Source organism: Heptranchias perlo, chromosome 14, assembly GCF_035084215.1.
Source record: "Heptranchias perlo isolate sHepPer1 chromosome 14, sHepPer1.hap1, whole genome shotgun sequence".
NCBI classification, from domain to species: Eukaryota; Metazoa; Chordata; class Chondrichthyes; order Hexanchiformes; family Hexanchidae; genus Heptranchias; species Heptranchias perlo.
This window is the reverse complement of record NC_090338.1, coordinates 72,194,169-72,482,526: the sequence shown is the minus strand read 5'-3', so window position 1 is coordinate 72,482,526 and position 288,358 is coordinate 72,194,169. Positions and strand designations below refer to the sequence as shown.

Genomic DNA, 288,358 nt, shown 5'->3' with positions numbered 1-288,358 from the left:
GTGCCATTTTTTGCCTTTTTGTATGCCCTTTCCTTATGGCTTATATTGTCCCTACCTCTTTAGTTGTCCATGGCTGTTTTTTTTTGGCAAGTAGAGTTCTTGCCCCTCAGGGGTATAAACTGATTCTGTATCACGTTAAATGATTCTTTAAACATTTCGCACTGATCATCAGTTATTTCACCCATTAACAGGTTTGCCCAGTTTACCGTGGACAGTCTCTGTCTCATCCCATTGAAGTTGGCCTTACCCAAGTCTAGAATCTTAGCAGCTGATTCACTTTTTTCCCTTTCAAACACTACCTTGAACTCGATCATGTTATGATCGCTATTGGATAGATGTTTGCGCACAGTTAAGCTGTTAATTAAATCTGGTTCATTACTCATTACTAAATCTAGTATGGCTTGCCCCCTTGTTGCCTCTAGGACATACTACTGTAGAAAACTATCCCAGACACACTCAAGAAATTCACTACCTTTCTGACAGTTGCTAGTCTGCTTTCCCAGTCGATGTGAAGGTTAAAGTTCCCCATTATGCCTTTGTTAAATGCTTGTCTAATCTCTGCATTTATACAATCTAGCACTTCAGAGCTACTGCCAGGGGTCCTACACACAATTCCCACTATAGTCTTAGATCCTTTCCTATTTCTCAATTCAACCCTCAAGGTCTCTGTTGGCTGCTTACCTCTCGTTATATCCTCTTTTATCATTGAAGTGATTTCATCTCTAATCACTAAAGCCACTCCTCCCCCTCTTCCATTTTCCCTATTTGGAATGAACAAAAGGTGTTTTCGTTTGCCGTTGTCATTGCTGTTGGCACTGACCTTCTCCGTCACCTCTGTCTAGACCTGCTTGGCAGTGGCCTTGAGGATGATCCTGTTGGGGAAGAGTACCTCCCACCTGCCCCTCACTTTCTCCATTAGAACTTCTAGGAAAGCATCAGAGAAGCCAGGATCAGCCCTGTGACTCATCCCTGCAGCCAACAAGGCTTCCACAGTTGTTCAGTGAAAGATGCAGGTCAGTGATGCAACCTCGCTTTAGGAAGTGCATCCCTGCTTTAAGTACAGCCAGGAAATGCAACGGAAATTGTGCAGGTCATGTCAGCAGGCTGCTCGATTATGCAGACGATCAGGAAGGCGGCCCGTCCTTCAAATGTTAAAGAGCCTTTTATTCTTTGGCAGAAAACTCTGTAGCTGATTTCTATACTGTTTTTCTCTTCCTACCTTCCATAGTTCCAGTGTTTAAAAAAGAATATACTACAGTATGTTTCTGGCACTAACTCTGCACTTACCATATAAAACATAGATGTGTTTACTTCATTGACAGTACACTTCACTGCTTGATATGCTAACAATCACTCCATTTGATGCAGTACCTATTTTAATGGAAATATTTCCCCCAATTTGCCTATAATTTTTAAACATGAAATACCTGGCAAAAAGTTAAACTGCAACACAAACTACCAAAATAAGTAACCTTAGTACCTGATACAGAAAGCACTTACATGTATCTACCACATTTTTAAATAGAATAGCAACAGTACTTTGTGTTGGTGATCTTCCAACTTCATAGCAAGTCAATCCAACTTTCATAACTGCATTAAAAATGAAAAAATACATTTAATTTTACTTTAACAATAACAATACTGCAATTGATTATTTTTGTGATCCAATGTACTTGCATGCATAGGAGTCTAAAGTTCAATTTTTTAAAGGAGTTTAAGTGCCTTTACCAGAGATTTTAACAAAGATCTTACATGGGCTCCCCTGATGCCTTAACTGGCTAGGGCAATAAGTAACTGAGCCATTCAGACAAGGAAACCTCTGCGCCATTCAGACAAGGAAAGTCCTAGGTCTCTTGATTCTTGGTTTGCACCAAATTAGCTGGTCTTAGCCAAGGTGGGAGTATGGCCCTAAAATTACCCTCAGTGTCCTGGGCCACAGAGGGGAAAACTGAAAAGGGATTCTGCTCTTTACTGCTACCCAGTGATCCTTGCGGGAAGTGCAGATGAGTGGATGTCAGATGGGGGCAGGCTCAACTTGATTCTGATGTCCCTGAAAGCTGAATAACCTATTGTACAGGGCCACATATCAAGAATAACCAGTTAGATAAGGGACCAGAGTGTCCAGCACCTGTGGAATCATAACCTGGCAGAAGTCAACACCTTTAGGGGATGAAGAGGAGGAGAGGAGGAGGAGGGAGCTAGTGGAAAAAGCAAAAACACTAAAAAATCTTACTAAAACAATATCTTCCTCAGTAATAAATTAATATACAGGTTATGGGGGAGTAAATTTACAAAGTCCAAATAAATGTGTTACCATTAATGGGTTCTTCCAGTTTAAAGAGCCAAAAATCATTCGGGTTAGTTAGACTGAATGTCCATGACACATGAAACTTTTGATGATATTACTCTCAATATTTTCCACCTTTGTTTGGGTGCTAGTTATGTAATTCTGTATGATGTCCCTTGTATGGGACAATAGTACAAAATCTGTAACATAATGGCTATACAGCACAAGTAATAAAATTGGAAATTAAAACAAAAAAGCTTGCTTTAAGCTTCCAGTGAAAGTAAAACGTAAAAATAAGTTCAATGGTATACCAATGCAGCAAAGCACCACCTGTCATCAGTAGCAATATTCAAATACAGCGGATTTCATCAATTTGCATTCAGATAATCATATTTTAGGAGATTTGATATGAACTTTAAAGGTACAGGAAAATCTGGGGAAGCACTTTTTGCGCTCCCCAATTTTCCAGAAGTATTAGCCTCCGGAGAATTTTATGACCTGCCTGAAGAGCTCTGAGCCCTATCTTATTCACTGACGTCACTAATGGGGAGTCTTCCCATGCGTCCCAGAATGGCTCCATTGGAAACACGGGTTACAACCAGCTTAACAGTCACCTGTAAATGGGGGACTCCAGGAAATTACACTATTGACCAGGACTGAGGGCAGCGAATATTTCAGCCCTTTCCAAAGGAAACTGTATTAAATGTAATAACTAATTTTGACTTGCTGTTTTGAACTACGCTGCGTACTATCAGAAAAAAACCAAGGCTATTAAAGAATAAGAACTTGGTGTTAAAAACAAACTCAGCACAAAGTAATGACATTTGTAACGTACCTATTTGAAACAAATATACATTTAGTAACTGAAAGAATAGTACCTATAAAGTATACATGCTGATTCTGACAAAAAAAACTTACTTGAAATGTAAATATGCAAATGAACTTGCTATATTTCCAGCACCTTTTGCTATGATTTCAGATTTACAGCCTTTGCAATTGTTCTCTCTTATGCTTTCTGATTGCATTTAGTTTTCGTGACTTCAAATTTTGAAGTTTAAAATTAAACTAGTCGCGATGCCAGACAGCAATGTGGGTCCCACAGTAACATTTATTTTTTTCAGTTGCAATTTTGTTGTAATACTTGAGGAACTTTTGTAATATCCGGGGAAATCTGGGGATCGTTTTCTAAGTATCCGCTGGGAGCAGGGAACTGAGCCCACTGCCAGCACGTATCAGAGACTCACAAATGCGCGGCCGTGGTTTTCCATTCATTGAATTCAGTGATAACATCAGGAAGCCTGCAGTGCAAATGTGTAACATCTAAGTGATAAATGCTATGTTTGAAAGGGGCAAAATCTTCATCACTTTCCAACTGGAAACAAGGCTTCAGGTGGGCAGCTCGCAGAGATTTTATTAGGTGGCAGAGTTGCCTCGAGTGTGCGCACGGCATCGCAGATCACACCCATATGGGCATCGGGGCTCTTCATGTCAACCACATGAACAGCAAGGGTTTGCACTCAATTAATGTTCAGGTAGTATCTGACCATGCAGACATCACTGTGCATGCCAAATGCCATCACCCAAGAAGCAGCCTTCATTATGCAACAGTCGAAGATGCCCATATTTTTTGAAGAAGAAGCAGTGAAGGAATGGCTCTTCAGGGAACAGAGCCAATCTGTGCATCCATGGTTGTTCACCCCACTGAAAGCAGCCCTCTAACGGCAGAGGTAGCACCTCAAGCTGGAAGCCACAGCATCGGCTTGCTGTTGCACTCCGTGTTCCCAACCTGCATGTAAAGGGGTGCCATCTAGCTTTGCACAATGAAAGAGTGCATGCAAAAGGACAATGGTTGTATACAGTGGTTGAAACAATACCTCCCAAAGTGGTCCAGAGTTCCCAACTTAGACTTGTGTTATGGTTGATGGGCCCCACAAGAAATGTGTGCAACAGTGAGGTGCACAGTTACATTTGTCCTCCTCCTGGTACCAACAAATAACTCCCCATTTGCAAACAGGTACAAGGGATCTAGGTGCCTATACTAACAACTCTTTCCATGCACCTGTGCTTTTACTGGAGGGTTGCCTTCAGCCATAAATAGGAACAGCCTCCTTTGATGCAACTCCTGTTCATGTCAACCACATGTCCTACATGAACAGCAAGGGTTTGCACTCAATTAATGTTCAGGTAGTATCTGACCTCCAACACTTCAGTATCAAAAGTAGCAGTGCTGCCCGCGTGTCTCTGCTGCATCATTGTGAACAATGATCACACTTTTCTGCCATCACTACAATTTTTCCTTTAATGATGAGCTGTTGTCCTTCAGCTGCTGCCTTGCCAGATTTTACGTTCTCCAATCAAATGTGCTATGGCCAAGCTTTCTGGTCAGGCTTTTTATGTGCCAGTATCCTACTTAAATTAGGGGAAGGACCTTTGTCAGAAATTTCAGTGTGGTCGGTCCCCTGAGCAGCCAATATCGATGAGGTTGGGCCAGTTGAAGTCTATTTTTGGTATATTCAGAAAAATTTGAGCTTTTGTGCACTGTCAGTGTATTTGCTGACTTACAGGGCTAGATATTATTCTGTGGATTATTTACCCACAGAAGCATACCTCTGTCCTCCAAGGTGATCCCACTCGAACCCTGCACATTTTACAGGGTCTGCTTAATTTTAATATTGAGCATAAGTGTCCAGCTTATTGTGTGCCCTCTATTTGGACCTCACCTGTGGAGTGAGTGAGTGAAGGAAATCCAGTGCTGCTGCAACATTTAAGTAACTGCAGCAGTTTAAAAGAACAGGCCAGCCTTTATCTAGGTGCAAGAAATTGGTCTAATGTGAGCAAAAGAAGCACATCTGAAGCTACTCCATTAGGGAACAGAACACCCAAATTTTCACACTCCTTTGTTGCTGTCCAAAATAAAATTTGGTTGTCCTCATACAAGAAACACAAAAGTTAGCATGCAGGTACAACAAGCAATTAGGAAGGCAAATGGCATGTTGGCCTTTATTGCAAGGGGATTGGAGTACAAGAGTAAGGAAGTGTTACTACAACTGTACATGACTTTGGTGAGATCTCACCTGGAGTACTGTGTACAGTTTTGGTCTCACTATCTAAGGAAGGATTTACTTGCCTTAAAGGCAGTGCAATGTAGGTTCACTAGATTGATTCCTGGGATAAGAAGGTTGTCCTATGAGGAGAGATTGAGTAGAATGGGCCTATACTCTCTGCAGTTTAGAAGAATGAGAGGTGATCTCATACAAGATTCTGAGGGGGCTTGACAGGGTAGATGCTGAGAGGTTGTTTCTTCTGGCTAGAGAGTCAGTGTAGAAAACACTGGTGGGAGATGTCTATAGGCCTCCAAACAGTAGTGGTAATACAGGGGATGGCATCAAACAGGAAATTAGAGATGCATGTAACAAGGGTATTACAGTAATCATGGGTGACTTTAATCTACATATAGACTGACCAAACCAAATTATCAATAATACTGTGGAGGATGAATTCCTGGAGTGTGTACGAGGTGGTTTTTTAGACCAGTACGTTGAGGAGCCAACTAGGGAACAGGCTATCCTAGATTGGGTACTGTGCAATGAGAAGGGGTTAATTAATAATCTTGTTGTGCGGGATCCTTTAGGGAAGAGTGACCATAACATGATAGAATTTCTCATTAAGATAGAAAGTGCTCCAATCCAAAATTAGGGTCCTAAATCTAAACAAAGGTAACTACGAAGGTATGAGGAGTGAGTTGGCTAAGATAGATTGGGTGTTTCATTAAAAGGCATGACGGTGGATAGGCAATGGCTAACATTTAAGGAACGAATGCATGAATTGCAACAGTTATACATTCCTTTCTGGCGCAAAAACACAAGAGGAAAAGCGGCCCAACCATGGCTAACAAAAGAAATTAAGGATAGTATTGGATCCAAAGAGGAATCATATAAAGTTGCCAGAAAAAGTAGCAAGCCTGAGGATTGGGAGCAGTTTAGAATTCAGCAAAAAAGGACCAAGAGATTGATTAAGAGGGGAAAAATAGAGTATGAGAGTAAACTTGCAAGAAACATAAAAGTGGACTGTAAAAGCTTCTACAAGTATGTAAAAAGAAAAAGATTAGTGAAGACAAATATAGGTCCCTTACTTTCAGAAACGGGAGAATTTATAATGGGGCAGAGCAATTAAACAAATACTTTGGTTCTGTCTTCACGGAAGAGGACACAAATAACTTCCCAGAAATGCTAGGGAACCAAGGGTCCAGTGAGAAAGAGGAATTAAAGGACATTAGAATTAGTTTTAAAAAAGTGCTGGGAAAATGAATGGGCTGAAAGCCAATAAATCCCCAGGGCCCGATAATCTGCATCATCCCAGAGTATTAAAAGAGGTAGCCATGGAGATAGCGGATACATTGGTTGTCATCGTCCAAAATTCCTGCATTTGGAGGGTGGCAAATGTAACCCCACTATTTAAAAAAGGAGGGAGAGAGAAAACAGGGAACTACAGATCGGTTAGCCTAACATCAGTAGTAGGGAAAATTGCTAGAGTCTATCATAAAGAATGTGATAACAGGACATTTAGAAAATATCAACAGGATTAGACAAAGTCAACATGAATTTATGAAAGGGAAATCGTGTTTGACAAACCTACTGGAGTTTTTTGAGGATGTAACTAGTAGAATAGATAAGAGAGAACCAGTGGATTTGGTGTATTTGGATTTTCAGAAGGCCTTTGATAAAGTCCCACATAAGAGGTTAGTGTGCAAAATTAAAGCACATGGGATTGGGGGTAATATACTGACATGGATTGAAGAATGGTTAACAGACAGGAAACAGAGAGTATGAATAAATGGGTCTTTTTCGGGGTGGCAGACGGTGTCTGGTGGGGTACCGCAGGGATCAGTGCTTGGGCCCCAGCTATTCACAATATAAATCAATGATTTGGACGAGGGAACCTAATGTAATATTTCCAAGTTTACTGACGACACAAAACTAGGCGGGATCGTGAGTTGTGAGGAGGATGCAAAGAGGCTTCAAGGCAATTTAGACAAGTTGAGTGAGTGAGCAATTACATGGCAGATGCAGTATAATGTGGATAAATGTGAAGTTATCCACTTCGGAAGGAAAAACAGAAAGGCAGAGTATTATTTAAATGGTGATAGTTTGGGAAATGTTGATGTACAAAGGGACCTGGGTGACCTTGTACACCAGTCACTGAAAGCAAACATGCAGGTGCTGCAAGCAGTTAGGAAGGCAAATGGTATGTTGGCCTTCATTGCAAGAGGATTTGAGGATGTCTTATTGCATTTATAAAGGGCCTTGGTGAGACCACACCTGGAGTATTGTGTGCAGTTTTGGTTTCCTTATCTAAGAAAGGATATATTTGCCATAGAGGGAGTGCAGCGAAGGTTCACCAGACTGATTCCTGGGATGGCAGGACTGTCGTATGAGGAGAGATTGGATCGACTAGGCCTGTATTCACTACAGTTTTGAAGAATGAGAGGGGATCTCATTGAAACGTACAAAATTCTGACAGGGCCAGACAGACTTAATGCAGGGAGGATGTTTCCCCTGGCTGGGAAGTTTAGAACGAGGGGTCACAGTCTCAGGATACAGGGTAAGAACATAAGAACATAAGAAATTGGAGCAGGAGTAGGCCAATCGGCCCCTCGAGCCTGCTCCGCCATTCAATAAGATCATGGCTGATCTGATCCCAACCACAAATCTAAAGAACACAAGAAGTCGGAGCAGGACCCGGCCACATAGCCCCTGGGCCCTCTCCGCCACCCACAGGGCATTGACCGATCCGAACTCAGCTTCATGTTCAATTTCCTGCCCGCTCCCCATAACCCCTAATTCCCTTTACTTCTAGGAAACTGTCTATTTCTGTTTTAAATTTATCTAATGATGTAGCTTCCACAGCTTCCTGGGGCAGCAAATTCCACAGACCTACCACCCTCTGAGTGAAGAAGTTTCTCCTCATCTCAGTTTTGAAAGAGCAGCCCCTTATTCTAAGATTATGCCCCCTAGTTCTAGTTTCACCCATCTTTGGGAACATCCTTACTGCATCCACCCAATCAAGACCCTTCACAATCTTACATGTTTCAATAAGATCGCCTCTCATTCTTCTGAACTCCAATGAGTAGAGTCCCAATCTACTCAACCTCTCCTCATATGTCCGCCCCCTCATCCCCGGGATTAACCGAGTGAACCTTCTTTGTACTGCCTCGAGAGCAAGTATGTCTTTTCTTAAGTATGGAGACCAAAACTGTATGCAGTATTCCAGGTGCGGTCTCACCAATACCTTATATAACTGCAGCAATACCTCCTTGTTTTTATATTCTATCCCCCTAGCAATAAAAGCCAACATTCCGTTGGCTTTCTTGATCACCTGCTGCACCTGCATACCAACTTTTTGATTTTCTTGCACTAGGACCCCCAGATCCCTTTGTACTGCAGTACTTTCCAGTCTCTCGCCATTAAGAAAATAACTTGCTCTCTGATTTTTCCTGCCAAAGTGCATAACCTCACATTTTCCAATATTATATTGCATCTGCCAAATCTCCGCCCACTCACCCAGCCTGTCTATATCCCCTTGCAGGTTTTTTATGTCCTCCTCACTCTCTACTTTCCCTCCCATCTTTGTATCATCTGCAAATTTTGATATGTTGCACTCGGTCCCCTCCTCCAAATCGTTAATATAGATTGTAAAGAGTTGGGGACCCAGCACCGACCCCTGTGGAACACCACTGGTTACTGGTTGCCAGTCCGAAAATGAACCATTTATCCCAACTCTCTGCTTCCTGTTTGATAACCAATCCTCCACCCATGCCAGAATATTACCCCCAATCCCGTGATTTTTTATCTTAAGTAATAATCTTTTATGTGGCACCTTGTTGAATGCCTTCTGGAAGTCTAAATACACTACGTCCACTGGTTCCCCTTTATCCACCCTATACGTTATATCCTCGAAGAACTCAAGCAAATTTGTCAGACATGACTTCCCCTTCATAAAGCCATGCTGACTTTGTCCTATTAAATTATGCTTATCTAAATGTTCCGTTACTGTCTCCTTAATAATAGACTCCAAAATTTTACCCACCACAGATGTTAAGCTAACTGGCCTATAATTTCCAGCCTTCTGCCTACTACCCTTTTTAAATAACGGTGTTACATTAGCAGTTTTCCAATCTGCCGGGACCTCTCCTGAGTCCAGGGAATTTTGGAAAACTATCACCAAAGCATCCACAATCCCTACTGCCACTTCCCTCAAGACCCTAGGATGGAAGCCATCAGGTCCAGGGGATTTATCCGCCTTGAGTCCCATTATTTTACTGAGTACCTTCTCTTGAGTGATTTTAAACGTATTTAGCTCCTCCCCCCCGAGAGTCCCCTGTTTGTCCAGTGTTGGGATATTCTTAGTGTCCTCTACTGTAAAGACTGAAACAAAATATTTGTTCAGCATTTTTGCCATCTCCATGTTTCCCACCATTAATTTCCCGGTCTCATCCTCTAAGGGACCTATGTTTGCCTTAGCCACCCTTTTTCTTTTTATATAACTATAGAAACTCTTGCTATCTGTTTTTATATTTTTTGCTAATTTCTTTTCATAATCTAACTTCCCTTTCTTAATCAATCCTTTAGTTACTTTTTGCTGTCTTTTGAAGAATTCCCAATCTTCTATCCTCCCACTAGGACATTTAGGACTGAGATGAGGAGAAATTTCTTCACTCAGAGGGTGGTGAACCTGTGGAATTCTCTACCATAGAATGCTGTGGAGGTCATGTCACTGAATATATTTAAGAAGGAAATAGATAAATTTCTAGCCATAAAACGCATCAAGGGGTATTGGCAGAGAGCAGTAATATGGTATTGAGATAGAGGATCAGCCATGATCATACTGAATGGTGGAGCAGGCTCAAAGGGCCAAATGGCCTTCTCCTGCTCCTATTTTCTCTGTTTCTAGAACTAGGGGGCATAGTCTCAAGATAAGAGGTTGGCCATTTAAGACTGAGATGAGGAGGAATTTCTTCACTCAGAGGGTTGTGAATCTTTGGAATTCTCTACTCCAGAGGGCTGTGGAGGCTGAGTCATTGAATATGTTTAAAGCTGAGATAGATAAATTTTTGGACTCTAGGGGAATCAACGGATATGGGGATCGAATGGGAAAGTGGAGTTGAGGTTGAAGATCAGCCATGATCTTATTGAATGCCAGAGTAGGCTCGAGAAGCCGTATGGCCTACTCCTGCTCCTATTTCTTAAATTCTTATTTTCAAAGGAGGCAGGCAATCTTTGGCACGGAGGGAAGGGGGCTAACCAAAGGGATGTTGGAAGAAGGTGGCCTTGACGGAGTGCAACCTCTTGCAACTTCTTCATTGCTATTAAGTTCAATGTCGTCACCAGGTTAGCTAAGAGGAGGCAGACACACCTTGTGTCAATGTTTCACATCTCCACTCACCTGGCCCTCCCTGTGGTGATTACCATCTACTACTTACCTGAAATATCTTCTTGAGGTAACACAATACCCTTCCCACCTCTTCGCGTCCTCAACAAGCATTCCTTCATTCACAACCTAAAATGAAGGCAAGAAGTGGAAGCCCCAAATGATCTGTATTTGCTCGTTTCATCCCCATTAAGGAATGCTTACTCACACCCGTGTTGCATTCCAGAAGATTGCAAGTAGAGAGCCTTCGTATTCTGTAGTTTCTTCTTAAAAGAGAGAATGGCACACAATCAAAGACAGAAAACTGCTATGGGTGGTGGAACCTTTGACCCCGTCACCCCTTTAAGAGAAGGAAGCCTTGGAACTGTTGGGCAGGCATGGGAGGCAAGGAAGGGAGATAAATCTCCAATACAAAGGTCACTGAGGTTTTAAATACCAGTGATCATAATGTGATCACATTGGACATTATAAGGATTGGAGAAGTTATAAAAACCCCAAATTGCAAATTTGAGGAGGACCAACTTTGTGGATTTGAGAAGTCTTGTCGAAGTGAGCCTGGTAAATTTCAATACAGCTAGAGGAGTGGAGCAACTATGGAGCTCCTTCAAGGAGGTGATTCTGAATACAATGGACCAATGTGTACCCATGCAAAGCAAAAGTATCCCGGTTAAAGGCACTCCTGCCTCGTTGAACGCGACTGCCAAGCAACTCATCAAGAAGAAAAAAAGGCATTTAAGACCTTGAAGAAAAATGTCACAGAATTACGATGTCTTCAATACCAATAGGCATGCCACAAGTGTAAAAAAGGCATCAGAATGGCAAAAAAAATTGAATGTGGTGTGAGCAGTAAAGGATAATTTTTTTAAAATTTTAGTTGTATTAAGAGAAAAATAAAAACAAGGGATGGATTGGGGCCACTGAAAGTGGGATTGAGTGAGGGTATGACAACTGATGCTATACAGGCTGTGATAGTCTTTAATAAGTTTTTACCCAGGAGGAGATAGGCAACTTATTTGATCTGGAAAGTGAACTAGAGGGTATTGCACAGGTATTGCACTCAAGAAGCTCGACACCATCCAGGACAAAGCAGCCCACTTAATTGGCACCCCATCCACCACCCTAAACATTCACTCCCTTCACCACCAGCGCACCGTGGCTGCAGTGTGTACCATCCACAAGATGCACTGCAGCAACTCACCAAGGCTTCTTCGACAGCACCTCCCAAACCCAAGACCTCTACCACCTAGAAAGTCAAGGGCAGCAGGCACATGGGAACAACACCACCTGCACATTCCCCTCCAAGTCACACACCATCCCAACTTGGAAATATATTGCCGTTCCTTCATCGTCGCTGGGTCAAAAACCTGGAACTCCCTACCTAACAACACTGTGGGAGAACCTTCACCACACGGACTGCAGCGGTTCAAGAAGGCGGCTCAAGAAGGCGGCTCACTACCATCTTCTCAAGGGCAATTAGGGATGGGCAATTAATGCTGGCCTTGCCACCGACGCCCACAAACCATGAACGAATAAAAAAAAATTGGTTAACCAATGGGCGATGGGATTGCGGTGCGTGATTAACCCTCAGCCGGCCGTTGAGATGCAGGTACCAGGTAACATTCGTGCTGACTGGTGATTGCAGTGATTGCTGCATGCAACCAGTCCAACCTGCGCTGTTGATTGGCTCCACGCACCAGCAGGGGGTTCCGATATCGGGAGTGGCTAGCACTACTTAAAGGTAGCCTGCAGGGAGACCTGGAATTGGTGTGGCAACTAACTCTGTTCTGGAATACACTGTAGAATGGCTGGGCTTGCAAGACAGCGTCCACCAAGGTTCTCAGACGACGCACTAGAAGCCTTGGTGCAAGAGGTGGATGCACGGAGGGGCATCCTTTATCCGCAGGGGGACAGGAGGCCCTCCAGAGGCATGCAGAGAAGGCAGTGGGAGGAAGTGGCGCACGAGGTGACTGCCAGGAGCATCACACAATGCACATGGATGCAGTGCAGGAAGAAGTTCAATGATTTGACATGAGTGACTTCAACTGTCATGTGGCGTATCCTACCAACTGCACCACTAGCCTCATCCACTGCTCCATGGACTACACCCCCCGACACCCGCATACCAACAAACTCTTTCCATCAGTACACAACTCTTCAGATCAGATGCTGCATCTCACTCTCACACAGTACCATTCTTGCAAGCCGCACACCCACAACTCACAGGCCACACACACTGGCATCTATTCAACCATGACAGCCACATCACCCAAACATCTTGCAGGACATTCACTGACACCCTCTTTCTTGCAGGAGAAGGTGACGCATAACACTAGGCAGCAGGAAAGACCTATGGGAGGACAGGCACGCCTACACGTCCTCACCCCCAAGGAGGAGACAGTGCTGCCGATCATTGGGTGGGCCGTCGCTGTGGCCATGGCCACTGGCGGTGCTGGAGGTATCGATGATGAGGGTCTCTGCATACCTAATCCTCCTTCTCGCTTCCCACTTCTCCCTCAACCCACAATCTTTTCAGACTCGCGTGCTGCAGATGGTGTGAGCAGGCATGTCTTACTTTCTCCTCTCCCCTCACCACAACTCAACCCGTGTCCCTTTGTCATTGCAGATACTCGAGCACTGGAACCGGCACCGTCAGAGGGGGCAGAGGAAGATGACACTGATGATGCAGACACGCCGTCACTCGATCTTACATTCGTGGTCACCAGCTCAGAGACTGACAATGCACTTACTTTAGAGGCTGGGTTAGAGAAGCGATCTGCACGTGGTGAGACATCGGGCTTAAGTGCGCAGGAGCTGCGGCGGGGGGAAACGGATACTAGTTCTGCTGCAGAGGAGTCAGATGATGACTTTGATGGGCCAGGCTACAAAAGAAGGCTGATGGGCGTACACAACCAAATGCCTGCTGCACTGGAAAGCCTTCCAGAAAGGCTGTGTGCAATGTCAAGGGGCATGGAAGATTCCAGATCCAACTTGGCACGGGGCTTTGCGCAGAGCTTGGAGCCCATCCATTCCCACATGGAACAGGTGGTCACCTGTGAAATCAACCATGATACCGCGACCGATAACCGATGTCACAGCTTCCACTGCAGCACAAACATCTGCCATCTAAGGTCTAACTGCTGCTTTTAAAGCTCAGACTGCTGCTCTCATGGCTCTGGGTTCCACTATAGAATGGGGCTTCCAGGGCATCACAGCAGTCCAGTAATCTGTTCACCAGCAAATCATCAGGATTGCTGAGGCGCCGCCCCGGCAGAATGGCAGAGGCGCCATGGAAGAAGAACCTGTTGTCCTCTCTCAGGACAACAACATACCTGCTTTCATCCCTGCCACTCTGCCAGTGCCCTTGCCGTTGCCTGTCAGCCAGCCCAAGCCAGACTGCTGCAGCCCAGGCCAAGATGGTGGAGTCTGCAGCCGGGCCTGCCCGGCCCAGAGCTGTTCAAGGTCGTCCTGCAAGTCCATCTGCAGTCTCCTCCATTGAAGGTCAGCAGCCTTCTGTAGCACCAGCATTCTGGCCATTTTTATGAATCATATTTTAAATCCAATACCCCCAAGAAAGGACTGTACTGTTCGGCAAGCTTGTGGGAGTGGCTTAGGGAATAGGATTGACTGGCAGGAGTTTCGAGCCAGGCTAACCTGACTAAGGTACATTCATATGCAAACGGACATTTCACACTGACAGGCTGGGTGGAAGGGAACCCAGGCCAATTGATGTCATCACCATTTAACATGATTACTGGGAACAATACCCCGAGAGGTAACTCAGAGACACTCAGTCCCAACCGAAACTGGTGGAAGGCAGGAGATGGCCGGGCCATTTTCTTCCAGGAGGGAAGCCAGTTAAGCAAGATCGGTTTGAGATCGAAACCCCATTACCTGCTAATGGGGGCCATCAACTCAGGAAACGACAGACACCCAGTGATCAGAACCCATTGTCTCTCCAGGTGCAAGGCCTGGGAGCAGGAAAACGAAATAGCATTTTTCACAAAGATTTCAAAGATTATGAGTCACTCCAGGCCGGGGGGCGGGGGGTGGGGGCGTCCAGACAGATAGACAGATCACCTGAGTCAACGCATCGATCAGTATTGGCGGGAGAAAAGGTGATGGGTTTTGGGAATATAAGGAGCCGTTTGGCAATGGTTCCTAGCTCGGCTCTGCTCTCTGCTCTCTGCTCTGCTCTTTTCTCTCTTCTCCTCGGCATCAATCTACAGCAAGTCTCCCAAGTGGGGCTCGGCTCGATTCAACGGAACACCGCCAGAAGCTGAGCGCTGCTCTTCATCCCTCATCAACGGATCTCGACTCAAACTGGAACTTGGATACTGCGTCGGCGGTATGGAACCAGGAGCAAGACATGCAGGAAGAAACTGCATGCAACAACGAGCAATTGGGGTGAGCGTATTGCCTGCGTCTACACATCCACAAGACCACTTAGTTGTGTGAGGGGGTGATTGTAAGTCCCAACCAAACCTTAGAGGGTTTTAGTGCTGGGGCGGGGTCCTGTGTTAGTTTATTTCACCGGAGGGTTCTCTTATTAGGCCGTGGTAATTTAGCACGGTCGGGCTTATTGGACAAGCCAGGGTTGTACTGTTTACTAGTGTTATTGTTAATCTTATTAAATACAATTTGGTTGAGCCCGAAAACGTGTATCCAAGACTGATCTGTCCTTATAATCCCTATCGTTCCAGAACTTATAGTAAGAGGTGTGTTTTCGGTTTGCCCAAGAAAACCACTTACAGATATTGGCGAGCCAGGTAGGAGGATAGGTTTTGTGTCAGATCATGGGCAGTTTTAAGGGCAAGGGACCCGGAATGGAGAATAGGATTTCCTCCTATGTGTTCAATAAGATTAACATGTCTCAGCCATGGGTGCTGGAGATGCTGCGCTCTGAAAGTCCCCAGGATAGGGCTGCAGAGTGGACAGGTAGCAGGGATCACAGGAAGTCAAAGGAGAAAGCGATTTGGCTCCTGTGTCTGCAGAAGCAAGTTCAACTGCTCAAGGAGCAGGTTGAAAAGCGAGGGAACGAGCTTAAAGAGTCTGAGGATAGGTCAGGCGCGAGGGAGATAGTCTGGAGTAGACTATTAGAGGAACTACATGAGGAAAGGCAGAAAAGACGTGCACAAGAAGAGTCCTCCCGTAACATGGTTGAATACCTACAGTGTCAGGTTACAGAAGCCAAGGTAAACAAGCAGGCCCTACGGGAAGAAAATGCGAGGCTAATAGCGAGAGCTGACAGCTTGGAGGGTCAGCTAAGGGATATAAAGATAGCTTATAAAGTAGCCAGGAGCAGAGGCTTGTAAGATTCTCAAAATTCACAGATCCCCCAAAACTCAGAGAAAAACCCTAAAGAAAAGGACTTTGGACTCTTTTCTAACTATTTCAGGGTGATGAAATGTATCGGGCGTAACAGAGGGTGATTCAAAAACCAAGATTTGGTTTTTTTTTGAAAAGGCATGTTTGGGATTGTAAAGGAAAAGGCTGCAACAGGAGTTGGGATCAACCTCTGTAATAGACAGTTTGAGTATTGGAGTTAATCAAACTGTCTGGGGAACTGTGTGACTTCACTCAGCCCCTATCGGACATTTACATTCAGACAATAGACCCACAGAAGAGCAGTCCCCACCCAAATTACAGGACCCATCCAAAACATGCATAAAACAAATCCAATCAGCTCACTCCATAGAAATCTCAGGCCCAGTCAGGAAACTCGAAACCTGAGCACAACGACTACAATCAAGCAAGAGCTCAACAACTCATGAAACCACTTCACATTCGCAAACATGTTACTTTTAACGAGCCCACCAAAATCTTACAATAAACCGGATCAGATTTGGCACGCAGATACGGAGGCTTCAATTAGTATAATTGAAGGCCCGTTTTCTCAAGAAGGCAGTTCAGCCAGGAGTTCGACAGCTCAGAAAATGACAGTTCAACAAGGCGAGGGGGCAACAGAAAGAAGTTCAACAGAGAAGGTCAGCAGCTCTAGAAGCAGGCCGACACACAAGAAGAAACCAGAGCAACAGCCCCAGTGACCATCAGACACCTCGCGGCAACAAGGGCCTTACGAAACAACCAACCGAATATTACCACCAACCAACCGGGTAATATTGGGCCACCGCAACCAAAGAAAACCAACTCGGGAGAAAACCGAAGATCCGCAAAGTTTCCACTCTACAATCTATTCCTGACTTACCCCTGGGTAAGTTTTCTACTCAAAAGACTCTAAATCCTATCCCTTTACGAAGAAAAGTGGGTACTCACCCGATAGATCCAATACGCACCCTACCGCATCAGCGGACTCGCGAAGACTGACCAGCTACGCAATTGAAGTCCTCTACCGCATCCAGGGTAGGGCAGACACCAACCAACACATACAGCGAACCCCAAAATCGCGAACCAGCTCAACTGTCAAAGATTCGTTTGGTGAGCATTATCCCTGGTCCTTTAGAGCCCAACCTAGCTAGTAAAGTGGGATTGGGAGGGGTGGGGTATCTTTCTACTGTAATTTCCCTTGTGTGTATCGAAAAGGCTGCAACAGGAGTTGGGATCAACCTCTGTAATAGACAGTTTGAGTATTGGAGTTAATCAAACTGTCTGGGGAACTGTGTGACTTCACTCAGCCCCTATCGGACATTTACATTCAGACAATAGACCCACGGAAGAGCAGTCCCCACCCAAATTACAGGACCCATCCAAAACATGCATAAAACAAATCCAATCAGCCCACTCCATAGAAATCTCAGGCCCAGTCAGGAAACTCGAAACCTGAGCACAACGACTACAATCAAGCAAGAGCTCAACAACTCATGAAACCACTTCACATTTGCAAACAAGTTACTTTTAACGAGCCCACCAAAATCTTACAATAAACCGGATCAGATTTGGCACGCAGATAAGGAGGCTTCAATTAGTATAATTGAAGGCCCGTTTTCTCAAGAAGGCAGTTCAGCCAGGAGTTCGACAGCTCAGAAAATGACAGTTCAACAAGGCGAGGGGGCAACAGAAAGAAGTTCAACAGAGAAGGTCAGCAGCTCTAGAAGCAGGCCGACACACAAGAAGAAACCAGAGCAACAGCCCCAGTGACCATCAAACACCTCGCGGCAACAAGGGCCTTACGAAACAACCAACCGAATATTACCACCAACCAACCGGGTAATATTGGGCCACCGCAACCAAAGAAAACCAACTCGGGAGAAAACCGAAGATCCGCAAAGTTTCCACTCTACAATCTATTCCTGACTTACCCCTGGGTAAGTTTTCTACTCAAAAGACTCTAAATCCTATCCCTTTACGAAGAAAAGTGGGTACTCACCCGATAGATCCAATACGCACCCTACCGCATCAGCGGACTCGCGAAGACTGACCAGCTACGCAATTGAAGTCCTCTACCGCATCCAGGGTAGGGCAGACACCAACCAACACATACAGCGAACCCCAAAATCGCGAACCAGCTCAACTGTCAAAGATTCGTTTGGTGAGCATTATCCCTGGTCCTTTAGAGCCCAACCTAGCTAGTAAAGTGGGATTGGGAGGGGTGGGGTATCTTTCTACTGTAATTTCCCTTGTGTGTATCGAAGTGTTCCCCATTTTACTAGAGTGTTCAGATTGTTGTGTTGTATTTTCTCTCTTGAATAACGATCAAAGTTTATTGCACCAAAACCAGTTGTCTGCTGCACGTTTGTCACAACCCCCAAATAAGTCCAAGGTCGAGAACCAAGGGAGTGGGAGCGATTCGAACCTCAACCGCTCAGAAGTCAGAGGTGAAGCTGACACACACCACCGCCCCCTACAGGATATGAGGAAGCAGATCACGGTCCCTGTAAGGAAAGGATCCAAAAATTGACCCAAGCCACGTCCAGAGCCAGAGGTATGGCCTGCTTAATGGCCGGGGTAGACTGGGACAAGGAGGAACAGGAGCCTGATGATAGGGCTCAGGACAGGGAAGTCCAACCAGTGCCGGAAGCGCCACCGAGGCCAATGTGTCCTCTGCGGCAGCAGAAATTCAGTCCACCCACACCAAACGGTGACCAGGGCCCGCTTCAGAGCGATTACGTGGTCCTGTACACAACCCCTCAGTTGCAAGCTATGCTAGCAGGGACGCCCAAGCTCAAACAGGATGGGGACCCCTCAGTTCACTTTATGAAAGTAGAACAGATGGGGGGGGTCAACGGATGTAGTGAAGGCAAGATCAACAGATGATGCTGTTCTCCCTTGACAGGAGATTGTATCAGAGCTTATCCGCAGCCACAAAGCTAGGAAGAGGCACCACAGAGGTGTTGAAAGACAAGATCCTGAGGGTCATGTGGCATACCCGTTCTTACAAGTAGAATGGACTAGGCAGCTGGCTGGCGAGGCGCCAGATGCATTAGCAGACAGGCTATGGCCTGTGTACGTAAAGGCAACTGGGGGGACGCTCGACTGCACGCAGTTGATAGGGGCCCCCAGGAATCACTGGCTCAGGGTCCTTGTGGCAAACAGCTTGCCAAGAATCAGTGTCAGGGCAGAAGCGTGGTTTGACCCCGAGGACCCCGCAAATACACAGGCAGGCGTGATCAGAAAGCTGAGTCTAGCCTTTAAAGCCGGTTCCGGGGAGGAGGTCAAACCACAGGGAAGGGTCCATGAAATGAAAGCCAGTGAGGGAAGTAGGAAGGAATGGCGACAGGAAGGGGTTAGTATCGACAAGTCCAGGACTTGTTTCAGGTGTGGGAAGACGGGACACTGGAGGCGGGACTGCCCGTTCCCAAAAAGGGGGGAGGCCACAAGGGGGTCCTTCAGTACAAAAGCCCGTGTTACAGAGTCAGAGGGGACGACCGACGAGTCATTCGAGCTTCTGGTGGCCGCCCTTTGGAAGGCTATGGGGAAGGACAAAGGCAAGTTAGATGCTGCCGTGAGCAGTGAAGCGTCCACTGCACCGTACGCCCCCCACCCTGACTAGAACACGCCGAGCCTGAGTATCTGTGTTCGCTCACGTACGGTGAGTGGGGCAGGCCCTGTGTAAGGATTGGGGTGGAGACGGTGCAGGGGAAATATTTGGTGGACACCGGGGTTTCCACAATGGTGGTCCATTCAAAAAACCTGACCAATTCACCTTGGTCTAGCAGGGTCCCATTCAGTCTCGGGAGATTCACAGGGAATGAGCAGGCTGGGGCAATCTCAAAACCCCTAGCCATAGAACTAGGATCCCTCCATACCACATGGGAGTGCGTCCTGGTGCAATGGGAACAGCCAGGATCAGGAGTCCTCGGGGCTGACTTTATGTTAGCCAACCGAGTGATTGTGGATTTAAGGAATCGCTGCCTATGGGGGGCAGTGGATTCAGATAAAGCCAAGGAGGTGCTAGTGATCCCAGGAGATAGGGAAGGACGGGGTAATGTGTGTACTATGAAGCCCAAGGGGAATTACGACTTAGAGCAGTTGGTCTGCAATACCCCAGCCAAATATCAGGCAAACGTGCGGGACAACCTGGCCGCATTCGCCACTCACAAGCACGACTGTGGCAGGGTGACAGGGGTAGAAGTCAGGGTGCAAGGGGACCCCATGTCACGGCCACAGAAACAGTAGTTTCCCCAGAGAGGCGGAAGCCGACTTAGAGACGGCACTGGGATCCCTCGTAGAACAGGAGGTGTCGAGGCTAATAGCCACCCACGTAAACTCACCACTTTGGCCGGTTACGAAGCCCGACCAGTTGTGGAGAGCCACCGTAGACTATCGTGTGCTCAATAAAAATACTGTCCTTATAATCCCTATCATTCCAGAACTTATAGTAAGAGGTGTGTTTTCAGTATGCCCGAGAAAACCACTTACACTTACACCACCCATGCTCCAGCCACTGGGAATGCACCTCATAGGAGCACTAGGATAGGTAAAGGCACACGAACAATAGGCACTAAGGGAATGCACAAGGGTGAATAGTGTCATTTTGTTTGAATTTTTACGTGTTCATTTATAAATTTGGATTTGAATTTGCATTTCGTGTTGGTTTTCATTTCTGCGATGAGCTGAGGGAGGAAGCAATATATAATCATAAGGAGGACAATTTGATTGTCATGTGGGAAGGAAAGGAGCGTGGGAATGTTGGTGAATGAGGAGGTATCATTAAGTTTACTGGTATCACTCATTAATCAGTTGATCACACAGAGCCCTCCTCCGTCTCTTCCTCCTCCTCCGCCTCTTCCTCTGGCGCAGGGTCTTGCCAGATAGGTGGTGGCAAGGGCTGGTCCCTCATAATGGTGAGGTTGTGCAGCATTCAGCATACAACACCAAATCATGATACTCCTGAGTACTACAGGGCTCCTCCAGAGCGGTCAAGGCAGCGGAAGAGTTGCTTGAGGACACCTGTGGTGCGCTCGATGATGTTCCATGTAGCAGCATGGCTCTCATTGTACGTTTGCTGTGCACGTGTGCGTGCATTCTGGACCAGTCATGAGCCACTTTATGAGGGGATAACCCTTGTTGCCCAGTAGCAAGCCTTTGACCTGCCTTGCTAGTTGAAATATAGGTGGCATGTTGGACTGCCACAGAATGATGGCGTTGTGACTGCTGCCAGGATAGCGGGCATTGACCTGCATGATGCGCTGCGTGTGGTTGCACACCAGCTGCACATTGAGGGAGTGGAATCTCTTTCTGTTCATAAATATGGCCTTGTTCAGATGTGGAGCACGCATGGCAATATGCGTACAGTCAATGGCACCCTGCACCATGGGGAAGCCTGCAATGCCACCAAACCCTCGATCTCGCTCCTGCTGCTTGTCTCTGTCAAGAGGGAATGTGATGAATCTGTTTCTGAGTGCGTACAGAGCCTCAGGGACCTCCCTTATACAGCAGTGCACTGCAAATTGTGAGATGTTGCCCATATCTCCAGCAACAGCCCTAAAAGGAGCCAGACCCATAAAAATGAAGTGCCACGGTTACCTTGACACCCACAGGCAATGCTGTCCTCTCCCTGCTCGGAGGCTGCAGTTGTGACTGCAGCAGTTGACAAATCTCAGTCAGGACCTCTTTCGTGTACTGCAGCCGTAGGATGCACCGGTCATCGCTAAGGTTGAGGTAAGAGAATTGGTCCCTGAAGGCCCTTGTTGGATCTGGCCTCCTGTTGACTGCCCTGCGCCTCCTCCTCCTCCTCCCTCTTCTAGCCACTTGTCCTGCTCTGCCTGGCTTCTCTGCATGCTCCCAGTCATATCCAATTCCCAGAGGAAGCCCTAGCGGGCCACCTATCTCTGGCAGCAACTTTGTTCAGCGCACTATTTTAAATGCCACTCAGTACTGCACGACCAACCACACCACACTCTATATAATATTGCAACTTTCTCCACGTAAAGGAAACTTCCACAAACACCCACAATTGTACCAGCTGCCAAAATAACTAATCCAGCAACTAACCTGTAACTCCTGTATGCTCCCTTTAAATAGCATTGGTTGGGGGGGGGGGTGGGTCCTTCATGCCCTTTAACTCCTGTTTAGCTGTGAGATTAGGACAGTATGTTGGCTTGAGCGGGGAGTTCGAAAATGCCGCCGGCTGCTTCAAATCAGCATTGCACACTGATTAACGTCAAAATCTCCCTACTTTACATGCTGTCGGTGTTCGTTAGATGCGCGCACGTCCTGCGCATGTCATGCCGGAAGTGTGCGCGCGCCTCTCGGATGCCATTTTTGGGACTTAGGAGTCTACGAAGCACCTACACAATGGGCACTACCCAGCCCAATTTAGCCCCCTATGTTTCCACTTGCGGGGGAGACCAGAAAAAGGGGCCATAAATAATAAATCCAATAGGGAATTCAGGGAAAACTTCTTTACCCAAAGAATGGTTAGAATGTGGAACTCGCTACCACAGGGGGTAGTTGAGGCGACTAGCATAGGTGCATTTGAGGGGAAGCTAGATAAACACATAAGGGAGAAAGGACTAGAAGGATATGTTAATGGGGTTAGATGAAGAGGTGTGGGAGGAGGCTCGTGCAGAGCATAAACACCGGCATGGACCTGTTGGGCCAAAAGACCTGTTTCTGTGCTGTACGTTCTATGTAATTCTACATAAATTTCTGAAAGTATGGCTGTTTGCGGACAAAGGGTACCTCCTTCAAACCTGGCTGATGACACCTCTGACGAACCCCACCAATCAACACCAGGAGAGGTACAACTCGAGCCGTATGACAACCAGATGTGTCATCAAGCAAGCCATCAGCATGCTGAAGTTTTGCGCTTCAGGTGCCTGGACGGTCTGGGGGCTTCCTTCAGTATTCACCAGTGAGGGTCTGCTGTGTGCTGCACAACATAGCGCAGCAACGAGGACTAGAGGTCTAGGAGGAACAAGCCACTCACGACTCCTCATCTTATGGCGATTCCAATGGTGAGGAGGAAGATGGGGCGCCCAATACAAGGCGAGCCGATCGCATTGCTGCTCGAGAGGCCAGGTATGCCCTAATAGCTCGAAGGTTCAGTTAGTCACTCACACTGGACCAATGTCACAGTACTAACCCCCCTTGCACAAGGTATCCTTTAACCATCCATCCACTGGTTCCACATCCACCAATTGGTGTCAGTCATTACATTTCTCCATCTTCAACACCAAATAAATGTAAAGCAGAATGGGCACTCACCATTCAATAATGGGGAACACGGTAATGTGTTGAGAATTTAAATATTTCATGTGCTCCAATAAATTAATATATCATAACAAATATAAAAAAAACCTATGCACTTACCCTTGGTGAACGACATTGCTTTTCTTTGCTGATCTCTGGCACTTCTAAGTGATGCAATCCCTAATACTTTAGCAGATATAATGGCAGGCTGCTCTGTTCCTTGCTCTGTCTTTTGAGGTGCCGACAACCCCTGGGTGTTGGAGCCCGTGAGGGCCCTGCCAGTGACTGCTCCACCTGCACTTGTGCAGGGGCAGACTGGCCAGCGGGAGAGGGGGCAGCATGTCGGGTACTGGTTGGGGTGGGTGCAATGGGTGTGATATACATATGCTCTGAGAAGTGTGCACACTTCCCTCTCCTTTATCACCATTCTCCCTCCCCTGGGCCAGCGGCACATCACTCCTACCTCTCTGCGGGAGAGCAGCTTGGAGGAGATTAGTGACATCTTGTTAGCCCGCGTCTAATTCATCTGCCAGCTTGTTGAAGCCGGTAGAAATATTGGCAGCCATAGTTTACAAGGCCCCCACCTGGGTCTGCAGGGACTCATTTGTGAGCCCTGATAGAACTTCCATAAAGGTCAGACTCTTATTGGAAGATTGGATGATCGAAAAGCCTTGCGACATCACTCCACAAATGGTTGAGCTAGACTCCACCATCCTCTGTGCCAGAGGAGAGTGAGCCTGGCAGGATTGCCAGTACCTCACTCAGTTGTTCATGAGCCTCTAGCATTCTCCTTTTAATTGATGGCCCCCCGGGTTCAGCATCTCTGTCCAGCTGAGCAGAGCTTGGAGAGGACACGCCCTCCGACACAGACTCTCCACCACTCCCTGCCATCTCTCTCTGCTCGTGCTCACTTGTGTCATGCGAATCACCAAGTGACATCCTATCTAACTGTCTTACAGGCCCTACCGATGTGCTCCTATCTGCGCTGGTGCCTACAACACATGTGTCCTGTGACGGTGCGCCCTCAGCATGAGTGAGCTCCTTTGAGGAGCCCTCGTCATCTCTAGGTAGGGGTTCCTTTTCTTCGTGAGATGGAAGAGAGAAGACAAGTATAAGATTTAGACATGGAACTTTACAAATGTTGAAATTCACATGTTTAAAGTGTTTATATTTGATAAAAGTGCCGAATTCAACTCAAGATGACTTTGTCCTGTAGGAGATGTGGGTCTGAGAGATTAATGCTGTCACCCTGCTGCAACACACAATCAATTTGCCGACGCTGGGGGAGGCAGAGATACTGCTTATTTCAAAAGCCTCCTCCTCCGCCGGGTAAAGTTCCACGATTTGGCCTCTCCCTGACATTCTGCGCTCTCTGCTCCTTCAAGAGTGGCATGATAAACCTTTGAGTGGCTCTGAGGCATATGTGCATCCGATGGATGCAGTGCATGTAGTGAGGGTGACAATCAGGCTGATGCATCGCAAGTGGGACTGGCATGCATTTGAGAAACGTTTTGATGGTGCCATTTCAGGACGTGTGCTGAATGAGGTGATATCAGATTGTATGAGGATTGGGGTGACTGGCAGTGGTGGCCGGAGGAAGTGAGAGGTGACGATGTGAGGGGAGTGAGAGTTAGAGGATGTGCGTGTAAACTGAATGATAGATGCCAATGAAAGTGAAGTGGGTGTGAGGAGGACTGTCAATGGAGTAAGCTTGACAAGACAGTGAGAGGGGGTCCACTACAGGATGTAGGTGCATCTTTACATTTGCTGACATTTCCTGACCTGGTCAGGCCATTGAAGCGTTTGCGGCACTGTATCCACGACCTCACAGTGATGCTCCTGCTACTGACCTCCTGAGTCACCTCCAGCCACGCCTTCTTTGTGGCGGCAGCAGGTTTTGTCTTTCCGCTGCTGCTGAAGAGGACCTCCCTCCTAGCCTTTACTGCAACCAGTAGGATGTCTAAGGAAGCGTCTGTGAACCTCGGGGCAGCCTTCGCTTTCCTTGCAGCCATCTCTATCTTCTCTTTGTATTGCAGAATCTTCTCACCTCCAAACGTCCTCCTGCGTTTCATCTCTGAACTGGGCCTTTAAGTAGTCGACGGGAAATTGCGCCATGCGGATCTGCGTCACGCCCGCTCACTTGCATTGGAGTCGCAAAACTTGGAAGTAAAATGATAATCAGGCATCCCTGTTAAAATTGGCACGGTCGACCCGTTTCGCAATGTTGCCCGTTCGTCACCCACTTTCACCCCCTCCCCACTCCGTTTGCACCTCCGGGTTAATATCAGGGCCATTATGTAAGTGAGTGAGTGGTGAATCTATTGAACTGACTCGCTAGGGAGACGGTGAAAGCAGATAGGAAGCAAATTAGGTAGATTTCAGAAAATAATATTTTGGGATACAGTATATAAGTAATTTGAGACACAACAGATGGTAAGTGTAACATGCTTGGGAGAAACAAGTGACTTTGGACCTATGGTTCCAAAGCTCTCCACCACTGGAGTTTTCTCGCCTCATGTCTGAGTCTGTTGTAGACTAATTGATAGAGATTGATTGCCGCGATTAGTCACAACCCCATCATTATTATATCTTGCCTAAGAAAGGATATACTTGCCATAGAGCGAGTGCAATGAAGCTTCACCAGACTGATTCCTGGGATGGTGGGATTGTCGTATGAGGAGAGATTGAGTAGACTAGGCCTGTATTCTCTAGAGTTTAGAAGAATGAGAGGTGATCTCATTGAAACATACAAAATTCTTACAGGACTCGACAGGGTAGAAGCAGGGAGGATGTTTCCCCTGGCTGGGGAATCTAGAACCAGGGGTCACAGTCTCAGAATAAGGGGTAGGCCATTTAGGACTGAGATGAGGAGAAATTTCTTCACTCGGAGGGTGGTGAATCTTTGGAATTCTCTACCCCAGAGGGCTGTGGAGGCTCAGTCATTGAGTACATTCAAAACAGAGATCGACAGATTTCTAGATATTAAAGACATCAAGGGATATGGGGATCATACAGGAAAATGGCGCTGAGGTAGAAGATCAGCATGATCTTGTTGAATGGTGGAGCAGGCTCGAGGAGCCAGATGGCCTACTCCTGCTCCTATTTCTTATGTTTTTATGCAACTACCGGGATGGTAGAAGACGAACTAGATGGAACCTGGTCTTTCTTCGACCAGCAATTCCTATATTCCTCAGTAGAAGGGGAGGTGCCAGCAGCAGGTTAGTCACAAAATTTATCTTCTATCTCTACAGCTCCTATTGCATACATACAGCTTGTTAGCACAATACACTGTGAAGGTTTCAGCTCATACATGTTCTGAAACTGCTTTAGGCATTATACAGCTCATCTAACCAAGCAGTAAAAATAATAAATTTTTGGAGCAGGACCGCATCCCGGTGCCAACGTGCCTACTTCCGGTTTTGACCTAGGCGTTAGGATGCACGTGCGCAACAGACATCCGGAATATTTAAAGGGCCAATTTAGGCACTTAAGGGGATTAAATTTTTGTAGATTCTGCAAGAGAATCCAATTTAACTTATACTGAACATGTCTTCCGTGGCTTCTGAAACATGCCACAGAAACGGAGGCGAATTGCAGCCGAACCTAATTTGGACCTTTACACCAGTGATTGACACATCTGAATAAAAGGTGAGGTTTTGCAGCAGGGCAATCAGTTCTCTCAGACAAACCTTTGGCTGGGAGTTCTTCGTGTTTAGCCTGAGATTTCTTTGTTGAGACTGAGAATTCTTGTGTTCAGGGAAATTTACCGACATTTTGGACCCCCTCAAACTAACATCATCAGGATGGGGGGGGCGGGCGCAATGGATTTAATTTACAGTATATTTGAGGTGCAGGCACATCATCCGCGGCAGGCACGGCATGCAGTTCTGGGTCCTTTGGGTGCACAAGACAGAGGTACGCAACAAGGACCTGCATATCAGCAGAGAGGGGACCAACAGAGGGGCCAAGGTCACAGGAGGCACTGCCCACGTGAGAGGGTCTACAGGCAGAGGCTCAGCTTCCTAGACTTCTCTGAAGAGCAATGCCTATGCTGGCTGAGATTGAGTCGGCAGGTGGTCGCAAACATCTACACGCTCCTTTTTCTGCTCCCGGCTGGGCCTTGTGGCCACACATTGCCCGTCGCAGTTAAAGTCACCACTGCCCTAAATTTCATCGCCTCCAGATCCTTTCTGGCGCCACCAATGACATCTCCAGGGTTTCTCAGTCGTCTGCACATAAGTCTATATGGCAGGTGACGGATGGCTTGTTTGCCAGGGCATCCGACTACGTCAGCTTCCCCCGCGACAACATCAGCCAGACTGAGAGGGCAGCGGGTTTCAACTCTCTGGCTGGCTTCCCATGGTTGCAGGGTGCAATTGATTGCACACACGTAGTAATCCGAGGACCACCACATGAGCCAGGATTGTTCATCAACCGAAAGGGATATCGCTTCATCAATGCACAGCTGGTTTGCGAACACCGGAGGAGGTTTCTGCAGGTGTGTGCCAGGTTCCCTGGCAGCTGCCATGATTCATTCATTTTGTGCCAGTCCAACATCCCAGACCTCTCCCACGCGGAAGACAGACTTAAGGGCTGGTTCCTTGGAGCTCCTAGACGTGGCTCATGACACCTGTGAGAAACCCCACCAACAAGGCACAGCAACGGTACAACCAGAGCCACATCTCCACCAGGTCTGTCACTGAACAAGCCATAGGAATGCTGAAGATGTGTTTCAGGTGCCTGGATAGATCTGGGGGAACCCTTCAGTACTCGCCAGCGAGGGTGTGCAGAATAATAGTTGTGTGTTGCGTCCTGTACTACTTGGTTCAGCAGAGAGGGTTACAGGCGGAGAAGCTCGAATGCTCTCATGAAGCATCCTCGTCTGCCAGCAGCAATGAAGAAGAGGATGAGGATGACGATGATGAGGAGGACGAGGATAAGGAGGAAGATGAAGATGGGGAACTCATCACCAGAGCAGCAGCGCACAAGGCTGCCCGTGATTCACTCATATCTAACAGGTTCTCATAATGAGATCTGCAAATTGAACAATGTGAACTACTCAAGCTGCCTTCAACAATAACAATCACCAACACCAGCCCTCCCCCACCACCCACCCCCCCCCCCAACCGCCGGCTCCATTTGCACAAAACAGTCCTTCAACCACGCATACACCCATTGCACACGCGCCCAATGGGTGGCATCATGTATTGGCCATCTTCAACGGCAAGGCATGCAACCATGCGACTTATGTCCATCGCCTCCTCCTCCGCCTCTGTCAAGGGTACTATTTGTGGTGGGCCCCCTCCAGTCCTACTCCTCTTTCTTGCATTTTGAGTTCTCTTCTCCTACAAGGGGAGAAAGAACAGACATGTGAGTGACTGAAGGCAATGTGTTAACCCAATGGACGCATTGTTTTGGGTGAGGCTGACAATGAAACAAATGCATCAGAGGGTGAATATCAGACAAATTCATCACATTGCATCAGGATTGGGGTGAGTGGGAGTGGTGGGTTCACAAATGGGGAGGTGAGGAAGTGCATAGAAAGTTGATGATGAAACTTAAGTGGGTGTGAGAAGTGACGTGATGGAGTAGGCTTGCCTACACAGAATGAGGGGGGGGTGGGTTCTTTTCACAGGATGTGGGTGAATCAACAAAAGTAGGTCATTCACTCGCTTCCTGCATTGCACCCATGACCTGGGCACCGTGCTCCTGCTGCTGATCTCCTCTGCCACCTATAGCCATGCCTTCTTTGTGGCAGAAGGGGGGCACTCACTCCTATCAGCAGGGTAGAGGACTTCCCTCCTGCTTCTGACACCAGCCAGTAGCAACTCAGGGGAGGAGTCACTGAGACGGGGTGCTGCCTTGGCCCTATGATGCTGCATTCTGGATACTCCTCCTTTCTCCTTCAAAATCCATTTTTGCAATGGCCCTTTAAATATTCCAGTTCACAGCACGTCATTCGGGTGCGCAGTATGCCGCCGCGCAGCTTGGAGTTGTGAAGTAAAATTAAGGGCCTTCAATTCAGTCATGATCGCTCAAACCGACGTGCTAAGAATTTTCCGGGTTTCCCATGCGAGTACTCACCCACCCGCTGACTTCCCGCCGCCATCTTAAAATTATTCCCATTCTTCTTTGCACAATTTTTTGTTGTTTTGTTTCTACTATCTTCAAAAGATTGTGCCTGAACCTCAGATTTAAGTTCACTGAGTATCCAAGTACATGATCCGCACTTTTCAGTTTCTTGCAGCTGGTAAATAAGAATCATAGAATCATAGAAGTTTACAACATGGAAACAGGCCCTTCGGCCCAACATGTCCATGTCGCCCAGTTGATACCACTAAGCTAGTCCCAATTGCCTGCACTTGGCCCATATCCCTCTATACCCATCTTACCCATGTAACTGTCCAAATGCTTTTTAAAAGATAAAATTATACCCGCCTCTACTACTTCCTCTGGCAGCTCATTCCAGACACTCACCACCCTTTGAGTGAAAAAATTGCCCCTCTGGACCCTTTTGTATCTCTCCCCTCTCACCTTAAATCTATGCCCCCTCGTTATAGACTCCCCTACCTTTGGGAAAAGATTTTGACTATCTACCTTATCTATGCCCCTCATTATTTTATAGACTTCTATAAGATCACCCCTCAACCTCCTACTCTCCAGGGAAAAAAGTCTCAGTCTATCCAACCTCTCCCTATAAGTCAAACCATCAAGTCCCGGTAGCATTCTAGTAAATCTTTTCTGCACTCTTTCTAGTTTAATAATATCCTTTCTATAATAGGGTGACCAGAACTGTACACAGTATTCCAAGTGTGGCCTTACTAATGTCTTGTATAACTTCAACAAGACATCCCAACTCCTGTATTCAATGTTCTGACCAATGAAACCAAGCATGCCGAATGCTTTCTTCACCACCCTATCCACCTGTGACTCCACTTTCAAGGAACTATGAACCTGTACTCCTAGAGAGGAACATTTTGGGGATTTGTTTACTTTTTTCTACTTTAGATATTTGTGGTTAATAGTATATATGTAGGTCGCAGTTGCTGACCTAAACTATAGCATAAGTTTTCCATTTTCTCACCATCCACAGAAGTTACTTGATCTGACCGTCTTTCTTTCAAAGGCTAAACTCAGTGAGATTTTTTAAAAGTCTTGTAAATACTTACAAAAAACTGACTGGGACCAAGTGACTTTAAATAACTGGCTGCTGATTTTTTCTTTAAACTGCCAATCAAACACATATTTGAAATCCAAAAAGACGTTTGTACTTGATCTGAACAGCTTGCCCTCTCCTTGGACACATGTCTGAGACAAACTGACTAATTGTTACAACAATTGAATTTAATTAAGCTGGGACATGGGATAGTTACTTGGAGCCGGGAAGGGTTTCCGCAGGTCCTACCGAATTTAATGGCAGGACGTCTTTTAAGTTTTTTCAACAGGTTTCCTACCCAACAGCCAGCCAGATTGAAAGGCTGGCTGTCAGTCGCACTGGAAAGCAGTCGGGGAGCGGATGCCAGGTAAGTCTGACAGCGTGAGGTTGGGGTGGGGGGGGGATCGGACATTGCAGAGCACCGGACTTCATGGGGTGGGGTGAATTGGACATCGTGGGGGGAGGGAATCGGATATCGTGGGGGAGGGAATAGGATATCACTCGGGGTGGGGTAAACGGACATCGTGGGAGGGGTGTTGGGGCGAATTGGACTTCATGGGGGGAATCGGACGCTGTGGGGGTGAATCGGACATTGTGGGGGGAATCGGACATCGTGGGAAGTGAATCGGATATTGCGCGGGGGGGAGGGGGAAATTGGATATCGTGGGGGGTGAATCAGACATCGTTGGGAGGTGAATCGGACATCGTTCGGGGTGAATCGGACATCGTTCGGGGTGAATCAGACATCGCGAGGGGTGAATCGGACAACGTGGGGGGGTGAATCAGACATCGCGAGGGGTGAATCAGACATCGCGAGGGGTGAATCAGACATCGCGAGGGGTGAATCAGACATCGTTGGGGGGGTGAATCAGACATCGTTCGGGGTGAATCGGACATAGTTCGGGGTGAATCGGACATCGTTCGGGGTGAATCAGACATCGCGAGGGGTGAATCAGACATCGTTGGGAGGTTGAATCGGACAATGTTGGGGGGTGAATCAGACATCGCGAGGGGTGAATCAGACATCGCGAGGGGTGAATCAGACATCGTTGGGGGGTGAATCGGACAACGTGGGGGGGTGAATCAGACATCGTGAGGGGTGAATCGGACATTGTGGGGAGAATCAGATATCGTGGGGCATGAGGGAATACGGACATCGTGGGGAGGGTTGGGACGCATCGGATATCGTGGGGGGTGAATCAGACATGAGTGGGGGGGGGATCAGCAGATAGCAGGAGTCCGATCACATGGAGGTAAGCTTGGTGGGTCAGGGGGAAATACACCTGCTCTTCCTGGCTCACAAGCAGCGCGATAAAGACACTAACCTCACGAATCCAGCCCTTCTTACCTCCTTTTACCCGCCGTATTCCCGTGGCCCGGGAATCTCAGCTCCATGCGTTAAAAATAAAAACTGAGTTAAAATCGAGGCACGCAGCCTCCTTAAAAGATTTTAATGACTGACCCGCCTCCTGAGAGCGGTTTGCTTGCCCAACCCACCCCCTCGACCCGCCTCTGTTAAAAAGCAGGCACGTTGGTGGCGGATTGGGGTTGGGTTTAAAAATTTTTACCTTCCCACCCACCCCCAGCCTACCCATCCTTGGGGGTTAAAATTCCTCCCATAGTTTCCGAAAGGGAAACTGACTTTTTAAACCCTTTTTGTACTATGACAGAATTAAATAAGCCATATTAAAACTTAGATAATGCTATTGTTACCCAATTTATTTGTAGCATTATTATAATTTACTAACTTAATACATACTAGATGCAGATAAAAACTGTAAACAATCAAACTAGTTTGTGTGGCTATTCCTCAGTTTACCAATTTTGGTGCACAGAAGTCATGGTCAATATTGATATATTAAACTGTGTGATAAAATATAACTAAAGACATCTCTGTAATTTTACTATAAAATGTAATATCTAATAATAATATAAAGAAAAATGCAATTAAAAGGCTTCTAGTAAGAGTGTAAGTTTGCAAAATGGGTACATGCAATGCTTGACAAACCTCATAGGTAACAAACATGCTAAATGCAGTGCATGTACTGTACATGGACTTTAAGAAAGCCTTTAGCAAGTTATCACGTCGGAGATTACTAGAGAATATCAAAGGGTATGGAATTAGGGGGAGGATAGCAAACTGGATTAAAAATTAGTTGGAATGTTGAAAACAGAGAGTGGAGGCCTGATTATAAACGCCCGCCCCTGACGAAATCGGGGCATTCGGGGGATAAAACAGAGGCAGCAACTTTCCCACTTCACTCACACTCGGCACCATTTTTACAGGCACATTTGAAATGGTGTGTGAGGCCCTCGTTGCAGGCAAGCGAAGGCTTCATAAATATTCAAAAGTTGGGTTCGATGATATCATTCGGACCCCGATACGAATTTAACCATTAGTCGCGCGTTTTGCGCCAATTGCGGGCCTCACCAAGGAAACCTAGCGCCAAGAAGGTGCAGGCCCGGAAGAGAGCTGAGAAGATAAGTTTAATTTTTTTTTAAAGGTTTCCTTGCGGGAGGGCCAGGAGTGCTCCTCTGGGTCCTAAAAGGAAATCTAAGGCCTCCCCTGCCCCGGCTTCACCCCCTCTCCGACACACTTACCTCACAGCCAGGGCCCCTTCCCATGGGTCCCTGGCGGCGGCCTCCTGCCACCCGAAATCCTGCTCCTGTCCGCCTGGCAGGTACCGATTCCTGCCAAAGTCGGGCAGGAGACTCACCTTGCAGATGGAAATAAGGCTCAGCAATTAAAATAGCCCAGGCCTCACTCCAGCGTGGCCAGGCGAGTTTGACTCTTGTCCTGCAGCCCCCAATCCGATCTTACACCCCGAGTTAAAATTGGGGCTTAAGTGTTAAGAATAGTTTTTCAGAATGGTTGAAAGTGGGTAGTGATATCCTACAAGTTTAGTTAAGGGGCCACTTCTGTTCAATAATTTGGATATGGGAGTAGATGGAATGGTGTCAAAATTTGCAAATGATACCAAAATAGGAGGCATTGTTAATTTGTTAGAAGACCAAAGAAAGCTGCAAAGGGATATTGATAAGATGGCAGAATGGGGTAAAAAGTGCCAGATGGAATTCAACATCAGTAAGTGTGAGGTGATGCATTTTGGTAAAAAAAGTAACAGCAATAAATATACTTTGAATAGCAGTTCTGTAGAAGAGCAGAGGGATTTAGGGGTATAGGTTCAAAGGACGTTGAAGGCAGCAACTCAGATTGATAAGGCCACAGAAAAAAAAGATTATGGAATTCTAGGCTTTATTTCAAGAGGTATAGAATATAAAAGCCAAGAGGTAATGATGAGCTTAAATAAAACCTTAGTAAGATCACAGTTTGGATACTGTGTGCAGTATTGGGCTCCACAGATTAAGAAGAATTTTGAGGCTTTAGAGAGGGTACAACACAGGTTCAGTAGGATGCTGCCTGGTATGAGGAAATACAAATTTAAAGAAAGACTTGAAAAATTGGAGCTTTATTCGTTAAAACAATGCAAATTACAGTGTGATATGATAGAAGTGTTTAAAATTACAAAAAGTTAAGACAGGGTGGATAGAAGCAGACTGTTTCCGGTAGTTGAGGGGTCAAGAATGAGAGCACCATAGATACAAGATTAAATTTAAGAGATTTAGAACAGTGGGCAGGAGAAACTTCTTTACAGAGTTGTGAGGCTGTGGAATTCACTTCCAGGATTAGTGGTTGAGGCAGAAACTATGTCAACATTCGAGATTAGATTGGATAGATGGATGGAGGAAAAAGGGTTGAAGAGATATGGGAACAAGGTGGGTAAATGTGATTAGAACTACACTCCAACAGGCTGTCTCAAGATGCTCTCTGACATTTGATATTATAAGAAAATGCCCATCTAATGACATGCTTGACGCAGAAATGTTGGCGAGTGTGGCAAAAGTTGAAGAAGTAATCGCTTGTGATTCAATTTTGAAGATAAAATAGTCTGAAATAACTGATTGTTTAAAAAAATATATAACCGTGAGTTTTAAGTTAAATACTGGATTTTTAAAACATTTTCTCTTATCCTTGAACTTGTGAACACCTTCAAAACATAGTATAATTGATGGGATACAGCACAGGAGGCGGCCAGTCAGCCTATCATGCCTGTGCTCTTTGGTAGAACTATCCAATTAGTCCCGACTTCCCTACTCTTTCCCCATGGCCCTGTATTTTTTTCCCTTCAAGTACTTATCCAATTACCTTTTTGAAAGTTACTATTGAATCTGCTTCCAACGCCCTTTCCAGATCATAACAACTCGCAGCGTTAAAAAATGCTTCCTCATGTCGTCTCTGGTTCGTTGCCAATCACCTTAAATCTGTGTCCTCTGGTTATTGACCCTTCTGCCACTGGAAACAGTTTCTCCTTATTTACTCTATCAAAACCGTTGATGATTTTGAACACCTCTATCAAATCTCCTCTCAAACTTCTCTGCTCTAAGGAGAACAACCCCAGCTTCTCCAATCTCTCCACATAACTGAAGTTCCTCATCCCTGATACCATTCTAGTAAATCTCTTCTCCACCCTCTCTAAGGCCTTCCTTCATAATGGTTTATAAAGGTTTAGCATAACTTCCTTGCCTTTGTACTCTATACCTCTATTAATAAAGTCCAGCATCCCATATGCCTTTTTAACAGCCTTCTCAACTTGTCCTGCCATCTTCAAGGATTTGTGTACATACACCCCCAGGTCTCTCTGTTCTTGCATCCCCTTTAAATTGTACAATTTAGTTTATACTGCCTCTCCTCATTCTTCCGACCAAAATGTATCACTTCACACATCTCTGCGTTAAATTTCATCTGTCATGGTCTGCCCATTTCACCAGTCTGTCCAAGTCCTCCTGAAGTCTGTTACTATCCTCTACATTGTCTACCACATTTCCGAGTTTCGTGTCGTCTGTAAAATTTGAAATTATACCCTGTACCCAAATCCAGGTCATTAATATATATCAAAAAGAGCAGTGGTCTTAATACCGACCCCTGGGGAACACCACTGTATACTTCCCTCCAGTCTGAAAAACAACCGTTCACCACTACTCTCTGCTTTCTATCCCTTAGCCAATTTTGTATCCACGCTGCCACTGTCCCTTTAACCGCATGGACTTTAATTTTGTTTACAAGTATATTATGTGGTACTTTATCAAATGCCTTTTGAAAGTCCATATACACAACATCACCCACACTCCCCTCATCAATCCGTTAACAAATCTATACTGACTTTCATTTATTAGCCCATGCTTTTCCAAGTGCCATTTAATTGTGTCCAGGATTATTTTCTCTAAAAGATTCCCCACCACCAATGGGCCTGTAATTGATGGGATTATCCCTCTCCCCTTTTTTGAAGAGAGGTCTAACATTTGCAATCCTCCAGTCCTCTGGCACTGCTCCAATATTAAGGCGGATTGGAAGATTGTGGCCAGAGCCTCCGCAATTTCTATCCTTACTCCCTCAGTAACCCAGGATGCATCCCATCTGGACTGGACGACTTTTCTACTTTGAGTACTGACAATCTTTTAAAAACCTCCTCTTTATCTATTTTTATCCTATCTAATATCACTACTACTTCCTCCTTTACTGCTACATTGGCAGCATCCTCTTCTCTAGTGACGACCGATGCAAAGTATTCATTTCGTACCTTCTGCCTCCACAAGAGGATCTCCTTTTTTGTCCCTAATCATTCCCACCCTTGCTTTCACTCCCCTTTTGCTATTTATGTGTTTATAAAAGACTTCTGGGTTCTCTTTTATTTTAGCTGGTAATCTATTCTCATGCTCTCTCTTTGCCCCTCTTATTCCCTTTCTTAAATCTCCTCTGTACTTTCTATATTCAGCTTGGTTCTCTATTGTATTATGAACGTAACATTTGTCATAAGCATCCTTTTTCTACTTCATTTTAATCTCTATATCTTTCGGTATCCAGGGAGCTCTAGCTTTGGATGCCCTTCCTTTCCCCCTTATGGGAATGTGTCCACTCTGTATCCGAACCAACTCCTCCTTGAAGGCCTCCCATTGTTCAATTACTGATTTGCCTAACAATTTTTGATTCCAATCCACCTGGGCAAGATCCCTTTTTAACTCACTGGGGGAAAAATTGGTTAAGGGTCCGTTCTGGGCAATGTTAGCACGATGCTCTAACACCCCGCGCCCGGCGGACCCTGGGCAGGCAAGACGCAAGTTTGGTCCCAAGGGAGCACTTACCTGCAATAGGCATTCCATTCCGGGCCAGGCACATGGAATTAATGCAATTCGCACTTTCCACCACCAGAGGGGGCCCTTAAAGGGAGGATGTTTCTTAGAAATCTCTTAAAGGTAGCTTGTACCTGTTACTTGCTGAAAATAACAGTCTACTGTCTGCATGGAGTCTTAACAGAGATCAGACATCGCACATGTAAAACAAAGATGCAGACCCCATCCCTATGTTTACACACTGATGAGTTACGTTAAAACACTGAATAAAGATTGTGCATTACTAAATCCCACATCCTCCAATTGGCACACCAGACCTCACCAATCTGCTGATCTGAGTTGGTACCAGGCCTGCGAGAGTGCATGCACCAAGGTTCTCTGCTGATGCACTAGAGACCTTGGGTGCAAGAGGTTGACAGAAGGAGGGACATCCTATATCTGCAGTGGTGGAGGTGGCGCGGGGGGGTGGGGTGGCAACAGGCCATCCAGACAGTGGGAGGCAGCGGGTGACGAAGTCAATGCCAGGCACACAGCATCACGAACATGGATGCAGTGCAGGAAGAAGTTCAATGCTTTGACATAAGTGGGCAAGGTGAGTGAGGTCAACTGTCAAGTGTCGTCTCCTACCAACTGCACCACGCACTACAGCCCCCATCACCCACATACCAATAAACTCTTTCCATCAGTAGTCAACTCTTCCAATCAGATGCTTCCTCTCACCCTTACACCTTACCATTGTTTTAAGCCGCCCACCCACAACTCACAGGCCACACACAATGGCATCTATTCAAACATGACAGGCACATCACCCAGACACACGTCCCGCTTTCTTGCAGAAGGTGGTGCATATCAAGAGGCAGCAAGTGGCAGTGGCATTTAGCCCCTCGAGCCTGTTCCACCATTCAGTGAGATCATGGTGGACCTGTGACCTAACTCCATGTACCCGCCTTAGCCCCACATCCCTTAATACCCTTGGTTCACAGAAATCTATCAATCTCAGATTTAACATTCACAAGTGAGTTAGCATCAACTGCCTTCTGCAGAAGAGTGTTCCAAACGTCTCCCACCCTTTGCGTGTAGAAGCATTTCCTAACTTCACTCCTGCACGTCCTGGCTCTAAATGTTAGGCTATGTCCCCGCGTCCTAGTATTGAAGTCTAGGAGACCTCCAAAAACAGTTACAAATGTCTCGGCAGCCAGAGGCAATAATCCAGCCACTAACCTGTAAATCCTGCATGGTCCCTTTAAATAGCGCTGGTGGGGGTCATCCAGGCACTCTAAGACATGTTCAGATGGTCGGGGTTTAGACTGTGTGTTGAGTTGAGCGTTAATTCCCAAAATGGTGTCAATCAGTTTAAATCAGTGTTGCACACTGATTGAAGCCATTTTCTCCCTACTTTGCATGATTCTAGCATTTCTTATCAACGCCTGCGCAAACTCCTATATCAAGATGGCGTCTGGTGCACATCATGCAGGAAACGTGCGTGCGCATCCAAGACGCCATCTTGGATGTCGGAGACGCCGTGTAACACCGAAACAACGGGCGCTACACAGCCCAATTTAGCTTATACTGAAATTAGCCCTCCTCTAGTTAAGTTTTTTTTATTCGTTCATGGGATGTGGGCGTCGCTGGCGAGGCCGGCATTTATTGCCCATCCCTAATTGCCCTTGAGAAGGTGGTGGTGAGCCGCCTTCTTGAACCGCTGCAGTCCATGTGGTGAAGGTTCTCCCACAGTGCTGTTAGGAACGGTGTTCCAGGATTTTGACCCAGCGACGATGAAGGAACGCCAATATATTTCCAAGTCGGGATGATGTGTGACTTGGAGGGGAACGTGCAGGTGGTATTGTTCCCATGCGCCTGCTGCTCTTGTCCTTCTAGGTGGTAGAGTCGTGGGTTTGAGAGGTGCTGTCGAAGAAGCCTTGGCGAGTTGCTGCAGTGCATCCAGTGGATGGTACACACTGCAGCCACGGTGCGCCGGTGGTGAAGGGAGTGAATGTTTAGGATGGTGGATGGGGTGCCAATCAAGCAGGCAGCTTTGTCCTGGATGGTGTCGAGCTTCTTGAGTGTTGTTGGAGCTGCACTCATCCAGGCAAGTGGAGAGTATTCCATCACACTCCTGACTTGTGCCTTGTAGATGGAGGAAAGGCTTTGGGGAGTCAGGAGGTGAGTCACTCGCCGCAGAATACCCAGCCTCTGACCTGCTCTTGTAGCCACAGTATTTATATGGCTGGTCCAGTTAAGTTTCTGGTCAATGGTGACCCCCAGGATGTTGATGGTGGGGGATTCGGTGATGGTAATGCCGTTGAATGTCAAGGGGAGGTGATTAGACTCTCTCTTGTTAGAGATGGTCATTGCCTGGCACTTGTCTTGCGCAAATGTTACTTGCCACTTATCAGCCTAAGCCTGCATGTTGTCCAGGTCTTGCTGCATGCGGGTTCGGACTGCTTCATTATCTGAGGGGTTGCGAATGGAACTGAACACTGTGCAATCATCCCCATTTCTGACCTTATGATGGAGGGAAGGTCATTGATGAAGCAGCTGAAGATGGTTGGGCCTGGGACACTGCCTTGAGGAACTCCTGCAGCAATGTCCTGGGGTTGAGATGATTGGCCTCCAACAACCACTACCATTTTTTATGCTTGATTGTTCCTTGTCCTTTTCCATAACTATTCTAAACCTAATGATATTATGATCACTGTTCCCCAAATACTGAAACATGCTCCACTTGCCCCACTTCATTCCCCAGAACTAAATCCAGCACTGCTTCCTTCCTCATTGGGCTGGAAACACAATGATCAAGAATGTTCTCTTGTATAACATTTCAGGAATTCCTCCCCCTCTTTGCCCTTTACACTGTTACTATCCCAGTCTATATTGAGATAACTGAAGTCCCCCATTAGCACTACTCTATAGTTCTTGCATCTTTCTGTAATTAGCCTCCTTCCCACTATTTGGTGGCCTATAGTATGCATCCAGCAGCTTAATAGCTCCTCTATTTTTCCTTAATTCTTACCAAATAGATTCTTTGACCCCTCAACTACATCATCCCTTTCCAGTGCTATAATAGTTTATTTCATCAATATTGCCACCCCCCTCCTTTCTTTCCTTTCCTATCTTTCCTGAATACCTTGTAGCCCGGAATATTAAGTATCCAATCCTCCCCTTCTTTGAGCCAGGTCTCTTTTTTGCCACTAAATCATAGTCCTATTTCTGAACTATTCTTTACTCTAGTGCTATTTGTGTCTCCCAGCTCTCTGTGTGCACCTTGTTTCTCCTCTCTAATGTTTCATCTTGGTGCCCACCCCCTGCTACCAAATTAGTTTAAACCCTCCCCCAGAGCACAAGTTAACTTCCCCGTGAGGACATTGGTCCCAGCTCTATTGAGGTGCAACCCGTCCATCTTCAACAAATCCCTACTGCCTCAGAACTGGTCCCAAAGACCAAGGAATCTGAAGCCCTCCCTCCTGCAACATTCGCCAGCCAAGCAATAACCTGCCTTATTCTATTATTCCTATACTCACTAGCGCGTGGCACTGGGAGCAATCCAGAGATTACTGCTTTTTAACTTCCTCCCTAGCTCCTGAAACTCTGACTGCAAGATCTCAACCCTTTTCCTTCATATGTTCATATGAAGTGTTTGCAAATGTTTATAAAGGGGGAAAAAAATTGCAGGGCTTCAGGGAAAGAGCAGGGGCTCGATGGGCCGAATGTCCTCCTTCTGTGCTGTTACCATTCTATGATTCGAAGTTCCTTTAATGTCATAGTAAGTATAATGTTATAATTTTGCCCAGTCCGACAGAGTATAACAATGAGCGGACTCGACTGTATTACGTATTTTTCTTTTTCTGATCTGGGAGGACTGGAGTTCCAGCTTTTTTGACATTACTGTTTCCTGGGGGCCCTTTCCACTGTGAATTATTCTCCTTTCAGTTTGGATTTAAAGAAAACTTTCCTGCTTTTTGAATGTTGTCAAAGTGATGCATATAGATAACTTAAAAAAAACTTTCTATTTTTGCCAATTGATATAATTCTGTTTTTTCCCTAACACACCAAAAGTAATTGAAAGTGGCAGCTGCTCAAGTTCTCCATATGTAAATCCAGCACGATGTATGTCAAGTGTCTCCGTTTCACGTTCACGTCCACTTTGTGGCCGAAAATCAATCCCATGCCGGCTATGCCCCCCTTAATGCTCCTACATGTTGCTGCTGCTCCAGAGACAGCACTCTGCTGTGTGTGGAAAGTCTACCACCATCTGCCCTCTGAAGTAGCCCAGCCAGCTACTCAGTTACATCATTACCCTCTCAGAGCAATTAGGGATAAGAAATAAATGCTGGCCTGAGCAGTCACACCCACATCCCAAGACTGAATATAAGTGTGACCAAAATATAAAAAATCTTAAAATAATTTAACAATCAAATTTAGTAAGACTACCGATACACATCCACAATTGTAAGGAGGGAAAAGCCCACTCATTTTTGCCACAATCTTCTTCTACACAAATGTTGGGTATATTTGCTGCTTAAATTATGACAAGCCATTTCGCAGTGCACTTTCAGTATAGCTACATCACAGGCCACCTGTATGGACAATCTGCCTGTAGTGAACGTCATGTTACTCACAAACATAAATTAATCATATCGGAACTTTTCTTAAATGATTTGTTTGCAAGCTGAAGGCAATGTTTTCTCTTCATTCTCGCCCACAACACAAATTTCCAACCTATGGCAGGCTGTCAGTGGGAGGTAAAGATTCAAGCAAAAGTGCTTTCCCCACAGAGATTGCGTTAAAAAATTGTCATGCGAGTCATTGCCAGCTGCTCTCCTGCACTTACTAACAGCCATTTACAGATTGGTCTTGCAGGGCTGCCATCTTTTGCCCAAATAAATAAAACAGATGGGTCTGTTCAATCGTGCAGAACAGGAGGTCTGTTCATGCAGACATATTGAGGGATCTACTTGCAAGCGTGAGCTTACCCACGCACAGAATTTTTTAAAATACAACAATCAAAGACAAGAATTTTACTTGTCCTCACCTTCCACCCCACCAGCCTCCACATTGAACGTATCATCCTCCGCCATTTCCGCCATCTCCAGCGCGATCCCACCACCAAACACATCTTCCCCTCCCCTCCCCTTTCAGCATTCCGAAGGGACCGCTCCCTCCGCGACACCCTAGTTCACTCTTCCATCACTCTCAACACCCGCTCCCTTCCCCTTGGCACCTACCTGTGCGAGCGCAGGAGATGCAACACCTGACCTTTCAACTCCTCCCTTCCCACCGTCCAGGGCCCCAAACACTCCTTCCAGGTGAAACAGCGATTTACTTGTACTTCTTTCAATTTAGTAAACTGTATTCGCTGCTCACAATGCGGTCTCCTCTACAATGGGGAGACAAACGCAGACTGGGTGATCACTTTGCTGAACACCTCCACTCTGTCCGCAAGCATGACCCTGATCTGCCGGTCGCTTGCCATTTTAATTCCCCTTCCCACTCCTACTCTGACATCTCTGTCCTTGGCTCTTACACTATTCCAGTGAAACTTAACGGAAGCTCGAGGAACAGCACCTCATCTTTTGTTTAGGCACTTTACAACCTTCCAGACTCAGCACTGATTTCAATAACTTCAGATCATAACCACTGCTCCCATTTTTTCGGTCAGCTAGCGCTGGTAATAGTTCTGCTGCTGCCATTTACAGCTACTCCTGATCAATCTTTTGTTCTTAACCTGTCCCATTACTACCCTCCTTGCCTTGCACCATCAACCCTTTTCTCATTTAATTACCCCTGTCCTCTACCCTATCAGAGATCTTCCTTTTTGTTCTTTACTCCACTCCCCCCCCCCTTCCCTGGCTCTGTATTTGCTCAAAAACTTTTAACTCATTTAACATCTTCCAGTTCTGACGAAAGGTCTTTCTCCACAGATGCTACCTGACTTGCTGAGCTTCTCCAGCATTTTCTGTTTTTATAACAAGAATTTTACTGACTGGCTTTCCTCTCCAGGTAGTCACCCCCAAAATCAGATAGGCAGTCTCGGTGGATCGTCTCTCTCTTCTGAGGAATGGTAGCATTGGATAAATAAGAAATAATTTGGGGAAAAAAGAGCAGAAAAAAGTTATTTTAGGGGTGGCAGACAGGAGGGTACAGGCTTTGGGCTGTGGAGAGGATACATCTGATGCCTCAGTTGTTTAAGTGTGAGCTGGAAAGCCTTATGGACAAGGAAATTTCCAGTTTTAATTTGAGCTTGTGCTCAGTTTACTGATCTCAGCAGGGGCGTGTGTAGGAACACATCAACACCAGCTTAGAAAGGGAAAAAGTCACACAAGGTTCCCACTACATTACCCGATGATCGCTCCTGGAAAGTACATGTTGGGTAAGGACTGAATGGGATTCTGCAAAGATGCACTGCCCCTAAAATGTACCTTAGCTGTGGTGCCCTTCCGCCCAAATGGGGCTTGGCTGTGGTGCCCCTCCCCCAGAATAGCCCTTGGTTCTGGTACCCTTGCCTCTTTTGGGGATCAGCTGTAGTGCACCCCTCCTCCATAAAGGTGGCTCACCTGTGGTGCCCTTCTGCCTGAATGGGAATTAGCTGTAGTGCTCCTCCCTTGGTTGCGGTGCCCCTCATTCAAATGGGGCTTGGCCGTGGTGCCACTCCTCTCTCAACGGGGTTCAGCTGCGTTACCCATCCCCCTTGAATAGGACGCAGCTGTGGTGCCCCCTCCCACTCCCCTTGAGATTGTGGTGCCCCTTCCGCCATGGGACAGAGGTGCCCCTCCCACTCCCACATGGGACTGTGATGCCCCCCCCACATGGGACTGTGATGCCCTCCCACATGGGACAGTGGTGCCCCCCTCATGGGACAGTGGTGCCCCCCCCACATGGGACTGTGATGCCCCTCCCCACATGGGACAGTGGTGCCCCCCCCACATGGGACTGTGATGCACCCCCACATGGGACAGTGGTGCCCCCCTACATGGGTCTGTGATGCCCCCCCCCACATGGGACTGTGATGCCCCAACCACATGGGACTGTGATGCCCTCCCACATGGGACAGTGGTGCCCCCCCATGGGACAGTGGTGCCCCCCCCACATGGGACTGTGATGCCCCTCCCCACATGGGACAGTGGTGCCCCCCCACATGGGACTGTGATGCACCCCCACATGGGACAGTGGTGCCCCCCCACATGGGACTGTGATGCACCCCCACATGGGACAGTGGTGCCCCCCCCACATGGGACTGTGATAACCCCCCCCAACATGGGACTGTGATAACCCCCCCCCTCAACATGGGACTGTGATGCACCCCCCCACATGGGACTGTGATGCCCCCCACATGAGACTGTGATGCCCTCCCACATGGGACTGTGATAACCCCCCCCCCCCAACATGGGACTGTGATGCCCTCCCCACATGGGACTGTGATGCCCCCCCCCCACATGGGACTGTGATGCCCCAACCACATGGGACTGTGATGCCCTCCCACATGGGACAGTGGTGCCCCCCCATGGGACAGTGGTGCCCCCCCCCCACATGGGACTGTGATGCCCCTCCCCACATGGGACAGTGGTGCCCCCCCACATGGGACTGTGATGCACCCCCACATGGGACAGTGGTGCCCCCCCCTACATGGGACTGTGATGCCCCCCCCCAACATGGGACTGTGATGCCCCCCACATGGGACTGTGATGCCCCCCACATGGGACTGTGATAACCCCCCCCTCAACATGGGACTGTGATGCACCCCCCCACATGGGACTGTGATGCCCCCCTACATGGGACTGTGATGCCCCCCCACATGGGACTGTGATGCCCCCCCCACATTGGACTGTGATGCCCCTCCACATTGCACTGTGATGCCCCCCCCAACATGAGACTGTGATGCCCCCCCACAATGGACTGTGATGCCCCCCCTCCACATGAGACTGTGATGCCCCCCCACATTGCACTGTGATGCCCCCCCCCACATGAGACTGTGATGCCCCCCCACATTGCATTGTGATGCCCCTCCACATTGCACTGAGATGCCCCCCCCAACATGAGACTGTGATGCCCCCCCACAATGGACTGTGATGCCCCCCCTCCACATGAGACTGTGATGCCCCCCCACATTGCACTGTGATGCCCCCCCCCCACATGAGACTGTGATGCCCCCCCACATTGGACTGTGATGCCCCTCCACATTGCACTGAGATGCCCCCCCACATTGGACTGTGATGCCCCTCCACATTGCACTGTGATGCCCCCCCTCCACATGAGACTGTGATGCCCCTCCACATTGCACTGTGATGCCCCCCCCATGAGACTGTGATGCCCCTCCACATTGCACTGTGATGCCCCCCCGACATGAGACTGTGATGCCCCCCCACATTGGACTGTGATGCCTCCCCACATTGCACTGTGATGCCCCCCCCCACATGAGATTGTGATGCCCCTCCACATTGGACTGTGATGCCCCCCCACATTGCACTGTGATGCCCCCCCCAACATGAGACTGTGATGCCCCCCCACATTGGACTGTGATGCCCCTCCACATTGCACTGTGATGCCCCCCCCCAACACGAGACTGTGATGCCCCCCCACATTGGACTGTGATGCCCCTCCACATTGCACTGTGATGCCCCCCCTCCACATGAGACTGTGATGCCCCTCCACATTGCACTGTGATGCCCCCCCCCACATGAGACTGTGATGCCCCCCCACATGGGACTGTGATGCCCCCCCGCATGGGACTGTGATGCCCCTCCACATTGCACTGTGATGCCCCCACATGAGACTGTGATGCCCCTCCACATTGCACTGTGATGCCCCCCCTCCACATGAGACTGTGATGCCCCTCCACATTGCACTGTGATGCCCCTCCACATTGCACTGTGATGCCCCCCCCACATGAGACTGTGATGCCCCCCCCACATGAGACTGTGATGCCCCCCCACATTGGACTGTGATGCCCCCCCACATTGCACTGTGATGCCCCCCCCTACATGAGACTGATGCCCCTCCACATTGCACTGATGCCCCTCCACATTGCACTGTGATGCCCCCCCACATGAGAATGTGATGCCCCCCCACATGAGACTGTGATGCCTCCCCACATGAGACTGTGATGCCCCCCCCACATGAGACTGTGATGCCCCCCCACATGAGACTGTGATGCCCCCCCCACATGAGACTGTGATGCCCCCCCCACATGAGACTGTGATGCCCCTCCACATTGCACTGTGATGCCCCCCCCCACATGAGACTGTGATGCCCCCCCCACATGAGACTGTGATGCCCCTCCACATTGCACTGTGATGCCCCCCCATATGAGACTGTGACGCCCCTCCACATTGCACTGTGATGCCCCCCCCATATGAGACTGTGATGCCCCCCACATTGGACTGATGCCCCTCCACATTACACTGTGATGCCCCCCCACATTGGACTGTGATGCCCCCCCCCCCCCACGAGACTGTGACGCCCCTCCACATTGGACTGTGATGCCTCCCCACATTGCACTGTGATGCCCCCCCCCACATGAGATTGTGATGCCCCCCCACATGAGACTGTGATGCCCCCCCCACATGAGACTGTGATGCCCCCCACATTGGACTGTGATGCCCCTCCACATTGCACTGTGATGCCCCCCCCACATGAGACTGTGATGCCCCCCCCACATGAGACTGTGATGCCCCTCCACATTGCACTGTGATGCCCCCCCCCATATGAGACTGTGATGCCCCTCCACATTGCACTGTGATGCCCCCCCCATATGAGACTGTGATGCCCCCCACATTGGACTGATGCCCCCCACATTGGACTGTGATGCCCCCCCACATTGGACTGTGATGCCCCCCCCCCCAACATGAGACTGTGACGCCCCTCCACATTGCACTGTGATGCCCCTCCCCCCCTCAGGAGAAGATCGACACTAAACGGACCAACAGATGGCGGCCAACAGTTGAATTCTAATTTGTTATTTATATATAACGGGCGGACACCACCGCGCTGACTCACACATCACCCATATGCCGCACATGGTGACGAAGCCATCGTTGAGCGACTCCTTATCGATGGTAATATTCATGGCGCCTCCTTCTCCCGTGCGGCCGCACCACGTGACCTCCCAACGGCCGGGAGCCGGCGCCACGTGACCGCCCAACGGCCGGGAGCCGGCGCCACGTGACCGTCCAATCACCGGGAGCCGGCGCCACGTGACCGTCCAATCGCCAGGAGCCGGCACCACGTAATCGGCCAGCCCCAATCCACGGCATCGGTGGGATACAACTGTAGCCGCTTTACACTTTGAAGTCAATTTATATTTTTCCATACGCTTGTTAGTGGCAATAAATAATCCCAACAGCGAACGCCATCTCAAGATGGTGGAACCTACGGTTTATTATTTCACTCCGTAAGCCGGCTGCACGTCTCCCCTCCCGTCCCCCCCCCCCTACTCATCGTAATGGAGCGGTCCAAGCCTCGTGGCGCGGGAGCGTTGGGCGCGTGGCGGAGGCGGGAGTTGAGGTGAGCCGATGGGCGCGTCCTCCAGAGCATGGCAGCGCCTGAGGTCCAGGTAAAGAACCGTGCCCGTGGTGTGCAGCTTGGGGCCTCAGTGTTATTCCTCATTAAACAGCCCCGTGGAATGTTCCAGCACAGAAATGGGCCCATCCTGAGCAACTTAACCTAATCCCAGTCAGTGGGTGCCCATCCCCCCAGGACTTCAAAGAGTTCTTCCCCCCCCCACCCACCCACCCACCCACCCTCACAACTTGCTCTTTGCTAATTTTGCCCACCTGTCTATAGAACTAACTTAGGAATTGTTAGAGGAAACAAGACCACGGTCCATCCAATTCGCCTTCTACCATCCTGGTAGCCCCATGATACAACGATAATGGAGTTGTTGACTGATCATAGCAACCAATCTCTGCCAATTGCAACAGACCCAGACATGAGGTGAGGAAACCCCCAGTGGTGGAGAGCTTTGGGAGCCATGGGTCCAAAGTCACCTGTTCCTCCCGAGCACGTTGCACTTACCCCATGTCATGTCTCAAATTACATAGCATTTACAGCACAGAAACAGGCCTGTCCCAGTGTGTATGGTCCACATGAGCCTCCTCCCACCTTCATCTCTCCCTATCAGCATAGTGCTCTAATCCTGTCTCTCTCCTGTACTTAACTAGCTTCCCATTAAATGCATCCGTTATTCACCTCGACCGCTCTATGTGTCATAGAGTCATAGAGTTATACAGCACGGATAGAGGCCCTTCGGCCCATCGTGTCCGCGCCGGCCATCAAGCCCTGTCTACTCTAATCCCATATTCCAGCATTTGGTCCGTAGCCTTGTATGCTATGGCATTTCAAGTGCTCATCCAAATGCTTCTTGAATGTTGTGAGGGTTCCTGCCTCCACAACCCTTTCAGGCAGTGAGTTCCAGACTCCAACCACCCTCTGGGTGAAAAAGTTCTTTCTCAAATCCCCTCTAAACCTCCCGCCTTTTACCTTGAATCTATGTCCCCTTGTTATAGAACCCTCAACGAAGGGAAAAAGCTCCTTAGTATCCATCCTATCTGTGCCCCTCATAATTTTGTACACCTCAATCATGTCCCCCCTCAGCCTCCTCTGCTCCAAGGAAAACAAACCCAATCTTCCCAGTCTCTCTTCATAGCTGAAGCGCTCCAGCCCTGGTAACATCCTGGTGAATCTCCTCTGCACCCTCTCCAAAGCGATCACATCCTTCCTGTAGTGTGGCGACCAGAACTGCACACAGTACTCCAGCTGTGGCCTAACCAGTGTTTTATACAGCTCCATCATAACCTCCGTGCTCTTATATTCTATGCCTCGGCTAATAAAGGCAAGTATCCCATATGCCTTCTTTACCACCTTATCTACCTGTTCCGCCGCCTTCAGGGATCTGTGAACTTGCACACCAAGATCCCTCTTGGTGTGGTAGCAAGTTCCACGTTCTCGCCACTCTCTGCATAAAGAAGTTCCTCCTGAATTTCTTATTGGATTTATTAGTGACTATCTTATATTTATGGCCTCTGGTTTTGGACTCCCTGAAAGTGAAAACATCTTTATGTCTACCTTATTAAACCCCTTCATAATTTTAAAGACCTCTATCAGGCCGCCCCTCAGCCTTCTCTTTTCAAGAGAAAAGAGCCCCAGCCTGTTCAGTGTTTCCTGATAATTATAACATCTTAATTCTGGTATCATCCTTGTAAATCTTTTTTGCACCTTCTCCAGTGCCTCTATATCCTTTTTATAATATGACTTGTAATTTACCAGGGAAACTGATCCTAAAAATTAGTACACCCTACCTTGGATACAGTCAAAGCGCAACGTCGTAAGAGGCATAAAGGTGCAACAGGAAAACAATCAATGATCAGAGCCCGAGGGATAAATGAGCTTACACTACTTGCAAGGGGGTAAATTGTTTCATTATTAAGCTTAGCCAAAGCTGTAAATGAACTCAATTTAATTAAATTAAAGCACTGCTTTCTGATGTACTCTCCACAGTGCTGTATTGCAGGTCATCCATTACTTGACAACACATCTCTTATCTCTCCCACCTGAATCTGGTCCCACCAAGGTCCATTATACCACCGAGCGTAGCTGCGGTAACCCTTGCCAAAATTCCTAAAGTGGCCCTGATTATGGGATATTTACTATAGCACTTAAAGCTGATGGGTGCTATGTGCTTGCCACCAATAGGGGGAGCCTAGGATCCTGGGCACTGAGGACTGATGAATGTGCTCCATAATGCCTTCCACGCTATCTTCTTCACATGCGCTGAAACATTGTGAATGTGCAGAAGAGATAATGTGTAATGTATTATGGGGCATTTTAGAATGATGAAGAATCAATGGGTGTTTGAGTAAGGGTATCAGCAGTGTGAACAGAGGCCACAAATGCATACCATCCACACAAAATACAAATGGTTGGCAGCCCCTCCTCCCAATAACAAATATAATTAAAATATGTCACATCCCCTAGCTAGCTGTCTTAAATAACACTTTCTTTTGGTCAGCACAGTCACTGAATCAGACTAAGGCATGCTCTGGGATTGGTCAGCCCTCTTAAGGAAGACTGACCTAGAGCCTAACTGCCTCTCTCAGGAGACCTGATCCAGACATGTGGGTCTTTGTGGCTCTGCTCAATAGGATGTTCAGCAGTTTGACCCCTGCTCTTTCCCTGTCTAGGAGTTGGCCAGTAGAGCTTCCAATTAAACCAGTTACTGTCCATGCCTGGTTCTGGGCTTCTTGAACCTAAGTCCTGAAGAGTTCAAAAGGGTAAGCCATTTCAGTGCTTAATGAGTCAATGTTTACTGGAAGTACTTGAGTGTATTAACTTATCCATTTGACTTGATCTGATAAAGATAATAGTTTCAATGGTTGGCTAACTAACTCTTGGGTGAGCCATTAGCATACCAATCCCCTCTTTGTTTTGTGGTGCAGTCTGTCTCATCCCACCCAGAAAGATTGTTGGATCCTTGAGAATTAACTTCAAAAAACCCTGAAATCAGGTCATAGCTGAAATATATTGTAGCTTAAACTAATATTCCGTTCTGTTTTTTTATTTCAAAATATACTTTATTTCATAGAATTTAAAGATACACAGAGTTCAATGTAAACATCACAGTTCCAAACCAGTACAATTCAAACCAATACATTACAGATTGTACACAAAGCGATATTATTACAATTCAAACATAGTATTTCTGACTCATTTTGTACAATACAAGGTGTGGTGGCCTTTCCCCATAGGGCCTTTGCGTAGGTCGCATCTCGCTTCAGTGCATCCCGCAGCACGTACTCCTTGACCTTGGAGTGTGCCAGTTGGCAACACTCGGTCATGGACACCTCCTTCAGCTGTAAGACCAGGTTTCGAGCGGACCAAAAGGCCTTCTTCACCAAGTTGATGGTCTTCCAGCCGCACGTGATATCTGTGTCGGTGTGCCGGGGAACAGCCCTGTGGGATGAACCGGGACAGACACCAAAGCATCTCTCTCCACACCCTCTGCATGAAGGGGCAGCCCATCAGGAGGTGGTCGACAGCCTCCTCTCCGCCATCACCTTGAGGGTAGCGTGTTGGAAGGACCGCACTGGGAGGGCCTTTTACACCACCATCCAGGCTACATCCTGTTTGTCAGTTCTGGGGATGAAACGATTTCCTTTCTGGTTCCAATAGCTAATAATCCCTAATCATGGCAGTCACCCTCCAATGACCTGAATGGAGGTAGCTTTAAGTCAGAATGCTGTCTCACTTGTACATTGAACCTGGGAGCAGATGTGGCAGAAATGTGCTTGTCTTAGGAAGATTGTCAAGGTAGCTTTTGCTCACATATAGTTTAATTTTATAATGACGCTCTACAAGGCAGCTTGACAGTACTTCAATTTAAGTTCTGGGCAACATCATAACGGGAGAACACTATGCTTACTTTCCAAATGTGTAGGCATTCCCAGATTGTATCAGGGTACTGTGTATTGCTGCCATGGCAATGAGCCTGCCCTGTGGCCCATTACACATATCAAGCAGCTAACACTAAGCACGCTGTGCAGACAAAGCACTTGCATCTGATAGAATCACAAAACGTGTCTGCTAGTTTGGGCACTTGGGGGGCACATATCTTTTGTCAGATCCCTCTTTCCAATATATGTCTGTATTCTATTTGCAGGAAAAGGCTGCACATAACAGGTGGTATTGCATGCACAGAGGGCATCACCTAACATACAACCCGCAACCCCTTACCAAGAGAGGGCTCTGGAGATACAGGACATGGAAACAACCGGGTGAGTGGGGCTGGTGACGCCAGAAGCTCATGTCTAGTATCATGCTTTGTTTTGATTCTATATCCTTAATCACATATTCAATCTCTCACACAAGCATACACTGCAAAATAACACCCTGGAATGCCTTGCCAAGTAGGGCTCTTTTTCAAGGAGTATCTTACTGTCAGGATTGCAAAATATGTTGTTCTGCTCCAATAGGTTTCCAAAGAGGAGCAGGTGGCAGGGCCCACTCTGTACCGTCAATCCAGTACCCTGCATCTTATGGTAAGTACAATCGCAGGGACATCTATTCTGGGAGGATCAGTTAGAGGTGCAGGAGGCACAAGTGAGGAGGAGCAAATGCAGGTGGAATTTGAGAGCCAGCTTGTGTTGGACTTCACAGGGCTTGCCTACAAACACAGTCTGATAGCTTGACACTTGTTTGAGAGTGCCAAGCAGCCTGTACATTTGGGGGTATCAACAGGCAGTGCACAGACCATATCTGTGCAGCACTGACTGAGCTTCTTCCCTAGTTACCCTGAGAAGGTGGTGGTGGGCCTTCATGAGTGATTGTTTTTACAACTGAGTGACTTGCTAGGCCACGTTGGAAGACATTAAGAGTCAACTGCATAGTGTGCGACTGAAGTCATATGTAGGGGTAGCAGGCTCCCTTCCCCCAAGGGCATTAATAAACCAGTTGGGGTTTTATGACAGTCCTGAAACTATCATGGTCACTTTTCAGGTTTATTCAGTTTCACAACTTGCTGTGGTGGGATTTGAGCTCACGAACTCTGGGTTGCTGGACTGGTTCCATAACCATGACATTACTGTAACCCAATGTGTTACACAACATGCAGGCCCAGGCGGGACCAACTGCTGACCCAGCACAAAGAGGTAGCGACCACTTGCATACTTAACTGCAGGCAGTGACACCCACCAGCCATCCATCTGACTTCCCACTCCCACTATAGAAACACTTAGAAGGAGCACGTGGTTAGGAAATGGAAAACACACATTTACTAAGGGGAAGCATGGGGATGAAACAGGCTGCACCATCCACTGTAAAAGTTAATAAGAGTTGGAATGACTGATAATGTCTTGTGTCCTGTTGCTTCTTTTAGAATGAGTGGCGAAAAAATGCTGTTCTATTCATGGAAGTGCTAATTTATGTTATTGGGCACATGAGCAAATGACTGCTGTGCCTTGGGTGCTTGGAAGAAAGACGCTTAAAAGAAAGAAAGAGTCATTTTTATAGCGCCTTTCACAGCCTCAAGACGAACCAAAACGCTTTATAGCCAATGAAGTACTTTTGAAGCATGGTCACTTTTGTAATGTAGGAAATGCAGCAGCCAATTTGCACACAGCAAGGTCCCACAAACAGCAATGAGCTAATGACCAGATCATTTGTTTTAGTGATGTTGGTTGAGGGATAAATATTGGCCAGGACACCGGGGAGAACGCCCCTGCTGTTCTTTGAAATAGTATCATGGGATCACTAACATCTCCCTGAGAGGGCAGATGGGGCCTCGGTTTAACATCTCATCTGAAAGACAGCACCTCCACCAGTGCAGCATTCCCTCAGTACTGCACTGGAGTGTCAGCCTGGATTATATGTTCAAGTCACCTGAGTGGGACTTGAACCCGCGACCTCCTGACTCAGAGGTGAGAGTGATACCACTGAGCCATGGCTGACATTAGCAAAAAAAAGGTCAGCTTTTTCCAAATAAAAGAGAGAAAATCGAACAGTTATAACAAAGACACTGAGCCACTCGCCCTTCATCTTGCATGCCCAGCCGTATCCAAGGTGAACATTGCTACAACGAAGCTCAGTAGCACCATCGAGTCTATTTTGCAGCTGCGAACCACAGACAGCTCTATGTGGTGTACAAAAATGTCGTTATGCTCAAATAGGATCCACCTGAGAAACCACAGATTCATTTTCTGTTTTAACTCAATGCAGGCTTCAGTACATTCGGCCACATGTTTTATTTCAGTAATTTCAGTCTAGCGAAGCCTCAGATCCCTAAATTTCAGCAGATATCTTTGTCGTGGTTGCCAGGAAAACCCATTTTAGCGAGCGGAATTTTTGCATCGGAGGCCAGGCTGGCCATAGCTGGAGAGAGCCTGTACTACCCTATGCTCAGGGGGGCCTGAAACTTCAGGGGCATGGTTACAACTACAGTTATGTACTGTTATTGATACTCGTGGGCAGAATAAGCAAGCGCTGTATGACTGATACCAGATACTGATTTCATTCAGAGGAAATATCAGCTCAGTCAGGTACAGCTGTGATATCACCAAAACTGAAACGTGATGCGTAAAGGAAAACAAAGCATACGGAGGCGATCTATGAGTATGTACCTTAAACAATACTTTGCCTTAAATTTACTTCCTGCTTTATAGAAACAGTGGTAATTTTTTTGTTAGTTCACATAGTTTTTAGTTAATGAACTCTCTATTCTGATCATTTAGTGGTGATTAAACTAACTTGCCATCAGAGGCATCCATGCTATAGTGCAACTTTGTACTTATCCCTCTCTTGCCTAATTTTTCCTCCCCCCTCAGCACCATTTTTCACCATCACTCGATTTCTCAAAGCCCCGCACAATGTGCACAGTATTTCCACTGTCTCCCTCTCAAAGCTCTGCACAATGTGCACAGGATTTCCACTAACTGTCTCCCCCTCAAAGCCCCGCACAATGTGCACAGGATTTCCACTAACTGTCTCCCCCTCAAAGCCCTGCACAATGTGCACAGTATTTCCACTAACTGTCTCCCCCTCAAAGCCCGTCTTCAGCAAAACACAATTTCTCAAATTCTTAACAGTGGGTGTGGTTTTTCACAAATTATTCATTGGCTCCCCTGATGTATACCACTCAACCAACCCATTTTACCCAAGTACTGAAACTCCTCCCAATACAGTCTTTTTCACTGAATCTCTTAAATGTTCAATTTCTGAGTCCCACCAAGCACCTTGAGTGGAGTGGTAGGAGGATTGGTAACCAGGGAACACTGGTTATAGATAATTGGCAAAAGAACCAGAGTGGAAATGAGGAGAATTTTTTTTTGTGCATTGAGTTGTTATGATCTGGAATGCACTGCCTGAAAGGGTGGCAGAAGCAGATTCAATAATAACTTTCAAAATGGATTTGGAAATATACTTGAAAAGAAAAAGATTGCAGGGCTATGGGGAAAGAGCAGGGAGTGGGACTAATTGAATAGCTCTTTCAAAGAGCCAGCACAGGCACACTGGGCCGAATGGCCTCCTTCTGTGCTGTAAGATTCTGATTGGAAGTGGAATCATGCCGAAATAATGGAATGGTGCAGTAAAGTTGCCTTGATGATTGTGCTCATTATGAGAATGCTGTAGATGCACTTTCAGAATACAAAGCTGAGTGGGTCCAAAGGAACAGGAATGGGTCATTCAGCCCATCTAGCCAGCTCTGCCATTTTATTATACTTGACAGCTTTTTATCTTTACAATTCCAGTTCCCTGCCCTTTCTCTATAGTCCTTAATAACCCTACTTCCCAGTAAGTAGTTATCTCCCCATTAAACGTCTAAATTGATTCTGCACCTTTGGTCTTCTGGGACACTAGTCCACATTTTCACAGCCCTTTGTATGAAAAGTCTTTTCCAGCTTCACTTCTAATTGGTTTAGTTCTATTTTTAAGACTGTAGTATCATCTTGTTCTGGATTCCCAAATCAGAGGGAAAAGCCAGTCCCAATCTACTCTCCCTTCAAACTTAGTGTGTGGAAATCCTTGTCCTCCTGGTGCCTTTCAGTAATATGTCTGAAACAATCAGCTGTTGCACGCAAGTGTTAGTCTCAATTTAATACCCAGATATCGAGTTCTCATTTCACCCTGCTGTGCACCAATCTATCTGTATAGTTAAAAGTCTTACATTTGGCACATCACACATTAAATTTGTAAGATGGCATTATAAAGCCGTCCGTAGCAAGGAAAATGAATCAAACGCCGTGTCTTTCTAAAGCAAAATGCTGCGGATGCTGGAGATCTGAAATAAAAACAGAAAATGCTGGGGAAGCTCGGCAAGTCAGGCAGCGTCTGTAGAGAAAGAAACAGAATTAACGTTTCAGGTCGAAGACCTTTCATCAGATGTTTCAGTTCTATGCCATGTCGTTCTAAATGGCTCAAATAAGCAACATAACCATATTGATTCAGGAAAATATAGATCAGTAAAAGGACCTTCAGAAGGCCAGTGAAAAGCTACTGAAGGGCTGCAATCTCACATCGCTGGGGGAGAAATTCCACTTGCCCCCAAATGACTGACTGAGGCCCTGAGCCAAACTCAGCTTCAGGCCTCATTTAAACACCGCCAGCGAGTGGGTGGCAAACGGGTGCCCCTTTGCAGCTCGCTGTTGAGAGGGCAGGAACCCGGACGGCTCCATGAGAGGAGCCGACCAGTAGGTCAGGTCTGGGAGGGTGGGGGGGGAGGGGAGCGATCCCGGTGGGGGCCTCGAACGCAGCAGGACGGAATTTTTTTGGTGGGCCCAGGAGCAGCATTCCTGTTTCTCCTCGGCCCACAAAAATATAACCTGAAAATTTTCATGAGCAATGCCATGGGAGTTTGGCTAATTTAAAAAAATGTTGGATTAGTGCGTCAACAGGACATTTATCTGCCAGTGCAGCACTTGTATACATGCATTGACATAAGAAAGGAGGACATTCAAGGGTTTCCTAAATTTTGTAAATTTGCCTCACATTCTACAAGTAACCATTCTCCTCCCCCTTCCTCCCTGATATGTGGCAACATTTTCCTGTGCATACTTCCATTTAAAAATAATCTTCCGCCACTACACTTCCATAATGTTACTACAAGTATTTTTAATTGGCACCAATCAATTAAGACACAATCAACGTGCCCAATTGCTTCAGGAACCCGAGGCCTGATTAATGAACAAGCTCCTGCCACCACAAATCTGTAAATGTCTCCCTGATTGCAAAAGATCATACCTCCTGCAATGACTGGAAAATTCTTTGCCCTGACCTACATTTTAAAAAAAAAGCAATTTTGCAAAGCCCTATCTAACATGACGTACTGGCTGTAGACCTACTGCAGAAAACCATGCACCAATAAGGCTCAAAAAGCCCAAAGGACACCCCAACTTGTCATTACAAAATAACAGGCAAAATATATCCTAACAACAGAGCTATGGTAGTGTAGTAGTTATGTTACTGGACTAGTAATCTAGAGGCCTGGATTAATAATCTGGAGAACGTGAGTTGAAATCCCACTATGGCAGTTTGAGAATTTGAATTCAGTTTAAAAAATCTGGAAATAAAAAGCTGGTACAGGTAATAGTGACCATGAAGCTGTCGGATTGTCGTAAAAATACAGCTGGTTCACCAAATTCCTATAAGAAAGGAAACCTGCCGTCCCTGACCAGTCCGGCTTATATGTCACTCCAGTTCCACACCAATGTGGTTGACCCTTAACTGCCCTCTGAAGTGGCCGAGCAAGCAACGAAGGATCAGCAATAAATGCCAGCCTTGTCAGTGATGCCATCTCCCAAGAATGAATAATACAAAATGTACCTTTATATTTTTGATCCCTGAGCACCACACCCCGGATACGGTTGAGCACCACACCCCGGACACGGTTGAGCACCACACCCCGGATACGGTTGAGCACCACACCCCGGACACGGTTGAGCACCACACCCCGGACACGGTTGAGCACCACACCCCGGACACGGTTGAGCACCACACCCCGGACACGGTTGAGCACCACACCCCGGATACGGTTGAGCACCACACACCGGACACGGTTGAGCACCACACACCGGACACGGTTGAGCACCACACCCCGGACACGGTTGAGCACCACACCCCGGACACGGTTGAGCACCACACCCCGGACACGGTTGAGCACCACACCCCGGACACGGTTGAGCACCATACCTTGATACGATTGAGCACCAAACCCTGGATACGATTAAGCACCATACCCTGGATACGATTAAACACCACACCCTGGACACGATTAAGCACCACACCCTGGACACGATTAAGCACCACACCCTGGATACGATTAAGCACCACACCCTTGATACGATTAAGCACCATACCCTGGATACGATTAAACACCACACCCTGGATACGATTAAGCACCATACCCTGGATGTGATTAAGCACCACACCCTGGATATGATTAAGCACCACACCCCGGACACGGTTGAGCACCATACCTTGATACGATTGAGCACCAAACCCTGGATACGATTAAGCACCATACCCTGGATACGATTAAACACCACACCCTGGACACGATTAAGCACCACACCCTGGATACGATTAAGCACCACACCCTGGATACGATTAAGCACCACACCCTGGATACGATTAAGCACCATACCCTGGATACGATTAAACACCACACCCTGGATACGATTAAGCACCATACCCTGGATGTGATTAAGCACCACACCCTGGATATGATTAAGCACCACACCCCGGATACGATTAAGCACCATACCCTGGATATGATTAAGCACCATACCCTGGATACGATTAAGCACCATACCCTGGATGTGATTAAGCACCATACCCTGGATATGATTAAGCACCACACCCTGGATACGATTAAGCACCACACCCCGGATACGATTAAGCACCACACCCTGGATACGATTAAGCACCACACCCTGGATGTGATTAAGCACCACACCCTGGATACGATTAAGCACCACACCCTGGATACGATTAAGCACCACACCCTGGATACGATTAAGCACCACACCCTGGATACGATTAAGCACCACACCCGGGATACGATTAAGCACCACACCCTGGATACGATTAAGCACCACACCCTGGATATGATGAAGCACCACACCCTGGATACGATTAAGCACCACACCCTGGATACGATTAAGCACCACACCCTGGATACAATTAAGCACCACACCCCGGATACGATTAAGCACCATACCCTGGATACGATTAAGCACCACACCCTGGATACGATTAAGCACCATACCCTGGATACGATTAAGCACCACACCCTGGATACGATTAAGCACCACACCCTGGATACGATTAAGCACCACACCCTGGATACGATTAAGCACCACACCCTGGATACGATTAAGCACCACACCCTGGATATGATTAAGCACCATACCCTGGATACAATTAAGCACCACACCCTGGATATGATTAAACACCATACGTTGATACGATTAAGCACCACACCCTGGATATGATTAAGCACCATACGTTGATACGATTAAGCACCACACCCTGGATATGATTAAGCACCATACCTTGATACGATTAAGCACCACACCCTGGATATGATTAAGCACCATACCTTGATACGATTAAGCACCACACCCTGGATATGATTAAGCACCATACGTTGATACGATTAAGCACCACACCCTGGATACGATTAAGCACCACACCCTGGATAAGATTAAGCACCATACCCTGGATACGATTAAGCACCATACCCTGGATACGATTAAGCACCACACCCTGGATACGATTAAGCACCATACCCTGGATACGATTAAGCACCACACCCTGGATACGATTAAGCACCACACCCTGGATATGATTAAGCACCATACCCTGGATACGATTAAGCACCACACCCTGGATACGATTAAGCACCATACCCTGGATACGATTCAACACCATACCCTGGATACGATTAAGCACCATACCCTGGATACGATTAAGCACCACACCCTGGATATGATTAAGCACCATACCCTGGATACGATTAAACACCATACCCTGGATACGATTAAGCACCACACCCTGGATATGATTAAGCACCACACCCTGGATACGATTAACCACCATACCCTGGATATGATTAAGCACCACACCCTGGATACGATTAAGCACCACACCCTGGATACGATTAAGCACCATACCCTGGATACGATGAAGCACCATACCCTGGATACGATTAAGCACCACACCCTGGATACGATTAAGCACCACACCCTGGATACGATTAAGCACCACACCCTGGATACGATTAAGCACCACACCCTGGATATGATTAAGCACCACACCCTGGATACGATTAAGCACCATACCCTGGATACGATTAAGCACCACACCCTGGATATGATTAAGCACCATACCTTGATACGATTATGCACCACACCCTGGATATGATTAAGCACCATACCCCGGATACGATTATGCACCACACCCCGGATATGATTAAGCACCATACCCTGGATACGATTAAGCACCACACCCTGGATATGATTAAGCACCATACCTTGATACGATTATGCACCACACCCCGGATATGATTAAGCACCATACCCCGGATACGATTAAGCACCACACCCTGGATATGATTAAGCACCACACCCTGGATACGATTCAGCACCATACCCTGGATATGATTAAGCACCATACCCTGGATATGATTAAGCACCACACCCTGGATACGATTAAGCACCACACCCTGGATACGATTAAGCACCACACCCTGGATATGATTAAGCACCACACCCTGGATATGATTAAGCACCACACCCTGGATACGATTAAGCACCATACCCTGGATACGATTAAGCACCACACCCTGGATACGATTAAGCACCACACCCTGGATACGATTAAGCACCACACCTTGATACGATTAAGCACCATACCTTGATACGATTATGCACCACACCCCGGATATGATTAAGCACCATACCCCGGATATGATTAAGCACCATACCCTGGACACGATTAAGCACCATACCCTGGATACGATTAAGCACCACACCCTGGATACGATTAAGCACCATACCTTGATACGATTATGCACCACACCCCGGATATGATTAAGCACCACACCCTGGATATGATTAAGCACCACACCCCGGATATGATTAAGCACCACACCCTGGATATGATTAAGCACCATACCCTGGATACGATTAAGCACCACACCCTGGATACGATTAAGCGCCATACCTTGATACGATTATGCACCACACCCCGGATACGATTAAGCACCACACCCTGGATACGATTGAGCACCACACCCTGGATATGATTAAGCACCATACCTTGATACGATTATGCACCACACCACGGATATGATTAAGCACCATACCCTGGATATGATGAAGCACCATACCCTGGATACGATTAAGCACCATACCCTGGATACGATTAAGCACCACACCCCGGATATGATTAAGCACCATACCTTGATACGATTATGCACCACACCCCGGATATGATTATGCACCATACCCTGGATATGATTAAGCACCATACCCTGGATACGATTAAGCACCATACCCTGGATACGATTAAGCACCACACCCTGGATACGATTAAGCACCACGCCCCGGATACGATTAAGCACCACACCCCGGATATGAATAAGCACCATACCTTGATATGATTAAGCACCACACCTTGATATGATTAAGCACCATACCCTGGATATGATTAAGCACCACACCCTGGATATGATTAAGCACCACACCCTGGATACGATTAAGCACCACACCCCGGATACGATTAAGCACCACACCCTGGATACGATTAAGCACCATACCCTGGATATGATTAAGCACCATACCCTGGATACGATTAAGCACCACACCCTGGATATGATTAAGCACCACACCCTGGATACGATTAAGCACCACACCCTGGATATGATTAAACACCACACCCTGGATACGATTAAGCACCACACCCTGGATATGATTAAGCACCACACCCTGGATACGATTAAGCACCACACCCTGGATATGATTAAACACCACACCCTGGATACGATTAAGCACCACACCCTGGATATAATTAAACACCACACCCTGGATATGATTAAGCACCACACCCTGGATACGATTAAGCACCACACCCTGGATATGATTAAACACCACACCCTGGATACGATTAAGCACCACACCCTGGATACGATTAAGCACCACACCCTGGATATGATTAAACACCACACCCTGGATATGATTAAACACCACACCCTGGATACGATTAAGCACCACACCCTGGATATGATTAAACACCACACCCTGGATACGATTAAGCACCACACCCTGGATATGATTAAACACCATACCCTGGATATGATTAAACACCACACCCTGGATACGATTAAGCACCACACCCTGGATATGATTAAACACCACACCCTGGATATGATTAAGCACCACACCCTGGATATGATTAAGCACCACACCCTTGATATGATTAAGCACCACACCCCGGATACGATTAAGCACCACACCCTGGATATGATTAAACACCACACCCTGGATATGATTAAGCACCACACCCTGGATACGATTAAGCACCACATCCTGGATACGATTAAGCACCACACCCTGGATATGATTAAGCACCACACCCCGGATACGATTAAGCACCACACCCTGGATACGATGAAGCACCATACCCCGGATACGATTAAGCACCACACCCTGGATATGATTAAGCACCACACCCTGGATATGATTAAGCACCACACCCTGGATACGATTAAGCACCACACCCTGGATATGATTAAGCACCACACCCTGGATATGATTAAGCACCACACCCTGGATATGATTAAGCACCACACCCTGGATATGATTAAGCACCACACCCCGGATATGATTAAGCACCATACCCCGGATACGATTAAGCACCACACCCTGGATATGATTAAGCACCACACCCTGGATAGGATTAAGCACCACACCCTGGATACGATTAAGCACCACACCCTTGATATGATTAAGCACCACACCCCGGATACGATTAAGCACCACACCCTTGATATGATTAAGCACCACACCCCGGATACGATTAAGCACCACACCCTTGATATGATTAAGCACCACACCCCGGATACGATTAAGCACCACACCCTTGATATGATTAAGCACCACACCCCGGATATGATTAAGCACCACACCCTGGATACGATTAAGCACCACACCCTGGATATGATTAAGCACCACACCCCGGATACGATTAAGCACCACACCCTGGATATGATTAAGCACCATACCCCGGATACGATTAAGCACCACACCCTGGATATGATTAAGCACCACACCCCGGATATGATTAAGCACCATACCCTGGATATGATTAAGCACCATACCCTGGATATGATGAAGCACCACACCCTGGATACGATTAAGCACCACACCCCGGATACGATTAAGCACCACACCCTGGATATGATTAAGCACCATACCCCGGATACGATTAAGCACCACACCCTGGATATGATTAAGCACCATACCTTGATATGATTAAACACCATACCCTGGATATGATAAAGCACCATACCCTGGATATGATTAAGCACCACACCCCGGATACGATTAAGCACCATACCCTGGATATGATTAAGCACCACACCCCGGATATGATTAAGCACCACACCCCGGATACGATTAAGCACCATACCCTTGATATGATTCAGCACCACACCCCGGATATGATTAAGCACCACACCCCGGATACGATTAAGCACCACACCCTGGATATGATTAAGCACCATACCCCGGATACGATTAAGCACCATACCCTGGATATGATTAAGCACCACACCCCGGATACGATTAAGCACCATACCCTGGATATGATTAAGCACCACACCCCGGATACGATTAAGCACTACACCCTGGATATGATTAAGCACCACACCCTGGATATGATGAAGCACCACACCCCGGATACGATTAAGCACCACACCCCGGATACGATTAAGCACCACACCCTGGATATGATTAAGCACCACACCCTGGATATGATTAAGCACCATACCCTGGATATGATTAAGCACCACACCCTGGATATGATTAAGCACCATACCCTGGATATGATTAAGCACCACACCCTGGATATGATTAAGCACCATACCCTGGATATGATTAAGCACCATACCCTGGATACGATGAAGCACCACACCCTGGATACGATTAAGCACCATACCCTGGATATGAATAAGCACCATACCCTGGATATGATTAAGCACCACACCCCGGATACGATTAAGCACCACACCCTGGATATGATTAAACACCACACCCTGGATATGATTAAGCACCACACCCTGGATACGATTAAGCACCACATCCTGGATACGATTAAGCACCACACCCTGGATATGATTAAGCACCACACCCCGGATACGATTAAGCACCACACCCTGGATACGATTAAGCACCATACCCTGGATACGATTAAGCACCACACCCTGGATATGATTAAGCACCACACCCTGGATATGATTAAGCACCACACCCCGGATACGATTAAGCACCACACCCTTGATATGATTAAGCACCACACCCTGGATACGATTAAGCACCACACCCTTGATATGATTAAGCACCATACCCTGGATATGATTAAGCACCATACCCTGGATATGATTAAGCACCATACCCTGGATATGATTAAGCACCATACCCTGGATATGATTAAGCACCATACCCTGGATATGATTAAGCACCACACCCCGGATACGATTAAGCACCACACCCTGGATATGATTAAGCACCACACCCTGGATATGATTAAGCACCACACCCCGGATACGATTAAGCACCACACCCCGGATACGATTAAGCACCATACCCTGGATACGATTAAGCACCATACCCTGGATATGATTAAGCACCACACCCTGGATATGATTAAGCACCACACCCCGGATACGATTAAGCACCATACCCTGGATATGATTAAGCACCACACCCTGGATATGATTAAGCACCACACCCTGGATACGATTAAGCACCACACCCTGGATATGATTAAGCACCACACCCTGGATATGATTAAGCACCACACCCTGGATATGATTAAGCACCACACCCTGGATACGATTAAGCACCACACCCTGGATATGATTAAGCACCACACCCCGGATACGATTAAGCACCACACCCTGGATATGATTAAGCACCACACCCTGGACACGATTAAGCACCACACCCTGGACACGATTAAGCACCACACCCTGGATACGATTAAGCACCATACCCCGGATATGATTAAGCACCACACCGTGGACACGATTAAGCACCATACCCTGGATACGATTAAGCACCACACCCTGGATACGATTAAGCACCATACCCTGGATACGATTAAGCACCATACCTTGATATGATTAAGCACCACACCTTGATATGATTAAGCACCACACCCCGGATATGATTAAGCACCACACCCTGGATATGATTAAGCACCATACCCCGGATATGATTAAGCACCACATCCTGGATACGATTAAGCACCACACCCTGGATACGATTAAGCACCACACCCTGGATATGATTAAGCACCACACCCTGGATATGATTAAGCACCACACCCTGGATATGATTAAGCACCATACCCTGGATAGGATTAAGCACCATACCCTGGATACGATTAAGCACCATACCCTGGATACGATTAAGCACCATACCCTGGATACGATTAAGCACCATACCCTGGATACGATTAAGCACCATACTCTGGATACGATTAAGCACCATACCCTGGATACGATTAAGCACCATACCCTGGATATGATTAAGCACCATACCCTGGATATGATTAAGCACCATACCCTGGATATGATTAAGCACCATACCCTGGATATGATTAAGCACCATACCCTGGATATGATTAAGCACCATACCCTGGATACGATTAAGCACCATACCCTGGATACGATTAAGCACCATACCCTGGATATGATTCAGCACCATACCCTGGATATGATTAAACACCACACCCTGGATATGATTGAGCACCATACCCTGGATATGATTAAGCACCACACCCTGGATAGGATTAAGCACCACACCCTGGATACGATTAAGCACCACACCCTGGATACGATTAAGCACCACACCCTGGATACGATTAAGCACCATACCCTGGATACGATTAAGCACCACACCCTGGATATGATTAAGCACCATACCCTGGATATGATTAAGCACCATACCCTGGATACGATTAAGCACCATACCCTGGATACGATTAAGCACCATACCCTGGATATGATTAAGCACCATACCCTGGATATGATTAAGCACCACACCCTGGATACGATTAAGCACCATACCCTGGATACGATTAAGCACCATACCCTGGATACGATTAAGCACCACACCCTGGATACGATTAAGCACCATACCCTGGATATGATTAAGCACCATACCCTGGATATGATTAAGCACCACACCCTGGATACGATTAAGCACCATACCCTGGATATGATTAAGCACCATACCCTGGATATGATTAAGCACCATACCCTGGATATGATTAAGCACCACACCCTGGATATGATTAAGCACCACACCCTGGATATGATTAAGCACCATACCCTGAATATGATTAAGCACCATACCCTGGATATGATTAAGCACCACACCCTGGATATGATTAAGCACCATACCCTGGATATGATTAAGCACCATACCCTGGATATGATTAAGCACCATACCCTGGATATGATTAAGCACCATACCCTGGATATGATTAAGCACCACACCCTGGATATGATTAAGCACCATACCCTGGATATGATTAAGCACCACACCCTGGATACGATTAAGCACCACACCCTGGACACAGTTAAGCACCATACCCTGGATACGATTAAGCACGATACCCTGGATATGATTAAGCACCACACCCTAGATATGATTAAGCACCACACCCTGGACACAGTTAAGCACCATACACTAGATGTGATTAAGCACGATACCCTGGATATGATTAAGCACCATACCACAGATGCGATTAAGCACCATAAACCCAACCTGCTTCCAACTGTTAGACTGGATTTTGCACAATGCACATGCTCTGTTAAGAGTCAGAGTACTGCACCGGTAGCTGCACATTTGATTTTAATTGACAGATTAGCCATGAGATTTCAGTGATATGGCACTAAATTTCAAGTGAACAAGGGGATTCCAAGTTTTTGACCATTGAGTTGGGAAAAAAGGCAAATTAAATTAAATTCATTTACATTAGAAAAAAGATCAAGGAGGGTGGTGTAGAATTCAAGAAAATAAGTAATTAACACTGAGCTATGCATTGCAAGAGCAGGATAAAAGATTGTGCAGGAAACACTGAGGCTGCTGAGGCATTTGAATTGGAATTGGATTAACCCCTGATTCAGCAAAGAGGAGAGGGACCAAATCCATAAATCAGTCAAATCAGCATTTAAAACAGAACCTGGATGACAAGCCACTGGTTTTGGGCTGAATAAGTATTTTTTTTATTCCTGCATTCTTCACATCAGAAACATGGAAAAACAAAAGGCTACTGGCCCACTAAATTGTGGACGGAATTTTTCAGATCCCGTGCCACTGACAGGGCCTTGCGCATGGTGGGCAACTTATTTTTTTTTTAATTCGTTCATGGGATGTGGGCGTCGCTGGCGAGGCCGGCATTTATTGCCCATCCCTAATTGCCCTAGAGAAGGTGGTGGTGAGCCGCCTTCTTGAACCGCTGCAGTCCTTGTGGTGAAGGTTCTCCCACAGTGCTGTTAGGAAGGGAGTTCCAGGATTTTGACCCAGCGACGATGAAGGAACGGCGATTTATTTCTAAGTCGGGATGGTGTGTGACTTGGAGGGGAACGTGCAGGTGGTGTTGTTCCCATGTGCCTGCTGCTCTTGTCCTTCAGATGGTAGAGGTCGCGGGTTTGGGAGATGTTGTCGAAAAAGCCTTGGCGAGTTGCTGCAGTGCATCCTGTGGATGGTACACACTGCAGCCACGGTGCGCCGGTGGTGAAGGGAGTGAATGTTTAGGGTGGTGGATGGGGTGCCAATCAAGCGAGCTGCTTTGTCCTGGATGGTGTCGAGCTTCTTGAGTGCTTTTGGAGCTGCACTCATCCAGGCAAGTGGAGAGTATTCCATCACACTCCTGACTTGTGCACTTGTGCCTTGTAGATGGTGGAAAGGCTTTGGGGGAGTCAGGAGGTGAGTCACTCATCACAGAATACCCAGCCTCTGACCTGCTCTTGTAGCCACAATCTTTATATGGCTGGTCCAGTTAAGTTTCTGGTCAATGGTGACCCCCAGGATGTTGATGGTGGGGGATTCGGTGATGGTAATGCCATTGAATGTCAAGGGGAGGTGGTTAGACTCTCTCTTGTTGGAGTTAGTCATTGCCTGGCACTTGTCTGGCGCGAATGTTACTTGCCACTTATAAGCCCAAGCCTGGATGTTGTCCAGGTCTTGCTGCAAGAATTCTTCCTATTTGGAAATCGCGAGTGCACCGCCACAATATCGCTATAAGCCACCTGCTGCAGGCAAGGTCCTGCCAGTAACACAGGAGCTCTGAACATTTCTCCCTAAGTCCTTCATAAACTTGGTTAATTTCCTCAGCAAAAGTTCTGGAACATTTCCGCCTGCTCCATCAAACCACAAGAATGTCAAAGCTTACAACTTTGTCATCCCGGACTTGTTATGATCCATGTCATAACACTTCCTTGGTCACAATAGCTCAAGGGGCCATTGTGTTCTGCAAAGTATCCTGCTGGTAATCAGCTAATATCCAGCTATTTCAAAGGAATTAATGAACGCATCACTAACTGGTTATGTTTTTGTCGGCTCTAAATGCTCCTTATGTAGTAAAACAATTTCTTCTCATCTCACGGCGTGAGATCAGCGATAGCACTCTCGCCTCTGAGTCAGAAGGCTGTGGATTCAAGTCTCACTCCAGGGACTTGAGCACACAATCCAGGCTGACACTCAAGTACAGTCCTAAGGGAATGCTGCACTGTCGGAAGTGCCGTCTTTTGGATGAGACGTTAAACCAAGGCCTTCAAAAGTACTTCATTGGCTGTGAAGCGCTTTGGGATGTCCTGTAAGAATACCGAGGTCAGTATCATGACAAATATATGCCAAGGAACCTGACAAATCCTTAATCCACTCCACCTTAACTCCTCACCAAGGAATCGATTGTGGTTTACTACCCAGTTTAAGGCAAGGAGTGAGTGAATTAACCCTTTCTTGCAAAATCACCAAAGAAGCCAGACAGCAAGTGATGCACTAACAATTGTTTATTGGCTTCACAATTATCACTATTTAAACATTGAGTATACAAATAATTAATGGGTAGAAATAGCTGCAGACAGCCATCTAGTAATTCGAATCAGAGAGATTGAAGAGGCAGCTGAGTGTATTACCATAATTTAGCATTAATGAATCATTAATCACCAAACTATAGACGAGATCAGTGTCTGAGATTGATATCAATTGGTGAGATTAATTTGGGAATAGACTCCTTAGATAGTTGATGTTAACAGCATTAGATCATCAATCTATTGAATTGGAATCTATGAACTAGTGGTTAGCAATGTTCCATAACTTATACAACCTAATCCTTAGAGTCAAGTTGTTGACTAACCTTTCCTTGGACCACAATGTCGGCTGCCAGGATGTTGAGTGATGCAGCTCTCTCGGTAGAGGCGTTCTTGTTTATCTGCTCTTCCCTGCCGCAGCTGGATCCACTTTACGGACTGCATCTGGCCGAGCGAGCTTAAGTCTCACCTTCCCAGATCTCAGCAAGTTTATACATTTAAGTGACACACTTATCTCTACTTGTAACTGGCTGATATAGTCATGCAATCTGACTTCTGTAACTTCTTCCCCTCTGTGAAGGATATACTTTGGCCCTTGTAAAGGCACCTTTCCACAAATACTGGGTGAAGACTACTACAGAAGAAGAATAAAGAGGACAAAGAGAACCTAAAAGAATCTGCAGTGAGGTGTGACAAACATCCTCTTATATGCCTTAATTTCAAAGAAAAGCCCCTTTGCATTCAATTGACCAATCTGAATGACATGTCCTTCAGAGGGGGTCTTTATGGTGTAATTCAGGTCAAGCAGTCACATAAGTGCCCGTGTGAACCTACAAGTTAATGAGGCATGGATACCTAGGCATGCCAAATCACACTTTTATTCCCTAGGTCCTCAATCTTTTCTCCAACAAAGCGCCCTACACAGGACCAGATAAGGCATGACATATTTATATTCCGCTAGCGAGCTGTTCCTGAGCAAACAGTGGCCTTCTTATCACTGGTAAGGAATACCCTGTTTACATAACTGTTCTTTGTTTTAATTAGTTTCGATTTCCCAGCATTCAGTTTAACTTCTGACTCCATTTTGGACACCTTTAAGTTGAAATTCCATTTTGAGAATAATTTTCCATTCAGGCAAATTACAGTGTCTTTTCCCAACAGTCCTGAGGATATGAAAGGCGCTATATAAAATGGAAGTTCTTTCTTTCTTTGAAGGACCTTGCGCATCCTCGATTTTCATCGCCCCACAATTGGCGGCCATACCTTCAGCTGCCTAGGCCCTAAGCTCTTGAATTCCCTCACTAAACCTCTCTGCCTCTCTCTCCTTCTTTAAGACGCTCCTCAAATCCTACCTCTTTGACCAAGCATTTGGTCACCTGTTCTAATATCTGCTTTTGTGGCTCAATGTCAATTTTTGTCTAATAAAGCTCCTGTGAAGCTGCTTAGGATCTTTGGCTATGTTAAAGCCACTATATAAATGCAAGTTGTTATTGTTAATTTACTTTGTAATGAATATGCAATAGAAATCTAGAGGTACTGTTACGGATGCCAGAGAGGGACAGTTTAATTCATATAGTTGAAGAGAAGCAGATGGAAGCATAAGGTTTTTATATGATTTCACAACTTTCTAAACTGATATTATCAATTGGTTTAAGAAAGACATTCTGAACAGTCTTTCACGCAATGTATCACAAATGATCTTGTAAGCTACCTCTGTGCCATGACCAAACCAGAATTATTCTCAAAGACAATGTGCTCTTCACTGAAACAAGATGACCGTTATCATTATGATTAATATTTTACAGTACTTCTATTGTTTAAAAAAGTGACCTATACAGTATAGATGAAAGCAGGCTGTTTAACTTAAGACTGTGAGTGCATAACTAAAGGACATGAGAACAAAACTAATAAGCCTAAAGAAAGAACTTGCATTTATACAGCACCTTTCACAACTTCAGGACGCCCCAAAGTGCTTTACAGCCAATCATAGAATCATAGAATGGTTGCAGCGCAGAAGGAGACCATTCAGCCCATTGAACCCATGCCAGCTCTTTGTAAGAGGGGCCCAGTTAGTCCCATTCCCCGCTCTTTCCCCATAGCTTTGCAGATTTTTTCCCTTCAAGTATTTATCCAATTCCTTTTTGAAAGCCACGATTGAATCTGCTTCCACTGCCCTTTCAGGCAGCACATTCCAGATCATAACTACTCACTGCGTAAAAAAGTTTTTCCTCATGTCACCTTTGGTTCTTTTGCCAATCTGTCCTCTGGTTATCGACCATTCTGCCAATAGGAACAGTTTCTCTTTATTCACTTTATCTAAATCCTTCATGATTTTGAACGCTTCTATCAAGTCTCTTCTTAACTTTCTCTGCTCTAAGGAGAACAACCCCAGCTTCTCCAATCTATCCACATAATCCCTCATCCCTGGAACATCCAAGAAAGAACTTTTTGAAGTGTAGTCATTGTTGCAATGTAGGGAAATGCGTGGCAGCCAATTTGCGTAGAGCAAGATCCCACTAACAGCAATGAGATAATGATCAGATCAACTGTTTTAGTGATGTTGGTTGAGGGATAAATATGGGCCACGACACTCCTGCTCTTCGAAATAGTGCTATGGGATCTTTTACATCCACCTGAGAGTGCAGACCTTGGTTTAATGTCTCATCCAAAAGACAACATCTCCAACAGTGCAGTGCTCCATCAGTACTGCATTGAAGTATCAGTCTGGATTTTATGCTCAAGTCTCTGGAATGGGACTTGAACCCACCACCTTCTGACTCAGGGTACTACACAGTGAACCTAAAGCTAACACGTTTATAGGGTTTACTTAGCTGTGCTACAGTGTTGATTAATATCCTTTAGTTGTTTCATCCATGCAGTGTGTCATGACACACGTGATTCATGCTGGTTTCTGTGGGCACAGTTTTCCTGTTGCGATTCTGTGATGTCAGAAGATGCCAATAACACATTTTGTTTCAAGTTCTGCAGTTTATTCTGTTATTGTTCATTCTCCCTGATATTGTAGCAGCAGCTTCTCTTGTCCATTAATTTAGAGTGTATTGCCATCGCATTTCTTTTGTTTGGAACACTGAGACAAAACGTCTTCAAATTATATAAATCTTGATTGGTTGTGACTTTTATCTTAAGGGGACTTGAGGGAGGACGGCCCAATCGATTTTGGTAATCGGACCTTATTTAAATAAAAGTTTTGAAATCGCCAGTGCTAAAGGGGGAGGGTGGTGGAATCCGGTGGCATCTTTGAGGAGCCAATCAGCAGGGAGACCTTAAGGGAGGTGGTGGGGCAGAGGATAGTGGTGGAGGGGTAGGCGATAGCATTGGGGAGGCAGGCGATAGCGGTGGTGGGGGTGCGGGTGATAGCGGTGTGGGGGAGGGGCAGGCGATAGTGTGTTGAGGAGGGCAGGAAATAGCGTGTTGAAGGGGCAGGCGATGGCGGGGTGGGGGGGGCGCAGAGGATAGTGTGTTGAGGGGGTCAGGCAATAGTGTGTTGAGGGGGGGCATGCGATAGTGCATTGACGGGGCAGAGGATTGTGTGTTGGGGGGGCAGAGGATAGTGTGTTGGGGGGGCAGTGGATAGTGTGTTGTGGGAGGGGCAGTTGCTAGTGTGTTGAGGGGGGTCGGGATAGTCCGTTGTGGGGACAGAGGATAGTGTGTCGGGGAGGAAGGGCAAAGAATACTGTTTTGGGGGAGGGTCTGGCAATAGTGTGTTGGGGGGGCAGAGGATCGTGTGTTGGGGGGGCAGAGGATCGTGTGTTGGAGGGGCAGAGGATCGTGTGTTGGGGGGGGCAGAGGATCGTGTGTTGGGGGGGCAGAGGATCGTGTGTTGGAGGGGCAGAGGATAGTGTGTTGGGGGGGCAGAGGATCGTGTGTTGGGGGGGGCAGAGGATAGAGTGTTGGAGGGGCAGAGGATCGTGTGTTGGGGGGCCAGAGGATCGTGTGTTGGGGGGGGCAGAGGATCGTGTGTTGGGGGGGCAGAGGATCGTGTGTTGGGGGGCCAGAGGATCGTGTGTTGGGGGGGCAGAGGATCGTGTGTTGGGGGGGCAGAGGATCGTGTGTTGGAGGGGCAGAGGATCGTGTGTTGGAGGGGCAGAGGATCGTGTGTTGGAGGGGCAGAGGATCGTGTGTTGGGGGGGCAGAGGATCGTGTGTTGGAGGGGCAGAGGATAGTGTGTTGGGGGGGCAGAGGATCATGTGTTGGAGGGGCAGAGGATCGTGTGTTGGAGGGGCAGAGGATCGTGTGTTGGAGGGGCAGAGGATAGTGTGTTGGAGGGGCAGAGGATCGTGTGTTGGAGGGGCAGAGGATAGTGTGTTGGGGGGCCAGAGGATCGTGTGTTGGGAGTCAGAGGATCGTGTGTTGGAGGGGCAGAGGATCGTGTGTTGGGGGGCCTGAGGATCGTGTGTTGGGGGGCCAGAGGATCGTGTGTTGGGGGGCCAGAGGATCGTGTGTTGGGGGGGGCAGAGGATCGTGTGTTGGGGGGGCAGAGGATCGTGTGTTGGGGGGGCAGAGGATCGTGTGTTGGGGGGGCAGAGGATCGTGTGTTGGGGGGCCAGAGGATAGTGTGTTGGGGGGGCAGAGGATCGTGTGTTGGGGGGGCAGAGGATCGTGTGTTGGGGGGGCAGAGGATCGTGTGTTGGGGGGCCAGAGGATCGTGTGTTGGGGGGGCAGAGGATCGTGTGTTGGGGGGGCAGAGGATCGTGTGTTGGGGGGGCAGTGGATAGTGTGTTGTGGGAGGGGCAGTTGCTAGTGTGTTGAGGGGGGTCGGGATAGTCCGTTGCGGGGACAGAGGATAGTGTGTCGGGGAGGAAGGGCAAAGAATACTGTTTTGGGGGAGGATCGTGTGTTGGGGGTCAGAGGATCGTGTGTTGGGGGTCAGAGGATCGTGTGTTGGGGGTCAGAGGATCGTGTGTTGGGGGTCAGAGGATCGTGTGTTGGGGGTCAGAGGATCATGTGTTGGAGGGGCAGAGGATCGTGTGTTGGGGGTCAGAGGATCGTGTGTTGGGGGTCAGAGGATCGTGTGTTGGGGGGGCAGAGGATCGTGTGTTGGGGGTCAGAGGATCGTGTGTTGGAGGGGCAGAGGATCGTGTGTTGGGGGTCAGAGGATCGTGTGTTGGGGGTCAGAGGATCATGTGTTGGGGGTCAGAGGATCGTGTGTTGGGGGTCAGAGGATCGTGTGTTGGGGGTCAGAGGATCGTGTGTTGGGGGTCAGAGGATCATGTGTTGGAGGGGCAGAGGATCGTGTGTTGGGGGTCAAAGGATCGTGTGTTGGGAGTCAGAGGATCGTGTGTTGGGGGTCAGAGGATCGTGTGTTGGAGGGGCAGAGGATAGCATGCTGGGGGAGGGGCAGGCGATAGTATGTTGAGGGGGGGCAGATGATAGTATGTTGAGGGGGGATGTGTTGGGGATGGGCAGACGATTGTGGGTGGGGGAGGCAGAGGATACAGTGTTGGGGGGGAAAGAGGATAGTTTGTTGGGGGGAGGTGGTAATAGCGACCGGGGGGCAGGCGATAGCGTGGTGGGAGGGCAAACAATAGCGGTGGGGTGTGCAGGCGATAGCGGTGGTGCAGGGGCAGGCGATAGCGGTGGGGGGAAGGTTGGCTTTAGCGGTGGGGGGTGCAGGCGATAGCGGTGGTGTGAGAGTAGCGAAGACGATGGGGGAGTGGCAGGCGATAGCGATGGGGGTGGGGCAGGCGAAAACAACGCAGGAGGGGACGGCGATAGCAGTGGGGGGACAGAGGGTACTGCAGCAGACATGACATTTTTTTGCTCCACAAATGGGTAAAAAAATCTTTCTGTCATGTTTTCTGAGTGGCTTCCATCAGTCCCTTTAGGGATAGCAGATTTGACCGCTCTACGTTCAGTTCTACTGTGCAGAACTTCGCAATGGAAGACCAAAGTTGCACTGAGGTCCTAAGTGCATCATAGCACCCTGATTTCAATGTATGCACGAGGCTCCCGCCTGACCACCAAAATCAGGTCATGCTCGAAATTCGCTTCAGGCTGAAACTCAGTACCAACTTCCTCTTTACCCCAATTTGCATTTGCATCACGCTGAAAAATGGACGGGTTTGAGACGGAAATCCCCCCACCCCAGTGTTCAACATCAAAGGAAATAAACTGGTATATATTAAACAATCAGGGATGGAAATTAATCTTGTGCGGTAGTGCAAATCAGGCGGTATTGAATCAGACACCTGTTATACTCCCCATCTGATATTCAATTCCTTCCACTACAATGGAACGGAATATCTGGCGGGCCGTACAACAAGTGGCCGATGCCAGACCGACTGTTCTGAACCACTGCCCAGCACGATTTTCTATCCCTTAGAGTCGGCTTAGTTGATGGAACAGATTATGTCTCAAGTCGAACGACTGTGCAGTAAGCACCCTGGGAGGCTGCCATTTTGAGCTCCCTCAAGTCCAACGAACGTCTTCCTATCTTTGCCAAATTTTCCATACGTTCTTCCCTCTGCTGTAACCATTTACATCTCCTCTGGACCCATCTTTTGCTTCTTTACTTGTCCCATTACTACCCCCTTTTGCCTTGCACCATCATCCCTTTTGTCATTTAATCACTCGTGTTCTCCACCCTATCAACGACCGTCCCTTTTGTTCTTTCCCTGCCCTCTTTTCCCCTGGCTCTGTACTTGCTTTAAACACCTTCCGGTTCTGACGCAAGGCCATCGACCTGAAATGTCAACTGTATCTTTCTCCACAGATGCTGCCTGATCTGCTGACTGTTTCCAGCATTTTCTGTTTTCATTTCAGATTTCCAGCATCTACAGTATTTTGCTTATGTTTTAATTACCCTTTTACTGTTAGATATATTGTTCCAGTACTAAACTGAACTAATGTGGTACCACAGTGCAGAGAAAAACTAATTTTTCTAATAATTTCCTCTTCATTTACAAATAATACCTAAGCTTGCAGTAAAGATAACTCATACTGATATGTGTATTTGCTTTATAGGGATGTCACCAGATTGGACATAGTGTTCTCTCCCCCCTCGCCCCCATTTCTAAAGGTCAGCTAATTCCAACTTTGGAGATTTTTTAGTCACAGTTGTAGTTTTCGGACTTGGTCTATTTTGACATAAATCTGCTTTAGCGATGCCTTTTCAAATCAAGTGTTTTTTTCTGAGTAATGTTGGGATAGAACTTCCTGGCCTCTGATGAAGTAAAGTTGCAGTTACCTGGGCAGGCGGAGGAGGAATTTGGAGCAGGATCCAGCCTATGCTTCTTGTGTCCTCCTCCCCCTGCTCCCCATATTCATGTCAGAAGAGGAGGTGGGAGTCCTTTTTTCATACTTGTGGAAGCTGCGTTTGATGTCACTCAGTGGAAATCCCGCCAGTTTTGTAACTTGCCCGGTTCTCCCTCCCCTATGGAGTGGCAAGGTGCTGCTCTGAAATTCCTCCCCTCTCCCCAACCCCCCCCCCTCCTTGCAGGGCGGACACGTTGGTAGTGACGCAGGCCCAAGGATTCAGTTCAGGGTCAGCACAAGGGCAGATGGGCGAGTGAAAGTCCTGCCCCGCCAGGCTTCTGGCAGTGCAGCAGCCGTCAGGACTATCGAGGCTGTTGTCTGTAGCACCTGCTGAACCATAATGACTTACCTGGAGGCATCCATTTTGTCTCAGATTCCATATTGAAATAATATACTTGTTTCTTATACTTATTTGCCTGCATAACAATAGTCAGTGCGTTTCAAAGCAATTCATTGTATGTGAGGCCTTTCTGAGAGATCTGATAAGACGGTATATCAATGCGAGTTTTTTTTCTCCAGGAAGAGTTTGCAGAGAAAGCTAAAAATTGATAAAAATGGAGAAAATAGAATATGAAAGTAAACTAGCAAGAAATACAAAAACAGATTGTAAGAGCTTTTCCAAGTATGTAAAAAGGAAGAGAGTAGCAAAAGTAAACCCTTAGAGGCTGAAACAGGAGAAATTATAATGGGGAACCAGGAAATGGCAGATGCATTAAACAAATATTTTGTATCTGTCTTCACAGTAGAAGACACAAAAAGCATACCAAAAATAGTGGGGAACCAAGGGGTAAATGAGATTGAGGAACTTAAAACAATATCACCAGAGAAAAAGAACCAGACAAACTAATGGGATTAAAAGCCGACAAATCCGCTGGACCGGATGGCCTACATCCTAGGGTCCTAAAAGAGGTGGCTGCAGAGATAGCGGATGCATTGGTTATGATCTTCCAAAATTCTCTAGATTCTGGAACGGTCCCAGTGGACTGGAAGGTAGAAAATGTTACCCTGCTATTCAAGAAGGGAGGGAGAGAGAAAACAGGGAACTAAAGGCTAGTTACTCTGACATCAGTCGTTGGGAAAATGCTGGTATCCATTATTAAGGAAGTGGTAACAGGACACTTAGAAAATCATAATGTGATTAGTCAGAGTCAACTTGGTTTTATGAAAAGGAATTCGTGTTTGACAAATTTGAGGCTGTAACTAGCAGGGTAGATAAAGAAGAACCAGTGGATGTAGTATATTTGGATTTTCAAAAGGCATTCAATAAGGTGCCACATAAAAGGTTGTTAAATAAGGTAAAAGCTCATGAAATTGGGTGTAATATATTAGCATGGATAGAGGATTGGTTAAAGGACAGAAAAGAGAGAGTAGGTATAAACGGGTCATTCATATCTAGGCAGGCTGTAACTAGTGGGGTGCCACAAGGATCGGTGCTTGGACCTCAGCTATTTACAATCTATATTAAAGACTTAGATGAAGGGACCAAGTGTAATGTATCCAAGTTTGCTGATGATACAAAGCTAGGTGGGAAAGTAAGCTGTGAGAAGGACACAAAGGGAGAAAATTTGGATAAGGGCCGTTTTTGGGCGCGAGTAATGTGATGCGCTGTTACCCCGCACCCAATGACCCCTGCACAGGCAGGACTCGAGTTTCGGCTGGCCCGAGGACTCACCTGCAATCAGCGTTCCATTCCGGACCTTGCACGTGGAATCAATGCAATTCGCACTTTCCACCAGCAGGGGATGCCCAATCTCTTAAAGGGAGGACGTTTCTTAGAAATTTCTTAAAGGTAGCTGGTACCTGTTACTTGCTGAAAATAACAGTCTACTGTCTGCAAGGAGTCTAAACAGAGATCAGACATCGCACACATAAAACACAGATGCAGACCCCATCCCTATGTTTACACGCTGATGAGTTATGTTAAAACATTGAATAAAGATTGCACATTACTAAATCCCACACCCTCCAATCTGCATGCCAGACCTCACCAATCTGCCGATCTGAGTTGGTACCAGGCCTGTGAGAGTGCATGCACCAAGGTTCTCTGCTGACGCACTAGAGACATTGGTGCAAGAGGTGAACAGAAGGAGGGACATCCTATATCCGCAGGGGTGGTGGGGGGGGGGGATCAAGAGGACCTCCAGACATATATCCAAAAGGCAGTGGGAGGCAGCGGGGAACAAAGTCAATGCCAGGCGCACAGCATCATGAACATGGATACAGTGCAGGAAGAAGTTCAATGTGAGTAGTCAAAGTGAGTGAGGTCAACTGTCAAGTGTCGTCTCCTACCAACTGCACCACGCACTACAACCCCCATCACCAACATACCAACAAACTCTTTCCATCAGTACTCAACTCTTCCAACCAGATGCTTCCTCTCACCCTTACACATTACCATTGTTTTAAGCCGCCCACCCACAACTCACAGGCCACACACAGTGGCATCTATTCAACCATGACAGGCACATCACCCAGACACACGTCCCGCTTTCTTGCAGGCGAAGGTGGCGCATATCAGGAGGCAGCTAGTGGCAGTGGCATTTAGTCCCTCGAGCCTGTTCCACCATTCAGTGAGATCATAGCGGACCTGTGACCTAACTCCATATACCTACCTTAGTATCCCTTAATACCCTTGGTTCACAGAAATCTATCAATCTCAGATTTAACATTCACAAGTGAACTAGCATCAACAGCCGTCTGCAGAAGAGCGTTCCAAACGTCTCCCACCCTTTGCGTGTAGAAGCATTTCCTAACTTCACTCCTGCACATCCTGGCTCTAAATGTTAGACTATGTCCCCGCGTCCTAGTATTGAAGTCGAGGAGAGCTCCAAAAACAGTCACAAATGTCTCGGCAGCCAGAAGCAATAATCCAGCCACTAACTTGTAAATCCTACATGATCCCTTTAAATAGCACTGGTGGGGGTCCTCCAGGCACTCTAAGACACGTTCAGATGGTCAGGGTTAAGACTCTGCATTGAGTTGAGCGTTAAGTCCTAAAATGGTGTCTATCACTTTAAATCAGCGTCGCTCGCTGATTGTATCAATTTTCTCCCTACTTTACATGATTCCAGCATCCGTCACCTGTGCCTGCGCTAACTTCTATACCAAGATGGCGTCTGGTGCATGTCAAGCTGGAAACATGTGTATGCACCCAAGACGTATCTTGGATGTCAGAGAGACCGTGTAGCGCCGAAACAACATAGTGCCCAAAGAGTCTGCAAAAGGATATAGACAGGTTAAATGAGTGGGCAAGAAGGTGGCAGATGGAGTATAATGTGGGGAAATGTGAGGTTATTCACTTTGATAGGAAGAATAGAAAAACAGAATATTTTTTAAATGGTGAGAAACAATTAAATGTTGGTATTCAGAGAGACTTGGGTGTCCTCGTACAAGAAACACAAAAAGCTAGTATGCAGGTACAGCAGGCAATTAGGAAAGCAAATGGCATGTTGGCCTTAATTGCAAGGGGGTTGGAGTACAAGAGTAAAGAAGTCTTACTACAGTTGTATAGGGCTTTAGTGAGACCTCACCTGGAGTACTGCATACAGTTTTGTACTCCTTATCTAAGGAAGGATATAATTGCCTTGGAGGCAGTGCAACGAAGGTTCACTAGATTAATTCCTGGCATGAGAGGGTTGTCCTACGAAGAGAGGTTGAGTAGAATGGGGCTATCCTCGCTGGAGTTTAGAAGAATGAGAGGTGATCTCATTTAAACATATAAGATTATGAAGGGGCTTGACAGGGTAGATGCTGAGAGATTGTTTCCCCTGGCTAGAGAGTTTAGAACTAAGGGGCATAGTCTCAGGATATGGGGTCGGCCATTCAGAACTGAGATGAGGAGGAATTTCTTCACACAGAGGGTTGTGAATCTTTGGAATTCTCTATCCCAGAGAGCTGTGGATGCTGAGTCATTGAATATATTCAAGGCTGAGATAGATAGATTTTTGGACTCTAGGGGAATCAAGGGATATGGGGATCAGGCAAGAAAGTGGAGTCGAGATCGAAGATCAGCCATGATCTTATTGAATGGCGGAGCAGGCTCGAGGGGCCAAATGGCCTACTCCTGCTCCTATTTCTTATGTCCTTATGTTCCTGCAATGATGGTTTTATCTTGACAAATCAGTTGATATCACCAGTCTAGGCCCCATGTGCTGTGTAACTGTCCATGTAAAGATCTCATCCAGTCAGGCTATTGGGATACATGTGATGAAGGAAATGTTCAAGGGCATTGCAGAGTTCAGTGGAATACTCACTCTTTCACAATGCCTCCCTGTACTAACACCAAAATATCATCTCAGGGTTATATATGGGATCAGCTCCCGCCTATTCGTACAGATTATTTGGTCTCCATGCCCTTTCATTTTGGTGCAACATTTGATGACTACTGAAGCTCCTTGGACCGTCTTTGTTGAATCAATGCTTTTAGCTTTTAAAAGACTTGTGTGATTTTCTTTGTATTATTATTATTTGCTCGGCATGACACGGGCAAGCCCTCAATTATTGCCTACCCCTAGTTGCCCTGACAACTGAGTGGGTTGCTAGGCCACTTCAGAGAACATTAATGGCCAACCACATAGTGTGGTCTAAAAATAATGTGTAGGGCAGGCCGGGTAAAGGTAACAGGTTCCTTTCCATGAAGGAGGCTGGTGAACCAGTTAGGTTTTATGACAAACCAGCAGCTTTCATGGTCATTTTTTCTGGTGCCAGCTCAAAGATGACCAGATTTATTGAATTCAGTTCTTGCCATGGTGGGATATGAATTCATGATTCCGGTACCATGACCACTACACTACCGTAGCCAAGGGTATGCTTCATGGGTGTCAGCTATATCCAGTTAACTCTTATGGATGCCTAAATTTGCGCAAGGGTGTTGTTGAGCCACTCACATTGCTATTCCCAATGTGCTGCTATGGTAGTTCGATATGGCCAGCACAACTCTATTACTGGAGCAGACTTGAAGACAATCCTACTTGTCAGTGACGGCCAAGCACGCTCAGGGAATAGGTTAGAGGAAATCCCATAATAGATTCCTCTGCAACAACCCAAATCTAACACTTTAATGCTTGAAATGTGTCCATCGAAAGAGGTAGTGAAATAGCGAGTGGTCCACAGAAGTGTGCCATACCCTTACACATTCCCATCAGCACTCAGTGGGCTGGCAGGAATGCCAATACAGCGTTCAAACATGGTGATGGTGCACTCCCTTACTGTGCGTCTGCTGTATGTTCACCACTATATGTTTACGGACGCTCACAATCCTACCAGGTTATGGCCAACTACATCATTCGGAGTAGAGGGATGGATCTTGACCAAATACGTTATAGCATTCAGCGCCCTAGTCTTCTAAAGGCTGCGCTTCTCACAATTGCAGCCTCAGAATGACTTTGGATAACCTGAAGAGACGAATTACCTGTGCATTAAGCTCCAGACCTAATCAAGGCCAAAATGGACTACCTTGGTGTAGAGCTGCACAAAGGCTTTGTGCCTCTTTCGACTAGAAGGGCTTGTTGGTAAATCGGGCCAACTTCCAGTATGATCTGTATAACCTGATAGAACAGCATGATAGAGTAGTGGGGTTGCCAATCCTTCGGGGTTGTCCAGGAGTCTCCTAGAATTGAGGATCTATTTCCTGGGCACTGCTGCGTACGACCCGGGAGAAAACAGTCGAGTTGATGGGCATTGCCAATGCACCAATGAGAGGAGGCAGAGCTTTGACGGGCAGGCATGGAGGTCGATATAGGCACAGGGCGGGGGTGAGTTTCTGTGAGCAGGTTAGGCTGTGCTGGAGCCTGTGAGCACCATAGGCAGTAAGGATTAGATTGTAGCTCTACATTTAAAGCATCTGAACTCATTGACATCTGTGACTAAAGATCACGTGTCCAAAAACATCTGAACCCCTCAATTCTATTCTAGTCTGTAACTCTGTTGGGTGTCTGTTATTCTATATATAATTAGATTTCAGCCTTACTCCCAGGCATCCGTTACTCTGTATATGAACCATCTGAGCCCCTTAAGTAGATTATTACCTGTACGTTATATAAATCACCTCAACACCTAGGTTAGATTCTAGTCTGTAGCACACTCCTGGGTATCTAATCTATAACATATTAAAAATCTTACATCTGCATGCTCTTCCTCATTTTTTTCCATTATAAATTCCTGTGTCCACATTTACAATGGGAGCCACATATGTAAACTTGCCACGCTGTAATTACACTGTTCTGTCATCGGAGGTGCTGAAGTGCCACCATTGATGGGAGAGTGTAATTACAGCATCACAAATTTGCACTTTACATTATAAGTGTGGACTTAGGAATTTATTACGGGGAAAAGTTGACAGGAAGTGCTTGTAGACACACGTTTATAAAAATATTATAAGGACAAAATGTATGACATTTAAAAAGGGTACTGAATTATGTTTGCATGCCCATGTTAAATTATCCTGTGCCCTCTAACCCTGCTTCATCTGAAAGATTCTTGACTTCCCATGTCCAAAGCTGAGAAAAAATGACTGGTATATTCTATATGTAAATCAACAGAATCCCTCCATTAGAATCCAATCTGTAACTGTTATAAATCGACTGAGCCCCTTGATTTTTACAAAATTCTTTCCCAGGATGTGGGCATCACTGGCAAGACTAGGATATGATCTTTCGGGGTTCTGCGCTACTGGGCAGAATATACACCTACCACATTTAGTTTAGCTAAGTTTGTTGGGCTCAGAGCTTTAAATAATTAATTATTCAACTTATTTAAGCGAGGGCTTTGCTTGGAAGGACAGCTTCTGCTAAACTTCCTCATGATTTCTATAGAATAAGGAGAGGAAGTAGCAAAGGAAATTAGTAGAGTCCATTTCTGTGCAGAATTCCTCAAAATAACATTTAGAAGGAAGTTAGGGTATAGTTTCACTGCAAGAATTGCAGTTAGCATTTACTTTTCAGCCTACATTTTATTATTCTAAAGAGCAAACCATACATTTACCGTATAAAGTACCTTAGTTGTTTTATTCATCGTTCAGCACCCTACGCACTTCCTTTCTAGGTACTGTGGAGGTTGTGGTGTGCGACAGGAAGAGAAAAGACCAGTTATTCTTTTCAGCTGCAAGTTACAATATGAAATCAAGTGAAAAATAAACGGAGACTTGGCAACGAAAAGATGGCTTTCAGAAACCTTCCAAATCGCAACGATGTGATTCAGTGGTCCCCCAATCATTTGGCTGACTATTTCAGAATGGTAGGTAGAACCAAACAAGACTGTTCCTTCTCGTTCTCTCTTGCTCCATCTATCTCCATGTAACAATGTGTATTCAATTATACAGGCTGATTAGCTGGCTGACAAGTAAAGTAAAAATAACAAGCTGGCAAAGATCGTTTCAATGTTTGGTTTTAAAATGTTGTGCAGTTTTTATAATGTGAGAACATGAACTTTGCCTTTGTCCATGCCTTTGTTAACTCTAGACTCGACTATTCCAATGCTCTCCTGGCCGGCCTCCCATCTTCCGCCTTCAATAAACTTGAACTAATCCAAAAGTTTGCTGCCCAAATCCTAACTTGCACCAAGTCCCATTCACTCATCACCCCTGTGCTCACTGACCTACATTGGCTCCCGGTCTGGCAATGCCTCACTTTTAAAAATCTCATCCTTGTTTTGAAATCCCTCCATGGCCTCGCCCCTCCCTATCCCTGTACCCTCCTCCAGCCCTACAACCTTCCGAGATCTCTGCCCTCTTCCAATCCCCGATTTTCTTCCCTCCACCATTGACGGCAATGTCTTCAGCTGCCTAGGCCCTAAGCTCTGGAATTCCCTCCCTAAACCCCTCACCCTCACTACCTCTCTCTCCTCCTTTAAGACACTCCTTAAAACCTACCTCTTTGACCAAGAATTTGGTCACCTGTCCTAATATTTCATGTGGCTTGGTGTCAAATTTTGTTTGATAACGTTCCTGTGAAGCTTCTTGGGACATTTTACTACGTTAAAGGCGCTATATAAATGCTAGTTGTTGTTACAGTTGAGACTACCCTGATGATTAAAAAGATAAAATATCAGTTTTACTAAAGACGGTCTCTCTTATATATTATTTTTTTGTTTTCCAAGATTTTAACTGTAATGAAAACGTAGAAACATTACATTTTACATCCTGTGTCAAACCATTGTGTCAGCTAAAAGGTTTTGCAATAAAAATGCTTAAAACGGCAACCAGTTCACCAATAACCAGACAGAGTAGCACATTGTGAAATTTTTATATTGTTTTTATAACTATTGCAAAAGGAAAACCGTTACATGAAAAAAGCCTTTTAAGTTGCCTTAAGCTAATGATACTTGACCTACTACCACCGAGAGATAAGTATTACAACCTGGAGTTGTGGTATTTCTTTTGTTTAAATATGAAAAATTTGGCTTTACTGTTAAGTGCTGCATTTTGTTTGTAAATATAAAAAGATCTCATGCCCGGTTCGGATTTTGTGAGTGAGATACTCCTGCTAATTGTAGGTGAATATTCCAAGTGAATAGTTATCATTTTTATACCAGCAGCACAGAAATAATATTTGGTGAATTAAACAGAAATTACAAAACGGAAACAGGCTGCGCGGCACAACCAGCCCGTGTTGGTGTTTATCCTCCATGTGAGCAGTATCCTAATCCCATTTGCCCACCCTGTTCCCATATCCCTTCATTCCCCTTTCCTTCAACCACCCATAAAAACCTATTCTTAAATGATGACGTGGGAGCAGATTTTAACTATTGGTCAGTTGACCAGCGGAGTGTATCATCAGGGTCTGATAGTGTGGACAGTGGGCCCAGTCCATTATGAGTGTCTGGTCTGATAGTGTGGACAGTGGGTCCACTCCATTTTGAGGGCCGGGTCTGATAGTGTTGACAGTGGGCCCGGTCCATTTTGAGGCCTGTCTGATAGTGTTGACAATGGGCCTGGTCCATTTTGAGGGTCTGGACTGATAGTGTGGACAGTGGACCCGGTCCATTTTGAGAGTCTGGTCTGATAGTGTGGACAGTGGACCCGGTCCATTTTGAAGACAGGGTCTTGTAGGATCTTAATGCTCCTAGATCTGTGACTCGACCCGATCATAGAATCATAGAATGATACAGCACAGAAGGAGGCCATTCAGACCATCGTGACTGTGCCGGCTCTCTGAAAGAGCTATTCAATTAATCCCACTCCCCCGCTCTTTCCCCATAGCCCTGCAAATTTTTCCCCTTCAAGTATTTATCCAATTGCCTTTTGAAAGTTATTATTGAATCTGCTTCCACCGCCCTTTCAGTCAATGCATTCCAGATCATCACAACTCGCTGCATAAAAAATGTTTCCCCATGTCGCCTCTGGTTATTTTACCAATTACCGTAAATCTGTGTCCTCTGGTCACCGACCCTTCTGCCACCAGAAACAGTTGCTCCTTAATTATCTATCAAAACCCTTCATGATTTTGAATACCTCTATCTAATCTCCCCTTAACCTTCTCTGCTCCAAGGAGAACAAACCCAGCTTCTCCAATCTCTCCACATAACTGAAGTCCTTCATCCCTGGTACCATTCTAATAAATCTCTTCTGCACCCTCTCTAAGGTGTTGACATCATTCCTAAAGTGTGGTGCCCAGAATTGGCCACAGTACTCCATCTGGGGCCTAACCAGTGTTTTATAACAGTTTAGCATAACTTCCTTGTTTTTGTACTCTGTGCCTCTATTTATAAAGCCAAAGAATCTGTATGCCTTTTTAACAGCCTTCTCAATTTGTCCTGCCACCTTCAAAGACTTGTGTATGTGCATCCCCAGGTCTTTCTGTTCCTTCACCCCCTTAAAAATTGTACCATTTAGTTTATATTGCCTCTCCTCATTCTTCCTACCAAAATGAATCACTTCACACTTCTCTGCGTTAAATTTCATCTGCCACGTGTCTGCCCATTTCACCAATCTGTCTATGTCCTCCTGAAGTCTGTTACTGTCCTCCTCACTGTTTACTACATTTCCGAGTTTCGTGTCATCTGCAAACTTTGAAATTATTCCCTGTATACCCAAATCCAGGTCATTAATATATATCAAAAAGAGCAGCAGTCCTAACACCGACCCCTGGGGAACAGCACTGCATACTTCCTTCCAGTCTGAAAAGCAACTGTTCACCGCTACTCTCTGCTTTCTGTCCCTGAGCCAATTTCGTATCAACGCAGCGACGTCCCTTTAATCCCATGGGCTTCAATTTTGCTAACAAGTCTATTATTTGGTACTTTATCAAATGCCTTTTGAAAGTCCATATACACAACATCAACTGCACTACCCTCATCAACATCTCTGTTACTTCATCAAAGAGCTCAATTAAGTTAGTTAAACACGATTTGCCTTTAACAAATCTGTGCTGGTTTTTATTTATGAACCCATATTTTTCCAATTTTGTCCTGGATTATTGTCTCTAAAAGTTTCCCCACCCCTGACGTTAGGCTGACTGGCCTGCAGTTGCTGGGTTTATCCCTGTCTCCTTTTTTGAACAGCGGTGTAACCTGTGCAATCCTCCAGTCTTCTGGCACCACTTTCATATCTAATGAGGCTTGGAAGATTGTGGTCAAAGCCAATCTATCCTGGATTCTACCTGGTGGACTATTAGTGAACGTCAATGACAGTTTACCAGAAAAGCATTTATACGATGTTTGTCTGGGGAGTGGAGCTCAAAACTTCGGGGTGATCAGGTCCCTTAGTCTTGGCAGATACTCGATGCATCACTTGTCCTTCTTCACCAGTGTCTCCTTCTTCTCTGGCTATCCTGGATTCTACCCGATCCTTACCCTCTTCTCCCTTTCAAATGTATACCATGCATCTTAGTCAGAAAGGGATAGGCCAGAAGTCTTTTCATGTGTACAGCATAACCCCTAGATCAAAGGGAATAGGCCGATACTTTCTAGACAATTTTCCCGTCCAATCTGCCCAAGTTGAGCTTGATGTTTGTTCCACCACAGCCATTAATCTGTTTACTCAGTTCATTCTTCTGTACACAGCTATTGTCTGGTAACCTCCTTACTGATTAAATCAGTCCCAGGTTGCTTCAATGATTAAATCAGACACAGGTTCCTGCAGTCCCTCCTCAGTGAATGTAGATGAAGTCCAATATCCACGTTCATATCGTTAAGTCTGAGCAAACTCCCCATACAAGTAATCAAAGCAATTAATGCCCAAAATCGTGTAACAGTTTTTTGCAACGCAAAGCATGCAAGTCCTTAATATATTGTCTAAGAGTTTGTCTCACAACACCAATTAAAATGATCAAGATAAGAATCATAATAAATTGGATCACCACAAACAACATAGACATAATCTTAATCCACGGATGTTGCCCGACATTGTGTGCAGTTTAAAAATTAAAATGTAATTAGAATGTATATTTACAGACAGTTTCTCACGTTTTCCATCATATCGCCACCCCCCCACCCTTACCAAACGTTAGACTCAGTTAACACTTAGCAGATTGTTCCTTCGTCAAAGGACCGGGGGGACAGGACAGGTGATGATAGCGGGACTCCTCTGGGTGTGAGCACGCTGGGCAAGGCAGCTGATGGCTCACTCAGCGGGACCGTCGCTTTGGGGATGGTGGTGTTGGACGATCGTCATTGCTCTCGCAGCTCAACATCGGTGCAGGTGGAAATCGGTGGAGAAGGTACAGTTGATCCTGTGTTGGAGGGATACGCTTTCAGCTGGTTAACATGAAACCACTTGTCCACCCTTGGCTTGATAGAGACCTTATACACAGAAGGGCTTGCCTTGTCAATGATGGAATACGGTCCTCTAAAGTTTGACGCAAAAGGACCAGTAGCATCATACACTTTAACCATAACTTGTTGGCCAACATCCCATTCCATGGGCCGAACTTTGGAGTCAAGATACATTTTATTGGCTTAGAGGTGGCAATGTTGGTCACGGTGAACAGATGTATCTGAGACAACTGGTCAACCAACTGTTATACATATGCCTCCTGAGTCAAAGCTTGAAATTGTGGTTCAGACATATCCATGTAAATGAGATGTTCTGGAGTTCACATGAGGTGGCCAGTCATAATCTCACGAGGGGAAAGTCTGGTAGAGTGTGAAGGGGCTGATCTGATAGCCATAAGGACTAGGGGTAATAGTTGATCCCAGGTCCTATAGTCCTGGGTGATCAGTTTCTTTAACACATTCTTATGGGTTCGATTCATACGCTCGGCTATGCCAGATGAGGTAGGGTGATGGGTATTATGAAAATGGTTCTGAATTCCGAGAAGGTGCATCGCATGCTGCATTACCTTCCTGGTAAAATGGGAACCTTGATCAGAATAAACAGACCGAGGGAGGCCCCACCTTGTGAACACATGCTGAATCAAAAGTTTGGCCGTAGCTTGGGCAACAGTGTTCTGAATTGGTAAGGTCTCTACCCATTTGGTAAAAGTATTCACAACTACCAGTACATACTTGTTACTCTTGTGGAGGGTGGAAAAGGTCCTATGTAATCTGCAAATTCATCCATGGCCCTGGAGACAGATGGATATAGCGAAGGAAAGCTTTCTCGGTATTTGGGTCTGGGTTATGTCGGGCGCAAATAAGACAGTTCTGGCAGTAACAGTTCACATCAGTTTTACACCCGGGCAACCAGGCCAGTCTTGTAGTTGATTTAAAGTAGCAGCCTGTCTCGGATAACCAGTGCCTCATGCGATTGATACAAAACTTGGCCCCAAAGTGAAAAGGGGACAACCCATTTGCCTTCATTGAATAACAAACCATTCCTTATATTCATGGCTCCGGCATCCTTCTCGTACGCCTTAGGGAGTGCCTGTGTGGCTTCTAGGGCCTGAATAGTCTGTCAAATCACCGTGTCATCTGACTGAAATTGATTAAGATCTAATAGGGCAGGTGTAGGTGCATTATTGATCACGCATTCAGGAGAGACACAGGCATGAGGGTCCCAATACTGACCATTCTCAGCCCCATTTTGGCAAGTTCATCAGCCCGAGAGTTGCCCCCCCCCTGTGGTTTCATTTTCGTATTCGCCTTAACCTTGTGAACTGCTACAGTTCGTGGACGGCAAGATGCAATGTCGAAAATATATTTTAACATAGGAGCTGAAGGTTGGGGCTTTCCATCAGCTGAGATAAACCTCTCAGGTTTTTCACAGATCTGCAGGTACTACGTTAAAGGCTTACAACTGTACATGGAATCAGAGTGTACAGTGAGAGACATGAGGTATGCCACAGCGCCTAGTTCAGCAACCTGTGCTGACAACAACAAAGGGCATTTTAAAGAAATCTCCCTCTGGGATTCTGGTGCATAGATGTAACACGCTGACCCTCCACGACTTGGCTGGAACCATCAACAAAGATGGGGGTGGAGTTTGGAATCTCCCCCACCTTAATGGGTCCCAATGTCCCAGCTGAGTTATTTATCTGGCAACAATGAGCATCGCCCTGATACAAGAGGCTATTGGCGAGGAAAGGGGGTGATTGAGTATGTTTGACAGTGATATCCCTGCCCCTGTAAAAGGAGTGTCCACTGTGCCAAGTGGATGTTAGAGACAGACCCATCCTTCTGTCGCCCATCCAACAAGAGCTCGGTTGGGGTACGTGAGTTGAGAAGGCAGAGTGGATCCAGCACAACTACGTATGAGAAATGTTGTACTGCCCAAAATGTGGCCAATAAATGTTTCTTGCAGGTGGAATAGTTCACTTCAACTAGGGTCAGCACCCGAGACCCATGCGCTATCGGACAGAGCTTCTGTTGAGTGTGCTAGAACAGTACAGCTGAGAACGCGAAATCAGTAGCAGCTACTTCTAGATAAAAGGGTTTCTCAGGATCAGCCTCCTGAAGGGGAAACTGAAAGCAATGCCGTTTTGAGTTTCTCCCCGCTTCGGTACAGACAGGAGTGCAGTCCCAAGGGGCATCCTTCTTGAGCAGCGCATAAAAAGGGGCACTTAAAGTTGCAAATCCTCTATAAAACCCCACAAAACAAGGGCAGTAGCTGAGACTGGCATTGGAAGGCTCTGTATAGTCTGAACTTTGTGCTGATCTGGATATCGTCCATCCTTCCCCCATTGTAATACCCTAGAAGGTTACCATAGTTAAGGCTAATTGAGCCTTCTTTAGGTTGACCTTAAACCCTTAGTCTTTTAACAGTTTCAAAAGTTCATCTAGTGGGTATCGGTGTCTGGCGTATGGAGGAGTAGGTCATCCACATAATGGATCAGGGCTCGAGGCTAAATCCCGACAGGGCTTTTGCCATTCTTTGGTGGAATATTGGTGGGGAATTGTGGAACCCCTGGGGTAGGAAAGTCCAAGTATACTGTTGTTTCTTGAAGGCCGAGTCTGATAGTGTCAACAGTGGGCCCGGTCCATTTTGAGGGCCAGGTCTGATGTTGTCGACAGTGGGCCCGGTCCATTTTGAGGACCAGGTCTGATAGTGTCGACAGTGGGCCCGGTCCATTTTGAGGGCCAGGTCTGATAGTGTCGACAGTGGGCCTGGTCCATTTTGAGGGCCAGGTCTGATGTTGTCGACAGTGGGCCCGGTCCATTTTGAGGGCCAGGTCTGATAGTGTCGACAGTGGGCCTGGTCCATTTTGAGGGCCAGGTCTGATAGTGTCGACAGTGGGCCTGGTCCATTTTGAGGGCCAGGTCTGATAGTGTCGACAGTGGGCCTGGTCCATTTTGAGGACCAGGTCTGATAGTGTCGACAGTGGGCCCGGTCCATTTTGAGGGCCAGGTCTGATAGTGTCGACAGTGGGCCTGGTCCATTTTGAGGGCCAGGTCTGATAGTGTCGACAGTGGGCCTGGTCCATTTTGAGGACCAGGTCTGATGTTGTCGACAGTGGGCCCGGTCCATTTTGAGGGCCAGGTCTGATAGTGTCGACAGTGGGCCCGGTCCATTTTGAGGGCCAGGTCTGATAGTGTCGACAGTGGGCCCGGTCCATTTTGAGGGCCAGGTCTGATAGTGTCGACAGTGGGCCCGGTCCATTTTGAGGGCCAGGTCTGATAGTGTCGACAGTGGGCCTGGTCCATTTTGAGGGCCAGGTCTGATAGTGTCGACAGTGGGCCTGGTCCATTTTGAGGACCAGGTCTGATAGTGTCGACAGTGGGCCTGGTCCATTTTGAGGACCAGGTCTGATAGCGTCGACAGTGGGCCTGGTCCATTTTGAGGACCAGGTCTGATGTTGTCGACAGTGGGCCCGGTCCATTTTGAGGACCAGGTCTGATGTTGTCGACAGTGGGCCCGGTCCATTTTGAGGGCCAGGTCTGATGTTGTCGACAGTGGGCCCGGTCCATTTTGAGGGCCAGGTCTGATAGTGTCGACAGTGGGCCTGGTCCATTTTGAGGGCCAGGTCTGATAGTGTCGACAGTGGGCCTGGTCCATTTTGAGGGCCAGGTCTGATAGTGTCGACAGTGGGCCCGGTCCATTTTGAGGGCCAGGTCTGATGTTGTCGACAGTGGGCCTGGTCCATTTTGAGGGCCAGGTCTGATGTTGTCGACAGTGGGCCTGGTCCATTTTGAGGGCCAGGTCTGATGTTGTCGACAGTGGGCCTGGTCCATTTTGAGGGCCAGGTCTGATAGTGTCGACAGTGGGCCTGGTCCATTTTGAGGGCCAGGTCTGATGTTGTCGACAGTGGGCCCGGTCCATTTTGAGGGCCAGGTCTGATGTTGTCGACAGTGGGCCTGGTCCATTTTGAGGGCCAGGTCTGATAGTGTCGACAGTGGGCCCGGTCCATTTTGAGGGCCAGGTCTGATGTTGTCGACAGTGGGCCTGGTCCATTTTGAGGGCCAGGTCTGATAGTGTCGACAGTGGGCCCAGTCCATTTTGAGGGCCAGGTCTGATAGTGTCGACAGTGGGCCCAGTCCATTTTGAGGGCCAGGTCTGATAGTGTCGACAGTGGGCCTGGTCCATTTTGAGGGCCAGGTCTGATGTTGTCGACAGTGGGCCTGGTCCATTTTGAGGGCCAGGTCTGATGTTGTCGACAGTGGGCCCAGTCCATTTTGAGGGCCAGGTCTGATGTTGTCGACAGTGGGCCCAGTCCATTTTGAGGGTCTGGTCTCATTAGCGTTAGGCCGGCAGGCTTTGGGCAGTAATCGAGCTCCCCAGGAGTACCCCACCGCCTTCAGGCCGCTCCAGTATCGGGGGTCCAGCTGGTGTCTGGATCGCTCCAGTATCGGGGGATCTGGCTGGTCTCTGGATCACTCCAGTATCGGGGGTGGGGGGTTACAGCAGGTCTCTGGATCGCTCCAGTATTGGGGGGATGGGGGGGGGTGGTTCTGGCAGGTCTCTGAATCGCTCCAGTATCGGGGGATCTGGCTCGTTTCTGGATCGCTCCAGTGTCGGGGGATCTGGCTGGTGTCTGAATTGCTCCAGTATCGGGATATCTGGCTCGTTTCTGGATCGCTCCAGTATCGGGGTGGGAGGGGCGTCCGGCAGGTCTCTGGATCGCTCCAGTGTCGGCGGGTCCGGCTGGTCTCTGGGCTCCAGTATTGGGGGGTCCGGCTCATCTCCGGGCCGGAAGAAGGGAGGTCAGTCGGGTGGGTGGGGGTTGGGGGGGTGGTTCCATCTTGACGACGGGGGGGAAACCTGAAGCAGCAGTTGCCCAGGCTGGTTTTATGTAGTCCAGAGGACACTTCGGGTCCTCCCGGCCCTGCAATAATAAGCGCAGACTTACCTGTGGGATCCTTTTCAGCTGGACCTCTAGCTGTACTGAACAGTCCGTGCAAGATGCACGCTCGTCCTGCTCCTCTCCTAAAGTGGCAGACGGGGTCTCGTGTACATCATAGAGCCCCAATTAGCATTGTAAATGGGCCCACGGCCTGACTCGGGGAGGGGGGGTGGGGAATCTCTCTGCCTGCCCAGCAGTAGGCCCAGGGGCGGATTGCTGTGGCCACAGCGCTGGCGGGGACAGGGCAGTAAGTCACTCCCCGACATTTCCGGGGCACTATCGCTCTGTTTCCACTAGGCGAGAGGCCTCAGAATCTGTGCCATGGTCTCTGCTCCAATCACTAACTCTGGCAGTGCATTCCACAGCTTCACAAACAAATGTTTCTTTTGCTCTCTGTCCATTTCATCTTCTATCTGTATCCCCTTGTTCTAGACCACTTAACTGGTGGAAACAGTCTGTTTCTGTCCACTCTGTCCCATCCTTCATCATTTTAATCTCTTCTATCAAATAACCCCGTAATCTCCTTTGTTCTAACAAAAGTAGCCTCAATTTCTCAAGTCATTTGCTAAATTAAAAAGCCTTTGATTTTCTGTCAGGTCTTGAAAGTACGTGAGCTTCCTTGTTTGACATTTTTTGTAATTTTTATGAAAGTCTTTAAAGTAATTTTATTGGCTAGTTTTGAAGTGCTGTTGATCAGATGTTGCTGAGCTAACTTCTGAGTCAACACTTGCTTTAAACCACAATTGTTGAATGAGGAATAAAGTCCTCGCTGTAAACTAAAATAAAACGATTGACATGACGCAATACCATTGCTGCAAAAATTAATTGTTGCCGTTTTCACAATGTTAAGTAAAATAAGGTCTTGATAGTCGGCCATAATGGACATCAATCCAACTTTCTTTGGTGCAGACTTGCGCCTATCCATTGTTTTTGCAAACTTAAAATAATTAAGCGCAGGAATAAAATGGTAATTTACGGTACAGCGTAGAAGTGTTCCATCTGCCACGGTATACGTAGGATGCGTGTTCCCCCCTTCCCCAACCCACCACACTCACAGACACAGCCTGTGTGTGTGTGGTTTCCCATATGGTGAACATCTGATCTCAGTTATGCTGTTAGAACATAACGGCTTATTTGATAGAGGTGTCAGTGCAACATTTCCCAGTTGCACATGAGGGACAAGACTGACCAAAAAGAAACTACAGTTAGGCAGTCTGGGTCATTCCCATGCGTCTACTAACTGCCAACTGAAATGTGAAATTTCAGCAAATCACTGCAAATTCCAAGACTCAGGTGGCATGCCTGATATTTTACAGGACCACATGATAATTACAGTTGATGAAGGCCATTCGGCCCATCTTAGTGCACCCATCCAGAGAGACCCCACACTCCTCCCACTGCAGCCTCGAATTGTTTCTGAAATGATTCCAGGGTTTTCACCTCCACTACTCTCTCCGGGAATCCATTCCGTGCATTGATCACTCTTTGAGTGAAGGACTTTCTGATATAAGTCTTACATTTACCTTTTTCTAGTTTGCGTCCCTTTATCTACCTGAATTTGAAATCGAGGTGTCAGCTGTGGCTCAGTGGTCGCACTCTCACCTCTGAGTCAGAAGGTTGTGGCTTCATAGTTCCACTCCAGAGACTTGATCACATACTCCAGCCTGACACTTCAGTGCAGTACTGAGGGAGTGCTGCACTGTCGGAGATGCCGTCTTTCAGATGAGACCTTAAACCGAGGCCCCGTCTGCCCTCTCAGATGGATGTAAAAGATCCCACAGCACTATTCAAAGAGCAGGAGGGTACTCCCCGATGTCCTGGCCAATATTTATCCCTCAACCAACACCTAAAACAGATTATCTGGTCATTATCACATTGTTGTTTGTGGAACCTTGCTGTGCACAAATTGGCTGCGGCGTTTTCTACATTACAATATTGACTACAAAAGTATATCATTGGCTGTAAAGCGTTTTGGGACATCCTGAGGTACTGATAGGCGCTATATAAATATAAGTTCTTTCTTTCTTACGTCTTTGAACCTCCAGGTCTCTCTATTACACACCCTTCAGCGTTTCTCCTTAGTTTTCCTCCCATGCATATTAGTTAGTTGGAACATGCATATTAGTTTCTCTGAGGATATCTACGGAAATGAAAATGGGAAGAGATGTAAAGCGGGCTGTCAATGCGCTTTACACTTTACCCGTTTTACACTATCGCACAAAGTCAAAATGACCCCTTTGTGTCCTACCACATTGTACTACAGTGGGTTGGAGTTCCACTGCTTTGCCCACTCCTGTTGTAGTTGCATTTCCTGCTTTCAGTGAAGATGGAGAGAAATATACTTTCTGGAAGTGGCTCTTCATTGTCTTGAGCCTATGAATTGATGTTGGTGATATTATTATAGAGTCATAGAGTTATACAGCACGGATAGAGGCCCTTCGGCCCATCGTGTCCGCGCCGGCCATCAGCCCTGTCTACTCTAATCCCATATTCCAGCATTTGGTCCGTAGCCTTGTATGCTATGGCATTTCAAGTGCTCATCCAAATGCTTCTTGAATGTTGTGAGGGTTCCTGCCTCCACAACCCTTTCAGGCAGTGAGTTCCAGACTCCAACCACCCTCTGGGTGAAAAAGTTCTTTCTCAAATCCCCTCTAAACCTCCCGCCTTTTACCTTGAATCTATGTCCCCTTGTTATAGTACCCTCAACGAAGGGAAAAAGCTCCTTAGTATCCATCCTATCTGTGCCCCTCATAATTTTGTACACCTCAATCATGTCCCCCCTCAGCCTCCTCTGCTCCAAGGAAAACAAACCCAATCTTCCCAGTCTCTCTTCATAGCTGAAGCGCTCCAGCCCTGGTAACATCCTGGTGAATCTCCTCTGCACCCTCTCCAAAGCGATCACATCCTTCCTGTAGTGTGGCGACCAGAACTGCACACAGTACTCCAGCTGTGGCCTAACCAGTGTTTTATACAGCTCCATCATAACCTCCTTGCTCTTATATTCTATGCCTCGGCTAATAAAGGCAAGTATCCCATATGCCTTCTTTACCACCTTATCTACCTGTTCCGCTGCCTTCAGGGATCTGTGAACTTGCACACCAAGATCCCTCTGACCCTCTGTCTTGCCTAGGGTCCTCCCATTCATTGTGTATTCCCTTGCCTTGTTAGTCCCTCCAAAGTGCATCACCTCGCACTTTTCCGGGTTAAATTCCATTTGCCACTGTTCCGCCCATCTGACCAACCCATCTATATCGTCCTGCAGACTGAGGCTATCCTCCTCGCTATTTACCACCCTACCAATTTTTGTATCATCAGCGAACTTACTGATCATACCTTTTACATTCATATCCAAGTCATTAATGTCGACCACAAACAGCAAGGGACCCAGCACCGATCCCTGTGGTACCCCACTGGCCACAGGCTTCCAGTCACAAAAACAACCTTCGCCATCACCCTCTGCCTTCTGCCACTAAGCCAGTTTTGTATCCAAAGTGCCAAGGCACCCTGGATTCCATGGGCTCGTACCTTCTTGACCAGTCTCCTGTGCGGGACTTTATCGAAGGCCTTACTGAAATCCATGTATACCACATCCACTGCGTTACCCTCATCCACACGCCTAGTCACCCCCTCAAAAAATTCAATCAAATTAGTCAGACATGATCTTCCCTTGACAAAGCCATGTTGACTATCCCTGATTAATCCTTGCTTCTCCAAGTGGAGACTAATTTTGTCCTTCAGAATTTTTTCCAATAATTTTCCTACCACTGATGTTAGGCTCACTGGCCTGTAGTTCCCCGGTTTTTCCCTACTCCCCTTCTTGAATAATGGTATTACATTAGCGGTTCTCCAGTCCTCTGGCACATCCCCTGTGGCCAGAGAGGTTCTGAATATATGTGTCAGAGCCCCCGCAATCTCCTCCTTTGCCTCACACAGTAGCCTGGGATACATTTCATCCGGGCCTGGGGATTTATCCATTTTTAGGCCTGCTAAAACCGCCAATACCTCCTCCCGCTCGATGTTAATATGTTCGAGTATATCACAGTCCCCCTGCCGTATTTCTATGTCTACATCGTCCTTCTCCATAGTGAAAACAGATGCAAAAAATTCATTTAGAACCCCTCCTACATCTGCCGGCTCCACACACAGATTGCCATTTTTGTCCCTAATGGGCCCTATTTTTTCCCTAGTCATCCTCTTACCCTTAATATACTTATAAAACATGTTAGGATTTTCCTTTATTTTGCTCGCCAGTGTTATTTCATGGCCCCTCCTTGATCTCCTAATTTCTTTTTTAAGTATCCCCCTGCACTTTTTGTACTCCTCTAGGGCTTCCTCCGTCTTTAGCCTTTTGTATCTGCCAAAAGCTTAATGCAATCCCGTCATTATTTTAACAACAGGGTGGCCTGTTTATTTTAATGGGCTAATGCCTCAGTTAAATTTCTACCGTGACTACCTGGAGTACGCTTCATGCACTGACAGCTTCCCTGCTTCACTCTGCTGCTGTGTTGGGTCCTTGGTGGAAATCCTGGGCCAAAGTCCATTTCTCCATTGGCTTCTGGGCTTTACTGTGACCTCCACCCTCTGAGACTGCTTTCTCTGCCTTTATTCCACCACCTGGTCTGCTCGTCCGCTGGGAATTATTGACTCTACACTGAGGTGGCTTTGAAATTTTCTTGCTGGTTCCCACCCTGCTCTGGTTTCTGCTCCCTTGCAGCTGAACAATCTCCTGCTTTGCTGCTTTCCGCTTGCGTCCTGTGATCACTGACTTCACTCTTCCTTCAGAACGTTTTTGTATCCCTGCGATGGACTGAGTTGGGCCGGCCCCTGCAATTCCTACAATGCTCCCGATCTTATGCGCTCCTCACCTCCCTGCAAACGTTCCTCGGAGCGACTCCCTCATCCGCACTGATCCTGCAGAGTTACCTTTCACCTCCCCTGCCTCCCTGGACCTCACTGCTCCTGGTCCTTGGGTTTTACTCCCCCTTGGTCTTTGCTTCTCTGCTGGTTTACTCGCTTGGTTGTGCTCTTACCTATCCAATCGTAGCCAGAGCATCTCCAGAAATGTCTTCTCTTCCCGCTCTCCGCACCGTTACCTGGGGAGAAGGGAGATGGGTGTACAAGAGGCTGAAGTCAGTGAAATGGAGAGTTTGGGGAAGGGTTGTAGGGCTGGAGGAGGTTATGGAGATAGGGATGGAGAAGGCCATGAAGGGTCTTAAACACAAGGATGAGAATTTTAAATTGTTAGGGCACCGGAGCCAAGGAGGGTGGGTAGGGCTTGGTGTGGGATAGCATACGGGTAGCAGAATTTTGGATGAGCTGAAGTTGATGGAAGGTGGAAGATGGGAGGCCGGGCAGGAGAGCTTTGGAATGGTGAAGTCTGGAGATTACAAAGACATGGATGAGAGTTTCAGTGGCATATGGATCTATCCTGGATTCCCTTCTCTTCCTCATCTACTACCCCTTGACGACATCATCCAAAGACACGGTGTTAGTTCCACATGAACACAACACCCAGCTCTGCCTCTCCACCATCACTCTCAACCCATTCACTACCTCTTTGTTGTCAGGCTGCTTGGATGAGCCACAATTTCCTCCGGTTAAACATTGAGATGACCGAAGCCATCGTCTTCGATTTCCGCCACAAATTCCGTTCCCTAGCCACCGATTCCACCCCCTTCCCCGGCCATTGTTTCAGTTTGGACCGGACTGTTCGTAACCTCGGTGTCTTATTTCAACCTGAGCTGAGCTTCCGACCTCATCTACTTTCCAGCATGAAGATCGCCTACTTTCACCTCATTAACATTGTCCACTCCACCCCTGCCACCGCCCATATGCCACTGAAACTCTCATCCATGTCTTTGTAATCTCCAGACTTCACCATTCCAAAGCTCTCCTGCCCGGCCTCCCATCTTCCACCTTCCATCAACTTCAGCTCATCCAAAATTCTGCTACCCGTATGCTATCCCACACCAAGCCCTACTCACCCTCCTTGGCTCCCGGTGCCCTAACAATTTAAAATTCTCATCCTTGTGTTTAAGACCCTTCATGGCCTTCTCTATCCCTATCTCCATAACCTCCTCCAGCCCTACAACCCTTCCCCAAACTCTCCATTTCACTGACTTCAGCCTCTTGTACACCCATCTCCCTTCTCCCCACAAATGGTGGCCATGCCTTCAGCTTCCTGGGCCCCATGCTCTGGAATTCCTTCCCTAAACCCTCCTGTCTCTCCACCCCTCTCCCTCCTTTAAGATCTTCCTTAAAACCTACCTCTTTGACCAATCTTTTAGTCACCCCCGTCCTGGCTTGGTGTCCATTTTTGTCTGAGTACACCTCTGTGAAGCATCTTGGGATGGTATTTCTATATTAAAAGCATTATATAAATGCAAATTGTTGTTTTTCTTAAATTAGCTGACAGAAGAATGCTATAGGAATACAGGAACATAGTAACAGAGGATCTTAGGAACATAGTAACATAGAAACATAGTAACATTGGATCTTAGAAACATAGCAACAAAGCAACATAATAACGAGGAGCTCAAGGACTTCTTTGTTACTAAGATTGAAACCATCTGTTCAGCTGGCTCTGCTTCTTCCCTCCCTTCCCTGAGCCCACCAAGCCAAACTTCCCCTTCGGTTCCCCCCTGCCCTAGCCCTGAACTCGCATTTTTTTCTAGTTTCTCCCCTATCTCCCCTCATGCCCTCTCCGAGCCCATCTAGACCATGAAACCCACTTCCTTCTCCCTCGACCCTATTCCCACGACACTGCTGACCTTCCAACTTCCCTTCCTGCCCCCCATGTTAGCTGATATTGTTAACTGTTCCCCCTCTCTTTCAAATCTGCCATCATCACCACCCTCCTCAAAAAAACCCACCCTTAACCCCTCTGCCCTTGTAAACTACCGCCCCATCTCTAATCTCCCTTTCCTCTCTAAAGTCCTTGAACATGTTGTCGCCTCTCAAATCCGTGCCCATCTTTCCCGCAGCTCCATGTTTGAACCCCTCCAATCAGGTTTCTGTGCCTGCCACAGCACTGAAAAAGCCCATATAAAAGTCATAAATGACATCCTATGTGACAGTGACCGTGGTAAACTCTCCCTTCTCATCCTTCTCGACCTGTCTGCAGCCTTTGACGTGGTTGACCACACCATCCTCCTCCAATGCCTCTCCTCCATCGTCCAGCTGGGTGGGACTGCGCTCACCCGGTTCTGTTCTTATCTATCCAGTCGTAGCCAGAGAATCTTCTGCAATGGCTTCTCTTCCTGCTCCCGCACTGTAACCTCTGGAGTCCCGCAAGGACATATCCTTGGCTCCCTCCTATTTCTCATCTGCATGCTGCCCCTTGGCGACGTCATCCGAAAGCACAACGTAAGGTTCCACATGTACGCTGATGGCACTCAGCTTTACCTCACCACCACCTCCCTCGACCACTCCACTGTCTCTGATTTGTCGCACTGCTTGTCTGACATCCAGTACTGGATGAGCAAAAATTTCTTCCAAAGAAATATTGGGAAGATCGAAGCCGTTGTCTTCAGTCCCCACCACAAACTCTGTTCCCTAGCCACTGACTCCATCCCTCTCCCTGGCCACTGTCTGAGGCTGAACCAGACCGTTCACAACCTTGACTTCCTATCTGACCTTGAGATGAGCTTTTGACCTCATACCTGCTCCATCACCAAGACCGCCTACTTCCACCTCCAGAACGTTGGCCATCTCCGCTTCTGCCTCAGATCACCTGCTGCTGAAACCTTCATCCGTGCCTTTGTTACCTCTAGACTGGACTATTCCAATGCTCTCCTGGCCGACCTCCCATCTTCCACCCTCCATAAACTTGAGCTCATCCAAAACTCTGTTGCCCGTATCCTAACTCACACCAAGTCCTGTTCACCCATCACTCCTGTGCTCACATTTGCTCCTGGTTCGGGAACGCCTCGATTTTAAAATTCTCATCCTTGTTTTCAAATCCCTTCATGATCTTGCCCCTCCCAATCTCTGTAACCTCCTCCAGCCCTACAACCCGCAGAGATCTCTGTGCGCCTCGAATTCTTGCCTCTTGTGCATCCCCAATTTTAATCATTCCATTGGCAGCCATGCCTTCAACTGCCTAGGCCCTAAGCTCTGGAATTCCCCCCCAAATCTCTCCGCCTCTCTAATTCTCTCCCCTCCTTTAAGACGGCCCTCAAAACCTACCTCTTTGACCAAGCCTGCATAATATCTCCTTATGTGGCTCAGTGTCAAATTTTGTTTGATAATCGCTCCTGTGAATCGCCTTGGAACGTTTTACTACATTAAAGGCATTATATAAATGCACGTTGTTGTTGTTGTTGTTGTTGTTGTGACATGGGAATATTGTAACATTAGGAACAGAAGGAGGCCATTCAGCCCCTCGAGCCTGCTCTGCCATTCAATTATATCATGGCTGAACTGTACCTCAACTCTATTTACCTGCCTTTGCTCCATATCCCTTGATACCCTTACCTAACAAAAATCTAGCGATCTCAGTCTTAAAAGCTCCAATTGAGCCCCCAGCATCCACAGCCTTTTAGAGGAAAGAGTTCCAGATTTCTACCAGGATTTTTGTGTGGAAAAAGTGCTTCCTGGTTTCCCCTCCTAATTGGTATGGCTCTAATTTTAAGATTACGCCCCTTGTTCTGGATTGCCCCACCAAAGGGAATTAGTTTCTCCGTGTCTACCCTATCGAATCCCTTTATCATTTTAAACACCTTGATCAGATCATCCCTTAATCTTCTAAACTCAAGGGAATAAAAGCCAAGTTTATGCAACTTGTCGTCACAATTGAACCCTCCAAGGCCCGTGATCATCCTGATGAATCTGCGCTGCACCCCGTGTACCAACACATCAAGCAGTTACAATATTATTACAACTAAAGGGCTCCTTATGCTGATAAACATGCACAATATAATAATTTAATTTTCAGAGCAGTGATAGTCTGTGCGTTACAAATCTGTCCATGTATCTCAAATCACCATTGCATTGTCTATGCACCACATCATCATGACACAACTCTACTACTCTCTGGGGGTACTCTTCTCCGTATTCCTGCCCAATTCCGGCTAGGATCATGGTGGAGGATGACGGGAGGTTCAGGTGATAAGGCCTATTGCTGCATCACTGGGATTTCCCTCCGCTCACCCTCGTCTGGATCCCCACTTTGCTGCTTCTTGTGCACCCGCTGCATGCAAATCAGGGGGGAGGGCGGGTTCTGGGTTCCCAGCAGGTTTCCCTCCCTTCCGCCCCACTCGCAGCCACTTCCCAGGAGCCATGTGGGAGGTAGGCCGGAGTTCCCCCAATGGGGGGACAGGGCGGTGTAGCAGCCTCCTCTTCCTCCAGCCGGCCCCAAGCACTTACCTGCTGAAGGCTTTGATCTCCGCCTAGCCCTTCAGTGAGACCCTTCGTTCTTATCACCGGGGCTCTTCTGTCCCTTTAAGGTTCCTCGCTGCCGACAGCACAGCTGGAGTTTCCTGGATTGCATTGGCGGGCTCCCTTTTAACAGTGGAAATTTGTGCATAGGGAAAGGGCTTCGACCCTGGAAACTGGTTCGGGGTGGGGGGGCCAGGCAGAACTCCGCCTCCAAAGAGTAAAAGGCCCTCCCCCCTTTTTCTTTTGCCAGCAATTTACAGTCCCTCTCAAAGGCAGCCCACTCCTTAAAGGTGAAAGTATCATGACTTAGTCTAAAGAAAGAAAAACTTACATTTATATAGCGCCTTTCATGACCTCAGGATGCTCAAAAGCATTTTACAGCCAATTAAGTACTTTTTAAGTGTAGTGACTGTTGTAATGTACAATTTGCCAATATGCACACAGCAAGATCCCACAAATAACAACGTGATAATGACAAGATAATCTGTTTTAGTGATGTTGGTTGAGAGATAAATATTGGTCAGGATACCGGGGAGAACTCCCCTGCTCTTCTTCGATTGGTGTGATCCTTATTATCCACCTGAGAGGGCAGATGGGGCCCTCTCATCGGAAAGACGGCACCTCTGACAATGCAGCACTTCCTCAGTACTGCACTGGAGTGTCAGCCTGGATTATGTGCTCAAGTCTCTGGAGTGGGACTATGAACCCACAACTTTCTGACTCAAACGCGAGAGTGGTACCACTGAGCCACGGTTGACACTAGTCCAACGAATTGCTCGAGCCTCACATTATTTTAAAATGCATGAAAGCTAATCTTATCATTATGTTTGTGTTCAACAGCTGGAGTGGAAAGACTGTGAAAAAGTTGTAAGAAAAAATAGTATTAGTGGCCAGAGATTTCTGGTAAGTACTTGGTTCATTTTTAAAATTCTTCTGATGTATGAAAATACTATATGTATTCCATCCGCTGTTAAATCTCTTCTCTTGAACCGTCCCAAAGACTAAGAGGGTGAAGGCGTTATTGAGTGTAGTACAGAGCCACGCAGAGAGGAAGGCTCCGGCTTCCATCCCTGGTCTATGCTGAGTTGTGTTAGATTATCTCAACACCCCTTAGCCGGGGAAGGGAAAAGAAGTGAACTAGAAATTAGGCCAGAACCCGGATATGTTGGGTATCCATAAGGGGTGAGGCTTCCATTTACCCCTTACAAGGTCAATGACATAGGACAGGTTGGAGCCAGGAGCTTGTCCGTGGTCTCACAGGGACCCGGTGTTTCATTGGTGGGACTAGATGGACGGGGCTATGTGGGGGGCAGGGTTGTAGTCAGAAGCCCTGAAGAAAACATGGATTATTAAAATGACAGAAGGGGCTGTTGTCTTTCTGGGGAGGTGGCTTGCTCTGCTATCCCCTTCCCTGGCCAGCCACTCTTCCTCTGCAGTTTGCAGCCTCTGGGTTGCCCTGGATGTGTTCCTAGTTGCATGGGCATTAGTCATAGGGAGCTCCCCTTGATCCTGGCAGCGGGGGTCCTGGGTCACCTATCCCTGCACTTGTGCGGACTTTCAGCCCACTTTTCTCTAACTTACCCCAATGTGATTGGTGGCAATGGGCAGCGTGGATTTTAAATTTTATGGTAATCTACACGAGCCACTCTACAAAGACCCCAGGGATGGGCATCATCAGTTTACTGCTGGTATTTATACTCGAAGAAACACAAATATTACAATCGCATTGTGCTTGAGCCGATTGAACATTTCTCAACGTGCACAAAGGTGCAGGTTAGGCTTGAAGAGAGTTTTAGCACGAAATTCAATTCAAAATATGTCTGAAGTGCAGACTTCCCGTCAGATTTCCTGACATTTAACTGCAAAATTTTTATTGGAAAACCAATAGTCCTGAAGGGAAAACGGAGAAGTCTGACTTGGGTTGGATGCTGACCCTTCACCCTTGCACTTGATTTTCTCAAATATTACATTCAAAACACAGCACTAATTCACAACACAACAATTTCAGGAAAAAGTATATGAAAAAATGAAAGCTAGTCTTTCCCTTCTCTACCTTCTATATCACTGGCCAAAAAAAAAAAAATACCTTGGTAAAATGCTCAGACAGGAAAATAATGCAGTCTGAAATGCATTATAACAGTAAAAGCTGATTCCTCATACCAAATCTTGCAGATAACATGTACTTCCTGTTTACAAACATTATTTCCTGTATCACGATTTTGTGTCACAATTTTTAATGTCAACATTTAACATTGAAAATCCACATGTAAACATTTATAATGGTAATTAAAACTCATTGAACCTCTGAAGACTGAGAGCGATAGGTTTTTGTTAGGTAAGGGTATCAAGGGATATGGAGCAAAGACGGGAAAATGGAGTTGAGGTACAGATCAGCCATGTTCTAATTGAATGGTGGAACAGGCTCGAGGGCTGAATGGCCTTCTCCTGTTCCTATATTCTTGTGTTTGCTTGATAACCTTTGGGAATCAAGGAGTATATGTGTAGTACTTTCTTAGAGGCATCAGCCTTGGCTCATTGTTAGCACTCTCACCTCTGTGTCAGGAGGTTGTGGGTTCTAAGCCCCACTCCAGGGACTTGAGCACATAATGTGACAATTCAGTGCCATACAGAGGGAGTCCTGCACTGTCAGAGGTGCCATTTTTTGGATGAGACATTAAACCGAGGTCCCATATGCCCTCTCAGGTGGACGTAAATGATTCCATGGTGCTATTCGAAGAAGAGCAGGGACCTCTCCTGGTGTCCTGGCCAATAATTATCATTCTATGACCGTCACTAAAACAGTTAAATTATCATTTATCTCATAACTGTTTGCAGGACCTTGCTTTGCATAAATTGGAGCATAGGAGCAGGAATAGATCTTTCATGCATGTTTCACCATTCAATAAGAACATAGCTGATCTGTACCTCAACTTCATTTACCCGCTTTCAATCCATATCCCTTGTTACCTTTACCCAAGAAAAATCAGCAGGAACATAGTCATCTTTCCCTACATTATTACAGTTCAAAAGTAATTAATTGGCTGTGAAGCTTTGGGATGTCCTTATGTCATGAAAGGTGCTGTATAAATGCAAATTCATTCTTTCAGGAATTAATTAGAGTGCTTGATTGGGTAGATTATACGTGATCTGTTTGACGGACCACCTTTTCACATTCCTCTGTTTTTAAACCTGTTCTTTGTGCTAAGAAGGAGGTGAGAATATGGGAAGTATTATTTGACTTGCATATCATGTTTGTTCTAAATATGTAATTCATTAAAAGACACTTGTACTTCATTCACACTCTCCACTCTTCAAGCCTGACCTTTTGCCTTTGGCACAGAATAAGGCAGCAACTGCAGAAGCACAGACACCGTTGTGTTCCACGGAATAGTTAATCGTTTCAGTTCATATTCATACCCATTCCCAAGCAGTAATTTATCCTGCTGCTTTTTGAAGGAATTAATACTCATCTTGCCTCAGGTTGTTTGGGTTTGTTATGCATTCAGTTCTGTTCACTGAGGCCTGAGGGAAACAGTCAAGCCCAAAAACGTAGCAGAGAAGGACAGCGAGGCTCACTCTATGATCACTTATGAGGAAAGGCTAGGTCCAATTGGACTTTGAGAGGAGGTGAATGAGAAAGGACTTCTGGAGGTGCATCAGATACTCAGTGGAATAGAAAAGGTTAATTCTGCACACTATTTCAAAATAGTCCAAGACAAGGGGACATAGATACAAATCCGAAAAGGCAGAGCTGATTTTAACTCACTACCCGATATAAACTGGGGGATAGCGGCCCGAAAATGGAGTCAGGTCACTTACATAGAATTACATAGAATGTACAGCACAGAAGCAGGCCATTCAGTCCAACAAGTCTGTGCTGGTGTTTATGCTCCACACAAACTTCCTCCCACCCTCCAACCAACCCCATCAACATGACCTTCTATTCCTTTCTCCCTCATGTGTTTATCTGGCTTCCCTTTAAATGCCCTATTTATGGTGGCGCCTTGGCCGCTGCCATCTTGGATGTGGTCCTGAGATGGGTGACAGGAGCACAGGCCTATTTCAGTCGGGAGGTCACTTGCAATTATGCAAATCGAGGGCCTAGGGCATGTGTAGGACCCCTGATTGCAATTTTGAGGTACAGACAGGTGGAGAGTGTGTCACTCATCCACTTATACCAGTCGTCAAGCAGCCTAACCATTGATCAGCAAGGGGGCCGCTGGGGAGCCGTTCAGAAGATGGCCCAGGAAACATTTAATTTTTATTTGGTGGGGCGAGGGGTAGCAGGAGTAGCTCCTCCTGGGCCCACAAAATAACTCGAGCCCGCTGCCGGCCTGTCTGAGGACCTTCCCCGCCCAAGATTGCTTCCAACCCACATCCCTATCACCAATGCTCCGGCAGTGGAGTTAGTTTGGGTTTGATACAGGGCTATGGGGAGAGAGTGGGGCAATGGGATTAGTTTAGGATTGATACAGGGATATGGGGAGAGAGTGGGACAGTGGGATTAGTTTGGGATTGATACAGGGCTACGGGGAGAGAGTGGGGCAATGGGATTAGTTTGGGATTGATACAGGGATATGGGGAGAGAGTGGGACAGTGGGATTAGTTTGGGATTGATACAGGGCTACGGGGAGAGAGTGGGGCAATGGGATTAGTTTAGGATTGATACAGGGATATGGGGAGAGAGTGGGACAGTGGGATTAGTTTGGGATTGATACATGGGGAGAGCACAGGCATGATGGGCCGAATGGCCTCCTCCTGTTCTAGAAGCCTCTACGGTGTAGGCAACAACTCTGAAATCATTCAAGAGACAATTAGGGATATATTATCCAACCGTGTGCTATTCCCGTATGAATGTTTAACGTGCTTGAACTAAATTCCTCTGTGCTTTTTAAATGCAGGCATTAAACCACTTATATTAAACAAGAGACAAAAGGACAAGATTGTCATGTACAAGGACAAATCAGATTTGATCAGAAATAACTTTTATAGATTAAAAGAAAACCCAGGTCTTGAGAATAAGGATAGGCATGGAGAACTGCGGTGTCAATAGTAAAATCTTTGTTAGTCACGTTAGGGGTCAGAGGGCGATAAAGGGCAGCACAGGGCCACGAAAGGTTCACTCAGGTCGCATTCAGATTGGGTGTCTCCCAGGTCCTGCTGGAGATATTCGACGGTGACTTGGCTTCAGTCTTTAGTCCTGTGGACTTTGTGACCGGTGGGTGGAGAGTATTGGGGGGTTGTGGATTTTATGGTCGGTGGGTGAGGAGTATTAAGAGGTCATGGACATTGTGAACGGTGTGTGGGGATTATTGGGGGTCATGGATTTTGTGGTCAGTGGGTGGGGGGCGTATTGAGGGTCGTGGATTTTGTGGTCAGTAGGCGGGGGTATTGGGGGTCATGGACTTTGTTGTCAGTGGGCGGGGGGATTGGGGGTCATGGACTTTGTGGTCAGTGGGTGGGGAGTATTGGGGGGTCGTGGATTTTGTGGTCAGTGGGTGAGGGATATTGGGGGTTCGTGGATTTTGTGGTCAGTGGGTAGGGAGTATTGGGGATCATGGACTTTGTGGTCAGTGGGTGGGGAGCATTGGAGGTTCGTGGATTTTGTGGTCAGTGAGTGGGGAGTATTAGGGGGTCGTGGACTTTGTGACCAGTGAGTGGGGGCTATTGGGGGTCGTGGATTTTGTGGTCAGTGGGTGGGGGGTATTGGGGGGTCGTGGATTTTGTGGTCAGTGGGTGGGGGGTATTGGGGGTTCATGGATTTTGTGGTCAGTGGGTGGGGGGTATTGGGGTCGTGGATTTTGTGGTCGGTGGGTGCAAAGCATTGGTGGGCCGTGGATTTTGTGACCGTTGGGTGGGGAGTATTGGGGGGTCGTGGATTTTACGGTCAGTGTGTGGGGCGTACTGGGGGGTCGTGGATTTTGCGGCTGGTAGCTGGGAGTATTGGGGGGTCATGGATTTTACAGTCAGTGTGTGGGGAGTATTGGGGGATCGTGGATTTTGTGACCATTGGGTGGGGGCATTGGGGGTTGTGGATTTTACGATCAGTGTGTGGGGAGTATTGGGAGGTTGTGGTCTTTGTGGTCGGTGGGTCGGGAGTATTGGGAGGTTGTGGTCTTTGTGGTCGGTGGGTCTGGAGTATTGGGGGGTCGTGGACTTTGTGGTCGGTGGATGGGGAGTATTGGGGGGTAGTGGATTTTACGGTTGATGGGTGGGGAGTATTGGGGGGGGTCCTGGATTTTACAGTTAGTGGGTGGGGAGTATTGGGGGGTCGTGGATTTTACGGTCAGTTACAACATGACTGAATGAGACAGACTCGATAGACTGGCCGATGTTTACCATTCCATCTTTTCCTAGGTTGTTTAAAAAATCCGCAGTTTACTTTTAAGTACGTATTTAATGTGTCAGATGTGAAAGTACAAAATGGCTCTTAGCTTCAATTGATAATTGTCATTTCTTTATATCTGTGCACTATCTTGATTCATGCCTACCTATATTCTAGTTAAAAACTTATACTTCTAAACTAAGTTAGTCTTATTTTTTTGTTTTACAGAACATGTCAGAAAATGACATTCAAAGGTTCCCCACACTACGGGTGCCGTAAGTAGTTCCAGAGATGATTTGTGAATTCTGATACAGTGTAGGAGCTGCACTGATTCATGCAGACCTACCACATTAAGCTGGAGTGTGGCTCTGGGCTGTAGTACATTGCATTGAAACCTGTGTGTTATCGCGTGTGTAACACGCTCCAGTCTGCGCGTGACAATTGAAAAGACTCGTCTTTGATCGCTCTGTACATGCTCAGACATGTTTCACGTTTGATTCATGAGCAGCCCAGTTTAGTGCTTACATTGTGCGATTGAACCAAATTCATCCATCTGCGAGTGGACTCACGGGGGTAGATCGTGACTTTGCGCGAGAGTGTAAAACGGGTGATAGCGAATCGGTGGCCCGCTTCATATCTCTTCCCGTTTTTATTTCCGTTGACTTCAATGGAAATGAAAATGGGGTGATGTAATTCGGGCTGCCAATTCACTATCACCCATTTTGCACTCTCGCACAAAGTCACAATCTACTCCATTAGTGCAAATACACACAATTTTTAAATTCCTCACTCCCTGCTCCTGTCTGGATCTGGACTGGATAAAGTGACAGTCCCAACCTGAAAAATATTTGTTTCACCCATTATATGCTAATTGTTGTATATTTTTTTCATCATGGAATCACTGAATTTCTCACACTTTTTGACCTTCCTAAATTATAGCATAATATTGTACACTCAAACCCAACAACAGTGCTTTATTTACATCCTTACATATTGTACATATTTTCTATAAAATTATCTGTTTAGTCTCAGGTTAGCAAAACCTGGCAGATCTGCAGCTTAAACTCCCATTATTATATGTTATATGTCTGGGATATTTCAATAGCTGCCTTGTTCCAGGGGCCTTTGATATACCAGAGTTCAGTGATGTTTAATTGACTGAGCATAAAGGAACAGCTTTACAAGAGGTTGTCAGGTTTGCCGAGTTCACCACTGTGGTCTTTGTGAGAGATCGGATAGAGTTCACAGGGCAGCCCCTGAGGTCCGATCCCATCAGACTCCAGGAGCGGTCGATGATCGAGGGAAAATATTTGTGCCGAACTCGGCAGTTGCACATTGTTAGAATATTTCATGAGAAATAGTTTGTGATAATAAAGGGGCGTTGCCAATGTGTTCAGGGAGCATTTCAGCGCACTTAGATCTTGGGACGTCTGGGAACAGACTGCGCTGGAAACCCAGAACCAGAGCTGCCACACTGGCCTCCACGAAAGCCACAGGATCTTGGGGTGATATCCCTCTGCAACATTGGTCATGTAGGCAGTTGTGGATGCATTTCCTTAGTCCATTACATGCCAAAATGTTTATTTTACCATTGTGAATAATACCATTTGATTTCAACCAATTTTACTTACTGTAGTGCAATTTTATTTTATTGCTGATTTTCATATTTTGTTTTATTTTAAACTAAAACAATAGATTTGAAGTAAATGATGTTGTTGGGTCAGTCAGTCAGTCGGACACATGGTCGAGGTAATGGGGCCGATTTCCCTGTGATTCGCCCCTGAGCATTCTTACTCCCAGGTACAGAGCACAGGCAAAAGGGACAGAATCCCATGACGATCGGGTTTTTCCCCAAGGGAGGAGGGTGGAGGCGGTTTGTTGATATGTAAATGAGGTGAGTGGTGATGTGCCTTGTTTCTCCCATCTCATTTATCAATACAACACCAAGCATTAGGCTCTATGTGCAGACCTTGGTCCACGCTCTGCACGTTTTTCGACCGTTAATTGGACTACCCAGGCCCCAATATGGTGGGGAGGAAATGCGCTGCCTGCCACTTTGGGTAAGGACAAACAAGAGGCATCCTTTAACCACGTTAGAAACTAGCTTCACCCCGGGAAACCAGCCCTAGGGACCGCCTGCAACAAAGAAGATAAGTAACTTAGAGTCAGGAGGACTCAGGCCCCGTCCCTCGACCCACGCTCCCATCCTGACCCTCAACCCATGCCCCCATCCTGACCCCCGACCCATCCTAACCTGTGACACTTTTTATTTATCTTCAAATATTAATTCTTGGGAACTCATTTGTAATTTATCAATAGGCTGTTAGTCCCTATCAGAAACAGAAGATTTTCCCTTTAACTAATTAATTCTACTTAGAAAAAGCCCAATGTGCCTGATAAATCAGTGATTGACATAACTGATTTTAGAATAAAAAAACACTTATAATCTTTTTGCATTATCGTTTAACATTTGCAATGAAACTTGAGCCCTAACCTGCCCGGCAAGAACGAGAAAGGTTTGGGTTGGAGGCAGGGTTTACATCCCACTTGATTTTACTTTTAGTTGCACACTAGGCATCACAGAGTGTAAAATGGGGCGAGTTCAGATGGGACGCCTGATTTACACCCCGCCCCATTGTACTGTCTGTGATGCTGGGCAGGGTAGATTAAAATCGGGGCTAAAATTTCATATTAGGACAAATGCTGTGAGTCGACAAAAAAGAAAAGAAAGAAAGCACTTGCATTTATATCGCGCCTTTCACAACCTCAGGACATCCCAAAGCGCTTTACAGCCAATGAGGTACTTTTTGAAGTGTAGTCACTGTTGAAATTTGGGAAACGCAGCAGCCAATTTGCGCACAGCAAGGTCCCACAATCAGCAATGTGATAAATGACCAGATCATCTGTTTCAGGTGTTGGTTGAGGCAGAAATATTGGCCAGGACATCGGGGAGAACTCTCCCGCTCTTCTTCAAAATAGAGCCATGGGATTTTTTGCATCCATCTGAGAGGGCAGACAGGGCCTCAGTTTAACCGCTCATCTGAAAGACAGCACCTATGAAAGTGCAACACTCCCTCAGTACTACACTGGAGTGTCAGCCTTGATTATGTGCTTAAATCTTTGGAGTGGGATTTGAACCCACAACCATCTGATTCAGAGGTAAGAGTGTTACCACTGAGCCAAGACTGACAAAGGATCAAGCATGTTATCATGGTAGATACTGATCCCCATTTATATTACAAAGGAAGGGCATACACACTGCTAGGCTGTAAGGGCCATTTGATAGTTCAGCCCACCATGGTTAGACACAATTGGCAGACCCAATGAAAGTGCTGGTGCCAGTGTCAGTGTCAGTGCCAGTGCCAGCAGCTGCTTGTCTTAGCAGTGGTGCTGGATTTTTCACTTTATATTGTTGTATCCGATGTGACTGTCGGAGAGGGTTTCTATCAGTGCTCCGTGATGCCTAGCGGGCAGAAAAATGTTGAATAAAAGCACTCACACTCCAACATTTCAGGATTTACATAAGACCATAAGTCAGAGGTGAGAAAAGGCCAGTCGGCCCATTAAAATTCGTCCTTCTGATTCCCTAACTCTCTCACCATAATATTCAGTCTCGCTTTCAATGTTGTTGCCTCTATTACCCCATCTGGCAGCTTGTTCCAAACATTTGTCACTCTGAGTAATGAAAATCTGCCTAATATCAGCTTTAAAACTATTTCTCACTAATTTAAATTTCTGTTCCCTACTTTGCTGGCTTAATTTAAAGTAACATTCTGAGTTTGCCCTATCCCTGTCGTTTAATCTTTTATCTATCATATTGGGATTCTCCCCTTTTAACGGCCTTCATTCCAAAGGCAGAGATTAAACTCTTTGCTCAGAACTCAACCTCTTCATACTTGAGGTCAGACTTGTTGCTGCTGCCTGCACCCTCTGCTGTATTTGGATTGGATGGTGTAGGGCCGACTCTACCAATGAGCTCCTCTTTTGGGAGCTCGCCCTCCCCCTTCCCCAGGAACGTGTATCGGGAATGCTTCCCACGACTTTCAGTCCATTCATTTAAAATTAATACTTCTGGCAGGCAAGGTCTCCCTCCTGAAACCCAAACTCGTAAAGCCAGCCCATATACCTTTGTTGTGGAATGGTGACCTCCTCCGGCCCTACAACCAAGATCTCTGCGCTCCTCCAATTCTGACCTCTTGCGCATCCCCGATTTCCTTCACCCCACCATTGGCAGCCATGCCTACAGCTGCCTGGGCCCTAAGCTCTGGAATTCCCTCCCTAACCCTCTCCGCCTCTTCTCCTCTCTCTCCTCCTTTAAGACGCTGCTTAAAACCTAACTCTTTGACCAAGCGTTTGGTCACCTGTCCTAATGTCTCCTTTGGCTCTGTGTCAATTTTTGTCCAATTTATGCTCCTTTGAAGCGCCTTGGGACATTGTACTATGTTAAAAGCACTATATAAATGCAAGTTGTTGTTGCTGTTGTTAAAGGAGCACAGTACTCCAGGTGTGGCCTGATCAGTGAGTTGGAGCAAACCTGAACATCTCCTCACTCGCCTTCCACGTGAACAGTCTTCAGATGTTCGAGGCTGACTGATGATTCATAGGGTGATTTCTGCGGTGATCTTGTTAGATTTTAAACTTCAAAAAAAAAATTCATAGATGATTCAGAAGATAGATGGGCAAAGTTCACATAGAAATGATTAATGCACTCCATGAGCTTGCAGAGGGAAGAAAGGGGAGAAACTGCAGAGATGAGGATTAAGGTCTAAAGTGAGTGAGGGACTGGAGGGAACTGGAATCAAGAAGAAGGGAAGGATGCAGCAGAGGCAGCTCCATGAATGGTCTCCATCTGGTGATGAAGAGCTCCTCACACTTGATATATGAGGTGAGGGTGGAGGAGCGGGGGATGGAGGGTTTAGGGGAATGGGGTTTAACGTAGATGGTTGGTTTTAAAAAGAAGCCTGGGATTAGCCTTATCCTCCAGGATGATCTTAGAATAGTGGATGGTTTTGACATAAAGAGATATTAGAACAAGTGACCAAAAGCTTGGTTAAAGAGGTAGGTCTTAAAGGAGGAGCGAGAGAGGTGGAGAGGTTTAGGGTGCGAATTCCAGAACTTAGGACCTAGGCAGCTCTAGGCATGGCCGCCAATGGTGGGGCGATGGAAATCGGGGATGTGCAAGAATTGGAGGAGAGCAGAGATTTCGGAGGGTTGTAGGGCTGGGGGAGGTTAGAGATAGGGAGGGGTGAGGCCAAGGAGGGATTTGAACACAAGGATGAGAATTTTAGATTTGAGACGTTGCCGGACCAGGAGCCAATGTAGAGCAGCGAGCACAGGGGTGACGGGTGAATGGGATTTGGTGTGAGTTAGGGCACGGGCAGCAGAGTTTTGGAGGAGCTGAAGTTTATGGAAGGTGGAAGGACAACATTGAGACTGATAAAAACACCAAGACTGACCACGAGACTGACCAAACAACACCGAAACTGACCACAAGACTGACCAAACAACACTGAGATTGACCACGCGACTGAGTAGAAAGCATGAGGCAGACTAAACTGTACTGAAAGAAACCAATTAGCAGAATTCAGACCGAAACTCAGTAGGCAGCAGTGAGACCTCACTGAACAACAGTGAGACGTTAAAAAGCAGTGAAACCAGGTAACAGCAAGATTGAGTTTTAAAAAAAGCTCACTGAACAGTGAGGCTGTCAAAACATGAAATTGTAGTGCTTGCAATAAAAGCTGGTAAAGTGAGTTGAATGAGTCTGAACTGGCAGTTGACAGAAAACGTCTATATAACCAGTGGTAAAGTTTAATTTCCAAAAGAAAAGGGTTGAACAATCATCATGCATGAAGGTTATTTTAGGTAACTGAGAGAGATAACTATCTCAAACAGCATCTCTGCAACAGAGACTGAAAAACACAGCATGCTATTGCCCAAGTGGAAAGTGTTGCTACGGGGCACTTCCTGATTAGGGTATGGCTATGATTTGTATATCATATGAATGTTGTAGAGATCCATGTAATACTGCCCCATTAGGAGTTGCCATTTTTATCCATTTATCATAGACGTAACAGAGGAACTCTTGCAGGGAAATATCAATGAAAAGCTCTGGGTTAGAGGTTCCTCTGCCTGTTGTATCATTAGGAGCTGTTAGTTGAGCAGATGCTTTGTTTCCAGAGGTCAGAATTGTTTAGTAGCAATTTTACTGGACTTTTACTATGCTAAATATTAGTGTAATATATGTAGTGGCAGCTGTCCATACAATCCATTCCAAAGTATGGATTTTCACTTGGTGTCAACTTTCACTTGTTCTAGTCACCCGTTGCTTTCCTTTTAATAGGGCTTCATGATGACTTTCTCACTGCCAGGCCATCAAAGAAGAAATAGTAAAGGGACGAATTTAAACCCTGCCTTCCCGCCCCACCCCCCACCCCCACCATTCCCGCGCCAGTCAAGGATGGGGCGTGAGGCAGGTTAAAAGGAAAAGAAAGAAGAACTAACTTGCATTTACATAGCGCCTTTCACGACCTCAGGACGTCCTAAAGCGTTTCACAACAAATGAAGTCCTTTTGAAGTGAAGTGTGGTTGAAGGATAAATGTCGGCCAGGACAGCGGGGAGAACTCCCCTGCTCTTCTTCAAAATAGTGCCATGTGATCTTTTACGTCCACCTGAGAGGGCAGACGTGGCCAGACGGCACCTCTTACAGTGCAGCACTCCCTCAGTATTGCACTGGAGTGTCAGCCTGGATTATGTGCTCAAGTCTCAGGAGTGGGGCTTGAATTCACAAAATAGATGTTGACCCAGTGACGATGAAGGAACGGTGATAAATGTCCAAGTTTGGATGGTGTATGACTTGGAAGGGAACTTGGAGGTGATGGCGTTCCCATGCACCTGCTGCCCTTGTCCTCTTGGTGGTGCAGGTTCCAGGTTTGGGAGGTGCTTCTGAAGGAGATTAAGTAAGTTGAGTAAAGACCTTGATGAATTGAATGGTCTGTGCGACAAACGTGCTCAATGGACTTCTGAATGGCCCTTTCTTGTTCCGAGCATCTTTACCTTCTTACAAAAATCCATCGAAAAGGGAGATTGTGCAATACACCACTGACTTCCTTGTATTACTGAGAGCAGTTGTCAGTGAATTTATTTATATACATTTGTAGAAACTTGAATTATGAGCTACAGGCAATGTGGAAACCACAGTGCAGCAGCTCTGACTTCCGTTACAGCTCAAGACCTTCCTGGCAGCCACCATGCTGGGCATGTCAGGGTTCACATCAAGCCCTTAGTGGCTGCGGCAGCAACTTAGTCTGCCTGAAAAGAGGCAGCTCCTGACAACTTGTCAATCAGGCCCAACACGGCTGACAACTCCCATGGTGGGGCCCGATATGCATGGCAACTCTCCAATCAGGCCAACAGTAGGAGCAAAGACTATCGTAAGGACAGTATCTTAGACCTTCCCAGTGAGACAGGCAATGGGTGAAAGCTCCCCAGTGAGACAGGCAATGGGTGAAAGCTCCCTAGTGAGACAAGCAATGGGGTGAAAGCTCCCCGGTGAGACAGGCAATGGTTGAAAGCTCCCTAGTGAGACAAGCAATGGGGTGAAAGCTCCCCGGTGAGACAGGCAATGGGTGAAAGCTCCCTAGTGAGACAAGCAATGGGGTGAAAGCTCCCCGGTGAGACAGGCAATGGGTGAAAGCTCCCCGGTGAGACAGGCAATGGGTGAATGCTCCCCAGTGAGACAGGCAATGGGTGAAAGCTCCCTAGTGAGACAAGCAATGGGGTGAAAGCTCCCCGGTGAGACAGGCAATGGGTGAAAGCTCCCCAGTGTGTCAGGCAATGGGTGAAAGCTCCCCGGTGAGACAGGCAATGGGTGAAAGCTCCCCAGTGAGACAGGCAATGGGTGAAAGCTCCCCAGTGTGTCAGGCAATGGGTGAAAGCTCTCCATTGAGACAGACAATGGGTGATAGCGCCCAAGTGAGACAGGCAATGAGTGAAAGCTTCCCCAGTGAGTCAGGCAATGGATGAATACTCCCCAGTGAGACAGGCAATGGGTGAAAGCTCCCTAGTGTGTCAAGCAATGGGTGAAAGCTCCCCAGTGAGACAGGCAATGGGTGAAAGCTCCCTAGTGTGTCAAGCAATGGGTGAAAGCTCTCCAGTGAGACAGGCAATGGGTGAAAGCTCCCCAGTGTGTCAGGCAATGGGTGAAAGCTCCCCAGTGAGACAGGCAATGGGTGAAAGCTCCCCAGTGAGACAGGCAATGGGTGAAAGCTCCCCAGTGAGACAGGCAATGGGTGGTTAGCAATAAGACATATTCACACTACAGCCTATTAATGGAGGATCATTGTTACCAAACGGAGTAGGGATGTGTATTTCTGTTACAGTGCATGGTGCCTACCTGCAATACCACTTGTTCAGCAGCTTAGATCATTATCTGGACATCAGATTAACATAGGCCGTTCTCACCACTGGAGACAGGAAGGATCACGTCACTGTACAATAACTTGTTGAAAAGTCAAGAATAGTCAAACATTTTCTCAAACTCATATAAGTAGACGTTCTGGTTTTCCATATTTATTTATTTTGCCAATTTTTGGTGTTTATTGCTGCCAATTTTGGTGTTTATTGTTGCTGATTTTGGTGTTTAATGTTGCCGATTTTGGTGTTTGTTGCTGATTTTGGTGTTTATTGCTGCCAATTTTTGGTGTTTATTGCTGCTGATTTTGGTGTTTATTGTTGCCAATTTTGGTGGGTTTTTTTGGCAATTTTGGAGTTTATTGTTGCTGATTTTGGTGTTTATTTTTGCCAATTTTGGTGTTTATTTTTGGCGATTTTGGTGTTTATTGTTGCTGATTTTGGTGTTTATTGTTGCCGATTTTGGTGTTTGTTGCTGATTTTGGTGTTTATTGCTGCCAATTTTTGGTGTTTATTGCTGCTGATTTTGGTGTTTATTGTTGCCAATTTTGGTGGGTTTTTTTGGCAATTTTGGAGTTTATTGTTGCTGATTTTGGTGTTTATTGCTGCCAATTTTTGGTGTTTATTGCTGCTGATTTTGGTGTTTAATGTTGCCAATTTTGTGTTTATTTTTGGCGATTTTGGAGTTTATTGTTGCTGATTTTGGTGTTTATTTTTGCCAATTTTGGTGTTTATTTTTGCCAATTTTGGTGTTTATTTTTGGCGATTTTGGTGTTTATTGTTGCTGATTTTGGTGTTTATTTTTGCCAATTTTGGTGTTTATTTTTGGCGATTTTGGTGTTTATTGTTGCTGATTTTGGTGTTTATTGCTGCTGTTTTTAGCTGTGCTGCTTTTGTTTTTTTGTGCTTTCTGTTTTTTTTTGCTATGAAAGCTAATAATCAGAGCAAATATTTTAACTTTACTCATCTTACTAGCCCGGCTGTGTTCAGTGTTTATCACTGGCAATTCCCAACTTCAGCATGAAAAGCAAATAATGGTCCCGTGTAGTAGATTTCTCTTTCCAACACTTTGGAGGAGCTCAGAAACAGAACTGAACATTATTCAAATCATGAAAAGTAAAGTGCACTCTCCAATTTAAAAAATAGCATTTAAGGTGTTCTTTTTTGGTGCTAACAAATAAATCCGAATATGAACATTTTTTAGTGGGTGTGTTTCATCAGTATAGATCAGTTTAAACCAACAGTTGGAGAGGTTAGGTAAAGATACTGCAGATTTAAAATTCACATATAGACCTGTGCCGACTTGCTTGTTCCAGGTATTTGTGTCTTTCTCTCCCTCCTTCCTCTCCCTCTCGCTCTCTGTTTCTCTTTCGCTCTCTCTCTCTCTCTCTCTTACTCTCCATATACTAGTCGAGCTCCCATGGCATTGTTTCACCATGGAAATTTCTCCCAAGGCAATGCACACAGACAGTAAAGAACAGGTGAACTGGGATTAGAGGCCAAGGAATAATTTGAAGTAGTTTAGTCCCCTTCTTAAACTCATACATTCAGTCCTTATTTTTATATATTTCCATTATAAATGCTCATAATCCACATTTCGAATGGAATCTGCCGATGTAAACATGTCACATTGTAATTACACCCTCCCGCCAGTGAATCATAGAATTATAGAATGATACAGCACAGAAGGAAGCCTTTCAGCCCATCGTCCCTGTGCCCGTTCTTTGAAAGATCCATCTGATCAGTCCCACACTCCTGCTCTTTCCCCACTGATGCTGCTGCAGTGCCTTCACTGGCAGGATAATGTAAGCACAGCATGACAACCTCCTGCTGATTACCACCTACCGCCCTCCCTCAGCTGATGAATCAGTCCTCCTCCATGTTGAACACCACTTGGAGGAAGCACTGAGGGTAGCAAGGGCACAGAATGTACTCTGGGTGGGGGACTTCAACGTCCATCACCAAGACTGGCTCGGTAGCATCACTACTGACCGAGCTGGCCGAGTCCTGAAGGACATAGCTGCTAGACTGGGCCTGCGGCAGGTGGTGAGCGAACCAACACGAGGGAAAAACTTGCTTGACCTTGTCCTCACCAATCTACCTGTCGCAGATGCATCTGTCCATGACAGTATTGGTAGGAGTGACCACCACACAGTCCTCGTGGAGATGAAGTCCCGTCTTCGCACTGAGGACACCATCCAACGTGTTGTGTGGCACTACCAACCTGCTAAATGGGATAGATTCAGAACAGATCTAGCAGCTCAAAACTGGGCATCCATGAGGCGCTGTGGGCCATCAGCAGCAGCAGAATTGTATTCAGCACAATCTGTAACCTCATGGCCCGGCATATTCCTCACTCTACCATTACCAATAAGCCAGGGGATCAACCCTGGTTCAATGAGGAGTGCAGAAGAGCATGCCAGGAGCAGCACCAGGCGTACCTAAAAATGAGATGCCAACCTGGTGAAGCTACAACTCAGGACTACATGCGTGCTAAACAGCGGAAGCAACATGCTATAGACAGAGCTAAGCGATTCCACAACCAACGGATCAGATCAAAGCTCTGCAGTCCTGCCACATCCAGTCGTGAATGGTGGTGGACAATTAAACAACTAATGGGAGGAGGAGGCTCTGTAAACATCCCCATCTTCAACGATGGCAGAGTCCAGCACGTGAGTGCAAAAGACAAGGCTGAAGCATTTGCAACCATCTGCAACCAGAAGTGCCGAGTGGATGATCCATCTCAGCCACCTCCCGATATCCCCATCAGCCAATTCGATTCACTCCATGTGATATCAAGAAACGGCTGAGTACACTGGATACAGCAAAGGCTATGGGCCCTGACAATATCCCGGCTGTAGCGCTGAAGACTTGTGCTCCAGAACTAGCTGCGCCTCAAGCCAAGCTGTTCCAGTTCAGCTACAACACTGGCATCTACCCGACAATGTGGAAAATTGCCCAGGTATGTCCTGTCCACAAAAAGCAGGACAAATCCAATCCGGCCAATTACCACCCCATCAGTCTACTCTCGATCATCAGCAAAGTGATGGAAGGTGTTGTCGATAGTGCAATCAAGCAGCACTTACTCACCAATAACCTGCTCACCGATGCTCAGTTTGGGTTCTGCTAGGACCACTCGGCTCCAGACCTCATTACAGCCTTGTTCCAAACATGGACAAAAGAGCTGAATTCCAGAGGTGAGGTGAGAGTGACTGCCCTTGACATCAAGGCAGCATTTGACCGAGTGTGGCACCAAGGAGCCCTAGTAAAATTGAAGTCAATGGGAATCAGGGGGAAAACTCTCCAGTGGCTGGAGTCATACCTAGCACAAAGGAAGATGGTAGTGGTTGTTGGTGGCCAATCGTCTCAGCCCCAGGACATTGCTGCAGGAGTTCCTCAGGGCAGTGTCCCAGGCCCAACCATCTTCAGCTGCTTCATCAATGACCTTCCCTCCATCATAAGGTCAGAAATGGGGATGTTCGCTGATGATTGCACAGTGTTCAGTTCCATTCGCAACCCTCAGATAATGAAGCAGTCCGAGCCCGCATGCAGCAAGACCTGGACAACATCCAGGCTTGGGCTCATAAGTGGCAAGTAACATTCGCGCCAGAAAAGTGCCAGGCAATGACCATCTCCAACAAGAGAGAGTCTAACCACATCCCCTTCACATTCAACGGCATTACCATTGCCGAATCCCCCACCATCAACATCCTGGGGGTCACCATTGACCAGAAACTTAACTGGACCAGCCATATAAATATTGTGGCCACAAAAGCAAGTCAGAGGCTGGGTATTCTGTGGCGAGTGACTCACCTCCTGACTCCACCATCTACAAGGCACAAGTCAGGAGTGTGATGGAATACTCTCCACTTGCCTGGATGAGTGCAGCTCCAACAACACTCAAGAAGCTCGACACAATCCAGGACAAAGCAGCCTGCTTGATTGGCACCCCATCCACCACCCTAAACATTCACTCCCTTCAACACTGGCGCACAGTGGCTGCAGTGTGTACCATCCACAGGATGCACTGCAGCAACTCGCCAAGGCTTCTTTGACAGCACCGCCCAAACCCGTGACCTCTGCCACCTAGAAGGACAAGAGCAGCAGACGCATGGGAACAACACCACCTGCACGTTCCCCTCCAAGTCACACACCATTCCGACTTGGAAATATATCGCCGTCCCATAATCGTCGCTGGGTCAAAATCCTGGAACTCCCTAACAGCACTGTGGGAGAACCTTCACCACACGGACTGCAGCGGTTCAAGAAGGCGGCTCACCACCACCTTCTCAAGGGCAATTAGAGATGGGCAATAAATGCCGGCCTCGCCAGCGACGCCCACATCCCATGAACGAATAAAAAAAATGTAGAATTTATAACGTAAAAGTTGACAGGAAGTGCACAAAGACGTCAGATTTTGAATATACATCTTTTTGTTCTCCAACAAAGGGTGAATTGTAAGCAGTAAGGAGAAATAAAGTGTTTATGATTCATTAGGTGATATTTACACAACAAAGTGTGTCAACTGCCTATTACCATATTTCCCATTGGTGACCCCATAAGGTGTGCTTTGCCTATTGTGTAACCTATTGCATCCAAGTGTTCCCTTTGGAATATAGGAACAGTATTAAGCCATTCAGCCCCTTCAGTGTGATGGCTGAGTGCTGCTGTTCTTTTCAGTCTCAGGGTATGAAGGTGATTTTGGACCTCTGGACACAGGGTCAGGAGAAAGCCCCGACACAGCCAGAGCTGTGTCTCAGAAGGCAGTGGCTGCCATTAGTCCCACTCTCCTGCACTTTCCCAGTAGAACTGCAAATTTTTCCTTTTCAAGTATATATCCAATTCCCTTTTGAAAGTTACTACTGAATCTGCTTCCACCACCGTTTCAGGAAGTGCATTCCAGATCATAACAAATCGCTGCATAAAAATATTTCTCCTCATCTCCCCTCTGGTTCTTTTGCTAATTACCTTAAGTCTGTGTCCTCTAGCTACCGACCTTCTTTCCAGTGGAAACATTTTCTCCCTATGTACCATATCAAAACCCTTCATAATTTTGAGCACCTCTATTAAATCTCCCCTTAACATTCTCTGCTCCAAGAAGAACAATTCCAACTTCTCCAGTCTCTCCCCGCAACTGAAGTTCCTCATCCCTAGTACCATTCTAGTAAATCCCCTCTGCACCCTCTCCAAGGCATTGACATCATTCCTAAAGTGTGATGCCCTGAATCGGACACAATACTCCAGCTGAGACCTAACAGTGATTTATAAAGGTTTAGCATAACTTCCTTGCTTTTGTACTCTATGCCTTTGTTTATAAAGCCCAGGATCCCATAAGCTTTTTTAACAGCCTTCTCAACTTGTCCTGCCACCTTCAAAGATTTGTGTATGTGCAGCCCCAGGTCTCTCTATTCCTGCACTCCCTTTAAAATTGTACCATTTAGTGTTTATATTGCCTCTCCTCATTCTTCCTACCAAAATGTATCACTTTACACTTCTCTGCATTAAATTTCATCTGCCATATGTCTGCCCATTTCACCAGTCTGTCTATGTCCTCCTGAAGTCTGTTACTATCCTTCACATTATTTACTACATTCCCGAGTTTCGTGTCATCTGCAAACTTTGAAATTATGCCCTCTATACCCAAGTCCAGGTCATTAAAATATATCAAAAAATGGATTTTTAAAAATGAAATCAATTACATAAAAATGACATAATGTAGGTCTGAGTCACTTGTTGGCCAGATTGGATCGGGGTGGGAGGCTCACCTTCCCTGAAGCACTTTAGTGAACAAGCTGGGTTTTTACTTCATCCTGGAAACTTTCAAGTTTATTTTTCTGTTGCCAGCCCACAATTTATTGAATCCAGTTTCAAAACTAGTCATGACCTCTGTGTTGCTAGCCCTGTACCATAGCCAGTAGGCCACCATACTCATAATGAGATCAGGTCAATCCGTCTTCACTCAGCAAGAGATGTGACAGATGACACATCTAGTTAAGTGCCTGAAACATCCAAGGAAACAGCAATCATCTACATTTGTGTCCAGTACCCTTGCTAAATGTTAGCTTAGTGTAAACCGTGGCTCAGTAGTAGCACTCTCACTTCTGAGTCAGTAGGTTGCATTTTCATAGAATCATAGAAAATAGGAGCAAGAGTAGGCCATTCGGCACTTCGGGCCTGCTTCATTATTCAAAATGATCATGGCTGATCGTCTAACTCAGTAACCTGTTCCCGCTTTTTCCCCGTATCCCTTGATCCTTTTAGCATTAAGAAATATATCTATCTCCTTCTTGAATACATCTAATGACTTGGCCTCCACTGCCTTCTGTGGTAGAGAATTCCACAGGTTCACCACCCTCTGAGTGAAGAAATTTCTCCTCATCTCAGTTCTAAATGGCATACCCCGTATCCTGAGACTGTGATCCCTGGTTATGGATTCCCCAGCCATCGGGAACATCCTCCCTGCATCTAGCCTGTCTAGTCCTGTTAGAATTTTATATGTTTCGATGAGATCACCTCTATTTCTTCTAAATTCTGGTGAATATAGGCCTAGTCGACCCAATCTCTCCTCATACATCAGTCCTGCCATCCCAGGAATCAGTCTGGTAAACCTTCGTTGCACTCCCTCCATGGCAAGGACATCCTTCCTCAGATAAGGAGACCAAAACTGCACACAATACTCCAGATGTGGTCTCACCAAGGCCCTGTACAACTGCAGTAAGACATCCCTGTTCATGTACTCAAATCCTCTTGCAATGAAGGCCAACATACCATTCGCCTTCCTAACTGCTTGCTGCACCTGAATGCTCGCTTTCAGCCATTGGTGTACAAGGACACCCAGGTCTCGTTGCACCTCCCCTTTTCCCAATCTATCACCATTCAGATAATAATCTGTCTTTTTGTTTTTACAACCAAAGTGGATAACCTCACATTTATCCACGTTATAATGCATCTGCCATGTTCTTGCCCACTCACCCAACTTGTCTAAATCACATTGGAGCCTCTTTGCATCCTCCTCACAGCTCACATTCCACCCCAGCTTTGTGTCGTCTGCAAACTTGGAAATGTTACATTTGGTTCCCTCATCCAAATCATTGATATATATTGTGAATAGCTGGGGCCCAAGCACTGATCCCTGCTGTACCCCACTAGTCACTGCCTGCCACCCGGAAAAAGACCCGTTTATTCCTACTCTCTGTTTCCTGTCTGTCAACCAATTCTCAATCCATGCCATTATATTTCCCCCAATCCCATGTGCTTTAATTTTGCACACTAACCTCTTGTGTGGGACCTTATCAAAAGCCTTCTGAAAATCCAAGTACACCACAACCACTAGTTCTCCCCTATCTATTCTATTAGTTACATCCTCAAAAAACTCCAGTAGATTTGTTAAGCATGATTTCCCTTTCATAAACCCATGCTGACTTTGTCCAACCCTGTAAATGCCTTCCAAGTGTTCTGTGATCACATCCTTTATAATAGACTCTAGGATTTTCCCCACTACTGAAGTTAGGCTAACTGGTCTGTAATTCCCTGATTTTTCTCTCCCTCCTTTTTTAAATAGTGGGGTTACATTTGCCACCCTCCAATCTGTAGGAACTGTTCCAGAGTCTATAAAATTTTGGAAGATGATCACCAATGCATCCACTATTTCCAGGGCCACTTCCTTAAGTGCTCTGGGATGTAGATTATCAGGCCCTGGGGATTTGTCAGCCTTTAGCCCCATTAATTTCCCTAGCACTATTTTTTTTACTAATACTGATTTCCTTCAGTTCCTCCCTCTCACTAGACCCTTGGTTCCCTAACATTTCCGGGAGGTTATTTGTGTCCTCCTTTGTGAAGACAGAACCAAGTATGTGTTTAATTGTTCTGCCATTTCTTTGTTCCGCATTATAATTTCCCCCATTTCTGACTGTAATGGTCCTACATTTGTCTTCACTAATCTTTTTCTCTTGACATATTTATAGAAGCTTTTACAGTCAGTTTTTATGCTCCCTGCTAGTTTACTCTCATACTCTATTTTTCTTCTCTTAATCAATCTCTTTGTTCTCCTTTGCTGAATTCTGAACTGCTTGCCACTTTTTCTGACAATTTTATATGTCTCCTCTTTCCCTAATACTATCCCTAATTTCTTTTGTAAGCTATGGTTGAGCCACCTTTCCTGTTTTACTTTTGCGCCAGACAGGAGTGAATAATTGTTGTAATTCCTGAACACGTTCTTTAAATATTAGCCATTGCCTATCTACCGTCATCCCTTTTAGTAAAGTTCCCCAATCTATCCTAGCCAACTCATACCTCATACTTTCGTAATTTCCTTTATTTAGATTCAGGACCCGAGTTTTGGATTCAACTACTTCACTCTCCATCTTAATGAGGAATTCTATCATATTATGATTGCTCTTCCCTAAGGGACCCCGCACAACAAGATTGTTAATTAATCCTTTCTCATTGCACAATACCCAGTCTCGGATCGCCTGTTCCCTAGTTGGTTCCTCAACATATTGGTCTAGAAATCCATCACGTACACACTCCAAGAATTCCTCCCCCACAGTATTATTGCTAATTTGGGTTGACCAATCTGTATGTAAATTAAAGTCACCCATGATTATAGTTGTACCCTGCTTGCATGCATCTCTAATTTCCTGTTTAATGCCCTCCCCTACATCTCCACTCCTGTTTGGGGGCCTATTGACAATTTCAAATCCAACTCCAGAGACTTGAGCACAAAATCTCGGCTGACACTCCAGTGCAGCATTGAGGGAATGCTGCACTGTCAGAGGCGTCGTCGTTCAGATGAGATGTTAAACCAAAGCCCCATCTGCCCTTTCAGGTGGATGTAAAAGATCCCACGGCACTATTCAAAAAAGAGCAGGGGAGTTCTCCCTGGCGTCCTGGCGCTTTGGGATGTCCTGAAGTTGTGATAGGCGCTGTATAAATGCAAGTCTTTCTGTTTTTTATTTGTGGATTAATGTATTCATGAGTGAGGACTCATTTACTTTCCCTGGAGTAATTTAGAGTTCCCCTTGTGATTCGTAATCTTGCGTAGTGTATTGTGGTATGATTTGCTTTATTATGAATGCAGTGTGTAAAACTTCGATGTGCCTATATATGCATGCATTTAATGGATCAGGGGCAGGTTATAAGGATGGTGTGGAGGGCTCCCGAATGTTCTTGGTGCTCGGGACCTCATGAATTCATGATGTGGTGGGGAGGGGATCAAGGGAGCAGGAAGTGGGTCTCATGGAGGATGTGAGTTCGGTGAAGGCAGCAGGGGAGATGGGCAGAAGCAGCAAAGTGATCAGAAGTGGAATGGCTGGGAGACTGAGAGAAGGTCAGGGACAGAGTGGGAGAGGAAGGGAAGGAAGCAGCAGAGGCAGCTGCAGAGATGGGTTCAAGCTTAGAAACAATGAAATTCAGGAGCTCCTTGAATTTGGTAGGGGAGATACCCAAAAGCCTAATCCAAAACAAGGTGGCATAATCTTAAGATTTGATCTAGTTCATTCAGGGGTGATGTCAGGAAGCACTTTTTCACACAAAGGGTAGTGGAAATCTGGAACTCTCTCCCCCTATAGACTGTGGATGCTGGGAGTCAACTGAAATTTTGAAGACTAAAATAGATAGAATTTTGTTCGGTAAGACACATCCCTACTAGGGGGAAAGGAAGGACAGCCAAAGCTAGAGCTCCCTGAATGACTAAAGATATAGAGATGAAAATGAAACAGAAAAAGGAAGTTTATGAATAAAGTTCATAATACTGTAGAGAACCAGGCTGAATACAGAAAGCATCAAGGAGATCTAAAAAAAGGGAATAAGAGGGACAAAGACAGAGTAGGGGAATAGATTAGAGGCTAACATCAAAGGGAACGCATAAGTCTTTTATAAACATATAAATAGTAAAAGTGTAGTCAAAGGAAGGGTGGGGCCGATTAGGGACAAAAAAGGAGATCTTCTTGTGGAGGCCGAGGGCATGGCTTTGCAGCGGTCTTCACTCGAGAAGGGGCTGCTGCCAATGTAGCAGTAAAGGAGGAGGTTGTAACACTATTGGATAGGCTAAAAATAGATAAAGAGAAAATAGTTAAAAGATTGGCAAATTGTCCAGATGAGATGCAGCCTAGGTTACTGAGGGAAGTAAGGGTGGAAATTGCAGAGACTTCTGCCACAATCTTTCAATCCTCCTTAGATATGGGGACGGTGCTGGGGGACTGGGAGGATTGCGAACGTTACACCCCTCTTCAAAAAAGGAGAGAGGGATTAATCCGGCAATTATAGGCCAGTCAGCCTAACGTCGGTGGTGGGGGGGAAGCTTTTAGAGACAATAATCTGGGACAAAATTAATTGGCACTTGGAAAAGTATGGGCTAATAAATGAAAGTCAGTATAGATTTGTTAAATGAAAATTGCGTTTGACTAACTTGATTGAGTTCTTTGATGAAGTAATGGAGAGGGTTGATGAGGGTAGTGCGATTGATGCTGTGTATGTGGACTTTCAAAAGGCATTTGGTGAAGTACCACATAATAGACTTATTAACAAAATTAAAGGATTAAAGGGACCGTGGCAACGTGGACACAAAATTGGCAAGGGGACAGAAAGCAGAGAGTAGTGGTGAATGGCTGTTTTTCAGACTGGAGAGAAGTATACAGTGATGTTCCCAGGGGTCAGTATTAGGACCGCTGCTCTTTTTGATATACATTAATGACCTGGAGTTCGATATAGAGGGTATTATTTCAAAGCTTGCAGATGTCACAGAACTCAGAAATGTAGTAAACAATGTGGAGGATAGCAACAGACTTTAGGAGGACATAAACAAACTGCTGAAATGGGTAGACACATGGCAAATGAAATTTAACGCTGAGAAGTGTGAAGTGATGCATTTTGGTAGGAAGAATGAGGAGAGACAATATAAACTAAATGGTACAATTTTAAAGGGGGTGCAGGAACAGAGAGACCTGGGGGTGCACATACACAAATCTTTGAAGGTGGCTCCTCAAGTTGAGAAGGCTGTTAAAAAATCAGATGGCATCCTGGGCTTCATAAATAGAGGCATAGAGTACAAAAGCAAGGAAGTTATGCAATAGAAGTTTATAAAATACTGTTTAGGCCTCAGCTGGAGGTTTCTGTTCAACTCTGGGCACCACACCTAGGAAGGATTTCAAGGCCTTGGAGATGGTGCAGAGGGGATTTACTAGAATGGTACCAGGGATGAGGGACTTCAGTTGTGTGGAGACACTGGAGAAGCTGGGGTTGTTCTCCTTAGAGTAGAGAAAGTTAAGGAGAGATTTGATAGAGGTGTTCAAAATCATGAACAGTTTTGAGAGGGTAAATAAGGAGAAACTGTTTCCAGTGGCAGAGAAGTTGGCAACCAGAGGACACAGATTTAAGGTGATTGGCAAAAGAGCCAGTTGTGACATGAGGAAACATTTTTTTACGTAGCAAGTTGTTATGATCTGGAATGCACTGCTGAAAGGGCGGTGGAAGCAGATTCAATAGTAACTTTCAAAAGGGAATTGGATAAATACGTGAAGGGAAAAAATTTACAGGGCTATGGGGAAAGAGCAGGGGAGTGGGACTAACTGGATAGCTCTTTCAAAGAGCCGGCACAGGCACAATGGGCCGAATGGCCTCCTCCTCTGCTGTATCTACGATGATACTATGCTACTATGTAAGGGTATCAACGAATATGGAGCAGAGGTGGGTAAATGGAATTGAGGTACGGATCAGCCATGATCTGATTGAATGGCGGAACAAGTCCGTGGGGGTGATTGGCCTAGTCGTGTTCCTATGTTCCTATGATTTGCTACTTACTATCCAAGGTGGTGTGTGTCTCTTTAAAATGCTGAGGAATCAACCGCAGTGCAGTAAACCAGCACGTCGAGCTAACATGAGCCCTGTCAGCACATGACCTGCGATCAATGTTAAAGGAGGAAATATATGTGCAGGCCACAACGACATCACTTCCTGCTCTTTTAAATTAAGTTAGCAAGCCAGCACTTGTCTGACACAGTGTTTGTGCCCATGACTGAACCGCTACCTGAAGTGCAAACAGAGCAGAGACCTCACCCCTTTCTCTTCTGCATTACGCCCCGGAAATAAGACCACACAGGGTGCAATGCAGAGGAAAATCAGCCCTCGCTCTCAAAAGTGTAGAGAGCACTTTGAAATAATTGTATTATTGAATTAGCACAAATTTATAAACTACAGTAACGCTTGTAGTTATATTTTATTGCAGAATATCTTATCTGGGGGACTGAATTAAGACATAAGCAGCCCAGGTGTAATCCAAAGGCATCCCAGTGAAGGGAGGTCACCAAACTCATGAATTTGCGATGTTTGAAAATCTCCCGAGATTTTGTTTCTTTTGATTTGAGAAGGTAAGAATTTCCTGAACCAGAAAGAGCCACTGAGGCCCATCTGACCCCCTTCCAAAGTTCCAGAACACCCTACTGTGCTCCACAACCAAATTTCTTTACCATGTAAAGCCTACAAATATGGACGGTCATGTTATAATGGGAGTCCGATAATGGGAATACACCGTAGCATTTCCTGTCATTTGCACCTTAACAACACTTTGCATTCCCTACATCCAACACCACTAAAAGCTTCATGGAGGAACAGGTTTAAAGTCTAAATGGCCAGTTTTCAGAATGCAATTAATTGCATTAGGGAAACCAGCATGTTTCAAATCAGGCCACTTTTGCTCCAGGGTAAACATTCCTGGCTTCCTTAGTCTCTCCTCAAACTCAAGGGCCTCAGCCCCAGTATTTGTTTAACTGCCCTCCTCCAGATCCTCTTCAAACCCATTATAGAATGCATGGTTACCACCTCTTCCATGGTCCCAAGACAGGACAGAGGGTGGGGTGTGGAGCAGAGGCGTGGTTTAGAGGAAATTACGGTGTAGATTTTCCAGGGTGTAAGAGCTTAGACCTAAAGTCCTTATCACAATAATAGGCAGAGGTTGCTCACGATTTTTCATCTATTAAAATGAATAGATGCAAAATCATAAGCAGCTCATGCATGATTTTGCAATAAGGCCTTCCTCTCAGCCAAACTACTATGGGTAGTGTAGTGGTTGTGTTACTGGTACTAATATCGGGGACAGGGACTCGATAAAATTAACATAAGTAAAGCAACAGTAATGAAGAAAATAATAACACTAAAGAGTGACAAATCCCCAGGACCAGATGGTTTCCATCCCAGGGTTTTAAAGGAAGTAGGTGAGCACATTGCAGATGCCCTAAGTATAATCTTTCAAAGTTCTCTAGATTCAGGAACTGTCCCTCTAGATTGAAAAATTGCACATGTCACTCCGCTTTTTAAGAAAGGAGAGAGAGAGAAACCGGGGAATTATAGACCAGTTAGCCTGACATCTGTTGTGGGGAAAATGCTGGAGTCTATAATTAAGGATAGGGTGACTGAACACCTCAAGAATTTTCAGTTAATCAGGGAGAGCCAGCATGGATTTGTGAAAGGTAGGTCGTGCCCGACAAACCTGATTGAATTTTTTGAAGAGGTGACTAAAGTAGTGGACAGGGGAATGTCGATGGATGTTATTTATATGGACTTCCAGAAGGCATTTGATAAGGTCCCACATAAGAGACTGTTAGCCAAGTTAGAAGCCCATGGAATCAAGGGAAAAGTATGGACTTGGTTAGGAAATTGGCTGAGCGAAAGGCGACAGAGAGTAGGGATAATGGGTAAGTATTCACATTGGCAGGATGTGACTAGTGGAGTCCCACAGGGATCTGTCTTCGGGCCTCAATTATTCACAATATTTATTAACGACTTAGATGAAGGCATAGTAAGTCTCATATCTAAGTTTGCCGATGACACAAAGATTGGTGGCATTGTAAGCAGTGGAGATGAAAACATAAAATTACAAAGGGATATTGATAGATTAGGTGAATGGGCAAAATTGTGGCAAATGGAATTCAATGTAGACAAATGTGAGGTCATCCACTTTGGATCAAAAAAGGATAGAACAGGGTACTTTCTAAATGGTAAAAAGTTAAAAACTGTGGATGTCCAAAAGGACTTAGGGGTTCAGGTACATCGATCATTGAAGTGTCATGAACAGGTGCAGAAAATAATCAAGAAGGCGAATGGAATGCTGGCCTTTATATCTAGAGGACTAGAGTACAAGGGGGCAGAAGTTATGCTGCAGCTATACAGAACCCTGGTTAGACTGCACCTGGAGTACTGTGAGCAGTTCTGGTAACCGCACCTTCGGAAGGACATATTGGCCTTGGAGGGAGTGCAGCGTAGGTTTACTAGAATGATACCCGGACTTCAAGGGTTAAGTTACGAGGAGAGATTACACAAATTGGGGTTGTATTCTCTAGAATTTAGAAGGTTAAGGGGTGATCTGATCGAAGTTTATAAGATATTAAGGGGAACGGATAGGGTGGATAGAGAGAAACTATTTCCGCTGGTTGGGGATTCTAGGAGTAGGGGCACAGTCTAGAAATTAGAGCCAGACCTTTCAAGAGCGAGATTAGAAAACATTTCTACACACAAAGGGTTGTAGAAGTTTGGAACTCTCTTCCGCAAATGGCAATTGATACTAGCTCAATTGCTAAATTTAAATGTGAGATAGATAGCTTTTTGGCAACCAAAGATATTAAGGGATATGGGCCAAAGGCAGGTAAATGGAGCTAGTTCACAGATCAGCCATGTTCTTATCAAATGGCGGAGCAGGCACAAGGGGCTGAATGGCCTACTCCTGTTCCTATATTCCTATGTTCCTATAGTCCAGAGGCCTGGACTAATAATCCAGAGAACATGAGTTCAAATCCCACCATGGAAGTTCGAGAATTTGAATTCAGTCTTAATAATCTGGAAATAAAAAGTTGGTATCAGTAAAAGTGACCATGAAGCTGTTGGATTGTCGTAAAAACTCCACTGGTTCACAAATGAATTTAAGAAAGGAAACCAGCTGGTCTGGCCTATGTGTGACTTCAGTCCCACACCAACATGGTTGACTCTTAACTGCCCTCTGAAGTGGCCTAGCAAGCAAGGCAGTTGTATAAGGGCAACTAAGAAAGGGCAATAACGCCAACATCCCAAAAATTAATTTTTAAAAACTCTTACACCCTGGTTCTGAAGAGGAAAATCTATGCCGCCTCCACCCCCATACGTATTAAAGCAGATTATTTAAACTGTTCTGTGATCGCAACATTCACCTGGTATAGGGGATACCTTTATTTCACTGCCCTCTCCCTTTTTCTCTGTCTTTCTTTCTACCAAGATTACAATACATGGCACCAGCCTGTCTCGATAGCTCTTTGTTTAAATGTTGTAGGTGCAGTGACATTGGCTGCTGCTCTCCTTACTGATGGTGCTAATTTTTATTTTGAGGACGTATTTTCGGAGCCATAGTATTCTGTACTAAGCTCCTGAGTTTGAGGAGAGACTGAGGATGGTGGGAATGTTTATAGGGGGTGGGGGGAGGGGAGCATGGAAGGTTCAGAGACCTTTGCACAGTTGTTAAGATTCTAAGGTTGTGTGTGGATGTCACTTCTGAGTACTGGTTTTGTCAGTGCATCCTTGGAGCCCATCGAGTTTTCAAGGCTAGATTAATAATCAAAACATGAGTTTGTTTTATTCATTCTTGGGACGTGGGCACCACTGGCAAAGCTGACATTGCCCATCCCTAGTTGCCCTAAGAAGGTGGTGGATCTTCTTCTTGAACCATTGGTAGCCGTTTGTTACAACTGAGTGGCTTGCTAGGCCACTTCAGAGGGCAGTTAAGGGTCACCCACGTTGGTGTGGGCCTGGAGACACACATATAGGCCAGACCGGGAAAAGGCAGCAGGTTCCCTTCTCTAAAGGACATTATGACAATGGTCACTTTTGCCAGGATTTTATTTCCAGATTTTGTTAAACTGAATTCCAAATCTCAAACTGCTGTGGTGGGATTTGAACTCACGTTCACTGGATCATTAGTCTAGGCCTCTGGATCATTAATGCAGTAACATAACCACTACAATACCATACCCTTGTACCGTACGTGCGTCGGAATGTATGGTGTCAATGTCATTCATGCCGTGCTTAGGATCAATGAAATCCTTAATCAGGGAATAATTTTCCTGATCACGTCTGTATTATTAACCAGTAGCAGTACAGCTCAATACAGCTGACAAGAGTCCCAAATACACTGTCACCTTTGACCCAAGGTTCTTGTATTTTTGAAATCTTTAGATGCTGCAAATTAGTTAGTAACTGGCACAGAATGGTTTACATTGCGTAAGTGTACTGAGAAAAAAAACATTTATTTTCAGATGGTAAAACTCATTTAAAAAAAGTTTTAAAAATTCTAACCCAAAGGATGACTGTAATCCTCAGTGTATGCTTTTTGTGCAGAGGGTGGTTTTGAGCTAATTTTGTGGTTTTACTTCTCATTGCCACGAAATGAAGCTTTTTGCTTTGGTGTTGAGAATTGTGACGTAATTTCTGCGGCACACTGATTGGTCGGTCTGTGTGACAGCGAGGAGGTTGCAAATTTCAACAAAAGTTGCAAAATATGCAGCTCTTACACAAACCCTCCCTCCCGTCTCTTGAAAGGGACCGTGTGCCATGTAATTTCCTCTACCCGTCAGGGTTGGGAGTGTTTCATGTGAATAATATTGAATAGAAGCTACTTTCATTTCTGGGACCACTTAGTCCTTAAATCCTGAATGTTTTGAGAGTAACTGATGCTATAAAGGCTATTTAACCTGTTTACTTACACCAAGTTCCAGAAAGTACCACTTTATATTTTTTTCTGGTGCAGCATTGCAGATCATAGAATCACAGAATCTTACAGCACGGAAGGAGGTCATTCGACCGTCGTGAAAGAGCTATCCAATTAGTCCCACTCCCACCTGCTCTTTCCCCATAGTCTTGCAAATTTCACCTTTTCAAGTATTTATCCAATTCCCTTTTGAAAGCAACTATAAAATCTGCTTCCACCACCCTTTCAAGCAGTGCATTCCAGATCATAACAACTTGCTGCATAAAAAAATTTCGACTCATCTCCCATCTTGTTCGTTTGCCAATTACCTTAAATCTGCGTCCTCTGGCTACTGACCTTCCTGCCGATGGGAACAGTTTCCACTTGGAAATTGTGCCCTGTACATCCAAGTCCAAGTCATTAATATACATCAAGAAAAACAGTGGTCCAAGTACTGACCCCTGGGGAACACCACTGCCCACTCTCTGCAGCATTTGAAAGGCTAGCTGGGATGCATCCTAGGTTGTTGAGGGAAGTAAGGGGGGAAATTGTGGAGGTACTGCTACAATCTTCCAAACATCCATAGATACGGGGGCGGTGCCAGAGGACTGGAGAATTGCAATTGTTTCACCCTTGTTCAAAAAAGGGTGTAAGGATAAACCCAGCAACTACAGGCCAGTCAGTTTAACCTCAGTGGCGGGGAAACTTTTAGAAACGATAATCCGGGACAGAATTAGCAATCACTTGGACAAGTGTAGATTGCTTAGGGAAAGCCAGCACGGATTTGTTGAAGGCAAATCGTATTTAACTACTTGATAGAGTTTGATGCGGTAACAGAGAGGGTAGATGAGGGCAATGCAGTTGATGTGGTGTATATGGACTTTCAAAAGGCGTTTGATAAGTGCCACATAATAGGCTTATCATCAAGATTGAAGCCCATGGAATAAAAGGGGCAGTAGCAGCATGGATACAGAATTGGCTAACTAACAGGAAACAGAGAGTAGTGATGTATAGTTGTTTTTCGGACTGTAGGGAGGTGTACAGTGGTGTTCCCCAGGGGTCAGTACTGGGACCACTGCTTTTCTTGATATTAATGACTTGGACTTGGGTGTGCAGGGAACAATTTCCAAATCTGCAGATGATACAAAACTTGGAAGTGTAGTGAACAGTGAGGAGGATAGTGATAGACTTCAAGAGGATATAGGCAGGCTAGTGGCATGGGTGGACATGTGGCAGGTGAAATTTAACACAGAAAAATGTGAGGTGATACATTCCACTTGGAAGAATGAGGAGAGGCAATATAAACTAAAGGGCACAATTCTAAAAGGGTTACAGGAACAGAGAGATCTGGGGATATGTGTACACAAATCGTCAAAGGTGGCAAGGCAGGTTGAGAAAGCGGTTAAAAAAGCATACGGGATCCTGGGCTTTATAAATAGAGGCACAGAGTACAAAAGCAAGGAAATCATGATGAATCTTTATAAACCCTGGATCTGCCACAACTGAAGGATTGTGTCCAGTTCTGGGCACTGCACTTTAGGAAAGATGTGAAGGCCTTAGAGAGGGTGCAGAAGAGATTTACTAGAATGATTCCAGGGATGAGGGACTTTAGTTATGTGAATAGACTGGAAAAGCTGGGGTTGTTCTCCTTGGAACAGAGACAAGTGCGAGGAGATTTGATAGAAGTATTCAAAATCATGAAGGGTCTAGACAGAGTAGATAGAGAGAAACTGTTCCCATTGGCGGAAGGGTCAAGAACCAGAGGACATAGATTTAAGGTGACTGGCAAAAGAACGAAAAGCGACATGGGGATAAACTTTTTTACACAACGAGTGGTTAGGATCTGGAATGCACTGCCTGAGGGGGTGGTGGAGGCAGATTTAATTATGGCCTTCAAAAGGGAATTGGATAAGTGCCTGAATGGAAAAAATTTGCAGGGCTATGGGGATAGGGCGGGGAGTGGGACTGGCTAGATTGCTCTTGCAGAGAGCTGGCACGGACTCGATGGGCCGAATGGCCTCCTTCCGAGCTGTAACCTTTCTATGATTCTATGATTATTTACTCTATCAAAATCCTTCATAATTATGAACACCTCTATTAAGCCTCCGTTCTCCCTTCTCTGCTCTAAGGAGAACAACCCCAGACATGTGTAGTGATTACTGTTGATGTGTTAACTTTAAGTAAACAAGGATGCGGCCCTAGTTAAAGATCTCACTGCCCCGAAAAGATCATAACATTTGAAACATCACCATTTGCAAATGGAAAGTGAACGCAGGCTGTGGGCACGTTAATTCGTGGAATTATTAATATAGGAAATCAAATCTGCTCTTCTGATTTGTGAATTTGAGATGAAGCCACAGTGTAGGAAATATGGTAGCAAAATACTGCAGTAACCTTTAGATATTCAAATCACGATCAGCAAATGTAACTTACGAGCACTGAGCTCCGTTGGAGATCTTATCATTCCTCTGACTGTAAGGTCACAGACATCGATACAGTTGTATTCTGGGGAATTTCCCCAGGTCATACAAAAACATTTTTCAGTATTCCAATACCAGTACAAACTCTTTGGTCCAGATCACTGGTTCAGTAACAGAATACTCACCTATGAGTCAGAAAGTTGTGGATTCAAGTCCCACTCCTGGGAATTGCGCACAAAATCTAGGCTGACACTCCCAGTGCAGTATTGAAGGAATGCTGCAGTGTCGGAGGTGCCATCTTTCGGATGAGACTTTAAACCGAGGCCCCATCTACCCACTCAGGTGGATGTAGAAGATTCCATGGCATATCACTATTCAAAGAACAGGGCAGTTCTCACTGGTGTCCTGGGCAACATTTATTCCTCAACCAACACCAATAAAACAGATTACCTCATCATTTATCTCATTCCTGTTTGTGGGACCTTGCTGTGTGCAAATTGGTTACCATGGAGGAAAAAATTGGATAGCGCCTATTATTGGGTGGGGTTAGCAAGATCCGCTATTACCCCGTGCCCAATGGCCCATGCGCAGGCCGAACGAGACTTTCGTGAGGCAGAGTTCCGAATCACGTTGACATGAGAATACAATGCAATTCTCACTTTCCAGCAGCAGGAGGAGCTCCAATCTCTTAAAGGGGGGATGTCTCTTAAAGGGAGCTGGTACCTGTTATTTGCTGTCTGCTGTCTGCACGGAGTCTGAACGGAGATCAGACCTTGCACATGCAAAACACAGATGCAGGTCCCATCCCTATGTTAACTAACTTATGAGTTATGTTAAAACCAATGCCCTCGCAGGGGTGTTTGCTAATGCTGTTGGAGAAGGTTTAAACTAGAGTGGCAGGGGGATGGGAACCTGAGCGGGGAGTCAGAAGGGAATAAAATTGAGAGCAGCAAGAGAGGGGAAGACCCAGGGGAAATTTACAATACAAATAGTCCAAACAGTTGTTCAAGAACAAGTGAGAGGGAAAAGCGTAGAGCAGCGGAAAGAAAGTGTACTTTAGGCACGACAGATAAAATAAAAACTAGAAGGCGTAAGGCGATTAACCCAGCATCAAAGCTGTGGCAGGGGGTTGGGAACCTGAGCAGGGAGACAGAGGAAAGCATGTCAGGAAGGGACAGAAGGTATGGAGTAAAAGGTAAAGTGTTAAAAAAGGAAAAAGCAGGAACTAAATGTCACAAAGCATATTTGAAAGTTCTTTATCTGAATGCACGTAGCATTCGTAACAAAATGGATGAGTTAATGGCACAAATAACGACGTATGGGTATGATCTTGTGGCCATTACAGAAACATGGCTGCAGGGTGACAACGACTGGGAATTAAATATGCCAGGGTATTTAACAATCAGGAAGGACAGGCAGGAAGGAAGGGGAGGTGGGGTGGATATGTTAACAAAGGAAGGAATCACTGTAATACAGAGAAATGATATTGGGACAAAGGATCAGGATAATGAAACAGTTTGGGTAGAGATAAGGAATAATAAGGGGAAAAAAACACTAGTGGGCGTAGTATATAGGCCTCCTAATAGTTGCAACTCTGCTGGAAGAAGTATTAATCAGGAAATAGTCGGGGCCAGCTATAATTATGGGGGATTTTAACTATCATATCAACTGGACAAATCAAATTGGGCAGGGCAGCCTTGAGGAAGAGTTTATTGAGTGTATTAGGGATGGATTTCTTGAGCAGTATGTAACTGAACCTACAAGGGGGCAAGCAACCTTGGACCTGGTCCTGTGTAATGAGCCAGGATTAATTAATAATGTCCTAGTTAAGGATCCCCTTGGAATGAGTGACCATAACATGGTTACATTCCATATCCAATTAGAGGGTGAGAAGGTTGGTTCTCAAACAAGCGTACTGAGCTTGAATAAAGGAGACTATGATGGTATGAGAGCGGAATTGATTAAAGTGGACTGGGAAAATAGATTAAAGGGTAAGACGGTGCATGAGCAGTGGTGTTCATTCAAGGAGTTATTTTACAACTTTCAAAAAATATATATTCCACTGAGGAAAAAAGGGTGTAAAAGAAATGACAGCCATCCGTAGGCTAAGTAAAGAAATTAAGGATAGTATCCGACTAAAAACAAGGACATGTAAGGTAGCCAAACTTAGTGGGAGGATAGAAGATTGGGAAGTCTTCAAAAGACAGCAAAAAGTAACTAAAGGATTGATTAAGAAAGGGAAGATAGATTATGAAAATAAATTAGCAAAAAATATAAAAACAGATAGCAAGAGTTTCTATAGTTATATAAAAAGAAAAAGGGTGGCTAAGGCAAACGTAGGTCCCTTAGAGGATGAGACCGGGAAATTAATGGTGGGTAACATGGAGATGGCAAAAATGCTGAACAAATATTTTGTTTCAGTCTTTTTGGTAGAGGTCACTAAGCATATCCCAGCACTGGACAAACAGGGGGCTCTAGCGGGGGAGGAGCTAAATACGATTAAAATCACTAAGGAATTGGTACTCAGTAAATTAATGGGACTCAAGGCGGATAAATCCCCTGGACCTGATGGCTTACATCCTGGGGTCTTGAGGGAAGTGGCAGTAGGGATTGTGGATGCTTTGGTAATAATTTTCCAAAATTCTCTGGACTCGGCAAAGGTCCCGGCAGATTGGAAAACTGCTAATGTAACACCCTTATTTAAAAAGGGTAGTAGGCAGAAGGCTGGAAATTATAGGCCAGTTAGCCTAACATCTGTGGTGGGTAAAATTTTGGAGTCTATTATTAAGGAGACAGTAGCGGAACATTTGGATAAACATAATTTAATAGGACAAAGTCAGCATGGCTTTACGAAGGGGAAGTCATGTCTGACAAATTTGCTTGAGTTCTTTGAGGACATAACGTACAGGGTGGATAAAGGGGAACCAGTGGACGTAGTGTATTTGGACTTCCAGAAGGCATTCGACAAGGTGCCACATAAAAGATTATTGCTCAAGATAAATAATCACTGGATTGGGGGAATTATTCTGGCATGGGTGGAGGATTGGTTATCGAACAGGAAGCAGAGAGTTGGGATAAATGGTTCATTCTCGGACTGGCAACCAGTAGCCAGTGGTGTTCCGCAGGGGTCAGTGCTGGGTCCCCAACTCTTTACAATCTATATTAACGATTTGGAGGAGGGGGCCGAGTGTAACATATCAAAGTTTGCAGATGATACAAAGATAGGAGGGAAAGTGGAGAGTGAGGAGGACATAAAAAACCTACAAGGGAATATAGACAGGCTGGGTGAGTGGGCGGAGATTTGGCAGATGCAATACAATATTGGAAAATGTGCGGTTATGCACTTTGGCAGGAAAAATCAGAGAGCAAGTTGTTATCTTAATGGCGTGAAACTGGAAAGTACTGCAGTTCAAAGGGATCTGGGGGTCCTAGTGCAAGAAAATCAAAAAGTTGGTATGCAGGTGCAGCAGGTGATCAAGAAGGCCAACAGAATGTTGGCTTTTATTGCAAGGGGATAGAATATAAAAACAGGGAGGTATTGCTGCAGTTATATAATTGTAAACAATTTTACAACACCAAGTTATAGTCCAGCAATTTTATTTTAAATATAAGGTATTGGTGAGACCGCACCTGGAATACTGCATACAGTTTTGGTGTCCATACTTAAGAAAAGACATACTTGCTCTCGAGGCAGTACAAAGAAGGTTCACTCGGTTAATCCCGGGGATGAGGGGGCGGACGTATGAGGAGAGGTTGAGTAGATTGGGACTCTACTCATTGGAGTTCAGAAGAATGAGAGGCGATCTTATTGAAACATATAAGATTGTGAAGGGGCTTGATCGGGTGGATGCGGTAAGGATGTTCCCAAGGATGGGTGAAACTGGAACTAGGGGGCATAATCTTAGAATAAGGAGCTGCTCTTTCAAAACTGAGATGAGGAGAAACTTCTTCACACAGAGGGTAGTAGGTCTGTGAAATTTGCTGCCCCAGGAAGCTGTGGAAGCTACATCATTAAATAAATTTAAAACAGAAATAGACAGTTTCCTAGAAGTAAAGGGAATTAGGGGTTACAGGGAGCGGGCAGGAAATTGGACATGAATTTAGATTTGAGGTTAGGATCAGATCAGCCATGATCTTATTGAATGGCGGAGCAGGCTCGAGGGGCCGATTGGCCTACTCCTGCTCCTATTTCTTATGTTCTTATTAAGTAAAGGTTGCGCACTACTAAATCCCACATCCTCCAATCTGCATGCCAGACCTTACCAATCTGCCGATCTGAATTTTTACCAGGCCTGAGAGAGTGCATGCACCAAGGTTCTCTGCTGATGCACTAGAGGGCTTGGTGCAAGTGGTAGACAGAAGGAGGGACATCCTATATATCTGCTGGCGGGCGGGGTGGGGGGAGTGCAATAGGCCCTCCAGACATATACCCAAAAGGCAGCGGAGTACGAAGTCAGTGCCAGGTGCACATGAACATGGATGCAGTGCAGGAAGAAATTCAATTCTTTGACATGAGTGGTCAAGGTGAGAGAGGTCAACTGTCAAGTGGTACCTCCTACCAACTACACCACGCACTACACCCCCCATCACCCACATACCAACAAACTCTTTCCATCAGTACTCAACTCTTCCAATCAGATGATTCCTCTCATCCTCATATCTTACCACTGTTGCAAGCCACCCACCCACAACTCACAGGCCACATACACTGGCAGCTATTCAACCATGACAGGCACATCACCCAGACACACATCCTGCTTTCTTGCAGGAGAAGGTGGCGCATATCAGGAGGTAGCAAGTGGCAGTGGCATTTAGCCCCTCGAGCCTGTTCCACCATTCAATGAGATCATGGTGGACCTGTGGCCTAACTCCATATGCCCACCTTAGCCCCATATCCCTTAATACCCTTGGTTCACAGAAATCTATCAATCTCAGATTTAGAATTCACAATTCAGCTAGCATCATCTGCCTTCTGCAGAAGAACGTTCCAAACGTCTCCCACCCTTTGCGTGTAGAAGCATTTCCTAACTTCACTCCTGCACGTCCTGGCTCTAAATGTTAGGCTATGTCCCCTAGTCCTAGTATTCAAGTATAGGAGACCTCCAAAAACAGTTACAAATGTCTCGGTAGCCGGAAGCAATAATCAAGCCACTAACCTGTAAATCCTGCATAGTCCCATTAAATAGCGCCGGTGGGGGGTCCTCCCGACACTCTAAGACATGTTCAGGTGGTTGGGGTTGAGACTGTGCGTTGAGTTGAGCATTAATCCCCAAAATGGTGTCTATCACTTTAAATCAGCGTTGCACATTGATTGTATCCATTTTCTCCTTACTTTACATGCTTCCGGCATTCGGTATTTGCGTATGCGCTAACTCCTATATCAAGATGGCATCTGGCGCACATCACGCTGGAAACGTGCTTGCGCAGCCAAGACACCATCTTGGATGTTGGCGAGGCCATGTAGCGACGAAACAACGGGCACTACATGGCCCAATTTAGCGCCCCATGTTTCTTACATTACAACAGTGACTATACTTCAAAAGTACTAAATTGGATGTGAAGCTCTTTGGGACGTCCTGAGGTTGTGAAAGGTGCTATATAAATGCAAATCTTTCTTTTTCCTTTATGTATGTCATAGGACCCCAATTTGCAATAATGTATGAGGCTCTTGCCTGATTCAGGCCACCCGAAGAAACAGCAGCTTTGAAATTACCACAGGGCTGGAATGGAGTAGGAAATTGACCAAAATACTGCAGATGCTGGAAATGCTAAACCTTTATAAACCACTGGATAGGCCTCGGCTGTCCATTTCTGGGCACCACACTTTAGGAAGCATGTCAAGGCCTTGGAGAGGGTGAAGAGGAAATTTACTAGAATGGTTACATCGAGTTACATCCAAACTACTGCACAGAAACAGGCCATTCGGCCCAATTGGTCTATGCCGGCGTTTATGCTCCAAATGTGCCTCCTCCCTCCCTGCTTCATCTTACCCTATCAGGATACTCTTTTATTCCTCTCACCCTCATCTGTTTATCTAGCTTCCCCTTAAATGCATCTCTGCTATTTGCCTCAACTACTCCTAATAACGCGTTCCACATTCCAACCACTCTCTGGGTAAAGAAGTTTCTCCTGAATTCCCTATTGGATTTGTTAGCAACTATTTTATATTTATGACCTCTAGTTTTGGACTCCCCCAGTGGAAACATTTTCTGTACGTCTACTCTATCAAACCCTTTCATTATCTTGAAGACCTCTATCAGGTCACCCCTCGTCCCCTCTTATCTAGAGAAAAGAGCTCTAGCCTGTTCAGCCTTTCCTGAAAAGGATATCCTCTCAGTTCTGGTATAATCCTTGTGAATCTTTTTTGCACCCTCTCCAATGCCTCTATATCCTTTCTGTAATATGGGGAGTAGAACTGTGCACAATACTCCAAGTGTTGTCTAATCAAGGTTCTGTGCAGGTTCAACATAACTTCTTTGCTTTTCAATCCTATCCCCCTAGAAATGAACCCTAGTTCTTGATTTGCATTTTTTATGGCCTTATTAACTTGCATCGCTACTTTTACTGATTTGTGTATCGGTACCCCATGATCCATTTGCTGCTCTATTCCATTTAGACTCTTATTATCCTCCTTATTCTTCCTACCAAAATGCACTACCTCACGCTTATTTATATTGAAATTCATTTCCCAATTATTCACGCATTCTGCAAGTTTATTACTGTCCTCTTGCATTTTGACGCATTCTTCCTTTGAATTAGCGAAACCTCCCAATTTGGTGTCGTTCGCAAATTTTGAAATTATACTTCTGATTCCCGAATCCAAATCGTTAATGTAAATTGTGAACAACAGTGGTCCCAGCACCGATCCCTGTGGAACACCACTTCCCACCTTTTGCCATTCTGAGTAGCTACCCTTAACCACTACTCTCTGTTTTCTGTTTTGTAGCCAACTTGCTATTCATTCTGCTATGGGTCCCCTGACTCCACATGCTCCGACCTTAGCTTTAAGTCTACAATGTGGTACCATATTGAAGGCCTTTTGAAAATCCAAATATATTACATCTACTGCATTACCCATGTCTATTCTTTCTGTTACTTCTTCAAAGAATTCAATGAGGCTGGTGAAACATGACTTTCCCTTTTGATATCTGTGCTGACTATTCTTTATTATATTTTTGATCTCGAGATGTCTTTCTATTACATCTTTAAGTAAAGATTCTATTATCTTTCCTACCACTAACATTAAGCTGACTAGTCTATAGTTCCCCGGACTTGTTCTATCTCTCTTTTTAAATATATGAATAACATTAGCTGTCCGCCAGCCCTCTGGCATTATTCCCTTTATGTTATGATTGCTATTGCCTAGATGTTCCCCTATGCTTACTTCTCTTATCTGTTCTGGTTCATTTCCCATTACTAGATCCAGCATTCAGGTTTGTTTTGTAATTGAAGTTTTTAGGATTGTGATAAAATTCCAGGTAGAATAATGGAGGCAAAAAGTCAAATCATTCAAGAGGCAGTTAAGATGCTTGGGTCAGGGGTTTGTAAGTTTCTGTGGAAGGACGAACTAGATGGGGCAAATAGCATCCCTTATCTATATGTTTCTTTGTGAACAGATTCAGGCAAAGTCTTCAGTGTGGTGAAGGATTCAATTATCAAGGGGTGTTGAATAAAAGGGAAGTTGGATAGAACTTTGTCACTCAAAGGGTAATGGAGTTGGAGAATATGTTGCCAAGAAAGGAACTGAACAGATCACTGGAATGCTCACCAGCAGCATTATTTATGGTAGGACTTTAGAATTCCCAATATTTTAAAATAAATAAAATCACAATTACTGCTAGATGATAGAAGAGCTTAGCTTCTGGGAGCCCTCATCCCAAATTATGATCCTAGTGATATTGGGTGTGATCAGACCTAAAAACATTCTTTGTTAAAGGAAAATCGTATTTGACTAACTTGATTGAGTTCTTTGATGAAGTAACGGAGAGAGTTGATGAGGGTAGTAGTGCAGTTGATGTTGTGTATGTGAATTTTCAAAAGGCATTTGATCAAGTACCACATAATAGACTTGTTAAGCAAAATTAAAGCCCATGGGAATAAAGGGACAGTGACAGCGTGGATACAAAATTGGCTAGGAGACAGAAAGCAGAGAGAAGTGGTGATCGGTTGTTTTTCAGACTGGAGAGAAGTACACAGTGGTGTTCCCCAGGGGTCAGTATTAGCACCATTGCTCTTTTTGATATATATTAATGACCTGGGCTTGGGTATCCAGGGAAGCATTTCAAAGTTTGCAGATGACACGAAATTCAGAAATGTAGTAAACAAAGAGGAGGATAGTAATAGACTTCAGGAGGACACAGACAGACAGGTCAAATGGGCAGACACATGGCAGATTAAATTTAACGCAGAGAAGTGTGAAGTGATACATTTTGGTAGAAAGAATGATGAGAGGCAATATAAACTAAACGGTACAATTTTAAAGGGGTATAGGTACAGAGAGACCTGGGGGGGTGGAAATGCACAAATCTTTGAAGGTGGCAGGACAAGTTGAGAAGGCTGTTAAAAAAGCTAATGGATTTATTAATCAAGGCATAGAGTACAAAAGCAAGGAAGTTATGCTGAACCTTTATAAAACACTAGTTAAGCCTCAGTTGGAGTATTGTGTTCAATTCTGGGCACCGCATTTTAGGAAGGCTGTCAAGGCCTTAGAGAGGGTGCGGAAGAGATTCACCAGAATGATACCAGGGATGAGGGACTTCAGTTATGTGGAAAAACTGGGATTGCTCTCCTTAGAGCAGAGAGGTTAAGAAGAGATTTGATGGAGGTGTTTAAAATCATGAATGGTTTTGATAGAGTAAATAAGCAGAAACTTTTCCAGTAGCAGAAGGGTCGGTAACCAGAGGACACAGATTTAAGGTGATTGGCAAAAGAACCAGATGCGACATGAGGAAACGTTTTCACACAGAGAATTTTTATGATCTGGAATGCACTGCTGAGAGGGCGATGGAAGCAGATTCAAGAATAATTTTCAAAAGGGAACTGGATAAATACTTGAAGGGAGAAAAATTACAGGACTATGGGGAAAGAGCAGGGGAGTGGGACTAATTGGATAGCTCTTTCAAAGAGCCGGCACAGGCATGATGGGCCAAGTGGCCTCCTTCTGTGCCTTAACATATTATGTTACTATGAGGATGTGAAAAATATTATTGTGTTTTGAGTAGCTAAACATCGCTTCAGTGCTTTTGAGTGTTGCTGTCTAATAGCAACAATACAAGTTTATTTACATCAGTTTTCTCCAATCCTTTCCTGAAGGTGCTGACTCTTGCTTTGCTTGGATTCTGAGAATACCTGCCCTCTGTTAACATCATCCAAACTTGGCCTAGATAGGAAGTGTTGGTAGGCCAGTCCACTGAGGACATATTACAGTTGTGACCAACCTTGTCCTTACCCAGTCTTTGCACTTTCCAGTAGGGTTTCACTGGATATCAATCTGGAGCAGGTTCACTGCTGGGATTTCTTCCTCTTCCTAGCCCAGAACACTGCTACCGATTGTAATGCTTCAACTACTTCAGTGACTAAGAGCATTTAAATCACAAGATAGAAGACCCTTCAGCCAATCTGACCTCATCCTTCCAGAATAGCAGTCCATTGCTGCATCTAGTTGGTCCTTAAATGATCCCAGTGTCCTGGACTCTACTTCCCCTGGCAGTTCATTCCAGCTGTCGATTCCGCTCTGTGTAAAGAAATACTTCCTAACATCTACCCTAAATCTGCCCTTCACAACCCTAAATCTGTGCCCATTTGTCCTGCTGCTCTAATGTATCTGAAAGTATTACTTTGCATTTCTTTCTTTATCCTTTTAAGTGTTATGAAGCTGTACTAGGCTTCTTCTCAGATATTTCTTTTAAATTTGAAGATCCCTAGTTTATCAAGTCGTTGCTCATCACTCTTCCCTATAATCAAAAACCAGTTGCCTGTGTTCCACCTCTAAGGCTCCTTGTTGTGAGGACTAGAAATGTATGTAGACCTCTAGGTCTGGCCTGACCACGGGACTGTACAGCTCCAGTGTGACTTCTGGGGGTATGACGGATTCAAATGATTTGGCAATATAACTCAACACCATTTAACCACGGTAACCAATACAACAATTAACGTCTCTAGGTTTGTATTAGTTTCTCGCCTGGCAAGCTTTATCCCAGCCACGGAATACAGTTACAAGCCAGGAATCGAACCTTGGAACTTCTTGATTGTTACATCTTGGTCACTTCGTGAAGCAAGCAATATACCTTTCACACGACATGTCATCACAAGACACAGGAAAGTTTCCCCACATTTGAAGTTCATGAGAATAGGGGAATCCCGTCCAGCAGGGTCTGGTAACATTAGGAACTCTTTGGTGACAGTTCTAATATCCTGTGGCTCTGTAGATATCACTTAATTCAGCACAAGCCACTCTGCAATCATCCATGTTCAAACTACAACATCATTTTGCTTTTTGGATTTTTGCAGAAACAGGTTGCTTGTTGTAGGTTTAGTATTTGTCATGTGGTACTTTGTAAGTGGAAGAGCAGATTTATCTCAACATTTCCGCTCAATGACTCTCTTTACACGAAGTTGATTGACATCGCTCTTTTTTTGTCCATTAGATCTGAATCCAGCTGATAAAATCAGTTGAACCGGTATTTCAGTCCATGTACACAGATTTGCGCCGGGAATTTCCTTGGGGCCTCACCCGCTGCACCGGTGAAACTTCAGTGCATAATGGGGATGCTGTGAGGAAATTCCCGGCGCTGATGTTTTGTCAACTTTGGTTGGTGCCAAGGATGCTTTGGTCGATCTTTGCAAAACGTGGACTCGCTCCCATCAGCACATGAAGCTAGAAACCTTACAACTAAGGCGTAGAGGAAAATAGGGATCTTGGAGTGCATGAGCACAGAATGTAGCAGGAAAGGTAGTTAAAGTGGTTAAGAAGGCATACGGGATACTTTCCTTTATTAGCCGAGGCATAGAATATAACAGTAGGGAGGTTATGCTAGAACTGTATAAAACACTAGTGAGGCCACAGCTAGAGTACTGTGTACAGTTCTGGTCACCACATTATAGGAAAGATGTGATTGCACTAGAGAGGGTACAGAGGAGATTTACGAGGATGTTGCCAGGACTGGAGAATTTTAGCGATGAGGAAAGATTGGATAGGCTGGGGTTGTTGTCTTTGCAACAGAGGAGGTTGAGGGGAGATATAATTGAGGTGTATAAAATTATGAGGGGCCTAGATAGAGGGGATAGGATGGACCTACTTCCCTTAGCAGAGAGGTCAAAAACCAAGGGGCATAGATTTAAAGTAATTGGTAAGAGGATTAGAGAGGAGCTGAGGAGAAATGTTTTCACCCAGATGGTGGTGGGGTCTGGAACTCACTGCCTGAAAGGGTGGTAAAGGCAGAAACCCTCAGCTCATTTAAAAAGTACTTGGATATGCACTTGAAGTACAGTAACCTACGGGGCTACAGACCAAGAGCTGAAAAGTGGGATTAGGCTGGATAGCTTTTTTTCAGTTGGCACAGACACGATGGGCCGAATGGCCTCCTTCTGTGCCGTAACTTTCTCTAATTCTATAACTAACGTCTATGACAGAAGCTAGTCAATGCTTCATTGCAGCAAACCTCACCAACTTCCCTCCCACATCACACAATCTGAGTAACTAAATAGGAGATATTTTATTGTCCACCTATTGCAGTGCATCACTAATTTTAATTGCTCCACCGTTGGCGGCCATGCCTTCAGCTGTCTTTACCTTAAGTTCTGGAATTCCCTCCCTAAACCTCTCCACCTCTCTACCTCTCTCTCCTTCTTTTAGACACTCCTTGAAACCTACCTCTTTGACCAAGTCCTTCTATCTCCTTATGTGGTTCGGTGTCAAATTTTGTCTGATATCTTGGGACATTTTACTATGTTAAAGGTACTGTATAAATGCAAGTTGTTGTTGTTGAAAAAAGGTCTCCTTCTGCTGGGCTTCTAGTGGGATCAGTAACAATCAGAGGCACATTGCGAAGGAAATAGACCGATATTCATAGGCCATGGATCTTCACTCCTCCTATGCAAAGGAAATATAGAAATGGCATGGCTTCCTGCAGTTACTGGTGATGGAAACACTAGCAGTGGTTTCTGATTTTGATTAATTGTGTGAGACTGTAAGGGTGTGTTTGAATTTTTTTTTGCTGATACTTTTACCACCTGCTTTATGCCAGGGACTTTGCTCCGTCATTTCCTTTCCTATTGTATGATCTCAGAGAATAGATCGAGTGGATGTCCTTCCTTTTTTTCTGCAGCTGTTACAATGTTAATATGTCACACAAAAATAAAGAATCCAAAGAAAACAAAGTTTCCCCCTTTTACTAAATTCTATATTTTTACACCTGTAAATCCATTGGTTCTTCATGTAAACTTCCTAATTTGAAAAGGGAAGTGTCATAATACATTCACACTTTAAGTTTAGTGCAAAGCCATTTGGGTTTACAATGGCACTAAACTTATGTAAATCGGGTTTCAAGACCCAAACTGAAGTTTCATGCTGCATTCAGAATGATACCGGGGCTAAAAGGGTTAAATTATGAGGACAGGTTGCATAGACTAGGCTGTATTCCTTTGAATATAGAAGATTAAGAAGTGATCTAATTGAGGTGTTTAAGACGATTAAAGGAGTTGATAGGGTAGATAGAGAGACACTATTTTCTCTGGGGGAGTCCAGAATAAGGGGGCGTAATCTTAAAATGAGAGCTCGGCCGTTCAGGGATGGTGTCAGGAAACACTTCTTCATACAAAGAGTAGTGGAAATCTGGAACTCTGTCCCCCAAAAAGCTATTGAGGCTGGGGGTCAATTGAAAATTTCAAAACTGAGATTGATAGACCTTTGTTAGACAAGGGTATCAAGGGATATGGAACCAAGGCAGGTAGATGGAGTTAAGATACAGATCAGCCATGATCTAATTGAATGGCAGAACAGGCTCAAGGGGCTGAATGGTCTACTCCTGTTCCTGTGTTCCTATAACTGGCCTATAAATTCTGCAATAAATAGAGCCTGTATGAGTGATGAGTGTCAGAGTCGTGTGCACAACAAACTCGATCTCAAATGTAATTGCCAAATTGAAAATATTTTGCATGTAATCATTGAATGACTATTTTGAACCACTTACCTGCCTCTTAGCTGAGCAAGGGAGAGCTCCCAGTTGAAGGGTGCTCACTTAGGTGAGGTACTAGAGAGCAACTGGTGCCTGTGGAACTACACCCCCAGCAAGTAATCAGTGCTTTCAGGAGAGAAGAGGAGGAATTGGTACAAAAGTTTCATCCTATATTCAGTTTGTCGACAATTATTGATGTATTCAGAATAAACTGAAATGCTATGAACTGTCTTGTCACCTCTGCTCTTTCTGGTGTTGCATTCCTTTCATAGAGAACTTGATGACCTCCCAATCTACAGCACTTTTGGTAACTAGCCTCCCACTTCCATTACACATGTAAAATTCAAATTCACCTTCCAAATAAAATAATATTTGAAACAAATGCGTGAACAGGTTGCCTCAGAGTTGCATGTTTTACAGAGATGTATTAAAAACCTCACGATGCATCTCAAGTGTTGGTTAGACTTTTTAAACAATGTTTTCAACCACTCCAGTAAGGGGCAGTGGGCACTAAGCACACTGTTCTTTCATCTTTAGAATCCAGCCCAACTATCAGGATATAAATCTCTTCTGTTTGCTAAGTGTAAGGGAAATGGGTTCATGCAGTTTCAATCCAATGTGTGTGGGCCATCAACACAAAAGTGGACAGAATTGGGCAATAAATAGGCAGTGTCACAGAGAGGCCTCAAGATGACCAATGTGAGGAAAGGAAATGTCACAATGGTACAGTTGGGGGCACTCTTGTAAGTGCTGGAGATAAGGCACATTGTATGGGCCTGAGTAGATCCTACAGCCAACCTAAGCTACATTTCATCTGAGAGGACTTGATTGGTTACGTTGAAAGAGCTTTACACTGCATCCCATTGGGCTATGACTGACCTGAGAGTGTTTGATGGAGCAATACATAGGCAACATCCAAACTATGCAAAACCTGACCAGGGAGTCCTTGTTGGGGCAGAGTAGATGAAGGTCTATTTCGCAACTAACTGATCCTATATCTAATCTGGGAGTGCTTCATGGTGATACTGGGTGCCAAAAGTAGGAAAATCTTTACCACAACAACATACTTACAAAACTGCTCTAATATGAATGCAACAATTTCTGTTATCAATTATGGAGAATCTATGTTCTTTATATGAATCGTACCAATAATACTTGTGATCCATTTCACTTATTCTCTATTTAAGATGTTTTATTTTCTGGTTTACAGACAGATTTATCAGCTATGTCAGGAGATCAACAAAAGGGAGGAAAAAAGGAGCTTCTTCCAAAAGAGGTAAAATAATTTTTTTTTATTCATTCATGGGATGTGGGTGTTGCTGTCCAGCATTTATTGCCCATTCCTAATTGCCCTTGAGAAAGTGGTGATGAGCCGCCTTCTTGAACCACTGCAGTCCATGTGGTGAAGGTTCTCCCACAGTGCTGTAAGATAGGGAGTTCCAGGATTTTGACCCAGCCACGATGAAGGAACAGCGATATATTTCCAAGTCGGGATGGTGTGTGACTTGGAGGGGAACATGCAGGTGTGTTGTTCCCATGTGCCTGCTGCTCTTATCCTTTTAAGTGGTAGAGGTCACTGGTTTGGGAGGTGCTGTCGAAGAAGCCTTGGTGAGTTGCTGCAGTGCATCCTGTAGATAGTACACACTGCAGCCACTGTGTGCCAGTGGTGAAGGGAGTGAATGTTTAAGGTGGTGGATGTGGTGCCAATCAAGCAGGCTGCTTTGTCCTGGATGGTGTCGAGCTTCTTGAGTGTTGTTGGAGCTGCACTCATCTAGGCAAGTGGAGAGTATTCCATCACACTCCTGACTTGTGCCTTGTAGATGGTGGAAAGGCTTTGGGGATACAGGAGGTGAGTCACTCGCTGCAGAATACCCAGCCTCTGACCTGCCCTTGTAGCCACAGTATTTATGTGGCTGGTCCAGTTAAGTTTCTGGTCAATGGTGACCCCCAGAATGTTGATGGTGGGGGATTCGGCGATGGTAATGCCGTTGAATGTGAAGGGGATGTGGTTAGACTCTCTCTTGTTGGAGATGGTCATTGTCTGGCACTTGTCTGGTGCGAATGTTACTTACCACTTACCAGCCCAGGCCTGGATGTTGTCCAGGTCTTGCTGCATGCCGGCACGGACTGCTTCATTATCTGAGGGGTTGCGAATGGAACTGAACACTGTGCAATCATCAGCGAACATCCCCATTTCTGATGGAGGGAAGGTCATTGATGAAGCAGCTGAAGATGGTTCGGCCTAGGACACTGCCCTGAGGAACTCCTGCAGCAATGTCCTAGGGCTGAGATGATTGGCCTCCAACAACCAATACCATCTTCCTTTGTGCTAGGTATGACTCCAGCCACTGGAGAGTTTTCCCCCTGATTCCCATTGACTTCAATTTTACGAGGGCTCCTTGGTGCCACACTCGGTCAAATGCTGCCTTGATGTTAAGGGCAGTCACTCTCACCTCACCTCTGGAATTCAGCTCTTCTGTCCATGTTTGGACCAAGGCTGTAATGAGGTCAGGAGCCGAGTGGTCCTGGCGGAACCCAAACTGAGCATCGGTGAGCAGGTTATTGGTGAGTAAATGCCGCTTGATAGCACTGTGGACGATACCTTCTATCACTTCGCTGATGATTGTGAGTACATAAGAACATAAGAACATAAGAACATAAGAAATTGGAGCAGGAGTAGGCCAATCGGCCCCTCGAGCCTGCTCCGCCATTCAATAAGATCATGGCTGATCTGATCCCAACCACAAATCTAAAGAACACAAGAAGTCGGAGCAGGACCCGGCCACATAGCCCCTGGGCCCTCTCCGCCACCCACAGGGCATTGACCGATCCGAACTCAGCTTCATGTCCAATTTCCTGCCCGCTCCCCATAACCCCTAATTCCCTTTACTTCTAGGAAACTGTCTATTTCTGTTTTAAATTTATCTAATGATGTAGCTTCCACAGCTTCCTGGGGCAGCAAATTCCACAGACCTACCACCCTCTGAGTGAAGAAGTTTCTCCTCATCTCAGTTTTGAAAGAGCAGCCCCTTATTCTAAGATTATGCCCCCTAGTTCTAGTTTCACCCATCTTTGGGAACATCCTTACCGCATCCACCCGATCAAGACCCTTCACAATCTTATATGTTTCAATAAGATCGCCTCTCATTCTTCTGAACTCCAATGAGTAGAGTCCCAATCTACTCAACCTCTCCTCATATGTCCGCCCCCTCATCCCCGGGATTAACCGAGTGAACCTTCTTTGTACTGCCTCGAGAGCAAGTATGTCTTTTCTTAAGTATGGAGACCAAAACTGTATGCAGTATTCCAGGTGCGGTCTCACCAATACCTTATATAACTGCAGCAATACCTCCTTGTTTTTATATTCTATCCCCCTTGCAATAAAAGCCAACATTCCGTTGGCTTTCTTGATCACCTGCTGCACCTGCATACCAACTTTTTGATTTTCTTGCACTAGGACCCCCAGATCCCTTTGTACTGCAGTACTTTCCAGTCTCTCGCCATTAAGAAAATAACTTGCTCTCTGATTTTTCCTGCCAAAGTGCATAACCTCACATTTTCCAATATTATATTGCATCTGCCAAATCTCCGCCCACTCACCCAGCCTGTCTATATCCCCTTGCAGGTTTTTTATGTCCTCCTCACTCTCTACTTTCCCTCCCATCTTTGTATCATCTGCAAATTTTGATATGTTGCACTCGGTCCCCTCCTCCAAATCGTTAATATAGATTGTAAAGAGTTGGGGACCCAGCACCGACCCCTGTGGAACACCACTGGTTACTGGTTGCCAGTCCGAAAATGAACCATTTATCCCAACTCTCTGCTTCCTGTTCGATAACCAATCCTCCACCCATGCCAGAATATTACCCCCAATCCCGTGATTTTTTATCTTAAGTAATAATCTTTTATGTGGCACCTTGTCGAATGCCTTCTGGAAGTCTAAATACACTATGTCCACTGGTTCCCCTTTATCCACCCTATACGTTATATCCTCGAAGAACTCAAGCAAATTTGTCAGACATGACTTCCCCTTCGTAAAGCCATGCTGACTTTGTCCTATTAAATTATGCTTATCTAAATGTTCCGTTACTGTCTCCTTAATAATAGACTCCAAAATTTTACCCACCACAGATGTTAAGCTAACTGGCCTATAATTTCCAGCCTTCTGCCTACTACCCTTTTTAAATAACAGTGTTACATTAGCAGTTTTCCAATCTGCCGGGACCTCTCCTGAGTCCAGGGAATTTTGGAAAACTATCACCAAAGCATCCACAATCCCTACTGCCACTTCCCTCAAGACCCTAGGATGGAAGCCATCAGGTCCAGGGGATTTATCCGCCTTGAGTCCCATTATTTTACTGAGTACCATCTCTTGAGTGATTTTAATCGTATTTAGCTCCTCCCCCCCGAGAGTCCCCTGTTTGTCCAGTGTTGGGATATTCTTAGTGTCCTCTACTGTAAAGACTGAAACAAAATATTTGTTCAGCATTTTTGCCATCTCCATGTTTCCCACCATTAATTTCCCGGTCTCATCCTCTAAGGGACCTATGTTTGCCTTAGCCACCCTTTTTCTTTTTATATAACTATAGAAACTCTTGCTATCTGTTTTTATATTTTTTGCTAATTTCTTTTCATAATCTAACTTCCCTTTCTTAATCAATCCTTTAGTTACTTTTTGCTGTCTTTTGAAGAATTCCCAATCTTCTATCCTCCCACTAAGTTTGGCTACCTTATATGTCCTTGTTTTTAGTCGGATACTATCCTTGATTTCTTTACTTAGCCACGGGTGGCTGTCATTCCTTTTACACCCTTTTTTCCTCAGTGGAATATATTTATTTTGAAAGTTGTAAAATAACTCCCTAAATGAACACCACTGCTCATGTACCGTCTTACCCTTTAATCTATTTTCCCAGTCCACTTTAATCAATTCCGCTCTCATACCATCATAGTCTCCTTTATTCAAGCTCAGTACGCTTGTTTGAGAATCAACCTTCTCACCCTCTAATTGGATATGGAATTCAACCATGTTGTGGTCGCTCGTTCCAAGGGGATCCTTAACTAGGACATTATTAATTAATCCTGACTCATTACACAGGACCAGGTCCAAGGTTGCCTGCCCCCTTGTAGGATCAGTTACATACTGCTCAAGAAATCCATCCCTGATGCACTCAATGAACTCGTCCTCAAGGCTGCTCTGCCCAATTTGATTTGTCCAGTTAATATGATAATTAAAATCCCCCATAATTATGGCTGTTCCCTTATTACATGCCCCGACTGGGAATTGGCCGAATTGGATTTGTCCTGCTTTTGTGGACAGGACATACCTGGGCAATTTTCTACATTGTCAGGTAGATGCCAGTGTTGTAGCTGTACTGGAACAGCTTGTGTGGCGATGAAAGAAAATCCTCAAAAAATGCAGGAAATATGGAATTGACGAAAGCTGGAAACAACACAATAGATCAATCAGCATATGAAAGGGGACGATAGGCTCACGTTTCACGTGTAATCCCCAAAATGAGGGGCTGATGATGAAAAGTCCCACTTGAAACGTTAACCCCTCTGCTTCCGATATTGACTTATAATCTGTACTTCTATCCATTCCTGTCCATCTACCTTTGAACCTGTCACACTGCAGATGTCAAGAGTGTAAAGAGAAGGGAAAGTGAGCTATTGGCTGATTTTACCACTCCCTACCCCCTGGGCACTTGGGCCAATTTCAATTATCCAATCCGAGATCAGCTATCTGAGCACAGTGGGATCTTTTAGGTCTGACGGGTCATTTCCATTTATCAGGGTGGAGTGGGGCTATTTTAACCTGCTGTTACAGTGCAGTCTCCATTACCTGCACTCCCATTGTCCACCTTCGATGATCAGGGAGAACCTTTATGGAGGAAAGCCGTGAATATTACAGGGCTGAGTGCGGTCCCTGTATTCGGGTGAGGACAGAGAGGGAGCCAGATGATAATCGCAGCACAGCACTTACTGCCCCTTGCTACCGAGGCCCAGCCTCCCCCCAATTTGGAGAGGGCTGGCTAATAGGTGAACAGCTATCCTATCTCAAGACAGGCATGAACCTACGAAAACATGCAAATCGGAGTCCTAAGCTGTCTGTAGGACCCTTCTTCTGTTCCTACTGGCTCGAGCACACAATTGGCCCAGCGGAACTGTGTGGTGCTTAAAGGGAGTGTCGCCAGAAAACTCAAGAAAAACTGCTGTGGAACTGATATTTGTGGGGCCACGAGGAGGAGCCAGTCTCTCTGTGCTCCCCCCTCCCCCAGGATTATTCCTGGTCCGACTTCAGCACCTCCCCCAATCGGCGAGCTGTCCCTTGTCAGCACAGTATTTGCCAAACTATTCAAAAGAGCCCGGCCATCCCTTCTTGGTTTCACTAGATTCAGTTGTTCTCTTAGGCAGTCTGAGCATTTACTTTTCTGGGAGTTGACTCATACTGTCCTGTATCTAATTGTACAATAGCATAACCCAGCGGTGGAACAATATCACTCCCTTCTGATCTAGAATCATAGAATCCTCCAGCACAGGAAGGTGGGCACCAGGATGAAATATTAGACAGGAGAAAGAAGGTGCACAGTGGACTGGGAAAGACAAATAACACCAGGGTAAAGAATATTTCAGAAATAGGAGGGATCAGACAGGGGTGCAAATTCGAGGCAGTCTAAGATGATTTTGGAGTGCAAGTACATAAATGTATGTAGCGTGGTAGATAAAGTTGGTGAACTACAGGCACAAGTCACCACATGGGACCATGATATAATGGCAATAAAAGAGACCTGGCTCAAAGAAGGGGAAGATTGGGAACTTAGTATTCCTGACTATTCAGGAAATATAGGAAAGTAAAGAAAGGAGGGGCGTGGCAGTATTGATCAAAGAAACTATTATGGCACTGAAAAGGAATTATGTAGTTGAGGGGGACAAAGACAGAATCTATTTGGTTAGAATTAAGGAACAATAGAGGAGCTATTACGTTACTGGGTGTGTACAATAGGCCACCAAATAGTTGGAAGGAGATAAGAGAGGCAAATTTGCAGGCAAATTACAGAAAGATGCAAGAACTATAGAGTAGTGATAATGGGGGACTTCAATTACCCAATATAAACTGGGACTGTAACAGTGTAAAGGGCAAAGAGGAATTCTTGAAATGTGTTCAAGAGAACTTCCTTCAGCAGTGTATTGCCAGCCCAACGAGGAAGGAAGCAGTGCTGGATCTAATTCTGGGGAATTAAACGGGGCAAGTGGAGCATGTTTCAGTGGGGGAGCATTTGGGGAACAATGATCATAATATAATCAGGTTTAGAATAGTTATGGAAGAAGACAAGGAACAATCAAGCATAAAAATACTACACTGGAGGAGGGCTAATTTCAGTGAATTAAAAAGGTGGATTAGAATCAGAAATTATTAGGCAAATCAGTAATTGAACAATGAGAGGCCTTCAAGAAGCAAATAGTTCAGGTACAGTGTAGACACAGTCCCACAAGGGGGAAGGAAGGGCATCCAAAGCTAGAGCTCCCTGGACGACTAAAGATACAGAGATTAAAATGAAACAGAAAAAGGAGGTTTATGACAAATGTAAGGTTCATAATATGGTAGAGAACAAAGCTGAATACAGAAAGTACAGAGGAGATCCAAAAAAGGAAATAAGAGGGTAAAGAGAGAGTATGAGAATAGATTAGTAGCGAACATAAAAGAGAACCCAAAAGTCTTTTATAAACATATAAATAGTAAAAGGGTAGTCAAAGAGAAGGGTGGGGCTGATTAGGGACGAAAAAGGAGATCTTCTTGTGGAGGCAGAGGTTATGACTGAGGTACTAAATGAATACTTTGCATCGGTCTTCACTAGAGAAGAGGATGCTGCCAATGTAGCAGTAAAGGAGGATGTAATAGTGATATTGGATAGAATAAAAATAGATAAAGAGGAGGTACTTAAAAGATTGGCAGTACTCAAAGTCGAAAGGTCACCTGGTCCAGATGGGATGCATCCTAGGTTACTGAGGGAAGTAAGGGTAGAAATTGCGGAGGCTCTGGCCACAATCTTCCAATCCTCCTTAGATAAGGGGATGGTGCCAGAGTACTGGAGGATTGCAAATATTATATCCCTGTTCAAAAAAGGGGAGAGGGATAAACCCAGCAATTATAGGCCAGTCAGCCTAATGTCGGTGCTGGGGAAACTTTTTAGAGACAATAATCTGGGACAAAATTGATTGGCATTTGGAAAAGTATGGGCTAATAAATGAAAGTCAGCACGGATTTATTAATGGAAAATCGTGTTTGACTAACTTGATTGAGTTCTTTGATGAAGTACCGGAGAGGGTTGATGAGGGTGGTGTAGTTGATGTTGTGCACATGGACTTTCAAAAGGCATTTGATAAAGTACCACATAATAGACTTGTTAGCAAAATTAAAGCCCATGGGATTAAAGGGACAATGGCAGCATGTCATTGAATACATTCAAGGCTGAGTTAGACAAATTTTTGATCAGCAACGGACTCAAAGGATATGGGGAAAGGGCGGGAAAGTGGAGTTGAGGTAAAAATCAGATCAGCCATGATCTCATTAAATGGCAGAGCAGGCTCGAGGGGCCGAATGGCCTATGCCTGCTCCTATCTCTTATGGTCTTATGGCCTTATGGTACAAAATTGGGACAGAAAGCAGAGAGGAGTGGTGAACGGTTGTTTTTCAGACTGGAGGGAAGTATACAGTGGTGTTCCCCAGGGGTCGGTATTAGGACCACTGCTCTTTTTGATATATATTAATGGACTTGGGCATACACGGTACAATTTCAAAGTTTGCAGATGACGCAAAACTCAGAAATGTAGTAAACAATGTGGAGGATTGTAACAGACTTCAGGAGGACATCGACAGATTGGTGAGATTGGTAGACACATGGCAGATGAAATTTAACATAGAGAAGTGTGAAGTGATACATTTTGATAGAAAGAATGAAGAGAGCCAATATAAACTAAACATAAAGAAGTTATATTAAACTTGTATAGAACTTTAGGTCGAGCATACTTGGAGGATTATGCAAAGTTCTGGTCTCCATATTATAGAACGGACCTTAAGGCATTGGCGAGGGTGCAAAAAAGATTCACAAGGATGATAGCAGAACTGAGAGAATATCCTTATCCTTATCAGGAAAGGCTGAACAGGCTTGAGCTCTTTTCTCTAGAAAAGAGAAGGCTGAGAGGTGACCTGATTGAAGTCTTTAAGATAATGATAGGGTTTGACAGGGTAGATGTGAAGAAAATGTTTCCATTTGTGGAACTAGAGGTCTTAAATATAAAATAGTCGCTAATAAATCCAATAGGGAATTCAGGAAAATCTTCTTTACCTGAAGAGTGGTAAGAATGTGGAACTTGCTACCACAAGGAGTAGTTGAGGCAAATAGCATAGATCCATTTAAGGGGAAGCTGGATAAGCACATGAGAGAGAAAGGCATAGAAGGGTATCCTGATAGGGGTAGATGAAGTAGGGAGGGAGGAGACTTCTGTGTTGTAGTTTCAATGTAACTCGATGTAACTCAATGTACAATTTTAAAGGGAGTGCAGGAACAGAGAAACCTGGGGGTGTATGTACACAAATCTTTGAAGGTGGCAGGACAAGTTGAGATCCTTGGCTTTATTAATAGAGGCATAGAGTACAAAAGCAAGGAAGTTATGCTAAACCTTTATTAAACATTGGTTAGGCCTCAGCTGCTGTATTGTGTTCAATTCTGGGCACCACACTTTAGGAAGCATGTCAAGGCCTTAGAGAGGGTGCAGACGAAATTTACTAGAATGGTACCAGGGATGAGGGACTTCAGTTATGTGGAGAGACTGGAGAAGCTGGGGTTGTTCTCCTTGGAGCAGGGACAGTTAAGAGGAAATTTGATGGAGTTGTTCAAAATCATGAATGGTTTTGATAGAGTAAATAAGGAGAAACTGTTTCCAGTGGCAGAAGGGTCGGTAACCAGAGGACACAGATTTAAGGTGATTGGCAAAAAAACCAGAGGAAACATTTTTTCATGCAGCAAGATCTGGAATACACTGCCTGAAAGTGCAGTGGAGGAAGCAGATTCAGTAGTCACTTTCAAAAGGGAATTGGACAAATAATTGAAGGGAACAAATTTGCAGGGCTATGGGGAAAGAGCAGGGGAGTGGGACTAATTTGATAGCTCTTTCAAAGAGCAGGCACAGGCACGATGGGCCGAATGGCCTCCTTCTGTGCTGTACCTCACTATGGTACTATGATTCTATGAAGCAGAAGGAGGCTATTCGGCCCACAGCCCTGCAAATGTTTCCTTTTCAAGTATACATCCAATTCCCTTTTGAAAGTTACTATTGAATCTGCCTCCAACACCCTCTCAGGTGGTGAATTCCAGACCTTAACAACTTGCTGCATAGAAAAAAAATTCTCCCAATCCCCTGCCTGTATTTTTTGTCAGTTATCTTCAAAATCAGATACTCATGTCTTTTGCACGTGTATTTCTTCAACCTCGCTGAAAGCGGTGTGAGTGGACACTTGGTGAGATCAGACTTGACATGAGTCATTAAGCTGCTTTATTTCTCATCGGGTGAACATACAGAGCAACAGTTACATCAGGATTTACTCATTTCCATCAATACAACCTGTCTTCACATAATAATATAAAAATAATGAACACACAATGAACAAACTTCATTGGGGCCTCTTGCTTGATTTGATGCTCATTTCCTCTCTCTCTCTGCTTTATTCCATCCTTCTTGAAGTCCTGTGGTGTCTGACTGCTCCTGGCTTTTGCAGCTCTCTCTGTTTCAAAAGCCTGACAGACCGCCTGTTCCCTACCCAAGAGCGGAACTCACCAGACTAACTTGGCAGTGACCCCTGATAAGTTCAAATGAGTAAAGTTGCCACGGCAACAATGAGTGCGAACCATTACTGGATCTTTTATTGTCTGCAGCACCTTGGTTCACACACCCTGTCTGAAATTTAATCTACATCTACTCTCCCTGCTGTCCAGTGAATTTAATCCCTTGAGAGTTAAGTTGAGCTCAGTAGTAGTGTTTTTTTTAACATATATTGCACCCTGTGGCGACATGGTCTGAAATCCTGAAACAGAATTGACAATTTCCATTATCCGCCAGGTGCCTCCGTGCCATTATTGTAGATAGAGTTCCCACATGTGTTGACTGCATCAGTCTGGCAATCATTCTCATTTCTGAAACTAGCTAATATCATCCGGGGCTCAATTTAGAATTAACAAATCTTACAATAAAGGGCCAGTATTCAAAGCTAAAGAAAGTCCTTGCATTTTTATATTTCATAACCTCAGGACGTCTCAAAGTGCTTTACAGCCAATGAAGTACTTTTTAAAGTGCAGTCACTGTTGTAATGTAGGAAACGCAGCAGCCAATTTGCACACAACAAGATCCCACCAACAGCAATGTGATAATGACCAGATAATCTGTTTTAGCGATGTTGGTTGTGGATAAATATTGGCCAGGACACCAGGGAGAACTCCCCTGCTCTTCTTCGAATAGTGCCATGGGATCATTTACGTCCACCTGAGAGGGCAGACAGGGCCTCGGTTTAATGTCGCACCTGAAAAACGGCACCTCTGACAGTGCAGCACTCCTTCAGTACTGTACTGAAGTGTCAGCCTAAATTATGTGCTCAAGTCTCTGGAGTGGGACTTGAAGCCACAACCTTCTGACTCAGAGGTGAGAGTACTACCACTGAGCCACAACTGACATCTTTAACGAGTTGTTGGCTTTTTATGTTGTCAGTGTTTTGTGGTGGAACAGAAAATTAAAATGTTTATGCATTTTTTTACATTTTTTTCTCAAAATAATGGTTTGCCTCATTTTTGAGTAGCACAAAGGCCCTAAGGGAAGGAGACATTCAGCACAAATATACTTTGGTCTGGGGGCAAAGGGATATTTTGTGCTGGTTTTACATAAAATAAACTTTTCCCTTCTTTCCTGTATTTTAGCAGTTCTCTTATTTTCTGCCATGCTTACGGATAGCTCCCCTATTTCCCTGGAGTTTCCTTCCCCCCGCCCACCTCCTCTGAAAGCACTGACCACTCTTGGGCAACACAGCTGCTGAGCAGCCTCTGATACCTTGCTAACATGTGACCGTATCGTAACTCGCACCAAGTCCCATTCACCCATCACCCCTGTGCTCACTGACCTATATTGACTCCCGGTCCACCAACGCCTCGATTTTAAAATTCTCATCCTTGTTTTCAAATCCCTCCATGGCCTCACCCCTCCCTATCTCTGTACCTCTCCAGCCCCACAACCCTCCGAGATCTCTGTGCTCCTCCAATTCTGGTGTCTTATTCATCCCCGATTTCCTTGGTCCCACCATTAGCGGCCGAGCCTTCAGCTGCCTAGACCCTAAGCTCTGGAATTCCCTCCCTAAACCTCTCTGCCTCTCTACCTCTCTCTCTTCCATTAAGACGCTCCTTAAAACCTACCTTTTTGACCAAGCTTTTGGCCACCTGTCCTAATATCTCCTTACGTGGCTTGGAGTCAAATTTTGTTTGATAATGTTCCTGTGAAGCACCTAGGGACATTTTATTAAGTTAAAGGCGCTATACAAATGCAAGTTGTTGTTATTGTAATGTGGCCATTCTTCATGTGTGAGCCTCGAAAGTGAGTGTCAGAAGGTTATTTGGCCATGAAGGGCACATGAAGAAGCCTCATATGAGCACATGTTCACACGTCCCAGCCAGGGTCTTTGGATAGCGATCAGTGATTCCCCCCCCCCTCTGCCGCCTGATTTTCTGCTGACTAGCCCAGAAACAGAGGAGGAGGAGGCGGACCAAGGGGGTCAAAGAACTTCTAAGCTCGAAGCCACTCGTTACTGTGGAACGGTTCAAGTTTAACCAGAGGAGGCGAAGGGACAGTGAAAATGTTTATCAGTTTACGGCAGAACTGAGGAATCCGCCCGAACCTTGTGACTTTGGTAGGTTTCTCGACGATGCAGCGGTCTACGGTTTGAAGAAATCATCGATACAGAGGAAACCGTGGGGTGGGGACAGACTCACGTCTGCTGGAGCTCTCGAAGTAGCACTTGGGGTGGAGCCTGATATGGGGCGTGTTCGCAAGTTAAAAGCCGCAGGGTCCAACAGCTCGAATGTGAACAGAGTTACCCAACCAAGTTGGAGGTTTGGTAAAGGTAATCATCATCTAGATGGATGTTTTCATAAGGAGGCTAAATGCAATATTTGCATAGACTTGGGCTATATAGCCCAGTGTTGTCGGACCTTAATTTGCTGCTGATTTTTATCCATTGATGAGCCTCTAATGGGTGTAGGCACTGTGATTTCTCACTGTAACCCTGAGGGCTCTGAACAATCAATAACATTTGCCTCCTGTACCCTTACTTCCACCGAGACCAATTATTCACAGATCAAAGGTGAAGCCCTTGCAATCATATTTTAATTTTGGTGGATAGTTTGCTGTGGAAGTGTCACAAGGATCAATTACAGAAACTGTATCGACCAACTGCCTTTGATTCACCAAATGATAATGTTGAGTGTAATCTGCCACCAATGCCCATTCCACCTCAGGAAACAGCTGTAACAGCTCCTCACAAAAATCTACTGGGGTGTATAATGGATGCCATATATAATGAGTGGGGTGTATAATTTTTAAAAAATTCATTCATGGGATGTGAGCATTGCTGGCAAGGCCAGAATTTATTGCACATCCCTAATTGCCCTTGAGCAGCTGGTGGTGAGCCGTCTTCTTGAACCGCTGCAGTCCGTGTGGTGAAGGTTCTCCCACAGTGCTGTTAGGAAGGGAGTTCCAGGATTTTGGCCCAGCAACAATGAAGGAACGGCGCTTTATTTCCAAGTTGGGATGGTGTGTGACTTGGAGGGGAACGTGCAGGTGGTGGTGTTCCCGTGCGCCTGGTGTCGAGCTTCTTGAGTGTTGTTGGAGCTGCACTCATCTAGGCAAGTGGAGAGTATTCCATCACACTCCTGACTTGTGGAAAGGCTTTAGGGAGTCAGGAGGTGAGTCACTCGCCACAGAATACCCAGCTTCTGACCTGCCCTTGTAGCCACAGTATTTATGTGGCTTGTCCAGTTAGATTTCTGGTCAATGGTGACCCCCAGGATGTTGATGGTGGGAGATTCGGCGATGGTAATGCCGTTGAATGTCAAGGGGAGGTGGTTAGACTCTCTCTTGTTGGAGATGGTCATTGCCTGGCACTTATCTGATGCAAAATGTTACTTACCACTCATCAGCCCAAGCCTGGATGTTGTCCAGATCTTGCTGCACGCGGGCACGGACTGCTTCGTTGCCTGAGGGGTTGCAAATGGAACTGTACACTCTGCAATCATCAGTGAACATCCCCATTTCTGACCTTATGATGGAGGGGAGGACATTGATGAAGCAGCTAAAGATGGTTGGGCCTAGGACACTGCCCTGAGGAACTCCTGCAGCAATGAATTGGGGTTGAGATTATTGGCCTCCAACAACCACTACCATCTTTCTTTGTGCTAGGTATGACTCCAGCCACTGGAGAGTTTTCACCCTGATTCCCATTGACTTCAATTTTACTAGGGCTCCTTAATGCCACACTCAGTCAAATGCTGCCTTGATATCAAGGGCAGTCGCTCTCATCTCACCTCTGGAATTCAGCTCTTTTGTCCATGTTTGGATCAAGGCTGTAATGAGATCTGGAGCCAAGTGGTCCTGGCGGAACCCAAATTGAGCATCGCTTAGCAGGTTATTGGTGAGTAAGTGCCACTTGATAGCACTGTCGACGACAACTTCCATCACTTTGATGATGATTGAGAGTCGATGGGGCGGTAATTGGCCGGATTGGATTAGTCCTGCTTTTTGTGGACAGGACATACCTGGGCAATTTTCCACTTTGTCAGGTAGATGCCAATGTTGCAGCTGTACTAGAACAGCTTGGTTAGAGGCACAGCTAGTTCTGAAGCAGAAGTCTTCAGCACTACATCACCTGGGTGGGATGCATAACGGGTGGGGCATATAACAGGCTGAGTGTATAACGAGCGGTGTGTATAACATGCAAGGTGTATAATGGGTGGGGTGTATAACGGGTGGGGTGTATAATGGGCAGGGCATATAACAGGCGGAATATATAACGGGCAGTGTGTATAACATGCAAGGTGCATAATGAGTGGGGTGTATAATGAGTGGGGTGTATAATGGATGGGGCATATAAGGGGCAGAGTGTATAACATGCAAGGTATATAATGGGCGGGTGTATAACGGGCGGGCGTGTAATGGGGGGGCATGTAACGTATGGGGCATATAGCGGGCAGGACGTATAGCGGACAGGATATATAACGGGTGGGGCATATACAGGGCGCGACGTATAGCGGACAGGACGTATAACAGGCAGGGTGTATAACGAGCAGCCGATTCTTTACCTTCTGTTTTGTGCCGCCATCAAATTTAATTTCACCCACTGGGTACCTAATCTCATTTTCCTTTTCAACAGGTGAAGATGCTCCAGTTGATCATTTTAATTTAAATCATTATTTTTTGTGTTTAGGCATCAGAATCAAATAATCCAGGAATCTACAGGTAAGGCACCATGAAGTGGAGGAGGTCGATCTCTAGTGACATCCGATTACCTTTACTGAATTTACTATGCAATAATAAATTAGAAAATGCTAGTCAGGTTGATTCTGATCTGGCTTCCTGCTTTGACTAGCTAGAAAGAACTCGCCTTTTGCGTTCTTAGCATGTCCCGAATCGCTCTATAGGCAATGAAGTATAGTCAATATTGCAATGTAGGAAATGCAGCCGCCAATTTGCACACAGCAAGGCCCCACAACAGCAATGTGATTATGGTTTAATGATGTTGATTAGGGGATAAATGTTGGCCAAATGTTGAGAACTCCACTGCTCTTCTTTAAAATAATGCCATAGGATCTTTTACATCCACCCGGGAGGGCAGATGGGGCTTCGGTTTAACTTCACATCCAAAAGACAGCATCTCTGACAGCACACTGGGAGCGTTAGCCTAGATTTTGCACTCGCATCTCTGGAGTAGGATTTGAACGCATAACCTTCTAACTCAGAGGAGAGATTGCTGCCACTGAGCCACAACTGACACCTAGGTACAATTCCTGAGCTAAAAACATAATGAGGAAACTTGCTCCCAGTACTCTGACAGTTCTGCTCTTGGCCTGACCACTAGGAGATATGACCAGTAGATGTGACCAGTACTTCTGATTTTTCCTGCTGTCTTCCCATGTCAGAAGGAAGCCAGCCTCCACTCGTGTACAACTGGCAGGAGTCCTGAGGTCAGTGCTGAAATGGGGAACTCATTGAACTGGTAAATTTGGCCATTAGCCTTTGCCATATCACTTCCTGTCACAATATGTTGAAGATCTCATATCTCTTGCTGTTGCATCATGCCATGATTTTTTGTTTATTGAAACCTTGCTACCACTTCCCTTTCAAATGAGTAAAACATGACTTTTTAATTGCATCGCATGCTCAGGCGCAGCCACCTTTTAAAATAAAAGCTGAAAGCCAGACTAAACGGGAGTAAAATTGGACTGTGGCAATAGCATGAAATGAGTGTTAGCAAATCGGCAGACTGATTTACACCCCGCCCATTGACTTCAACCAAAAAGGACATCAGACACGGTGTAAAACGGGCTGCCGATTCACTGTCACTCGTTTCATGCTGTCGACAAACACTAATTCTCAGGATGTAGGCGTCGCTAGCAAGGCCGGCATTTGTAGCCCATCCCTATTTGTCTTTGAGAAGGTGTTGATGGGCCTTCTTCTTGAACCACTGCAGTCCATGTAGCGAAGCTAATCCCACAATACTGTTAGCTCAGGAGTTCCATGATTTTGACCCAGTGACGATGAAGGAACATATGAACATAGGAACAGGAGTAGGCCATTCAGCCCCTCGAGCCTGTTCTGCCATTCAATGATTTCACGGCTGATCTGTATTCTAACTCCATCCACCTGCCTTTACAAAAAGTAAGGTCCCTTGCTTTTTGTGGTACATATTAATGATTTGGACTTGAATGTGGGGGGCTTGATCAAGGAGTTTGCAGATGATACAAAAATTGGCCGTGTGGTTGATAGTGAGGAGGAAAGCTGTAGACTGCAGGAACATATCAATGGACTGGTCAGGTGGGCAGAAAAGTGGCAAATGGAATTCAATCCAGAGAAGTGTGAGGTAATGCATTTGGGGAGAGCAAACAAGGCAAGGGAGTACACAATAAATGGGAGGATACTGAGAGGTGTAGAGGAAGTGAGGGACCTTGGAGTGCATGTCCACCGATCCCTGAAGGTAGCAGGACAGGTAGATTAAGTGGCTAAAAAGGCATACCGGATACTTTCCTTTATTAGCCGAGGCATAGAATATAAGAGCAGGGAGGTTATGCTGGAACTGTATAAAACATTGGTTCGGCTACAGCTTGAGTACTGCATACAGTTCTGGTCACGGGAAAGATGTGATTGCACTAGAGAGAGTACAGAGGAGATTTACGAAGATGATGCCAGGTCTGGAGAATTTTAGCTATGAGAAAAGATTGGACAGGCTGGGGTTGTTTCCTTTGGAACAAAGGAGGCTGAGGGGAGATTTAATTGAGGTATATAAAATTATGATGGGACTAGATAGAGTGGATAGGGAGGACCTATTTCTCTTAGCAGAGGGGTCAGTAACCAGGGTGCATAGATTTAAAGTAATTGGTAGAAGGATTAGAGGGGAGCTGAGGAGAAATTTTTTCACCCAGAGGGTGGTGTGGATCTGGAACTCACTGCCTGAAAGGGTGGTAGAGGCAGAAACCCTCAACTCATTTAAAAAGCACTTGGATGTGCACTTGAAGTGCCGGAACCTGGAGGGCTACGGACCAAGTGCTGGAAAGTGGGATTAAGCTGGATAGCTCTGTTTCGTCCAGCACGGAAACGGTGAGCCAAATGGCCTCCTTCTGTGCCGTAACTTTCTATGATTCTATACTCCATATCCCTTAATATCCTTGGCTAGCAAAAATCTATCGATCTCAGATTTAAAATTATTAATTGAGCTAGCATCTATTGTTATGGGGGAGAGAGTTCCACACTTCTACCACTATTTGCATGTAGAAGTGTTGCGTAACTTCTCTCCTGAATGGCCTGGTTCTGATTTTAAGGTTATGTCCCCTTGACCTAGATTTACCAGTGGAAAAAGTTTCTCTCTATCTACCCTATCAATTCCTTTCAAAATTCTAAAAACCTCAATCAAATCACCCTTTAACCTTCTATATTCCAGGGAATAAAAGCCTAGTTTATGTAATCACTCCTCATAATTTAACCTTTGGAGCCCTGGTGATATTCTGGTGAATCTGCGCTGCACTCCTTCCAAGGCCAGTATATCCTTTCTAAGGTGCGGTGCCCGAGACTGTACACAGTACTCCAGATGTGATCTAACCAGGGCTTTGTATAGCTGTAGCAAAACTTTCTCCCCTTTATATTCTAGTCCTTTAGATATAAAGGCTAACATTCCATACGGAACCAAGGTGGGTGGATGGAGTTAAGATACAGATCAGCCATGATCTAATTGAATGGCGAAACAGACCCAAGGGGCTGAATGGCCTCCTCCTGTCCCTATGTTCCCTTGTGATTCTCATACCTCTTGATGTCGAGTGCCAGTGGTACTTGCAAATGATAGGATTGGGGAAGAGACTATGAGAGTTTCAAAGAATGTCAGCCTTTACCAGCAGTCTGAATGCGGTGGTGTGAAGGGAATACAAGCCTAGTTTATATAATCTCTCCTCATAATTTAACCCTTGGAGCCCTGTAACATTCTGGTGAATCTGCGATGCACTCCTTCCAAGGCCAATATATCCTTTCTAAGGTGCGGTGCACAGAGCTGTACACAGTACTCCAGATGTGGTCTAACCAGGGCTTTGTATATCTGTAGCAAATCTTCTTCCCCTTTATATTCTCGTCCTCCAGTTATAAAGACTAACATTCCAGTAGCCTTTTTGATTATTTTTTGTACCTGACTACTATATTTTAGTGATCTGTGTACATGGACCCCTAAATTTCTTTGGACCTCCACTGTTCCTAGCTTTTCACCATTTAAAAAATACTCGGATCTATCCTTTTTAGGTCCAAAATGGATGACCTCACACTTAACTTTGTTGAAATCCATCTGCCGCATTTTTGCCCACTCACTTAATCTATCAATGTTGCTTCGTAATTTTATGCTCCTGTCTACACTATTTACTATGCCACCAATCTTTGAGTCATTGACAAACTTGGATATATAGCTCTCTATTATGTTATCTAAGTCATTAAAAAATATATTGAATAGTTGAGGCCCCAGCACAGATCCCTGTAGGACACCACTAGTCACTTCCTTCCAATTTGAGTACATACCCATTATCCCTACTCTCTGTCTTCTACAGAAGGCACAGCCGCTAATGGTGGGGCAACAGTCTGAGGGCACATGTTTTGAAACCCCAACTGACTTTGTTGCATGAACATCCCCTTTGGGTAGGAAAACATTACAGTCTTGAAGTATCAGTGTTGTTAATGTAGTGACCCTTGGCTTGATAAGGTCAGCTGTAAAATGTGTAGGAACATTTAATAATAGTCTTATTGACATGAAGATCTTCAGTGAAAGGTCATCTGATGGCCCAGTGTGTAAACACAACACCCAGTGCACTGGTGAGCCATAAAGACCAAGAGGTTAATCTTAATGGCCTGGCTAACATTCATCCCTCAGCCAACACCTAAAACAGATAATCTGGACACATATCTCATTGCTGTTTGTGGGATCTGTGCAAATTAGTTACATTACATCAGTGACTACACTTCAAAAGTACTTCATTGGCTGTAAAGTGCTTTGGAACATCCTGAGATAGTGAAAGGCATTAAATAAACACAACTTCTTTCTTTCTTCTTTCTTAATCTTTGGCCTTTCCTGTGCTGCATGGCTCAGTGTCATACCACACATCTTGCTGAATCTGGTCAAGTATTATACTGGTGATCATCGTGGGGAATTTCTGCAAACTTGTGAGGTGCAACAGGACTGGTACATAACACAGTATGCCCGTATTTAAAGAGGGATGAAATCTGGCCCCGGCAATTAAAGACTCGTTAGCCCAAAGTCAGTAAGAGGTAAAATAGTGGAATCAATTCTACGGCTAGGAGAGCACTAACTGGGTGAGAAAGGAAAGGTCCAGTCTGATAAACCTCTGACTTCGAGGATGTAACAAATAAAGTACTCCCCGTGATATAGCTTGTTTAAATACAAAGTTCCACATGAAAGACTTCTAATTAAACTAAAAGTCACAGAAAATCAGGGGGACACAAAAGACGGATAAGAACCTGGTTCAGAAAATAATAAGAAAATGTGATTGTGAAACCTGTAATGTTAAAGCAGGGGGGATGTGGCATTCCACAGGGAATCAGTGCTTGGATCACTATTGGCTGAAATCCTCATAAATGATATGGACACTGTAACTAACTGTAAACTTGGCAAATTTGTTGACTACACTAAATTGGGAGAGCAGAGGATGCAGCTAACAATTTGCAAACGATTTAGATTAGCTATACACAGGTAGATGAGTGATCTGCGATTCTTTGGCTGCAGAACTCACTATGGAATGTAACACCTGCCTTGCTATCACTTCCCCAACCATTTGTCTCGTTGGTCTCTTTCCCTGAGCAGTTTTCCCCATTAGAAGCATACTGCAACTGATGGACCAATACCAACACCTGGTGTTTTGGGTCTGATTAGTGTCGTTCCTCTCATCTTCGCATGCAATTTGAAAGGTTTTGGTAGAGTAGACAGGGAGAAACTGTTTCCACTGGCAGGAAGATCGGTAACCAGAGGACATAGATTTAACAACAAGGACATAGCCTTACACTTTCAGAAGTTTCTGGAGTGGGACTCAAACCCACAACCTTCTGACTCAGCGGCGAGAGTGCTACCATTGGGCCATGGCTGACACCTTAAATGCATTAAAATGCATTTCTCCTTTAAGCAGTGTAGTAGCACAGCAGGTTTGGGGCACTAGTAATGTGACCCAGAAACCTCTCCCAACAATGTGTGCAGCCATGAGGTACATTTGCGATGGGGTTGTCTCCTGCCCTGCCATGGTTCAAGCACTTGAAGGATGGCCAAGTTCCCAACCTCAGGCACATTCCTACTGGGGAAGGTCTGGATATCGGCCATTAGGGGTTGGACAACACTGGCCTTGAAATGTTTCCGCCTTCAATTGTTTCACTGCCTTTGCTTAGCATTTTCAAGCTTTAGGTCGCCTGTCCTAATGACTCCTTATTTGGCTCGGTGTCTGATTACTGCTCCCATGAAGTGCCTTGGGATCTTTTATGACATTAAAGGCGCTGTATAAATGCAAGTTGTTGTTGTAGGAGGAGCAGTTGGATGGAGTGCCATCGCAGGGCAGCAGTTGCAATGGTGGAAACTTTAGAGCAGGCACTTTAGCAACTCTCTTGCACACAATTGTTGCATGGGCCAGAGAAAGTAGGGCAGAAAATGGGATTTAAGAATCCACGTTTGTTCACTGCTACTCTGTTATTACAGATCACAGACAAGAAGAGGACATAGGATGGGATTCAGATGAATTTGTAAGTAATCTATTTGCCCTTTCACAATGACACACCCCTGAAAACAGCAAATGAAATATTTTCACTGACACTTCCTGTAGATACTTGGTATTAAAAGTAAATGGCATCTTGTTCAGACAGAGGATGACGATGACTATGAGGACCCAGACCAAGAGCAGGGATCTGAGGAGGATGATGGAGATTATGAATCCCCAAATGAAGATGGTGAGGGACGCAACAGTGACAACGACTATGAACCACCTCCTTCAAATGATGAAGAAGCCCATCAAAGCAAGATATGTGCGGCAAAACCAATCTCCAATGACTCGGACTATGCAGGTACTTTCCCGAAATCAGCACACAGATCGGTGGTTAGTAGAAGCTGCCTGTCAAAAATAGCAGAGAACTCAGGCCTGTGCAAGTTCACGGAAACAGATGACTTGAATTTATTACGACACTAGGATGCATAGCCAGAACAGTGGAGTACAACTTTATGTGGGGGTGTGTGTGTGTGTGTGTGTGTGTATGTATGTGTGTATGTGTGTGTAATGTGTGTGTGTGGTGTGTGTGTGCATGTGTGTGTGGTGTGTTGTTTGTGTGTGTGGTGCATGTGTGTGCATGGTGTGTGTGGGTGCGATGTCTGGGTGTGTGGTGCATGTGTGTGTGTAATGTGTGTGTGTGGTGCGTGTGTGTGTGTGTGGTGTGTTGTTTGTGTGTGTGGTGCATGTGTGTGCGTGGTGTGTGTGGGTGCGATGTCTGGGTGTGTGGTGCATGTGTGTGTGTAATGTGTGTGTGTGGTGCGTGTGTGTGTGTGTGGTGTGTTGTTTGTGTGTGTGGTGCATGTGTGTGCGTGGTGTGTGTGGGTGCGATGTCTGGGTGTGTGGTGCATGTGTGTGCATTGCGTGGGTGTGTGGTGCGTGTGTGTGTGGTGTGTTGTTTGTGCTTGTGTGTGTGGTGCATGTGTGTGCGTGGTGTGTGTGGGTGCGATGTCTGGGTGTGTGGTGCATGTGTGTGCATTGTGTGTGTGTGCGTGTGTGTGTGTGTGTGTGTGTGTAATGTGTGTGTGGTGTGTGTGTGCATGTGTGTTTGGTGTGTTTGTGTTTGTGTGTGTGGTGCATGTGTGTGCGTGGTGTGTGTGGGTGCGATGTCTGGGTGTGTGGTGCATGTGTGTGCATTGTGTGGGTGTGTGTGCATTGTGTGGGTGTGTGGTGTGTGTGTGTGTGTGTGTGTGGTGTGTGTGGGTGCGATGTCTGGGTGTGTGATGGGTGTGTGGTGCGTGTGTGTGTGTGTGTGTGTGTGCGCGCGCGTGCGCGTGGGGGCACCCTGAGAATTTCTGCAGATAAATTTCTGAGGCGGAGATCACCTCATACAAAAGATAGCTACTGTATAACATTAATCAGAGCCAGAATTACGCTAAGGCTTTTCAAAGCACAGATGAGGCCACATCAAAAGTATTAGTGGGTAGATGAGGATAACTAACCTGAGCAGATCCTTAGGGTCCCAAGTAACTGTTGGATGAATTAAGACAAGGCTTCAATTTTCGATCAAAGAAACAAGGCGGAGAGCAGCCCCACTGTGGAATTGCTTACTTATGCAACAAATTTTATAAGTTTAATTCTGATCTCCAAAATGTTTTAATATTAATATTATATCAGCTTCTATTATTCACCTTTAGAGATAAAATAATTTAACTCCTGATTTTAGGTTACTTAAAGAGGGTGCTAAAGGAAAACTTACCCAGTATGAGTGCGTAAACTATGTATGTGCTGTGGTTTGTGCGTGTGTTTGTGATGTGTGCGTGTGATGTTTGTGGTGTGTGTGTGTTGTATGTGTGGTGAGTTTGTGGTATGTGTTTGTGATGTGAGTGGTGTGTTTTTTTATTCGTTCATGGGATGTGGGCATCGCTGGCAAGGCCAGCATTTATTGCCCATCCCTAATTACCCTTGAGAAGGTGGTGGTGAGCCGCCTTCTTGAACCTCTGATGTCGGTATGGTGAAGGTTCTTCCACAGTGCTGTTAGGTAGGGAGATCTAGAATTTTGAACCAGCGACGATGAAGGAACGGCGATATATTTCCAAGTCGGGATGGTGTGTAACTTGTAGGGGAACGTGCAGGTGCTGTTGTTCCCATGTGCCTGCTGCCCTTGTCCTTCTAGGTGGTAGAGGTTGCGGATTTGGGAGGTGCTGTTAAAGAAGCCTTGGCGAGTTGCTGCAGTGCATCCTGTAGATGGCACACACTGCAGCCACAGTGCGCCGGTGGTGAAGGGAGTGAATGTTTAAGGTGGTGGATGGGGTGCCAATGAAGCGGGCTGCTTTGTCCTGGATGGTGTCGAGCTTCTTGAGTGTTGTTGGAGCTGCACTCATCCAGGCAAGTGGAGAGTATTCCATCACACTGCTGACTTGTGCCTTGTAGATGGTGGAAAGGCTTTGGGGAGTCAGGAGGTGAGTCACTCGCCGCAGAACACCCAGCCTTTGACCTGCTGTTGTAGCCACAGTATTTATGTGGCTGGTCCAGTTAAGTTTCTGGTCAATGGTGGTCCCCAGGATGTTGATGGTGGGGGATTCGGCGATGGTAATGCCGTTGAATGTCAAGGGGAGGTGGTTAGACTCTCTCTTGTTGGAGATGGTCATTGCCTGGCACTTGCCTGGCGCGAATGTTACTTGCCACTTATCAGCCCAAGCCTGGATGTTGTCCAGGTCTTGCTGCATGCGGGCACGGACAGCTTCATTATTTGAGGGGTTGCAAATGGAACTGAACGTTGTGCAATCATCAGCGAACATCCCCATTTCTGCCCTTCACCAACGGCGCACCGTGGCTGCAGTGTGTACCATCTACATGAAGCACTGCAGCAACTCGCCAAGGCTTCTAACGGGAGGGGGCCGAGATGGATCATCCACTCGGTACTTCTGGCTGAGGATGGTTGCAAACGCTTCAGCTTTGTCTTTTTCACTCACATGCTAGAGTCTGCCATTATTGAAGATGGGGATGTTCACGGAGCCTCCTCCTCCCGTTAGTTGTTTAATTGTCCACCACCATTCACGATTGGATGTGGCAGGACTGCAGAGCTTTGATCTGATCTGTTGGTTGTGGAATCGCTTAGCTCTGTCTGTAGTATGTTGCTTCCGCAGTTTAGCATGCATGTAGTCCTGTGTTGTAGCTTCACCAGGTTGGCACCTCATATTTAGGTATGCCTGGTGCTGCACCTGGCATGCTCTTCTACATTCCTCATTGAACCAGGGTTGATCCCCTGGCTTGTTGGTAATGGTAGAGTGAGGAATATGCCAGGCCATGAGGTTATAGCTTGTGCTGGAATACAATTCTGCTGCTGCTGATGGCCCACAGCGCCTCATGGATGCCTAGTTTTGAGCTGCTAGATCTGTTCTGAATCTATCCCATTTAGCACGCTGATTGTGCCACACAACACGTTGGATGGTGTCCTCAGTGTGAAGACGGGACTTCATCTCCACGAGGACTGTGTGGTGGTCACTCCTACCAATACTGTCATGGACAGATTCATCTGCGACAGGTAGATTGGTGAGGACGAGGTCAAGTAGGTTTGACCCTCGTGTTGGTTCGCTCACCACCTGTTGCAGGCCCAGTCTGGCAGCTATGTCCTTCAGGACTTGGCCAGCTCAATCATTTGGTGATGGACATTGAAGTCCCCCACCCAGAGTACATTCTGTGCCCTTGCTACCCTCAGTGCTTCCTCCAAGTGGTGCTCAACATGGAGGAGGACTGATTCATCAGCTGAGGGAGGGCGGTAGGTGGTAATCAGCAAGAGGTTTCCTTGCCCGTGTTTGACCTGATGCCATGAGATTTCATAGGGTCCGGAGTCAATGTTGAGGACTCCAGGGCCACTCCCTCCTGATTGTATACCATTGTACCGCCACCTCTGGTGGGTCTGTCCTGCCGTTGGGACAGGACATACCCAGGGATGATGATGGAGGAGTCTGGGGCTTTGGCTGAAAGGTATGATTCTGTGAGTATGGTTATGTCAGGCTGTTGCTTGACTGGTCTGTGGGACAGCTCTCCAATTTTGGCACAAGTCCCCAGATGTTAGTGAGGAGGACTTTGCAGGGTCAATTGGGTTTGGTTTGTGGTGCTTGTGTGTGAGGAGTGTGTGTAGTGTGTGTTTGTGACGTGTGGTGTGTGTGATGTGTGTGCGGTGTATGTGTGGAGTGTTTGTGTGTGTGTGGAGTGTTTGTGTGTGTGGTGTCTGTGGGGTGTGTGTGATATGTGTGTGGTGTGGGTGTGTGATGAGTGTGGTGTGTGCATGTGTGATGTGTTTGTGGTGTGTATAGTGTTTGTGTATGTGCGCTGTATGTGTGTGTGATGGGTGGAATATGTATGTGTGGTGTGTGTATGGTGCATGTGTGTGGTGTGTGTATGTGTGGTGTGTGGTGCACATGTGTGTGGTGTTTGTGTGTGTGTGCATGTGTGTGTGGTGCGTGTTTGTGTGTGTGATGTGTCTGTGCGTGTGTGTGGTACTTGTGTGTGTGGTGTGTATGGTGTCTGTGGGTGTGGTCTGCGTGTGCGTGGCGTGTGGGTTTGTGTTGTATGCGTGTGATGTTTGTGTTTGTGTGTGGGGGCACCCTGAGAATTTCTGCAGGTAAATTTCTAGGGCGGACATCACCTCGTACAAAAGGTAACTACTGTATAACATTAATCAGGGCCAGAGTTCTCTCCTGGACTAGCTTCGATTGCCTAGAGGAGTCGGAGAGGAATTTCCCAGATTTTTTCCTCCCTAATTTGCCTGGGTTTTTATTTCATTTTCTCGCCTCTCCCAGGAGATCACATAGTTTCGGGTGGGATGGGAAGTGTATATATTGTGACGCACAAGGCATCTCAGTTGTGTGGGACAGGCTGGATGGACCAGAGGGTCTTTTCCAGTCCGTCATTGTCCATATGCTCGTAAATGCACCTCTGGGACCATACAGACAGGAAATTACTCCTTGTATGTGTCCCAAGTAGGGTGTAGTTGAAAAAATAAGTTGCAGTCAGACCCCAATTGTGCAGAGATAACAGCCATTGGTCTGTTGGAGCAGTGCGCTGAATTTTATTTTTGCATGGCACAAAAGCCATGTTCTTCTGAAAGCAAGAAGGAACTTTTATTTGCAGGGTTCCAGTAAATTCTACCGTGTAATGTTGAAAATGCCAGCCCATTGACGTCAGCCATGACTCAGTGATAGCACTCTCGCTTCTGAGTCAGTAGGTTGTAGGTTCACAGGCCCACTCCAGAGACTTGAGCACAGAAATCCAGGCTGACACTCCCAGTGCCAGTACTGAGGGAGTGCCGCACTGTAGGAGGTGCTGTATTTCAGATGAGATGTTAGACTGAGGCCCCGTCTGCCCTCTCAGGTGGATGTAAAAGATCCCATGGCACTATTTGGAAGAAGAGCAGGGGAGTTCTCCTGATGTCCTGGTTAATATTTAATCCTCAAGCAATACCTAAAAACAAATTATCTGGTCATTATCTCTGCTGTTTGTGGGACTTTGCTGAGCACAAATTGGCTGTCAGTTTCCTACATTACAACAGTGACTACACTACAAAATAACTTAATTGACTATAAAGTACTTTGGGATGTCCTGAGGTCATGAAAGGCACTATTCAAATAGGAATTATTTCTTTTTCATTGTCTTAGCAGCAAAAAAAAATAGCTTGTGGGGCATAGAACTAATGTAATCAGAATAAAAGGCAAAGGAAGAAGATGTGAAATGTTAAATGGAAATGTTGAAGCAGTTATGGGTTTTCAGTGAGAAGATGCCGGATCCCAGAGGGTTAAGGAGCTTGGTGCCGAGTTCTAGAATAGGACCTGCTGAACAAATTGCTTTAACCTCATTAAAAGGCAGGCGTGTACCCAAATAAAGCGACCTGGGACTAAAGGAGAAGAATGTTACTGAGTTCAAGGGATATTTTTCAGGGCCGCTCACTGCTGGCTGGGCCTCAGATGCAGCCAGCTCTTATGCGGCCAGTTTAAATCCAGCAAGGCTGAGCTGTTGGCTTGCAGTCTCACTAGGTGTGAGTATTGATGGGAGCTCGGGCTGTGACACCGTAGCTGCAGTTGTCTAACCTACACCCGCCTCTCGCAAGGCTGTGTGCTGGGAGTGTTTATCCCATTATACTTACTTATAACATGAAATATTTCAAATTCTCATCTTCGTATTCAAATCTCTGTAACCTCCTCCAGCCCTACAACCCTCTGAGATCTCTGCGCTCCTCCAATTCTGGCCTCTTGCCCATCCCCGATTTTCATCGCTCCACCATTGGCGGCCGTGCTTTCTGCTGTCTAGGCCCTAAGCTCTGGAATTCCCTCCCCAAACCTCTCTGCCTCTCTCTCATCCTTTAAGGCGCTCCATAAAGCCTACCTCGTCGAACAATCTTTTGGTCACCTGTCCAAATATCTCCTTTTGTGGCTTGGTGTCAAATTTTGTCTGATATTGCTCCTGTGACGTGCCCTGGGACGTTTTACTACGTTAAGGCGCTATATAAATGCAAGTTGTTGCTGTTGTAATACATTGGAAATAATTTATAGCTGTGAAATAATATAGAAACAGGACAATCAACTTTTCTTCTTTCCTTTTAGATAAACGTTCAACGCTAAAATCAGGTAACCACCCGCCCATCCCCCCTCAGCGTCCTGGGTCAGTGCCAATTCTACCATCTGGAAACAAGGGCAATATTGTAAGTGTCTATTGGCAGAAAGGGTTGCGTGCAACCATTAGGGCACCCCTTTATTTAAATGTTTTCCTTTGTTCTTTGAGAGATGTGAGATTTACAGAGGGACCGTACACTCTGAGTGACAGCAAGCAGAGGTGGTAAATCTAACTTATACTCAGAATGAGCTAACTAGTCTGATTTTTTTTTTTGCAATACTCCTAAAGATGAAAAGTAGGGAAACATTCACCAAATATATTTGAACATTTTTTTTTTTAATTGAAGTATTTTCTACTAAACTGACCCACAATCCCGAAAGTTACGAAGAGAGATCTCTACACTTGCGCTCGTTCGATCGGTTGTTCAATGGGCTTTGAGGCAGTCCGTGAGCAGGTGTTCTGTACAGAACTCTCCGCCATGTGGACTCATGACGTTCTACTCCAGTAACATCCTGAGTATGAACACTGGATCCGTGGCAACACTTCCCCAGTCACCACCTCACTGAAGTACAACTTCAAGCCCGACAAAATTTCAGCTCGCAGAATACCAGCAATACATCTGGGTATCATAGAATCCTACAGCACAGAAGGAGGCCATTCGGCCCATCAGGTCTGTGCCGGCTCTTTGAAAGAGGTATCCAATTCGTCCCAATCCCCTGCTCGTTCCCCATAGCCCTGCAAATTTTTCCTTTCAAGTATTTATTCAATTCCCTTTTGAAAGTTACTACTGAATCTGCTTCCACCACCCTTTCGGGCAGCGATTTCCAGATTATAAAAGCTCGCTGCGTAAAAAACGTTCTCCTCATCCCCCCTTAATCTGTGTCCTCTGGTTATCGACTCTCCTATCAGTGGAGGGCAATTGGCAATTATCAAAAGGCAATTGAAAGTCATCAGTAACTTTCCGAATTTCCCCCTGTATAACACAGAAGGATTGTGGGACCTTTTTAGTAGCATATATTTAGAAACAGTGGCACTTATTGCCGTTTCTTTGGTGCTTTTCGTACAAACACAGTGAAAGGCAAATGCTCATTCCAGGCTTTGTTCATCTCTGTTTCTTGTGCCTGTCGGGTGAAGGAGTTCAGGGTCTGCACTGTGACGTAGGTGCTCTCATTACAAAAAGAATCCCCTTTAAACTAGAGGGCTTAACATAGATATAAGAATCTATGGGAATAATTTCCTCTCTGTTCTATAGGTAACTAAATTATAGACCTGTTCTTTGTAAACGTATTTACCATTTTAGTAACGGAAATCTCTCCATCCTCCATTGATTAACCTGTTTGAAATCTCAAATTGTCGCCTTTTTTAAGATAGCACATTCCGTAGACCTTATTTTAAGTCTCCGTCTCATTTCAGAAGTTTTTTTTAATGAAATTTATGCTATTTGGAATAATGATGAAATATGTGAATTGGATTACATTTGTCTCTGGAAATTAGTTTAATTAGTCATTACGTTTCCCACGTGATTCAAAAAGTCACTACAATTACAAACTTGATTGTTATGGTATTGGTGACACAAATTATTGAATTGCCTAAAGTTATAGATGCAGATTAGCCTTGTTGGAAAATAGTTTTTCCACAATTCAAACTTTGCAAATGCTTGTTCCACACATTGGGGTAGATTGTGACTTTGTGCAATAGTGTTAAACGGGTGATAGCATATCAGCAGCCCGTTCTACATCTCTGCCCATTTTCATTTCCATCGAAGTCAACGGAAATTAAAATGATTATAGGCTGCTCGCCTGTTTGGGAGGGAGGGAAATCCAGCATGGAAGTGGGAGGGAAATGAGACACCCATCACCAGACATGCAGCAGTACCTTAAAGGGAGGGCTGGATGCATCAGGTGGGGTTAAATGGAGCAGCAGATTTTGGTGGGAGGGAAATATTACGAGCACACACAGCAACAACGGAGGTGAACTCGGGAGCCTTTAAGGCTCGAAACTCTCAAGAGACTGAAGAAAAGAGAGAGCGACAGACCTTCTCCCAACTTTCCCCGACTGCAGCTAAGGATCCCTTTAATTAGCGCTGTCATGGCCACCTCCTGTGTCTTCACGGTCTGTGGGTGGGTTGAGGTGGCAGTGGCAGTGCTGATTGACACGCAATTGGCACTGGGGATCCTGACAGCACCACTTCACCCCCATTTGAAGATATTCATTAGCCCACCCCCAACTTCGTTCCGGCAGGAGAGTTGGCCACCCAAATCCGGGTGAAAATAGGAACCTCCAGCAGTAAGGTGGCGTTTCCTTTCCCCAATTTTCATTTTGCTACCGTTCCATTTACAAGGAGGGAGGGCGAGTAGAATCAGCCTCTTGGGTTAATTTACAAGGAGGCAGTGCGAGGATAATCAGCCTCTGTGGTTCATTTACAAGGAGGGTAGGATGAGTAGAATCAGCCTCTGTCGTTCATTTACAAGGAGGCAGGATGAGTAGAATCAGCCTCTGTCGTTCATTTACAAGGAGGCAGGATGAGTAGAATCAGCCTCTGTCATTCATTTACAAGGAGGCAGTGCGAGGAGAATCAGCCTCTGTGGTTCATTTACAAGGAGGCAGGATGAGTAGAATCAGCCTCTGTCGTTCATTTACAAGGAGGCAGTGCGAGGAGAATCAGCCTCTGTGGTTCATTTACAAGGAGGCAGGATGAGTAGAATCAGCCTCTGTCGTTCATTTACAAGGAGGCAGGATGAGTAGAATCAGCCTCTGTCGTTCATTTACAAGGAGGCAGGATGAGTAGAATCAGCCTCTGTGGTTCATTTACAAGGAGGCAGGATGAGTAGAATCAGCCTCTGTCGTTCATTTACAAGGAGGCAGGATGAGTAGAATCAGCCTCTGTCGTTCATTTACAAGGAGGCAGGATGAGTAGAATCAGCCTCTGTCGTTCATTTACAAGGAGGCAGTGCGAGGAGAATCAGCCTCTGTGGTTCATTTACAAGGAGGGCAGGATGAGTAGAATCAGCCTCTGTGGTTCATTTACAAGGAGGCAGGATGAGTAGAATCAGCCTCTGTGGTTCATTTACAAGGAGGCAGGATGAGTAGAATCAGCCTCTGTCGTTCATTTACAAGGAGGCAGGATGAGTAGAATCAGCCCCTGTGGTTCATTTACAAGGAGGCAGGATGAGTAGAATCAGCCTCTGTGGTTCATTTACCAAGGAGGTAGGATGAGTAGAATCAGCCTCTGTGGTTCATTTACAAGGAGGCAGGATGAGTAGAATCAGCCCCTGTGGTTCATTTACAAGGAGGCAGGATGAGTAGAATCAGCCTCTGTGGTTCATTTACAAGGAGGTAGGATGAGTAGAATCAGCCTCTGTGGTTCATTTACAAGGAGGTAGGATGAGTAGAATCAGCCCCTGTCGTTCATTTACAAGGAGGGTAGGATGAGTAGAATCAGCCTCTGTCGTTCATTTACAAGGAGGCAGGATGAGTAGAATCAGCCTCTGTCGTTCATTTACAAGGAGGGTAGGATGAGTAGAATCAGCCTCTGTCGTTCATTTACAAGGAGGCAGGATGAGTAGAATCAGCCTCTGTCGTTCATTTACAAGGAGGGTAGGATGAGTAGAATCAGCCCCTGTGGTTCATTTACAAGGAGGCAGGATGAGTAGAATCAGCCTCTGTGGTTCATTTACAAGGAGGGTAGGATGAGTAGAATCAGCCCCTGTGGTTCATTTACAAGGAGGCAGGATGAGTAGAATCAGCCTCTGTGGTTCATTTACAAGGAGGTAGGATGAGTAGAATCAGCCTCTGTGGTTCATTTACAAGGAGGCAGGATGAGTAGAATCAGCCCCTGTGGTTCATTTACAAGGAGGCAGGATGAGTAGAATCAGCCTCTGTGGTTCATTTACAAGGAGGCAGGATGAGTAGAATCAGCCTCTGTCGTTCATTTACAAGGAGGCAGGATGAGTAGAATCAGCCTCTGTCGTTCATTTACAAGGAGGGCAGGATGATTAGAATCAGCCTCTGTCGTTCATTTACAAGGAGGCAGGATGAGTAGAATCAGCCTCTGTCGTTCATTTACAAGGAGGCAGGATGAGTAGAATCAGCCTCTGTCGTTCATTTACAAGGAGGGCAGGATGAGTAGAATCAGCCTCTGTGGTTCATTTACAAGGAGGCAGGATGAGTAGAATCAGCCTCTGTGGTTCATTTACAAGGAGGGTAGGATGAGTAGAATCAGCCTCTGTGGTTCATTTACAAGGAGGGCAGGATGAGTAGAATCAGCCTCTGTGGTTCATTTACAAGTGTAAACAATTTTACAACACCAAGTTATAGTCCAGCAATTTTATTTTAAATTCACAAGCTTTCGGAGATTTTCTCCTTCCTCAGGCAAATGTTTCAAGATCTCCTTGAAGCCTACGCATTTAAACATATTGAACAATAATACATGGTGTTTACAGACTGCCCCTGCAACTGCCCGTTGCCAAGGCAATCACCGTGTTCAGACAGAGAGGTGTTACCTGCAGAACCTCCGAATACACATTCAACAAAAAAACAAACAGGGAAAAAAAACAGAGAAAAAAAAACACAGAGAGAGGCAGAAACATCCGGAAGGCAGAGAGAGCCAGCAAATGACCCATTATATTAAAAACAGATAACATTTGTTCGCTGGTGGGGTAACGTGTAGCGTGACATGAACCCAAGATCCCGGTTGAGGCCGTCCTCATGGGTGCGGAACTTGGCTATCAATTTCTGCTCGACGATTTTGCGTTGTCGTGTGTCTCGAAGGCCGCCTTGGAGTACGCTTACCCGAAGGTCGGTGGATGAATGTCCATGACTGCTGAAGTGTTCCCCGACTGGGAGGGAACCCTCCTGTTTGGCGATTGTTGCGCGGTGTCCGTTCATCCGTTGTCGCAGCGTCTGCATGGTCTCGCCAATGTACCATGCTCTGGGGCATCCTTTCCTGCAACGTATGAGGTAGACAACGTTGGCTGAGTCACAGGAGTATGAACCATGCACCTGGTGGGTGGTGTCATCTCGTGTGATGGTGGTATCTGTGTCGATGATCTGGCATGTCTTGCAGAGGTTACCGTGGCAGGGTTGTGTGGCGTCGTGGACGCTGTTCTCTTGAAAGCTAGGTAGTTTGCTGCGAACGATGGTCTGTTTGAGGTTGGGTGGCTGTTTAAAGGCGAGTAGTGGAGGTGTGGGGATGGCCATAGCGAGGTGTTTGTCCTCATTGATGACATGTTGAAGGCTGCGGAGAACATGGCGTAGTTTCTCCGCTCCGGGGAAGTACTGGACGACAAAGGGTACTCTGTTGGTTGCGTCCCGTGTTAGTCTCCTGAGGAGGTCTATGCGATTTTTTGCTGTGGCCCGTCGGAACTGTCGATCGATGAGTCGAGCGTCATATCCCGTTCTTACTAGGGCGTCTTTCAGCGTCTGTAGGATCACAATGTCTTCACCTTCGATAACCAGTTCTTTACCCAAACACACGGAACAGCCATGGGGACCAAATTCGCACCCCAATACGCCAACATTTTCATGCACAAGTTCGAGCAGGACTTCTTCACTGCACAAGACCTCCAACCAACACTATACACCAGATACATCGACGACATTTTCTTTCTATGGACCCACGGCAAGGAATCACTAAAGAGACTACACGATAACATCAACAAGTTCCATCCCACCATCAAGCTCACCATGGACTACTCCTCAGAATCAGTTTCTTTCTTGGACACACGAATCTCCATCAAAGACGGGCACCTCAGCACCTCACTCTACCGCAAGCCCACGGACAACCTCACGATGCTCCACTTTTCCAGCTTCCACCCTAACCACGTCAAAGAGGCCATCCCCTATGGACAGGCCCTGCGAATACACAGGGTCTGCTCAGACGAGGAGGAACGCGATGGACACCTACAGACGCTGAAAGACGCCCTAGTAAGAACGGGATATGACGCTCGACTCATCGATCGACAGTTCCGACGGGCCACAGCAAAAAATCGCATAGACCTCCTCAGGAGACTAACACGGGACGCAACCAACAGAGTACCCTTTGTCGTCCAGTACTTCCCCGGAGCGGAGAAACTACGCCATGTTCTCCGCAGCCTTCAACATGTCATCAATGAGGACAAACACCTCGCTATGGCCATCCCCACACCTCCACTACTCGCCTTTAAACAGCCACCCAACCTCAAACAGACCATCGTTCGCAGCAAACTACCTAGCTTTCAAGAGAACAGCGTCCACGACGCCACACAACCCTGCCACGGTAACCTCTGCAAGACATGCCAGATCATCGACACAGATACCACCATCACACGAGATGACACCACCCACCAGGTGCATGGTTCATACTCCTGTGACTCAGCCAACGTTGTCTACCTCATACGTTGCAGGAAAGGATGCCCCAGAGCATGGTACATTGGCGAGACCATGCAGACGCTGCGACAACGGATGAACGGACACCGCGCAACAATCGCCAAACAGGAGGGTTCCCTCCCAGTCGGGGAACACTTCAGCAGTCATGGACATTCATCCACCGACCTTCGGGTAAGCGTACTCCAAGGCGGCCTTCGAGACACACGACAACGCAAAATCGTCGAGCAGAAATTGATAGCCAAGTTCCGCACCCATGAGGACGGCCTCAACCGGGATCTTGGGTTCATGTCACGCTACACGTTACCCCACCAGCGAACAAATGTTATCTGTTTTTAATATAATGGGTCATTTGCTGGCTCTCTCTGCCTTCCGGATGTTTCTGCCTCTCTCTGTGTTTTTTTTTCTCTGTTTTTTTTCCCTGTTTGTTTTTTTGTTGAATGTGTATTCGGAGGTTCTGCAGGTAACACCTCTCTGTCTGAACACGGTGATTGCCTTGGCAACGGGCAGTTGCAGGGGCAGTCTGTAAACACCATGTATTATTGTTCAATATGTTTAAATGCGTAGGCTTCAAGGAGATCTTGAAACATTTGCCTGAGGAAGGAGAAAATCTCCGAAAGCTTGTGAATTTAAAATAAAATTGCTGGACTATAACTTGGTGTTGTAAAATTGTTTACAATTGTCAACCCCAGTCCATCACCGGCATCTCCACTTCATTTACAAGGAGGCAGGATGAGTAGAATCAGCCTCTGTGGTTCATTTGCAAGGAGGGTAGGATGAGTAGAATCAGCCCCTGTGGTTCATTTACAAGGAGGTAGGATGAGTAGAATCAGCCCCTGTGGTTCATTTACAAGGAGGCAGGATGAGTCGAATCAGCCTCTGTCGTTCATTTACAAGGAGGCAGGATGAGTAGAATCAGCCCCTGTGGTTCATTTACAAGGAGGTAGGATGAGTAGAATCAGCCTCTGTGGTTCATTTACAAGGAGGCAGGATGAGTAGAATCAGCCTCTGTGGTTCATTTACCAAGGAGGGCAGGATGAGTAGAATCAGCCTCTGTGGTTCATTTACAAGGAGGCAGGATGAGTCGAATCAGCCTCTGTCGTTCATTTACAAGGAGGGCAGGATGAGTAGAATCAGCCTCTGTGGTTCATTTGCAAGGAGGCAGGATGAGTAGAATCAGCCTCTGTGGTTCATTTACAAGGAGGGTAGGATGAGTAGAATCAGCCTCTGTGGTTCATTTACAAGGAGGGCAGGATGAGTAGAATCAGCCTCTGTGGTTCATTTACAAGGAGGCAGGATGAGTAGAATCAGCCTCTGTGGTTCATTTACAAGGAGGGTAGGATGAGTAGAATCAGCCTCTGTCGTTCATTTACAAGGAGGCAGGATGAGTAGAATCAGCCTCTGTCGTTCATTTACAAGGAGGCAGGATGAGTAGAATCAGCCTCTGTCGTTCATTTACAAGGAGGCAGGATGAGTAGAATCAGCCCCTGTGGTTCATTTACAAGGAGGTAGGATGAGTAGAATCAGCCTCTGTCGTTCATTTACAAGGAGGGCAGGATGAGTAGAATCAGCCTCTGTGGTTCATTTACAAGGAGGCAGGATGAGTAGAATCAGCCTCTGTGGTTCATTTACAAGGAGGGTAGGATGAGTAGAATCAGCCTCTGTGGTTCATTTACAAGGAGGGTAGGATGAGTAGAATCAGCCTCTGTGGTTCATTTACAAGGAGGGCAGGATGAGTAGAATCAGCCTCTGTGGTTCATTTCCAAGGAGGGTAGGATGAGTAGAATCAGCCTCTGTGGTTCATTTACAAGGAGGGCAGGATGAGTAGAATCATCCTCTGTGGTTCATTTCCAAGGAGGCAGGATGAGTAGAATCAGCCTCTGTGGTTCATTTACAAGGAGGGCAGGATGAGTAGAATCAGCCTCTGTGGTTCATTTACAAGGAGGGTAGGATGAGTAGAATCAGCCTCTGTGGTTCATTTACAAGGAGGGCAGGATGAGTAGAATCAGCCTCTGTGGTTCATTTACAAGGAGGCAGGATGAGTAGAATCAGCCTCTGTCGTTCATTTACAAGGAGGGTAGGATGAGTAGAATCAGCCTCTGTCGTTCATTTACAAGGAGGCAGGATGAGTAGAATCAGCCTCTGTCGTTCATTTACAAGGAGGGTAGGATGAGTAGAATCAGCCCCTGTGGTTCATTTACAAGGAGGCAGGATGAGTAGAATCAGCCTCTGTGGTTCATTTACAAGGAGGGTAGGATGAGTAGAATCAGCCCCTGTGGTTCATTTACAAGGAGGCAGGATGAGTAGAATCAGCCTCTGTGGTTCATTTACAAGGAGGTAGGATGAGTAGAATCAGCCTCTGTGGTTCATTTACAAGGAGGCAGGATGAGTAGAATCAGCCCCTGTGGTTCATTTACAAGGAGGCAGGATGAGTAGAATCAGCCTCTGTGGTTCATTTACAAGGAGGCAGGATGAGTAGAATCAGCCTCTGTCGTTCATTTACAAGGAGGCAGGATGAGTAGAATCAGCCTCTGTCGTTCATTTACAAGGAGGGTAGGATGAGTAGAATCAGCCTCTGTCGTTCATTTACAAGGAGGCAGGATGAGTAGAATCAGCATCTGTCGTTCATTTACAAGGAGGCAGGATGAGTAGAATCAGCCTCTGTCGTTCATTTACAAGGAGGGCAGGATGAGTAGAATCAGCCTCTGTGGTTCATTTACAAGGAGGCAGGATGAGTAGAATCAGCCTCTGTGGTTCATTTACAAGGAGGGTAGGATGAGTAGAATCAGCCTCTGTGGTTCATTTACAAGGAGGGCAGGATGAGTAGAATCAGCCTCTGTGGTTCATTTACAAGGAGGCAGGATGAGTAGAATCAGCCTCTGTGGTTCATTTACAAGGAGGCAGGATGAGTAGAATCAGCCTCTGTCGTTCATTTACAAGGAGGCAGGATGAGTAGAATCAGCCTCTGTGGTTCATTTACAAGGAGGGTAGGATGAGTAGAATCAGCCTCTGTGGTTCATTTACCAAGGAGGTAGGATGAGTAGAATCAGCCTCTGTCGTTCATTTACAAGGAGGCAGGATGAGTAGAATCAGCCTCTGTCGTTCATTTACAAGGAGGCAGGATGAGTAGAATCAGCCCCTGTGGTTCATTTACAAGGAGGTAGGATGAGTAGAATCAGCCTCTGTCGTTCATTTACAAGGAGGGCAGGATGAGCAGAATCAGCCTCTGTGGTTCATTTACAAGGAGGCAGGATGAGTAGAATCAGCCTCTGTGGTTCATTTACAAGGAGGGTAGGATGAGTAGAATCAGCCTCTGTGGTTCATTTACAAGGAGGGCAGGATGAGTAGAATCAGCCTCTGTGGTTCATTTACAAGGAGGCAGGATGAGTAGAATCAGCCCCTGTGGTTCATTTACAAGGAGGCAGGATGAGTAGAATCAGCCTCTGTGGTTCATTTACAAGGAGGGTAGGATGAGTAGAATCAGCCTCTGTCGTTCATTTACAAGGAGGCAGGATGAGTAGAATCAGCCTCTGTCGTTCATTTACAAGGAGGCAGGATGAGTAGAATCAGCCCCTGTGGTTCATTTACAAGGAGGGTAGGATGAGTAGAATCAGCCTCTGTCGTTCATTTACAAGGAGGCAGGATGAGTAGAATCAGCCTCTGTGGTTCATTTACAAGGAGGCAGGATGAGTAGAATCAGCCTCTGTGGTTCATTTACAAGGAGGGTAGGATGAGTAGAATCAGCCTCTGTCGTTCATTTACAAGGAGGGCAGGATGAGTAGAATCAGCCTCTGTGGTTCATTTACCAAGGAGGCAGGATGAGTAGAATCAGCCTCTGTCGTTCATTTACAAGGAGGCAGGATGAGTAGAATCAGCCCCTGTGGTTCATTTACAAGGAGGGCAGGATGAGTAGAATCAGCCTCTGTCGTTCATTTACAAGGAGGGCAGGATGAGTAGAATCAGCCTCTGTGGTTCATTTACCAAGGAGGCAGGATGAGTAGAATCAGCCTCTGTCGTTCATTTACAAGGAGGCAGGATGAGTAGAATCAGCCCCTGTGGTTCATTTACAAGGAGGCAGGATGAGTAGAATCAGCCTCTGTCGTTCATTTACAAGGAGGGCAGGATGAGTAGAATCAGCCTCTGTCGTTCATTTACAAGGAGGCAGGATGAGTAGAATCAGCCTCTGTGGTTCATTTACAACGAGGCAGGATGAGTAGAATCAGCCCCTGTGGTTCATTTACAAGGAGGCAGGATGAGTAGAATCAGCCCCTGTGGTTCATTTACAAGGAGGCAGGATGAGTAGAATCAGCCTCTGTCGTTCATTTACAAGGAGGCAGGATGAGTAGAATCAGCCCCTGTGGTTCATTTACAAGGAGGCAGGATGAGTAGAATCAGCCTCTGTGGTTCATTTACAAGGAGGCAGGATGAGTAGAATCAGCCTCTGTGGTTCATTTACAAGGAGGGCAGGATGAGTAGAATCAGCCTCTGTGGTTCATTTACAAGGAGGGTAGGATGAGTAGAATCAGCCTCTGTGGTTCATTTACAAGGAGGGCAGGATGAGTAGAATCAGCCTCTGTGGTTCATTTACAAGGAGGCAGGATGAGTAGAATCAGCCTCTGTGGTTCATTTACAAGGAGGGTAGGATGAGTAGAATCAGCCTCTGTCGTTCATTTACAAGGAGGCAGGATGAGTAGAATCAGCCTCTGTGGTTCATTTACAAGGAGGGTAGGATGAGTAGAATCAGCCTCTGTCGTTCATTTACAAGGAGGCAGGATGAGTAGAATCAGCCTCTGTGGTTCATTTACAAGGAGGCAGGATGAGTAGAATTAGCCTCTGTCGTTCATTTACAAGGAGGGCAGGATGAGTAGAATCAGCCTCTGTCGTTCATTTACAAGGAGGGCAGGATGAGTAGAATCAGCCTCTGTGGTTCATTTACAAGGAGGGTAGGATGAGTAGAATCAGCCTCTGTGGTTCATTTACAAGGAGGGCAGGATGAGTAGAATCAGCCTCTGTGGTTCATTTACAAGGAGGCAGGATGAGTAGAATCAGCCTCTGTGGTTCATTTACAAGGAGGGCAGGATGAGTAGAATCAGCCTCTGTGGTTCATTTACAAGGAGGGTAGGATGAGTAGAATCAGCCTCTGTGGTTCATTTACAAGGAGGGCAGGATGAGTAGAATCAGCCTCTGTGGTTCATTTACAAGGAGGCAGGATGAGTAGAATCAGCCTCTGTGGTTCATTTACAAGGAGGGTAGGATGAGTAGAATCAGCCTCTGTCGTTCATTTACAAGGAGGCAGGATGAGTAGAATCAGCCTCTGTCGTTCATTTACAAGGAGGCAGGATGAGTAGAATCAGCCTCTGTGGTTCATTTACCAAGGAGGTAGGATGAGTAGAATCAGCCTCTGTGGTTCATTTACAAGGAGGCAGGATGAGTAGAATCAGCCTCTGTCGTTCATTTACAAGGAGGCAGGATGAGTAGAATCAGCCTCTGTGGTTCATTTACCAAGGAGGCAGGATGAGTAGAATCAGCCTCTGTGGTTCATTTACAAGGAGGCAGGATGAGTAGAATCAGCCCCTGTGGTTCATTTACAAGGAGGCAGGATGAGTAGAATCAGCCTCTGTGGTTCATTTGCAAGGAGGCAGGATGAGTCGAATCAGCCTCTGTCGTTCATTTACAAGGAGGGCAGGATGAGTAGAATCAGCCTCTGTGGTTCATTTACAAGGAGGCAGGATGAGTAGAATCAGCCTCTGTGGTTCATTTACAAGGAGGGTAGGATGAGTAGAATCAGCCTCTGTGGTTCATTTACAAGGAGGGCAGGATGAGTAGAATCAGCCTCTGTGGTTCATTTACAAGGAGGCAGGATGAGTAGAATCAGCCTCTGTGGTTCATTTACAAGGAGGGTAGGATGAGTAGAATCAGCCTCTGTCGTTCATTTACAAGGAGGCAGGATGAGTAGAATCAGCCTCTGTCGTTCATTTACAAGGAGGCAGGATGAGTAGAATCAGCCTCTGTCGTTCATTTACAAGGAGGCAGGATGAGTAGAATCAGCCCCTGTGGTTCATTTACAAGGAGGTAGGATGAGTAGAATCAGCCTCTGTCGTTCATTTACAAGGAGGGCAGGATGAGTAGAATCAGCCTCTGTGGTTCATTTACAAGGAGGCAGGATGAGTAGAATCAGCCTCTGTGGTTCATTTACAAGGAGGGTAGGATGAGTAGAATCAGCCTCTGTGGTTCATTTACAAGGAGGGTAGGATGAGTAGAATCAGCCTCTGTGGTTCATTTACAAGGAGGGCAGGATGAGTAGAATCAGCCTCTGTGGTTCATTTACAAGGAGGGTAGGATGAGTAGAATCAGCCTCTGTGGTTCATTTACAAGGAGGGCAGGATGAGTAGAATCAGCCTCTGTGGTTCATTTACAAGGAGGCAGGATGAGTAGAATCAGCCTCTGTGGTTCATTTACAAGGAGGGCAGGATGAGTAGAATCAGCCTCTGTGGTTCATTTACAAGGAGGGTAGGATGAGTAGAATCAGCCTCTGTGGTTCATTTACAAGGAGGGCAGGATGAGTAGAATCAGCCTCTGTGGTTCATTTACAAGGAGGCAGGATGAGTAGAATCAGCCTCTGTCGTTCATTTACAAGGAGGGTAGGATTAGTAGAATCAGCCTCTGTCGTTCATTTACAAGGAGGCAGGATGAGTAGAATCAGCCTCTGTCGTTCATTTACAAGGAGGGTAGGATGAGTAGAATCAGCCCCTGTGGTTCATTTACAAGGAGGCAGGATGAGTAGAATCAGCCTCTGTGGTTCATTTACAAGGAGGGTAGGATGAGTAGAATCAGCCCCTGTGGTTCATTTACAAGGAGGCAGGATGAGTAGAATCAGCCTCTGTGGTTCATTTACAAGGAGGTAGGATGAGTAGAATCAGCCTCTGTGGTTCATTTACAAGGAGGCAGGATGAGTAGAATCAGCCCCTGTGGTTCATTTACAAGGAGGCAGGATGAGTAGAATCAGCCTCTGTCGTTCATTTACAAGGAGGCAGGATGAGTAGAATCAGCCTCTGTGGTTCATTTACAAGGAGGCAGGATGAGTAGAATCAGCCCCTGTGGTTCATTTACAAGGAGGCAGGATGAGTAGAATCAGCCTCTGTGGTTCATTTACAAGGAGGCAGGATGAGTAGAATCAGCCTCTGTCGTTCATTTACAAGGAGGCAGGATGAGTAGAATCAGCCTCTGTCGTTCATTTACAAGGAGGGTAGGATGAGTAGAATCAGCCTCTGTCGTTCATTTACAAGGAGGCAGGATGAGTAGAATCAGCCTCTGTCGTTCATTTACAAGGAGGCAGGATGAGTAGAATCAGCCTCTGTCGTTCATTTACAAGGAGGGCAGGATGAGTAGAATCAGCCTCTGTGGTTCATTTACAAGGAGGCAGGATGAGTGGAATCAGCCTCTGTGGTTCATTTACAAGGAGGGTAGGATGAGTAGAATCAGCCTCTGTGGTTCATTTACAAGGAGGGCAGGATGAGTAGAATCAGCCTCTGTGGTTCATTTACAAGGAGGCAGGATGAGTAGAATCAGCCTCTGTGGTTCATTTACAAGGAGGGTAGGATGAGTAGAATCAGCCTCTGTCGTTCATTTACAAGGAGGCAGGATGAGTAGAATCAGCCTCTGTGGTTCATTTACAAGGAGGGTAGGATGAGTAGAATCAGCCTCTGTGGTTCATTTACCAAGGAGGTAGGATGAGTAGAATCAGCCTCTGTCGTTCATTTACAAGGAGGCAGGATGAGTAGAATCAGCCTCTGTCGTTCATTTACAAGGAGGCAGGATGAGTAGAATCAGCCCCTGTGGTTCATTTACAAGGAGGTAGGATGAGTAGAATCAGCCTCTGTCGTTCATTTACAAGGAGGGCAGGATGAGCAGAATCAGCCTCTGTGGTTCATTTACAAGGAGGCAGGATGAGTAGAATCAGCCTCTGTGGTTCATTTACAAGGAGGGTAGGATGAGTAGAATCAGCCTCTGTGGTTCATTTACAAGGAGGGCAGGATGAGTAGAATCAGCCTCTGTGGTTCATTTACAAGGAGGCAGGATGAGTAGAATCAGCCCCTGTGGTTCATTTACAAGGAGGCAGGATGAGTAGAATCAGCCTCTGTGGTTCATTTACAAGGAGGGTAGGATGAGTAGAATCAGCCTCTGTCGTTCATTTACAAGGAGGCAGGATGAGTAGAATCAGCCTCTGTCGATCATTTACAAGGAGGCAGGATGAGTAGAATCAGCCCCTGTGGTTCATTTACAAGGAGGGTAGGATGAGTAGAATCAGCCTCTGTCGTTCATTTACAAGGAGGCAGGATGAGTAGAATCAGCCTCTGTGGTTCATTTACAAGGAGGCAGGATGAGTAGAATCAGCCTCTGTGGTTCATTTACAAGGAGGGTAGGATGAGTAGAATCAGCCTCTGTCGTTCATTTACAAGGAGGCAGGATGAGTAGAATCAGCCTCTGTCGTTCATTTACAAGGAGGCAGGATGAGTAGAATCAGCCCCTGTGGTTCATTTACAAGGAGGGTAGGATGAGTAGAATCAGCCTCTGTCGTTCATTTACAAGGAGGCAGGATGAGTAGAATCAGCCTCTGTGGTTCATTTACAAGGAGGCAGGATGAGTAGAATCAGCCCCTGTGGTTCATTTACAAGGAGGCAGGATGAGTAGAATCAGCCCCTGTGGTTCATTTACAAGGAGGCAGGATGAGTAGAATCAGCCTCTGTCGTTCATTTACAAGGAGGCAGGATGAGTAGAATCAGCCCCTGTGGTTCATTTACAAGGAGGCAGGATGAGTAGAATCAGCCTCTGTGGTTCATTTACAAGGAGGCAGGATGAGTAGAATCAGCCTCTGTCGTTCATTTACAAGGAGGCAGGATGAGTAGAATCAGCCTCTGTCGTTCATTTACAAGGAGGGTAGGATGAGTAGAATCAGCCTCTGTCGTTCATTTACAAGGAGGCAGGATGAGTAGAATCAGCATCTGTCGTTCATTTACAAGGAGGGCAGGATGAGTAGAATCAGCCTCTGTGGTTCATTTACAAGGAGGCAGGATGAGTAGAATCAGCCTCTGTGGTTCATTTACAAGGAGGGTAGGATGAGTAGAATCAGCCTCTGTGGTTCATTTACAAGGAGGGCAGGATGAGTAGAATCAGCCTCTGTGGTTCATTTACAAGGAGGCAGGATGAGTAGAATCAGCCTCTGTGGTTCATTTACAAGGAGGCAGGATGAGTAGAATCAGCCTCTGTCGTTCATTTACAAGGAGGCAGGATGAGTAGAATCAGCCTCTGTGGTTCATTTACAAGGAGGGTAGGATGAGTAGAATCAGCCTCTGTGGTTCATTTACCAAGGAGGTAGGATGAGTAGAATCAGCCTCTGTCGTTCATTTACAAGGAGGCAGGATGAGTAGAATCAGCCTCTGTCGTTCATTTACAAGGAGGCAGGATGAGTAGAATCAGCCCCTGTGGTTCATTTACAAGGAGGTAGGATGAGTAGAATCAGCCTCTGTCGTTCATTTACAAGGAGGGCAGGATGAGCAGAATCAGCCTCTGTGGTTCATTTACAAGGAGGCAGGATGAGTAGAATCAGCCTCTGTGGTTCATTTACAAGGAGGGTAGGATGAGTAGAATCAGCCTCTGTGGTTCATTTACAAGGAGGGCAGGATGAGTAGAATCAGCCTCTGTGGTTCATTTACAAGGAGGCAGGATGAGTAGAATCAGCCCCTGTGGTTCATTTACAAGGAGGCAGGATGAGTAGAATCAGCCTCTGTGGTTCATTTACAAGGAGGGTAGGATGAGTAGAATCAGCCTCTGTCGTTCATTTACAAGGAGGCAGGATGAGTAGAATCAGCCTCTGTCGTTCATTTACAAGGAGGCAGGATGAGTAGAATCAGCCCCTGTGGTTCATTTACAAGGAGGGTAGGATGAGTAGAATCAGCCTCTGTCGTTCATTTACAAGGAGGCAGGATGAGTAGAATCAGCCTCTGTGGTTCATTTACAAGGAGGCAGGATGAGTAGAATCAGCCTCTGTGGTTCATTTACAAGGAGGGTAGGATGAGTAGAATCAGCCTCTGTCGTTCATTTACAAGGAGGCAGGATGAGTAGAATCAGCCTCTGTCGTTCATTTACAAGGAGGCAGGATGAGTAGAATCAGCCCCTGTGGTTCATTTACAAGGAGGGTAGGATGAGTAGAATCAGCCTCTGTCGTTCATTTACAAGGAGGCAGGATGAGTAGAATCAGCCTCTGTGGTTCATTTACAACGAGGCAGGATGAGTAGAATCAGCCCCTGTGGTTCATTTACAAGGAGGCAGGATGAGTAGAATCAGCCCCTGTGGTTCATTTACAAGGAGGCAGGATGAGTAGAATCAGCCTCTGTCGTTCATTTACAAGGAGGCAGGATGAGTAGAATCAGCCCCTGTGGTTCATTTACAAGGAGGCAGGATGAGTAGAATCAGCCTCTGTGGTTCATTTACAAGGAGGCAGGATGAGTAGAATCAGCCTCTGTGGTTCATTTACAAGGAGGGCAGGATGAGTAGAATCAGCCTCTGTGGTTCATTTACAAGGAGGGTAGGATGAGTAGAATCAGCCTCTGTGGTTCATTTACAAGGAGGGCAGGATGAGTAGAATCAGCCTCTGTGGTTCATTTACAAGGAGGCAGGATGAGTAGAATCAGCCTCTGTGGTTCATTTACAAGGAGGGTAGGATGAGTAGAATCAGCCTCTGTCGTTCATTTACAAGGAGGCAGGATGAGTAGAATCAGCCTCTGTGGTTCATTTACAAGGAGGGTAGGATGAGTAGAATCAGCCTCTGTCGTTCATTTACAAGGAGGCAGGATGAGTAGAATCAGCCTCTGTGGTTCATTTACAAGGAGGCAGGATGAGTAGAATTAGCCTCTGTCGTTCATTTACAAGGAGGGCAGGATGAGTAGAATCAGCCTCTGTCGTTCATTTACAAGGAGGGCAGGATGAGTAGAATCAGCCTCTGTGGTTCATTTACAAGGAGGGTAGGATGAGTAGAATCAGCCTCTGTGGTTCATTTACAAGGAGGGCAGGATGAGTAGAATCAGCCTCTGTGGTTCATTTACAAGGAGGCAGGATGAGTAGAATCAGCCTCTGTGGTTCATTTACAAGGAGGGCAGGATGAGTAGAATCAGCCTCTGTGGTTCATTTACAAGGAGGGTAGGATGAGTAGAATCAGCCTCTGTGGTTCATTTACAAGGAGGGCAGGATGAGTAGAATCAGCCTCTGTGGTTCATTTACAAGGAGGCAGGATGAGTAGAATCAGCCTCTGTGGTTCATTTACAAGGAGGGCAGGATGAGTAGAATCAGCCTCTGTCGTTCATTTACCAAGGAGGTAGGATGAGTAGAATCAGCCTCTGTCGTTCATTTACAAGGAGGCAGGATGAGTAGAATCAGCCTCTGTCGTTCATTTACAAGGAGGCAGGATGAGTAGAATCAGCCTCTGTGGTTCATTTACCAAGGAGGTAGGATGAGTAGAATCAGCCTCTGTGGTTCATTTACAAGGAGGCAGGATGAGTAGAATCAGCCTCTGTCGTTCATTTACAAGGAGGCAGGATGAGTAGAATCAGCCTCTGTGGTTCATTTACCAAGGAGGCAGGATGAGTAGAATCAGCCTCTGTGGTTCATTTACAAGGAGGCAGGATGAGTAGAATCAGCCCCTGTGGTTCATTTACAAGGAGGCAGGATGAGTAGAATCAGCCTCTGTGGTTCATTTGCAAGGAGGCAGGATGAGTCGAATCAGCCTCTGTCGTTCATTTACAAGGAGGGCAGGATGAGTAGAATCAGCCTCTGTGGTTCATTTACAAGGAGGCAGGATGAGTAGAATCAGCCTCTGTGGTTCATTTACAAGGAGGGTAGGATGAGTAGAATCAGCCTCTGTGGTTCATTTACAAGGAGGGCAGGATGAGTAGAATCAGCCTCTGTGGTTCATTTACAAGGAGGCAGGATGAGTAGAATCAGCCTCTGTGGTTCATTTACAAGGAGGGTAGGATGAGTAGAATCAGCCTCTGTCGTTCATTTACAAGGAGGCAGGATGAGTAGAATCAGCCTCTGTCGTTCATTTACAAGGAGGCAGGATGAGTAGAATCAGCCTCTGTCGTTCATTTACAAGGAGGCAGGATGAGTAGAATCAGCCCCTGTGGTTCATTTACAAGGAGGTAGGATGAGTAGAATCAGCCTCTGTCGTTCATTTACAAGGAGGGCAGGATGAGTAGAATCAGCCTCTGTGGTTCATTTACAAGGAGGCAGGATGAGTAGAATCAGCCTCTGTGGTTCATTTACAAGGAGGGTAGGATGAGTAGAATCAGCCTCTGTGGTTCATTTACAAGGAGGGTAGGATGAGTAGAATCAGCCTCTGTGGTTCATTTACAAGGAGGGCAGGATGAGTAGAATCAGCCTCTGTGGTTCATTTACAAGGAGGGTAGGATGAGTAGAATCAGCCTCTGTGGTTCATTTACAAGGAGGGCAGGATGAGTAGAATCAGCCTCTGTGGTTCATTTACAAGGAGGCAGGATGAGTAGAATCAGCCTCTGTGGTTCATTTACAAGGAGGGCAGGATGAGTAGAATCAGCCTCTGTGGTTCATTTACAAGGAGGGTAGGATGAGTAGAATCAGCCTCTGTGGTTCATTTACAAGGAGGGCAGGATGAGTAGAATCAGCCTCTGTGGTTCATTTACAAGGAGGCAGGATGAGTAGAATCAGCCTCTGTCGTTCATTTACAAGGAGGGTAGGATTAGTAGAATCAGCCTCTGTCGTTCATTTACAAGGAGGCAGGATGAGTAGAATCAGCCTCTGTCGTTCATTTACAAGGAGGGTAGGATGAGTAGAATCAGCCCCTGTGGTTCATTTACAAGGAGGCAGGATGAGTAGAATCAGCCTCTGTGGTTCATTTACAAGGAGGGTAGGATGAGTAGAATCAGCCCTGTGGTTCATTTACAAGGAGGCAGGATGAGTAGAATCAGCCTCTGTGGTTCATTTACAAGGAGGTAGGATGAGTAGAATCAGCCTCTGTGGTTCATTTACAAGGAGGCAGGATGAGTAGAATCAGCCCCTGTGGTTCATTTACAAGGAGGCAGGATGAGTAGAATCAGCCTCTGTGGTTCATTTACAAGGAGGCAGGATGAGTAGAATCAGCCTCTGTCGTTCATTTACAAGGAGGCAGGATGAGTAGAATCAGCCTCTGTCGTTCATTTACAAGGAGGGTAGGATGAGTAGAATCAGCCTCTGTCGTTCATTTACAAGGAGGCAGGATGAGTAGAATCAGCCTCTGTCGTTCATTTACAAGGAGGCAGGATGAGTAGAATCAGCCTCTGTCGTTCATTTACAAGGAGGGCAGGATGAGTAGAATCAGCCTCTGTGGTTCATTTACAAGGAGGCAGGATGAGTGGAATCAGCCTCTGTGGTTCATTTACAAGGAGGGTAGGATGAGTAGAATCAGCCTCTGTGGTTCATTTACAAGGAGGGCAGGATGAGTAGAATCAGCCTCTGTGGTTCATTTACAAGGAGGCAGGATGAGTAGAATCAGCCTCTGTGGTTCATTTACAAGGAGGGTAGGATGAGTAGAATCAGCCTCTGTCGTTCATTTACAAGGAGGCAGGATGAGTAGAATCAGCCTCTGTGGTTCATTTACAAGGAGGGTAGGATGAGTAGAATCAGCCTCTGTGGTTCATTTACCAAGGAGGTAGGATGAGTAGAATCAGCCTCTGTCGTTCATTTACAAGGAGGCAGGATGAGTAGAATCAGCCTCTGTCGTTCATTTACAAGGAGGCAGGATGAGTAGAATCAGCCCCTGTGGTTCATTTACAAGGAGGTAGGATGAGTAGAATCAGCCTCTGTCGTTCATTTACAAGGAGGGCAGGATGAGCAGAATCAGCCTCTGTGGTTCATTTACAAGGAGGCAGGATGAGTAGAATCAGCCTCTGTGGTTCATTTACAAGGAGGGTAGGATGAGTAGAATCAGCCTCTGTGGTTCATTTACAAGGAGGGCAGGATGAGTAGAATCAGCCTCTGTGGTTCATTTACAAGGAGGCAGGATGAGTAGAATCAGCCCCTGTGGTTCATTTACAAGGAGGCAGGATGAGTAGAATCAGCCTCTGTGGTTCATTTACAAGGAGGGTAGGATGAGTAGAATCAGCCTCTGTCGTTCATTTACAAGGAGGCAGGATGAGTAGAATCAGCCTCTGTCGATCATTTACAAGGAGGCAGGATGAGTAGAATCAGCCCCTGTGGTTCATTTACAAGGAGGGTAGGATGAGTAGAATCAGCCTCTGTCGTTCATTTACAAGGAGGCAGGATGAGTAGAATCAGCCTCTGTGGTTCATTTACAAGGAGGCAGGATGAGTAGAATCAGCCTCTGTGGTTCATTTACAAGGAGGGTAGGATGAGTAGAATCAGCCTCTGTCGTTCATTTACAAGGAGGCAGGATGAGTAGAATCAGCCTCTGTCGTTCATTTACAAGGAGGCAGGATGAGTAGAATCAGCCCCTGTGGTTCATTTACAAGGAGGGTAGGATGAGTAGAATCAGCCTCTGTCGTTCATTTACAAGGAGGCAGGATGAGTAGAATCAGCCTCTGTGGTTCATTTACAAGGAGGCAGGATGAGTAGAATCAGCCCCTGTGGTTCATTTACAAGGAGGCAGGATGAGTAGAATCAGCCCCTGTGGTTCATTTACAAGGAGGCAGGATGAGTAGAATCAGCCTCTGTCGTTCATTTACAAGGAGGCAGGATGAGTAGAATCAGCCCCTGTGGTTCATTTACAAGGAGGCAGGATGAGTAGAATCAGCCTCTGTGGTTCATTTACAAGGAGGCAGGATGAGTAGAATTAGCCTCTGTCGTTCATTTACAAGGAGGGCAGGATGAGTAGAATCAGCCTCTGTCGTTCATTTACAAGGAGGGCAGGATGAGTAGAATCAGCCTCTGTGGTTCATTTACAAGGAGGGTAGGATGAGTAGAATCAGCCTCTGTGGTTCATTTACAAGGAGGGCAGGATGAGTAGAATCAGCCTCTGTGGTTCATTTACAAGGAGGCAGGATGAGTAGAATCAGCCTCTGTGGTTCATTTACAAGGAGGGCAGGATGAGTAGAATCAGCCTCTGTGGTTCATTTACAAGGAGGGTAGGATGAGTAGAATCAGCCTCTGTGGTTCATTTACAAGGAGGGCAGGATGAGTAGAATCAGCCTCTGTGGTTCATTTACAAGGAGGCAGGATGAGTAGAATCAGCCTCTGTGGTTCATTTACAAGGAGGGTAGGATGAGTAGAATCAGCCTCTGTCGTTCATTTACAAGGAGGCAGGATGAGTAGAATCAGCCTCTGTGGTTCATTTACAAGGAGGGTAGGATGAGTAGAATCAGCCTCTGTGGTTCATTTACCAAGGAGGTAGGATGAGTAGAATCAGCCCCTGTCGTTCATTTACAAGGAGGCAGGATGAGTAGAATCAGCCTCTGTCGTTCATTTACAAGGAGGCAGGATGAGTAGAATCAGCCCCTGTGGTTCATTTACAAGGAGGTAGGATGAGTCGAATCAGCCTCTGTGGTTCATTTACAAGGAGGGCAGGATGAGTAGAATCAGCCTCTGTGGTTCATTTACAAGGAGGCAGGATGAGTAGAATCAGCCCCTGTGGTTCATTTACAAGGAGGCAGGATGAGCAGAATCAGCCTCTGTGGTTCATTTACAAGGAGGGTAGGATGAGTAGAATCAGCCTCTGTCGTTCATTTACAAGGAGGCAGGATGAGTAGAATCAGCCTCTGTCGTTTATTTACAAGGAGGCAGGATGAGTAGAATCAGCCCCTGTGGTTCATTTACAAGGAGGGTAGGATGAGTAGAATCAGCCTCTGTCGTTCATTTACAAGGAGGCAGGATGAGTAGAATCAGCCTCTGTCGTTCATTTACAAGGAGGCAGGATGAGTAGAATCAGCCTCTGTGGTTCATTTACAAGGAGGGTAGGATGAGTAGAATCAGCCTCTGTCGTTCATTTACAAGGAGGCAGGATGAGTAGAATCAGCCTCTGTCGTTCATTTACAAGGAGGCAGGATGAGTAGAATCAGCCCCTGTGGTTCATTTACAAGGAGGGCAGGATGAGTAGAATCAGCCTCTGTCGTTCATTTACATGGAGGCAGGATGAGTAGAATCAGCCTCTGTGGTTCATTTACAAGGAGGCAGGATGAGTAGAATCAGCCTCTGTCGTTCATTTACAAGGAGGCAGGATGAGTAGAATCAGCCTCTGTGGTTCATTTACAAGGAGGCAGGATGAGTAGAATCAGCCCCTGTGGTTCATTTACAAGGAGGCAGGATGAGTAGAATCAGCCCCTGTGGTTCATTTACAAGGAGGCAGGATGAGTAGAATCAGCCTCTGTCGTTCATTTACAAGGAGGCAGGATGAGTAGAATCAGCCCCTGTGGTTCATTTACAAGGAGGCAGGATGAGTAGAATCAGCCTCTGTGGTTCATTTACAAGGAGGCAGGATGAGTAGAATTAGCCTCTGTCGTTCATTTACAAGGAGGGCAGGATGAGTAGAATCAGCCTCTGTCGTTCATTTACAAGGAGGGCAGGATGAGTAGAATTAGCCTCTGTGGTTCATTTACAAGGAGGGCAGGATGAGTAGAATCAGCCCCTGTGGTTCATTTACAAGGAGGCAGGATGAGTAGAATCAGCCTCTGTCATTCATTTACAAGGAGGGCAGGATGAGTAGAATCAGCCTCTGTGGTTCATTTACAAGGAGGCAGGATGAGTAGAATCAGCCTCTGTGGTTCATTTACAAGGAGGCAGGATGAGTAGAATCAGCCTCTGTGGTTCATTTACAAGGAGGCAGGATGAGTAGAATCAGCCTCTGTGGTTCATTTACCAAGGAGGTAGGATGAGTAGAATCAGCCTCTGTGGTTCATTTACAAGGAGGGCAGGATGAGTAGAATCAGCCTCTGTGGTTCATTTACAAGGAGGCAGGATGAGTAGAATCAGCCTCTGTGGTTCATTTACCAAGGAGGTAGGATGAGTAGAATCAGCCTCTGTGGTTCATTTACAAGGAGGCAGGATGAGTAGAATCAGCCTCTGTCGGTTCATTTACAAGGAGGCAGGATGAGTAGAATCAGCCTCTGTGGTTCATTTACAAGGAGGCAGGATGAGTAGAATCAGCCTCTGTGGTTCATTTACAAGGAGGCAGGATGAGTAGAATCAGCCTCTGTGGTTCATTTACAAGGAGGCAGGATGAGTAGAATCAGCCTCTGTGGTTCATTTACAAGGAGGCAGGATGAGTAGAATCAGACCTCTGTGGTTCATTTACAAGGAGGCAGGATGAGTAGAATCAGCCTCTGTGGTTCATTTACAAGGAGGCAGGATGAGTAGAATCAGCCCCTGTGGTTCATTTACAAGGAGGCAGGATGAGTAGAATCAGCCTCTGTGGTTCATTTACAAGGAGGGTAGGATGAGTAGAATCAGCCTCTGTGGTTCATTTACAAGGAGGCAGGATGAGTAGAATCAGCCTCTGTGGTTCATTTACAAGGAGGCAGGATGAGTAGAATCAGCCTCTGTGGTTCATTTACAAGGAGGGTAGGATGAGTAGAATCAGCCTCTGTCGTTCATTTACAAGGAGGGCAGGATGAGTAGAAATCAGCCTCTGTGGTTCATTTACAAGGAGGCAGGATGAGTAGAATCAGCCTCTGTCGTTCATTTACAAGGAGGGTAGGATGAGTAGAATCAGCCTCTGTCGTTCATTTACAAGGAGGCAGGATGAGTAGAATCAGCCTCTGTCGTTCATTTACAAGGAGGGTAGGATGAGTAGAATCAGCCCCTGTGGGTTCATTTACAAGGAGGCAGGATGAGTAGAATCAGCCTCTGTGGTTCATTTACAAGGAGGGTAGGATGAGTAGAATCAGCCCCTGTGGTTCATTTACAAGGAGGAGGCAGGATGAGTAGAATTCAGCCTCTGTGGTTCATTTACAAGGAGGTAGGATGAGTAGAATCAGCCTCTGTGGTTCATTTACAAGGAGGCAGGATGAGTAGAATCAGCCCCTGTGGTTCATTTACAAGGAGGCAGGATGAGTAGAATCAGCCTCTGTGGTTCATTTACAAGGAGGAAGGGGATGAGTAGAATCAGCCTCTGTCGTTCATTTACAAGGAGGCCATGGATGAGTAGAATACGTTCATTTACAAGGAGGGTAGGATGAGTAGAATCAGCCTCTGTCGTTCATTTACAAGGAGGCAGGATGAGTAGAATCAGCCTCTGTCGTTCATTTACAAGGAGGCAGGATGAGTAGAATCAGCCTCTGTCGTTCATTTACAAGGAGGGCAGGATGAGTAGAATCAGCCTCTGTGGTTCATTTACAAGGAGGCAGGATGAGTGGAATCAGCCTCTGTGGTTCATTTACAAGGAGGGTAGGATGAGTAGAATCAGCCTCTGTGGTTCATTTACAAGGAGGGCAGGATGAGTAGAATCAGCCTCTGTGGTTCATTTACAAGGAGGCAGGATGAGTAGAATCAGCCTCTGTGGTTCATTTACAAGGAGGGTAGGATGAGTAGAATCAGCCTCTGTCGTTCATTTACAAGGAGGCAGGATGAGTAGAATCAGCCTCTGTGGTTCATTTACAAGGAGGGTAGGATGAGTAGAATCAGCCTCTGTGGTTCATTTACCAAGGAGGTAGGATGAGTAGAATCAGCCTCTGTCGTTCATTTACAAGGAGGCAGGATGAGTAGAATCAGCCTCTGTCGTTCATTTACAAGGAGGCAGGATGAGTAGAATCAGCCCCTGTGGTTCATTTACAAGGAGGTAGGATGAGTAGAATCAGCCTCTGTCGTTCATTTACAAGGAGGGCAGGATGAGCAGAATCAGCCTCTGTGGTTCATTTACAAGGAGGCAGGATGAGTAGAATCAGCCTCTGTGGTTCATTTACAAGGAGGGTAGGATGAGTAGAATCAGCCTCTGTGGTTCATTTACAAGGAGGGCAGGATGAGTAGAATCAGCCTCTGTGGTTCATTTACAAGGAGGCAGGATGAGTAGAATCAGCCCCTGTGGTTCATTTACAAGGAGGCAGGATGAGTAGAATCAGCCTCTGTGGTTCATTTACAAGGAGGGTAGGATGAGTAGAATCAGCCTCTGTCGTTCATTTACAAGGAGGCAGGATGAGTAGAATCAGCCTCTGTCGATCATTTACAAGGAGGCAGGATGAGTAGAATCAGCCCCTGTGGTTCATTTACAAGGAGGGTAGGATGAGTAGAATCAGCCTCTGTCGTTCATTTACAAGGAGGCAGGATGAGTAGAATCAGCCTCTGTGGTTCATTTACAAGGAGGCAGGATGAGTAGAATCAGCCTCTGTGGTTCATTTACAAGGAGGGTAGGATGAGTAGAATCAGCCTCTGTCGTTCATTTACAAGGAGGCAGGATGAGTAGAATCAGCCTCTGTCGTTCATTTACAAGGAGGCAGGATGAGTAGAATCAGCCCCTGTGGTTCATTTACAAGGAGGGTAGGATGAGTAGAATCAGCCTCTGTCGTTCATTTACAAGGAGGCAGGATGAGTAGAATCAGCCTCTGTGGTTCATTTACAAGGAGGCAGGATGAGTAGAATCAGCCCCTGTGGTTCATTTACAAGGAGGCAGGATGAGTAGAATCAGCCCCTGTGGTTCATTTACAAGGAGGCAGGATGAGTAGAATCAGCCTCTGTCGTTCATTTACAAGGAGGCAGGATGAGTAGAATCAGCCCCTGTGGTTCATTTACAAGGAGGCAGGATGAGTAGAATCAGCCTCTGTGGTTCATTTACAAGGAGGCAGGATGAGTAGAATTAGCCTCTGTCGTTCATTTACAAGGAGGGCAGGATGAGTAGAATCAGCCTCTGTCGTTCATTTACAAGGAGGGCAGGATGAGTAGAATCAGCCTCTGTGGTTCATTTACAAGGAGGGTAGGATGAGTAGAATCAGCCTCTGTGGTTCATTTACAAGGAGGGCAGGATGAGTAGAATCAGCCTCTGTGGTTCATTTACAAGGAGGCAGGATGAGTAGAATCAGCCTCTGTGGTTCATTTACAAGGAGGGCAGGATGAGTAGAATCAGCCTCTGTGGTTCATTTACAAGGAGGGTAGGATGAGTAGAATCAGCCTCTGTGGTTCATTTACAAGGAGGGCAGGATGAGTAGAATCAGCCTCTGTGGTTCATTTACAAGGAGGCAGGATGAGTAGAATCAGCCTCTGTGGTTCATTTACAAGGAGGGTAGGATGAGTAGAATCAGCCTCTGTCGTTCATTTACAAGGAGGCAGGATGAGTAGAATCAGCCTCTGTGGTTCATTTACAAGGAGGGTAGGATGAGTAGAATCAGCCTCTGTGGTTCATTTACCAAGGAGGTAGGATGAGTAGAATCAGCCTCTGTCGTTCATTTACAAGGAGGCAGGATGAGTAGAATCAGCCTCTGTCGTTCATTTACAAGGAGGCAGGATGAGTAGAATCAGCCCCTGTGGTTCATTTACAAGGAGGTAGGATGAGTCGAATCAGCCTCTGTGGTTCATTTACAAGGAGGGCAGGATGAGTAGAATCAGCCTCTGTGGTTCATTTACAAGGAGGCAGGATGAGTAGAATCAGCCCCTGTGGTTCATTTACAAGGAGGCAGGATGAGCAGAATCAGCCTCTGTGGTTCATTTACAAGGAGGGTAGGATGAGTAGAATCAGCCTCTGTCGTTCATTTACAAGGAGGCAGGATGAGTAGAATCAGCCTCTGTCGTTTATTTACAAGGAGGCAGGATGAGTAGAATCAGCCCCTGTGGTTCATTTACAAGGAGGGTAGGATGAGTAGAATCAGCCTCTGTCGTTCATTTACAAGGAGGCAGGATGAGTAGAATCAGCCTCTGTCGTTCATTTACAAGGAGGCAGGATGAGTAGAATCAGCCTCTGTGGTTCATTTACAAGGAGGGTAGGATGAGTAGAATCAGCCTCTGTGGTTCATTTACAAGGAGGGTAGGATGAGTAGAATCAGCCTCTGTCGTTCATTTACAAGGAGGCAGGATGAGTAGAATCAGCCTCTGTCGTTCATTTACAAGGAGGCAGGATGAGTAGAATCAGCCCCTGTGGTTCATTTACAAGGAGGGCAGGATGAGTAGAATCAGCCTCTGTCGTTCATTTACATGGAGGCAGGATGAGTAGAATCAGCCTCTGTGGTTCATTTACAAGGAGGCAGGATGAGTAGAATCAGCCTCTGTCGTTCATTTACAAGGAGGCAGGATGAGTAGAATCAGCCTCTGTGGTTCATTTACAAGGAGGCAGGATGAGTAGAATCAGCCCCTGTGGTTCATTTACAAGGAGGCAGGATGAGTAGAATCAGCCCCTGTGGTTCATTTACAAGGAGGCAGGATGAGTAGAATCAGCCTCTGTCGTTCATTTACAAGGAGGCAGGATGAGTAGAATCAGCCCCTGTGGTTCATTTACAAGGAGGCAGGATGAGTAGAATCAGCCTCTGTGGTTCATTTACAAGGAGGCAGGATGAGTAGAATTAGCCTCTGTCGTTCATTTACAAGGAGGGCAGGATGAGTAGAATCAGCCTCTGTCGTTCATTTACAAGGAGGGCAGGATGAGTAGAATTAGCCTCTGTGGTTCATTTACAAGGAGGGCAGGATGAGTAGAATCAGCCCCTGTGGTTCATTTACAAGGAGGCAGGATGAGTAGAATCAGCCTCCGTCATTCATTTACAAGGAGGGCAGGATGAGTAGAATCAGCCTCTGTGGTTCATTTACAAGGAGGCAGGATGAGTAGAATCAGCCTCTGTGGTTCATTTACAAGGAGGCAGGATGAGTAGAATCAGCCTCTGTGGTTCATTTACAAGGAGGCAGGATGAGTAGAATCAGCCTCTGTGGTTCATTTACCAAGGAGGTAGGATGAGTAGAATCAGCCTCTGTGGTTCATTTACAAGGAGGGCAGGATGAGTAGAATCAGCCTCTGTGGTTCATTTACAAGGAGGCAGGATGAGTAGAATCAGCCTCTGTGGTTCATTTACCAAGGAGGTAGGATGAGTAGAATCAGCCTCTGTGGTTCATTTACAAGGAGGCAGGATGAGTAGAATCAGCCTCTGTCGTTCATTTACAAGGAGGCAGGATGAGTAGAATCAGCCTCTGTGGTTCATTTACCAAGGAGGCAGGATGAGTAGAATCAGCCTCTGTGGTTCATTTACAAGGAGGCAGGATGAGTAGAATCAGCCCCTGTGGTTCATTTACAAGGAGGCAGGATGAGTAGAATCAGCCTCTGTGGTTCATTTACAAGGAGGCAGGATGAGTAGAATCAGCCTCTGTGGTTCATTTACAAGGAGGCAGGATGAGTAGAATCAGCCTCTGTGGTTCATTTACAAGGAGGCAGGATGAGTAGAATCAGCCCCTGTGGTTCATTTACAAGGAGGCAGGATGAGTAGAATCAGCCTCTGTGGTTCATTTACAAGGAGGCAGGATGAGTAGAATCAGCCCCTGTGGTTCATTTACAAGGAGGCAGGATGAGTAGAATCAGCCTCTGTGGTTCATTTACAAGGAGGCAGGATGAGTAGAATCAGCCCCTGTGGTTCATTTACAAGGAGGCAGGATGAGTAGAATCAGCCTCTGTGGTTCATTTACAAGGAGGCAGGATGAGTAGAATCAGCCTCTGTGGTTCATTTACAAGGAGGGCAGGATGAGTAGAATCAGCCTCTGTGGTTCATTTACAAGGAGGGCAGGATGATTAGAATCAGCCTCTGTCGTTCATTTACAAGGAGGGCAGGATGAGTAGAATCAGCCTCTGTGGTTCATTTACAAGGAGGGCAGGATGAGTAGAATCAGCCTCTGTGGTTCATTTACAAGGAGGGCAGGATGAGTAGAATCAGCCTCTGTGGTTCATTTACAAGGAGGCAGGATGAGTAGAATCAGCCTCTGTCGTTCATTTACAAGGAGGGCAGGATGAGTAGAATCAGCCTCTGTGGTTCATTTACAAGGAGGCAGGATGAGTAGAATCAGCCTCTGTGGTTCATTTACAAGGAGGGCAGGATGAGTAGAATCAGCCCCTGTGGTTCATTTACAAGGAGGGCAGGATGAGTAGAATCAGCCTCTGTGGTTCATTTACAAGGAGGCAGGATGAGTAGAATCAGCCTCTGTGGTTCATTTACAAGGAGGCAGGATGAGTAGAATCAGCCTCTGTGGTTTATTTACAAGGAGGCAGGATGAGTAGAATCAGCCTCTGTGGTTCATTTACAAGGAGGCAGGATGAGTAGAATCAGCCTCTGTGGTTCATTTGCAAGGAGGCAGGATGAGTGGAATCAGCCTCTGTGGTTCATTTACAAGGAGGCAGGATGAGTAGAATCAGCCTCTGTGGTTCATTCACCAAGGAGGTAGGATGAGTAGAATCAGCCTCTGTGGTTCATTTACAAGGAGGGCAGGATGAGTAGAATCAGCCTCTGTGGTTCATTCACCAAGGAGGCAGTGCGAGGAGAATCAGCCTCTGTGGTTCATTTACAAGGAGGCAGGATGAGTAGAATCAGCCTCTGTGGTTCATTTACAAGGAGGCAGGATGAGTAGAATCAGCCTCTGTGGTTCATTTACAAGGAGGCAGGATGAGTCGAATCAGCCTCTGTGGTTCATTTACAAGGAGGGCAGGATGAGTAGAATCAGCCTCTGTGGTTCATTTACAAGGAGGGCAGGATGAGGAGAATCAGCCTCTGTGGTTCATTTACAAGGAGGGCAGGATGAGTCGAATCAGCCTCTGTGGTTCATTTACAAGGAGGCAGGATGAGTAGAATCAGCCTCTGTGGTTCATTTACAAGGAGGCAGGATGAGTAGAATCAGCCTCTGTCGTTCATTTACAAGGAGGGCAGGATGAGTAGAATCAGCCTCTGTCGTTCATTTACAAGGAGGGCAGGATGAGTAGAATCAGCCTCTGTGGTTCATTTACAAGGAGTTAGGATGAGTAGAATTAGCCTCTGTCGTTCATTTACAAGGAGGGCAGGATGAGTAGAATCAGCCTCTGTGGTTCATTTACAAGGAGGCAGGATGAGTAGAATCAGCCTCTGTGGTTCATTTACAAGGAGGGCAGGATGAGTAGAATCAGCCTCTGTGGTTCATTTGCAAGGAGGCAGGATGAGTAGAATCAGCCTCTGTGGTTCATTTACAAGGAGGCAGGATGAGTAGAATCAGCCTCTGTGGTTCATTTACAAGGAGGCAGGATGAGTAGAATCAGCCTCTGTGGTTCATTTACAAGGAGGCAGGATGAGTAGAATTAGCCTCTGTGGTTCATTTACCAAGGAGGTAGGATGAGTAGAATCAGCCTCTGTGGTTCATTTACAAGGAGGTAGGATGAGTAGAATCAGCCTCTGTGGTTCATTTACAAGGAGGGCAGGATGATTAGAATCAGCCTCTGTGGTTCATTTACAAGGAGGCAGGATGAGTAGAATCAGCCTCTGTGGTTCATTTACAAGGAGGGCAGGATGAGTAGAATCAGCCCCTGTGGTTCATTTACCAAGGAGGCAGGATGAGTAGAATCAGCCTCTGTGGTTCATTTACAAGGAGGGCAGGATGAGTAGAATCAGCCCCTGTGGTTCATTTACCAAGGAGGTAGGATGAGTAGAATCAGCCTCTGTGGTTCATTTACCAAGGAGGTAGGATGAGTAGAATCAGCCTCTGTGGTTCATTTACCAAGGAGGTAGGATGAGTAGAATTAGCCCCTGTGGTTCATTTACCAAGGAGGCAGGATGAGTAGAATCAGCCTCTGTCGTTCATTTACAAGGAGGTAGGATGAGTAGAATCAGCCTCTGTCGTTCATTTACAAGGAGGTAGGATGAGTAGAATCAGCCTCTGTGGTTCATTTACCAAGGAGGTAGGATGAGTAGAATCAGCCTCTGTGGTTCATTTACCAAGGAGGTAGGATGAGTAGAATCAGCCTCTGTCATTCATTTACCAAGGAGGCAGGATGAGTAGAATCAGCCTCTGTCGTTCATTTACCAAGGAGGTAGGATGAGTAGAATCAGCCTCTGTCATTCATTTACAAGGAGGTAAGATGAGTAGAATCAGCCTCTGTCTTTCATTTACAAGGAGGTAAGATGAGTAGGATGAGTAGAATCAGCCTCTGTGGTTCATTTACCAAGGAGTTAGGATGAGTAGAATCAGCCTCTGTCGTTCATTTACCAAGGAGGTAAGATGAGTAGAATCAGCCTCTGTGGTTCATTTACCAAGGAGTTAGGATGAGTAGAATCAGCCTCTGTCGTTCATTTACCAAGGAGGTAAGATGAGTAGAATCAGCCCCTGTCATTCATTTACAAGGAGGTAAGATGAGTTGGATGAGTAGAATCAGCCTCTGTCGTTCATTTACAAGGAGGTAAGATGAGTAGGATGAGTAGAATCAGCCTCTGTCATTCATTTACAAGGAGGTAAGATGAGTAGGATGAGTAGAATCAGCCTCTGTCGTTCATTTACAAGGAGGTACTGCGAGGAGAATCAGCCCCTGTTGTTCTTGGGGCCTCACAATAGAGACTTTAGGCTTCTCTCGATTCCAGCAGCAGTCATGGAGGAATATGTACCCAGGAGTTATACCAGTGCTGCCCATCTCACTCAGAAGCTGAAATTAATTATGGAAGTCGTTGCAACAATACCAATTGGATGACCTGATGGAAGAAATATGCTACATGCAGTGAAACATCCTTTTGTTTTAATTCAAGGCCGGCATTTATTGCCCATCCCTAATTGCCCTTGAGAAGGTGGTGGTGAGCCGCCTTCTTCTTGAACCGCTGCAGTCCGTGTGGTGACGGTTCTCCCACAGTGCTGTTAGGAAGGGAGTTCCAGGATTTTGACCCACCGACGATGAAGGAACGGCAAAATATTTCCAAGTCAGGATGGTGTGTGACTTGGAGGGGAACGTGCAGGTGGTGTTGTTCCCATGTGCCTGCTGCCTTTGTCCTTCTAAGTGTTGGAGTTCACGGGTTTGGGAGGTGCTGCCAAAGAAGCCTTGGCGTGTTGCTGCAGCGCATCCTGTGGATGGTACACACTGCAGCCACGGTGCGCTGGTGGTGAAGGGAGTGAATGTTTAGGGTGGTGGAATGGCTGCCCATCAAGCGGGCTGCTTTGTCCTGGATGGTGTCGAGCTTCTTGAGCGTTGTCGGAGCTGCACTCATCCAGGCAAGTGGAGAGTATTCCATCACACTCCTGACTTGTGCCTCTCTCGTTCCAATACTTCATGGAGTAAATTCTACAAGTTAGCACTCCAGGACCTCACTTGATGGGGGACCTGAGCTCAACGTGTCCAAATCACACCCATTTTCCAGTTATTAATTTAATGGCTGTAAAATTATGATAGCCTCGAATCACTCCCAATGGCTCGATCTGCTTTCGTGAAGCAAAGCTACGCACCGGGATTGCTAACGCTCAACATCTACCCCATGTTCTTAGGTCTAAGTCCAGTTCTTAACCGTTGTGTTTCCACCATACAGGTTCCCCATAACACTGTACAAATTGACACCAAATTACTTTGGTGATGACACCAAATGTTACTCCGAGAGACCACTATTGATGGTGTGGGAAATTGAAGTGTCATATTAGGGAGATATGGGCAGCTCCTTGAGGCATGTTGTTAGGGCAGTGCAGTCTTACATCTAATGTTGCTCTATTTGGTGGAGGTCGCGGGTTTGGGAGGTGCTGCCAAAGAAGCCTTGGTGATTTGCTGCAGTGCATCCTGTAGATGATACACACTGCAGCCACAGTGTACCAATGGTGGAGGGAGTGGACTGCTTACCAGGGAAATTTAGAGGGAGCTTTACCCTGCATTAACCTGTGTCATACTTGATGTGGGAGTGCTTGCCGTCCATTTAGGCTTTTGGGCGGAGCGTTGGTGGGCCACCCCTTCTGATGGCGAAGTGCCCTCCCCCTACCCCCGTGGTTCTGGCCTGTAGCTGGGCTTCTTCTCTTGCATTGCCCGTGGAACTGATCAACGCCTACACTGCGCAGGGTCCCACCAGTTCAAACCTAAAATGGCAGCTGGGGGCCTATTTACGATACAGGGCCCTGATTTCCATATTAAATGGCGCCTGTTGCACCGCCAATAGTAACGGGCCGCTAAGGCTTCCGGCCCCATTTGGAGGCCATTACCACCCCGTTAACACCAAGTGAAAGGAGTCAAAATTCACTCCCTTTGATACTAATGTCACAGGCAAAACAGTGGAAAAATGGTCCATTCTGCAGCACTAACACCTGCGACCTAAGCTAAAGAATTCACCAATCTCACACTCATGAATCAGTTAAAATCTATATGGAGAGGTGAGGAACGAGTACTCCATCTGCTTTTACTGGTATATAATGTTAATACAGTTGCTCTTTTCCAGGCAAACGTGTTCTCCAATCTGTCAGTGAATGAAGATCCAGGTCACAGCAAGGATCGGGGTTTCTCATCGCCTGGATACAGAGGTACTTTAATATTAACAGAATATTCGTCCTTTGTCTATGTATCCTCAACATTTGGTTTGTCCTCAATTTCTATGAGGATAAACATTGTAGATTTTAAAACGCCCCTAAAGTTAATATTCAGGAAGCCCATTTATGAAACAATGTTTAGTGTTAAACTGCAGAATTAAAATTAAGAACGTTTGTCAGTTGTTCCTAAAACTAACCGGTTCAAGTCTCATGAAGTTACTGTGTTACAGTATTCTGTACATTTATTCGCTATTTTCTGAGAACCCTTTCTAATTAATCCGGAGCAGTAAAGCATCATGACTGCACTCGGTGTAAACATAATAGGCCAGAATTTGCTGTCAATATAACGGTGAGGCTAATGACGCTGTCTATTATTTCTACCTAAATGGTATAGCAACTTCAGGTGAGGGCAGATGCGCGGTTAAACGTGGAAATTCAAAAGTTGCTGTCTGAGATACACCGCTCCGCCGTTAGCTTTGCGAAAATGGCGTCTCGCCATCTGACTCACCATTCACATACATTGAACGGAGTGAAGTTTCTCTATTTGCACGGTTGATATGAATTAAACTCACCACAGAAAGTTAAGTCGTCATTTCAAGTCTAAATACTCCTTTAATGACGTGATAAGTGCCAATCAACCTCTCTGGCACTGAAAATTAACTATTACAAGAGAGGCAACTCATTCCTTCAGCTTTTAATTGTTGGAGATTTTTAAAATATCACATTTAAAATTTTTAATTTTTTTTACTTTTACTTTTTTACTTTTCCTTTCTTTTTTCTCTCTCTCTTAATCCCCAATCTTTCTTTCCCTCTCTTTGTTTCTCTTTCTGTACCTGATTTGACATTGAATTCACCCACTCCAATCCACACTCTTCTCAATCCTCGCTCTGTTAATTTCACAATCCTTCAATCTGATTTTTTAAGGAGATACACAGTTGCTTGCCCTGTTCTCACAGGTCCCAGATACCCGATTTCCCTCACAGTGACGTTGTCAGTTCACACTTTCAGCAACTTGCCACGCAAAAAAAATTTAAAAACTAAACCTAGGAGGGCAAGTCTAACTAACGGCAGACGGCATTATATGCCCTACTACAGCAAAATGTGGGCCATTGTAAAGAAATGCTAGTTAATGTAACTGGAGATCCCAATTTTGTTAGGTGAGAATATCAAAGGATATTATGGAGCAAAGGTGGGTAAAGGTGCCTACTGCTGTTCCTATGTAACAGGCTCAAGGGACTGAATGGCCTACTCCTGCTCCTGTGTAACAGGCTTGAGGGGCTGAATGGCCTACTCCTGCTCCTGTGTAACAGGCTTGAGGGGCTGAATGGCCTACTCCTGCTCCTGTGTAACAGGCTTGAGGGGCTGAATGGCCTACTCCTGCTCCTGTGTAACAGGCTTGAGGGGCTGAATGGCCTACTCCTGCTCCTGTGTAACAGGCTTGAGGGGCTGAATGGCCTACTCCTGTTCCTGTGTAATAGGCTCGAGAGGCTGAGTGGCCTACTCCTGTTCCTGTGTAATAGGCTCGAGGGGCTGAATGGCCTACTCCTGTTCCTGTGTAACAGGCTCGAGGGGCTGAATGGCCTACTCCTGTTCCTGTGTAATAGGCTCGAGAGGCTGAATGGCCTACTCCTGTTCCTGTGTAATAGGCTCGAGAGGCTGAGTGGCCTACTCCTGTTCCTGTGTAATAGGCTCGAGAGGCTGAATGGCCTACTCCTGTTCCTGTGTAACAGGCTCGAGGGGCTGAATGGCTTACTCCTGTTCCTGTGCAACAGGCTCGAGAGGCTGAATGACCTACTCATTGCCTTTATCATTCTATCTTTGAAGCATTCAAAAGAAGTAGGGAGTGGTGAAGAAAGCCCTGAAGTATCTTATGAATGATTTAATCAGCAAATGAGGAGTTACGAATGCACTTCAAAACATATATAAGGCCAGAAATTGCTTTGCCGATATTAGTGGATAGTTTCTTTAACGCGTTTATATGATGTTCTTCTGTCTGCTATCTTAACTGCAGGATTATCTTGCTAAAATAAACGTGTTAATACCAGCGTTAAAATAGCAGACACAGGAAGGTCATGCAAATGTGTTCCACATCCAATCATTAGTATTAGCAACAGTGAGTTCCAGCCTATGTTGAATTAACAGTATGACTAGTATCTTCAATTGAATGTGTTAGTAAAATAATGAATAAATTATATTTGCATTCATGTGGCATCCGACATGTGAGAATGTGTCACTTCACACCATGAAGGCCAGCGACTGTCCTGTAGAAAGTCATTCTGCCCCAGTAATGTACCACAGTGTGTGAACACCAGTAAGAAACTGGTGTTGCTTCCCTCCTAGTAATGTGAGGACTTTATAAATGCTTTTGAAGCATTTGGCTGCACTATTATTTTTGCTCAAATTTCAACCACTCCACTACAAAGTAGAGCATTTGAAATGGAACAATTTAACTGACTAAACAATGTAAGGTACATTTCATTCAAACTTTTTTGTTTCTCTCCAGGTGAATGACTTTCCTTTTGAGCTGTTTTCCCCTCTTCCCCTTCTTTCAATCAATCTATGCCAGGCGCAGACCTCGCTCAACAGACTGGCTGGGTGACTGAACTGCCCAGAGGCCTGGTTGTTCGGAGACCTGTGTTAAGAGCCTGGAGCTGCCTTGCTCATTGCTCATTCCCTGTGGCTTCCACTTCGCACCACCACATTCAGACTGCTTGTAAAGGCCAAAATTCTTTGAAACTCTCGCGGTCTCTTCCCCAACCCCACCATTTGCAAGTGCCGGTGGCACTCGACATCAAGAGGTACGAGAATCACAAAGGAACATAGGAACGGGAGGAGGCCATTCAGCCCCTCAGGCCGGTTCGCCATTCAATTAGATCACGGCTGATCTGTATCTTAACTCCATCTACCAGTTGTGGTTCTGTATGGAATGTTAGCCTTCGTATCTAGAGGACTAGAATATAAAGGGGAGGAAGTTTTGCTACAGCTATACAAAGCCCTGGTTAGACCACATAGAATCATAGAAGTTACAACATGGAAACAGGCCCTTCGGCCCAACATGTCCATGTCACCCAGTTTATACCACTACGCTAGTCCCAATTGCCTGCACTTGGCCCATATCCCTCCATACCCATCTTACCCATGTAACTGTCCAAATGCTTTTTAAAAGACAAAATTGTACCCGCCTCTACTACTGCCTCTGGCAGCTCGTTCCAGACACTCACCACCCTTTGAGTGAAAAAATTGCCCCTCTGGACCCTTTTGTATCTCTCCCCTCTCACCTTAAATCTATGCCCCCTCGTTATAGACTCCCCTACCTTTGGGAAAAGATTTTGACTATCGACCTTATCTATGCCCCTCATTATTTTATAGACTTCTATAAGATCACCCCTTAACCTCCTACTCTCCAGGGAAAAAAGTCCCAGTCTGTCTAACCTCTCCCTGTAAGTCAAACCATCAAGTCCCGGTAGCATCCTAGTAAATCTTTTCTGCACTCTTTCTAGTTTAATAATATCCTTTCTATAATAGGGTGACCAGAACTGTACACAGTACTCCAAGTGTGGCCTCACCAATGCCCTGTACAACTTCAACAAGACATCCCAACTCCTGCATTCAATGTTCTGACCAATGAAACCAAGCATGCTGAATGCCTTCTTCACTACCCTATCCACCTGTGACTCCACTTTCAAGGAGCTATGAATCTGTACTCCCAGATCTCTTTGTTCTATAACTCTCCCCAACGCCCTACCATTAACGGAGTAGGTCCTGGCCCGATTCGATCGACCAAAATGCATCACCTCACATTTATCTAAATTAAACTCCATCTGCCATTCATCGGCCCACTGGCCCAATTTATCAAGATCCCGTTGCAATCCTAGATAACCTTCTTCACTGTCCACAATGCCACCAATCTTGGTGTCATCTGCAAACTTACTAACCATGCCTCCTAAATTCTCATCCAAATCATTAATATAAATAACAAATAACAGCGGACCCAGCACCGATCCCTGAGGCACACCGCTGGACACAGGCATCCAGTTTGAAAAACAACCCTCTACAACTACCCTCTGTCTTCTGTCGTCAAGCCAATTTTGTATCCAATTGGCTACCTCACCTTGGATCCCATGAGATTTAACCTTATGTAACAACCTACCATGCGGTACCTTGTCAAATGCTTTGCTGAAGTCCATGTAGACCACGTCTACTGCACAGCCCTCATCTATCTTCTTGGTTACCCCTTCAAAAAACTCAATCAAATTCGTGAGACATGATTTTCCTCTCACAAAACCATGCTGACTGTTCCTAATCAGTCCCTGCCTCTCCAAATGCCTGTAGATCCTGTCCCTCAGAATACCCTCTAACAACTTACCCACTACAGATGTCAGGCTCACTGGTCTGTAGTTCCCAGGCTTTTCCCTGCCGCCCTTCTTAAACAAAGGCACAACATTTGCTACCCTCCAATCTTCAGGCACCTCACCTGTAGCGGTGGATGATTCAAATATCTCTGCTAGGGGACCCGCAATTTCCTCCCTAACCTCCCATAACGTCCTGGGATACATTTCATCAGGTCCCGGAGATTTATCTACCTTGATGCGCGTTAAGACTTCCAGCACCTCCCTCTCTGTAATATGTACACTCCTCAAGACATCACTATTTATTTCCCCAAGTTCCCTAACATCCATGCCTTTCTCAACCGTAAATACCGATGTGAAATATTCATTCAGGATCTCACCCATCTCTTGTGGTTCCGCACATAGATGACCTTGTTGATCCTTAAGAGGCCCTACTCTCTCCCTAGTTACCCTTTTGCCCTTTATGTATTTGTAGAAGCTCTTTGGATTCACCTTTGCCTGATCTGCCAAAGCAATCTCATATCCCCTTTTTGCCCTCCTGATTTCTCTCTTAACTCTACTCCGGCAATCTCTATACTCTTCAAGGGATCCACTTGATCCCAGCTGCCTATGCATGTCATATGCCTCCTTCTTCTTTTTGACTAGTGCCTCAATCTCCTGAGTCATCCAAGGTTCCCTACTTCTACCAGCCTTGCCCTTCACTTTATAAGGAATGTGCTTACCCTGAACCCTGGTTAACACACTTTTGAAAGCCTCCCACTTACCAGACGTCCCTTTGCCTGCCAACAGACTCTCCCAATCAACTTCTGAAAGTTCCTGTCTAATACCATCAAAATTGGCCTTTCCCCAATTTAGAATTTTAACTTTTGGGCCAGACCTATCCTTCTCCATAGCTATCTTAAAACTAATGGAATTATGATCACTGGTCCCAAAGTGATCCCTCACTAACACTTCTGTCACCTGCCCTTCCTTATTTCCCAAGAGGAGGTCAAGTTTTGCCCCCTCTCTAGTCGGGCCATCCACATACTGAATGAGAAATTCCTCCTGAATACACTCAACAAATTTCTCTCCATCCAAGCCCCTAATGCTATGGCTGTCCCAGTCAATGTTGGGAAAGTTAAAGTCCCCTACTATTACCACCCTATTTTTCTTGCAGCTGTCTGTAATCTCCTTACATATTTGCTCTTCAATTTCCCGTTGACTATTTGGGGGTCTGTAGTACAATCCTATCAAAGTGATCTCTCCCTTCTTATTTTTCAGTTCTACCCATATAGACTCAGTGGGCGAACCCTCGGATATATCCCCTCTCACTACTGCCGTGATGTTCTCCCTAATCAAGAACGCAACTCCCCCTCCTCTCTTACCTCCTGCTCTATCTTTCCTATAGCATCTGTACCCTGGAACATTGAGCTGCCAGTCCTGCCCCTCCCTTAGCCATGTTTCAGTAATAGCTATAACATCCCAGTCCCATGTACCCATCCATGCCCTGAGTTCATCTGCCTTGCCCATCAGACTTCTTGCATTGAAATAAATGCAGTTTAATCTAGACTTCCCTTGGTCTTTGCCCTGCTTTCTCAGACCATCTGTCCGGTCATGTTCTGTACACTCTCCCTTACTGCCTTTTGTTTCTGTCACCACTTTATTTCCCACTGACTTCCTGCATTGGTTCCCATCCCCCTGCCACATTAGTTTAAACCCTCCCCAACAGCACTGGCAAACACTCCCCCTAGGACATTGGTTCCAGTCCTGCCCAGATGCAGACCGTCCAATTTGTACTGGTCCCACCTCCCCCAGAACCGGTTCCAATGGCCCAGGAATTTGAATCCCTCCCTCTTGCACCATCTCTCAAGCCACGTATTCATCTTAGCTATCCTGTCATTCCTACTCTGACTAGCCCGTGGCACTGGTAGCAATCCTGAGATTACTACCTTTGAGGTCCTACTCTTTAGTTTAACTCCTAACTCCCTAAATTCAGCTTGTAGGACCTCATCCTGTTTTTTACCTATATCGTTGGTGCCTATATGCACCACGACAACTGGCTGTTCACCCTTCCCCTCCAGAATGTCCTGCAGCCGCTCCGAGACATCCTTGACCCTTGCACCAGGGAGGCAACATACCATCCTGGAGTCTCGGTTGCGTCCGCAGAAACGCCTGTCTATTCCCCTTACAATCGAGTCCCCTATCACTATAGCTCTGCCACTCTTTTTCCTGCCCTCCTGTGCAGCAGAGCCAGCCACGGTGCCATGAACCTGGCCACTGCCACCTTCCCCTGGTGAGCCATCTCCCCCAACAGTATCCAAAACGGTATACCTGTTTTGGAGGGAGATGACCGCAGGGGACCCCTGCACTGCCTTCCTACTCTTCCTCTGTCTGTTGGTCACCCATTCACTATCTCCCTCAGTAATTTTTATCTGCAGTGTGACCAACTCACTGAACGTGCTATCCACGACTTTCTCAGCATCGCGGATGCTCCAAAGTGAGTCCATCCGCAGCTCCAGAGCCGTCAAGCGGTCAAACAATAGCTGCAGCTGGACACACTTCCCGCAGGTGAAGGAATCAGGGATACAGGAAGGAGCCCTGAATTCCCACATCCCACAAGAGGAACATGACACGGCCCTGGGATCTCCTGCCATGACTTAACCCTTAAATTAGCTTAAGAACAACTACAATGTCAAGAGAAAAAAAAAGGAAAGAAAAACTACTTACCACTCCCTTTAAGGAGTTTACTCCTTTAAATTGTTCTCAATTTAGAGAATGTTAACTACACTAGGGACCTTGATTCACTAAAAAATAAACGCTACTTCCTATAAGACCTGCAGACCTTCCCTTTCCTTTTACTTTAGTTACTGTGGATAAGTAGAAATACTCACCTGAACCTACTCACCAATCAGTGTCGCGTCCCGATCTGATTCCTGACGTCACTTCGAACTCGGTCGCAGCTCCGCTCGGCTCCTCTCAGCGCTCTGAAATCCCGCCTTTTATCGGACGCTCCCTCCGCTCGGCTCGGCTCCTCTCCCACAATGCCCCTCCGTTGTGGGCACCTAACCTCAGAAAGGATATATTGGCCTTGGAAGGAGTGCAGCGCAGATTTGCCAAAATGTTACCAGGGCTCCAAGGGTTAAATTATGATGAGCAATTACATAAACTAGGCTTTTATTCGCTGGGATATAGAAGGTTAAAGGGTGATTTGATTGAAGTTTTTAGAATTTTGAAAGGAATTGATAGGGTAGATAGAGAAATTTTTTCCACTGGTAGGGGAATCTAGGACAAGAGGGCATAACCTTAAAATCAGAACCAGGCCATTAAGGAGAGGTCAAATGTAAACAATCTTACAACACCAGGTTATAGTCCAAGAACTGTTGGACTATAACCTGGTGTTGTAAGATTGCTTACATTTGTCCACCCCAGTCCATCACCGGCATCTCCACATCATTAAGGAGAGGTGGTAGAAGTGTGGAACTCAATCCCACAAAAAGCAGTAGATGCTAGCTCAATTAATAATTTTAAATCTGAGATCAATAGATTTTTGCTAGCCAAGAGTATTAAGGGATATGGAGCCAAGGCGGGTGGATGGAGTTAGGCTACAGATGAGCCATGTGCTCACTGAATGGCAGAGGCACGAGGGGCTGAATGGCCTACTCGTGTTCCTATGTTCCTAACCTTTAATACTCTTGCCTAACAAAAATCTATCAATTTCAGTTTTGAAATTTTCAATTGATCCCCAGCCTCAACAGCTTTTTGGGGGAGAGAGTTACAGATTTCCACTACCCTTTGTGTGAAGAAGTGCTTCCTGACATCATCCCTGAATGACCTAGCTCTAATTTTAAGATTATGCCCCCTTGTTCTGCACTCCCCCACCAGAGGAAATAGTTTTGTTCTATCTACCCTATCAAATACTTTAATCATCTTAAACACCTCAATTAGTTCACCCTTTGTGTTGACTTTTCCTCTGATCATCCTTCTCTTCCACACTAATGCCCCACATGAGACTGGGAAGACCACCGGAAGAGAATTGCAGGCAAAATTCTCTTGCCAGTTCCTTGGGATACGATACAAAGCCTACGGTTTCAATGAATATTGCTTTATTGGTATCCACACCAAGTGTAAAAATATTTTTGAGTTTTAACAGTTTATAAATCATGTAAACTATTCCCTTGCAGCTCCCATGATCGACAGGAGTAAGAAACCTACTTTAGATCAGTCAGGCGCCCCATACTGTGAAAGAGATTCCCCTTCAATGGGTAAGTGATATTGCTGGACATTTCCTCTCAAATCTTTATTCAGTACCTTTAAACTGCAGGCACTTTAATGCTGCAGCAGCAATACTTTCCTCCATTGGGGTGAGCTCCCAATAGCAAATAGCATTGGGAGTCCACCCTGAAAAATTCATGAAGGTCCCACTCCCTTCGTCCCACCATTGTGGTGATGTGATACAATACCAGTACTGTGTCCCAGCTAGTTGGTGCCATAATAATGGTGACATAAGATTTGGAAATGCTTGATGTGAATTGTGATCACTTTCCTTTCAATGAACAAGCAATGTATATGTATAGATAATACACCTATATTGGAATTGGAATTGGAATTCTCTACCCCAGAGGGTTGTGGATGCTGAGCCGTTGAGTATCTTCAAGGCTGAGATAAATAGATTTTTGGACTCTAAGGGAATCAAGGGATATGGGGATCGGGTTGGAAAGTGGAGTTGAGGTCGAAGAACATCTTACTGAATGGCGGAGCAGGCTCGAGGGGCCGTGTGGCCTACTTCTACACCTGTTTCTTATATTCTTATGTTCATTACTAATTACCGAAATCTATGCAGTTCTCTAATGCAGTAATTATCTGTTTGTCTGATATCTGATGAATTGCATCTTCTGATCTGTAATTTGTATAGCCAGAATTCCCTAGATTCTAAAATAGTCCCCATGAAATGGAAAGTAGCAAATGTAACCCCACTATTCAAGAAAGGAGGGAGAGAGAACACAGGGAACTAGAGGCCAGTTAGTCTGACATCAGTAGTGGGGAAAATGCTAGCATCTATTATTAAGGATGTAGTAACAGGGCACTTAGAAATGTGGAATATATCTTATTAATGAATTGCTTTAAATTTTCAGTAAAGAAATCTCCATTTCAAGATAAGGTAAGGGAACGTTTCATTCCTCTGTCTGCGTGAACACCTCCCTTTGTCTTTCATTGTGTGCATGTCTCTGAAATGGGTCAATTATGTTATCTAATGAATATGAAGTATGTTTTGCTTTTATGAAGAAAGTAAGCAATGAAGAAAAAATACTTTAGCTTCTATAATGCAGGTTAATTCCAGAAATATTTCCCTGAATCATCTTCTCATTAATATCAGGGAATTTTTAAACAAATACATAAACATTGCATAGTCCTGGTTAGCCTTCAATGAGATCAAATGATGAAAATCATGTCACTGAAACAGTAGTGCTGAATTATTTCGTACTGCTATAACATCAAACACAATATGATGGAATTTCATATTGAGTTTGAGAGTGGTGTAGTTAAGTCCGCAACTAGGGTCTTAAATTTAAACAAAGCCAATTACGTGGGTATGAAGGGAAAGTTGGCTAAGGTAGTTGGGAAATTAGATTAAAAGATATGACGGTAGATAAGCAACAGTGAACATTTAAAGAAATAATGAATATACATTCCCCTGAGGAATAAAAACTCCACGGGAAAAGTGATCCAACTGTGGCTAACTAAAAGAAGATGCTTACAATGTTGCCAAAAAAGTAGAAAGCCTGAGGATTGGGAGGGTTTTAGAAATCAGCATCACGAAATTGGTAAAGAGGGAGACAATAGAATATGAGAGTAAACTAGCAAGAAATGTAAAAACACATTGTAAGAGCTTTTACAAGTATGTAAAAAGGAAGAAATTAGCGAAAGTAAACGTGGGTCCCTTAGATGCAGAGACACGAGAAATTATAATGGGGAATAAGGAAATGGTAGAGATGTTAAACAAATATTTTGTATCTGTCTTTATAGTAGAAGACAAAAAAAATCAGAAATAGTGGAGAACCAAGGGTCTAATGAGAGGGAGGAATTTAATGTAATTAATATTAGTAAAGAAAAAGTATTGGAGAAATTAAAGGGACTAAAAGCTGACAAATCCCCTGGACCTGATGGGTTACATCCTAGGGTTCTAAAAGAAGTAGCTACAGAGATAGTGGATACATTGGTTTTGATCTTCCAGAATTCCCTAAATTCTAGAATGGTCCCCGTGGATTGGAAAGTAGCAAATGTAACCCCACTATACAAGAAAGGAGGGAGAGAGAAAACAGGGAACTACAGGCCAGTTAGTCTGACACCAGTCGTAGGGAAAATGCTAGAATCTATTATTCAGGGTGTAATAACAAGGCACTTAGAGAATCATATTATGATTAGGCAGAGTAAACACGGTTTTACGAAAAGGAAATCTTATTTGACAAATCCATAGAGGTTTTTGAGGGTGTAACTAGCAGGGTGGATAAAGGGGAACCAGTGAATGTAGTATATTTGGATTTTCAAAAGGCATTTGATAAGATGCAACACAAGGGGTTGTTACACAAGATTAGGGCTCATGGGATTGGGAGTAATATAATAGCATGGATTGAGGATTGATTAACGGACAGAAAACGGAGTAGGAATAAACGGGTCATTTTCGGGATGGCAGGTTGTAACTAGTGGGGTGCCGCAGGGATCAGTGCTTGGGCCTCAGCTATTTACAATATAAATCAATGACTTAGATGAAGGGACCGAGTGTAATGTATCCAACTTTGCTGACGATACAAGGCTAGGTAGGAAAGCAAGCTGTGAGGAGGACGCAAAGAGGCTCCAAAGGGATATAGACAGGTTAAGTGAGTGGGCAAGAAGGTGGCAGATGGAGTGTAATGTGGAGAAATGTGAAATTATCCACTTTGGTAGGAAGAATAGAAAAGCAGAATATTTTTTAAAAGGTAAGAGACTAAGAAATGTTGGTAGTCAGAGGGATCTGGGTGTCCTTGTACATGAATCACAGAAAGTTAACATGCAGGTACAGCAAGCAATTAGGAAGGCAAATGGTACATTAGCCTTTATTGCAAGGGGGTTGGAGTATAAGAGTAAGGAGGTCTTGCTGCAATTCTGATGAGACTACACCTGGAATACTGTGTACAGTTTTGGTCTCCTTACCAAAGGAAGGATATACTTGCCTTAGAGGCGGTGCAGCAAAGGTTCGCTAGATTGATTCCTGGGATGAGAGGGTCTCTATGAGGAGAGATTGAGTAGAATGGGCCTATATTTTCTGGAGTTTAGAAGAATGAGATGCGATCTCATTGAAACGTATAATATTCTTAGAGGGCTTGACAGGGTAGATGCTGAGAGACTGTTTCCCCTGGCTGGATATTCTAGAAAATAGGGGTCATAGTCTCAGGATAAGAGGTCGGCCATTTAGGACTGAGATGAGGAAAAATTTCTTCACTCAGAGGGTTGTGAATCTTTGGAATTCTCTATCCCAGAGGGCTGTGAATGCTCAGTCGTTGAGTATTTTGAAGACTGAGATCGATAGATTTTCGGTCACTAAGAGAATCAAGGGATATGGGAATAGGCGGGAAAGTGGAGTTGAGGACGAAGATCAGCCAGGAGTAGCCATATGGCCTACTCCTGCTCCTATTTATTATGTTCTTAAGTTCTTAAACCCTGTGCGCGTCATTTTCTGTTGTGTAAATATAAAATTGTTCTGTGTTTGGTGACTTACTATCACTTTGGGGGTGATTTTAACCCTTCCCGCTTGGGTGGGCGGTTGAAATGCCCCGGATTACTTACCCGCTGAAAGTTGCCCAGATCCTGCCGACCGCTGTTTTTACTCAGGCGGGGTCTTCCTTTAAATATGCAGCTCGGGGTCCGATGATGTCATCGGGCCCCGAATGCAATTTTAACTCAAGCCTCAGCGGGAGAAGTTGTGGCGGTTTTCCAGCCAGGCTGAAGAGACTCGTGACCTACCTGGAAGATGAAGAGGACCAAACAGGTAAGTTATTTTTAACTTTCCATTGTGGGGCTAGGAGGAGCAGGAGTGTTCGTCCGGGTCCCACAGTGAAAGGTGCAGGAGTTAAGCTCTGCTCTCAAATTTTCTCCAGCGGGTACATTTCATATTCATCCCGGGCCACCCAACAACAGTATGTGGGACAGGGAAATACAGGCAGGAAGGAGAGGAGAGACCACCTTAAATAATTGGATGACATTTTACAACTGCCATTTCATGAAGTAAATTATGTTTGACCATCGCCTCATATGTTAAAAGTTTTATTATAAATAGTCAAATTATCTTTATCATCAATGTATTTTTATGTTTTTGCAGCTTGCCATGGCGGGACCGCCCAGGTAATTAGTATTCCAGATCTACCTCTTCTTTACCGTTCGCTCTGGCCAACTCACCCCTCCTCCGCCTGAGCACTGGTCAGGTGGGACCTACGTGAACCCCTCTGGATTTCCAGGTTCAGGTCATTTACCTTGGCCCACACATTCCCTGGGCCTGGGTCTACGTCCCTTTTCCCTTTGCTTTGCTCAGTTTACCCTGTGTGCAAGGCAGAGGAAAGTCCACGAGGCTTCCTGTCAGTCACTTCCTTTCATAGGAACATTAGGAACAGGAGGAGGCCGTTTAGCATCTCGAGGCTGCTCCGTCATTCAATTAGATCATGGCTGATCTGTACCTCAACTCCATTAACCCGCCTTTGCTCCGTATCCCTTGATACCCTTCGCTAACAAAAATCTATCGATCTCAGTCTTGAAAGCTCCACAGCATTCTGGGGGAGAGAGTTCCAGATTTCTACTACCCTTTGTGTGAAACAATTCTTCCTGACATCACTCCTGAACGGCCGAGCTCTAATTTCAAGATTATTCCCCTTGTTCTGGACTCCCCCACCAGAGGAACTAGTTCGTCTATCTATCCTATCGATTCCTTTTTAACATCTTAAGCACCTCGATCAGATTACCCCTCAATCTTCTAAACTCAAAGGAATACAAGCCAAGTTTATGCAAACTGTCCTCATAATTTAACCCCATAAGCCCCAGTATCATTCTGGTAAATCTGCATCTGTGAATTTCAAGTCTAAAAAGCCCAGGTTTCTCCAGTCTTTCTTCATAGCTCAGCCTTCCCATGCGAAGAATCAGTCTCATGGCTCCTTTCTACTCCAACTCCAGGACTTGATTGTCTCCCTTGTGTCTCCATGAACACGATGCTCAATGTTTAGTCTGACTAGAGCACTGTACAGCTTATGTATGACTTCCTCTCACTTGTATTTTGACTCGACAGTTAACCATTCTATTTGATTTTTTGATTGCTGATCTACAGCTATTGGACATGTTGACTACCAAGTTTAGTAAAACCTCGAGCTCTCTTTCAAATTCATCCTTTGTCATTTCAGTGTCATTCATGGAGTACTTATGTCACCCAATATTTTCTTCCTTTGTCACACTTGGCTGCATTAAATTTCATCAACCATTGTTCTATATTTTGTCTACTTCTTTTGTCCACGAGCTTTGATTTAACTTCCCCCTCCTAGTTTGATATCACCTGTAAATTTGGCCTGTTACTTCAGCTTCTGAATTCCAGTTATTAACATGAATTAGAAATGTGTTTCTTTATTCTATTTTGAACTATCCGTGCGGTTAATTTAGAGAACTGTCTTTAGGATTGGGTGGTGCAGTGATTGAGATTGCTGTCCAGCTAGACTGTAGGCCGTGAACTCAGGCCAGTTCAAATTTACGCATTTCCAATTTGTCTTCCACCATCCAAAATGTAGAAGGATTGTTGCATGTCTGGTATCCTGACCCTCTAAAATACACCTTGAGGAGAGGCTTGTGGCTAAAAGTGGATTCAAGTCCTACCCCAGAGACTTGAGCACATAATCCAGGCTGACGCTGCAGTGCAGTATTGAAGGAGTGCTGCACTGTTGGAGGTGTTGTCCTTTGGATGAGACGAGATGGGACCTGCCCTCTCAGGTGGATGCAAAAGATCCCATGGCACTATTTGAAGAAGAGCAGGGGAGTTTAAACCTCAACCAACATCGCTAAAACAGATTATCTGGTCATTATCATATTGCTGTTTGTGGGAACTTGCTGTGTGCAAATTGGCTGCCGCGTTTCCTACATTATAACAGTGACTACACTTCAAAAGCTCTTCATTGGCTGTGAAGCACTTTAGGACGTCCTGATGTTATAAAAGGCGCTATATAAATGTAAAGTCTTTCTTCAAGAGGGAAAGCAGGTAGGGTAATGAAGGATGTTGTCCACTAGATAATTAATTAGAGGAATAATGCTCAATGACAGTCATTGTAATTAGATGGCTGTGACTGATGAAGTACTCGAGGGAACTCTCAACAGAACATAATCAGAATCCAGATGAAATATCCATCCAGATTGCTTGAGACAATGATAATTTGTTTGACATCCAAAGAGCGACGGCATCTATTATTGTTGGGATGGCCAGGATCATTGAGCTCATTGGGAATTCGCTTCCAGGGTATCTTCGGCTAAGGGGAGGGGAGCAGTAGTCAGTTCAATTGACAGCTCTAACTGATCAACCCTTCCCCCTCCCGCAAATAGGGAGTGGGGTCAGAGATCAAAGTGCCAACCTCCTGTCCCAGCTAGGGTACGAAAAGGACAGATAAATGCATGTTCTAGAAGATTTGGTAAGGCCTGAAAAAGGAAATCAAACGTCAGGGTTTCCAAGCTGGTAAGAAAAATCAGATTTCTCCCTGTTCTAATATTTTCTTCCTTTGAATAAAAGTGCTCCCCGCTAGACTTTCCTACGCCTTTAACTACGATTGTTGGGGCTATTATATGGCCTGATGTCCTATTTTTCCATTGGCTGAAAGTGTGTTGACAAAGATGATGCCAGGATTTAGAAAACATGATGGCGGGCAACCAATCAAATGAAGGGATTTGCCCAGGATAGTAGAATCAGAGGACATGGTTATAAACTTTAGAAACCACAAGAAATGGTCAGGTTTGGTCCTGAAATACAAACTGGATACCAGAGTGAACTAAATGGCTATTTTTTTAGTGGTATATTCTTTTTTTTGTCGAAAGGCTGTAACTCATGAAGGGGTACAATCCCCCAGTTGCTGGAAGCCCTCAGTACCTCACCCAGGTAGACACGCTTCACGTGTGAGCCTGGATAGTGAGTGCCTGCAGGCTGTTCCAACAGAATGGACATCGTTGATGGGACTGATCCTGCCCTCATTCACCAACCCAGGCACAATGGGGTAAATTTTAACAGAGAGCCGGGAAGGGAGCGGGGGGAAAGATCTCAGGGTGCGAAACCTGGAAGGTAAGTGGGCGGGTCAAGATCTGCGAACGCAACCTTAATGAGGCCCATCAATGGCACGTCCGGGATTCGCGCCCTGATTGATAGGCTGGCTGCCTATCGGCAGTGAAAGGATTTTCACACCAGAGAGGGGGGCGGGAGGGAGAGAGAGGTCATCGGCACTGCAAAAAATCGGAGGGGGCTGTGGAGGAGGTGGCGGGATGTGGAAGACATTGGGGGGTCCAGTCAGCATTGGGGATTGGGGGGGTCCACCACAGGGCGGGGGGTTGGGAATCAGCAGATTGCGGGGGTCCTGTCGGCCAGGTGAGCTTGTTGGACCTGGATGAAGCATTCCTGCTCCTCCGGGCCCACAAGCAGTGCAATAAAGGCACTTACCTCATGGATCCAACCCTTCCCACCTGCGTTAACCTGACATGAATCGGAAACGATGGGAAACCCGAAAAGAAAAGGTTAAATTTGTTTTATTATTCCAATGCACAAAATATTAAGTACCTCAAGTATCTCAGTGAGGTACTTTGCCCTTTTTAAGGATCAGCCCCCTGGCTTTTAAGTGTGAGGCAGGACTTCCTGGTGTCTGCTGTCCACAGGCATACAAATTTGCCTGGGTTAAACCCAGAAGTAGGTGTGTTGGAGCCGGGATGCGGTACTGCTCTATAAACTTAGCGTTTTCACTGCCCACCCGCCCCCAACATACTCATCCTTGAGGGTTAAAATTTACCCCAATGTGTTTCAAGAGGGGAAATAGTGATCAGGAGCAGGAGCCTTCATTGGTTGTTTCCTGCTTTCACTAGCCGAGGGACAACGTAGTCAATCATATCATCTCTACTGTCAACCAATCTCACATCAGTACCGACCAGGAGTCATCCCTGGAACTTTCTTGGTCCCTATAACTCAAGAAGAAGAACTTGCATTTTTATAGCACCCTTCACAGCCTCAGGATGTCCCAAAGCACTTTACAGCCAATGAAGTACTTTTGAATTGTGGTCACTGTTGTAATGTAGGAAACGTGCAGGAAGGTCCCGCAAACAGCAATGAGATAATGACCAGATAATCTGTTTTGGTTGAGGGATAAATGCTGGCCAAGACAACCCCCTGCTCTTCTTCAAAATAGTGCCATGGGTTCTTTTATGCCGACCTGTATGGGCAGACGGGACCTCTGTTTAACATCTCAACCTCTGACAGTGCAGCACTCCCTCAGCACTGTGGCGAAGTGTCAGCCTAGATTTGTACTCAAGTCCTGCAGTCCTTGAATAAATGCCCTTCTAAGAGGTGAGAGTGCCACCACTGAACCAATATAGCTGCAAGTTCACGAGTTTATATTTCTTCTGTGAGTTATCCCTCACTTTGAAAATAATTCAGCTGCTTCCTTTCAATGTGTGTAGACTTCCTTTTGGCAATAGACCTGATCCATCGTCTTGGATGCCGAAACCAACCGTACCAGTGGACAGAAGTAATTCAACATTGGGACGGAGGCAGACATCTCCAAGGTATGAGCTAGATGGACATCTCCTAAGCCCAGCAGTCCGGGACATATATAAGTGAGGGGTGGGTGGGGGGGGGGGGGGGTAGGGGGTGAAAGTACGAGAAAGGGTGGGGAGTTAAACACACAGTGTAGCAGTCGCAGTAGTAATTCTAAAGGTTTGATCTAAATTGACTATGTGCGTGAACTTGATGGTTTGGGAGTGGGTTCAATGGGAAATCCAAATCTGTACAAATACACAGTGAAAACTCATCAAAACCTTACCCGCAAAGTCGGTGATAGCTCTGATAACAATAATGATTACACCATGGACCACCTTCTCCTGCATGTAGGTGCATAAAGCTCTCTGATTGCATGATTAAGTTTTACACATCTGTTCAAACGGTCATTGTCCAAAACTAGGGTCCTAAATCTAAACAAAGGAAAATACGAAGATATGAGGAGTGAATTGGCTTTGATAGATTGGGAAGCTTCATTAAAAGGCATGACGGTGGATAGGTAATGGCTAACATTTAAGGAACAAATGCATGAATTGCAACAATTATATATTCCTTTCTGGCGCAAAAACACAAAAGGAAAAGCGGCCCAACCATGAATAACAAAAGAAATTAAGGATAGTATTAGATCCAAAGAGGAGTCATATAAAGTTGCCAGAAAAAGTAGCAATCCTGAGGATTGGGAGCAGTTTAGAATTCAGCAAAAAAAGACCAAGAGATTGATTAAGAGGGGAAAAATAGAGTATGAGAGTAAACTTACAAGGAAGATAAAAGTGGACTGTAAAAGCTTCTACAAGTATGTAAAAAGAAAAAGATTAGTGAAGACAAATGTAGGTCCCTTACAGTCAGAAACGGAAGAAGTTATAATAGGGAACAAGGAAATGGCTGAGCTACATCATTAAATAAATAAATTTAGAACAGAAATAGACAGTTTCCGAGAAATAAAGGGAATTAGGGGTTACGGGGAGCGGGCAGGAAATTGGACATGAATTTAGATTTGAGGTTAGGATCAGATCAGCCATGATCTCATTGAATGGCGGAGCAGGCTCGAGGGGCCGATTGGCCTACTCCTGCTCCTATTTCTGATGTTCTTATGTTCTTATTAAACAAATACTTCTGTCTTCACGAAAGAGGACACAATTAACTTCCCAGAAATGCTAGGGAACCAAGGGACTAGTGAGAAGGAGGAATTGAAGGAAATTAGTATTAGCAAAAAAATAGTGCTGGAGAAACTAATGGGACTGAAAGATGATAAATCCCCAGGGCCTGATAATCTGCATCCCAGAGTATTAAAAGAGGTAGCCATGGAAATAGTGGATGCATTAGTTGTAATCTTCCAAAATTCTACAGATTATGGAACAGTTCCTGCAGATTGGAGGGTGGCAAATGTAGCCCCACTATTTAAAAAAGGAGGGAGAGAGAAAACAGGGAACTGCAGACCAGTTAGCCTAACATCAGTAGTAGGGAAAATGCTGGAGTCTATTATAAAAGATGTGATAACAGGACACTTGGAAAATATCAGCGAGATTAGACAAAGTCAACATGGATTTATAAAAGGGAAATCATGTTTGACAAATCTACTGGAGTTTTTTGAGGATGTAACTGGTAGAATAGATAAGGGAGAACAAGTGGATGTGGTTTATTTGGATTTTCAGAAGGCCTTTGATATAGTCCCACATAAGATGTTAGTGTGCAAAATTAAAGCACATGGGATTGGGGGTAATATACTGGCATGGATTGAAAATTGGTTAACAGACAGGAAACAGAGAGTAGGAATAAACGGGTCTTTTTCGGGGCGGCAGGTGGTGACGAGTGGGGTACCGCAGGGATCAGTGCTTGGGCCCCAGCTATTCACAATATATCAATGATTTGGATGAGGGAAACAAATATAATATTTCCAAATTTGCTGACGACACAAAACTAGATGGGATTGTGAGTTGTGAGGAGGATGCAAAGAGGCTTCAAGGCGATTTAAACAAGTTGAGTGAGTGGGAAAATACATGGCAGATGCAGTATAATGTGGATAAATGTGAAGTTATCCACTTCGGAAGGTAAAGCAGAAAGGCAGAGTATTATTTAAATGGTGATAGATTGGAAAATGTTGATGTACAAAGGGAACCGGGTGTCCTTGTACATGAGTCACTGAAAGCGAACATGCAGGTGCAGCAAGCAGTTAGGAAGGCAAATGGTATGTTGGCCTTCATTGCAGGATTTGAGTACAGGAGCATGGATGTCTTACTGCAGTTATACAGGACCTTGGTGAGACCACACCTGGATTATTGTGTGCAGTTTTGGTCTCCTTATCTAACAAAGGATATACTTGCCATAGAGAGAGTACAGTGAAGGTTCACGAGACTGATCCCTGGGATGGCAGGACTAAGGTATGAGGAGAGATTTTTTTTTTATTCGTTCATGGGATGTGGGCGTTGCTGGCGAGGCCAGCATTTATTGCCCATCCCTAATTGCCCTTGAGAAGGTGGTGGTGAGCCGCCTTCTTGAACCGCTGCAGTCCGTGTGGTGAAGGTTTTCCCACAGTGCTGTTAGGAAGGGAGTTCCAGGATTTTGACCCAGCGACAATGAAGGAACGGCGATATATTTCCAAGTCGGGATGATGTGTGACTTGGAGGGGAACGTGCAGGTGGTGTTGTTCCCATGTGCCTGCTGCCCTTGTCCTTCTAGGTGGTAGAGGTCGCGGGTTTGGGAGTTGCTGTCGAAGAAGCCTTGGCGAGTTGCTGCAGTGTATCCTGTGGATGGTACACACTGCAGCCACTGTGTGCCGGTGGTGAAGGGAGTGAATGTTTAGGGTGGTGGATGGGGTGCCAATCAAGCGGGCTGCTTTGTCCTGGACGGTGTCGAGCTTCTTGAGTGTTGTTGGAGCTGCACTCAGCCAGACAAGTGGAGAGTATTCCATCATATTCCTGACTTGTGCCTTGTAGATGGTGGAAAGGCTTTGGGGAGTCAGGAGGTGAGTCACTCGCTGCAGAATACCCAGCCTCTGACCTGCTCTTGTAGCCACAGTATTTATATGGCTGGTCCAATTAAGTTTCTGGTCAATGGTGACCCCAGGATGTTGATGGTGGGGGATTCGGCGATGGTAATGCCGTTGAATGTCAAGGGGAGGTGGTTAGACTCTCTCTTGTTGGAGATGGTCATTGCTTGGCACTTGTCTGCCACTTATCAGCCCAAGCCTGGATGTTGTCCAGGTCTTGCTGCATGCGGGCTCGGACTGCTTCGTTATTTGAGGGGTTGCGAATGGAACTGAACACTGTGCAATCATCAGCGAACATCCCCATTTCTGACCTTATGATGGAGGGAAGATCATTGATGAAGCATCTGAAGATGGTTGGGTCTAGCACACTGCCCTGAGGAACTCCTGCAGCAATGCCCTGGGGCTGAGATGATTGGCCTCCAACAACCATCTTCCTTTGTGCTAGGTATGACTCCAGCCACTGGAGAGTTTTCCCCCTGATTCCCATTGACTTCAATTTTACTAGGGCTCCTTGGTGCCACACTCGGTCAAATGCTGCCTTGATGTCAAGGGCAGTCACTCTCACCTCACCTCTGGAATTCAGCTCTTTTGTCCATGTTTGGACCAAGGCTGTAATGAGGTCTGGAGCTGAGTGGTCCTGGCGGAACCCAAACTGAGCATCGGTGAGCAGGTTATTGGTGAGTAAGTGCCGCTTGATAGCACTGTCGACGACACCTTCCATCACTTTGCTGATGATTGAGAGTAGACTGATGGGGCGGTAATTGGCCGATTTGGATTTGTCCTGCTTTTTGTGGACAGGACATACCTGGGCAATTTTCCACATTGTCGGGTAGATGCCAGTGTTGTAGCTGTACTGGAGCAGTTTGGCTGGAGGCGCAGCTAGTTCTGGAGCACAAGTCTTCAGCACTACAGCGGGATGTTGTTCGGGGCCCATGGCCTTTGCTGTATCCAGTGCACTCAGCCATTTCTTGATATCACGTGGAGTGAATCGAATTGGGTCGACTCAGCCTGTATTCACTCAAGTTTAGAAGAATGAGAGGGGATCTCATTGAAACATATAAAATTCTGACAGGGCTAGACAGACTGGATGCAGGGAGGATGTTTCCCCGGGCTGGGGGGTCCAGAACGAGGGGTCACAGTCTCAGGATACGGGGTAGGACATTTAGGACTGAGATGAGGAGAAATATCTTCACTCAGAGGCTGCTGAATCTATGGTATTCTCTACCCTAGAAGGCTGTGGTGGCCAAGTCAATGAATATATTTAAGAAGGAGCTAGATAGATTTCTAGACACAAAAGGCATCAAGGGGTATGGGGAGAGAGCAGGAATATGGTATTGAGATAGAGGATCAGCCATGATCATATTGAATGGCGGAGCAGACTTGAGGGGCCAAATGGCCTACTCCTGCTCCTATTTTCTTTGTTTCTATGTTTCTAGTGATCTAATTGATTGATTTCAGTTTGTGCAGCGTGTGTGTGAGAACTCAATACTGATGGGTTTACGCACATGGGGGTCGATCTTGACTTTGTGCAAAACGGATAGCGAATCGCAGCCAGTGTTACATCTCTCAAAGTCAACTCTAAATACCCCCCCCAAGGTTTATGCTTCCACAAATGACCAATCCAACAGTTTCAGTGATGTGCTGGGAAGAGGTGATAACGTACAAGGCTGAACATAGTGGGCCCATCCTACTGCAACCAACCCCACTTTCCACCACACAGGGCAAAGTACAATAGAAACTGACTGTTCGGTAAACTCACATCATTGCTTTGAAGGAAATCAGGAAATTAAGACCAGAGTCCTTACAGTGAAAAGTAAATTCAAAACAGGTATAAAAAGTCATAAATATTTGGAATAATCTGCCATGCGAATAATATAGACAAAATCATTGAGGAGTTGATCATACCTATATGACGAATATTCACAAGTGATGAATACACTAAAAACCATTATGCAAAACATTCTTTCAATATCAGAACAGTAAAAGAGTGGTTAATCAGAAGTTGGGAATCTTGCTCAGAATTACATAGACTTTTACAGCACCCAAACAGGCCATTCAGCCAAACAGGTCTATGCCAGTGTTTATGCTCCACACGAGCCTCCTCCTATCTTACTTCATCTCACCCTATCAACATATCCTTCTATTCCTTTCTCCTTCATGTACTTATCTAGCTTCCCCTTAAATGCATCTATGTTATTCGACTCAACCACTTCTTGTGGTAGCGAGTTCCACATTCTCATCACTCACTGAGTAAAGAGTCAGCGCCCAGTGACGATGTTTTGGGCTCTGTTCAGTCTCTTTGTGGACTCCAGGATACACACTGTCTGACTCAGGCAGTTTAAAGTCTTTAAGTCCCTTTAACTTATCCACTCCCACTGCCACACTGGCTTCAAACCCTCCAGGATTTAGGGATACTGCAAAATTGAATAGCAAGTTAGAAACATAGAAAATAGGAGCAAGAGTAGGCCATTCGGCCCTTTGAGCCTGCTCCGCCATTCAAAATGATCATGGCTGATCGTCGAACTCAGTACCCTGTTCCCGCTTTTTCCCCATATCCCTTGATCCTTTAGCATTAAGAAATATATCTATCTCCTTATAGAGTTATACAGCACGGATAGAGGCCCTTCGGCCCATCGTGTCCGCGCCGGCCATCAGCCCTGTCTACTCTAATCCCATATTCCAGCATTTGGTCCGTAGCCTTGTATGCTATGGCATTTCAAGTGCTCATCCAAATGCTTCTTGAATGTTGTGAGGGTTCCTGCCTCCACAACCCTTTCAGGCAGTGAGTTCCAGACTCCAACCACCCTCTGGGTGAAAAAGTTCTTTCTCAAATCCCCTCTAAACCTCCCGCCTTTTACCTTGAATCTATGTCCCCTTGTTATAGAACCCTCAACGAAGGGAAAAAGCTCCTTAGAATCCATCCTATCTGTGCCCCTCATAATTTTGTACACCTCAATCATGTCCCCCCTCAGCCTCCTCTGCTCCAAGGAAAACAAACCCAATCTTCCCAGTCTCTCTTCATAGCTGAAGCGCTCCAGCCCTGGTAACATCCTGGTGAATCTCCTCTGCACCCTCTCCAAAGCGATCACATCCTTCCTGTAGTGTGGCGACCAGAACTGCACACAGTACTCCAGCTGTGGCCTAACCAGTGTTTTATACAGCTCCATCATAACCTCCTTGCTCTTATATTCTATGCCTCGGCTAATAAAGGCAAGTATCCCATATGCCTTCTTTACCACCTTATCTACCTGTTCCGCCGCCTTCAGGGATCTGTGAACTTGCACACCAAGATCCCTCTGACCCTCTGCCTTGCCTAGGGTCCTCCCATTCATTGTGTATTCCCTTGCCTTGTTAGTCCCTCCAAAGTGCATCACCTCGCACTTTTCCGGGTTAAATTCCATTTGCCACTGTTCCGCCCATCTGACCAACCCATCTATATCGTCCTGCAGACTGAGGCTATCCTCCTCGCTATTTACCACCCTACCAATTTTTGTATCATCAGCGAACTTACTGATCATAGTATCCTTCTTGAATACATCCAATGATTGGCCTCCACTGCCTTCTGTGGTGGAGAATTCCACAGGTTCACCACCCTCTGAGTGAAGAAATTTCTCCTCATCTCGGTTCTAAATGGCGTACCCCATATCCTGAGACTGTGATCCCTGGTTCTGGACTCCCCATCCATCGAGAACATCCTCCCTGCATCTAGTCTGTCTAGTCCTGTTAGAATTATATATGTTTCGATGAGAACACCTCTCATTCTTCTAAACTCTAGTGAATATAGGCCTAGTCGACCCAATCTCTCCTCATACGTCAGTCCTGCCATCCCACGATTCAGTCTAGTAAACTTTCGTTGCACTCCCTCCATGGCAAGGATATCCTTCCTCAGATAAGGAGACCAAAACTGCACAGAATACTCCAGATGTGGTCTCACCAAGGCCCTGTACAACTGCAGTAAGACATCCCTGTTCCTGTACTCAAATCCTCTTGCAATGAAGGCCAACATACCATTCGCCTTCCGAACTGCTTGCTGCACCTGAATGCTTGCTTTCAGCGACTGGTGTATAAGGACACCCAGGTCTTGTTGCACCTCCCCTTTTCCCAATCTATCACCATTCAGATAATAATCTGCTATTCTGTTTTTACAACCAAAGTGGATAACCTCACATTTATCCACATTATACTGCATCTGCCATGTTCTTGCCCACTCACCCAACTTGTCTAAATCACATTGGAGCCTCTTTGCATCCTCCTCACAGCTCACATTCCGCTCCAGCTTTGTGTCATCTGCAAACTTGGAAATGTTACATTTCGTTCCCTCATCCAAATCATTGATATATATTGTGAATAGCTGGGGCCCAAGCACTGATCCCTGCGGTACCCCACTCGTCACTGCCTGCCACCCTGAAAAAGACACGTTTATTCCTACTCTCTGTTTCCTGTCTGTCAACCAATTCTTAATCCATGCCAGTATATTCCCCCCAATCCCATGTGCTTTAATTTTGTACACTAACCTTTTGTGTGGGACCTTCTGAAAATCCAAATACACCACATTCACTGGTTCTCCCCTATTCTACTAGTTACATCCTTAAAAAACTCCAGTAGATTTATTAAACATGATTTCCCTTTCATAAACCCATGCTGACTTTGTCCAATCCCGTTAATGCCCTCCAAGTGTTCTGTTATCACATCTTTTATAATAGACTCTAGCATTTTCCCCACTACTGATGTTAGGCTGACTGATCTGTAATTCCCTGTTTCTTTCTCCCTCCTTTTTTAAATAGTGGGGTTACATTTGCCACCCTCCAATCTGTAGGAACAGTTCCAGAGTCTATAGAATTTTGGAAGATAATCACCAATGCATCCAATATTTCCAGGGCCACTTCCTTTAGTACTCTAGGATGTAGATTATCATGCCCTGGGGATTTGTCAGCCTTTAGCCCCATTAATTTCCCTAGCACTATTTTTTTTACTAATACTGATTTCCTTCAGTTCTCTCACCAGACCCTTGGTTCCCTAATATTTCTGGCAGGTTATTTATGTCATCCTTTGTGAAGACAGAACCAAAGTATGTGTTTAATTGTTCTGCCATTTCTTTGTTCCCCATTATAATTTCCCCCATTTCTGCCTGTAAGGGACCTACATTGTCTTCACTAATCTTTTTCTCTTGACATATTTATCGAAGCTTTTACAGTCAGTTTTTGTGTTCCCTGCTAGTTTACTCTCATACTCTATTTTTCCCCTCTTAATGAATCTCTTTGTCCTCCTTTGCTGAATTCTGAACTGCTCCCAATCCTCAGGCTTGCTGCTTTTTCTGGCAATTTTATATGTCTCCTCTTTGGATCTAATACTATCCCTAATTTCTTTTGAGTTTGTATTATCTTCTTTGATAAACATACTTCCAGTAAATTTTCAATTAATATTTCAGCTATCCTCCAACTACAGTTTCATTTTTATCCTGTAGGTTCCTAATTTCTTCTCTAACCACTCTTTCACTGTTATGATAATGGAGGAATGTTTTTTTTAATGTGCTTAACATCCTTTGCTACATTCACCACTTGACTTGGGCTAATAAGTGGCAAGTAACATTCGCGCCAGACAAGTGCCAGGCAATGACCATCTCCAACAGAGAGAGTCCAACCACCTCCCCTTGACATTCAACGGCATTACCATCGCCGAATCCCCCACCATCAACATCCTAGGGGTCACCATTGACCAGAAACTGAACTGGACCAGCCACATAAATACTGTGGCTGCAAGAGCAGGACAGAGGCTGGGTATTCTGTGGTGAGTGACTCCTCTCCTGACTCCCCAAAGGCTTTCCACCATCTCCAAGGCACAAGTCAGGAGTGTGATGGAATACTCTCCACTTGCCTGGATGAGTGCATCTCCAACAACACTCAAGAAGCTCGACACCATCCAGGACAAAGCAGCCCGCTTGATTGGCACCCCATCACCCTAAACATTCACTCCCTTCACCACCGGCGCACTGTGGCTGCAGTGTGTACCATCCACAGGATGCACTGCAGCAACTCGCCATGGCTTCTTCGACAGCACCTCCCAAACCCGCGACCTCTACCACCTAGAAGGACAAGGGCAGCAGGCACATAGGAACAACACCACCTGTACGTTCCCCTCCAAGTCACACACCATCCCGACTTGGAAATATATCGCCGTTCCTTCATCGTCGCTGGGTCAAGATCCTGGAACTCTCTACCTAACAGCACTGTGGGAGAACCTTCACCACACGGACTGCAGCAGTTCAAGAAGGCGGCTCACCACCACCTTCTCAAGGGCAATTAGGGATGGGCAATAAATGCTGGCTTTGCCAGCGACGCCCACATCCCATGAACGAATTTAAAAAAACTTGTGAACATCAGTCACATAGGTATCACTGTAACTTTCACTCCTGAAGCGTAAATGTGTCTGTGAAAGGGAATCGACAGAAAAGAATTGAAAAACTCACCCATGGGTCTAAGGAGATACAAATGAAGCAGGTTTTCCTTGGGGGTCTTCAGTGGCAGGTTAAGGTGGGACAGGCGCAGCAGGTAGTACAGGGAGGCCTTTAGTGGCAGATTAAGGTGGGACAGGCGCAGCAGGTAGCACAGGGGGCCTTCAGTGGCAGGTTAAGGTGGGGCAGGTGCAGCAGGTAGTACAGGGGGGCCTTCAGTGGCAGGTTAAGGTGGGGCAGGTGCAGCAGGTAGTACAGGGGGGCCTTCAGTGGCAGGTTAAGATGGGACAGGCGCAGCAGGTAGCACAGGGGGGCCTTCAGTGGCAGGTTAAGGTGGGACAGGCGCAGCAGGTCGCACAAGTCAGGAGTGTGATGGAATACTCTCCACTTGCCTGGATGAGTGCATCTCCAACAACACTCAAGAAGCTCGACACCATCCAGGACAAAGCAGCCCGCTTGATTGGCACCCCATCACCCTAAACATTCACTCCCTTCACCACCGGCGCACTGTGGCTGCAGTGTGTACCATCCACAGGATGCACTGCAGCAACTCGCCATGGCTTCTTCGACAGCACCTCCCAAACCCGCGACCTCTACCACCTAGAAGGACAAGGGCAGCAGGCACATAGGAACAACACCACCTGTACGTTCCCCTCCAAGTCACACACCATCCCGACTTGGAAATATATCGCCGTTCCTTCATCGTCGCTGGGTCAAGATCCTGGAACTCTCTACCTAACAGCACTGTGGGAGAACCTTCACCACACGGACTGCAGCAGTTCAAGAAGGCGGCTCACCACCACCTTCTCAAGGGCAATTAGGGATGGGCAATAAATGCTGGCTTTGCCAGCGACGCCCACATCCCATGAACGAATTTAAAAAAACTTGTGAACATCAGTCACATAGGTATCACTGTAACTTTCACTCCTGAAGCGTAAATGTGTCTGTGAAAGGGAATCGACAGAAAAGAATTGAAAAACTCACCCATGGGTCTAAGGAGATACAAATGAAGCAGGTTTTCCTTGGGGGTCTTCAGTGGCAGGTTAAGGTGGGACAGGCGCAGCAGGTAGTACAGGGAGGCCTTTAGTGGCAGATTAAGGTGGGACAGGCGCAGCAGGTAGCACAGGGGGCCTTCAGTGGCAGGTTAAGGTGGGGCAGGTGCAGCAGGTAGTACAGGGGGGCCTTCAGTGGCAGGTTAAGGTGGGGCAGGTGCAGCAGGTAGTACAGGGGGGCCTTCAGTGGCAGGTTAAGATGGGACAGGCGCAGCAGGTAGCACAGGGGGGCCTTCAGTGGCAGGTTAAGGTGGGACAGGCGCAGCAGGTAGCACAGGGGGGCCTTCAGTTGCAGGTTAAGATGGGACAGGTGCAGCAGGTAGTACAGGCAGTCGATTTGATTTGACTGGAAATTTCAACGCTGTTCAGTAATTCCTATTTTGTTCAGTAATCGAGATTATCTTGTACTGTTGACTTAACTGATAATAGTTCAGCCTTCTGATTTTAGCATTAAACCCGATGAAACCCTAAACCGGCAACATCTGCCAGGAATTTCCCCGGTGCTTCTCCCGATCAGCTGTAGTATGTCCGACGGAAACCCTGGATAAACCGCGTATTCGGGGTTCAGCCCTAAGTTACAGCGGCTGATTGGGAGAACGCCTGAGCAAATTACCTGCAATCATCTTTAAGCCAAAGGAGATCATAAGATAAAGAATCTCTGCCTCCACAGGGAGTAGAATGACGTTTGGCACATCACGTGCCCTTCTGCTATGTAACCAAAACATTGCCACTCAGAGATTTCGTCCATCGCCCACTGACACACTCAGCACACTGATTTTTATTTAACTTCCTATGATTTCTGAATTAAGAGATATCAAGGCAATGGAGAGGATGCAGGGGAGATTTATTAGAATGGTACCAAGGATGAGGCAATTCAGTTATTTGGAGAGACTGGAGAAGCTGAAGTTGTTCTCCTTGGAGCAGAGGAGGTTAAGGGGAGATTTAATTGAAGTGATTAAAATTATGAGAGGTTTTGATAAAGTAGACAGAGAGAAACTGTTTCCACTGGCAGGAGGGTCGGTAACCAGAGGACACAGATTTAAGATAATTGGCAGAAGAACCAGAGGGGAGATAGGGAGACCTTTTTTTAAGCAGCGAGTTGTTATGATCTGGAATGCACAGCCTGAAAGGGCGGTGGAAGCAGATTCAATAGTAACTTTCAAAAGGGAATTGGACAAATACTTGAAAAGGAAAGATTTACAGGGCAATGGGGAAAGAGCAGGGGAGTAGGACTAATTGGATAGCTCTTTCAAAAAGACGGCCAAGGAGGATGGGCCAAATGGTCTCCTTGTGTGCTGTATCATTCTATGATTTCAAGCCCAAAGTTTTATGAAGATCTTTTTATTTTTGACTTGAAAAAGTATTTGTTCACCTGATTCTTTTGATCCGATTTCAGGGAAATAATAGAAAATGGACATTCAGAAGGCTCAGTGAGAGTAACAAAAATGAGACTGCTAAACGTTGCTTGATGAAGTCAGTCACCTTTATTAGCACTCAAAATAACTGCTGGTAGCATTTGTCTTTTTCGCTACGAGATCTCAACTTTTTATAGCAGGTAAATAAGTTTTGGCTTTCCCCAAAACCGCTTCACCCTGTTCTGAGAAGGAGGGCAGTGATTGACTGCTCGGCCTCAACCAATGCAGGTGTCAAACCAACTGCTAGGGATGATACTTGTGAAGTCCCCTGACACCACATGGCACCTCACAACAGAGTAGCTGAGATTGAAGGCTTGTAAAGACTAGACTTTCCCATTGGCGTTATTTAAACGCCAGCGGTTACCCGCAGTTGCTGATGTTAAACTTATCCTGCGCAGAAAATCTAGGCCTCTGTTTGTCGGGTCACAGGTCAAACCCCACATCCTCTCAGTCTGTGCTGCCGGTATGCCTCCTCCTGGCCAGATTAGGGGAAAAAGGGCCTTATATTTTTCTTCCTGCTTTTTACCCCCCGTTTCCCCACCTCTCTTGAAGGCATGGAGGTCGATTATTGCTGTTCCTGCCAGGGAATTCCACGGTCACCTTCTAGATCCTCGCACAAGCAGCCATTCTCCAAACATGAGCCAAGACAGTGAGTGTTGGCAGAGCTGTTCAACCACACGGGGCATCGCAGGCTCTCAACTTCACCACCTGCAGATTTTCCCCGCATTGGTAACTGGATAGTGATCGGGGCACCTGGCTGCTATTCCAGGGGAGCTGAGGCCAATTATTGTGCCCCTACCCCCACTTCAGCTCAGATCAGATAATTCAGTACACACCAATGATTGAGCCTCTTTGTTCATATGGTTTAGTTGCTCACTTAACTAGTTGAGCTATCAGGGGAATGAGCTGATGGGGTTACCCGCATGTTTTGAAGTAGTCTCAGCAATAGAAAACAAGTGACAAAATAAATGGTGTTCAAGCATGTCACGTCATGAGATTACCGGATAAAGGATGTGGGTTTGTTTGATTCTCCGCAGAATGAGTTCCTGATTTCAAGGGAGGGGTTGAGCTGAGTCTCGATATTGTGCCACATGGGAAGTTAGGAGGTTGCATCTGCCTGTGGTGCGCTTGTTGACCTCCGAGAGAGAGGCCACAGGCTGATCTGGGCAGGTGGAAAGGAACAGATCTCCAGTACAGCCTCTCGGCCCAGAAATAGTCTGTGTCACAAAGAAAGAGAAATACATTTAAAATGGAAATGGGATATATTTTGTTCGTTCTCATTTTAAGATGCCTAACTGATGGAAGTTTATTAAGTTGGATTTTGTAAACGTCTTAATATTTAATTGATAAATAAGCTGATGTTAGTTTCTGAATTAGCAGTTAGGAGAAGCTAGTATTGTATTGCAAGGGATAATCTTCGTCATGCATTTAATGACTAATGAAAACTAAAAAAACAAAATATTGCCATCTTGTGCTGTGGAATACACTCACTGGTTACTGGATTAACATGGCGAAACCCATTTCACACTGGTCCCTTCCAGCTGCCATAGGGTTAAATCTGGATTGGATTGAAACCCAGACCCCACAGGTGAAAGATCACTGATCTCACCTGGAGCGCTCCCTTTCAGTATAATTTACAGAAATATTAATCTCTGTGTGCTTTCTTTCTTCAGGCCAAGTCTCCCAGACAGAAGGTTTGAGGTAAGTGTGGTTCAAAAAATGTTCTATTATTCACTAGAACAAATTAAAATAATTAATAATTAAAAATGTAGACTTGGACAGCATTTCAGATTTTTGTTACTCTGTATAAATTGAACTTCAAGGATGTTCTCTGAACAGTATATACCTGTCTTTCTATTCTCAGGAAGAAGAGGAGAGTGAGTAAACAATGATCAGACATGTTTCTATCTGTATTTGTGCCACGGTATTCCTTTTCATTCTTTGTAAGAATAAGATTGTAAGATCTTAATTACCAAATGTCATATTGTAAATGTGACATTTTGTTTTATTAAGATGTAGCACGTGTCGCTCCCTGCTCCAAGCTGCAGCACTGTCTACTCCCAGAAAACCTTCTGGGGGCAGGAATCCCACGGGATCGGGTGGAACGCTGGTTTTTGCACCCCGCCCAATATTACTCTCTACTCACTTCAAAGGAGAATAAAATCGGACAGAGTGCAAAAACCAGCGCTTCACCCAACCCTGTCATTTTCCCGCCGGGTGGGTTAGGTTAAAATTACCCCTCTGTGTCTAGGGGTCTCGGCTTCCTGTTGCGTGCGGGATGTCAGATTACACACCTTCTCCCAAGGATGGAGCAAGGTCAATGTCCATTCCAGCTTGGAATTTGCCATCATCTCACAAGGGAAAAATTGCCGGTAGACAACTATTCCTTTATAGCATGCAGTCATTTTGTTCAGCTGATCTGCCCTTACTCTGGTGGGTATAAAGCTTTATTATAAATTATGGGCGCTAAATTGGACCATGTAGCGCCCGTTGTTTTGGTGCTACATGGCCTCTCCAAGGTGGCCTCTTCGCTGTGCACGCATGTTTCCTGCATGATGTGCGCCAGACGCCATCTTGGTATAGGAGTTAGCGCATACGCATAATACCGAACGCCGGAAGCATGTAAAGTAAGGAGAAAATGGATACAGTGTGCAACGCTGATTTAAAGAGATAGACACCATTTTGGGACTTAACGCTCAACTCAACGCACAGTCTTAACCCTGACCATCTGAACGTGTCTTAGAGTGCCTGGATGACCCCCACCAGCGCTATTTAAAGGGACCATACAGGATTTACAGGTTAGTGGCTGGATTATTGCTTCTGGCTGCTGAGACATTTGTAACTGTTTTTGGAGGTCTCCTATACTTGAATACTAAGACTAGGAGACATAGCCTAACATTTAGAACCAGGACGTGCAGGAGTGAAGTTAGGAAATGCTTCTACACGAAAAGGGTGGGAGAGGTTTGGAACGCTCTTCTGCAAATGGCAGTCGATACTAGCTCAATTGTGAATTCTAAATCTGAGATTGATAGATTTCTGTGAACCAAGGGTATTAAGGGATATGGGGCTAAGGTGGGTATATGGAGTGTGAGGTCACAGGTCCACCATGATCTCATTAAATGGCGGAACAGGCTCGAGGGACTAAATGCCACTGCCACTTGCTGCCACCCGATATGCGCCACCTTCTCCTGCAAGAAAGCGGTGTCTGGGTGATGTGCCTGTCATGATTGAATAGCTGCTAGTGTGTATGACCTGTGAGTTGTGGGTGGGCAGCTTGCAACAGTGGTAATGTGTAAGGGTGAGAGGAAGCATCTGATTGGAAGAGTTGAGTACTGATGGAAAGAGTTTGTTGGTATGTGGGTGATGGGGGCTGTAGTGGGTGGAGCAGTTGGTAGAAGACACCACTTGACAGTTGACCTCACTCACCTTAACCACTCATGTCAAAGCATTGAACTTCTTCCTGCACTGCATCCATGATCATGATGCTGTGGGCCTGGCATTGACTTCGTCCCCTGCTGTCTCCCACTGCCTTTTGGGTAAATGTCTGGAGGGCCTCTTGCCCCCCCTCCCCCCCCCACCACTGTGGATATAGGATGTCCCTCCTTCTGTCCATCTCTTGCACAAAGGCCTCTAGTGCATCAGCAGAGAACCTTGGTACCTTGGTGCATGCACTCTCGCAGGCCTGGTACGAACTCAGACCGGCAAATTGGTGAGGTCTGGCATGCAGTTCGGAGGATGTGGGATTTAGTAGTGCGAAACCTTTATTCAATGTTTTAACATAACTCATCAGTTTGTAAACATAGGGATGGGAGTTGCATCTGTGTTTTGCATGAGCGATGTCTGATCTCCGTGCAGACAGCCGACTGTTATTTTCAGCAAATAACAGGCACCAGTTCCCTATAAGAGATTTTTAAGAGACAGCCTGCCTTTACGAGATTGGGGCTCCCCCTGCAAGTGAAAAGTGCGGATTCCATGGAATGCTCGTGTCAACACTGATTCGGAACGCTGCTTGAAGGTAAGTCCTCAGGCCTCACGAAAGTCTCGTCCTGCCTGCGCAGAGGCCATTGGGCACGGGGTAATAGCGGATCGGGCTACCCCCACCCAATAATAGGCTCTATCCAATATTTTCTCCCTATATCTTGACCAGTGGAGGTAACGTTGAGAATGAGTGTAACAGCAAGAGCATTGTAACATATTCAAAAACTGGGTCGCTCAACTAGCTCCCAGGAATATCAAGAAGCAGCCAGTTAGAATTTTGCAAGTAGAACTCACAGCTCTTTTGGCGATTGAGGAAGACCGCACATAGAATAGATGAACTAATATTCTTCTTCATTTATTCCTATTCCAAACGGATATTCGGTCTTTTATTTTCAGGCTGGCTTGGAGAGACAACAGCACTAAAATGCTGTAGGGTCAAGACTATAACACTTTGTGAATATATGCAAAGTGCTCCAGGTAGCTTCCTTCAAAAGGAATCCTCCATGTATTGGCTCATTTGATGGTCACTATCAGGTAGAGCAAGTACAGACGTTTCCTGGTGGATCCTACCAGATAGCAACATAAGGACCAGTACCCAGTTTGTTAACATCTCTTTAGTAGTAGGTTTATTCACAGTCTTGTTACGCCTACATAAATCTAACACTGTGTGCTCAGCAAAAAGGGCCTGGACTGCAGATACATAAGTATACTGAGTTAGAATGGTGCCAGGGATGTGGGACTTCAATCTGGTGGATAGACTAGAGAAGTTGGGATTGTTCTCCTTAGAGCAGAGAAGGTTAAGGGGAGATTTAATAAAGGTGTTCAAAATTATGAGTGGTTTTGCTAGAATAAGTGAGGAGAAACTGTTTCCATTGGCAGAAGAATCAGAGGGGAGATGAGGAGAAATTTTTTTGTGCAGTGAGTTGTTATGATCTGGAATGCATTGCCTGAAAGGGTGGTGGAAGCAGATTCAATAGTAACTTTCAAAAGGGAATTGGATAAGTAATTGAAAAGGAAAAGATTGCAGGGCTATGGGGAAAAAGCAGGGGAATGGGACTAATCGGATAGCTCTTTCAAAGAGCCGGTACAGGCACGATGGGCCCATTGGCCCCCTTCTGTATTGCTTGACTCTATGATTAAAGAGAAAACAGCCAACAGAAGGCAAAATCAAACATTGTCTGCTTTAGGTAAATACTGGGGGTAATTTTAACTTTTATCACAAGGCAAAAGACAAGTGCCAGCGAATTATCAGCCTGTTCCCCCAAATCATGGAAACGAAAGTCAGGGAGGTGCAAAACGGGCTGCGATTCGCTATCACCCACTTTTTGCCCGGTGATAGAGGTTAAAATAAACCCCAGTGGGTAGCATGCAAGGCTCCTGCCAACACAGGGAGAAAGGACACGAAGGGCAGGGAGGCGAAGGGCGGGGAGGCAAAGAGTGGAGACTCGAAGGATGGGGACTTACGTACAGTTGAGTGTGGATGACTTAGGCAACCGCACATGACATGAAATCTTAATGGGACACTCATTTTGTCACTCTCCCGTGGAATGATGGGAATTCCTATTTGTACATGGAGGTTGAACAAGTGAACCATCGATAAATAAACTGTTGATCTGAGTGGCCACTTTATGCCCATGTTCAGTGCTGTCTGGCAGTTCCGCACATTGCAAAGAAAACCTCTTTCAATATACACGTCTGCTGCTAATTATACAGATAAAACTCTGAATTTACACAGAGAGCTCTAAATATTTCCTATAACAGTCTGCACTTCAAAAGTCATTTATTGTGTGAAGCACCTTGAGGTGTTTTGACATGATACGCTCCATAAGATGCTGAGATCCTTATTGTAACTTCCTGGTTTACATTTACTGTCTGCTGTTTATGGGTGGAAGTTATGTTACAGTTGTACAAAGCTCTGGTTAGACCACATCTGGAGTATTGCATTCAGTTCTGGGCACAGCACCTCAGGAAAGATATATTGGCCTTAGAGGGGATGCATTGCAGATTCACTAGAATAATACCAGGACTAAAAGGGTTAAATTATAAGGGCAGGTTGCATAGACTAGGCTTGTATTTCCTTGAGTATAGAAAATTAAGGGTGATCTAATTGAGGTGGTTAAGATGATTAAAGTATTTAATAGGTAGATAGAGAGAAACTATTTCCTCTGATGAGGGAGTCCAAAACAAGGGGGTATAACCTTAAAATTACAGCTAGGCCATTCAGGGGTGATGTCAGAAAGCACTTCTTCACATAAAGGGTAGTGAAAATCTGGAACTCTCTCCCCCAAAAAGCTGTTGATGCTGGGGGTCAATTGAAAATTTCAAAACTCAGATTGATAGATTTTTGTTAGGGAAGGGTACAAGGGATATGGAACCAAGGCGGGTAAATGGAGTTAGGATGCAGATCAGCCATGATCTAATTGACTAGCAGAACAGGCTAAAGGGGCTGAATGACCTAATCCTGTTCCTCTTGATTTTATTAATAACTTATTCAGTTTTTTTTTACTTTAAATTGCTGCTTCTCTTATCAGACTATAGTCAACCAGTTGGTGGTTAAAACACTGGCCTTGAATCCTCACCAATATTGCACCAACTGTTCTACAAAAGACAGGACTTTAGTTAGGAGATTGAAACCCTAATCTTCAACCAGGGTACTTGACTTTCTTTCTGAGTGCAACCTGATCCGAGGCACATGGCTGGGATGGATGAGCTATTATTTAAGATATTAAATGCGAGCTGTAATCCTTTGACTGGTGTATGCCCCCTTCCAATAGGCCACAGTGTGATCCACAGCATTTTAAACAGCTATACATAGGAACAGGAGTAGGCCATTTAGCTCTTCAAGCATGTTCCGCCATTCAATGAGATCAGGGCTGATCTGTGACCTAACTTCATATACCTGCCTTAGCCCCATATCCCTCAATACCTTTGGTTAACAAAAATCTATCAGTTTCAGTTTTGAAATTAACAATTGAGCTAGCATCAACTGCTGTTTGCGGAAGAGCTTTCCAAACTTCTACCACCCATTGCGTGTAGAAGTATTTCATAACTTCACTCCTGAAAGTCCTGGCTCTAATTTTTAGGCTATGTCCCCTAGTCCTAGACTGCCCAACCAGTGGAAATAGTTTCTCTCCATCTACCCTATCAGTTCCCCTTAATATCTTGAAAACTTTGATCAAATCACCCCTTAATCTTCTAAATTCCAGGGAATACAACATATGCTGCACTTTTACGGAAACTTTATTTGTACCAAGGTACTAGTGCCAGAAATACATAGTCCGCACCTGCCAATAGGAAATGTATATTTTCTGACCGGCTCTGTTCCCATGTGAACATTAATACACCTGTATTAAATTCCTCCTTGCACTTTATTAACACCTTCTGGTTTGGTGTTGGGTTCGTACAGACACAGCACTGGTTGGAGACTGTACCCCATAATTTAACCCTTTCTTAATTCCCGTGAACATGTTGAGACATTGAGAAAAAAGTGTTGGGACAATTAAAAGGCTTTTTTGAAAAGGAAATAATTGGATCTGCTACATTGGAAACATAAGCACTGAGTTCCAGGATGTAGAGTCTACTTGCAGAGACTGAAGATGTTTTATCCAATTCTCCTTCAGATTTTTCTCAGAGGGCTTTTCCTCGACCAGTTGACTCTGCGTTGAATGCCAACACGTTCCCATACAGAACACCCCGACCAGGGCCAAAGCCCAGCTTCTCCGGAGGGAACCAGCTACCACTTTCCAATCCAGAAAGGTATTTCTCTCAGCGGAGTTACGACATGTGACCGATATCCATGCCCACTATTATATAAAATAGATTATCGATATATACGTGATCAGCAGTGCTGCCCTAAAAAAAAAGAATACAAGAGCAACGGGTAAGGTTGCCAACTCTGGACGCATTCCTGGAGGTTTCATCATATGACCTCCTGCCTCCAACCATCCCACCCAATCAAACAGGCCTTTTCCCCCAATCTCCAATCATTTTATAACTGATCAACGAAAGTGCTCAAAGAAAATTAAGAAAACACACACAATTATTTTATGATTTTCCTCCCGGGTTGCTTGAAACAGTGTCCAGGAGATTAATCTTTAATTCCCGGAGACTCCAGAATTCATGGGATTGGGGGTGATATATTAGCAGGGATAGAGGATTGGTTAACGGACAGAAAACAAAGAGTAGCAGTCAACGGGTCATTTTCAAGTTGGCCTTCTGTAACTATTAGGGTGCCGCAAGGATCGGTGCTTGGGCCTCAGCTATTTACAATCTATATTAATGACTTAGATGAAGGGACCGAGTGTAATGTATCCAAGTTTGCTGACAATACAAAGCTAAGTGGGAAAGTAAGCTGCGAGGAGGACACAAAGAGTCTGCACAGGGATATAGACAGGTTAAGTGAATGGGCAAAGGTGGCAGATGGAGCATAATGTGGGGAAATGTGAAATTATCCACTTTGGTAGAAAGAATAGAAAAACAGAATATTTTTTAAATGGTGAGAAACTATTAATTGTTGGTGTTCAGAGGGATTTGGGTGTCCTCGTATAAGAAACATAGAAACTTAGCATGCAGGTACAGCAAGAAATTAGGAAGACTAATGGCATGTTGGCCTTCATTGCAAGGGGGTTGGAGTACAAGAGTAAGGAAGTCTTGCTACAATTGTACAGGGCTTTGGTGAGACCACACCTGGAGTATTGTGTACAGTTTTGGTCTCCTTAGGATAAACTTGCCTTGGAGGCAGTGCAACAAAGGTTCACTAGATTGATTCCTGGGATGAGAAGGTTGTCCTATGAGGATAGATTAAGTAGAATGGGCCTATACTGTCTATAGTTTAGAGGAATGAGAGGTGATCTCATTGAAACATATAAGATTATGAGGGGGCTTGACACGGTAGATGCTGAGAGGTTGTTTCCCCTGGCTGGAGAGTCTAGAACAAGGGGGCAAAGTCTCATGATAAGGGGTCAGCCATTTAAGACTGGGATGAGAAAGAATTTCTTTACTCAGAGGGTTGTGAATCTTTGGAATTCGCTACCCCAGAGAGCTGTGAATACTCAGTCGTTGAGTATATACAAGGTGGAGATCGATAGATTTTTGGACTCTGGGGGAATCAAGGGATATGGGGATCGGGCGGGGAAGTGGAGTTGAGATCGAAGATCAGCCATGATCTTATTGAATGGCGGAGCAGGTTCGAGGGTTTGTATGGCCTACTGCTGCTCCTATTTCTATATAAAAGGACAATCCTGGAGGGTTGGCAACCCTATCAACAGGTGAAACAGGAAATGCGGCTTTGGTTGACGTTCAAACTTTCATGTGTACTCCTGTGTTCATTAATGAAACCTAGCCTGCCACAGTCCAATCTTCTCTGCAGAAAGAAGCAAGGAAAGTTTTATCATAGAAACCCTATGATAAGACCAACAGTGGAATCACATGAAGCTGCAATACTGTCAGACTCACCACAGGTCCATGTAGCTGAGAGTAGATCACTGTCAGAAAGTTGTGGAAAGATTGTTAAAAAATACCCAACAACAATTTTAAATGAGAAGTTTCTAGGCATGTCAGAGGGAGAGATTTCCTCCCCTTTCCATGCAGAATCCCAGTATGCACGGCAAGTTCTCATTTGGATTTTATTGAATGTTTTACAAAATGTTCCAGATTCCTGGCGACCTTCCATCCACAGGTTTAGCAAGTATCCCTGGTATGTCCCCAGTGCAGTGACTTCCTCACTTAAAGTGTGATTCCAACTTCTGGCCTTTTAGTTTGACTCAATGTCCCGAAAGGCTGGTGGTGATTGAAGGCGGAATGCAAGCGGAGGGCCCACGATGGTTGGGAGGGGCACAATCTAAAGTGGACCCTGTATCCGTCAGGTTTTTTCCCCAAATTTAACCAAATTCCGGGATGACAATGGGAAAGGACCTGAAAAGGCACCCCTGCTCTACATCAAATGTTTTATTTTTAAATTTACTCACTCAGCTTTGGTCAATTTAGCAGAGAGGACCTAAAACAGGCGTTAGACCCCCCCCTCCCTCATTTACATATGTTCTAGGCGGCCACCAGGGATGCCTGAAAAATCACCCGACCCAATATGGGATCAGACGTCTTTCAGGTGCTTTTAGGGAGTGGGGCAAAGCCCCCAGAAATTGGTACTTTCTGGGTCCATTTTCTGCCCAGCCAACAGGTGCAACAACAATTTCTCCCCCAAGATACTAGATGCTATTGATGTCCATCTAAGGAGTATATGGGCTGACATTCATAGCACAGATTCAGACCAGTAGGTCATGTCTCAAAGGTCTACTGGAATTCTTTCGAAGAAACAGCATTAATGGGTGAGGGCTATCCAGTCGAGAGAGAGAGAGGTAGAAATTCCACTTCTCTATTCGCCAGCCCGTGATTTCCCACTTTAATGGAAGGAAAATTAGGGGCTGGTGAAGACAGAAGTAAAATTTCTACCCCACAATTTAGTTGTATTTTCAAAAACCACTTGATAAAGTTCCCCACGTGAGGCTTTTAAAGGAGAGTAAGGCCATGGAATGAATGGCAAGTTATCAAGCTGGATTGAAAAGGGGCTTGGCATTAGTAATGATGAATCGAGTATGTGGCCACAGAATGGGGGTGATGGATAGATAATTGATCACGAGCAGGGTCTCCCACAGTCTGTCTTGGAACCCCTACAATAAAAGTAATCTCACTCTGGGGATTATATAACATCAAGTGCACGGTGGGAATTTACCTTGGGAATCAGCCTTAACCCCTCACCATTCTTTCCGTGTGCACACATATATGTGGAGCATTAACTCCTCCCCCCTGATATTGTGAAAATAACTTCGGGTCTGGTTACCTGTTAGTGCACCGTTAAGTGTCAGGTATATTTTTTAATTATTCTCTCTTCTACGCAATATCATATTAGATCTTCGGTTTGTTTGTTTTTATCTTATTAACATTCTTTTCCATTTCCTTTTTTCCCCCTTTGAGAAGTCTTTCACCAAGCGGGTCCTTGCCACCACGTTTTCAACAAGGTACGAAGCTCTTTATCAGTTTCATTTATGGTTCAGTTCTTGCATAAAATATTAATTGTCTTGCCAAGAAATTGATTCCTAGTTTATTCAGGGCCAATACTGAGGGAATGCTGCACTGTCGGAGGCGCTGTCTTTTGAGGCCCCGTCTGGAATTTCAGTGGACATAAAAGATCCCATGTCATTATTTCGAAGAGTTCTCCCTGGTGCCCTGGCCAATATTTATCCCTCAACCAACAGCACTAAAACAAGCCATTTATCTCATTGCTGTTTGTGGGAGCTTGCTGTGCGTAAATTGTCTGTTGCATTTCCTACATTACAATAGTGACTACACTGCAAAAGTACATCATTGGCTGTAGAGCGCTTTGAGATGTCCTGAGATTGTATAAGGTGCGATATAAATGCAAGTTCTTTCCTATGATTTCGACAAACTTCAGGATTGAAAAGGGCAGCCAATTTAAATCGGTAATTCAGCAATTCAGACATCTGTTTGACACAAAACTCATTCAGGTTTGAACTGTGTTGCTGTGTGGAACTGAAATATGATAGGACAGCGATTACATTCGGAGTGAACATTAAAATCAGATTCAGGATCAAGATGTTTTACCAGTTACCTAGAACTGCAATTTTTTGTGGGGGAAGGTTTGTGGGGAGCTAGTCGTGGCAAAAATATGAAAACTCTTATAAATCATAACAAAAATCAAGACCAGTCACTACCAACTAACCTGCTTCCTTTTTAGTGATGTTGTTCCCTGTACTACTGTAAAGCAAGGTGAAAGGTTGGGGGTCATTTTAACTTTCAGTGATGGTGTAAAATCTGCGATATCCGATTGTCCGCCCAGCGAACGCTCTGCCTGATTTACCTTTCCACTGACTTTAACTCCAGAAAACATCTAGAAATTGCAGAGAGTTTTAAATATAGCAGTGTTAGAATATCCTGGATGCATGAAAATCGTATCATGAGAAGCTGTTCTCAATGACCCAGCAACAACAGCATGTATTTATGGAGCGCCTTTACCCCATCGCTATCCAGCAATCCCTTGCTGGCAGTCCAACTGTGGGCCTGAAGTGAGGACAGGATCAGGCTTATCTGTGATGCCCCCTGTGGCCCAAATGACCAGTTGACGCTGTCAAGGCTGGTATATGAATAATGACCATTTGGGCGAGGTGTTGGAGGCTACCTGTGGAATCATTCCCCAACAAGGAGTCAACACCTTCAGGAGAGGATGGAAGGGAATTGGTGAGAAAGAAATAGTACATCATTGAAGGTTCTATTTATATCTGCATGAGGGAAGCTTCATCTAAACCCAGGTGTTCACCTCTGCCAGTTCTAGTTTAGAGAAATGGCCAAGTTGTATGTATAAAGGAGAGGCAGGAAAAGGTAAATTGGTGATTTTTTGAGATTCATTCTCGCAATATGGATGTCGCTGGCAAGGCCAGCATTTATTGCCCATCTCTCGTTGTCTTGAGAAAGTGGCAGTGGGCCTTCTTCTTGAACTGCTGCAGTCCGTGTGATGAAAGTTCTCCCACAGTGCCATTAGGTAAGGAGTTCCAGGATTTTGACCCAGCGATGGGGTGTGACTTAGAGGGGACTTGGAGGCGGTGGTGCTCCCATGCATCTGCTGCCCTTGTCCTGCTAGATGGTGGAGGTCACAGGTTTGAGAGGGGCTGTTGAAGAAGCCTGGCGAGTTGCTGCAGTGCTTCCTGTAGATAGTTGTGTTGCGTAATTGGCAGGTAGAACTACCAGGGGCTGCAGAATGGTCCGGGGTCCACTGATCTCCCTAATGTGCCGCCTTCTATCCTGTACCAGATCAGCAATGAAATTGAGTTGCTTTAAAAGGAAACTTACCTTCAGGAGTGAGCAAAAATGACTGCCAAAATTCCACCCCCTCCCCTCCATTAATAGTTTTATTAAAAAATTCTAAAGTATGGTAAAAAATACCAACCAAAAACTGGTTAGACCTCAGCTGGAGTATTGTGTTCAATTCTGGGCACCACACTTTAGGAACGGTGTCAAGGCCTTAGAGAGGGTGCAGAGGAGATTTCCCAGAATGGTACCAGGGATGAGGGACTTCAGTTACATGGAGAGACTGTAGAAGCTGGGGTTGTTCTCCTTGGAACAGAGAAGGTTAAGGGGAGGTTTAATAAAGGTGTTCAAAATGATATGGGGTTTTGATAGAGTAAATAAGGAGAAACTGTTTCCAATGGTAGGAAGGTCTGTAACCAGAGGTCACAGATTTAAGGTAATTGCTATTGGTTATGGGGACAGAATGGGGGAGTGGGACTAATTGGACAGCTCTTTCAAAGAGCCGGCACAGGCACAATGGGCCGAATGGCCTCCTTCTGTGCTGTATGATTCTATTATTCTATGAAAAACACATCTGAGCAGATGTCGTGAAGTGCATCTGCTTAATAGTTGCTGTGTAATGTCATCGCCATAAGATCAGCTGATTATGCTTTATATACACAGAGACCAAGCAGTCTTTCTCAAGAGGCCCCAATGATTCCAGACCACCACTGCCTCTACCAGCTAATAAAGCCCGATCCATAATGCCAGCACCACAAGAACAGGTATGGAAATGCAGCAGTATCCAGATGGTCATTATCTTATATCTTCACACGCATTGTGCATGATTTTTACTTTGAGCCGGGTACCCCACGCGTCTGCAGATATTCACGTGGGGAATCCGGAAGCGAGTTCAGTGTGTCACAACCTGCAATTGCAACTCAATTGAAGGTAAGTATTTGAGCTGCTGGGTTTCCCATGTGCCAGGCGGCCCGATTGACAGGCTGGCTGCTTGTCAGCAGTGAAAGGAGCTGCAAATCGGAGAGGGGGCCAGGAGGGAGAGAGAGAGAGATCATCAGGCTTGGAAAAAATCGGAGGGGGGTGGCATGGACGATGTGGGGGAGGGGGGGTCAGCCAGCAGGGAGATCGGTGGGGGCGGCCGGGGGGAGGTTGGCCAATTGTGAGGTTCCTTCGGCCAGGTGAGCTTGTTGGGCCTGGATGAAGCACTCCTGCTCCTCCAGGCCCACAAGCAGGGCTATAAAGGCCCTCACTCAGCTCATGGGTCCGGCCTTTTCCACCTGTTTTCACCTGTCGTGAATCGGAAGCGATGGGAAGCCCGGACAAGTATGGTTAAATTAATATTATTATTCCAATACACAAAATATTAAGTACCTCAAGCATCTCAATGAGGTACATTGCCCTTTTAAGCATCGTCCCGCCGACTTTAAGCAGGGGGCGGGACTTCCGGGTGTCTGTTGCCCACACATCGACAAACCTGCCTGGGTTAAACCCAGAAGTGGGCGAGTTGGAGCCGGGATGCGGTCCCTCTCCAAAAAGCTGTTGTTTTAACCTCCCTCCCGCCCCCAACCCATCCGACCTTGGGAGTTAAAATTTACCCCATTGTATTCACTCCAAACAGCACCGACAGCAGCTGTTTATGGCCTGCTTCCAGCAGCTAAATTAAACCTGCTGCACTGTCGGAGGTGCCGTCTTTCGGATGAGACCTTAAACCGAGGCACCGTCTGCCCTCTCAGGTCGAGGTAAAAGATCCCATGGTACTATTCATAGAGTAGGGGAATTCTCCCTGGTGTCCTGGACAATATTTATCCCTCAACCAACATCACAAAGAAAGATTATCTGGTCATTATCACTGTTTGTGGGACCTTGCTGTGCGCAAATTGGCTGCCATATTTCCTACATTACAACAGTGACTACACTGTTGGCTGTGAAGCACTTTGAGACGTGAAAAGCGCAATTTAAATGTAAGATCTTTCCTTTTTTTTCTCTTTTCACAATGAACTGATACGCACCAGCTGGCAGGGGAGACTCCCGCCGGCAGCACGAACTCGGAATATCGGACCAGTGCTCCCGAAGAGCCTCACCTCCCAGTGCTTGCTGCCAGTGCCCTGTGATCAGGTGCCTTAAATTACCGCTGGCAATACATTACTCAGCAGCGGAGCAGAGAATGGCATGGCTTTCAGGTCAGGTGTAACTGAGTGCAATTACTGCACGGTGCGCCTTTTACATCTGAAAACCACACACTGCGTTTCATAACGGTCCATTGAGGGTGTTCCCTCGTAGAATGCAGCATCCTGTTGGAGTGAAATTCCTCTCACCAGCACTGTAACACTTTCCTGGTGCAGTGCTTTAAGATACGTGTCCCATCTCCAAGTGGTTGACCGTTTATAAATCATCAGTTTCATGGCTCGGAGAATATTTCTGACCAGGATTCTTGTGTTTCAGTGTCTGTCCAGGAAATGGTATGCAGGTGACATCGGGCGATCAGAAGCTGAATCAGCTCTTCGAAGCATCAATGAGGTACTGAAAGCTACTGTTTCTTCAATAACATCCATCCCTGGTGACTAAAATCAGCCTTAGCTGTCGTCATAAATAGAAATACACAGAAGTTACAACACGGAAGCAGGCCATTTGGCCCAACCAGTCCCATATCTCTTCAATCCTCTTTTCCTTCATCCACCTATCCAATCTAATCTTGAATGTTGACGTGGTCTCCGCCTCAACCACTAACCCAGGAAGTGAATTCCGCAGCCTCACAACTCTCTGTGTGAAGAAGTTTCTCCCTGCCCTCTGTTCTGAATCTCTTACATTTAATCTTGTATCTGTGGCCCCTCGTTCTTGACCCCTCAACTACTGGGAATAATCTGCTTCTATCTACCCTGTCCCATTCTTTCATAATTTTAAACACTTCTATTATATCGCCCCTCAATCTGCAATGTTCTAATGAAAAAAAGAATGGAATTCTAGGTTAGACAATTATTTTCATAGCAATTCAGTCAAGCACCTGAATTTCCAGAGCTGTTTGGAGAGGTGCAATCTCCACAATGTCCCAGATTCAATTCCCAGCCTGCACTAAGTTAGCTAATCTAAACCAGGTCTACAGTAGGGGTGCTAAACTTCGTCTCAGTGTCCCTGGACCAAGGTGCATAAATTAGCCAGGATTCCTGCTTCTAATCACCTTCTGTTGATAGCTGCTGGAAAGTGCAGGTTGGGTGAGAACAAACAGCTGGGTTAAAATTTACTGTCTGGGCTCACATATGGACAATGGCCACTGGGTGAGGTACCAGAGGACAACCAGCGGCTGTAGAACAGAATCCCAGGCCAGGCCAGCACCTTCAGGAGAGGATGGGTTCTCCTTCAATCTCTCTCTCTCTGTCCCTCTCTGTATCTGTCTGTCTCTCTCTGTCTCCCTGTGTGTGTGTGTGTGTCTGTGTCTCTCTCTGTATGTCTCCCTCTGTCTCTCCCTATCTCTCCCTCTTTCTGTCTCTCTCCCCCTCTGTCCCTCTCTCTATCTCTCTCTGTCTATCTCTCGCTCTCTGTCTCTCTCTCTCTGTCTCTGTCTCTCTCTCGAGCTATTTCTTTCTCTCTCTTTCTATCTATAATTCTCTCTCTCTGTCTCTCTCTATCTGTGTGTGTGTGTTTCTCTATCTATCTATCAATCTATCTATTTCTCCTTACCTCCTCTCTGCTCCCCAGCTGTGGCCTTCCTGCCAACAGCCAGCTAGTCTTTCAATCTGGCCGACTGTCGGCCGGGAAACAGAGTAAAAAAAATTCAGACCAGGTCCTGCAGCTAAATTCGGCACGACATTCACGTTCCCCTTATCTCCAGCCGCTACAAGACTCCCCCCACCCCCCGCTCCCTCCCTGTAAATAACAAAGCCAACGTGCTCATGAAGTAATCTCACCCACTCTATTTGACAGAACCATATAACAAATCTGTGCGCAGGTTGCTCAGAGCAGCAGTTTAGTTCCCCATCTACCTGAAACACCATGTTGTGCAGAAAGGTGGTTTTGCTGGAAGATTCGTTAGAGGCAGCATCTGGTCAGGGGCTTGTGGTCAGATTGATTTGTTTTCCTGGGGTCTTTGGAATGGTGGGGTACAGGTAGGGTGTGTGTGGGTGACAAGTCGAGCAGAGGCAAACCTGTCAGAAGGAGAACACCAAGTGGGTGCTGAGGAAGAGATCCTGCTTCCGTCCTTTGCTCCCTCCTATCGGCCGGTATCACCAATAACAACTTGCATCTATAAAGCATCTTTAACGTGGTAAAACGTCCCAAGGTGCTTCACAGGAGCATTATCAGACAAAATTTGATACTGAGCCACATAAGGAGACATTAGGACTGATGAACAAAAGCTTGGTCAAAGAAATAGGTTTTAAGGAGCGTCTTAAAGGAGGAGAGAGGCGAAGAGGTTTTGGGAAGGAATTCCAGAGCTTAGGACCCAGGCAGCTGAAGGCACGGACGCCAATGGTGGAGCGAAGAAAATCGGGGATGCGCAAGAGGCAAGAATTGGAGGAGTGCAGAGATCTCGGACGGCTGTAGGGCTGCAAGAGGTTATGGATGTACGGAGGAGCGAGGCCATGGAGGGATTTGAACACGAGGATGACAAATTTAAAATCGAGGCGTTGCCGGACCAGAAGCCAATGTATGTCAGCGAGCACAGGGGTGATGGGTGAAAGGACTTGCTGCGAGTTAGCATGCAGGCAGCAGAGTTTTGAATGAGCTCAAGTTTACGGAGGGTGGAAGATGGGAGGCCAGCCAGGAGAGAATTGGAATAGTCGAATCTAGAGGTAACAAAGGCATGGTTGAGGATTTCAGCATTAGATGTGCTGAGACAGGGATGGAGACGGATGATGTTATGGATGTTACCTGATGGTCAGGCATATCCCTCGCTCTACTATTACCATCAAGCCAGGGGATCAACCCTGGTTCAATGAGGGGTTTGGAAGAGCATGCCAGGAGCAGCACCAGGCATACCTAAAAATGAGATGCCAACCTGGTGAAGCTACAACACAGGACTATATGGATGCTAAACAGCGGAAGCATCATGCTATAGATGAGCTAAGCGATCCCGCAACCAACGGATCAGATCAAAGCTCTGCAGTCCTGCCACATCCAGTCATGAATGGTGGTGGACAATTAAACAACTAACGGGAGGAAGAAGCTCTGTGAACATCCCCATCCTCAATGATGGCAGAGCCCAGCACGTCAGTGCAAAAGACAAGGCTGAAGCGTTTCCAACCACCTTCAGCCAGAAGTGCCGAGTGGATGATCCATCTTGGTCTCATCCCGAGATCCTCACCATCACAGAAGCCAGTCATCAACCAATTCGATTCACTCCACGTGATATCAAGAAATGGCTGAGTGTACTGGATACAGCAAAGACTGTGGGCCCCGACAACATCTCGACTATAGTAGTGAAGACTTGTGCTCCAGAACTAACCGTGCCTCTAGCCAAGCTGTTCCAGTACAACCACAACACTGGCATTTACCTCACAAAATGGAAAATTGCCCAGGTATGTCCTGTCCACAAAAAGTAGGACAAATCCAATCCGGCCAATTACCGCTCCATCAGTCTACTCTCAATCATCAACAAAGTTATGGAAGGTGTCATCAACAGTGCTATCAAGCGACACTTACTCACCAATAACCTGCTCACCGATGCTCAGTTTGGGTTCCGCCAGGACCACTCAGCTCCAGACCTCATTACAGCCTTGGTCCAAACATGGACAAAAGAGCTGAATTCCAGAGGTGAGGTGAGAGTGACTGCCCTTGACACCAAAGCAACATTTGACTGAGTGTGGCACCAAGGAGCCCTAGTAAAATCGAAGCCAATGGGAATCAGGGGGAAAACTCTCCAGTGGCTGGAGTCATACCTAGCACAAAGGAAGATGGTAGTGGTTGTTGGAGGCCAATCATCTCAGCCCCAGGACATTGCTGCAGAAGTTCTTCAGGGCAGCGTCCTAGGCCCAACCATCTTCAGCTGCTTCATCAATGACCTTCCTTCCATCATAAGGTCAGAAGTGAGGATGTTCGCTGATGATTTGTTGGTGAACAAAATTAGAGCAGTTGGAATTGGGGGTAATTTACTGGCATGGATTGAGAATTGGTTAATGGACAGAAAACAGAGAGTAGGAATAAACGGGTCTTTTTCAAGTTGGCAGACTGTGACCAATGGGGTACCACAGGGATCGGTGCTTGGGCCCCAGCTATTCACAATCTATATCAATCATTTGGATGAGGGAACCAAATGTAATATTTCCAAGTTTGCTGATGGCACAAAACTAGGTGGGAATGTGAGTTGTGAGGAGGATGCAAAGAGGCTTCAAGGGGATATAGACCGGCTAAGTGAGTGGGCAGGAACATGACAGATGAAATATAAGGTGGAAAAATGTGAAGTTATCCACGTTGGTAGGAAAAACAGAAATGCAGAGTATTTTTTAAATGGTGAGAGATTGGGAAATGTTGATGTTCAAAGGGACCTGGGTGCCCTTGTACATGGGTCACTGAAAGCTAACATGCAGGTGCAGCAAGCAATTAGGAAGGCAAATGGTATGTTGGCCTTTATTACAAGAGGATTTGAGTACAGGAATAAAGATGTCTTACTGCAATTATATAGGGCCTTGGTGAGACCGCACCTGGAGTATTGTGTACAATTTTGGTCTCCTTAACTAAGAAAGGATATACTTGCCATAGAGGGAGTGCAACGAAGGTTCACCAGACCGATTCCTGGGATGGCGGGATTGTCGTATGAGGAGAGATTGAGTAGACTAGGCCTGTATTCTCTAGAGATTAGAAGAATGAGAGGTGATCTCAATGAAACATACAAAATTCTTACAGGACTCGACAGGGTAGATGCAAGGAGTATGTTTCCCCTGGATGGGGAGTCTAGAACCAGGGCTCACAGTCTCAGAATAAGGGGTAGGCCATTTAGGACTGAGATGAGGAGAAATTTCTTCACTCAGAGGGTGGTGAATCTTTGGAATTCTCTACCCCAGAGGGCCATGGAGGCTCAGTCATTGAGTACATTCAAAACAGAGACCGATAGATTTCTAGATATTAAAGGCATCAAGGGATACGGGGATAGTGCAGGAAAATGGCGTTGAGGTAGAAGATCAGCCATGATCTTGTTGAACGGCAGAGGAGGTTCGAGGGGCCGGATGGCCTACTCCTGCTCCTATTTCTTACGTTATTATGTTGATTGCACAGTGTTCAGTTCCATTCGCAACCCCTCAGATAATGAAGCAGTCCATGCCCACATGCAGCAAGACCTGGGCAATATCCAGGCTTGGGCTGATAAGTGGCAAGTAACATTCGCGCCAGACAAGTGCCAGGCAATGACCATCTCCAACAAGAGAGAGTCTAACCACCTCCCCTTGACATTCAACGGCATTACCATCGCCGAATCCCCCACCATCAACATCCTGGGGTCACTATTGATCAGAAACTTAACTGGACCAGCCACATAAATACTGTGGCTGCAAGAGCAGGTCAGAGGCTGGGTATTCTGCGGCGAGTGACTCACCTTCTGTTTCCCCAAAGCCTTTCCACCAACTAGAAGGCACAAGTCAGGAGTGTGATGGAATACTCTCCACTTGCCTGGATGAGTGCAGCTCCAACAACACTCTAGAAGTTTGACACCATCCAGGACAAAGCAGCCCGCTTGATTGGCACCCCATCCACCACCCTAAACATTCACTCCCTTCACCACCGGCGCACAGTGGCTGCAGTGTGTACCATCCACAGGATGCACTGCAGCAACTCGCCAAGGCTTCTTCGACAGCACCTCCCAAACCCGCGACCTCTACCACCTAGAAGGACAAGGGCAGCAGGCACATGGGAACACCGCCACCTGCACGTTCCCCTCCAAAGACAAAGACCATCCCGACTTGGAAATATATCGCCGTTCCTTCATCGTCGCTGGGTCAAAATCCTGGAACTCCCTTCCTAACAGCACTGTGGGAGAACCTTCACCACACGGACTGCAGCGGTCCAACAAGGCGGCTCACCACCACCTTCTCAAGGGCATTTAGGGATGGGCAATAAATACTGGCCTTGCCAGCGACGCCCACATCCCATGAATGAATTTTTAAAAAGATGGAAGTAGGCGGTCTTGGTGATGGAGAGGATATGTGGTCAGGAGCTCAGCTCAGCGTCAAATAGGAGGCCAAGGTTGTGAACGGTCTGGTTCAGCCTCAGACAGTGGCCAAGGAGAGGGATGGAGTCAGTGGCTCGGGAATAGAGTGTGTGACGGGTAACGAAGACAATGGCTTTGGTCTTCCCAATATTTAATTGGAGGAAATTTGTCCTCGTCTTGGACGAACAGCGTGACAAATCAGAGGCAGTGGAGGGGTTGAGGGAGGCGGTGGTGAGGTAGAGCTGGGTGTCGTCTGCGTACATGTGGAATCTGATGTTGAATTTTCAGATGATGTCGCCGAGGGGCAGCATGTAGATGAGAAATAGGAGGGGGCCAAGGATAGATCCTCGGGGGACTCCAGAGGTAACGGTGCGGGAACGGGAAGAGAAGCCATTGCAGGTGATTCTCTGGCTATGACTGGATAGATAAGAATGGAACCAGGCGAGCGCAGTCCCACCCGGCTGGATGATGGAGGAGAGGTGTTGGAGGAGGATGGTGTGGTCAACCGTGTCAAAGGCTGCAGACAGGTCAAGAAGGATGGGGAGGGATGGTTTACCCCATTCACAGTCACCTCGGATGTCATTTATTGCTGTGACCAGGACCGTTTCAGCACTGTGGCAGGGGTGGAAACTTGATTGGAGGAATTCAAACATGGAGTTGCAGGAAAGATGGGCACGGATTTGGGAGGCGACAACACGTTCAAGGACTGTGGAGAGGAAAGGGAGGTTGGAGATGGGGCGGTAGTTTGCAAGGACAGAGGGGTCAAGGGTGGGTTTTTGAGGAGGATGTGAAGGCGAGGGGGGACAGTAACTGAGGAGAGGGAATCGTTAACAATATCAGTTAACACGGGGGTTGGGAAGGGAAGTTGGGTTGCCAGCGGTTTGGTGGGAATAGGGTCAAGGGAGCGGGGAGGTGGGTCTCATAATCAAGATGAGCTCGGACACGGCATGTGGGGAGATCAGAGAGAAACTGGAAAAAGATGTGAGTTCAGGGCTAGGGCAGGGGGGAACTGTAGGGTAAGTTTGGCTTGGTGAGCGAGGGGAAGGGAGAGAAGCAGCAGAGGCAGCTGAACGGATGCTCTCAATCTTAGTGACAAAGAAGTCCATGAGCTCCTCGCATTTGTTGGAGGTGAGGGTGGAGGGGCAGGGGAGAGGGGTATAAGAAAATGTTATGTAGTGGAGAAGAGAAGCCAGGGGTTATCTTTGCATTCTAGGATGATCCTGGAAATTGAGCAGTTTTGGCAGAGGAGAGCAGGACCCGACAGTGCTTTATGTGGTCCAGCCAGATCTGGCGATGAATGGCTAAACCAGTTGTCCACCATAAGTTGTCCATTCAAGTCTGCATCCCTTGGACTTAAGGGAGCCGAGATGGGGGCCGTACTAGGGGGGAACGACCCAGGTGAGAGAGAGTAATGGTTTAAATGGGGACAAGGGCATCAAAGGTGGAGGTGAGCATGTGATTGAGCAGATTGGTAGCTGCAGACATTTCATAGTGAATGGAGAGGCAATGGCTAGACAGTTGGTAATTTGATAATGCAATTGTAAGTAACTTGGGGGAAAGTTTTTTCCAGGGGCGGAGACAGAAGGAAGTGGGTTTGGCGGGGAGGAAGGGGATGTGAGTGGAGAGGGACGCAAGGAAATGATCAGAGATGGCCTTATCTGTGATTGACACGATGGGAGTAGAAAGGCCGCCAAGAAGGACGGCAATTAAATCATGTAATAAAAACGGAAAATGCTGGAAACACTCAGCAGGTCAGGCAACATCTGTGGAGAAACAAAGTTAACATTTCAGGTCGATAAGCTTCCATCAGAACTGTCTGAAATTTCAGTCATTGTTGTGATGTTGGGAATTTCATCAGAAATTAAATCCTATAACCTGGAAGATATTTTTCAGGCAACCTTTACTGGGGTAAATATTATTGCAAAACAATACAGTGAACCTGATGGATAATATTTAAAATATTTTTTGATATGATTGTGCAAGTTGCAGCTTTATGTATAATTGTATGTTTTCTAAATATAATGAAATGACTAACACAGTGGAAAAACTTGTATTGAAACTGCAGCCGCAGCTTAAAATAACATTTACAGAAAAATAATTTAGTACTTTCTTCCTGTGATGTCAGCCATGACTCAGTGGTAGCACTCTCACCTCTGAATCAGAAGGTTATTGGTTCAAGTCCCACTCAGATACTTGAGCACATAATCAAGGCTGTCGCTCCAGTGCCAGTACTGAGGGAGTGCTGCCTCGTCGGAGGTGCTGGCTTTCGGATGAGACCTTAAACCGAGGTCCCGTCTGCCCTCTGAGGTGGACGTAAAAATGCCATGGCAGAAGAGCTGGGGAGTCCTCCCCGGTGCCCTGGCCAATATTTATGCCTCAACCAACATCACTAAAACAGATTACCAGGTCATTATCACATTGCTGTTTGTGGGACCTTGCTGTGCGCAAATTGGCTGCCGTGTTTCCTACATTCCAACAGTGACTACACTTCAAAAAGTACTTCATTGCCTGTGAAGTACTTTGGGATGTCCTTAGGTCATGAAAGACGCGCTATAAATGCAAGTCACTCATTCCTGGCTGAGAGTGGTATGATCCCAATTTCTCATGGATGCTGCCGATGTGGGCCATGAGCCGGGCGTACGACGACGCACTTCGTAATACACAGAAGGACCTCGTGCCTCTGCCCCTTCCTCGCCCAAATAAGCAGGTGAAGAAGTGAAGCGGTTAAGGTCCCCTGCACCAGAAGACAAAGGCTGACGATACGTTGATACTGTGATTCGCAGTGCAGTTTGTTGGCGAACACTGCAGCAAAGTGTCACAGCCTTCTGTCACACATAGTGCTACCTCGGTGTTGCAGTATTACACGCTGATTAACGTGTAGTTCACGCACTGATGTGCTCTGTTTTTCAGGACGGTACTTTCTTAGTGAGAGACAGCTCACGGAGAAGCAGCGAGCAGCCCTATGTCCTGATGGTACTGTACGGGTACAAAGTATACAACATTCCAATCCGCTATTTGGAGGATGCTGAAGTGTACTTGTTGGGAACTGGACTGAGGGGGAAAGAAGTGAGTTTAAAAGTTTCTCTTTTTAAAATACTTCATTGAGAAATTTGATTTTGTTTTACTCCTCCATGAATATTTACATTTGATGGTAAATGCTTAGATGTATGTTTTTGCCATTATCATAATCTTCCAGCACAGAAGGAAGCCGTTCGGCCCATCGTGCCTGTGCCGGCTCTTTGAAAGCTATCCAATTAGTCCCACTCCCCCGCTCTTTCCCTATAGCCCTACAAATTTTCCCCCTTCAAGTATTTATCCAATTCTCTTTTGAAAGTTATTATTGAATCTGCTTCCACCGCCCTTTCAGGCAGCGCATTCCAGATCATTACAACTTACTGCATAAAAAAAATGTTTCCTCATGTCACCTCTGGCTCTTTTGCCGATCATCTTAAATCTGTGTCTTCTGGTTACCGACCCTCCTGCCACTGGAAACAGTTTCTCCCTATCTACTCTGCCAAAATTCCTCATAATTTTGATCACCTCTATTAAATCTCCCCTTAACATTAGCTGCTCTAAGGAGAACAACCCCAGCTTCTCCACGTAACTGGAGTCCCTCATCCCTGGTACCATTCTGGTAAATCTCTTCTGCACCCTCTATAAGGCCTCGACATCCTTCCTAAAGTACGGTGCCCTGAATTGAACACAATACTCCAGCTGAGGCCTAACCAGTGTTTTATAAAGGTTTGGCATAACTTCCTTGCTAAAATTTTCAAAGATTAAAAATCAAGGCTGCATGAATCCAATCTAGTTCCCAAGCTTTTCACTGCATAAACCGTGGAGCAGCTGGTTCCCCAGACACTCTCAGTGAACACGCCACTCAAAACGTTTTGATTCTTTCCGCAGAACTTCAACTCGGTGACAGAGATTGTCGAGTATCACACACAGGCACCTCTTCTACTGATTGATGGAAAAGATCGGAGTGGAGGGCAGAGAAATCAATGTGTGTTGACATCTCCAGCGGGGGAGTAGAGACAGCCAACCAATCCAGACTGACCGACACAGCCAGCCAATCCAGACTGACCGGAATCATAACCAACTCAGGGAGCAGCATGCTGGGAAAGGTCGGGGGTCTTAAAGGAGAAGGAAAGTGTGTGTCGTCCCATACAAGTGTCCTCTGATGTGCTCTTTGTGCTGTAAAGATGTGTTAAAAATGTCACACGTTTTTTTTTTTACTTTGGGAGTTGCTGAGTGGCACCATACTGGTGAGGGCAGTGGTCAGTTCTTAGTGTTAGCTACTGCCCCCCAACACAATGACTGCCCAACGCACTGACCCCCCCCCCCCCAACACGCTGCCAACGTGCCAACGCTTGGCGTGCTGTGCGTGAGAAGGACAGGGAGACCGCTGAAAACGACTAGGGCCCCCTGAAAGCCCGAGCGTGTCGAGGGCAGAAATTGAGAATCTCTGACCCGAGGAGAGGACGCACAGAGCTAGTGAAAATTAAAGGTGGAAGAAGGAGAGAGAGAAAGACCAAGAGGTTGAAAAAGTGGACAGAGAGTTAAATACTGTTGATTTGATGTTGGATGTTCTGAGAGTCAGTTATCTGTGTTTCAATTTCTGGCGAATGCTGTTCTAAGAAAAGAAACACAAAGGGAGGTCATTGAAAGACTCTCCGAGACACAGCTGAATGCCCTACAAGATGTGCTGTTTGAGGAAGATTGCTTGCTGAGATCCACTTAACGCTAGTGTTTCCATGTAACATTTTAATGCACCGCTCAATTTGCCCTGTGTTGGAAGGGGGCAATTTGAGCCACTCCTTAGGCTGGGAGTGGAGTTTTCAGTCGGACCAGCGGGTCAGTTGGTCTTTGCCAACTTGAGTGTCATGCACAGTGCTGACGCATTCCCAAACAGTCCTGCTTAATGTCAAGGCATCCTGGTTCACAAGGGGACAGCTGAGGGCTCATAGATTATAACAGCATTTAAATGTAAGAACTTGCTTGTAAAACGCGAAAGGAGAATGTAAATGTAGAGGCAAATGTTTCAACTCTTAAGCTAGAAATAAAATGAATGGGGACACAAGCAGTCGTGTCCATCTTCTAGGGGCCTGCCACTGGCCGGCGCATTGAGCAGGTGCTAGTCGATAGTGACTACACCCACCCAGGAGTGAACTATTTCTGCTCCTAACACATTGCTTTGCAATACTGGCTCTTTACTATCTGATAATACTGTTCATTTTGCAATGTATCTCAACGATATCTTTCAAATCCTCTCCTCGGGTCAGACTATTAAGTGCTTTCTCTCGCAGAATCCAGTGACGCTCCTTCTTCTGTTAGTTTCAGCGTTGATGGATTTAACTGTCTTTTAATTTCCTTTTATTCATTCCACAGTCTGTGATCAGCTGAGCCCAGGTGGGCTGTCAGTATATTTGAACTGGGAAAGGATGTCCAAATTGTGCCCTTCATCCGCTCCACATGTAAATAATTGACCTTATAAAGGACATAGGTAACAATTAAGCTTTTAAAAAGGTGCATAACTGCAAATATTATGAATGTGTGCTCCCGATGCAGAGCCTCAGCCCCCGGGGGAGCATACCAGGAATTAATTGTCATAATGTTCATTCCCAGGAGGCTGACTCCACGCAGGGAGCACATTGGTAAAATTTACCACAGCATGCAGGATATGAGAGCATTTATCTGGGCTAATGCTCATCTCTCACATGAGCCTGTGCTTTTACTGTAAAAAGTTCATCTGTGCAATGCTCTCTTAATAAATCAGGGTAATTAGGGATGGGCAATTAATGCAGGATGGTCAGCATCTCGAGGACAAACAAAACAAATCAGCTCCACTTGTTTCCTGTTGAATAATAATAAATGTGTCACGCAAAGTGCAAGTCATTTATGATTTACTCTTTGTCATGTAAAGATTATCTTAAATGTCTGCTAAGAATATTTGTTTAAAACAAGGAATGTACCAGTAGGATTTTGCTTCAAGAGTCAGCCTCCAGAACTTCACAGTACAATTGAGAGTGAAAACTGTCTTTTGAGGTGACTGAGGCTGCCAATAATATGAATTATCAAGAGGTGTTACATTCAGAGCATTCAGTCTGACAAATCCTGCAGGAAATCTGTCACAAGGCCTAACATTTCAATTTATGAAGTGACAAAACTCTTGTGTTTTTTCAATTAGTTGACTTACTGAACAAGATTTCCCAGTGCTACTGAATTCACTGGACTACCTTGACCATGAATATAACAGTCATCAGCCTTTCCCCTGTGGTGTTGTAATAAGTTGCATTTTGTTCTCGATTATATTAAGAATATTAGACTTGGGTCAGACTGCTACATAAACGGATTAGTCTTGCAATATCATTGTTGTAAACAAAATAATTCTGAGAATTATAATAAACATGAATTACTGCATTTTAGCTGCTATATATGTTTATACAAAAATAATGTGTTCTAAATTTTCTCTATACTGATATTCATATCGACTCAACTGTCAAAAAAAGGATTAAATTAATTCTTAACATTCACTATGAACACATGTTAGTTATAATGGCCCAGATTTTGCTGTAGCAGGGCATCTAACAGCATCTGCCGTCAGTTAGACTTGCCCTTACACGTTTCATTTTTTTTGCGTGGCCAGTTGCTGAAAATGTGAGCTGACAACATCGCAGTGAGGGAAACCGGGTACCTGGGTCCCGTGTGAACAGGGCAAGCGACTGTGTATCTTCTTAAACAATCAGATTGAAGGATTGAGAAGTTTAACAGCGCAAGGACTGAGAAGGAGGGTGGATTGGAGTTGGTGAATTCAATGTCAAATCGGGTACAGAAAGAGAAATAAAGAGAGGGAAAGAAAGATTAGTTGAAGAGAAAAGTAAAAACAGGTTTTAAAAATTTTTAATTTCACCTTTTAAAATCTCCAACAAAAATTAAAAGCCTGAAGGAATGAGACGCCACACTTGGAATAGTTAACTTTCAGTGCCAGAGAGGTTGACTGGCAGTAATTAACACTTATCATGCCATTAAAAGGGGACTTAGACTGAAATGGACATGCCCTAACTTTCTGTGGCGAGTTTAGTCCGTATCTACCGTGCAAATACGGGAATCCCACGCCGTTCAACTGGTGAGGCAGACCGTGAGATGCCGTTTTCGAGAAGCAAACAGCGGAGCGGCATATCTCGGACAGCAACTTTTGGATTTCTGCATTTAACCACGCATCTGCCCGAACCTGAAGTTTCTGTGCGATTTGCGCACAAATAACGGTGAGCCCCATTCACCTCACCATTATTTTGACACCACAGTCTGGCCCAATGTTCACACAGGAATGGCGTAGTTTTGTTCCCATCTCTTGGTATATCTTTTGGTCTGTGACGGAGGCGAGGGGATTGTGTATCACAAGAAACATTTTGTTCCTTTCTAGGTTTTCTCTGCTTCAACAAATCTAATGCTACAGAATGAGCTGGTGGGAGGAGGCTGTCGAAGAGCAGGCCCCCTGGGGAACAAATCTTCACAGCTTTCTACACCACAAGATTCTCAATCACACCCGTTGTGTCACTTGTTTCTCACGCCCGCACACAAGCTCAGATCATTTCCCACAGGTGGAATTAGATAGTGTCGGTGAGGAGGTGATTCACAGAGTGTGGGGGAGAGGGTGAGGAGGGGGCACTGGGTGATTCACAGAGTGTGGGGGAGGGGGTGAGGAGGGGGCACTGGGTGATTCACAGTGTGGGGGAGGGGGTGAGGAGGGGGCACTGGGTGATTCACAGTGTGGGGGAGGGGGTGAGGAGGGGGCACTGGGTGATTCACAGTGTGGGGGAGGGGTGAGGAAGGGGCACTGGATGATTCACAGTGTGAGGGAGGGGGTGAGGAGGGGGCACTGGGTGATTCACAGTGTGGGAAGGGGTGAGGAGGGAGCACTGGGTGATTCACAGTGTGGGAGGGGGTGAGGAGGGGGCACTGGGTGATTCACAGTGTGGGGGATGGGTGAGGAGGGGGCACTGGGTGATTCACAGTGTGGGGGAGGGGGCACTGGGTGATTCACAGTATGGGGGAGGGGTGAGGAGGGGGCACTGGGTGATTCACAGTGTGGGGGAGGGGTGAGGAGGGGGCACTGGGTGATTCACAGTGTGGGGGAGGGGGTGAGGAGGGGGCACTGGGTGATTCACAGTGTGGGGGAGGGGGTGAGGAGGGGGCACTGGGTGATTCACAGTGTGGGGGAGGGGTGAGGAGGGGGCACTGGGTGATTCACAGTGTGGGGGAGGGGGTGAGGAGGGGGCACTGGGTGATTCACAGTGTGGGGGAGGGGGTGAGGAGGGGGCACTGGGTGATTCACAGTGTGGGGGAGGGGTGAGGAGGGGGCACTGGGTGATTCACAGTGTGGGGGAGGGGGTGAGGAGGGGGCACTGGGTGATTCACAGTGTGGGGGAGGGGTGAGGAAGGGGCACTGGGTGATTCACAGTGTGGGGGAGGGGTGAGGAGGGGGCACTGGGTGATTCAAAGTGTGGGGGAGGGGTGAGGAGGGGGCACTGGGTGATTCACAGTGTGGGGGAGGGGGCACTGGGTGATTCACAGTGTGGGGGAGGGGTGAGGAGGGGGCACTGGGTGATTCACAGTGTGAGGGAGGGGGTGAGGAGGGGGCACTGGGTGATTCACAGTGTGGGGGAGGGGGAGAGGAGGGGGCACTGGGTGATTCACAGTGTGAGGGAGAGGGTGAGGAGGGGGCACTGGGTGATTCACAGTGTGGGGGAGGGGTGAGGAGGGGGCACTGGGTGATTCACAGTGTGGGGGAGGGGGCACTGGGTGATTCACAGTGTGGGGGAGGGGTGAGGAGGGGGCACTGGGTGATTCACAGTGTGAGGGAGGGGTGAGGAGGGGGCACTGGGTGATTCACAGTGTGGGGGAGGGGGTGAGGAGGGGGCACTGGGTGATTCACAGTGTGGGGGAGGGGTGAGGAGGGGGCACTGGGTGATTCACAGTGTGAGGGAGGGGGTGAGGAGGGGGCACTGGGTGATTCACAGTGTGAGGGAGGGGGTGAGGAGGGGGCACTGGGTGATTCACAGTGTGGGGGAGGGGTGAGGAGGGGGCACTGGGTGATTCACAGTGTGGGGGAGGGGGTGAGGAGGGGGCACTGGGTGATTCACAGTGTGGGGGAGGGGGTGAGGAGGGGGCACTGGGTGATTCACAGTGTGAGGGAGGGGGTGAGGAGGGGGCACTGGGTGGTTCACAGTGTGAGGGAGGGGGTGAGGAGGGGGCACTGGGTGATTCACAGTGTGGGGGAGGGGGTGAGGAGGGGGCACTGGGTGATTCACAGTGTGGGGGAGGGGTGAGGAGGGGGCACTGAGTGATTCACAGTGTGGGGGAGGGGGTGAGGAGGGGGCACTGGGTGATTCACAGTGTGGGGAGGGGTGAGGAGGGGGCACTGGGTGATTCACAGTGTGGGGGAGGGGTGAGGAGGGGGCACTGGGTGATTCACAGTGTGGGGGAGGGGTGAGGATGGGGCACTGGGTGATTCACAGTGTGAGGGAGAGGGTGAGGAGGGGGCACTGGGTGATTCACAGTGTGGGGGAGGGGTGAGGAGGGGGCACTGGGTGATTCACAGTGTGAGGGAGGGGGTGAGAAGGGGGCACTGGGTGATTCACAGTGTGGGGGAGGGGGTGAGGAGGGGGCACTGGGTGATTCACAGTGTGGGGGAGGGGTGAGGAGGGGGCACTGGGTGATTCACAGTGTGGGGGAGGGGGTGAGGAGGGGGCACTGGGTGATTCACAGTGTGAGGGAGAGGGTGAGGAGGGGGCACTGGGTGATTCACAGTGTGGGGGAGGGGTGAGGAGGGGGCACTGGGTGATTCACAGTGTGAGGGAGAGGGTGAGGAGGGGGCACTGGGTGATTCACAGTGTGGGGGAGGGGTGAGGATGGGGCACTGGGTGATTCACAGTGTGAGGGAGAGGGTGAGGAGGGGGCACTGGGTGATTCACAGTGTGGGGAGGGGGTGAGGATGGGGCACTGGGTGATTCACAGTGTGAGGGAGAGGGTGAGGAGGGGGCACTGGGTGATTCACAGTGTGGGGGAGGGGTGAGGAGGGGGCACTGGGTGATTCACAGTGTGGGGGAGGGGTGAGGAGGGGGCACTGGGTGATTCACAGTGTGGGGGAGGGGTGAGGAGGGGGCACTGGGTGATTCACAGTGTGGGGGAGGGGGTGAGGAGGGGGCACTGGGTGATTCACAGTGTGGGGGAGGGGTGAGGAGGGGGCACTGGATGATTCACAGTGTGGGGGAGGGGGTGAGGAGGGGGCACTGGGTGATTCACAGTGTGGGGGAGGGGTGAGGATGGGGCACTGGGTGATTCACAGTGTGGGGGAGGGGTGAGGATGGGGCACTGGGTGATTCACAGTGTGAGGGAGAGGGTGAGGAGGGGGCACTGGGTGATTCACAGTGTGGGGGAGGGGTGAGGAGGGGGCACTGGGTGATTCACAGTGTGGGGGAGGGGTGAGGATGGGGCACTGGGTGATTCACAGTGTGGGGGAGGGGTGAGGATGGGGCACTGGGTGATTCACAGTGTGAGGGAGAGGGTGAGGAGGGGGCACTGGGTGATTCACAGTGTGAGGGAGAGGGTGAGGAGGGGGCACTGGGTGATTCACAGTGTGAGGGAGAGGGTGAGGAGGGGGCACTGGGTGATTCACAGTGTGGGGGAGGGGTGAGGAGGGGGCACTGGGTGATTCACAGTGTGGGGGAGGGGTGAGGAGGGGGCACTGGGTGATTCACAGTGTGGGGGAGGGGTGAGGAGGGGGCACTGGGTGATTCACAGTGTGGGGGAGGGGTGAGGAGGGGGCACTGGGTGATTCACAGTGTGGGGGAGGGGTGAGGAGGGGGCACTGGGTGATTCACAGTGTGGGGGAGGGGTGAGGAGGGGGCACTGGGTGATTCACAGTGTGGGGGAGGGGTGAGGAGGGGGCACTGGGTGATTCACAGTGTGGGGGAGGGGTGAGGAGGGGGCACTGGGTGATTCACAGTGTGGGGGAGGGGTGAGGATGGGGCACTGGGTGATTCACAGTGTGAGGGAGAGGGTGAGGAGGGGGCACTGGGTGATTCACAGTGTGGGGGAGAGGGTGAGGAGGGGGCACTGGGTGATTCACAGTGTGAGGGAGAGGGTGAGGAGGGGGCACTGGGTGATTCACAGTGTGGGGGAGGGGTGAGGAGGGGGCACTGGGTGATTCACAGTGTGGGGGAGGGGGTGAGGAGGGGGCACTGGGTGATTCACAGTGTGGGGGAGGGGTGAGGAGGGGGCACTGGGTGATTCACAGTGTGGGGGAGGGGTGAGGAGGGGGCACTGGGTGATTCACAGTGTGGGGGAGGGGTGAGGATGGGGCACTGGGTGATTCACAGTGTGAGGGAGAGGGTGAGGAGGGGGCACTGGGTGATTCACAGTGTGGGGGAGGGGTGAGGAGGGGGCACTGGGTGATTCACAGTGTGGGGGAGGGGATGAGGAGGGGGCACTGGGTGATTCACAGTGTGGGGGAGGGGTGAGGAGGGGGCACTGGGTGATTCACAGTGTGGGGGAGGGGATGAGGAGGGGGCACTGGATGATTCGCAGTGTGGGGGAGGGGTGAGGAGGGGGCACTGGGTGATTCACAGTGTGGGGGAGGGGGTGAGGAGGGGGCACTGGGTGATTCGCAGTGTGGGGGAGGGGTGAGGAGGGGGCACTGGGTGATTCACAGTGTGGGGGAGAGGGTGAAGAGGGGGCACTGGGTGATTCACAGTGTGGGGGAGGGGGTGAGGAGGGGGCACTGGGTGATTCACAGTGTGGGGGAGGGGTGAGGAGGGGGCACTGGGTGATTCACAGTGTGGGGGAGAGGGTGAGGAGGGGGCACTGGGTGATTCACAGTGTGGGGGAGGGGGTGAGGAGGGGGCACTGGATGATTCACAGTGTGGGGGAGGGGTGAGGAGGGGGCACTGGGTGATTCACAGTGTGGGGGAGGGGGTGAGGAGGGGGCACTGGGTGATTCACAGTGTGGGGGAGGGGTGAGGAGGGGGCACTGGGTGAGTCACAGTGTGGGGGAGGGGTGAGGAGGGGGCACTGGGTGATTCACAGTGTGGGGGAGGGGATGAGGAGGGGGCACTGGGTGATTCACAGTGTGGGGGAGAGGGTGAGGAGGGGGCACTGGGTGATTCACAGTGTGGGGGAGGGGTGAGGAGGGGGCACTGGGTGATTCACAGTGTGGGGGAGGGGGTGAGGAGGGGGCACTTGGTGATTCACAGTGTGGGGGAGAGGGTGAGGAGGGGGCACTGGGTGATTCACAGTGTGGGGGAGGGGTGAGGAGGGGGCACTGGGTGATTCACAGTGTGGGGGAGGGGGTGAGGAGGGGGCACTGGGTGATTCACAGTGTGGGGGAGGGGGTGAGGAGGGGGCACTGGGTGATTCACAGTGTGGGGGAGAGGGTGAGGAGGGGGCACTGGGTGATTCACAGTGTGGGGGAGGGGTGAGGAGGGGGCACTGGGTGATTCACAGTGTGGGGGAGGGGGTGAGGAGGGGGCACTTGGTGATTCACAGTGTGGGGGAGAGGGTGAGGAGGGGGCACTGGGTGATTCACAGTGTGGGGGAGGGGTGAGGAGGGGGCACTGGGTGATTCACAGTGTGGGGGAGGGGGTGAGGAGGGGGCACTGGGTGATTCACAGTGTGGGGGAGGGGTGAGGAGGGGGCACTGGGTGATTCACAGTGTGGGGGAGGGGTGAGGAGGGGGCACTGGGTGAGTCACAGTGTGGGGGAGGGGTGAGGAGGGGGCACTGGGTGATTCACAGTGTGGGGGAGGGGATGAGGAGGGGGCACTGGGTGATTCACAGTGTGGGGGAGGGGGTGAGGAGGGGGCACTGGGTGATTCACAGTATGGGGGAGGGGTGAGGAGGGGGCACTGGGTGATTCACAGTGTGGGGGAGGGGGTGAGGAGGGGGCACTGGGTGATTCACAGTGTGGGGGAGAGGGTGAGGAGGGGGCACTGGGTGATTCACAGTGTGGGGGAGGGGTGAGGAGGGGGCACTGGGTGATTCACAGTGTGGGGGAGGGGGTGAGGAGGGGGCACTGGGTGATTCACAGTGTGGGGGAGGGGTGAGGAGGGGGCACTGGGTGATTCACAGTGTGGGGGAGGGGTGAGGAGGGGGCACTGGGTGATTCACAGTGTGGGGGAGGGGGTGAGGAGGGGGCACTGGGTGATTCACAGTGTGAGGGAGGGGTGAGGAGGGGCACTGGGTGATTCACAGTGTGGGGGAGGGGGTGAGGAGGGGGCACTGGGTGATTCACAGTCTGGGGGAGGGGGTGAGGAGGGGGCACTGGGTGATTCACAGTGTGGGGGAGGGGTGAGGAGGGGGCACTGGGTGATTCACAGTGTGGGGGAGGGTTGAGGAGGGGGCACTGGGTGATTCACAGTGTGAGGGAGGGGTGAGGAGGGGGCACTGAGTGATTCACAGTGTGGGGGAGGGGGTGAGGAGGGGGCACTGGGTGATTCACAGTGTGAGGGAGGGGTGAGGAAGGGGCACTGGGTGATTCACAGTGTGAGGGAGGGGGTGAGGAGGGGGCACTGGGTGATTCACAGTGTGGGGGAGGGGTGAGGAGGGGGCACTGGGTGATTCACAGTGTGGAGGAGGGGTGAGGAGGGGGCACTGGGTGATTCACAGTGTGGGGGAGGGGGTGAGGAGGGGGCACTGGGTGATTCACAGTGTGAGGGAGGGGGTGAGGAGGGGGCACTGGGTGATTCAAAGTGTGGGGGAGGGGGTGAGGAGGGGGCACTGGGTGATTCACAGTGTGGGGGAGGGGTGAGGAGGGGGCACTGGGTGATTCACAGTGTGGGGAGGGGGTGAGGAGGGGGCACTGGGTGATTCACAGTGTGGGGGAGGGGGTGAGGAGGGGGCACTGGGTGATTCACAGTGTGGGGGAGGGGGTGAGGAGGGGGCACTGGGTGATTCACAGTGTGGGGGAGGGGGTGAGGAGGGGGCACTGGGTGATTCACAGTGTGGGGGAGGGGGCACTGGGTGATTCACAGTGTGGGGAGGGGGTGAGGAGGGGGCACTGGGTGATTCACAGTGTGAGGGAGGGGAGAGGAGGGGGCACTGGGTGATTCACAGTGTGGGGGAGGGGGTGAGGAGGGGGCACTGGGTGATTCACAGTGTGGGGGAGGGGTGAGGAGGGGGCACTGGGTGATTCACAGTGTGGGGGAGGGGTGAGGAGGGGCACTGGGTGATTCACAGTGTGGGGGAGGGGTGAGGAGGGGGCACTGGGTGATTCACAGTGTGAGGGAGGGGGTGAGGAGGGGGCACTGGGTGATTCACAGTGTGGGGGAGGGGGTGAGGAGGGGGCACTGGGTGATTCACAGTGTGGGGGAGGGGTGAGGAGGGGGCACTGGGTGATTCACAGTGTGGGGGAGGGGTGAGGAGGGGGCACTGGGTGATTCACAGTGTGGGGGAGGGGGTGAGGAGGGGGCACTGGGTGATTCACAGTGTGGGGGAGGGGGTGAGGAGGGGGCACTGGGTGATTCACAGTGTGGGGGAGGGGTGAGGAGGGGGCACTGAGTGATTCACAGTGTGAGGGAGGGGGTGAGGAGGGGGCACTGGGTGATTCACAGTGTGGGGGAGGGGGTGAGGAGGGGGCACTGGGTGATTCACAGTGTGGGGTAGGGGGTGAGGAGGGGGCACTGGGTGATTCACAGTGTGGGGAGGGGGTGAGGAGGGGGCACTGGGTGATTCACAGTGTGGGGGAGGGGGTGAGGAGGGGGCACTGGGTGATTCACAGTGTGGGGGAGGGGGTGAGGAGGGGGCACTGGGTGATTCACAGTGTGGGGGAGGGGGTGAGGAGGGGGCACTGGGTGATTCACAGTGTGGGGGAGGGGTGAGGAGGGGGCACTGGGTGATTCACAGTGTGGGGGAGGGGGTGAGGAGGGGGCACTGGGTGATTCACAGTGTGGGGGAGGGGGTGAGGAGGGGGCACTGGGTGATTCACAGTGTGGGGGAGGGGTGAGGATGGGGCACTGGGTGATTCACAGTGTGGGGGAGGGGGTGAGGAGGGGGCACTGGGTGATTCACAGTGTGGGGGAGGGGGTGAGGAGGGGGCACTGAGTGATTCACAGTGTGAGGGAGGGGGTGAGGAGGGGGCACTGGGTGATTCACAGTGTGGGGGAGGGGTGAGGAGGGGGCACTGGGTGATTCACAGTGTGGGGGAGGGGGTGAGGAGGGGGCACTGGGCGATTCACAGTGTGGGGGAGGGGGTGAGGAGGGGGCACTGAGTGATTCAAAGTGTGTGGGGGAGGGGTGAGGAGGGGGCACTGGGTGATTCACAGTGTGGGGGATGAGTGAGGAGGGGGCACTGGGTGATTCACAGTGTGGGGGAGGGGGTGAGGAGGGGGCACTGAGTGATTCACAGTGTGGGGGAGGGGTGAGGAGGGGGCACTGGGTGATTCACAGTGTGAGGGAGAGGGAGTGAGGAGGGGGCACTGGGTGATTCACAGTGTGGGGGAGGGGGTGAGGAGGGAGCACTGGGTGATTCACAGTGTGGGGGAGGGGGTGAGGAGGGGGCACTGGGTGATTCACAGTGTGGGGGAGGGGTGAGGAGGGGGCACTGGGTGATTCACAGTGTGCGGGAGGGGGTGAGGAGGGGGCACTGGGTGATTCACAGTGTGGGGGAGGGGGTGAGGAGGGGGCACTGGGTGATTCACAGTGTGGGGGAGGGGGTGAGGAGGGGGCACTGGGTGATTCACAGTGTGAGGGAGAGGGTGAGGAGGGGGCACTGGGTGATTCACAGTGTGGGGGAGGGGTGAGGAGGGGGCACTGGGTGATTCACAGTGTGGGGGAGGGGTGAGGAGGGGGCACTGGGTGATTCACAGTGTGGGGGAGGGGTGAGGAGGGGGCACTGGGTGATTCACAGTGTGAGGGAGGGGGTGAGGAGGGGGCACTGGGTGATTCACAGTGTGTGGGAGGGGGTGAGGAGGGGGCACTGGGTGATTCACAGTGTGTGGGAGGGGGTGAGGAGGGGGCACTGGGTGATTCACAGTGTGGGGCAGGGGGTGAGGAGGGGGCACTGGGTGATTCACAGTGTGAGGGAGAGGGTGAGGAGGGGGCACTGGGTGATTCACAGTGTGAGGGAGGGGTGAGGAGGGGGCACTGGATGATTCACAGTGTGGGGGAGGGGGAGAGGAGGGGGCACTGGGTGATTCACAGTGTGGGGGAGGGGTGAGGAGGGGGCACTGGGTGATTCACAGTGTGGGGGAGGGGTGAGGAGGGGCACTGGGTGATTCAAAGTGTGGGGGAGGGGTGAGGAGGGGGCACTGAGTGATTCAAAGTGTGGGGGAGGGGTGAGGAGGGGGCACTGGGTGATTCACAGTGTGGGGGAGGGGGTGAGGAGGGGGCACTGGGTGATTCACAGTGTGAGGGAGGGGTGAGGAGGGGGCACTGGGTGATTCACAGTGTGGGGGAGGGGGAGAGGAGGGGGCACTGGGTGATTCACAGTGTGGGGGAGGGGTGAGGAGGGGGCACTGGGTGATTCACAGTGTGGGGGAGGGGTGAGGAGGGGCACTGGGTGATTCAAAGTGTGGGGGAGGGGTGAGGAGGGGGCACTGAGTGATTCAAAGTGTGGGGGAGGGGTGAGGAGGGGGCACTGGGTGATTCACAGTGTGGGGGAGGGGGTGAGGAGGGGGCACTGGGTGATTCACAGTGTGGGGGAGGGGTGAGGAGGGGGCACTGAGTGATTCACAGTGTGAGGGAGGGGTGAGGAGGGGGCACTGGGTGATTCACAGTGTGGGGGAGGGGTGAGGAGGGGGCACTGGGTGATTCACAGTGTGAGGGAGGGGGTGAGGAGGGGGCACTGGGTGATTCACAGTGTGGGGGAGGGGGTGAGGAGGAGGCACTGGGTGATTCACAGTGTGGGGGAGGGGGTGAGGAGGGGGCACGGGGTGATTCACAGTGTGGGGGAGGGGGTGAGGAGGGGGCACTGGGTGATTCACAGTGTGGGGGAGGGGGTGAGGAGGGGGCACTGGGTGATTCACAGTGTGGGGGAGGGGGGTGAGGAGGGGGCACTGGGTGATTCACAGTGTGGGGGAGGGGTGAGGAGGGGGCACTGGGTGATTCACAGTGTGGGGGAGGGGTGAGGAGGGGGCACTGGGTGATTCACAGTGTGGGGGAGGGGGTGAGGAGGGGGCACTGGGTGATTCACAGTGTGGGGGAGGGGGCACTGGGTGATTCACAGTGTGAGGGAGGGGGTGAGGAGGGGGCACTGGGTGATTCACAGTGTGGGGGAGGGGGTGAGGAGGGGGCACTGGGTGATTCACAGTGTGGGGGAGGGGGTGAGGAGGGGGCACTGGGTGATTCACAGTGTGGGGGAGGGGGTGAGGAGGGGGCACTGGGTGATTCACAGTGTGGGGGAGGGGGTGAGGAGGGGGCACTGGGTGATTCACAGTGTGGGGGAGGGGGTGAGGAAGGGGCACTGGGTGATTCACAGTGTGGGGGAGGGGGTGAGGAGGGGGCACTGGGTGATTCACAGTGTGGGGGAGGGGTGAGGAGGGGGCACTGGTTGATTCACAGTGTGGGGGAGGGGGTGAGGAGGGGGCACTGGGTGATTCACAGTGTGGGGGAGGGGTGAGGAGGGGGCACTGGGTGATTCACAGTGTGGGGGAGGGGGTGAGGAGGGGGCACTGGGTGATTCACAGTGTGGGGGAGGGGGTGAGGAGGGGGCACTGGGTGATTCACAGTGTGGGGGAGGGGGTGAGGAGGGGGCACTGGGTGATTCACAGTGTGAGGGAGGGGTGAGGAAGGGGCACTGGGTGATTCACAGTGTGGGGGAGGGGTGAGGAGGGGGCACTGGGTGATTCACAGTGTGGGGGAGGGGTGAGGAGGGGGCACTGGGTGATTCACAGTGTGGGGGAGGGGGCACTGGGTGATTCACAGTGTGGGGGAGGGGTGAGGAGGGGGCACTGGGTGATTCACAGTGTGGGGGAGGGGTGAGGAGGGGGCACTGGGTGATTCACAGTTTGGGGGAGGGGTTGAGGAGGGGGCACTGGGTGATTCACAGTGTGGGGGAGGGGGTGAGGAGGGGGCACTGGGTGATTCACAGTGTGGGGGAGGGGGTGAGGAGGGGGCACTGGGTGATTCACAGTGTGGAGGAGGGGGTGAGGAGGGGGGCACTGGGTGATTCACAGTGTGGGGGAGGGGGAGAGGAGGGGGCACTGGGTGATTCACAGTGTGGGGGAGGGGTGAGGAGGGGGCACTGGGTGATTCACAGTGTGGGGGAGGGGTGAGGAGGGGGCACTGGGTGATTCACAGTTTGGGGGAGGGGTGAGGAGGGGGCACTGGGTGATTCACAGTTTGGGGGAGGGGGTGAGGAGGGGGCACTGGGTGATTCACAGTGTGGGCGAGGGGGTGAGGAGGGGGCACTGGGTGATTCACAGTGTGGGGGAGAGGGTGAGGAGGGGGCACTGGGTGATTCACAGTGTGGGGGAGGGGTGAGGAGGGGGCACTGGGTGATTCACAGTGTGGGGGAGGGGTGAGGAGGGGGCACTGGGTGATTCACAGTGTGGGGGAGGGGGTGAGGAGGGGGCACTGGGTGATTCACAGTGTGGGGGAGGGGTGAGGAGGGGGCACTGGGTGATTCACAGTGTGGGGGAGGGGGTGAGGAGGGGGCACTGGGTGATTCACAGTGTGGGGGAGGGGTGAGGAGGGGGGCACTGGGTGATTCACAGTGTGAGGGAGGGGTGAGGAGGGGGCACTGGGTAATTCACAGTGTGGGGGAGGGGTGAGGAGGGGGCACTGGGTGATTCACAGTGTGGGGGAGGGGGTGAGGAGGGGGCACTGGGTGATTCACAGTGTGGGGGAGGGGGTGAGGAGGGGGCACTGGGTGATTCACAGTGTGGGGGAGGGGGTGAGGAGGGGGCACTGGGTGATTCACAGTGTGGGGGAGGGGTGAGGAGGGGGCACTGGGTGATTCACAGTGTGGGGGAGGGGGTGAGGAGGGGGCACTGGGTGATTCACAGTGTGGGGGAGGGGTGAGGAGGGGGCACTGGGTGATTCACAGTGTGAGGGAGGGGTGAGGAGGGGGCACTGGGTAATTCACAGTGTGGGGGAGGGGTGAGGAGGGGGCACTGGGTGATTCACAGTGTGGGGAGGGGGTGAGGAGGGGGCACTGGGTGATTCACAGTGTGAGGGAGGGGGTGAGGAGGGGGCAATGGGTGATTCACAGTGTGGGGGAGGGGGTGAGGAGGGGGCACTGGGTGATTCACAGTGTGGGGGAGGGGTGAGGAGGGGGCACTGGGTGATTCACAGTGTGGGGGAGGGGTGAGGAGGGGGCACTGGGTGTTTCAAAGTGTGGGGGAGGGGTGAGGAGGGGGCACTGGGTGATTCACAGTGTGGGGGAGGGGTGAGGAGGGGGCACTGGGTGATTCACAGTGTGGGGGAGGGGGCACTGGGTGATTCACAGTGTGGGGGAGGGGGTGAGGAGGGGGCAGTGGGTGATTCACAGTGTGAGGGAGGGGTGAGGAGGGGGCACTGGGTGATTCACAGTGTGAGGGAGGGATGAGGAGGGGGCAATGGGTGATTGACAGTGTGGGGGAGGGGTGAGGAGGGGGCACTGGGTGATTGACAGTGTGGGTGAGGGGGTGAGGAGGGGGCACTGGGTGTTTCACAGTGTGGGGGAGGGGGGAGGAGGGGGCACTGGGTGATTCACAGTGTGGGGGAGGGGTGAGGAGGGGGCACTGGGTGATTCACAGTGTGAGGGAGGGGGTGAGGAGGGGGCACTCGGTGATTCACAGTGTGGGGGAGGGGTGAGGAGGGGACACTGGGTGATTCACAGTGTGGGGGAGGGGTGAGGAGGGGGCACTGGGTGATTCACAGTGTGGGGGAGGGGGCACTGGGTGATTCACAGTGTGGGGGAGGGGTGAGGAGGGGGCACTGGGTGTTTCACAGTGTGGGGGAGGGGGTGAGGACGGGGCACTGGGTGATTCACAGTGTGGGGGAGGGGTGAGGAGGGGGCACTGGGTGATTCACAGTGTGGGGGAGGGGGCACTGGGTGATTCACAGTGTGGGGGAGGGGGTGAGGAGGGGGCACTGGGTGATTCACAGTGTGGGGGAGGGGGTGAGGAGGGGGCACTGGGTGTTTCACAGTGTGGGGGAGGGGGTGAGGAGGGGGCACTGGGTGTTTCACAGTGTGGGGGAGGGGTGAGGAGGGGGCACTGGGTGATTCACAGTGTGGGGGAGGGGGTGAGGAGGGGGCACTGGGTGATTCACAGTGTGGGGGAGGGGGTGAGGAGGGGGCACTGGGTGTTTCACAGTGTGGGGGAGGGGGTGAGGAGGGGGCACTGGGTGTTTCACAGTGTGGGGGAGGGGGCACTGGGTGTTTCACAGTGTGGGGGAGGGGTGAGGAGGGGGCACTGGGTGATTCACAGTGTGGGGGAGGGGGTGAGGAGGGGGCACTGGGTGTTTCACAGTGTGGGGGAGGGGGCACTGGGTGTTTCACAGTGTGGGGGAGGGGTGAGGAGGGGGCACTGGGTGATTCACAGTGTGGGGGAGGGGTGAGGAGGGGGCACTGGGTGATTCACAGTGTGGGGGAGGGGGTGAGGAGGGGGCACTGGGTGATTCACAGTGTGGGGGAGGGGTGAGGAGGGGGCACTGGGTGATTCACAGTGTGGGGGAGGGGGTGAGGAGGGGGCACTGGGTGATTCACAGTGTGGGGGAGGGGTGAGGAGGGGGCACTGGGTGATTCACAGTGTGGGGAGGGGTGAGGAGGGGGCACTGGGTGATTCACAGTGTGGGGAGGGGTGAGGAGGGGGCACTGGGTGATTCACAGTGTGGGGGAGGGGTGAGGAGGGGGCACTGGGTGATTCACAGTGTGGGGGGAGGGGGGCACTGGGTGATTCACAGTGTGGGGGAGGGGGTGAGGAGGGGGCACTGGGTGATTCACAGTGTGGGGGAGGGGGTGAGGAGGGGGCACTGGGTGATTCACAGTGTGGGGGAGGGGGTGAGGAGGGGGCACTGGGTGATTCACAGTGTGGGGGAGGGGTGAGGAGGGGGCACTGGGTGATTCACAGTGTGGGGGAGGGGGTGAGGAGGGGGCACTGAGTGATTCACAGTGTGGGGGAGGGGGTGAGGAGGGGGCACTGGGTGATTCACAGTGTGGGGGAGGGGTGAGGAGGGGGCACTGGGTGATTCACAGTGTGGGGGAGGGGTGAGGAGGGGGCACTGGGTGAATCACAGTGTGGGGGAGGGGTGAGGAGGGGGCACTGGGTGATTCACAGTGTGAGGGAGGGGGTGAGGAGGGGGCACTGGGTGATTCACAGTGTGGGGAGGGGTGAGGAGGGGGCACTGGGTGATTCACAGTGTGGGGGAGGGGTGAGGAGGGGTCACTGGATGATTCACAGTATGGGGGAGGGGGGCGGAGGGGGCACTGGGTGATTCACAGTGTGGGGGAGGGGTGAGGAGGGGGCACTGGGTGATTCACAGTGTGGGGGAGGGGTGAGGAGGGGGCACTGGGTGATTCACAGTGTGGGGGAGGGGGTGAGGAGGGGGCACTGGGTGATTCACAGTGTGGGGGAGGGAGTGAGGAGGGGGCACTGGGTGATTCACAGTGTGGGGGAGGGGGTGAGGAGGGGGCACGGGGTGATTCACAGTGTGGGGGAGGGGGTGAGGAGGGGGCACTGGGTGATTCACAGTGTGGGGGAGGGGGTGAGGAGGGGGCACGGGGTGATTCACAGTGTGGGGGAGGGGGTGAGGAGGGGGCACTGGGTGATTCACAGTGTGGGGGAGGGGTGAGGAGGGGGCACTGGGTGATTCACAGTGTGGGGGAGGGGTGAGGAGGGGGCACTGGGTGATTCACAGTGTGGGGGAGGGGTGAGGAGGGGGCACTGGGTGATTCACAGTGTGGGGGAGGGGTGAGGAGGGGTCACTGGATGATTCACAGTATGGGGGAGGGGGGCGGAGGGGGCACTGGGTGATTCACAGTGTGGGGGAGGGGTGAGGAGGGGGCACTGGGTGATTCACAGTGTGGGGGAGGGGTGAGGAGGGGGCACTGGGTGATTCACAGTGTGGGGGAGGGGGTGAGGAGGGGGCACTGGGTGATTCACAGTGTGGGGGAGGGGGTGAGGAGGGGGCACTGGGTGATTCACAGTGTGGGGGAGGGGTGAGGAGGGGGCACTGGGTGATTCACAGTGTGGGGGAGGGGGTGAGGAGGGGGCACTGGGTGATTCACAGTGTGGGGGAGGGGGTGAGGAGGGGGCACTGGGTGATTCACAGTGTGGGGGAGGGGGTGAGGAGGGGGCACTGGGTGATTCACAGTGTGGGGGAGGGGGTGAGGAGGGGGCACTGGGTGATTCATAGTGTGGGGGAGGGGGTGAGGAGGGGGCACTGGGTGATTCACAGTGTGGGGGAGAGGGTGAGGAGGGGGCACTGGGTGATTCACAGTGTGGGGGAGGGGGTGAGGAGGGGGCACTGGGTGATTCACAGTGTGGGGGAGGGGGTGAGGAGGGGGCACTGGGTGATTCATAGTGTGGGGGAGGGAGTGAGGAGGGGGCACTGGGTGATTCACAGTGTGGGGGAGGGAGTGAGGAGGGGGCACTGGGTGATTCACAGTGTGGGGGAGGGGGTGAGGAGGGGGCACTGGGTGATTCACAGTGTGAGGGAGGGGTGAGGAGGGGTCACTGGGTGATTCACAGTGTGGGGGAGGGGTGAGGAGGGGGCACTGGGTGATTCACAGTGTGGGGAGGGGGTGAGGAGGGGGCACTGGGTGATTCACAGTGTGGGGGAGGGGGTGAGGAGGGGGCACTGGGTGATTCACAGTGTGAGGGAGGGGAGAGGAGGGGGCACTGGGTGATTCACAGTGTGGGGGAGGGGATGAGGAGGGGGCACTGGGTGATTCACAGTGTGGGGGAGGGGTGAGGAGGGGGCACTGGGTGATTCACAGTGTGGGGGAGGGGGTGAGGAGGGGGCACTGGGTGATTCACAGTGTGGGGGAGGGGTGAGGAGGGGGCACTGGGTGATTCACAGTGTGGGGGAGGGGGTGAGGAGGGGGCACTGGGTGATTCACAGTGTGGGGGAGGGGTGAGGAGGGGGCACTGGATGATTCACAGTGTGGGGGAGGGGGTGAGGAGGGGGCACTGTGTGATTCATAGTGTGAGGGAGGGGAGAGGAGGGGGCACTGGATGATTCACAGTGTGGGGGAGGGGGTGAGGAGGGGGCACTGGGTGATTCACAGTGTGGGGGAGGGGGTGAGGAGGGGGCACTGGGTGATTCACAGTGTGGGGGAGGGATGAGGAGGGGGCACTGGGTGATTCACAGTGTGAGGGAGGGGGCACTGGGTGATTCACAGTGTGGGGGAGGGGGTGAGGAGGGGGCACTGGGTGATTCACAGTGTGGGGGAGGGGTGAGGAGGGGGCACTGGGTGATTCAGTGTGAGGGAGGGGGTGAGGAGGGGGCACTGGGTGATTCACAGTGTGAGGGAGGGGAGAGGAGGGGGCACTGGATGATTCACAGTGTGGGGGAGGGGGTGAGGAGGGGGCACTGGGTGATTCACAGTGTGAGGGAGGGGAGAGGATGGGGCACTGGATGATTCACAGTATGAGGGAGGGGGTGAGGAGGGGGCACTGGGTGATTCACAGTGTGAGGGAGGGGTGAGGAGGGGGCACTGGGTGAATCACAGTGTGGGGGAGGGGTGAGGAGGGGCACTGGGTGATTCACAGTGTGAGGGACAGGGTGAGGAGGGGGCACTGGGTGATTCACAGTGTGGGGGAGGGGGTGAGGAGGGGGCACTGGGTGATTCACAGTGTGAGGGAGAGGGTGAGGAGGGGGCACTGGGTGATTCACAGTGTGGGGGAGGGGGTGAGGAGGGGGCACTGGGTGATTCACAGTGTGGGGGAGGGGTGAGGAGGGGGCACTGGGTGATTCACAGTGTGGGGGAGGGGGTGAGGAGGGGGCACTGGGTGATTCACAGTGTGGGGGAGGGGTGAGGAGGGGGCACTGGGTGATTCACAGTGTGGGGGAGGGGGTGAGGAGGGGGCACTGGGTGATTCACAGTGTGGGGGAGGGGGTGAGGAGGGGGCACTGGGTGATTCACAGTGTGGGGGAGGGGGTGAGGAGGGGGCACTGGGTGATTCACAGTGTGGGGGAGGGGGTGAGGAGGGGGCACTGGGTGATTCACAGTGTGGGGGAGGGGGTGAGGAGGGGGCACTGGGTGATTAACAGTGTGGGGGAGGTGTGAGGAGGGGGCACTGGGTGATTCACAGTGTGGGGGAGGGGGTGAGGAGGGGGCACTGGGTGATTCACAGTGTGGGGGAGGGGGCACTGGGTGATTCACAGTGTGGGGGAGGGGGTGAGGAGGGGGCACTGGGTGATTCACAGTGTGGGGGAGGGGGTGAGGATGGGGCACTGGGTGATTCACAGTGTGGGGGAGGGGTGAGGAGGGGGCACTGGGTGATTCACAGTGTGAGGGAGGGTGTGAGGAGGGGGCACTGGGTGATTCAGAGTGTGGGGGAGGGGTGAGGAGGGGGCACTGGGTGATTCACAGTGTGGGGGAGGGGGCACTGGGTGATTCACAGTGTGGGGGAGGGGGTGAGGAGGGGGCACTGGGTGATTCACAGTGTGGGGGAGGGGTGAGCAGGGGGCACTGGGTGATTCACAGTGTGGGGGAGGGGGTGAGGAGGGGGCACTGGGTGATTCATAGTGTGGGGGAGGGGGTGAGGAGGGGGCACTGGGTGATTCACAGTGTGGGGAGAGGGGTGAGCAGGGGGCACTGGGTGATTCACAGTGTGGGGGAGGGGGTGGGGAGGGGGCACTGGGTGATTCATAGTGTGGGGGAGGGGGTGAGGAGGGGGCACTGGGTGATTCACAGTGTGGGGAGAGGGTGAGGAGGGGGCACTGGGTGATTCACAGTGTGGGGGAGGGGGTGAGGAGGGGGCACTGGGTGATTCACAGTGTGGGGGAGGGGAGAGGAGGAGGCACTGGGTGATTCACAGTGTGGGGAGAGGGTGAGGAGGGGGCACTGGGTGATTCACAGTGTGGGGGAGGGGTGAGGAGGGGGCACTGGGTGATTCACAGTGTGGGGGAGGGGGTGAGGATGGGGCACTGGGTGATTCACAGTGTGGGGGAGGGGGTGAGGAGGGGGCACTGGGTGATTCACAGTTTGAGGGAGGAGTGAGGAGGGGGCACTGGGTGATTCACAGTGTGGGGGAGGGGTGAGGAGAAGGGGGCACTGGGTGATTCACAGTGTGGGGGAGGGGTGAGGAGGGGGCACTGGGTGATTCACAGTGTGGGGGAGGGTTGAGGAGGGGGCACTGGGTGATTCACAGTGTGGGGGAGGGGGTGAGGAGGGGGCACTGGGTGATTCACAGTGTGGGGGAGGGGGTGAGGAGGGGGCACTGGGTGATTCACAGTGTGGGGGAGGGGGTGAGGAGGGGGCACTGGGTGATTCACAGTGTGGGGAGGGGTGAGGAGGGGGCACTGGGTGATTCACAGTGTGGGGAGGGGGTGAGGAGGGGGCACTGGGTGATTCACAGTGTGGGGGAGGGGGTGAGGAGGGGGCACTGGGTGATTCACAGTGTGAGGGAGGGGGTGAGGAGGGGGCACTGGGTGATTCACAGTGTGGGGGAGGGGGTGAGGAGGGGGCACTGGGTGATTCACAGTGTGGGGGAGGGGGGTGAGGAGGGGGCACTGGGTGATTCACAGTGTGGGGCGAGGGGGTGAGGAGGGGGCACTGGGTGATTCACAGTGTGGGGAGGGGTGAGGGCCTGGGATCAGGGGGGGAGGAGGGGCACTGGGTGATTCACAGTGTGGGGGAGGGGGTGAGGAGGGGGCACTGGGTGATTCACAGTGTGGGGGAGGGGTGAGGAGGGGGCACTGGGTGATTCACAGTGTGGGGGAGGGGTGAGGAGGGGGCACTGGGTGATTCACAGTGTGGGGGAGGGGGTGAGGAGGGGCACTGGGTGATTCACAGTGTGGGGGAGGGTGTGAGGAGGGGGCACTGGGTGATTCACAGTGTGGGGGAGGGGGTGAGGAGGGGGCACTGGGTGATTCACAGTGTGGGGGAGGGGTTGAGGAGGGGGCACTGGGTGATTCACAGTGTGGGGAGGGGTGAGGAGGGGGCACTGGGTGATTCACAGTGTGGGGGAGGGGGTGAGGAGGGGGCACTGGGTGATTCACAGTGTGGGGGAGGGGGGTGAGGAGGGGGCACTGGGTGATTCACAGTGTGGGGGAGGGGTGAGGAGGGGGCACTGGGTGATTCACAGTGTGGGGAGGGGGTGAGGAGGGGGCACTGGGTGATTCACAGTGTGGGGGAGGGGGTGAGGAGGGGGCACTGGGTGATTCACAGTGTGGGGGAGGGGGTGAGGAGGGGGCACTGGGTGATTCACAGTGTGAGGGTGAGGGCGGTCTTGAGGAGGGGGCACTGGGTGATTCACAGTGTGGGGAGGGGGTGAGGAGGGGGCACTGGGTGATTCACAGTGTGGGGGAGGGGGTGAGGAGGGGGCACTGGGTGATTCACAGTGTGGGGGAGGGGGTGAGGAGGGGGCACTGGGTGATTCACAGTGTGGGGAGGGGGTGAGGAGGGGGCACTGGGTGATTCACAGTGTGGGAGGGGTGAGGAGGGGCACTGGGTGATTCACAGTGTGGGGAGGGGGTGAGGAGGGGGCACTGGGTGATTCACAGTGTGGGGGAGGGGTGGTGAGGAGGGGGCACTGGGTGATTCACAGTGTGGGGGAGGGGGTGAGGAGGGGGCACTGGGTGATTCACAGTGTGGGGGAGGGGGTGAGAGGGGGCACTGGGTGATTCACAGTGTGGGGAGGGGGTGAGGAGGGGGCACTGGGTGATTCACAGTGTGGGGGAGGGGGTGAGGAGGGGGCACTGGGTGATTCACAGTGTGGGGGAGGGGGTGAGGAGGGGGCACTGGGTGATTCACAGTGTGGGGGAGGGGTGAGGAGGGGGCACTGGGTGATTCACAGTGTGGGGGAGGGGTGAGGAGGGGGCACTGGGTGATTCACAGTGTGGGGGAGGGGGTGAGGAGGGGGCACTGGGTGATTCACAGTGTGGGGGAGGGGGTGAGGAGGGGGCACTGGGTGATTCACAGTGTGGGGGAGGGGGTGAGGAGGGGGCACTGGGTGATTCACAGTGTGGGGGAGGGGTGAGGAGGGGGCACTGGGTGATTCACAGTGTGGGGGAGGGGTGAGGAGGGGGCACTGGGTGATTCACAGTGTGGGGGAGGGGGTGAGGAGGGGGCACTGGGTGATTCACAGTGTGGGGGAGGGTGTGATGGAGGGGGCACTGGGTGATTCACAGTGTGGGGGAGGGGGTGAGGAGGGGGCACTGGGTGATTCACAGTGTGGGGGAGGGGGTGAGGAGGGGGCACTGGGTGATTCACAGTGTGGGGGAGGGGGTGAGGAGGGGGCACTGGGTGATTCACAGTGTGGGGGAGGGGGTGAGGAGGGGGCACTGGGTGATTCACAGTGTGGGGGAGGGGTGAGGAGGGGGCACTGGGTGATTCACAGTGTGGAGGGGGAGGAGGGGCACTGGGTGATTCACAGTGTGGGGAGGGGTGAGGAGGGGGCACTGGGTGATTCACAGTGTGGGGGAGGGGTGAGGAGGGGGGCACTGGGTGATTCACAGTGTGGGGAGGGGTGAGGAGGGGGCACTGGGTGATTCACAGTGTGGGGGAGGGGGTGAGGAGGGGGCACTGGGTGATTCAC

General features: G+C 47.2%; 1 protein-coding gene across 1 annotated transcript; it reads left to right on the top strand.

Moving 5' to 3' along the window:
• Positions 1-82,688: 82,688 nt before the first annotated feature.
• Positions 82,689-267,093, top strand: lcp2a (lymphocyte cytosolic protein 2a). The gene is made up of 21 exons (XM_067996567.1): positions 82,689-82,965; positions 102,603-102,665; positions 108,316-108,362; positions 150,008-150,073; positions 164,315-164,346; positions 170,327-170,370; positions 170,487-170,688; positions 176,933-177,030; positions 210,629-210,710; positions 219,226-219,306; positions 220,177-220,202; positions 223,398-223,420; positions 227,750-227,854; positions 241,424-241,451; positions 241,615-241,627; positions 247,349-247,484; positions 250,701-250,741; positions 253,209-253,309; positions 254,988-255,062; positions 263,587-263,742; positions 264,580-267,093. Exons 1-21 carry the CDS (start codon positions 82,888-82,890, stop codon positions 264,703-264,705), a joined length of 1,623 nt encoding a protein of 540 aa, XP_067852668.1. The 5' UTR covers positions 82,689-82,887; the 3' UTR covers positions 264,706-267,093.
• The last annotated feature ends 21,265 nt before the right edge of the window (positions 267,094-288,358 follow it).

What these genes read in the sequence shown, in the direction of transcription:
- lcp2a (XM_067996567.1), top strand. Translation starts at nt 82,888, where the DNA reads ATGGCTTTCAGAAACCTTCCAAATCGCAACGATGTGATTCAGTGGTCC. An exon ending in GATGGGATTCAGATGAATTT is followed by an intron (nt 170,371 to 170,486) that starts GTAAGTAATCTA and finishes CATCTTGTTCAG; the next exon opens with ACAGAGGATGACGATGACTA. An exon ending in CGGAGGCAGACATCTCCAAG is followed by an intron (nt 227,855 to 241,423) that starts GTATGAGCTAGA and finishes TTCTTTCTTCAG; the next exon opens with GCCAAGTCTCCCAGACAGAA.